This window comes from Ictalurus furcatus, chromosome 16 (genome assembly GCF_023375685.1).
Source record: "Ictalurus furcatus strain D&B chromosome 16, Billie_1.0, whole genome shotgun sequence".
NCBI lineage: Eukaryota > Metazoa > Chordata > Actinopteri > Siluriformes > Ictaluridae > Ictalurus > Ictalurus furcatus.
In genome coordinates, this window is record NC_071270.1 from 21,404,453 (window position 1) to 21,640,051 (window position 235,599).

Genomic DNA, 235,599 nt, shown 5'->3' on the forward strand with positions numbered 1-235,599 from the left:
GCCTTTTACCATGCCAACAAAGCTACTTGAATCTTGAATCTTGAATCAGTGGTGTACAATGGAGGAGTGAAAGTGACATGAGCTATTAAATAAGGCAGAACAGTAAATACAAGTACAACAAAAAGTACATAGTAAATCCGATTAGTAAATATCCAAGCGTCCTCAAGTGGCAGTAATATGAAGTGTTGCAGTGCTAATTGAAGGACTACTGACTGTTAAGTAGTCTGATGGCTTGGACATAAAAAAAACGTCCTTCAGGTTGATTGTCCGTGATTGGATGTGACAGAGGCGTCTGCCAGATGGTGGTGCGGCAAACAAGTAATGAGCAGGGCGATGAGTGCAGACCCTAATTCCTCCATCTGGGGATTAATAAAGTATTATCTTATCTTATCTTAATGATATTGCAGGCCTTCCTCAGACTGTGTGTTTGTTAAATGTCCTGTAAGGCTGGGTGTTTGTCTCCAGTGATGAGCTCTGCTCTTCTCATCACTCTTTGAAGAGCCTTATGGTTGGAAGAACAACAGATGCCGTACAGTGATAAAACCAGTAAGCATACTGCAGTGGAAGTTTGACATGATGTCAGAGGAAATGCCAAATCTCTTAAGCCTCCACAGAAAGTAAAGTTGCCGATGGGCTGCTCTCAGTTTGTGTGTGTGTGTGTGCATATACATGCTGTTATTGTGTGTTTTTAGTCCGCTGTGTTTATCTTTAAGCTACACTGCAAATATCAGCTCTCATTCTTGTACTTTTATGGTTATAAAGTTGAACAGGGATGATCTACATGGCCGTGTTTGAACTGCAGAGTCAGCGCGTCTCAGCTCTGTCTCAACGTGCCTTTTACAGGGTTTTGCTTCTCAATATTCAGAGCTCGGGTATGTTCCTGGGATAGGCCTGGATTGGTCTGGATAAAGTGCTTACTGAAGATGAATGAATTTGAATATTTAATGAGTTTATACTGTCATATCATTCACGCTAGATTTTGTGTTTCAGCCACATAAACGATAAAAGGCAAAACTTGATAGCTTGATAATGATGTTTCTTAAGGGACCCCTTTTCTTTTCTTTTCTTTTCTGTGTGGTATGGGTATGCAGGCTTCAAACAACATGTGAAGACAATTGCCTCAATTGCTTGCACAGTAACTCTGACAAACAAACAAAAAAAAGCAGATTTTCTCAAATTAGGGGTCCCCACAAGGTTAGATGTTCTGGTAGGGAAATTTGACCCCCCACCAAGATATAAAAACATTTCACTTCAGAAGAAGTAACAGCATGCAAACACAAACACACACAGAGAAAGAGAGAGAAAGAGAGAGAGAGAGAAGAAAGAGTTTTCAAATGTGTCACAGCTGTGTTCACAGCTGTACACATGGTAAATGATAAATGTGTTTGCCATTTTAAAGTCAATATTGATGAGTGTGTGTAGTGTTGTGTATGTTGTGTTGTTCATGTTGTGTTGTTTATGTTGTGTTGTATATAGTGTTGTGTATGTAGTGTTGTGTATGTAGTGTTGATGTTTTTGAAGCCACGATTTCAATTTCCACTCAAAACATACCATATGATGGATTGTAAATTGTGTGCATCATTGTGAGAAATGTGTCAGGATACTCGAGAGCATAGGCGCCTTTTCCTGAAATGTCTGTAAACAACTAAAGAGTAATTGATGAATTCCAAGCCTCGGTGTGTGGTTACTGTTGCTATTCAGGGCACGTTGCTGAAAAAACGAATCTGGCTTCAATAAGTTATGTGTTAAGTGGCTAGCACAAGGGGTTTTCAAGTCAAGTCAAGTCAAATCAAGTGGGTTATAACTGTCATTCCAATATTTAGCTTGTATTTAGCTTGGAACAACAAATTCTCCAGGACCATGGTGTAACACATAACAGTACACAAGACTATATAATGTGCAAATACACAACAGTGTGAGACATGTGCAGGACAATAAATACACAGGACAGAACAATAAATACACAGGACAGAAAAATAAATACACAGGACAATAAATACACAGGACAGAACAATAAATACACAGGACAATAAATACACAGGATAATAAATACAAAAAAACGCAGGACAATAGATACACAGGATAATAAATACACAGGACAGAACAATAAATACACAGGACAATAAATACACATGATAATAAATACAAAAAAACGCAGGACAATAAATACACAGGAGAATAAATACACAGGACAGAACAATAAATACACAGGACAATAAATACACAGGATAATAAATACAAAAAAACACAGGACAATAAATACACAGGATAATAAATACAAAAAAACGCAGGACAATAAATACACAGGATAATAAATACACAGGACAGAACAATAAATACACAGGACAATAAATACACAGGATAATAAATACAAAAAAACGCAGGACAATAAATACACAGGATAATAAATACACAGGACAGAAAAATAAATACACAGGACAATAAATACACAGGACAGAACTATAAATACACAGGACAATAAATACACAGGACAGAACAATAAATACACAGGACAATAAATACACAGGATAATAAATACAAAACGCAGGACAATAAATACACAGGACAGAACAATAAATACACAGGACAGAACTATAAATACACAGGACAATAAATACACAGGATAATAAATACACAGGACAGAACTATAAATACACAGGACAATAAATACACAGGATAATAAATACAAAACGCAGGACAATAAATACACAGGATAATAAATACACAGGACAATAAATACACAGGACAGAACAATAAATACACAGGACAATAAATACAAAACGCAGAACAATAAATACACAGGACAATAAATACACAGGGCAGAACAATAAATAAACAGGACAAAAATACACAGGATAATAAATACAAAACGCAGGATAATAAATACACAGGACAATAAATACACAGGACAATAAATACACAGGATAATAAATACAAAACGCAGGACAATAAATACACAGGACAGAACAATAAATACACAGGACAATAAATACAAAACGCAGAACAATAAATACACAGGACAATAAATACAAAACGCAGAACAATAAATAAACAGGACAATAAATACAAAACGCAGAACAATAAATACACAGGACAATAAATACAAAACACAGGACAATAAATATACAGGACAAGAAATACACAGGACAGAACAATAAATACACAGATCAGGACAATATATACAAAAGGACAATAAATACACAGCATATACATTTTCAAATACATTTTGCATTTCAATGTGAAATTAAAAAATGTTGGCCATTTACACATATTTACACATATTGCAGCAATATATTTGATAAACATATTTTGCATATTTGTCCCTTCTGAGATGATGCTCCTGTTTTATACACTTATACACTAACAAGTCTTCTTACAAGACCCATCTGTGTTTTGTAAAATAACTTTTTTCTAAAGTCACATGTTTTGCCAAACACCTCCACATGGATTAATGTGATGATTGCTAGTGTCTAGTCAGTAAACTGGTGAAAGAAATGATTTCAGAGGCTGTAATTATCTACTGCTGTCAACATCATGCACTCTGCATTGCACAAAGATTATGAAAGGAGACGTTTATTGTGTACACTGTATGAGCATGACTGCCAGAGCTATCCGCTACTAGGTGAAAGATTTAGTCTAATATCAATCCAAAACCTGACAGTTTTACCAGTCATCTGCGCAGTTAGACATTGTACTGTAACTGTGACAAATTCTAAAGCAGGAGAAGAAATGTAGCACCACAAAGTGTCAGAGAATGGAAGCTAGCTTGCTCTCTTGGCTTTCAAAAAAAAAAATCTTGGATGGCTGCTCATCATCTGAAATTTAATCCCAGCAAAACCGAGCTGTTCTCTTTTACAACATCAGAAGGATTTGTCTATTTCTATCTACAAAGCCCACTCAGGTGCTCGTTCAGTCCCTCGTCATTTTGAGACTGGACTACTGCATCTCGCTCCTGGCAGGTCTGCCTCAGCGCACAATCCAACCCTTGCAACTGATCCAGAATACTTGTTTTCAACCTCCCCAAGTTTTCCCACACCATCCCATTGCTACACTCCCTCCACTGGTTTCCTAGCTGTCTGATGTCTGAATGGCTCAGTCACTGGCAGTCTTCAAATGTCCACTAAAGGCCTACCTCATCATTGAGTACTTAAATTTGCACTTTATTTAAACAACAACAAAAAAATGCATCTTGTGTTATTCATACTATAATACAGGGTGCCAAAAATGCTCCATAAATAGGGGAAATGAACACCACTTATTGGCAAAATGTCACTTTACATGACATGTCATGTAAATCCTCTACATGATCGCCATCTATTTGTAAACACACATGGAGTCCTCTCTCCCCCTTAGGATGAACTCGAGTTAACACATCTGGTGTTATGCGTGTAATTGCACGTCCATCGCAACCTTGTGAAAGCTTCCAGATCCACCCATGAGCCAGGAGAATGATTTCAATACTCTCTTTTGTAAAAGGCATTCGTAAAGTCTATCTTCAAAAAAAAAAAAAAAAAAAAAAAAAAAAAAATATATATATATATATATATATATATATATATATATATATATATATATATATATATATATATATATATATGTATGTATTTATGTATGTATATATAAAATACAAACTAAGTATGAAAAAATTTGGAAGACGTTTGGTAAAAAGTGTTCATTTCCCATATATGTGGAGACTTTTTGGACACCCTGTACCTCCCCGGCAAAGTTTTATATTTTTATTTTCAGAATGATAGTACTCTTAGTCCTTGACCTAGTGAACCACTATCAGTGCATTAGGACATTTAGGACAGTATCATCAGCACATTTAGCGGAACAGCATTAATTTAATAGACCACATGTAAGATGAGTCGATAATTTCAGTATCTAGCGACATAATTAGCAAATAAATTAAATTTCTTAGCTGTTCAGCAAAAAAAATAAAAAAAAAGAAAGAAAAAAACCTATTGCAGCCTCTACCATCTCCGAAAAGCCAAGATGATATTTATTTCAGCACTTGCTAGAGTGTTGATCGTGGTATGACGTTAGCTTACAATAGCACCCTTGAGTACTCCATTCAAGTTACATGATTAAATTAGCGGTGTATACAATGTTTAACTGCAGTGTTAACCTTTACAGTGAAACCGGCCTTATGTAATACATTGTTAATACGATAATTTCATTTTATAGTGTAATAGTACATAACTACCAAGCTAGCTATTTATCTATTTAAATGACAACCTTTTTTGTGTAATGCAAATCAGCTAGCCATATTTAATACCTTATTTTATGGTGCTGTTAGCTAGCTAGTTATTCATTTTTAGCTAATAAACTTTAATGACAGCTTCTTCTCGTGAAGCTAGCTTAGTCACATTCAAAACATCATCAGTTTTAATGATTCAAATACTATTTACAATGACTGAGACTTGAAATGATTATGATAGCATTGTGAAACAATGTGATCTTTATTTAAGCAGAACAAGTAACCACTTTCATTTTTACCCCAAACCATTTTGGTACCACATCATTTACTGTGAGTAACTAGCCATTTTCTCAGAACTTGCCGAACTGATTACTCAAGCAATATAAAATAGTAAGACAGAAACTCGCTAATACATGCTTAGTAAATGTCTGGTTTAGTTTTAAACATCTGGAAGCTGTTTTTCAGCCTCCAGCTGCAGACTTTCTGCAAATTCTGCCAGCATGTTAGTGTGTTGGGTTTGTGTTTTATCCTGTTTTACCCTTCTCTTTTCATTTATTGTAAATACATGTGGGAGCCTTTGCATGTTCAGGCAAAATGCAATGCGCGTCTTCACATTTACAAGATTTAATCAGATTCCTGGGGGAGGGGTTTCCATTTCATACAAGCACTGCATCTTTCTCCTTGATCCACATTTAATCATTATCTCACTAATCTTCAGTAAGCACTTCTTCTGGTCATGGGTGCAATGAATCTGGAGCCTATTCCAGGAACACTGGGTGTGCGGTATGAATACACCCTGGACACGAGTCTATCTCTGGATACTATACACACATTCTTAGGGGCAGGTTAGCATGACCAATCCAACAGCATTCAGAACGCCACATAGGCAGAAACCTGAGCTCATTATCGAACCCTGGAACCGGGAGCAGTGAGGCACCAATGCTGCCACAGAGTTAATCAAGCTTATAAAATGTACAGAATTTCAGTTTATTCTCATTCACAGTGTATTATCTCATTCAATTTAAGCATACAGGATCTTGATCTTCACATCTTATTGCAAATGAAAAGCTCTATCTCTCCATCCTGTTATCTTTTGAGCTGAGAGCTCTCTAGAGACGGTAAGTTTGCTTGTGCAGCTGATGGAGGGCTTAAATCTGGAACTTAGTTTCTTTTTTGGAAACTACATCTACAGTTGGTACACTTCAATTACTCCTTTCTTTCTATTTTAGCCATGTGACTTTGTTTCTTATTCTTTATTTTTCTTTGTTTTGGTTTCTTTCTTTCTTTCCTTTCTAGCTTTGCGACAACCATTTACCTTTCTTTCTTTATTTCTTTCTGTCTGAGGTGTAGCTACTTGAACATGCTCTACATTCCCTAATACTATTCATTTTCGGTACCACTTATGCTGCACAGGATCGTGGGGAGCCTGGAGCCTATCCCAGGGGACTTGGAGCACAAGGCAGGGGTCACCCTGGATGGGGTGCCAACCAATCACATACACATTCCCAAACCCATTCACACACTCTGGACAATTTAGAGATGCCAATCAGCCTACAACACATGTCTTTGGACTGTGGGAGAAAACCAGAGTACCTGAAGGAAACCCTCATGCCAACTCCACGCACTCAGAGCAAACACTTATGTGATTCTGAGTTTGTCCAAAATTTCTGGAATGCCAACTTTGATATATTGTATATATACGGCTTAGTGGTATATACATGTGAATAAAAAGCTTTATTACCTAAATTAAAAAAGAAGCCATTAATCATACTCAAGCTCAAAAAATCTACAAAGCACTGAGAGAAAAACAACTCTTTTTCAACTAAACCACATAGTGGTGCCTTTTTTACTACATTAGATTATCTGTTGATTTATAGAAGTGAAAGTAAACTAACTTTCCAGATCTCACCAAATTTATAAAGAACAACAGACATTATATGTATAACAAACATTTTGTCCAGCTCTTTGTTCTATTTTATTTCTTCTGCTAGTGTAAATAGCTCATTTTGCTTGTCCTAACAGGAAATTTAGTAACGGACAAACAAAACACTTTCTCTGAACAGATCTACAATCAAAGATCAACATTTTCATCCAAAACTTTTCATTCAAACAGTAAAAAAAGATCTCTCAAGAAATTAAAAATAGGTTCCAGTCTAAAACATTTCATAAAAGCATGAAAAATCATCTCTCTTTCAGTACAAAAAAAGGTCATTCGGGTTTAACATCAGGACTTAAAATAGAAATAAATCATTAACTGCAGTAATACCATGAATAATTCCCCACTGAATATCACCTGTCCTTCTTGACAACAGTGGCTTTTACAAGTGGTTTATAGGTGGCTTATTGCCTATAATCTGGTTTAACCATATCACTCAACCCAAGTACAGAGCCCAAGGTATCTAAACAATTTTTGTTAAAAACTTTTACACACATTCTGTAAAGAGCTTTACCTGTACTTGATGAAAAATCCAAGAAACAAGATTTTGCACAATCCAAAACCCCCCAAAAAACCCCATTAACCTCATCTATTTTGGGAGACAAGAGTTGGACAGGAAAGGATTCATCAGCACTTTTCTCCTTTGAAGCAGTTTTGCACCATCTGTGACTCATGAGTTGTAAGAACAGACTTCCAATTTTCTAAAACTTGTGTGACTAGCTGGGTTGATCTGATTCCCAACTGTACTCCTGTGGACTCTGTAAAGTTTGGCCCTACCAAATTCAGTAGATGATAAAGTTATAGTTTTGGAATTCAAAAGTAGTTTACTGAGTTCAGGAACGTTACTGTTACGGTTAGCAAGGAGGAGATGCAGGATACATGTGCAGTTGAGAGTTTAATTAAGCAAACAGGCAGATAAATCCAAAACGTGAAACAATAGCGTAATCAAAACAGGCGAGTGGTCAGGCTAACAGGATAAGCTAGGCTAAGATAGGAACCAAATAATGAGGAAGATAACCGAATCAAACCCATGAAACAACCACGAGGAACAAACGGCACGGTACTGAATTAACACTTAATACTAAATAGGGGTGGGGTAATCAATGGTGAAACACAAAACAACTGTGATCAATGATAACACGTGGACTACTGATCGGAAGGTCATGAGTTCACCACCAAGCTGCCACGGCTGGGCCCTTGAGCAAGGCCCTTAACCCTTGCTCAGTTCAATTAAAAAAAAATGAGATAAATGTAAGTCGCTCTGGATAAGGGCGTCTGCCAACTGTATGGAATGTATAATGTATAACAGGGAGACATGACCTAAACCATAAGAAATACATGTGTAAAACGTAAACAAAGTCAATGTCACTGAACCCATAAGTTCAGTGACAGTACGCCTCGGGCTGCAGAGCACGCTGCTTGCTCCCACGTTCTGTGTGAGGGGAACTCTCTGACAGTTACAGATACTAGATTAGATTAGATTACTAGATTAGATACAGTTACTAGTTAAATCCAATCGGGCTGCATGTACTAGAAGTTACCTTAATAGCCAGTAGATGGAATCCATAGGCTGTTTTCTCTGTCGGATGAGCAGACTCCACACCTTAAAAAGCTTTCTGTAGAAGACTGGCAACTTGAGAGTGTCAATCTTACAGGGGTCCATTCAAAAAATGACTTATTAAGTCCTTCCGTGCTCTTTAATATACCACATGCAACCGTTCTCATGTTAGAAACAGTAGGTCCATAAAGAGGACTTTGTAAAAACTGAAGATGAAAAGCTGCTGTACTACTTTGCAAAAGAATGAGCGCTTGTCCATCTTCTTCTCTTGCCAAGTACAATATGCACAAGGGCAGTCTTTATTTCTTTTAAGAAACTTGAAGGAGGGTCCAATCATTCCTGTTTGTGCCACAGCACTAAATTATGAACTATTAAAACTCCTCCCCTATATGACAAATTTGGTATCTTCCAATTCCATTTTTCTAAATGGCCCTTCACCTTTTCAAGTCCCCACTAATAATTTTTGATTGCATTGGCCTCATCTCCCAAAAAAACTCCTAAATACTTGAAGCCCCCTCTTCCCCAGAATAGACCGTCTGGAAGTTTTGGTTTCTCACCCAACCAGTTCCCAAACTATAATGCCTCGCTCTTCTTCCAGTTCACTTTGGCCGAGGACAGGGAACTAAAACTTTCTAGTACATTTAATAAGGTATCTACATCACTTCCTTTTTTTAGCATGACTATGACATCATCAGCATATGCTGATACTTGAATGTTGGTTTATACAACTTGGTATGCGTAGACCATGAATTTTTTTCTTATCTGTTGTAACAAAGGTTCTATGGCTAAGGAATACAGCATTCCAGACAATGAACTACCTTGTCATACCCCCCTAAGAACTTTAAAAGAAGAGCACCATTTATCTTTAGTACCCTCTCAACATCATTATAGAGAACCATGACCTTATTAATGAAATATTTGCAAAAACCAATAAACTTTTCATAAATAATGATACTCCACTCGGGCAAATGCTTTCTCTTGATCTATGGAAATCAATCCAAAGTTGCTAAACATTTTGGAGGTATCTATTATGTCCTGGACTAAAGAGATGTTATCAGAAATTGTCCTGTCAAGCACACAATAGGTCTGGACTGGATGAATAATCTGACTCAGCACTTCAGCAGTTTTATTTGCTAAAACGTTAGAGAGTAGCTCATAATTACTGCAAAGAAGTGAGACAGGGTGCCAATTTTTGGTGTCTGTTTTTTTCGGAAGGAGGGTGAGTACAGCACTTACAACAACTTACCGGCAGTAACACCCCAGTTAGGCTTTCATTAAGCACCTAAAGCACATCCTCTCCCACCACTTCCCAAACGGAAATCCGCTGATTCCAGATGCCTTTAAAGGCTCCATACTTTGGATAGCCTTATCAAGTTCTTTCATACTCACAGCACCTTTGAGGCTAACGTTGGCTTCCTCTGTCAGCTGGGGAAGGTTTTCATAAAAAGCATTGTCAATGCTCACTTCTATACAGATTTTTATAAAACCCCACTTCTCTCTTTCTGATACCTGCTGGATCAGACAATAGTACTCCAGTCTCTCAATGTAAATGAACCTATGAATGAACCCCCTGTGCTTTGATTTCCAGTAGATCCAACAATTGATTATTTTTTTTGCAGAAAAGATTTCTAAATATTTTTTCACCTCTAGTTAACTTTTGCAAGTGGGTAATTATTAGATTTTTTCATAGATCGTGTGAACTCTTCAGTGATATTAAAAGTGTATTCTTAACAAAATTGTCTGATCTGTACCTTGCCATAGTCCCACCACTGTTGGACAGTTCTAGAAAAAAGGTCCTTGTAGACTTAAAATCATCCCACAAAAACTTGAAAGAATCCAAAAAAAACTTTATCATTCAACAGTGCAGTATTAAAGTGCTAGTGTGCTAACAGAATTCAGAATAAAAAAGAACATTGCACCGTGCAGTAGTCTGAGAAAGAAACTGGGGTAATGGGACATCTTCTAAAAATATCTAAATAGTGTTTAAAACCATAAACCTATCTAGTCTTGTTGCTGACATGATACTATCACATGTATAAAACCAGCTATAATGTTTTTTACTGTTGTTGAACTGTCTCCAAATAACACTCAACTCATACATATTGATTAATTGTATTGCCAGCCCCCCCCCAGGTTTCATAACGAATGTGAATTATTTAAAGCATTAATGGTCAATATGCGGAGCATGGGCACACCATCTGAGCCAGTGATTGGCCAACCTGCAAAAAAATTATTTTTCTCGTAGATTGCGCTCTTATGTTGTTTTTTTTTCTGGTATGCACATTATATTAGGGAGACTGAACCAGTGTTTTTAACAAGTGTTAAGTTTTTACATAATGGATTTTCGTATATGGCTTGCTGGCTGTGCTGCTGAGAAAATTAAGCAGCACGGTGGTGACACGACCAACTCTGAGCCTGCCCAGGCCGACAGCTGTAGGTGAAGAGCCCAAGCCTATACCCCGAGTAGCAGCGGCATGATGCCAGCGCTGCTCGCACCTGCTTTACCCCAGCCAGTGGTGCCTGCCACCCTTCAGTGAAGAGGAGGTAGACAGGCGCCTGTCAAATCATGTTTGTCTTGAGAAATACCCGACCCGTGATTTTAATGGGAGATAGTGTCTGGCATGAGAACAGAGAGTGGCTTGAATACTCCAGCACAACTTTCTGCTCTGTATGTAGGAAACTTAGCATTGGATCAAATGCAAAATCTGACAGAGTTTTCACTCATAACGACTATTCAAACTGGAAACACGCAAATGACAACACTAAAAGATTTTGGAAGCATGAATCTCGTAAGGAACATATAAAATGTTTTTGTGGAAGACCAACCCCCCCTGAGCAATTAGTAAAGAATACAGAAGGAAGCAGAATGGAATGAGATGCTTCTCAGGAAGTTCAACACAAAATCTAGGAGGCTACAACTCTAGATAAATATTAATGGCTCTATAATATAATAATATTTATGGCCCTGACTGCCATGCCAATTTTATGTGGTTTCATGATCGACCTGATTGCAGTGCCAGTGTTATATGCTGTCTTTGTGCATTATATGTAGAGGGATTAAAATGCCCCCCTAGTTATGTCATCCTGGCGCCAGGCCTGCCTGAATGGGACACACACACACACACACACACACACGCACACACACATACGCACGCATGCACACACGCACGCACGCACACATACATTCACACTTAGGGGTACTTTATCTCAGCCCATCCACCTACTGGCATGTTTTTTGGGAGCTCGGAGGAAACTGGAGAACCTGGAGAAAACCCATCGAGACACAGAGAGAACATTCTGATTGAAAATGGAACCCTAGAGCTGTGAGGTGGCAATGCTGCCTGCTACAACAACAACAACAACAACAACAATAATAATAATAATAACAATAATAATAGAGTACTTTTTCGGAGCTGCCTCTACGCTACTTGATTTAAAAAGCTTGTGGCGCTACCACTATGTTAACTGGAGTTCAAATGGAAGCTCAAATCATCTTTCATCTTCTACAAATGGTCTTTTATAAGTGTACACCAAATTTAATTTAGCTACAGTATAACACACCTAACGGCTTGACTGGCCAATCAGAATCAAGCATTCTACAGCACCAGAGCAATGGTCTCTATTTACAGGGTTGAATTATCCAGGTTATGATCCTCTTATAACCTGTAGATTAGGGACACTGACTCCTACCCATATATACCCTTATTATATTACATTACAGTACATCATTGGTGTATATCACATCAGATATTTCACATTGTATAACTTTTAGATTTACAGAAACAAAATGAAAGCATGAATCTAGTTGCCTCTAATAGTAAACTTTATCATGTATTTGAAAGATTCTGAACGTGTTTTTACTTTATAACGGCTTTCAGTTTTAAAATGTCGCGAACGCTCTATTCACCTCTGGCGGGGAGGGGAGCGGCTTAAACTCTTATACGGATTAAACTCTCTCTCGCGCGCGCGCGCCGCACCACTTAAAACTCGCGCATTTCTTCCTCTGCTGTACTTCTCACTGTTTGAGTGCGTGAGTGATGTCGATGTCGAAGTCGAAGCCGAGGCTCGCGTGTGTCGTGTGCTTGGCGCTCGTGTGCGCGGCGGCGCTCATCAGCGTGTGCGCGCTGCTGCTCGTGCGGATGCACCGGGGCTGCGAGGAGAACGGAAAGTTTTTGCACGCTGCCGTCGCCGCTGACTCTCTCACGTGCTCTGACATCGGCAGGTAACGGAAACGAAAGGCAAATGAAATGTGAGCGCGAGGAACGGAACCCGCAGCGGCGTTCTGTGCCACGCGCTCAGATTCCAGCACATAAATCCTGCGCGTGCATTATCGGATTGAGATATTTTATAGCATAATACTTATTATTATTATTATTATTATTATTATTATTATTATTATTATTATTACTCATTATTGTTTTATTATGCATAGAGATTATATATAGCACTGGTTAATGTGGGGTCCGGGGACCCTCTGTGGTACGTGAAGAATAGCAAGGGTGACCATGTTTTTATATGTTTGTTTGTTTGTTTGTTTGTTTGTTTAATATAGTGCTCTAAAGTACAACAGACTATTACCAATGTTGTTATATTTATTATTGAGGTCTTATCGTTATTAGGCAGTTTGACTGGCCAATTTAATTGTTTCAACCCAAACTTCACAAAGAACTCACAAATTATTAGTAATGCCAACTTGGATTTAATGTGTTCTGTTTGTGGAAATTTCAGGAATAAAAAACTACACATTTATATGATGAGCGTAATATTTGAATAGCCAGATTATGTTCGAAAGTGGGTGCAAAAGGTTTGAGAACCCCTGATTTATAGGTTCTCACAATCTTATAAGGATATCTTCATGTTCTCTGTTTAAAAAAAAAACCAACATTCTCAGTCAAAATGCTCATTTAAAGTAAATGTTTGATCACCTGAACAACAACGTCGAGTTAACTTACAGTGTTCATACATGTCCAGCTGGAGAGAACACAACACAGCAGATGATATTTCAGTACTGGGAATTTTGACGGATTTTAACTCTTACAGTGCTGAAGTAACATTTATAGTGATGTGCTGAATTACAGAGTAAACAGCAATGAACTTGTTTAATAAATACAGGTAGAAATGTTCATAGTTTGAACAGTTTCATCTATTACTTTTGATCATGTCTGAATGTATCTCCCAAAATAGGGATGAACTGAAATAACTTGCTTCTAATTCTGTGTCTTGTGTCATGTCAACATCAACCAGGGCTTATTTAAATGACAAGCTGTCAAAATGATTGTGTTCATTTTGTGCTCATGCTTCTTTATTCAGCACCAGCTAGTGAGAGAACAGCAAAAATCAGGTCTTGTAAATGTATTGTACCAGGGGGCTAGGCAGTGATGAAAAGTCCATGTGAAACCAAAACAAAATTGTCAGCAGATAGGGGTTTTCCAATTCTCTTTATACAATGCTAGAGGAAAAATTCACAGGTAACTGTTCATTCATCTTGAAACATTAATTCATTCATCTTCAGTCACCACTTTATACTAGTGAGGGTGGGGATGAATCCGGAGTCTATCCTGGGAACAATATGGGGACACACCCTGAATGGGACATCAGTTCATCTCAGCTCACCACACATTGGCATCACACCTGGTGGCAGTTTAGCATAGACAATCTTACCACCAGCTGGTTTTTGGGAGGTGCAGCAAACCAAATGGCCCGGAGGAAACCCACACGGACATGGGGAGAGCACGTGAAACTCTACAAAGACAGTAAACCAAACTCTGGATCGAACCGGAGGTGTGAAGTGGCAACATTAACCACTCCACACCCATCTTATAACATTACTTACAAAAAAAAAGTTTGTTACATCAACTGAAGTTCAGTATCAAATGGCAACATAGAAATTCTTTGAGAAATAGAGCTGCCATCTTTATTTACTGTGCAGTTCAGGTTTGTCAGTTCACAATGTGAAATATCATGTAGAAAAAGCCTGTTTTGTACTTTCTTCAGATGAAACCTCCGACTTTCAGCGACCACTGAATGGTCTCATGCGCAATGGGCCCAAAGATATGATACTGGCTGCTTCTTTCATAAGCCCCAACAGTCTCTATAGAGACTGAAGGGGATGCCCAGACTGAACCTCATCTTGCTCAATGTTGATAGGATTGCTCAACGCATGTTGGGGACAGACACACCTTCATTGTATTCGAATCCCATATAACCCCTATAAAAGTCACTCTTGACTGGAGAAGCAACTTTCCCTGAGGTTCAACCTGAGCCCCAAGCTCCTCACATGGGCGAGAACAACATCTTGTTGTTGAATCGCCAACTTCCTGGACTGCGTTAGAATTTTCAAGCCGTTCCGGGTAGTTTAGCACACAGATGCCCTGGAGTCGCAAAGGAGCCATGCACTTTGTCGCAAAAGATCCATGCACTTTGTGATGGTGCAAGGGGATAAAGCTAGACTGAAACAAAGAACCAATATTGATACACGTTGCCTCCAAATGCGAAACTCAGGAACTTCTTGTGACTGGGCAATGGAATACATGTCTTTTTTAGATCTATCGTCACAAACCAATCCTCAAACTGAGTCTGTGAAATGATATGTTTGAGCGCCAACCTCCTGAACCTGTATGTACGAAGAGCATGGTTCAGATGACGTAGATCTAAAATTGTCTGCATACTCCGGCTTTTCTGCAGACCAAGAAATAATGGCTGCAAAATCACAATCCCTCAGAGAAGAGCTACATGTTCTATGGCCCCTTTGTCCAAGAGAGATCTAATACCTGGGCTAACATCAGGCTCTGCCTGGTGCTGACTGCTATGGTGGAATGGGGGGGTCGAGCTATGAACTGGACCCGGTACACCTTTTCTATGGAGGATAGAATCCATAGAGACACATTTGGCAGTAGTTGACAATAACTTTCCACATTCCTGAGGGAAAGCATCAGATTTACTTTGCCCTGTGACAGCTCGCGGAACAGAGAAACTGAAAACATGGGACGACATTGGCTAGGGGAGCCCTACGGTAACACTGGGGGCTAGCTGCCCTAACAACCTCTTATCTCCTGATACCTCCCTCAGCGGCTCCTCAGAACCACTTTTTTTGCCTTTTCAGCATTGATTATCATTTTAAATCAGTCCTACTAGCAGGCTACGACTGTGACCGCCTGCTCCGCCTGGCTTTCTGCCCCTGGCTTTCTTCGTCTTCTGTGACTCCCTCACAGTTCAGCCAGTCTGCCACACTGCCATTGTATGCTGAGACCCACAAGCAAGACCCACTGCCGAATAGGCTTCGCCCACCAATGCCGAAGTGGTCTAACATAGCCTGGATGGCTAAATCGGCTCCCCTGATTTTCCTGCCACCACTGGAGAGAGGTGGGTCGCAAGCACTTCCTCCACCTTCAGCATAGCTTTACTGTTTATTTTTTATAAAACCCTACTTTAATCCCATGTCGCGGAATTATAAACACGGCTTTCCCCAGAAGCGTGACACTTCAAGGTGCTCTTCCGGGAAAAAAGGGGAGTTTTCTGCGGTTTGAGGAAGTGCTCTCCTTCTCCCTAACTTCCCCCTCTGGCCGCTTGTAGTCAGTATGTGTGTGTGTGTGGCAGCATGCTCCACTCCCATAGAGGGATGCACTGGCTCCCCCCTCTGGCTCCTTGGAGTCAGAAAGGGCGGGTTGACGCGAGCTACATATTCCTTTTTTTCTTTTAAACCCAGAAGCTATTTCATCGGATGCAGAGGAAAGACAGAAATAGAGCAGCGCTTGTCTCAGATTCCCCCTCCAGATCCATACCGGACACCCAGGATCTGAGCCGGCTGGTTGCCATGACAGCGGCAGGCCCAGAGTCCTGAGGTTCCGAAAGCCATCTCGCTTCAGCGGAGAAGTGAGAGAGCCACAGCGGAGCCGCACTGTAGCGCTTCACTCTCATACACTTCACACAGAAAGTGTCCCCACCTCCCCTTGTAAGAGAAAGGAGTAACACTTCCTGTCAAAAAGTTTTTAGGTGTGTTCACACAAACAGTCTGACATGTGGTCTTTCGCTGAAGATAATAAGGCTGACAGTGTGGTTCACAGGTGCCGTTATAGTCATGCCACGGGCATAATTTTCACGTCACCTGACCAATCTCTCTCAAGCAGAGACAGTAGAATCATTCCCAGTACTACATACCGGTGAGCACTGAATACACTTCAAGCCCACTTCAAGCACTTTTATTAAATTTACCTGACTGCTTCAGCAGGACAGTTTTACCTGATGTCTTCAGTCGCAGTGACGGCAGTTGTCAGGGGCAGGGAAGAGTGGAATTAAAATAAATGCACCAATTACAACAAAAAATCATGAGTTTAACAAAAAAAGTAGTTTAGAGACTTCTGAAGCAGCACAACAAGTGGGTATCCTGAGGGTATATAATAATATTCATCCTTAAAAGTCGTTATATGCAAACAGCAATGGGGGAGTGTATGGCCCCGAATACACCACTGTGTATGTGTGTGTGTGTGAGAGAGAGAGAGAGAGAGAGAAATTTTAGCAGGCAGCATCCCATACTATAGAAAGCGATAGCGTCGTACTAAGCTTAAAACACTAACATTTACTTAATGTATGAGCAAAAATCATGAGCAAAAATCACGTTGAATTGATCTTACATCATTGAATTATGTATCTTTCATCTCAAAACATAAAATAATTCCACAATTCCCCCCTTTGGATGACCCTAAAGTCATCCATTAAAGTAAGCTTAAACTTTCTATTTGGCAATACTATAACCACTGGCCAGGTGATTATCCATCTACATATCCAATAATAAGGACAGGTCTTACTCTTCTATCCACGTGCCACATAAAGTAGAGTAATAATGTCCCATTAAATGTAGGCATTAGACCTATTAAGAGGAGTCAACATAACTGTAGTTTCTGTTACCTGAGCCTGTTTCAGGCAGGCAGCAATAGCGAATCATGACATAAGAGGATGACAAGAAACACCATGAAGCACAGAATTCCACAGCCATATTGCCACCAGGAACCCAGCCAGGCACCTAACCAATCACTGTTAACTTGTACCGAGTCAAATCTATGGTAGGTACCACCTTGTTGTGCTAGGACATAATAAAACAATCCAATTTTGTTGTTAGCACTTTTCCAAATTGCACAAAATGTCTCTCTTGAGGGTTGAAAATCTAAATCGCAAAGCCAAGAGCAGTCTAGAGCATGGATTATGCTTGCATTTTACTACACATATGCATACACAAGTTCAGGATATAAGCCATTGTATCCTGCAGTATAGCACCATGTGACTCTGTGTCCGCAGCTGACTAAACAAACTAACATTTTGACTCAAACTGCACGTTTATGTATTATTCTAGACAGCTATTGAGTACTAACACAAGCCAGATTTATCTATCATGGTTAGTGTTTGAATTTTAAAACCTCTCTTGTAGCCTTCAGAGCTACCAAAAGATATGTCTTGTGTATCCAATTTCTGGATCGTCTTAAAAACATTTGATTGGAAGGTCATGGTTTTTGATTTGAGTCTGAAAGGAAGAGACAGAGCTTGTCAGAGCGACAGAGAGAGGCAGAAAGGCACATGAAAATGTGAAATATTTTACCGTTTGAGTTGAAAACCAGATAGACAGGGTGTTTTGGTTCTGATACGTGTGATAGATACCCAGATACATAAGCCATTCAGGCTTGAATGTGAACAATGCTGCTTGTGTTGCACTGCTTCTGCATGAGCCCAGAAAGTCATGTACCAAGTATAAACCAGGCCTAGAAAACACACTCAGGTAATCAACAGAGTACATGTTTCAGAAGAAGTTGAGAATACAATCCAAGGGAATACAATTAAAAATGAACAAAAACACAGTGGAATATTATTCAGCTCCACTTTGGGTAGAGAGCAAATGAGCTGCTGGGAAAACAAATTTTAGGTAATTGTGAACTCTGGTGAAAGATGGAGTGTTTGGAGTTTGCAGTGTGACCATTAACCATTATCCTTTGCTTAAAATCACCGTGCAAGCTGGGGTAGACCCAAGTACCCATGCTGAAATTGGTTAATCTGTGGCCTGTGTACAAAGTCCCAAGATACTGTTGGAGCTAAAAAGTAGTAGATGTACAGTGGATTCAGATCAAACATTCAGAGCCCTTTACTTATTGCATACTTTATTGTGTTGTGGATTTGATTTAGTTGATTTGATGATCAATCTACACTTAATCGCCCATAATGATGAAGTGAAAAAAAAAACATTTTTAGCAATCTTTTTTTTAGCAAAAATTAATTAAAAATCAAAAACTGAAATTTCTTATTCATAGAAGTATTCAGACTCTTTGCTGTGGTACTCTAAATTATGGTCAGGTACATCCTGTTTGCTTAAATTATCCTTGAGATGTGTCTAGAACTCAATTGGTGTCCACCTGTTGTAGTTTGATTTGATTGGGCATAGTTTGGAAAGACACACACAGTTTAAACTGAATTGTCAGAACAAAAACCAAGCCATGAAGTCCAAGGAACTGTCTGTGGATCTCCGCGATCAAAATTGTGGCAAGGCATAGATCAGGGCAAATATATGAAACAATTTCTAAGACTTCTGAGTCTTCCCAGGACCACAGTGGCCTCAATAATTTTGAAATGGAAAAAGCTTGGCACAACCTTGAACCGTCCTAAAGTTGGCCATCTGGGCATCATGGGAAGAAGGGCCTTGAGGTAAGAAAGAACCCAACTGTCACTCTAAAAGAGCTCCAAAAGTCGTGTGCAGAGATAAGAATCTGTTGGACTGACAACCATCTCTGCACGCAAAAAGAAAGCTCTATAAAAAGACGCAGCGAAAATGTAACAAAATGATCGACCAGTTCAGGGATTCAAGTGCAGGTGGGTCTCATCTGTAAATACTGTAGCTTTGAGTTCACTAAATTAGCTCGTCAAGTAGGCTATAAACCACCGTTTCACTACTAGCAAACGTTAGCACTATTACTATCGTCACTCAAAACATGCTAAAGGACAGCATTATCTACTGTATAGTTATAATACTATGTAATTTACCTGACAAATATCGAAATTTATTATTTTAATACAGCTAGCAACAAGCAACAACGACAACACTTTTCCAAGCTATGAGTCATAAAAGGTAATATCATGTTCAATATTAGGATTTTTCAAATTAGACATTGTCATGTGCTGGCCCAAATTTTGCCTATTACCTGAAGACACTTAACATAGAAACAGATACTCACATATTCAATTGGAGCAAGAAAAATAAGACACCAGCCGTGAGTGAGAAGAAGCAAGGGTCCAGGTTTATTCGTTCCGTTCCACCACACGAGATCCCCACAGTTTGAGACGTCCCAAAATGCGATCTCAAAAACCAGAGCTGAAGCTCTTCTATTTATACAGTTTTCTTAGGGTCAGGATGACCCAGACATCAATATGTTTAGAGTTAGCTATCCCGGAACACCATTACGTACATCAATTGGGACTGTTGAGCGACCCTTATCACGCAAGTGCAGTTCTGGCTCCAAAATATATTTTGTTTTGTTTCACTCTTTAAAAATAACTTGACCTTGTCTGTGTCGCTTCCTGACTGGATTTTCGTCGAGAACGGACACTTTCAAACACACCATCTCGACATTATGAGTAAATTTTATGTTTGTTCTACATTTCTTTTTTTGTTTATAGTGCTTGCATGTACATTACCCTATAAGAGTTTTTCCTGAAACAGAATATGAAACAGAATATGAAACAGATTAATTTCTGTTTTCTGCATACACACCAGGCCTCTGTGTGTGTGTGTGTGTGTGTGTGTCTCTTAGTTGACCTTCTGCCTGCGTGCAGACGTACTCCACCCACACCCCCAAGACCTGCCGCACTTAATCAAATACATGTATTGTTATCCCCCTGCGCCTTGCTTATCTGTGTGTTGTGTCTTAGGTGAACATCTGTTCATACAGTCCACCAGCCCAGTGAATTCTCAATAAGATTACATATTACTCATACTAGGTCTCCCTCGTGTGTATTTCATGTATATTTTATATACAACATTTCCCCCTCTGAGGCTATAAAGCCTCACAAACTACACGTATATATTGTTTTGAACCCTGATTCCTTTGATTACATGTTGATTAACTGTGTACCCCCTAAATAGTGTTAGTATTAGTGACTAATATGAATATTGGCTCTACACGTCCCTATCTTTCTCAACTGGGCCTATCAGCCCTCAGTTTTGCATTTGTCGGGACTGTGCAGTGTGTTGCTTCTCCCCAAAAACCAAACCTCGCACTCAGGGGTGGGCGAAAAAACCTCTAAGGAGGAAAAATTCCCACCCTGCCAGCACCATGTGCTCAGCAGCACCATTATACTTTTCTCGTGCCTGATTGCGTCACACTTCGTTGCACATCACATGTCATATCACAAACATTTTATAACAACCCAAATTGACAGTCTCTGTTGGCAGTATCTCTCTGTATGCTGGTTGTCTTCGGCCCAGGCACTTTATGTAGTAACATATATTTAGGCAATGTAGAAAATTATGATGTGGTCATATCTTCTGGTTCTAGTAAATACTCTAGCAGCTGCATTCTGGACTAACGGGAGCTTGTTTATGCTCCTACTGGAACATGCAGACAGTAAGGCATTGAATAATCCAACCCAGAGGTGACGAAAGCATGAACTAATATTTCTGCATTGTGTGGTTACATTATGTTTCTTATCTTAGCAACACTTCTGAGATGAAAGAAGGCTATCATAGTAATATTATCTACATGAGCATCAAATGAAAAACTGGAGTCAATAATCACACCAAGGTCTTTTAGTGCTGAACATGACGAAACAGAAAGACCATCCAGAGTTACTATGAGATCAGAAAGCTTACTTCTAGCTACACGTGGTCCTAATACAAGTTCTTCTGTCTTGTCAGAATTAAGTAAAAGGAAGTTAATAAGCATCCAACGTCTAATGTCCTTTACACATTCCTCAACTTTATTAAGCTGATGTCTGTCATCTGGCTTCGCTGAAACATACAACTGTGTATCATTAGCATAACAGTGGAAGCTAATTCCATTTTTACAAGTAATTTGACCCAGAGGTAGCATATATAAAGTAAAAATCAGTGGGCCTAAAACAGAAGCTTGCGGAACACCAAACTTAATCCTCAGTATGCTCAGAGAAGTCTCTGTTTACATCTGATAATGATCAGTCAAATAAGAGCCAGGAGAGGGCCATTCCCTTAATGCCAACAACATTTTCTAGTCTATCAAGGAGAATAGTATGATGAATGGTATCAAAAGCTGCACTAAGGTCAAGCAATACAAGTAATGAGACACAACCCTGATCAGATGCCAGTAGTAGGTCGTTTACCATTTTAACCAGCACTGTCTCTATGCTATAATGAAGCCTAAATCCTACAACCTTTTCTAAGATCTTGGAGACAAAGAGCAGACTTGATATTGGCCTATAGTCAGACAGTTGACAGGGGTCAATGGCCAGTGCTAAGGGAAGAATTAATTATTATAGAAGGGGTTTGATTACTTTGATTGTTTGCATGTTTCTGTGGTGGTTTTATTCCTAGTTAATTTTGCTACAGTTTTAAATAAGAATCTAGGATTATTTTTGTTATCTTCAATTAAGGTGGAGAGATGGACTGATCTAGCAGCACTAAGAGATTTCCTATAGTTCGGGAGGCTCTCCTTCTAAGCTGTTTGAAATGCTACCAATTTCGTTTGACGCCATTTACGTTCTAATATTTGAGTGGTCTGTTTTAAGGTGCTGGTGTGATCATTATACCAGGGTGCTAGCTTTTTCTCTCTAATTACTTTTCTTTTAAGTGGAGCTACCTTATCTAGCGTGTAGCGGAACGTTGACTCTGAGCATTTAGTCAACCTTAGGAGTGGATCCTAACATTACATTCTGATAGACCCCTACTGAATCTAGATTAGATACAACCGCTATTCTCAGTGGGTTAGGGTTAGGGTTAGAGCTTTGTCTAGAGAAACAACCGGGTTTGAGATAAAATCTGCAAATTTACCAAGGAATTCAGAATATGGCCCTGGGGGTCTGTAAATAATTAGCAGAATTGACTCGGTAGACTTATTTTTTCTGGCTACATTTGTTATATTAGTATAAAGAACTTCAAAACAGTTGAATTTCTGATTAGGTTTTTGTGTAACGCTTCGATTGTAATTATAAATAAGTCCGAAACGTCCTCTTCTGCCAGTCAGACGAGGCTGATGTATATAACTGTATCCAGGAGGACTAGCTTCATTTAGTACAATGCACTCATTTGGTTTAATCCATATTTCTGTTAAACACATTATATTAAACTCCTGATCGGTGATGTTTTCATTAACTATAAGTGCTTTAGACATAAGATATAATATTTAACAGTCATTGCTTCAGATCAACGGTGCTGGCTGTACATTCAGTATGATCTAATTTTATGTTAATTAGGTTACTAAAACAAACTTTCTGAAAATTTCGACATTTTTTCATATGATTAAAGTATTGCTACAACTGTGTAATCGGAATCAGCAGTCTAAGGGGAGTTTACCACACCATGTTTTTGAGTTGGGCTGCCATTATATGCAAGTACACAGGAGTTTGACACACATTCATTACAAATCAGTCACTCTCAATACACACAATTACAAGTGCACAATCTCAACAACATCACGAGGTCAGTGAGCAGCTTGAGGGTAACAGCGTAACAATAGAGAACACACCTAGATAGTCAAACATACACACTCAGTGGGAGAGAGCTAGATGTGAAAAGACCAGCTGCTTTAGGTTTTTCTCGAAGGTTGGGAGATTATTAGAGACTAGCTTCGTACCCAAATCACAGTGTTTTTCAATACAAAAAAGCGGCAAAATCATTTCCAACACTAAACAACTGCTAGTCTGGAGCTGAGGGACCTGTTATATTATCGCTGGATTTTAAAGATACCTGACCAGCATTGGATGGGATTTTTTTGTTTTGGAAGTAAAGGAGATATGCCAATGAATCTATGGAAATATACACTTTACTGGCAAGTGCAGTGGACTAATTAAAAGCTACACTGCCTATACTAATGCTAACAAGCCTTCTTCTATGCAGCTACATATTTACAATGAACAAAAAAAACAAAGTGTATTCTAAAAGCTGAAATAAAGCTCATAACATTCCCTGTGGTTGGTTACGATATTTGATATATAATGTTGTGTTAGCTGATGGCGTAATTGTTTGGCTTCTAAAAAGCAGGGCACTAATAAAGTGTTAATCCATGAATAATTCTGCTTAAGAGATTAGACTCACTCAAGCACAACTACAAATAAATAGGGAAGAATCTGTGTTCTTAATGTAAACTGTTCTTGAATGTCCTCCCTTTCCCAAACATAGAGAAGTCTCAATCACCCATGACATGCTTCATGTCTGAAATGGCTTTGGTGTCGAGTTGTTCAGACTTGTGTTCAGACTCTCAGACAGACTTCATGGTTACTAACATTGTATGACTCAGAAAGTTAAGCTGATTACCAGGGCCCATTTATTTCTTTTGTCTGGAAACACCTGGCAAAACTTCAGCCAGTGATGTACATCATTTTGTCTTGTCCTTTACCTTATATAGTTATGTAGGTGCCAATATTGATGACACTTTATTCTACTTGTCCTCCCTGAACACATTCAGCATGTCTGAACAGTGCTGCAGACACAACTCATCCACAGCTGCTTTGCTGAAAAATATGTGTTATTTACTTTGATTACATCATCATGGACAATTTGGTGGTGCCAGGGTTAGAATTTCAGTAATGTCAAGGACAATGCTTTCAGGGCTGTTCCTAACTTTTGCAGGTGTTTTATTAGAGACTTCAGCAGCACCATAACTGCCCTTCTCGAGTCACTTAGAGTGTCACTTACACCAGTCAGCAATAACATTAAAACCACCTGCCTAATATTGTGTAGGTCCCCCTTGTGCTGCCAAAACAGCTCTGACCTGTCGAGGCATGGACTTGCTGTGTTATCTGGCACCAAGACGTTAGCAGCAGATCCTTCAAGTCCTGTAAGTTGCGAGGTGGGGCCTCCATGGACCGGACTAGTTTGTCCCACACATCCCACAGATGCTCGGATCGGATTGAGATCTGGAGAATTTGGAGGCCAAGTCAACACTTTGAATTCTTTGTCATGTTCCTCAAACCATTCCTGACCATTGCAAACCATTGCAATGTGTCAGGGTGCGTTATCCAGCTGAAAGAGGCCAATACTGTTGCCATGAAGGGGTGTACTTGGTCTGCAACAATGTTTATGTAGGTGGTACGTTTCAAAGTAACATCCACATGTATGCCAGGACCCAAGGTTTCCCAGCAGAACATTGCCCAGAGCATCACTCTTCCTCCACTAGTGTACCTCCACACATTGCCCACTTCCCATAATGCATCCTGGTGTCATCTCTTCATCAGGTAAGGTGCACACGCACCTGACTGTCCACATGATGTAAAAGAAAACATGACTCATCAGACCAGACCACTTTCTTCCATTGCTCCAAGGTCCAGTTCTGATGCTCACATGCCCATTGTAGGCACTTTCAGTGGTCAGCATGGACTCTCTGACCGGTCTGTGGCTACGCAGCCCCATATGCAGCAAGCTGCAATGCACTATGTGTTCTGATACCTTTCAGAACATCATAGCAAGCATGAACCTTTTCAGCAATTTGTGCTACTTTAGCTCTTCTGTTGGATTGGACCAGACAGGCTAGCCTTCACTCCCCACGTGCATCAGTGAGCCTTGGGTGCCCATGAGCCTGTTGCTGGTTCACTGGTTGTCCTTCCTTGTACCACTTTTAGTAGGTACTAACTACTGCTCTGCCATTTTGGAGATGCTCTGACCCATTCGTCTAGCCATCACAATTTGGCCCTTCCAATTTTTCCTGCTTCCAACACATCAACTTCAAGAACTGACTGTTCACTTGCTGCCAAATATATTCCACTCCTTGACAGGTGGCATTGTAATGAGATCAATGGTACTCACTTCACTGGTCATTGGTGTTAATGTTATGGCTGATTGGTGTACAATGGCATGACAAAGCTAACAAGGTGATTAGGGCTGTCAAAGCATCCTTCACCACTGCATCGATTCTCAAGTGCCCTAACCCTTCCTTACCCTTTTATTGTTGAACTGGATGTTTCTGAATGGAGGTGTGACTTGGCACAGTCATGTTCTGCTTTCATCATGTTTCTCCTCCTTTGGTTTCTCCATGTATATCATTTGCCTGCCTCTTTTCCCCATCCTTCCCCTGTTGTTTTGCCTTTTATACTCACCCAGTTAGCATTTTGTCTTATAGTATGCATCTCCACTAAGTCCGTCTTAGACAATGTGCCTCAGAAATGCAGTTTTCATAATCCTAAACTAAAGGCTGAGCATCCTTTTTTTTTTTTTTTTTTTTTTTTAGCTTTGTGGCTCCAATACAACAATAAAAAACACTAAAACATGACACCAAACATGTCTTGGTTGATTGACTATGCTGGGGTAAGGGAGACAGTGTGTACATTTCTTTATTTGGGTCAGAAAGTTATACAGTTAGAGGGATGAGAAAGACATGCCCGAAGCTGTTTTGGATTTATTGGGGTTAGTTGCTCATGATCACACACTCGGCTCATGGGAAATCAAAACCCTCGGCCATGCTTTCTCCACAGAGAAGTTAAAACTCCCTGGGTGTCATTCCAGATTAGCAAAGGAACAATAAGCACACTGTACATTACAAAATTCCACTAACAGTGGTCACATGCTTTATCACCTTACATTGGTTTTTAAGTTTCATTTCCTGAATGGGGTGCCAATTGGAAAACATCGTGTTTCCTTTATCTTTGGTCCAAGTTTCTCTTGGGAGCTATTATGACCTTTTATAGTGAACACACACACACACACACTCAGGATGGGAAGCGTATGGAACATCACCCGTCACCTACAGTGTGGACACCCACCAGTATTTAGAAACACCACCTCTGACAGATGTCCCAATATGCAAACAGTTTTTGTAGCCATGTAAGTGTCCATCTATCCTTGTTTGTAGAATTTTCCTTGCAGAATGCTTCTAGTTCTGAAATATTATTATGCGGTCTTTTATGCACAGCATGTTTAAGCTCTACCTACATTTTCTAAATGATATATAAGTCAGGGGACTGGGAAGGCCATTCCACAAGCTTCAGTTCGCATTTCCTGTAGTTCATGGTCTCTTTTCATTTTCAGTTTCTTGACTGAATGTGTCACATTTGTTTCATGAATTGCTGAAATATACCAGAATCCATTCTTCCATCTGTCTGTGAAATGTTTCCTGTGCTACTGGCTGCCATACAACCCCAGACACAATAGATCCACCTTATGTGTATTATTAATGCTGCTCCTTTTTTCTGGCTTATCTACATGTTGTTTTGCACACACTTTCACCTTTGTGATGAGGTCACAGGGAAGGTTTCCATCTGATGACTCTCCTATACAGATCTTGCATCCTATGGCACTTTTCCACTGCATGGTATGGCTTGACTAGACTCTGCTCTGATCGCTTTTTGGGGGCTTTCCACTGTGGATAGTACCTGGTACCTGGTATTTTTTTTAGTACCACCTAGGTTCCAAGTGAGCCAAGCCAATACTAAATATGAGCCACGCATTGAGGGAGTAGGGAATTCTCCTTATTTTCCTTCTATATTTTACCTGGATAAATGTGTCAGTTAATAAAGACTTTGCGTATGGTAATGTTCTGTTAATTGAAAATTATGCATCATTTATCTTATTACAGATAAAATTACAACAAAGGTTTCTGTCTGAGATTTTTACATCTCACTTGTTACCGATTTCCAAACAGGTGTTTATCGAAGTCACTCCTGTCACAGCTGAATCTAACTTAGTCATATCGAGCACTACGTAGGTTCGTAAAATATTTTACATCCTTAATAGGGTACATGTTCAGTGAACAGGAAAGGCATTTGGAATACGGCCTGACCATGTATTCGTACAGGTCTTCGATAATACAACATTATTCCTGCGTGAAAGTGAGTGGAAGATGGCACCTACGTGGAGGTGGCACTAAAGTGCAGTGGTAAAGCAAGCACAGAAAAGTAAAGCGAGCCAAGTTGAGTCGAATCGAACCGTACTGCGCAGTGGAAAAATGGCTTTAGTGTCAGTGTTTTGCCTTTCTGCCCAGCATATGGCCAGTTCTATGTGAGAGTTGAGTTCTATCTTGGTCTTCCAGATCTTACCTTGACTTCCACAGTTCCCCTTAATGGTCATTTCTTAATGATATTTTGGACAGTGGAAAGAGCTTTGACATCATAGCCTTCCTCTGCTTTGTAGGCATCAATGAGGATTCATTTTCAGATCCTCAGTCAGTCATCAGCTGCTGAGAGGAGCCCATGGTTGTTGAGTGTTAGCACAAGGTTTGAAGAGTCAGAGGACTGATTACACTCTGCAATTGATTTTCTTAATGTTTTTAATTCTTTACCTGACTGACAAGTCCTAATGAGTCAATGAATGCTTAACGAGCTAATTAAATGAAATTAAATTAACTGTGCGTTAACATTTGCCAAACTTTTTTAATTGTTTTATTTATTTTATGTTTAGCTGCAGCGATTGCGTTCTTCGCATTGCAAAAATCAATAAAATATGTGATTGGGCCAGGGATGCCCAAATGTTTGTATATAACTGTAAATAGATTTTAAAAAAAAATAATAATAATTTACACTGTTTTTATTGCAGTAGTTTGTTTGTGGTAATAAGAAGTATTTTTATTTTTTGGAGATAGACTGCACTACCAATGAGATAATCATTGTATACATTTGATACTGTAAACAAACAAGCACAAATACTTTTTGTGCTAGTATAATCAAATCTGATTACGTTATCAAAGGAAAATTTAACAGTTTATCTAATCCTACCGGCAAAACTCATGACTCTATATGGTGAATAAGCCACTCACCGCCACGGGATAGTAGGCAGTTAAATGAGAGGACAGTAAAGCTCATTTTAATCTGTTTTAGTTAACCAAAGTGCATATATACGGCAATGTCTTTCCACGACCGCTATGCTAGACATATTTATGGGTTCTTGGCATGGTTTTATGAACACTGGATAACCTCCGGTATGCATATCATCGTCGTGCAGCCAACTTTTTCCTGGAATTTCTCAAGTTCCAACAGGATTGGCACTTGTTCCAAATGATAGGGAACACTTGTGGTAATCTAGTGTCAATAGAACCACATTTATGTACGGCATTTTCTCATGAGGACGAACTGAAATGGTTTTCAGAGGTGACTGATGCATTCACGTCTCTAGGAAGGGTGATTTTGTCAGACCCTCTAGACTCTGTTGAAGTCTCCAGTCTCTGTTTATACAGGGGAGCTAATCGTGTGTTTCGTCCAGGACAGGTGAACAGAATTATAATTCCCTTCGGAAATACTGATCGACAACAGCATTCAAGAGCCTTTGAGACTGACTGAAGTTATCTGTTGTATTTTGTTTTCTCCAGCACACATTTGGTTGCTTTTGGAAAAATCTATCGATTCCTCACTTGCCATAGTATTTCGAAATAAATTGTTTTATTTTCAGTTTTGTAGTTTTTAATACCAGCTGTAGGATGAGTATACTTCATTTAGCGTTAATTGCATTCTTGACCTCATATCTTCCCAATCTTTCACTTCAGGGAATAAATGTGTCTGAACATGGTCGTCATGCTTGTATTTTTCAGTATTTGCTTCTACTTGCTTTTTTTTTTTTTTTTATCCGTCATGGCCAGCATTGGGTATAAATCACTGGACAACAGCCATACAGTATGTACTAAAGAAAACTGATTATGAATGAGTGTATGTGTGAGTGCGTCTGTTTATTACAAACGTCATGTTTCTTCATGCAGAACCTGAAGGCAGGAATATCACACCTATTCAGAAAACATACCTATTAGTCATTTTTTCCATCCTGAATAAAGAAATGTAGAGCATAGTATTAAGTAGATTTTTAAATGGACGTTTAAGCGTATTTTTCGGACTGTACGACTGGGCTTTTGGGCATGTACTACAGAGAGAGAAAAGGAAACAAAATAAGGAGGATGGCTTTATCATGTGGGTTGTGAATGCATGCGTGCATGTGTGTGTGTGTGTGTGTGTGTGTGAATGACTCCTGTGGTATAAAATGTAATAGTACACCTGGAATTGTCTTGCAATGCAGGTGTGTGTGTGTGTGTGTGTAAATGACTCCTGTGGTATAAAATGTAATAGTACACCTGGAATTGTCTTGCAATGCAGGTGTGTGTGCGTGTAAGTGTGTGTGTGTGTGTGTGTGTGTGTGTGTGTGTGTGTGTGTGTGTGCGTGTGTGTGTGATTTTAACCTCTTAATCATTAACCTTTTTTCTATGGATGAAATTCATTCCATATATAGCCTCAGGCTGTGCTCCAATAACACACACATTTGCTTGACCTCCCTTTCAGTGTCCACTGCCATCGTAAAGGCTATTTAGTTCCTGTCTACTATTGCTATCTACACCTTGATTTTGCCAAAACTTTGGCAAACTTGGTCACTGTAATAGATTGCCTAGCTTTAAGTTGACTTTTAGCAAATCCGGCTAGCTACAGGTAGTCAGGTTGATACCTGGTAATGTTAACATTAGGTAGCTCTTGAAGGCTTGCTTAGCTATGTCATCCATAGTCTTTTATGTCAATTGCATTGTTGCGCCAAGGAAGTGAAAAGAAGGGATGAAATTTGACCTAAGCTGCACCCCAGGCCATTCCATTCCTACCCACTATTGCTATCTGTTATCAGAAATTAGGCATAGGGAGAATTCAAATCTAATCACAAGCCAGATTTTATTTCAAGACAGAAGAGAAGCTCACAGGAAACATCTGTGAGATGCAGAGCAGTAGAGTGGAAGAGAGAGTAGTTCCTTTGTGTTTGTAATTGTGATGTTGTTATGTAGAACTAAACAGAGCAAAATCATTTGTTAATCTACATTAACATATATTATTCATTTAAATGATTGGTACATCCTATAGAATATTCATAAAATGATCATTTGTTTATTACACATGATCAAGCGGATGACCAGTGTGATGAAAAGCAAAACCGGGTCAAAGCAGATTAGTTGATATCTTTACTTTAGGCTTATGAGTTTGGGTTTACTAATGAAGGACATTTATTTATGAAGGACTTGAAGGACCATACTTGTCATTCTTCCAACATGACTGTGTAATAACAGAAGATGAGTTCAGATAAGATAGAAGCACACATAAGATAATCAATGCAGAAATAAAGGTTTGTCACAAACTGACCCCAAATACAGATCCATTGCTACCTAGTTAGCTAGTTGATCAGAAGCTAATTATGTAGCCATTCTGATAGATAGCTATCTAAATTGCAAGGCTTTTCACCATCTTATGGGTCATTCCATTCCTACACAGTAATGCTATCTACAGTGAGTTAGCTGAGCAGAAGCTAATTCTATAGCTAACGAGATAGTTGTATTTTTTTTTTTCAGTCCTATGGCCCATTCCACTTTTACACAATAATGCTATCTAGTTAGCTATAAATCCTGTGTAGTAGCTGTTAGAACTTTATTGCCTTCCTAATGAAACAAAAGTTTTCACACCACACAGCCATTGACCGCTATGTTTTTTCCGCATTCACTTCCTTTGTATCCTTTGTTTCTGATGTCCCTGGGGTACATCTCCCTTTTCAACTTGTGTTTCTGAGGCTTGTTTCTGTGTCCTATTTCCCTTGTCAACCGCCCCCCCCTTCCCCCCACACACACATTAGGCCTCTTGTGTTTCCTTGTAAGTCATGTAAATCATCTGAGAAGATGTTTATCCACTCAGCATATGCGATTCTTTATGGTTCTACAAAACAGTCAAGAGTTTGCTTAAAATCAGTGTGTGAATCTTCACTTTAGATGTTTATATGTTATAAGGTGTGAAGATGAGATATTTTAACCGTATGATTGATGGTATATCATATAAACTCAGCAAAAAAAAGAAATGCCCCCTTTTCAGGAGACGGTATTTTAAAGATCATTTTGTAAAATCCAAATAAGCTTTACAGATCTTTACTGGAAAGGGTTTACACTATGTTTTTCATGCTTGTTCAATGAAGCATAAATAATTGTTGCACATGCACCTGTGGTACAGTCCTTAAGACACTAACAGTTTACAGGCGGTAGGCAATTAATGTCACAGTTACAGTAACTTAGGACACTAAAGAGACCTTTCTACTGACTCTGAAAAACACCAGAAGAAAGATGCCTAGGGTTCCTGCTCACCTGCGTGAACATGCCATAGACCTGCTGCAGGGAGGCATGAGGACTGCAGATGCAGCCAGAGAAATAAACTGCAATGTCTGTAATGTAAAACGTCTAAGACAGTGCTACAGGGAGACAGGAAGGACAGCTGATCGTCCTTGCAGTGGAAAATTACATGTAACCGTGTGTCCCCCCAGACGTGATCGAGAACTTGCAGATGCCTTGGTGGAAGAGTGGAGGAACATCTCACAGCAAGAACTGACAAATCTAGTGCAGTCCATGAGGATGAGATGCACTGTAGTAGTTATAGTAGACACACCACATACTGACTGTAACTTTTAATATTGACCCCCCCCTTTGTTCAGGGATTCATTATTCCATTTCTGTTCGTCAAATGTCTGTGAAACTTGTTCAGTTCATGTCTCAGTTGTTGAATCTTTTTATGTTAAAACAAATATTTACACATGTTAAGAAATTTGCTGGAAATAAAAGCAGTTGAATGTGAGAGGACATTTCTTTTTCTTTTTTTTTTGTTGCGTATATGTCATCGTGTTTAGGAATGTGTTTATCCTGACATATATAGATACTGTCAGAGCCCCCTATCTGCATTGAAACATTTTGTAGAAATGTTTTTTTTACTAATGGAGCGGCATGGTGGTGTAGCAGGTAGCATTACTGTCTCTCAGCTCCAGCGTCACTGCTTGGTCTTGAGCTCAGGTTTCTGTCTGTATGGAGTTTCACAATTTCTCCCATTGTCCTTGCTGCTTTCCTCCCATAACCCAAAAATATGCTGGTAGGTTGATTGGCTATGCTAAATTGCCTGTGAATTGAGATTGCGTACAGTGCACTGTCATGGATTGGCGTCCCATCTGTAATGTATTCCTACCTCATTACTAATGAATGATTGTTATGTTCAGAAATTGTTAGTTTCAGCTATATATTGATAAAGTACCATCCACTCTTTAGCTAGAAACTACTATTCAGATTCCCTCCCCTTCTGTTCATCAATGGTATGTTCCAGTTTCACAGAGATCCCACCTTTGCTCCTGTCTAAAACTGTTTTTCCTCTGTCTTGTTTTTCATTCAGAGAGTGACCTTTTGTCTCTTAACTATCAGATGACTGCTGAGACTTGACATATTGTTCTTGTGTTATTAAATGTGTTTCCATTCCCCAAAGTATCGACATGCATGTTCCTCAGTGTTATGTCTGTCTTCTTGTTTTAGCTCGAGTGTGTGAATTTCGTTCCAAACGAGCTACTCTGTCTAAAATATTATGGCTGTTTGTGGTTTGGAGGGGTGGGTTATATTGTCTGAACATGTAGTGCGAGCTCACTATCATTTTGGTATATGGAGAGGATTCTTGGACATCGGGAATAGCTATGAGACTCAAGCAATTCTTTAGAAAAAAGATTAGTGTTGTTTAATGTACCTAAAGAACCACCCGGGAACAGCAATTATTCATAGCCGATTATGTTTGATAAATAAAGTCTAAGAGAATCTTGGTGTCCTGAGTTTGCTGTTTCAGCATGTTAAGCCATGTTAAGCTGTTTTCATATCGGTGGTTTATATGTAGAAAAATGTGTAGCCTATAACGATGGCTTTGAGGCTGTTTCTTTTGGCAGTGTAGCGCGTTTTCCTTGTTAGCTGCTTCAATACATTTAAGGGATACTCAAGTATTTTTCTTAAGCTAATCTCTGTGGGAGATAAGGTGTAATGGGTGAGCAGAAATAGAAACTATCTTTAATATCTACTGATCTACTATCTATTCAAATAGATGTTTACAAGAAGAATGGTCACCTTTTTCATGGTCACAATCTGGAATGTTCTGATCAGTGTTCTGGGTGCTTTCTTAGCAAGTTTTTAACACATTTGAGGGAAATGTTGATATTCCTGACTGTTTGGTCTCATTTTTACTGAAACTGTACCTTTACTTTGTTCATATAAAAGAATCCATGATGATCTGCTAGCTAACTAAACTATTAGCCTCAGCCATTAGCTAGCTTAAGTTTGAGTCCATATTTCCCAGTTGCTTAGCAACATTTTTGCCCAAATTTAACTACTTAAATGGTAGCAGTACTGTGTGTTTCCCATTACGATGCCTAAACCACATTGGAACTGATATAAAATAATATTCTAACTCTGAATATCCTAACCCAATAATTGAAGCTCAACGTTTTATGCCATTAATGTTGCCCTCTTTCAGTATGGGAAGTTGTTACAAGATACTGTGATGAACACATCAGGACTACACTGAATAATTGTTCTAATAAAGTTTGTCATTTTTAAGGGATATTCTGTTAGAAGGCGGCTCGGCAGTAGACGCTGCTATTTCTGCGCTGCTATGTACATCACTAATTAATCCTCAGAGCATGGGAATTGGAGGAGGCTCCATCTTCACCATCATGAACAAAGACGGTATGTTTAATTACTGTTTTCAGCGCACCCGCATTCACTTCACCTACTGGGTTTGTATCCTAATCAGAGCCAAAGGTGTGCGCTTTAAGTCTCATTAAAGATAAATGCCTCATTCTCTCAGCTAACTGCTCAGAGTTGGACAAAGGAACTCAAGCAAGGGAAAGTGGAGGGGAAACATCTAAGTGTCACTCAACCGACATCAGTGTTTCCTGTGTCACTGACCTGGTATAGGAACTATTATTGTCTCTTCATGGCCCAAGTTTTGAAAAGTTGAAAAATGTTAACAGCTGTTATTTTGCAGCTTTGTAAAAATATTTGTCTTGGCCCAAAACCAGCTGAAACCAAATATGACAACTTGAGTGTTACAACATACTGATGATCTAGCATGAACAACATATATACATATATGCAGCGGGGGAAATAAGTATTAGCGCCAACTTTTTTTTCAGTAAATATATTTCCAATGAGGCCATTCACATGAAATTTTCACCAGACATCAGTATTAACTCAAGAAATCTGGAAATGTAAAGAATTCACAACATTAAAGTCCATAAATGAAGTTATGTGTAATAAAGAGGAATAACACAGGAAGTATTGAATACTTAGTGGAGAAGCCATTGTTTGTAATGACAGCTTCAATGTATGACAGCTTCCTGTATGAAGAAATTAATCAGCCGCAGTATTGTTACTATACTTTTACTCACCTCAAAAAAGTTTTTTAACACATCTAGATGTAAATACCAGGAAATGGAAGCTGAGTTTCCGATCTGTTGTCTCATATTCATATTTTGATTTCAAACCCAAGTGTCTTCACTGTATAGCAAAAACAATAGAATCGGCTTTACCATTCCAATACTTTTGGAGGGGAATTAATATGCCAGAGAAGTACTGTAGGGCATTTGAGCATAATAATAATAATGACAATAATAATAATAATAATAATAATAATAATAATGTATTGCTTTTCTAGGTGGTGTGAGCGTGATCAACTCAAGAGAAACGGTCCCTAAAAGCTTCCCACCAAACCTGCTGGACAAATGTCCCACTTCCATAACATTAGGTCAAATCGGTAGGTCAATCTGCATCAGTTTACTAATCTTATCATTTTACTTAGAGGTGTGACAATATACAGGTAATATACACTCACCATCCAACTCAGAGTTGTATTGTTGCCAGTGTGCTGTACCAGTATGATACAGACGGCATGTTATATTAAACTGGCTACAAGATTGTTATGTTGTAAATGAGACAAAGTAGTAGAGTATAACAACTTTATATTTAAAAAAAAAGTTGTCAGATATATTAAACATTGTGAGATCAGCCGTTTTTTAAATCCTCAAACCAGCCCATCTGGTACCCACATCCATGCCACAGTTAACATCACAGAAATCACACTTTTTCTTCATTCTGATGTTGATGTGAACATTACCTGAAGCTCTTGACCTGTATCCACATGATTTGTTTTGCACTGCGCTGCTGTCACCTGATTGGCTGATTAGATACTTGCATGAATGTGCAGTTGTACATGTGTTCCTAATAAAAAGGTTGGTGAGTGGATTAGGCATTTAAAAACATCATTGTTACAGTCTTGCTCTAAAATGTAAATAGATCTCCTGGGCTGATTGACCAGAACACTGATAAAGCCTACACTTGTACTTGTACTTGTATTTTCACACGGATACCAGATACTCATAAGGCATTGTGTTTAATTCAACCCCATACGGCCACTGAAAGCCTAAATCTAAACCAAACACACAAGATCTGATTGTGAAATAACAGATTCCAGGCCAAACCCACAGAACCATACAAGGAACATTTTTTGCTTATTCATTTCGGATACATTTTTATTCTATTCTATTCTAAATGCGTAAATGATTAGCGCGTAATGCAATGCCTGGATTAGATCCTCTCTCACTTCAGCTAATCAGAACACTCTACTGCACCTATATTAATATCTAATGGTGTGTGTGTGTGTGTGTGTGTGTGTGTGTGTGTAGGTGCACAGTGGATTGGTGTTCCAGGTGAGCTGCGTGGTTATCAATATGCTCACTCCAGGTTTGGTAAACTGCCTTGGGCTCGACTGTTCCAGCCCAGCATTAAACTGGCCAGAAAAGGCTTTCCTGTTCCCGAGTACTTAGGCAATCTTCTCAAACACCCAATCATCACTAAACTGGTGCAGAGCACGTCATTGTGGTACTGACACACACACACACACACACACACACACATTCAGATATATTCATAAATACAGACACAATACACACATGTGGTTTCAGGCATCTCATGGATTCAGGCTTTGTTGATCAGATCATAAACATACACACACACACACACACACACACACACACACACACACAGAGCACTCTGTATTGTTTCTAGTTCTTCTCGTTTTTCTCCTCTTTCCTCTAATTCTACTTGTTGCTCCACTTTTCTGCTTGTCTTGGTTCCATCGTTACCCTTATTTCCTTATTTCCGAGTCCACCGAACCACCTACCTTCTTCTACTTCCCTTCTAGTTTTCTGAGTTGCCCTGGTTTCTTGTACCTCTGTGTCTGGTCTGATCTGTTGAACTCTGCATGTCTGCCTGAAGAATGATGGCTTTTGATCATGTTAAATGGAAATTCCTGAATAAAGCAACTTTATTATGAATGACATCCATCCATCTGTCTGACACGTGTTAGAAAACCCGTCAGCCTGGTACTGGACAACACATACATGTAGCTACCTAGCATTTAATCAGACGGCTGATCTGTAGTGAATTGTTGTGTGGTTTTTGTTCGTGTGTTGTTTTTGTAGTCAAGCATTTTGCCGCGAGAATAAAACCATGATCGGTCCAGGCGATACACTACGGTACCCAAAACTTGCTGACACTCTGGAAATGATTGCGGAAAAGGGGCCCGACGCTTTTTATACAGGCAAAATCGCAGAAGACTTAATCCAGGATGTGAAGGCAGAAGGTACTTTAGTGTGTGTGTGGGTGTTTGTGTGAGTGTGTGTGAGAGAGAGAAACTATGAATATGTTAGTGTTTGGTTAACAGATTTAAATGGCTCATTTGACACCAAATAGAATATAAAGAAATAATATGGCAAACATTGAAATAAATTCACTTCATTGTGTGTGTGTGTGTGTTTCAGGTGGATCATTGTCATTAGAGGATCTAAGCTCTTTTAAGGTGAGAATGACTATTGTGTTACTGTATGTATTTTAGTGGACTTGTGTTATATTGTTTGATGTGTGTTTATTATATGTGTTATTGTGTGTGTTCAGGTGAGGTTCGATGAAGCGTTATCGGTTCCGCTGGGCGATTTTACGATGCATTTCCCTCCGCCGCCATTTGGAGGCACTCTACTCAGCTTCATCCTCAATGTCATGCAGGGTTCGTTTAACTAAAATCACCAAAGAAGAGATACAATAAAAATTTAATACAGTATAAGTACCAAAAATGACATAACTCATGTAGGATGTGTGTGTTTGTGTGTTTTGCAGGTTTTGGACTGTCTCCACCATCCGTGAAGGGTGAGGAGAGAAAACTGACACTTCATAGATACATAGAAACACTAAAGTTCGCAAACGGACAGAAGAAGAATATCAGAGACCCGCTGCACAGCCAGTACAGAGTAAGCATATTTGTATTCGATAGTAGATTGAGTGTGAGTGTGTGTGAGTTCTAGGGAAGTACTGACACACATACACCTTGATACATCCACCAACACACCAACTCGTCGATACATCCATGTCCCAGTACACTCCCTGCCACACTAAAATACACTCAACTTGACCTCATTATAAATTCCTGATTCAAATCTTTGCTCATTCCTGTTTGCTTGTCTTTTTGTGTCTAGTTTAATGTGACTTGTGATGCCATTGTCCTCATTTTGGTTGATTATTACTTCCTGTAGAATCTGAACAACATCCAGCTTGCTCAATTTAGGGGTGAAAAAATCATGAATTCATTAGCTACACCACTGGGCAAGTGGAAGCTCCAGTGCTGCCCAGTCCCATGTGATTGGTTATCTAGGCTAAGTGAGGAATATTCAGCTTATCTCTTTTTACCAGAGGCCAAAAAAATGGAATTTCTACCTATGTTTTTTTGCCCGTGTTCAGCATTGAATTTATTTGTGATGTCACACTCCACAGTAGTACTTAATGGCTCATATGAAAGTAGATACTCAGGGCTTTAAGAATTTGCAGTGTTTCACAAGTTGTTGTTTTTTTAATCTAGCCTACTAGGTTTAAATATTATTATTTTATTGTAGCGGTGTTTTGCTATTAAAAAAAGCTTTAGGTTGTCCTGTCTGTTTTGTGTCTGTGGAGAGGTGTGAATTATTTGTCCAGCAGGGGGCTCACACCCCTCCCCTTTCCCATCACCCTGCTCACCAGCAGCTAAACACAGAGTCACAATAGTTCACACTAGGGCTGCAATTAATGATGATTTTCATAGTTGGCTGATTATTTTCTTGATTAATCGGATGGGGGGAAAACTTTCAGGTTAGTAAAAAACTAATGGGTTCCATTTGAGACGATATTACCTTTCTAAAATTCATACACTAGACCAATGGTTCTCAACCTTTTGTGAGCTTTGGACCCCTAGAATATTTCGAACAATCCACAAGGACCCCCTCACTCCACAACAATTATAGGCTATATATTAAACAGTCATTTCTATATATGTTGCTTTATTTTGATAATATTTAACATGAATAATATTAACATTAAAACTGAATCAAAACATTTCAAGATTTTATTTTTTACATTTTATTGTTGGTGTGACATTTAATTCGACTCTCTGAATTATCCTTTGTTTATTTTTTCCATCAATGCAACACTTGAACTTGTCTACCACTCATAGGTTTTTGCGAATTATCATTTCATTTGTAGATAAACTTTAAATAAATCCATCAATGAACGATCGTCAGCTCAGCTAACGTGATATTTGCCAGTAACCAAATTGATTAATTTTAAAACATCTCATTTGAATATGTTTTGATACATTTAACAAAGAAAACATTATATATATATATATATATATATATATATATATATATATATATATATATATATATATATATATATATATATAAAACATTTTTAAAACTAGACCCCCTGCAATTACACCACTGATCACTAGGGGTCCGTGGGGTTTCCCCTCTCTCTCTCTCTCTCTCTCTCTCTCTCTCTCTCTCTCTCTCTCCCCTCGCTCTCCTCGCTCTCTCTCTCTCAACAAACACAACTTGTGTCTTTTACAGAGAGAAACATATGGGTTATGCATGTAACGCTGTTCCCTTTCAAAGGGAACTTCGACGTTTCATTTAGCATAACACTATGGGAACGCCACCCTGTGGTGTTGCAGGCTTTCTGCCCTCCTCCATTCCCCACACCAGAACAAGAGAAAATACACCTGCTGTGTCCAGTAAGGGCTCTCTGAACTTGCGTCCAATGCTCCGGTCAGTGGCGTAAGACGGAGCAGCTGCTGGTCTGCTTTGGCAGCGACAGTAGAGGTGATGCTGTGTCAAAGCAGCGCATCTCTAATTGGATAGTGGAAGCAATCTCTACTGCTTATGAAGCGCGCGGTCTCGCTACGCCTCTGGGCATAAGGGCTCATTATACTAGGGCGTTCGCCTCTGCGAAGGCTTTGTCCAAAGGGATATCCTTACAGGATGGGTGTGCTGCTGCAGGGTGGTCTACGCCACACACATTCTTTCATTATTACAGCCTGGATATTCATTCCACCCCGGGCTCAAGTGTCTTGCAGTGACCCTCGGGCTTGGGTCTTTTTGGACAGGCCGTACCCTTGGTATGACGGAGTGGGTATTCTCGTTCCCATAGTGTTATGCTAAACGCAACGTCAAAGTTCCCTTTGAAAGGGAACGTCTGGGTTACGCATGTAACCCTGTTCCCTGAGAAGGAAATGAGACGTTGTGTAGCTTTGTCATACCAGGGCAGGCCTGTGAACTGCGTCTTCGCTTCAGATAATAGAGGCTGATGGCACAGTTCACAGGTGCCATATTTATATCATGCGGCACGCTTAATTGCCACGTCGCCTGATCATGGCAGGCCACGCTGTTATACTAAAATAATGCACACCTGCTGACCAATCAGATTCGAGAATTTAACTAATGTATGGTGGCCTAGTTAAGTGCATTAATACAGAGTAATGAACACAAGCTAGTCTATGATTTCTGCTCTTCATTTTGCCACGTACTATCAGCCAGATCCTGCCTCGGCTGATGATTGTAGTGTAGCAAGGCTGTGGGATTTGGAACAAGTATTCAATAGAGAGTATCTTTATTTAAGTTGCTTATCTTTGCTATTCTTGACTGCCTGGTTGCTTATCTTTGCTGTTTTTGACTGTCTGATTGCTAATTTAGTCTCTTTATGGCTTCTTGTCTGTTCAGTTTGGGCCTTCATAATTTTCTGCTAGCTCATTTCGGTTGTTCATCACTTACTGTTCGCTCATTTCCTGTTTCAGGCAGACCATCTGATGGATACAGGCTTTGCTGATCACATCAGGTCGATGATCAGCAGCAGTGGTACACACCCAATTTCTTACTACAATGTCACCCCCTCCACCGATCGATTTGGGACAACGCATGTTTCCGTTCTAGCTAGTGATGGCTCAGCAGTTTCTGTCACTAGCACCATCAATCACATGTGAGTACTGCAGTTACACAGTGTGTGTATCAGATGCTAATATTTGGTAGGGTTTATTTAATTATGTGGGTTTTTTTCCCTGTTTGTTCAGTTTTGGATCAGGTATCTATTCTCCTAAAACGGGGATCATACTGAACAACGAGGTGGCGGATTTCTGTGGAAGAGCTGATTCTGTCTCTGCAGGTAAACTGCTTTCTAGACGATAATAACAACAACAACAACAACAACAATAATAATAATGATAATTATTATTATTATTATTATTACTGTTATTATTATTATTATTGTTATTATTATTATTATTATAGTAATAGAATAATGATAAGAATTGTCTCACACACACACATCCCCTAGTTTTGTCCCTGTTAACCCATCATACACCATTGGTCCATTGTTTCCTGTACCATTAACCCTCACACCATCTTTTTATATTTGGTCATCGTTTCTTGGGGATAAAAATAAAGAAATCACAGGGTTTTTTTTTGTATGCTAATTATTATTGTTTTTTGGTTTTTTTTAGCTTTAATTAATCTGTATCTTGATGTCTGTGCAGGTGAACAGCCACCATCCTCCATGTCACCGGTTATTATCCACTCAAAGCACAGAGAGAAAGTTTTAGTTATCGGAGGATCTGGAGGGAGTCAGATTATCACCGGCATTGCCACGGTAAAGCACACACCGCACACATTGAACGCATGCACACGCACACACACGCACACACACGCACACACACAGAGTATTGTGTCTAGTTCTTCTAGTTTTATTCCTCTGTCCTCTAATTCTACTTGTTGCTCCACTTTCCTCCACTTAGTTACCCTTATTATCTAGTCCACCTAACCACCTACCTTCTTCTACTTCTACTCTCTCTCTCTCTCTCTCTCACTCTCTCTCTCTCTCACTCTCTCTCTATTCTAACACTTAAGATACTACCAAGGTAAAAAAAAAAAAAAATCTGGATTTTCCCATCAGCTAGAACTTATTCAGAGAAGTCAAAATCACATTTATATTACAGAGAATGTTCAGGACAGGTTCGGGAAAGAGAATGTGTGTTGCGGAAAGTGCATGTACAATTTCAAAACTGTTTTACACATCCTGTAAAACTGACAACGTTTAATACATGTATAGTTATGTAATTTACACATCATAGTAATTTCATTAATCATTAAAAAGAAGTTCTTATTGTTTTACATGTGTAAAGCTTGTTAACATTTTGGACTCAACATTTCTAAATAAAGAGTATCTTTAATTGAGACTTAGTACATACTGTACTAACTCGTATAACGCTACATCATGAGAGATAATTGATAAATGTTCTAGAATTTTTGTGATTTTTTTTTTTCTTTACACTTATTCTTTGTCAAATGTTTTTGTGTTCTTTGACCTTTTATACAGGCAATAATGAACAAACTGTGGCTTGGGATGAACCTGGAAGATGCCATCAATGACAAAGTGGTTTTTGTCAGCTCAGATAATTCAGTGTTGGTAGAGCGGGGGTTTAATGAGGTAGATATGATTTCAGAAAAAGTTCAAATTCCTACTGTTTCTCTGCACTATTATACATCAGACCATAAAGCCACTACTCTGTTATTCACACCACTGCCTTTTAGAACTTGCACATACAGGATTGTACCTTACATTTGCACATTTTGAAAGTAAATGAATCTGCGCTGATCGTAACCTCTATAACAGATTATCTTGTAATTGACTTAATGTGTAGCTTTGTCTATTCTCATTGGATAGCATTTCAGTAAGGAATATGTTTTATTCTTCTTAAACCACAGCAATTTGCCAAAGATTGAATTTCTTATTAACGGAAGAACAACACATCATAGTTTTTAATCATTTATAGTTCCGTTTAATACTGTGGAACGTCCACTAAAAAAAAAAATTAGTTTCTGTTACCACTTATAACAGCTATAAACAATTATTCACTCACCAGCCTCTCCTTTTTGAAATGAATAAGATTGTTACAAAGCACTGACACAGTGGAGACTCCTTCCATAAACGAGCACCTTAAAATAATCCTGGGATTTGAATTACAGCCAGAAGTACTGTCAGAGTTGGGCTGTTATAGAAAATAGATCAACACCTTCTGACCAATAAGATTCAAGCATTCGTTTAATCATTGCTCGCTAACTTCAGCTAATGTATGCGATGCGATACATACAAACAAAAATGGCTGATTTTTCAAATATGTCCATAATAAGGTACTTATTTATTGAAAAAAAATAAACAAACAAAAAACAGTATGCTGATTCTGCCTTCAGTATGGGGTGGATGCTGCCTAAAAATGCTGCCTACCTAGGGAGCCACCTCCTGAATGGAATGCAGGACAAGTGACAATATTTTTACGTGTCCAAAATATCACATACTGAACATTAGCGACACATGCTTAGTTGTAACTGACAGTTTCCCTACATTCCCATCAATAAGATGGTCTGTTTTCATTTGTTAACATTACTGTTTGGGGTTTTTTTTCTTTTACAGTCGATGAAGAAAGCCATGCAGTCTTTCGGACATGACGTAAAATATAACCAATTTTCCTTCAATGTTGTGAATGGCATAATGAAAGAGCACGGCTGCATCACCGCTGTCTCTGACGGTAGGAAAAAAGGAGAAGCATCAGGCTACTGATCACACTGGAGCAGATTCAACTCACATCTTAACTCACAACTTTTTCATTTGACTGTAGAGAATCTAGATTATACCATGTCCATATTATACTGTGTGTGAGACTGTACATCTCTGCCTATTACTTATTCCTTATACTGAAGATTTTTATGTAATGTAGCACCCTAATACAGGGAACTGAGTTTATATTTTACTGTAAAATAACATGACCACTTTTTACATGAATTTTCTTGTGTAACACACAAGACTCAAAAGAGATTTGGGGATCCATGTACTGGAGGATGATTAGTTGACAATCCAGTACAAAGTCTAGAAATCAAGGTTTTAAGGAGGGCATTTATCAAACACAATGAGTAAATCCTGGAGGCAAGGGTCAGAAGAGGAAATGCAATCACTACTGTTTCAGATCGTACTCAAACTAAAAACTGGCGAGACTTCGCAATGGTTCTTAGTTAGAGTTGGCTTTATATATATATATATATATATATATATATATATATATATATATATATATATATATATATATATATATATATATATACACTGTGTAAACTAAAAGTTCTTGCCACGTAGTTCACCTTTGCTGGGAGGGAGGTATAATGTCCTGTACTGATGTCACACTAATACAGTAGGACAGTAACCCTAAACAAAAATGACATATTTGCGCATAGTATCTCGAATCACTGAGCTGCCAGTTGTTGCCATAGGAACAACTGCCTATTTTATAACACAAAATGATCACCCTAAACTCCCTGTACTGTAGTGGTGTTCTCGTTCAAAATAAAAACCACCATGCCCTCTGAAGGCCCCGCCCCTTCCGATATGAAAGGGCAAGCACAAAATGCAGGAACGTACCTTGGAGTTCCAGAGCTTCCTAAAGAATATTTCTCTTGGCACCAAACTCTGTTAAATTTTATATTGAGTTTTATACTTTAAATATATTCAGGCATCCTGCAGGAATTTTCTGGGATGATCTTTAGGTGTGAGCCCCTAGAACTGTCACTACAATGTCCACTAGCATTTAATGTTGGTTGGCATTTAATGTTTCATCTTAATACATAGTTCATATTAATAGTGCTCTACAGTACATCTGACTGTGAGTTTCCCATTCTTAATACATTACTACCCTAGACATATGTGATCTGAAGCAGAGCTACTTCACAAAAAATGAAGCTAAATCAAGCAGCAGATTCTGTTCTGTTCACCTGAATTAACATACATTATTGATACAGGCCTGGATAGAAATGTATCATAGAGTAACAATTACACTACAAAAAAAAAGCTATGAAAAGCTCAAAACAAAGCATCACACAGAGCAGCAAATAAACCAAACTGAGCCAAATTAGCAGACTGTGCCTCAAGTGAATGGAAATGTGACATCATTTAGACTACTTTTCATGTAGCCTTATACTTATACTTGTATTAATACTATATTGTATTAATATTATGTTTTAATACTGTTTTGTATAATTTTACATAATCGTGATGTTAACTGTATAGTTTTTGTACTGATTTTTAAACTTCATTACTGTATTTTTTTTTTTTTTAATATACATATCAGGGTTTCTTTTGGAATCTAGCAGGACATATAGCCAAATGACAAATGTTCATTTTTGCATAAGCCAAAATGTTAGCTTTAATTTTGTTTGTTTATAGTAGCCATGCAGTTATTGTTGTTTGCTGTCCCATGGAGTACATCAGTGTTAACTTAGACTTAAAATAGCACTGACAACCCCACAGGACCATTAAAGGAAAGAAAAAAAAAGAAAAAAAGAAAGAAAGAAAGAAAAAAAGATATATTATATTGCACCAGTAATGGGCACGATATTTTTTTTAATGTGACTTTTTATTAGTCTTGGCTATATCTGCTATCATTCAAGTGGTATAAATGTGTGTGTTTTGTGGAACACTGTATGGAACAATCTACAAACATACGTGTGTGTTTTTACATGTGTAATATAATGACTCCTTTTTGAAACCAAGGTGTTTGGTGCATCACACTATCTGCTTGTGCATACTTATACCAGGCCTATATTAAACTCAAAGATATGATGAAAACTGAAAAAGAAAGTTAAGGTTTTAATTTTAACTTAATTTGTTAAGTCACATACAAAGACATTACTAGGATGTCTGGTTTTAAAAAAAGTCTGAAATGCATGAAACTCCGTCAGGTCACTCCTTCAGCATGAAACTCCTTCAGGTCATGTGACAGTCTGATCAATTTAATATCACTAATGCTATAAAATCTAAACAGATGTTAGGACATTTCATGGATAAATAGGGAAAAAAAATAAAGCTTGTCAGTATCCTGCAGCGTATCCTCCCTTTCGAGGGTCGGATTCAGCGTATAGACGGTTTTCCTCTCGCAGGATCGCCTGAACCACAGCACCTGTTGTTGTCAACATCTCAGTCAGGTGATTTTTCTTAATAAGTCCATCAATTACAGCCTGCACAGGGAGACAGAATTATCCAGACTGCATATAATATTTACATATAGTATACAAGAAAGGAGTTAGTTTATCAACACAATATAATGACCCGGTGACCACATACTTTTAGTCATACAGTGTTGCACTCATTTAATCACATTAGGATCTGACAGTGAGCAGTTATAGAAATTACTCTGTGGCAATAATAGAAATTACTCTACCCAGTGTCTTTTTTTTTCAAATGTTCATTCCCACAATGTAAATTTACAGACAAAGAAAATACAGTTCTGCATAAGTGCTAGTAATTAATGGCTGTTTACACTCACCACGTCAAAGTCTGACTCAAACAAAGTGAAGTTTGGACTGAGCTGATGATGAACTCTGGGATCAGAAATGGCTTTCTTCAGATCGTAGTTGAAGAATAGTGAATTTAAAATGACCTAAAACACAATTCTGTTACTTCACCACAAATCAATATCAATGAACTGCGTAATTAATTGATTAATTAATACATTTCTTTTCTGCAGCGTCTTTCATCCCTCACTCCTTACTTTCTTTCTTTCTTTATTTCTTTCTTTCCTTAAAAACTTTAAAACAACTTACCTCAGAAACTGATGTTGTGATTTTTGTCCCTCCTGAGCCACCAACCACCAGTTTAACTTTATTATTTTTGTCAAACAGGATAGCAGGACACATAGACGACATGGGACGCTTTTCTAGAAATAGAAATTCATGTGCAACATCACAGAAAGTAAATTGTAATAGTTCTTTTTTTTTTTTGCTCCAGTTAGGTACACCGAAGTACTATGTACACTGCACATGTAACACATCGAAAGTAAGATATCATCAAATGTAAATCGTACAAGGTTGCCCATTGCTCCGAAAATCTTAAGAAGAAAGTTTACTAACGTGGTAGGATGAAGTTATTAGGTGAAGGTGGAACACCGAATCCATTAATTATCAGAGGAGAACTGAAATCATCCATCTCATTATTCAACAACACGCCTGTAGATGAGGACATGACCTTGGAGCCAAAACTATGGCAACAAAAAAAAAGACATCATTATTACAAACACATGTTTTTTAGATACACTTTTTTTTTCGAACATAAGAATAAGAACACAAATGTTCTATCTTGAAAGATAGTCCATCTAGCTAGATTGATTGAGAGATAGATTTCTGACCACTTACTAATGATTAATGGTGCTGGTGGCAGCGACTGCACTTCCGTCTGCGTCCACTACAGAAATATGAGATGTTCCATGATTTTCCGGAAGAAAATATTCGGGTTCGTAATAACTCTCGTTATGTGTCGTGTTATCTGTGATTTTCTGCCGGATTGAATCTGCAAAGCTTTTAGATGTGATGTTGTGGATAAACTGGGGAAGAAATGACATAAAGCAATATATTAAACATATGAATATAACATTACATTTAACAGTATAGGTTCAGGAAAATCTGAGGCAGCTACACAGAACTCTTTCTATATACTTTTACTCTTGGTGCCACCTTCTGTTCATTATTTAGCAGTTTCCAGGGTGTCTCTAGTTCTTAAGCAATAAAACTGTAACAATTATTGACTGTAAGAGAATTATATTCTCTTTATTGTAGTTAGACACACAAGGCATTTTCTGGTGTTGCTGTAGCTCTAAGACTAACTTACATCAGTGATGTTAAGAAATTTGGGGTCTCCCAGAACACTGCGTTTAGCATATGCAAATTTGAAAGCCTCCACTATACGATGATATGTGAGAATTTTCTTCTGAGTGCTGGAAACGCTGTCTGCTGTGAAGTTATAACCTGCAGAGGGGAAGAGATTGTGATAAACACAACCAAACACTGATCTAGAGGTGTGTATCGGGACTGGGATCCTGTTGAACCCAACTAAAAAGTATTTTCATGCAGATGCACATGGTCATACGTGTATGTGTACATTTTCAGGCTTGTCCCTTGTGCACAGAGATTTCTCCAGATTCTCGGAATCATTTGATGATATTATATACTGTAGATGATGAGATATTCATAGTAGTCGCCATTTTACATTGAGGAACATTATTCTGGAATTGTTCCACAAATTGTAGACGCAGTTTTTCGCAGATTGGTGAACCTCTGTCCATCGTTACTTCTGAGAGACTCTGCCTCTCTAAGATGCTCTTTTTATCCCCGATCTGTTCCCAATTAACCTCCAGCTGTTTCTTTTCAGTAACACTTACGTTTCCATCCTTTTGTTGCCCCGTCCCAACTTTTTTGAGATGTGTTGCGGGCATCAAACTCAAAATGACCTTATTTTTTTTTCTTACAACGGTACATTTGATACGTTTTCTATGTTCTATTGTGAATAACATATGGGTTTATGAGATTTGCAAATCCTTGCATCCTGCTTTTATTTACATTTATTTACATTTTACACAGCGTCCCAACTTTTTTGGAATTGGGGTTGTAATACATCCGTGTATTTGACAGTCAGTAGAGCCTATGCGTTCAATTCATTTGTGTTTGTTTTCATTATGAGTAAAAGTTAACATGTTTACGTTTAAATCAAGTGGTTGCTTTTGCCAGAGAGATGTGTTCTCACCGTTCAGTATGTTGAGGATGAGGGAGAGAATGGGGCCACTGGATGGAGCGTTTGGCACAAACATTGTAAATTCACCTATTGATACTTTCAAAGGATTTTCATCCAACAGTGCAGTGTAATTCATTAAATCTTCCAAAGTTATAATGCCATCTAAAACACACACACACACACACATCAGACAAAATTGTTCTCTATTTATACATTTCAAAAAGCACATGGGTGACAAATTAAAGGAAAAATCAGTGGCTTCCTGTGACAGATTTTTACAGAAAGAAACTCGCCTGCATTCCTAATGTCTCTGATGAGATTTTCTGCGATCGTTCCATGGTAAAAAGCATCTGCCCCTTTCTCTGCAATCTGCTGATACGTATCCGCCAGCTTCAGGAAGGTGATTGTGTCATTTTCCTTTAAGATACCTCCATTTTTGTTACAGAACACGGAACTGAAACACAAAGCCCAGAACTGTAACGCAGAGCACAGAATAGTAATACTAAACACAGAACCGAGACACAAGATCAGAAAATAAAACAAATAGACAGAACTGAGCCCCAAGACAAAGAACTGAACACAGCACTGAAACAAGAAATGTAGAACTGAAGCAAAAGAATGAAATTGAAACTCGAAACACAAATGAAAACATGGAACTGTTACAGAAAACACACTAATGACAAACAAAAAACTAAACTGAAACCAAAACAGTTCTATGGCTGCATTCAACTTGATTTTATTTTCAACCTCAAGCTAGAAAGTGGGGGGGGGGGGGGGGCTGTAGGGGGGGAGGGGCTGGGGTTATGGACGCCTCCATATTCGTCTTTGTTAACAACAAGCTAGCAAGCTAACTGTCATGAGTGATATATATTTTCCTCCTCAAAAAAGTGAACAGTATAGTCAAAGAAATAGATTTAACAAGCAAATATGTCTGTATGTTGATTGATCTAAAGCAAATATTTCCTACAGTGGTGCTTGAAAATTTGTTTATCCTTTTTGATATTTTCTATATTCCTGCATAAATATGACCTAAAACAACATCAGATTTTCACACAAGTCCTAAAACTAGACAAAGAGAATCCAATTAAACAAATGAGACAAAAATATTATACTTGGTCATTTATTTATTGAGGAAGATGATCCAATATTACATACCTGTGAGTGGTAAAAGTATGTGAACCTCTAGGATTAGCAGTTAATTTGAAGGTGAAATTAGAATCAGGTGTTTTCAATCAATAGGATGACAGTGAGGTGTGAATGAGCGCCGTGTTTTATTTAAAGAACAAGTATCTATCAAAGTCTGATTTTCAAAGCACATGTTTGTGGAAGTGGATCATGGCATGAACATTTGAAGATTTCTGAAGACCTCAGAAAAAGAGGTGTTGATGCTCATCAGGCTGGAAAAGGTTACAATATCATCTCTAAAGAGTTTGGACTCCACCAATCCACAGACAGATTGTGTACAAATGGAGGATATTCACGACCATTGTTACCCTCCTGAGGAGTGGAGACCAACAAAGATCACTCCAAGAACAAGACGTGTATTAGTCCATGCGGTCACAGATTAACCCAGGGTAGCTACTAAGCAACCAAAGGCCTCTCTCATATTGACTAATGTTAATGTTCATGAGTCCACCATCAAGAAAACACTGACAGCAATGGTGTGGATGCAAGTAGAAAGTCACTGCTCTCCAAAAAATCACATTGCTGCTCATCTGCAGTTTGCTAAAGATCATGTAGCCAGAATTCTACTGGAAAAATGTTTTGGGGACAGGTGAGACCAAAATAGAACTTTTTGCTTTAAATCAGAAGTGTTAATTTTGGAGAAAGGAAAATACTGCATTCCAGCATAAGGATCTTATTTCATCTGTGAAACATGGTGGTGGTAATATCATGCCTTGGGCCTGTTTTGCTGCATCTGGGCCAGGACAACTTTCCATCATTGATGGATCAATGAATTCTGAATTATACCAGCGAATTTTAAAGTAAAATGTCACAAGGTGCACTATTACAATATGTTATGAACATGCGTGATGACTTTGATATGATGTGTCCTCTAGTTCTAAAAGAAACCGCAGTGACACTTGTGTAGATAGTTCTACAACTAAGTGGAGGACCACTGGACCACCTTGGTTACTTAGGTTGAGGATAATGACTGGGGTGATCAAGACATAGTGAGGTTATTTTTGGGCTACCCACATGGGGTAATGGTCAAGGAAATGTAAGGTCGTTGCCAAAGAAACAATCTCACAGAAATTTCTAGTAGTACTGAAGGATACCGCCCTGGTGGTTCTGCACAGAACCATGGATACATACTGTATGCAACCTTACAAACTGAAGTACAAATCACAGAACTGAAAGACAAAACACAGAACTGAGACACAAACCACAGAACTGAGACACGAAACTCGGAACTGAGACACAAACCACGCAACTGAGACACAAACCATGGAACTGAGACACAAACCACAAAACTGAGACACAAACCACACAACTGAGACACAAAACACGGAACTGAGACACAAAACACTGAACTGAGACACGAACCACGGAACTGAGACACGAACCACGGAACTGAGACACAAACCACGGAACTGAGACACAAAACACTGAACTGAGACACTAAACACAGAACTGAGACACGAACCACGGAACTGAGACACGAACCACGGAACTGAGACACAAACCACGGAACTGAGACACGAAGCACGGAACTGAGACACGAAACACAGAACTGAGACACGTATGTAAACTGACAGACAGAGCACGGAATTTATTTTCAAGCATGAAACAGAGAACTAATGCACAGAAGACATGAAGCTAAAACAAAAATCTAAATTGATCTATCTGGTGAACATCAGTAGATATTCACCATAAAGCTTCGTCCGTGAGGATAGCATTTTTGCTACTGTAAATGGCTCCAGCGAGAGCTTTACCAACAGGAAATCCGTTCTTTGCGAGTTCGATGCTTGGCGTGAACAGTTCTTTCCAGGCCAGCTTGCCATGACGCTGATGAGCCAGCTCATATCCTCGAATTTCTCCAGGAACAGCGATGGAAAGGCCGCCTGAAAACAAAGCAACTTTAACAGAAACCTTTCAAAATATTCACGTTAAGAATCTTTTTACATCTATTATTATTATTATTATTATTATTATTATCCCCATAGTACACAATTCCAACCCCCCCTTCTATTAAACTTGTGACACGGCCTGTCTGTGGTTTGGATCGCCTCCCTGATCCTGAAGACTGGATCCTGGACCGTGTAACTAGTTTATGAGTACCTTTCCGAGAAAGATCAGTGCTGTTCCCGAACATGTCCCGAGAGGCGTTAAAGGGTGCTCTTTCACGCGAGTTAATTGTTTCCACTTGTCCTATTAAAAAGAAAAATCAGAAAGTCTTTGTTAAAAAGTTCAATATAATAAAGGATGATATATGTGTGGTATATGTTTGGAAATCTGGGAAAACTCATCAAATGTTGCTGTGGCTGATGTCTGGAAAATTGAAAAACGATGAAAAACCCAGTTTCTGCCAAAATTGACTGTCTCTGCCATGCAATAACATACTTTATTTATACTTTAAGTAAACGTACATGTATGTTACATGGAAGTGTTTTTATGTAGGTTATTCTCTACACTTTACCTCTGGCTGTCTGCATGAAGAGTTCATGTGGTGTAAGAAGCCAGTTTAACAAACTCAGCAGTACATGCAATCATTAGACTTAAAACTGTGCTAGCTAATGGTGAGTTCCTTGTGATCTGAGAATTGTTGGATAGTTACGTGTCATAGTGTAATAGATATTTAAGTCTAATCAATTTGTGATCTGATGCTGATTATCTGCCTTTTCTTATGTTCACATCTCTTCTGCTCGTCATTCGTTCTCAGGCTCTTAATCCATGTCGTTTATTCACTCTCCAGCACATTCAAATGTGATTCTTACATAGATAAGTCTAGCACATATCCATATTCACATACGTAGCAAAAGCCGTAGAGGTGTTTCGATATTACGGCTGCCCTTACTGTGTTATGCATTTTGTAGATTTGTATTTGCAGTTCAATTCCAACTTTCTAACTATCTGACAGACATGTTATCGCTCACTCTAGGGATGGTTTAGTGTGAGTGTGTTCTGTAAGAGCATGGTTCAGAGGAGAGGGGGATTGTTTATTCCGTGTGTGTGTGTGTGTGTGTGTGTGTGTGTGTGTGTGTACTTGTGTGAGCATTGTAGATGGTGAGGAACAGGCCTCCTCCGATCCCCATACTGTGAGCATTCATCAAACCTACACACAACAGAGCAGCGATTGCTGCATCTACAGCAGAACCACCCTTTAAGAGAATGTCTCTGAAACACAGAAACACACGCACACACGCACACACACACACACACACACACACACACACACTGCTGTTTGCTTCACTGCTCATTTCATCTAATACACACCATATAGGCGCTTAGTAGTGGTTAGCATGTTTGCCTCACACTTCCAGGGTTGAGGGTTTGAGTCCTGCTGTAGCCCTGTGTGTGCAGAGTTTGCATGTTCTCCCTAAGACATGTATTGTAGGCTGATTGGCATCTCCAAAAGTGTCCGTAATGTGTGAATGTGTGCGTGATTGTGCCCCGCGATGGATTGGCACCCTGTCCAGTGTGTCCCCTGCCTTGTGCCCCATGCCCCCTGGGATAGGCTCCAGGTTCCCCGTGACCCAGTGAGGATAAGCGGTACAGAAAATGGATGGATGGACACACCACATTGTTACATGTTGTATGCTCAGTTACTGATCGTAGCTCAGCTATTAATATTAATAAGCAGATATTATTGAGGAAATAGAAATTGACTTTTTTTCCCACTGGAGTTGGTCAGCATTGAAGAAGTACTGACAACACTCAAGACACTGTCAGAAAAGCATGTGATGATGGAAGTAAGTACAATATCAGGGTCATTGTATTGTCCAGTAGTTTTGACCACAGGATATTTCTGGATGTGATAAAAGTCGAGGAACACTGCTTTGTTTGATACACTCATACCAGCATCACATACACTACAGTGTCTCCGCTGTGCTGAGAATGATCAACAACACGAATAATATCTGGTTCTAAAGTTGCCCCTTTCTACTGATGGATGGAGTAGAAGCAGATTGTTAAACACTGATCGGCTACAGTCAGAAATGACATACCTACAGTATAGTGGTCTATAGCAACGTTCCCCAACCACCGAGTCACGACCCGCAAGAATGAAAAACTCTCTAGGCTATATGCGATGCCACTGTATTATTTATTGTGTGTTTCCCCTTTAAGAGCCACTATCCAAATTTACATAGGCGCTATTTCAAAAAGGTTAGAGACCCCTGGTCGATGGGGTATGTCTACCTGATAAACTCGCAAAAAACTTGAACATGCATTGTGTGAGTATCAGTTGGACAATCTGCTTCCTACTACACATTCCTCCACTTTCACAGTCTTGTGACATAATGGACGAGAAAGTATCGCAGACAGTAACTTCACAGGACTTGTTATTATATAATGTGCATGTGTTTAGCTCTCACCTGCCAACTTCAGAGCACGGCCCGGCGTCTGCTGCTACAGCGGCATGTGCGTACGATTTCTCAGTGACGACAGATGAAACTTTACCCTTATATCCAAAAAACACACCTAAAAACGTCCCGACTGCAGCAATTAGCAGCACCGCCAAACCCACCACCACCGACTTCCGCACCATCCTGATGCGAAACACCACAAGATCAATGTCCTGGTAGTTTGAAAAGTCTGTTTATATCTTGTTCTTGTTGTTTTTTTATTATTACACAAATCACCTTCACAGACTCCTACCACTGACTTAAAATTTGTTAAAAGAACATTTCTTACCTTGAACTGAGCGTGCCAGTGTCTCTTAGCGTACTGACTCTTACTAGCACTGTAGCAATAACCCCACTTGTGAAATTAAACTTTAACTTGAGACTAGAGAGTGAATAACTGGTTTATGTTGCTTTTTATTACAGCTACAGGTTGCTGCAACACCCAGGTGAGGAAATACATATGGCTAAGGTGTTTGACCTTTGAACCCTTACACCTTTCACACATCACAAAGCTAAACTGGATTAAATGTTTAATCAGTTCGAGCCGCATTTTCTGCAGCCACGGCGAAAGATTAAGTGTGCTGCACTGACTGTTAGAAATATTGAGTGAAGTATAACTAATACAACCAAAATTGCCTATGATTCAGTCTCTATAAGGAGATGTGTGAATAAAATACATCATTCACAATCGATGTGAATTTAAACAATGATATTTATACTATGTTTTATAATTGCATTTACTGCTTGCTTCTTTTGCCTATAATAGGTTTATACACAGTATTAGTATTTTTTTTTTTTTAAATGAACACCCAAAATCTATTATCATTGTTTCATTTCTCTACTTTCTTAATTGGTCTAATACATATTTCTAGCTCTAGAGCTTGCGCACTGTCTCTCACTAAAGTCAGTGCTGCTCTCTTTCAAAGGGAACTCAACGTTGCAGGAGTTTAACACTGTGGGAATGCCTCGATGCGTGACTGGTATCTGAAGTCTGTGTATTGTGTATTTATTGTACTGTGTATTTATTGACTTGCTGTGCTGAGGTGATGTAGCATTTCACGCATCACGTGACCATAAAACGGCGCCTGTAAACCAGCTTCTTTGTCTTCAGCGAAGCCTCATGTTTGTTGAGAGTGGAAGCTAGCAAGCGCCTCCTCCACCTTCGGCATAGCAAAAGAACCGTACTGTTTATTCCCAGTATGGCCCCTAATTTTGTGGCCTGGCGAAGTTCTTCCACCGCCTCGGGCCATTTCCCTCTCCACTACCTGTGATTCAACCTCTTAGGCATAGGGGATAGACCCGCTGCTACATAGGCTTTGCCAATAATGGCAAGCCAATAAATTGGCATGATACTGGTCACGTGCAGAGGTGTTCCCACAGCGTTAAGCTCATATAACATCTTGTTCCCTTCTCAGGGAAGAGGGTTACCAGACGTTTTGTTCTGGGTTTTAGTTTTTTGTTTTGGGCTTTTTGGCAAGCATGTTTTCTGTGTTTCTTTAATGTTCTTTTAGGAAACATGACACAGCAGGAAAATCTGCAATTAATCATTATTGGTTATAGGCTCAAAATCTTGCTCCAAAAGCTCTCAGATTTTGTTACATTCCAGATCTGTGAAGAGCTGATGATATTTCCGATGCCTACACAGGCTTTCCTGTTACACGTAGTGAGCACTGTAACTCCTTCAGTAGCCAAGTTTCCATCCACTTTTTGTGCTTTTCTGTTATCGACAAAGTGAAAGTGCGTAAAAAAAGATTGCGATATTTGCTGTCTCCATCTAATTGGCCTTTTACTGATAAAATGCTATGCGGGATGACGTCATCCTTTAAAAAAACTAATCGTCGCATAAGTTTTGGTGTATCGCAAAAGAAATCTGCGCTTGAGCCGTTTCCATACGTAATGTTGTGTATATCGCAAATTGTGTACCTTTTGCGTCCTGCATGTCCTCCAATCTTTGTAAAATGGAGAAAGTACTGAGATAATTAAATGAAATTGAACCGCTTACTTTCATTTTAATTTCACAAATGATTGCAGTCGTTCAAAATATCGGAAAACAACGTAAAAGAAAGGTGAGGGGGTGAATACTTATTGGTTAAGCAAGCACGTCTGGGACATATCAGTAATGCTGATATGCTTCATGCTGCAACATGGGAAAAAAATAATCACTAGATGGTGAGAACTTTCTGGAGGCAATGTATACAATTAGATCTGTGCAGCAGGCATTTTTCTTCAGTATTTCTTCAGTAGTGACCTGTTCCTGAGTCAAACACCGCATTCTGAATCACTAGTTTTTCTCTCAATTTATGCAAGCTCATACAACGTTTTGTTCCCTTCTCAGGGAACAGCGTTACCGGACGTTTCGGTTCTGAGTTTTATGGCAAGCATGTTCTCTTTGTTTCTTTTAATATTCTTTTAGGTTAAAAAAGTTTATAGGCAACTCTGAAGTCTTAGCCAATCCGAACAAGTAAGGAATGATACAACAAACCAAAAAGAGTGCAGGAGAGGAGGCTGTGAAGAAACATGTCGCAGCAGGAGAATCTGTCATTAATCATTAATGGTCATAGGCTCAAAATCTTGTTCCAAAAGCGCTCCGATTTTGTCACATGCCTTCTAGCAAACTCCAGGTGTGCCTCTATGCTAGACTTTCTCAGAAGTGGTTTCCTTCTGGTCGCTCTCCCATGGAGGCCAGATCTGTGAAGAGCTGATGATATTGCGGATGACTGCACAGGTTTTCCTGTTTCAGGTAATGAGCACTATAACTCCTTGTCGTAGCTGGCTTCTTGGACACTTCTCTGACAATTGCCCTTCTTGCCCATACGATCAATTTGGATGGACGTCCTGATCTTGGTAGTGTCTGGGCTGTGCCGTGTTTTGCTATAATGGATTTCACAATCTTTTTATAACCTTCTCCAGCTTTTTTTCTTCCTAACAACTACCACAAAGTTTCACAAGCAGGTCCTCATGACAGCAGGACTGATGTGATCTGCTGTTTTAGCTGTGAGGCCGCCACAGTCAGGGATATTTTTATCCTGTAACCATAGAATTGGACAAGGTGGATTTGAAATCAGCACAGGTGTACTTTGTTTAACATATTTCATGTGTGTGCTCATGAAAATTAAATAGCCCTAATTTAAATGAAGGGGGGGGGTGAATACTTATCGGTTAGGCAGGTCATATTTAAGTAATTAATTAAGTAATAACTTTAAAAGGAGCAGAAAAAAATATATCATATTTTAATATAGTATACTTCCACATACCAAAGTGTCCTTGGGCAAGACACTGAACCCCAAGTTGCTCCCGATGGCAAGCTAGCGCCTTGCATGGCAGCTCTGCTACCATTGGTGTGTGAGTGTGTGTGTGTGTGTATGAGAATGAATAACAGCGTAAAGCGCTTTGTAGAATCGCTAAGGTTAAAAAGTGCGATATGAGTGCAGATCATTTACCATTTACTTCTCAACAGATTTGCACAAAAAAGTCAAATCAGAGTTTGAATTTGTGCATCTTCTGAATGACATAAATAATAATAAGTCTAAATATTATAAAAGAAGTGTACTGGTGTGTGTAAAAGTCATGGGATGTATAAAGAGGAGATGTGAAAGATACAAGTAGTACCATATTTCCCAGACTATAACTCATGTGTGGGAAAGAAGAGACATGATTGGCCGGATATATATATATATATATATATATATATATATATATATATATATATATATATATATATATATATATATATATATAATGATAACTATAAAATGCTAAATGAAAAGTAAATGAAAATACATTGTGCATGTTTAATATCAAAACATTACATAACTCATAATCAACTCTTATATTATCAGGTCTACGGCCGGGTGATGATATTTAAAAGTATAACTGCAATAAAGATAATTATTATAACCCTTTATGATCAGGATTATGGTCAGCTGTATTACCCTACAATAGCAGTGTCATCTAAAACATGCTATTGCTCATTATATTAATACTTTTTTATTAGAATTCATTAATTCATTGAGAATTTATAAAGGTGACCTATGTATGTGTTCATATGAATCCAAACCCTTTAGGAGTGTAATATACTGTATACTTTACATGTAGACAAATTTACACAAACTGCAAATAGTCGTGATTTTGTCCATATGTAACTTTGAAGAATAAGTATGTTTAGTTTTCTGAGTGATCTGATGATCACACTGTGAGAAACAGCGATCTAGGTCTTAACACTGCTCACGTGCACCGTATGGTGGTCAATAGAAAAGAAGCACAGTGAGAAATGTGTGTAAGTGTATGTGTGATTAAGTGTATGCAAATGATTCATTCTGAATGCTTCCATTCTCATGTTTTTTTCATATTTTCCCATAAATTTGCTTGCACAACTCTGAGTTGTAACCTTTAGGAGGGGATTTCCCAAAAAACCCTTACTTTTGGGAATTGAGAAATCATTACAGTATATCCAGTTTCTCAGTTATTTGGGGATTGCTCCAGGTTAATGCACTGTGCCTTTTATAGTTTTCAGATTCTTGGACAGTTTATCTCTCTTGGGCTTCCTGTTTACTTCACCTCCACTTTAATGTTATATTAGCTCTAGCATTTGATGATGTTTTTTTTCCTTTAATGGTAAATGGTCTGCACTTATAAAGCGCTTTTTTCCAAAGCACTTTACACTGTGTCTCATTCACCAATTCACACACACACACACACACACACACCAATGGTAGCAGAGCTGCCATGCAAGGTGCTAGCTTGCCATCAGGATCAACTTGGGGTTCAGTGTCTTGCCCAAGGACACTTCAGCATGTGGAGTCATGTGGGCCGGGAATCGAACCGCAAACCCTACGATTAGTGGACAACCCGCTCTACCACCTGAGCTACATCCGCCCCTTTAATACATTCGTTTACATATTATCAATAATGCTGTTATTGTTGCTGTTGTTTAGATTGTTGAGTTAAAGAAAGGTGAGGGAATGACTATTTTTAGCTGTCATAATATGAGTGATAACAGGAGCTCATTTCTTTCACACATGGTCCAGAAAATAAATTGTAACTATAAACGGACTAAAAAAAGTCATTTTTTGATAAATAAAAAAATTGATAGCCTTAAAAATTCATGTTACAGCATTGTCCCCTACTTGAGCAAACGTGTTTGACGTGTAACTACAAAAGCACATCTACAGTAGCACCACTGAACAGTAAGGGCATACACAGTCTGACCAGAATCCCAAAGCAAGTACTTCAGCTCTGTTCTAAAAGCTTCAGAAGCCTGATTAAAGAGGCACAAAAAACATGTCTTGTGCTTGAAGGGAAACAACAGACTAAAGAATGCAGCTCACGCAACTATACCCTGATTCTTACAGGATAAATGAATAAGAAGAAATAAGAAAGACAGACCTCATGTTGAAAAATGTTTATTAATCCTTTGAAATCACTGCAGTTCCAACCATTTTTCCATTTTAGTGATAAAACTTTCCTTTAAGTCTCTCGACGAGAGCCAGTAGGTACATAAATAAATGGATAAAATAAGCACTGGGGCAAAAGAGGCTTTACATTTACCCTAAATGTTATTGATTAACCAAGACATGTCTGATGACTGAAATGAGCTTTTTTTTAGGTTTGCACTGGAGCTACAAGGCTAATACAGCTAACAAGCAAGGAAAGCTTATAGCATCCAGTTTAGCAGCATGTCATCTGCATGAATAAATCATCATGTGACACTGTCTGGCTCAAAAAGACATAACTGTCCAACAGCACAAGGAATTCATTAATTCATCAAGTGTGATTTTAATACACAAAGTATATGATCAAAACACCATATATTAGCATCTGTCTGCTACCTGAGTCTGATACTGGTGTTGAATAATACTAAACTATGTGCTGACGAAGAACTATCTACTATCTCTATCTATAGATAACATTGGGTCACACAGTGTCAGAAAGTCTGTTTGAGACACTGAACAATATAACACAGCAGTTTGACGACACAAGTGTGTAATGGTTCCAGTATGCAGTTTGGAGACCATAAGCTTTCTTTCTTCACTTGTTAGCTTGTTACATGTCCTGATGATTGAGGTACTTCATGTTTAGCCAAACCTTTTGTGACACATTCTAATTTAGTGAGATCAAGATGCTTGTTGATACCTTTACACACACACAAAAAAAAGTCTTCTTTTACACATTCTTCTTGGCAAATAAAACATTCTGATTCAGATTTGAGTCACTTGGTAATGTCTGAAGGAACATTTCCACTGAGAAAACAGATCCCAGGAACACTACCACGAGTCACTTACTGGTGTGAAGTGTGTCATGGAATTTGGTGCTGGTGTACTGGATGTGAAATCCTTTTTTACTGATTGTATCATCTGTGTGGAATTTGATGACAATGGCATCCCCGGCTGAGTAAGTTTCATCTGGAGGCTGCAGTAACAAAAATATATATATACACATATTATATATATATATATATAATTTCTTCAACAGGAAGCCATCACTCTTCATTGATATGCCTGAAACAGTTAGATTTTGTTTTGAGGGGGTGGGAGTATGGAGTTAGTACTTTTTAGAGGGGTTTGGGCGAGTTTTAAATGGGGTTTTAGGGGACCTTTAAGAAATATGTCATATTAATTTTGAGATTTATACAACAAACACTGAGAGATTATGATGAAATAAGAGTAAGGGGTTGGATGAGGGCTCAGAGATTTAAGGGAACGTTTTTTGCAGGATTTTAAAGGGGGGCTGGAGGTTTTATGAGGATTCAAGTGGGTGTTGTTGGTAAAATGGATGTTTTTAGTGGGATCTTTCGGAGATTGGGAGATTGAGATCTTTACAGAAGTTGAAGTTTATAAATAATTAGGGATATTAGGGAGATGGAGGTTTTTAATGGGGAATTTATTGGGAGATTTAAGTTTTTTGGAAGGACATTTGGGTGACTTTTGTGAAATCGATTGTTGAGAGAGGTTTATGGGGAGACTAATATTTTGAAGGGTATTTTGGACATGATAGAGTTTTTTTTTTTTTTTTTTTAATAGAGATGAATGTTTTTTTGAGGGATATTTGGGGAATTGTAGGAAGATGGAGATTAATAAAATCCTTACCCCGGATCCACAGTATCGCCCAAGGCGTGGTGCTTTAGTGTCAGTTCCATCAAATATCTCCATGTAATCGTACTTGCACTCTGCCTCATCCTCCAAATCGAAGATGTTAAAGATGAGCTTAACTCCGAATCCTTTCTCAGCTGCTATCACCCACTCACACTCCTCAGCTGTGCTGTAGTTATTATCACCAAACTGAGCATGAGAGTACAGATCTCCAGGCTCCGCCTCAGCTTTCAGAACGCCACCACATTCTGCAGGACAGAAAAGAAGAAAAAAGGACAGATTTCTACAAAATATTGCAAGATATTGTTTCCTATCAAATCTTTTCGGTTTAGAAAGGCAACGGACATGAGGTAAAGTTATTAATTTTATTATTACTACTAAGTTATTATCTTAGCCTTAGCAAAGCAATAAAATATTTGCTTTCCTAGCAGTGGCTATAGCCTTTCTTCTGCATTACCCAATGGCATTAGCAGTGGAGACTGCAGGCACAGAAATGTACCTGCCTCAAGGAACTGTATCTACCCCATACAGTTATAGGTTATAGTCTAACTAATTTACTGTTTAACCTTGCAAATCTTGTTCAACAGATAACTTGCTGTTAGCTACCTGTTGTAAAAGATGCCTCAAAGCCTCGTTTCTGCACCGAATTATCAGAGAAAAATTGTAGAAACATCTTGTTGGTGCTGGAAATAACAGGTGGTGGTTTTTTGCTTCCACAAAAACGTCCCAAACTGGGCGATGCATCGTTGGGGCCATTATAAACATCCAGATGATCATAGGAACATTCAAGATGGCTCTCCATGTCGATCTCATTAAAGGCCTAAATGAAGGAAAGTGATTGATATATATATATATATATATATATAGGGAAATGGTGCTGGGATGCTAGACTGTATTTTCAATACCTGTTTAATGTTTTATTATGATTTACTAACTACATCATCACAATACTTCCTGTTTACCTGTAGAAAAGAATGAGACACCCCATATTCAAAAATCACATGACAGAAGAGACTAAGTTTATTTTGTTCATTCTGTGGCAGAAGCCGGTTGAAGATGATGAAGGTGTATGTAAAGGCCAGGGAGTGTCAATACGCTCAGTTAAGAAAAACATCACTAGTAGATAAATGAACAGGAAACGTGGACGTACCAGTTTGATTCGGTGGCCTGGTGTAGTGGTTAGGGCCCAAGTGCACACCTTCTTATTGGGATATTTATCTGGCCAGTTGGGGCTCATAATGGATACAGGCATGCTGGTGATCACATGGTCACAACCAGCTGAACGTACCAACACAACAACAACAAAACAAAAACAATCTTTCAGCAAAACTGTCCATCTGAATGAAGGTTTAAATGGTGGATGTCGGTCCCCCAGTTTATATAATAAACAAAACCAAGAATTCTCCAACTTGTAAAACTGTCATGCCGTTATGCAATATTATTATGCTCAATATTCCAGTGTGTTTTTTTGGATTAAACTTTTACGTCTATATATATCTATGCATTTTTCATCATTTTTTAATGCTGCAATGCTGCAGTTATAGCCTTCAGAACAATGCAAAGCGAACAGTCGATGAGATCTGTAGACTGTACACTCACTTTTAAACAGTGAACGTGCTCCAAGTTACTAATGAAACTGAATTCAATCACTTCAGTAACTGCTGAAGAAATTTGCGGGAATACAAAAGCACCATATTACTCTTGATAAACTAATCAAGAGCATTGTGTTCTTGTACTTTCCGATTCTTATAATGTGGTATTATTCATTTTCCCCTATACTGGACTCTCTGTGTGACGTCTGACACACGAGTATGATTAATGCATTCTTGACTACACTCCGCAGTCAGACCTTTTGTTACACAGAGCTATTGCCATAATTAGTGTGGTCACGGTTTACTGCTAATAGCATCGGTTTCATGACATTAATTCTCATAGTGATTGTCAGAAAGTGTTCCACTTAGAGGGATGCGTGATAAAGGCATAGCACAAAAGGGACAAAAAAATAATCTTGCGCATGTAACCATCAAGGGGATTGAGGATGACGTAGATACGTTCTTGTGCATGTCTGCGTGCATGCTGAGACGTTCAAACAAACTCGTTTAGTGGTATATATGAAAATTGCAATAAAAAAAGCTGTCATACAGCCGTCTTTCTCTGGAACCTTTCGACGAGTCACCACTGGTCCAGTCTCACCTTTAGTGACTGCTAGGCTGTGTTCAGAGATACCCATTTCAGTTTGGCCTCCTGCAGAGGCTTGTAAGAAAGGAACTCCAGTATATGGCAGCATATACTGTCTATATATATATATATATATATATATATATATATATATATATATATATATATATACATATATATATATATATATATATATATATATATATATATATATATATATATATATATATTAACATGGAGGTGTCCATGGTTTTTTTTGTTTTTTACTTTGTAGTGCAAATGCAGGGAGGTCAAAAATGATGTAATTTCAAGTTTCAAGAGATTTGTCTCCATCTATTGCTGATGAAGTGTCTCACCACTGGAAAGGATACGTCCTATTTTGTGCTCGACAAAATGAGCAATCAATCTTCCCTAGGTTTCTCCGATATACAGCTGTCTGCGTCCTTGCATGAGTTGTTTACGCTCTCTTGTGAGAGAGATGCAATCAATGAGGAAATCCAGAGAAGACCCTCTTCCATTGGATTTATTTTCATTGTGTTAGTTCAACCCTTCTTCAGTGGGAGGCATCAGACATACAGTTCAGCAACTGTAGCAGTTTAATCAGAAACTCATCAGAAAGGAAACTTCTTTCATTTAAAGGAAAACTGTTTGCACAGTACTTAAGCATGCTGGACTACATGGTATTGTATGAACTTGTTGGCTGCTTTAAAGGCTGGGTTGTACTGGAAGAAGAAATGCACACTCTAGTGTGTAAGGGCAATGTGTGTGTGAGATCGTACCTTCCTTGCAGTCATGCATATTGGTGTGTAAGATGAATCCACTGTGGCACTGACAGCTGTAACTCCCAAATGTGTTCACACACTCGTGCTGGCACCCACCATTCGCCCTGGAGCACTCATCCACATCTAGAGGGGAATAAACACATTGTTTTGTTTACTAGTATATTACATTTTATGTTCTTATATTATTTACATTTATTCATTTAGCAGACTTACAAATGATGAAATACAAGCAAAGCAATATATCAAGCAGAGATCAATACAAGTAGTGCTACTATACAAGATCTTTAATTAAGTTCTAGAGAAGCAAAATAGGCAGAGTAGAGGTGTAAGCACCAGAGTAATTTATCCATCCTTCAGGGTCATGGGGAAACCTGGAGCCTATCCCAGGGAGCATCGGGCACAAGGCAGGGTACACGCTGGACAGGGTGCAAATCCATCGCAGGGCACACTCACATACACACTCACACACCCATTCATACACTACGGACACACCAATCAGTCTACCATGCATGTCTTTGGACTGGGGGAGGAATCCAGAGTACCCGGAGGAAACCCAAGCAGCACAGGGAGAACATGCAAACTCCACACACATAGAGCCACAGTGGGAATCGAACCCCCGACCCTGGAGGTGTGAGGTGAACATGCTAACCACTAAGCCACCGTGCACCCACGAGTAATTTATTTATTTAGGTTAGGGGTTAGTTAAGTGCTCACAGAAGAGGTGGGCCTTTAGTTGTGTTTTGAAGATAGTGACAGATTCTGCGGTCCGGATTGAGGTTGGAAGCTCATTCCACCACTGAGGGACAGTTAGTTTGAAGGTTCTGGAAAGGGACCTTGAGCCACGCTGAGTAGACACTACTAAGCTTTCTTTCCTCTTTGTTGTCTATTTGTATATCTGTCTAGCTATCCATTCATCCATGCATCTATATGTCTGTCTGTCAATAGATCTTCCAGAGAATTGTCCCCAGACAGCTAGCTAGCTCACCAGAGAAGAAAGTCGCTGTGAAACCCCTACGGGACACGGTGCTGTCGGATTTAAACTCCACATGCAGGATGTTGGAGTCAGAGGTGATCGGCTCTGGAGTTGCAGCTCCGCAGAATCTCCCGTGGAGTCTGGAGTCACTGCGAACCTCCACATAATCATATTTACACACCTAAAAAAATCATCCAGAGGAAGAGCAATGAAAGCCAGCTGACACATTTTACTGCAATGTTTTCTCACATCATTCATAATTCACATAATCCGATAATAAAATAATGAAAAATAAAGACGAAAAAAAACCCACACACACACACACACAGGCATATAGATAAATTCATACATAATATATTACATTAATAATCATTAATATTATCACAGCAATTTTAATGCAGTGTTAAATGTTGCATGTGTGAACGCAGCACGTATTAATGCTTGATAAAGTTAAAATTGGTAAAGCTTTATAAACACACACACACACACACACACACACACACACACACAAACACACACTGACGTCGTTGCCCTCTGTGTCGAAGCTGTGGAACAGCAGTGTGATGGTGTAGTGTTCAGGAGCAATGAGCTGCCACACACAGTGTTTATTATGCGGGTATTCATGAGGCCAGCCGGGACTGAACACAGAGCCATTTAACGCAGTGAGGAAACCTCCACATGTAGCTGCTACACACACACACACACACACAGTGAAAGAAAAATCATCAACATACAGTACAACAACATATTTTTCTTTAACCAGACTCTGTACTAAATATACCTCTTATACCTCTTAAATATACAGTACAGCAGTAGGGACGATAACATATTATTCACTTGCACTGAAATTAACACCACAACAATTAACTTATCAGTAAAACATTGCATTTCTGGTGGCTCCAAGCACAATAAGTGTGAGGACACAATGAATTGTGTGTCTTTGATGAATTTTGTGTGTGTGTGTGTTTTGTTTTGAATTAATATGCCCTCACCCTCACAGCTGCGTCGGTCCGTGGCGAGTTCGTATCCGGGGTGACAAGCACACCGATAACTACCCAGCGTATTAATACACCTCTGAATACACTGACCTTTATCAGGTCTGGAACATTCATCCACCTCTACAGAGAAAATGTCAACATACATGATTAAAAACAATGTTTAATTATCCTCACAAAGTCTGCATTTGCATGAATAGCTCGAATCATTTTTCATAACAGTTGACCTTAACCCAGTTCTGGTTTAATCATTTAAATTGCTTATGATGAACTTTATTTATAATCGTGTAACTTTTCGTGTATGCCACCTTTCCCTTCCAATAAAGTATCATTGCTTTGTTCTTAACTTATTGTCACACATATATTTACATGACGTGTCTTTTTCAGTGTGCCTGTAACAATTGTTCGATGGTAAATTCGTAGTGCAACTGTACATTTTGATAAAGATTCGACTTCAAGGTAATTTGACATTCTTGATGTCCCCTATTGTTGCTTGTGCAATGATAAGCAATTTAGCAAAATACAATTTCTTTCACAAATGGGAACAATTTGGTGGATATTGAGCAAAAGGTGTAGAACAATTGCAGAAATTGTGTTTACAAAAAAAATTCTCTTACGCATGTTCATGAACATTTTGTGAATATAGCCTAGACAGGATAGCCATGAGTATTTCATAAAGTCTTTAGTTATGGAAGTGTACAGCTGGAGAAATTCCTGGACTGAAATTAAAGGCTTTATTAATTACTTTCAAAGCCCTGGCAGTTTTTTATGAGCATCTGGAAGCAGACACATTTTTGTACTGCACACCAGGCTTTTAAAAGGTAGCAGGTCATTTAATGCCATGATCTCCACTGTAAATGCACTTCTAGTGCTTCTTTCATATGTCAGTTGAAAGCTTTCTTCTTCACACATGCTAGACTTTTCTTTGTATTTCTTGTGGGGGTTTTTTTTTTCTTCCTGCATTTTCTTTTTTTGTTACTTTGTGTTGCATACATTATATAGCCAAAAGCCACAAAGTTGCAAGCACACACTTGTATAGAATGTCTTTGTACACTGCAGCACTAAGATTTCCTTTCACTGGAACTAAGGGGCTCATACCTGTTCCAGTATGACAATGCCCCTGTGCACAACGCGAGCTCCATGAAGAAATGGCTGGCTCGACTTCACTAATGCACTTGTGGCTGATGGGTAATTCCCCACAGACACATTTCCAAATCTAGTGAAAAGCCTTCCCAGAAGACTTGAGATTGAGGACTACATCTTCTTCAAAAAGCATATACAGTTGGGGAAATAAATATTTAACACATCAACATTTTTTTCAGTAAATATATTTCCAATGAGGCTATTCACATGAAATTTTCACCAGACATCAGTATTAACTCAAGAAATCCACACATATAAAGAATTCACAACATTAAAGTCCATAAATGAAGTTATGTGTAATACTTATTTCCCTCACTGTATGAGTATGATGGTCAGATGTCCATCCGATGTCCAAACTTTTGGCCATATACACCTTATACACTTCTATACAATTATACACATTGGGTGTAAGTAAGGTACTAGATAAACTGACTCAACAAACAAACAAACAAACAAAGATATAAATAAGCAGTGTCTGGATAGAAAGAAGTCTACCAAGAGTCAGGAGATTTTAACAATTCATAGAAGGTAGGATGAAGAATAATAATAAAAACAGTAGAAACCCTGAACTTTGGGCATTTAATAGAACCATTTTGAACTCAAATGTACCTTTAAAGAAGTTTGCAGCAAATCCACCTCTATTAACAGAACCATCTGAGACAAACTTCATCCAGAGTTGGTTGGAGCTGCTTTTGATGTCTTGGGGATTTTGGCTGCCACAGAATCGTCCAAGGAGCGGGTCACTCTCCGAGCTACCATCACGCACCTCCACATAATCGTACGCACACCTGTTATGTCTCTCCAACTGAGCAACAGAAATAAAATGACCATTTTTGGAGCGACACAAACTGGAGCACACTAGCATTTATCAAAAATATAAAATGTAACAAAAGTGTCTGAGGTTCTGTTAGTGTGCAGTCAGACTTTCACACATGACTGTACAATTTTTCTCTCAGTCAAAGAGGGACAATAGGAAAGAAATGTGGTTTTTATTTGGACTGCTGTTTCTATCTTACATCACCATGTATGGCGTCAAATGTTAGATAACTCAGAACAGTCACAGTGTGTAAAGCAGCAGTTCTTTACAGAGTTATAAATATTGTATAGGCACCTTTCTCACCTCAAATGCCTGGAAGCAAAGTGCCACGTGAAACCCTTCAGTCACTGTCACCTTCCACACACACACTTTACTGGGCTGATAGTCGTCAGGGTAGTTAGGTGACTGAATCTGTCCACTGTCAGTTTCCATTTCCCCACCACACATTGCTGCAAATAATAATAATAATAATAATAATAATAATAATAATAATAAGTAAATGAAATGTACTCATTGTTCCCTGTACAAATCTGTACAAACCAGAGAACAAGGGATAATTGTGTAGAATTGAAGGCTATGAGAGACACTGAATGAAAGAGAAACAGGTGAGTCTAATCAGAAGGCTGGTGAACGTCAACGATTTTAACTGTTGGAAATCAGAGACATGGGCATGATAGTGAGCAAAGGATTGTGGGAACAGGATTTCCAAGAGTGTGGAACTCAAGGGACTATGGAAGGCCTAGGGTAAAGCTGTCAGTGTGATGAAGCTAGCAACCATGAAGAATTGATCCCCAGCTCTGAGAGTGTTTGTGTGGTCAATCACAGTCAACCACAATAAGGGACCATGGGCATTTTGTGATAAGTAAGGGATGAAGCTTTCTTGAAACCTGCAACTGTGGACTACTTGGATAATGATAATGAGTGTTTATTTATCACATATACATATGCACAGTGAAATTCTTTTCTTTGCATACCCCAGCATGTCAGGAAGTTGGGGTCAGAGCACAGGGTCAGCCATGATACAGCTCCCCTGGAGCAGAGAGCGTTAAGGGCCTTGCTCAAGGGCCCAACAGTGGCAGTTTGGCATTGCTGGGGCTTGAACCCCCAACCTTCCGATCAGTAACCCAGAGCCTTAACCGCCAAGTCATCATGGCTTTCCACCACCATGGCTTCATATAACTTTGTTCCAGAGCTTTCTTTATGTATTCCTCTATTGTCTTCTGGTTCACAGGAGACCGGGGATAAGATCTAAAGCCAGTCATAGGGGTGATGTGGAGGAATTTAAAAGTCTGTCTGCTAATTAAATACCTCTAATAGATCCTGATACTGGGCTGCAATATCTACCTGGGACTGACAAGTGGTGAATTCTACAGAAGAAGGAACTGTGGCTTCTAGGGGAGACCTAGGATAATCACATAGTGTGTCTGCTTACACTGGCAATATAAAATTCATACTTTGGAAACCTGAAAGCTAGTGATGGGTATCCAGGATAATGCCAGGATAAGGTGGATATCAGGGTTGTTGTGCCAAAATGTTCCACAGCACTGGTTAAATATTGGGTAGATATTTCAAGAATGTAGCCATCCAACAAAGCCATAATAATGTCTTTAATTCTTCAGTTTTAGAGGTGGCACAGTAAATTTATGTGCTGGGAAAGAAAGTTATTTTGCTTCAAAATGGCAACTACGACAAAGCTGTTTGAGGCAAGTGTGTGATGCTTCAGAAATGCATTTAGCTAAACTTACTTTTTAGCTACATCAACCTCGTGGCTCCAGGAATCAAACTTCAAATGTACCTTCATACATGGCCGAGAATCCTTTTCCGACCCAGTTACTGCTGCTGTGAAACTCAATCCACAAACGACTGTTGGTGGAAACGAGAGACTCTGGGACCTGATCCCCACAAAAACGGCCTGAATCCAAAAACACAGATATAAGCATTTTACAGTCCAAACCTGGAATTATTTCAAAAACTAACATCCCGACTGACTCAATATCTCTGTGAGTATCCCTACTGGCTCAATATCTAATGTGCATCTCAGAAATGTCCAGAATTAGCCAGCTGCATAAGCAGTTTAGCTAATGTTAATGCACTAGCTGTTCATCTGATACTAATTTGCTAGCTAAGTATGCAAGTAATGTAAAATCAGCCTGACTTTTTTTATTGTGAAATTATACACAATAGTTTCATGCTATGCAGTATGTTGAGCTGAAGGAGTGAAAACAAATGCTAGTGTGACATGATCAAGTTTGATAATAGATAATCACATTTAACTTAAACTATGCCCTTGATGGCTCAGTGCCTCGTCAAATTCTGTACATGTATGTTAGGGGTGTACATGTATGCTACCCAATTTGTCCCAGTTTTAAGTAATGTATGTTTGATCAATACGGATCAGCTGCAAACATTACAGTAAGGTGAAATACCTATTAAAGGAGATTTCCTCCAGTATCCATCTCGCACCTCAACATAATCATACCAGCAAAGATTACTTTGGTAGAGCTCCATGGAGGTGAAGTTAAGGATGATCTAATACAGACAGCAAGACAATGAGGACAGAAAAAAAGAGAGATCGATTTAGGGATTAGAGAAGGGCAGAAAGTGTCAGCCTTTTATTGAGCAGTTCTGTTGAAATCAACAACTTCCACTTACTGAAACTGTAAAAATTGCACCAGCACACAGTTTTCACAATACGAGACCATAGGTTAGAATTCACCCACATAGAGAACACGTGTTATTTCACAGTCTCTTATAGTATTGGGCTAAAAATGTATTGAGATCATCTATTACAGCCTGTCATGACTGACTGAATGTTGGTCTCTATATAATGGCAAAGACAGCCCTGAGGGACACCTTGAATAAATCTGATTTTAAGCTGCCTTTTAAAATGATTACTTGCTGAAATGTAAGAGATGAGCTCAATAAAAGCTTGGTCCAATTCTATAAGAGACTAACAAGTGTTCTCCATGTCAGGTTATACAACCCAAATTGTGAAAAAGTTGGGACAGTATGGAAAATGCTAATAAAAACAAAGAGGAGTGATTTGTAAATGTACTTTGACTTAACAAAAACTAATAAAGACAATGTATTTGTTGTTTTTACCTAATCAACTGTATAGTTTTTTGAAGATAAACGTTTATTTTGAAATTGATGCATGCAGCACGTTCCAAAAAAGTTGGGACAGGGGCAATTTAGGACTAATAGCGAAGTTGAAATAAGAAGGTGATGTGAAACAGGTGAGGCAATCGTCTAATCATAGTCTATAATGAGCCTCCAAAAATCGCCTAGTCCTTCAAGAGCAAGGATGGGTCGAAAATCTGTAGGATTTTGGGCATTTCACCTTCTACAGTGCACGATATAATTAAAAGATTCAAGGAATCCAGTCAAATCTCGGTGCGTAAAGGGCAAGGCCAAAAACCACTTCTGAATGCTCTCCGATCCCTCAGATGTCAATGTCTTAAAAACAGTAATGAGTCTGTAATGGATATCCGGACAAGGGGAATACTTTGGTAAACCTTTGTCATTCAACCCCAGTCATCGCTGCATCCACAGATGCAAGTTAAGGCTTTAATGTGCACAGCAGAAGCCGCACATCAACACTGTCCAGAAGCGCCGCCGACTTCTCTGGAAATAAATTTAATTCACAAAGTAAAACATCAAATAACGTCTTAATAATGTGTTTTCAATATAGTATAGAGTGAATAGAATTTTCAAATGACTCTTTTTGGGTTTTGGGGTTGTTTTTTTTTTGCATTTTCCATACTGTCCCAACTTTTTCGGAATTGGGGTTGTATGATAATGATTGTGTACCAATAGACCTTACTACATTCTGCTTATGTCATTAATCAGCATTATCCAGACTTGTGCATGTTTATTAAAAAGAAAAAAAAATTCAAAGTGAGCTTGTGCTGATTTGAGCTGATTTGTTTACATGATTGCATGATTTGTTTACTTTACGCATTTCGCCACTGTCTTATTTGTAACATGTACCATTATCTTCTTTTTAGTGGCTTTTTGGACAAGTATCATATCGGCAGTGACATGCTGAGATTTTACTACAAATTATTACAACAATCTTTGTTATTGACTTCATTGGTCGCAATGTTACTCACCCACTGGAAAACATGTTACATTATGTATCCTAAGACCCAAAAATGATTGTATAATGTTTGATTTTACGATGAGTAACAGCAAAATCAGGCTGAAAATTGTACAGTATAAACCTGGATTAACATGAGGATTTGTGTTGTTAATTATAATGGAATGTTGCACCTGACACTTGTGTCTGTGTGGTTTACCTTTTCTCCAGGTGTAACAGAGATGCTCCATACACAATGTGTGTAAGCGGCATAGCCATTAGGGAATCCAGGAGAAGAGAAATTTCCAGAGCTATCCTGCAGACTCTCGCCACACTCTGCTCACAAAACATAATGTCATATGTCACAGGAAATGAAGTCCATCACTTTTCATCCGTACCCAGGGCATAGACTTTTAAGGTGTTATATAGCTGAGGGGAAAAAATATTGAAAAAAAATAGGAGATGAGTAATTCAAGTTGCTCAGGTAAAATTTTCATATAGTGTCCCAGATAATATGTTCAAACTCTCATGAAAGTCACCTAATGGTTTTACAACCAACCAAACTGACTGGAAGTGGTGCAGGTCTCTCCAAGAGTTTGCCAAGACATCAACAGTGATTATTATCTGGTGACAGCGACCATCATAGGAAACTCCTTGACTGCTAAGCTGAAATGCCCCAACACCAACAAAGAGATTACTTTGGAACTGAGATATCATTTCAGTGTCCTGGCTGACACAGCTGATGAGAACCCAGACATCATGACCAAATGGGACTCCATCAAGAACATCTATGATGAAATGACCATTAAAGATTTAAACTACCGAAAGAACAAGAAAAAGGAGTTTTTAATACCTACCACTAAAAGGCAAGACGATGAGCAATCAGACCAAGGCTCTGGGATTAGGTCCAAAAAGTCTATAAAAAAGAGTGCCAGAACTGACAGAAGATCTTTTGTAGAGGAGTCAGACAGAAAACCAAAATATGCCACTGCAAGAGGTGAAATGAGTGTTGTGTACAAGTAACTCTGTGGCAGGAACACCAGTCCCTCTGCCCACTGTCAAAGGTAAGAACAGCAAAACCTTCACAACAGAATACAAGCAGGTAGAAATATGGGTACAGCATTTTTGTGAAGTTCTCAATCATCTTGCTAACCCTCCATCATTATATTGACAATATGTTGACACTGATATTACTCCCCCAACTGAAGTAGAAGTCAGGTATGTTGTTGAAGCCATGAAGAGTGCGAAGGCTGTTGGCTTTGATTCCATTTACGCCAAGCTGTTGAAAGCTGACCTTACAACTTCAACAAAGGTGTCCACAGAACTGTTCAGGTCCATGTAGGAAAAGGTACAATTCCACAAGACTGGGTAAAAGAACTGACTGTCAAACTCCCATAGAAAGGCAACCTCCAGAATTGTGAAATCTGGTGAGGCATTACATTGCTTTCTACACCATCAAAGGTCTTCTGCAGAGTCCTTATTGGCCCAGTGGACACCAAATGCAGCCACTGACACCAAGCTGATGCAAGAGCAAACAGAATTCAGCAAAAGAAGAGGATATAGGTATAGATGAGATTTTTTCCCCTGAGAAACATCATTTAGCAGTGTCTGGAATGGAGTACCCCACTTTACATAAATTTCATCGACATCCAGAAGGCTTTTGATAGCCTACATCGTGACACCCTATGGAAGAATTTGAAATCATATGGAGTTCCAAAGTTGCTCACACTGACTGGGATGTTGTACCAGCTATTTCAATGCAATGTCATCATTGAAACCTCGCAAAATGGTTCCCGGGGGAGTCAGGTGTGCAACAGGGGTGTATTAGTTCTCCCATCTTCTTCTTGGTTATTATCAACTGGATCATGTGAAAGACTACATCAGATAAACCTAGAAATATGAAGTGAACTAACTTTTCCCAGTTAGAAGATCTAGACTTTGTTAACTCTCCTGCTGTTCTCTCCTCAAATAATGACCACCTACAGGAAAAACACACAGTGTGTATCAATTCCACACCAGAAGCACCGATCACAGTTAATGGTGACCCCCTCTATTATTTGAGTTCACCTATCCACGCCATCCACAATGGATGCCTCAGGAACATCTGCTACATCTTCTGACCAGAAAAGATCTCGAACAAGGAGCTCTATAAAAAGACCAACCGTCACAGTGTGGTGTTAGATATCAAATATAGATGCTTCCATTGGCTTGGGGACATACTCAGAAAGGGCCGAGACTGTATCCAAAAAGTAGCCCACGGATGGACAGTGAAGTTAAAACAGATGGGTCTTACCTAGAGTGTGGAACAACATTAAGATTAAGTACGTAAATATGAATGTATAGTCATAGATCATAAAACTTTATTAAGGATAAAGGTGTAGACAGCTATCACAAGATATATGGATCGTTCACAATCCAGATTAGAAGGCTTGCACAAATGTATGTTGAATTGGTTGAACTGCTGCAAAGACAAGGAACAAAAATATCCAACGGCTACCATTAGTAAGTTGTCAGTTAAGTAAGTTCTACTTACTTAATAGGTAAGTTGTCACAGAAACAGCATATGCAGGGTTTGCACGCAACTCTTACAATTCTTTATCATTTTGATTTCGATATGAAACACAACCCCAGTTCCAAAAAAGTTGGGACGCTGTGTAACATGTAAATAAATGTTGCCCTGTCCCAACTTTTTTGAGACATGTTGCGGCCATCAAATTCAAAATTACCTTGTTTTTTCCCTCAGTTTAAACATTTGATATGTTTTCTATGTTCTTTGTGAATAACATATGGGCTTATGAGATTTGCAAATCATTGCGTTCTGTTTTTATTTACATTTTATTTACATTTTACACAGCTTCCCAACTTTTTTGGAATTGGGGTTGACATTAAATAATTGTTTAGCCCAGGGTCCATGTCTATGGCTCTCCCAAGTGAGAATTGGTGGGTGAAATTGTCTACTGTGATGTTCATCTACCCATAAACCGTAAACAAAGGGTGATAAACGCTGCTGTTTATTTGCTCTTTTTGATAGCGCTAACAGAATGTTGAGACGTTCCCTTAAATATGATATTATTGTTGTTCCTGCAGCTCTCAGCCAATCAGAACAGAGTTGGAACTAATCAGAACTGGGACCATTTGTTCCCTGTAGAATAACAACGCGCTTACTAGGACACTTGTAGAGCTTCCGTGCTTGAGTGATGTCCCCTTTGCTCAGTCTCATCCTCTGACCAATAGGGGGTCTGATTCCATTCACATCATACCGAGGCAGAATCGTATCAAGGAGGGTGCTTCTGTAATACATGTGTAGGGTTGATTTAAAAATATATATATATTTTCAACAGATCATTTTGACTGTACAATGGTATATGGGAAATATTATCTATATCTATCTAATAACTATCATTTATGTAACATAATTTCTTGACTGGAGCAGGACACATGGTGACTCTGATTTGTAGAAGTTTCCTAGTTCTCTTTTAGGCTTTTATTTTATATATTACATACATTTAATTATATTACATATATTCCGTAATACATTATATACAGCTCTTTTAAAATAATTTATTTACATTTGTTTATTACTTTACCCTGTTTCTCTCTCTCTCACTCTCTGTCTTTCACAGTGTCTCTCCACCTCCCTTTCTCTCCCTGCCTCATCTTTTCCTTCCATCCCTCTCTTTCTCTCTTTGGAGGTGATGGAGATGTTGTGATTGCTGTTTGTGGCTCGATTCTGCAGAGTTCTGTGTTCATTAATATAGAAATATATATTTATATAACTATGAATAACCCCCGAGGAGATGCTGCTGGATGTTGTTTTCATTTATTTAGGTCGGCTCTCGGTATGAAACAGCTTTGTACCTCTATAATCCATTTACGCCTCCATGTGCTCACCCGGGGCACTAATAACTACAGCGCGCTTAATCTGTTTGGCTGAATAGATTTGTGTCTGAATATTACATTATAATGAATTTATTATTATTAATCCGAATGAATTCGCAGAGGGTCTATGTAGTATTAATGTCTCCAAAGAGTCAGCTGTTTTGGGGAACATTGAGAGCCAGCTTATATTCATATATACATGTAATACTCTTCTAGTTTTCACTTTTGACAAAAAAAATTAATGTAGGCACTGCTGTTACTCTTGCAGTGTAACTTAATCAAAAAATATTTTTCTCAGCACCTGGAGCTGTTCTTTAGAATAAATAATTATTTGTGTGTTTGGCTCTTAACTATGTGTATGAGGCAGCAGGATTTCATGAATCAACTTCAAGCATAGTTAGGCAAAGAAAAACAATCACTGGTCAAATTATCCCAAATTTTGTCTGGTTAAAAAAAAAAAAAAAGGTGAGCTAGGACAAATAATCAGACTCACTGAAAAGAAACCAAATTCACATCACTATTGTATAAATATGTGTAACGACCTGATCTTATAGCCTAACTCACAGGGATTTTAAATTTTTTTTTTTCTCCTTTACTTTTAATTAAAGAATCATTAGAGGAATGTTTGGATTAGGGTAATAGTTTCCATCTGTTACACTGTTTATTTATTTATTTATTTATTACATTTATGTGTTGTGTCTATCACAAGCCTGGCTGTGAATGAGCTCTCTCTCTCTCTCTCTCTCTCTCTCTCTCTCTCTCTCTCTCTCTCTTTCTGTGCGTTTTATCATGATGCATAAATAAAGAAAAGAATACATTTAGCGGACTGCTATAAGGTTATCTCACCTGGAGAACGTGTTTGTGGAGTAGTGCATGATGCTGTCAAAATCGTACATCTCTCCTAATGAGTTCACCTCATCCGGCTCCATCTTTAGGAAATTATACTCCTGGCCTACACACATTACCGAGTGAAAGCCAACACAGCTGATGTGTATCTATTCAATTCAGTTCAATTTCATTTAGATGCAATTCAGTTTCATATTTGTCTAGACATTTTCTCAGAAATACTTAACAGAAATACAGATGTAGCTTTATATTTAGATCCAAATGAGAAAGCCAGAGGTGACAGTGGCAAGGAAAACTCTCTGACATGACCTAAGATGAGGAAGAAACCTTGAGAGGAACTACACTCAAATGGGAACCCATCCTCTTCTGAGTAGCACTGGATAGCGTGACTATAGATTACTATAGAAGTTTGTTCAGTATGAGTATCTTTCGTCTTTATGATTACAACAACAGTTCTTAGATTCAAACATCTCATTGTATAAAGGTACCTTATTTATACTTAATATACCGTATCTTATTTTATCTCATCTTGTCATATCTTATGAAATCTATAGTATCCATGCTACAGTACAGCTGTGTCACAGACAGAGTGTTACCTGGCTGTATGTTCTCTTTAATAATGCTGACATGTGTGTCTCGGTCGGGTCGTGTGTGTTCGTGCCAGAAGCCAATCACATGACCCAGCTCGTGAACCACAATGCCAAATTTATCGCAGTTCTTGCCAATGGAGATAGCCTGGGGTCCATCACCCCTCCGACCCACATAAGAACAACATCTAAAAACAAACAAGCAAGCAAAAACTTTGCCTCTGAAATACACATAGTGCGTCTGCAGTCCTGAAATAAAATCTGGGGTGTGGTTCAGAAGGTAGCAAGAGGACAGCTGGGTTCTAAGGGTAGTTAAAAGGAGCATTACACATACTATTCAATGGAGACCATTCAATTATTATATTCGCCACATAAAAATATGATAATATGGTCAAGAATGGAAAAAACAAACCTTAATATCTGTTCTTACCCACATGGCCGGTATGTGAAGATGATGTAGCTCTCCTCAGCCATTCTTTCTACAAAGGTTACACAGACATGTCTCTCCCAGTGCCTCATGGCCTGTTTAAAGATGGCTCTCTGACTGCCTGAGAAGAGGAATTTCAAACCAAAACTGTTTCAATCCAAGATATTTCATTTGCATCAATGTAGCATATTTATTTCATCATCACCTTTTATCTCATCAGCCTCAGATGCTTTGTTTATAAGACCATCTGATATCTTTTGTACACTTTTCTGGCCACAAGCTTCAGGAGCTTGGAGATTGCAATCAGATCGGAATCTACACACTCTGCACATGGAAATGGTACGTCTGAACACTCTTTAAAACGACTTTTAAACATTGTGGCATAATAAGCTTTATGGATGATCACTGCAATGAAAAATGTAAACAAAAAAACAAAAAGTCATTAAAGGGTTTTTGTCGTGAGTAAACCAGATGATCTGATGTGTTTGCTGCAGGAAAAAGATGTCCATCTGCTTGTCTTAGGTGAAAGTCATAGTTATAGACCATAGAAGGCAGTAGGCAGACCATATTTACCTCCATAGCAAAGCTAGTTTTGGCTTGCAAGCGTATCTTGGGAGAGTAACTGACGTTAGCTTGTCCTTGTATTGTCTAATGTATCATTAGCTAGGGTACCTTACATGTTCTGGGCCTGAAAATAAGCCTTTGATAAACCGTTATTTATGATTGTTGCTAAGTTACATTCTAACATACTTACACAGTTTAATATGTGCAGGTGATGCTACTTTTGGTAGATTTGACAGCCAATATATAAGAAATTTTTTCTCTGGCCATGGTATAATCGAAATCTAAAATGACATTAAAATCAAATGCAAAAGCTGGCATCCGATGCTGCAGAATTACTACTAGCTCAAGATATCGTAATTATTGCAAACAGACAGATGGCACAGTTCATAAATCATATCCAGATGTTTTTTCAGTTTGTAGTGGATGTGTGATCAGTGTTTATCCTGTTAATGCATCCAGATGGTCATTACAGATGGCTGTTTGAGCACTCAGGCTCTGTCCTTGTTTTTTAGGAAACTGTCATTTAGTTTATATATTGTCGGGCATGTGTGGGTGTAGATGGCGCGAATGTGTACATTAACTTTGATATTGCACATGCAGGCCAGCTAAAAGGACGAAGATGGCAAGCCATTTGAAACCGCTCCAATAGGAAGTACTACCAAATGTGGTCGAGCGTCTATTGTGGCTTTAGAAATTGCATTCAAATGTTCATTATTTAAAATATATTTAGCTTGATATTATGTTACTAAAATTGACATTTTTAACTCATTGCATAGTTCACTAAACCATTTGAGTCCAAGTGGAAAGTATTACATATAGGAACACCCCTTTTCCCCTTGCATATTAAATAAGTAAATTAAGGCTCCTGAGTGGGACAATAGAAAAGTGTTTGCCTTATCGTTGTTAGATCATGACGATAAAAATCCTGACAGCATTCCAGTTCATCCCAAAGGTGTTCAATGGGGTGGAGGTCAGGGCTCTGTGCAGGCCACTTAAGTTCTTCCACCTTAACCAACTTTGATAAACCATGTCTTCATGGAGCTCACTTTGTGCACAGGGGCATTGTCATGCTAGGATATGTTTGGACCTCTTGGTTCCAGTGAAGGGAAATTGTAATGCTACAGCATACAAACACATTGTATACAATTTTGTGCTTCAGACTTTGTTTGGGGAACAGTTTGGGGAAGAACTACATAGAGGTGTGATGGTCAGATATACGTATTTGTTTGGCCATACAGTGTAGTTATAATTTTTTTTAAAAATGGGAGAAAATTGTGTAAAGATTAAAAATGTAAAAAATTATCTTATCTAAAACTTTTAGGAAACATGAGTGTTCATAAGCATATTTTACAAGGCTAAAATGGAAAATTTCCATGTGGGCTTTTTGAAATTTTCTTCTGATAATAGTCTGATACATATGATATGCAAATAGTGCACTATGGCTACAATGAGAAGCCATCTGTGATTAACAACACTACTTTCTATTTACATGCACTACATGGGATGTTAAGGCAGTGCACTAATAGAAAGCCATTTATGCCTACTGGTGTCAATTCCTTGGCTAAAAACTTAATTCAATCTTAAGGATCATTTCCAACCATCTAAATTCAAGTGGATTAGTAAACAGATCAACATCACTGTAGAGTACAGACTGCACACTGAGATACAGCCAGTGACTGATTTGCATCACTCTTATTGGGGGCAGTGGTGGCTTGGCGGTTAAGACTCTGGGTTACTGATAGGAAGGTCAGGGGTTCAAGCCCCAGCACTGCCAGGCTCTGGGTTACTGATGATTGGAAGGTCGTGGGTTCAAGCACTGCCAAGCACTCCCAAGCTGCCACTCCCAAGAGCCCTTGAGCAAGACCCTTAACCCTCTCTGCTGCAGGAGCGCTGTATCATCTCTGACCCCAGCAGAAAAGAATTTCACTGTGTAATGTATATCTGATCAGATACAGATATAGAGTCAAGATCCTCTTTTCTCATGTGAGCTCCATTATCTCATAAACATATCAACGTCATGGTGACATCACTGCTGTAATGGAGCAACGTGAAATCGTGCTCTTAGGTGTGTGTCATTACGAGGAGGTCTCACCGCTGAAATTGGCGCTGATGATGTAAGGAATGACTCCATCAGGCCAAATTCTCTCAGTCTTCGCAGTCGCAGCTCTCTTCCTACGAGAAATGCTCAGTCGACTCCTATTGGATGCGGCATCCGTTTCTCCATTTCTGTTGGCTGATAGAATGGAAAGAAAAGGAAGGAAGAACACACTGCACTGTTTTTGGACAATGAGAGCATAAATGCTGGTTAGTCAATCACAACATACTGTAGTCTACACACACACACACACACACACACCTGTGACAGTGTTATTAGACTGTGAGGTGGTGTGTTGAAGGTCCTTCCCGGTCCGTTCTCGTCTGAAGAAGCGCAAGTCATCCTTGTCCAGAGCGATGTCTCCTACAAATGCCACTGAAACACAACCACAGCACCAGCTAATGTTAGAAACAAGCTAACACTATCACCAAGCACTATCTTCTCACTTAAAAATCCATTCATTTTGCTTGTAAGTGGATTTTTTAAATAACTGATAGCATTTCAAATACTTAAAGGACAATATTGTGGTCTTTTCAGTCAGATTCATAGTGTTTGGTCGTGACGAAGTGATCCGTGTGAAGCTAATGCCTTTTGACATTAACTGTAGCTTCCATATTGTAAAGTAATTATAAATATAGACTTCTGAGTTTGGTCATTTGCTTTTATTAGCTAAGCTACCTAATAATAATAGTGCAGTGGATAGCAAACTTTTTTTTTGAATGTCAAAACAAAACCAAGAATCAATCTAGTTCAAAAGACAGGAAGCAAACGTTGTTTCTTTTATCCTGGCGTTTGCTGACCAGAATACATTTAGTGTGCATAACAGCCCTCACCTCTGCCCCCTTTTATTTCTCTCTGACGCGGTCTCTTTGTAGTCCTCTGTTTTTCTTTCAGCCTCTATCTGAATCTGTGTTTCTGTCTCTTTTCCTCCATCTCAATCTGCAGCTCTGTTTCTTTTCATCTTTATATCTATCTCTTTCTGTCTCTCGTTACCTCGGTCTCTCTCACTTTAGATTAGCCCACACTTAATAATAACGTGCTTGATAATAATAGTGTTATCAGTGGGACCATACCGAGGTCCGGTTGTTTCTGACAGCTTTACATGAGTTATTAAGCAGTATAAAACAAATCCATAAAAATCAGTTTATAAAATGGGCTTATAAATAAATCTATAAACCAATTTGTTCATTAATCAGAATCAATATACTGTATATAGCAGTATAAAGCCGTTTATACAGATGTTCGGTATAATTCAGATGTTCCTATATTCCTGAGTTTAATTAAAGCACTGAAATTTGAAATTTGAAACCCTGCTGCTAAGGGATTTAGAAAACCCAGCACATGTTCTACTCTAACTGTGAGAGTAAAACAGGAGGGCTGCACACTTTCAAATCTCTAGATGTTTTAAGAGATTACATTTTTTCCCCCAGCTATATTCAAATCCTTCAGCTCCGAGGCAATGAAACATGTTCTGTATGTTTAAACACTGGTGAAGTAAGTGAATCAGCTGGGAAACAACACAAACACAAACACAAACATGCCCATGAGGAATGAAATGTATAACTGAATAACTACGGCACTGTTGCATTTAGCGGTTTAAAATGTCCTATATGAACTATACCAACACAGCTACTTAAATCATGGGTACGTTTTTCAGCATGACCTGCTGACAAATCCTGCTTGGTCTGACTGGATACCAGCTGCCAAAACACAGCCCGAACTGGTCAAACTGGTAGACCGTCTACGTCAATTCATCTCAATTTAATTCAGCTTTATTTGTATAGCGCTTTTTACAATGGACATTGTCTCAAAGCAGCTTTACAGAAACATATAAACACGGGATATAGATTTTAAATGTGTGAATTTATCCGTATTGAGTAAGCCGGTGGTGACGGTGGCGAGGAAAAACTCCCTAAGATGTTAAGAGGAAGAAACCTTGAGAGGAACCAGACTCAGAAGGGAACCCGTCCTCATCTTGGTAACAACTGGTAAGTTATTTTCCAGCTTCCTTATTACTCAGTCAATAATGTTTGAGATTTCCTAACTGCTGTACTGTTGTTTTATTTTCTGAAACATTCTACTACACGCAGGAATGTAGATACAGAGTCTTCATAAATTACACAATGTGGATAAATGTATGTTCTCAGGGGGAAAAAAAGACATTTATCCACATTATGTTATTAATGAATAACATAATATCTACATAACACGATAACATAATATCGACACTCCTTATCTACATTCCTGTACTGTACAGGTTTTATTGCTGCTTCTAGTAAGGAAGTTGCAAACCAAGTTTTGTTGTACTTGTGCAATGACAATAAATTAGAAACGATCATTCAGAAACTGTTTTCTTTCAACCAGGCAACAATGGTCAGTGTTTTGGCAGCAAGACTGAGATGAATCTTTCAGCACCATGAGAGGTTTGTTTTTTTTCTTGTACAAGAGCTACAATCGGCTGTACATTTGGGAAACAAAAAGACTTGCTAATAGTTTCGTTACGTTTTCTACCATAAGAACTTCTCTTTTAGAGTTGGCGCAGCACTTCAGCATGAATGGATATAACAATAAAGACATACAGGATATTGGTAACATTGCTAGGTGTTGCTATGGAAACAGTGACTACGTTTACATGGACAGCAATAATCTAATTATTGACCTTCTTCCGAATAAGACAATATTGTGATTAAGGTGTGTACATGTCCGTAACTCACGTCCATACTGCGACTAAAACAGGAATACGCCACACGTCTTAATTCGATTTGTGTTTACTTTGAGTATGACTTTATTCGGATTAAGGTCATCAATAATCACTGTTTACATGCTAGTTTCTTAATCAGATTATTGTTTAATCGGGTTAATATTGGATTATTGTTGTCCATGTAAACGTACTGAATGAAGCGATGTGTTCGCCTTGAAGATTTCATATGAACAGCTCACTCTGTTGGTATTCACCATTTCGAAAGTTGAGGGTTGAAGGCTGTGGTGCAACGTTGATGTTGTTCAAAATGTCATTATCTTTCTAGCCCAAGGCCAAATATATCCGATATTATATCATGCAATCTGAAAACATAGCTTGTTAGTAATAATGGACACTGAACGTGCCGTGTGTCTAAACACCGTACACACTCCCTGAAGATGAACTTTAATGGGCATGATTATGTCCCTTATCTGTGCTGAACAGAAGATTTTTTCAGACATTTTGATACGTGGTCAAAATGGAGTGTAAAATTGGCAACAGTTCTCTGTTCAGGCATCAGTTCAGTAATCACACAGTGTACTCAAAATCATATTTACATGCAGATGCAGACAGATACGTGTGTGTTTTTCCTGTAAATGGAGGTTTGTGATTGCTCAGTGGATTAGCATGGCTTAACGCAGCATGTTAAATTCCATGCTTAATTTATTAGATGTGTGAATAAAGGCCTAGGCAGAGTGTGTGTGTGTGTGTGTGTGTGTGTGTGTGTGTGTACTGTATGTGTGTGTGTGGTATTCACAATCAAAACCGAGTTGTTTAGTGTCTAAGCTGCGTTTGAGTTTTTGAAATCATAAGATAATATAAGGCTAATAATAAAAAGGGATTTCAAAAGTGGAAGAATTATGTATAATTATGGATATGGAGAAGTTTTCTATTCATGTTTAATATGTAATATTTATTTATTATCTTTTCCAGCACAGGGACGTCTTCAGGACTGAGCTTTGTGACTGAAAATTACTTTGTGTATTGTTGAGGCTATAATTTAGCAATTAAAGGCAAAGTGACACTGGACATGCGACCAAACTGTAAGAAATATCAACATTTCTCTAAGATTATATTCTCTTTCGAGCCTGAGGCACAAGTGGGCAAGCAATCATGCGATCTGGAGAAAATGACTTGTCACTAATAACAAGTGCTGAGCACACTGTGTGTATAAACAGTCACTCTATACACTCCATGAAGATGAGCTTTGAAGGACATGAGCTTCAAAGCTCTTCAAAGCTTGATGAATTGTAGCCTTCATTTGTACTGAAATAAAACACAGGATCATTTATTTGATTCAGAGCTACAGACAAACTGAAGCTTCTATGTTTTACTGCACCTACACATGGCTAATTTCAGCCAGATTACTAGTCAGCCTGAATGACATTAACATTAACATTGCTTCTCCAGGAGTATCTACAGTACAGGAGGGTCGGTCAACAAAATATTATGTATAAATGATGCATAATGCTATATATTTACAACGTGAAAACTGACACGTACACAGTCAGGTCCATAAATACTGTAAGTCTATGACAGTATACAAGAGTTGAACTGTATAGAAATTACTGCACTTCTAATTTGGGACCTAATGTAATTGGACAAACTAACATAATCATGTTTAATCATGTTTAATGTTTGGTTGCAAATCCAGTTTAGTTAAGAGCTCTTTCAAGAATTCATGAAAGCTTTTCCTTGCTTGGTAAAAAAGCTTGATAAAAAGTTTCTCTGCGCTTTCATCCTCTCAATATTCTTTTTGCTCATGATTTGTTTCATATTGTCTCATGATATTAATCTCCTTAATTACTGCAACAGTCGCTTGATATACAAGGCACATGCGTTGGCTGTGGCTCTCGATGAAAACAGTATTCTTGTTTTCAGCTCTTTTGGGCAGTGGTGGCTCAGTAGTTAAAGGGTTACTGATCAGAAGGTCAGACGTTCAAGCCCCAGCACTGCCAAGCTACCACTGTTGGGCCCTGGGGCAAGGCCCTTAACCCTGAGTTGAATAAATGAGATAAATATAAGTCGCTCTTGATAAGGGCGTCTGCCAAATGCTGTAAATGTAATGTAAATGTTTTGCAATCTCCTCGTCTCACTGTTAACTTTTTTGTCTGTGGTCAGGACTAAATATCATTCAGTAAATTCATTTGCAGATGTAGTCAGAGAAGAAAAAGCTCCTAGAATTTAGCTAACTGTGTTAATATAGTCTGCTGCCACCATCAGGTAAAAGGAAATATTGCAGCGTGTTGGCTGGCGAGTCACCTGTCAAATATTCTAAAAAAAAAAAAAGCCACAGGCCAATTAACATCTGTTGGTGGGCCACATTTGGACTTGGACTTTATTTGTTAATAAATCTGCGCTGTGTGCTGTGCAACTGGCCGTATCTCACCACTCTGGCATGGATTATATGGATTATATTCTGTGGAGAAATATAATCAAGTTTGCATTTGGCAGATTAAATTTAAATTAAGTTCTCCTATTATAGGGACGTCCTCTTACAGAGAAGTCTGCCTTTCATCCTTACTTCTTCCTCCTCTTCCCCTCAATTATTCTGTCTTTCTTCTCTCTCTCTCTCTCTCTCTCTCTCTCTCTCTCTCTCTCTCTCATTGTTCCTTTCAGAGTAAAACCAGCACAAGAATCTCAGGAGTCAAGTGTTCATTAGTCAGTCCCTTCTGTTAAGAATGTTTACAAAGGCAACATCAAGTGTTGATTTTTTCCCCCCAAAACACTTCAGTTTGGAATAAAGATGTATTTATTTTTTTTAAATGATTTTATAACTGGATACGTTTTAGGATTTTCTTCTGCCAACAAATCTGAACCAATGGCCATGAATAAACAAAAATATTAACGGTTGTTACTGTTTCTAAAGATAACAAGTTGGGAGACAAAAACAGGCTATTATATATGAAGCTCAATCTAAACCTTGGAATGGAGTGTTTGTTCATCCATTGTGGCATCTGCTTAATTAATGTAATGGGAAAAAAAAAGTTGTTGTTGTTGTTGTTTTTGTTGTTGTTTTATTTCAGCCACCTAATTATTCGCATCTAAGCCCTACACCGAAAAGGATTTCAGAATAATATAAATGAGTAGCATTTGCATAAGAAACACTTCATCAGTGAAGTAGAAACACCATTTGAAGCATATGCATATAAATATGAAAATGTATGATTTATTTACCTGCCTTGCATGGATCCCTGTAGTTGACTGCATCAGTTTCTGGATGATATTTAACTTCCAAATCTAAGCCAATGGCCAGCAATAAACAAGAATGCAGGAGCAAAAATGTCCACTGGGACTTCATGATGAGTTTTGACCGCATGTGCAAAGCAATAGATTAGAACACAGGCTTAGCTCTCTTCTGGGTCTTTATTCTGGACCAGTGAGTCGCTAAAACACACCCGGGCAGCGAGCCATAGTCAGAGATTGCAGGCTTTCCAGTCTCATACACACACACACACACACACACACACACACACACACACACACACACACACACACACACACACACACACACACACACACACACACACACACACACACAGCGCCTCACTTCATTACCCAACAAACATGCATACCACTCATGACACATCAGTTGACTGGTTAGTTCCCACAAAACAGCATGGCTTATCCACCTCCTGAATATAAATTTAACCCATGTGATCAACCATTTTACGCTTTCCTTAACCACTGGTCATATTTATTACCTTTATTCATGGGAAATGTTTGACATCATTAGTGTCATATGTTCTGAAATAAAAAAATCTTTTGTATTTTAATAAATAAGGCAAGACATTCCAGGTGGAAAAGACAACTTTGGTCACGCCAATCATTTTTTCAGACTTTGGGATAAACCGTATCTATAAAAATGTCTGCTCTTAATCTGTAACAAGATATTTCAAACCTCAGCAATAATATGTCTATTTCACTATTTTTATACACTCATAACCACCACAGAATCATCAACCAAAAATCATGTTATGTGTTATTATGAGATACAGTCATGAGGAAAAAAGAAGCACACTCTCCTTCAACTTGATGTTTTTATTCATCAGGGTCTAAATAACAATTGTAAACAAATAACCTCAGGTGACCAAAAAAAAAAACCCATCATTAATGTGCCATTCCTTTGGACAGTAGCACCTCATTCACACCGACATGTATGGTGGACACTCCACAGAAAATCATTTCAGTGTATGTAATTTAAAAAAAAACAAACAAAAAAACTGTTTATAGCTGCTATAACGTAAGCGATAATAGGGACTTCCACAACATTAAAACTATAAGCAAATAAAATGTACAATGTGACATTCTGTGATTAATTGTCTTATTATTTATTTGCACATTCTCTGGTATAAGAGAAATAAATAAGGAATAAATAAAAAAAACTTCCAATTCCACTTCACATCACACCACATCATACCAAGGAACGGTTTCATTTCTTACTTAAACATTATTATTGCACAATGGCCATTACATAAGAAAAACAAAAATTCAATGAACCGCCCCACAAAAGACCTGAAACTGCGGCTGCTCTCCAATCCTAATGGGCCTTTAAATCACGCTTTAGTAAAAGTATGTGCATTCCGAGGATAAATCAGTTAATTCTGTAAATAAAACCATGTCTAGGTGTCTAAACATCAATGTCTCAGCCTAGTCCAATTAGATCTACCTACTTAAATGTATTTAAAATGAGACATTTTCTTGTTTAACCAAAAAAAAAAAAGCTAAAATATATGGAGTTTAAAAACCTTTGATTCAAAGTACAGGTAATATACAGTCAACAAATCCAAATACAGTATAAAACACATTTGATACAACACAGCGGTTACAGTTAATATATACATATAAATATTATAAACATGCTGCATATTGTGTAATAAATAGAAATATAAATTCATACACGCCAATGGTACAGGAGGTAATGGAATACATTCTACATTCGAAATACTCAGTGGTGTTTAATAGACACATAGTGAGAGAGAGAGAGAGAGAGAGAGAGAGAGAGAGATGTACAGCTAGCTAAATAGATAGATAGAAAGCTGACTAAATAGATAGCACATAGATAGATAGATAAATAGATAGATAGATAGACAGACAGATAGATACATAGATTGAAAGGCAGTGATCTAGCCATCTTCTTCCATTGCGCCATGATCCAGTTCTGATGCTCACGTGCCCATTGTAGGAGATTTCGGTGGTGGACAGGGGTCAGCATGGGCACTCTGACCGGTCTGCAGCTACACAGCCCTATACACAGCAAGATGTGATGCACTGTGTGTTCTGACACCTTTCTATCACAGCCAGAATGAACTTTTTTCAGCAGTTTGTGCTACAGAAGCTCTTCTGTGATATCGGACCAGACGGGCTAGCCTTCACTTCCCATACGCATCAGTGAGCCTCGAGCACCCATGACCCTGTCGCTGATTCACAGGTTGTCCTTCCTTGGACCACTTTTGGTAGGTACTAACCACTGCAAAGCGCAAACACCCCACAAGACCTGCTGTTTTGGAAATGCTCTGACCCAGTTGTCTAGCCATCACAATTTGTGCCTAATACATCCCACCCCTTAACAGGTGCCACTATAACAAGATAATCAATGTTATTCACTTCACATGTCAGTGGTTTTAATGTTATAGCTGATCAGTGTATGATGTTATAATGTTATAATTAATTTTTTTTTTAATATAAGTATTTAAATTCTCCTGTTTACACTCATGACATGCATCCATTTACAAAAGTGTCAACACCTGCCACCCTCTGCTCGTCACTGAGAGCTGTGTCAATGATATATTAATTAGTGTGGTTATAGGTGGGCCATTCTTATGGAAACAAGATAAAAATGTGTCTTAGTAAACAATAGACTGCCATAACAAAGCTTCAGTGATGGAATAATAAAAAGTAGACGCATCGTCAATCATCCACTCAGCTACCTACCTCGCTCAGTCTCACTAGCAAGCTACCTAGCTAACATTAGCAAGCAACTTAACCTGTTTGGGTTTTTTTACTTAAAATTTTATCTGCTTCCTGTTGAGCACTAGTCAACCCTCAACCTACCAAATAAACGTGTCAGAAAGACTTGTTTGTGTAATGTTTATCTGCTGCCACATGGTAAACAGAAATTTGCTATTTGGCAAAATGGATATGTAATATTACAAAAGCTTGATCTGATATTATTTGCTGTTTTAAAAAAAAATTAAACTGCATTAGATTGCAGTACCTTCTGCAGTTGGTGCTTGTCAAGTTGTACTCCTGGTTTCTATGCTAATGTCAGCTTGATCCCTCATCTAACACCACCTTGGCCATCTTGGAATGGTCCTTTAAGTGGCCAAGTGGATTCAACCAAAAGGAGCTCTTCACTCATCTTTTCTTCACTCCACCCAGGCATTGTTTACATGCTTGACCCCAGGCAGCTTCTTTACATCTTCAAGTAAGACAACGGGAACTGGATTTAGTTGTGCTATTGGCGCACATCTCACTTCATTCTGTCCTCCAGATGGCCCTCCAGCGTTGTTCGAGACTTTATTCGCAAATCTTCTGCGATGAAAGACAAGCGGCGGCGAATCATACCGTCGACAGGAGACGGCAGCCTGAAAACCTCGCTGGAAATTCTCGTTGAAGAATCCATAGATGATTGGGTTGATGGCACTGTTGAAGAACGCCAGCCAGTGTGCAACAGGAAACAAGTAGCTGCTCAGAAAGTCGATCTGCTGGACATCCAGCTCCTGATAGTCCGTCAACAGCATGAGCGTCCACAGCGGGAGCCATAACACCATGAACAACACGGCCACCGTGATCAACATCTTTATCACTTTTAGACGCCTGCTGCTCTGCCGCAGTTTTCCTGACAGCTTACAGGCAATGCAGCCGTACATGATGCTGATTAGCACCAGGGGGAGGACGTACACATGGACAAAGATGGTGGTGGTATAGATGCGTCTCATGCCAGAGCGAGGCCAGTCCTCATAGCACACGAACAGTGGATAACTCTTGTTTTCATGCACCATGTACATGTCATCCGGCTGGATGACGGTCAGCGTTGCGGATGAAGGGAAAATAATGGCGAACGCCAGAAGCCAGATAAAGAAGATGGCGAAGACAGCAGTGACCCGCCTCAAGCGGTGGCGAAATGGATAAACAATGCCTGTATATCTGCACAAAGAGAGGAATATGGCCTCGAATTAGAAAGGCCTTATTTATTACACCAATCAAATTTAACAACACTACAAGGTTTTTAATATGCCAAGTGCATGCTATACAATTTTAGCCTTTATTTTTCCTGCCTCACACATGCATTCTTTGTGAAAATTTGTGCTTAATCTGGCTTTCATTCAGGTTGCTATCATGCTTAATGATGTACATTTGCAAAAAAAAAATAGCATACAAGTGTTCACAATACAGATTTCGCTTCATATAAGAAGTATATATGCACAGATAATAACATCGTTATACACTCACTGGCTACTGACCAGGAATCTAAGGCTACAGTGGGCACAGGCTCACCAAAACTGGACAGTCAATATTGGAAAAACGTTGCCTTGTCCAGTTTCAGTGAGTCTGTGCCCACTGTAGTCTCAGATCCTTGTTCTTGGCTGACAAGACTGAAACCCGATTTAGTCTTCTGCTGTTGTAGCTCATCCTCCTCAAGGTCTGACATGTTGTACATTCTAATATGCTTTTCTGCTCACCACTATTGTAAAGAGTGGATATTTGACATTAGAGATCGACCGATTATCGGTTTTCCCGATATTTTTCCCGATATTTAAGCATTTTTCTATAATCGGTTATCGGTTTTCCGATATTTAAAAAAATGCCGCCATCTTGGCGTTTTGAGAATTGCATGCAGGAGCACTATTGCAGCACTAAATCTGAGGAAAGACGAGTCGACAACGGTGTGCACAGGTAAAGTATACTTGCTTTGCTTTAGTTAATAAACTTTATTTAAAATAGCCATTAATGTATACATTAGATTTGTTACATAAATACTTGGTATGTAGTTTAAGCAGCTTGGTGCTAAGAAATAGAGACAAATTCGCTGAGTCACGTCATCTGTTTACCTCATCGAAGCTTTTATTAAAATAAGGACACATTAGTAACAGTGCTCTTTATTTTTTGCACTCTTTCAGACCCTTCTATTGGTGTAGAAATAAGAGCGTTGCTTTGTTTTGTATGCAAGGAGGACGTGAATTTGACAAAATTGTTACAAATGAAACGGTTTGTTCAATTCAGTCGTGTTGTCATCGCTGTGTCAAAAACAGAAGTAAAACAATAAATAAATATGTTCTGCATATCGCTTATCGGGCTAATAAACGGTATCGGTATCGGTTATAAAAAAATCAATATCGGTCGGTCTCTATTTGACAAACCTGTCTGGCACAAGTTCTTATAATTATTAGCCTGTTTGATTGGTCAGTAGAATTGAATTTGTTTAATTCAATCCACAGATCAAAAACAAGATAATGTATTATATTATATGATATAAATAATATCAACTATTATCATACACATGAGGGGCAGTGGTGGCTTGGTGGTTAAGGCTCTGGGGTAGTGATCAGAAGGTCAAGGGTTCAAGCCCCAGCAGTGCAAACTGACACTGTTGGGCCCTTGCGCAAGGCCCTTAACCCTCTCTGCTCCAGGGGTGCTGTATCATGGCTGACCCTGCACTCTGACCCTGACGTGCTGGGTTATGCAAAGAAAAGAATTTCACTGTGCTGTAATGTATATGTGACTAATAAAGACTCATTATCATTATTTAAATATTTGAATTGGATTACGTTTGCAAATGAAATCTACACTGAGGGGGTTTATAAAAATGTACTTTACAGCTAAAGGGCTGCAAAACATTGAGTGCCCCCGGTGTATGGGAGACCGTCAAAGCCCACATGGTGTTGGTAGCCTGCACAGGAGTGTATGCTGAAAAATGGCATAGCCTTTGCCACACAGACTGAATGTTAAACACAATGATCTGAATTCCATAGATAATTATCACAATTATGAACTCAAAAGCATGATGTGTAAATGATCAATTTCACTTTGACTCTATATGATTATATAAGCTAATGTTTAAGTGAAATTTGTTAACACAGTGCAAAAAAGTCACATTTCTCCATTAATGAGCTCAAAACAGATTTCAACCACGTCCAATATACTAATTATTCCTATTACAGCCCTACGTAGTTCCTGCTTCACTTTCCTCAAATGTGCTGTGTTATAAAAGCAGCACCGGTTGAAGTTCTACCGTATCTTATTTGGATGTTTTTAATGCTTATTAAGTGTCAGAGCTTGTAAGGTCTGAAACTGAGAGTCTCTACCTGTCCACTGCAATAGCGACGAGTGTGAAGACGGACGCAGAGACAGACGTTCCCTGGATGAGATTACTGAGAGTGCAGGTCGTCTGACTAAACGGCCAACCTACACACACACACACATATAAACAAATACATACCATTTAACATCACACTGACCAGGCCCGAGGTATTAGTAAGAGCAAGAGATGATTGTGACAGTCACACCAACACTTGGATATTGTAACCTCTTGGAATGACAGGAATTCACTTATCTCTGTAGGAAAGCTACTAATAATGACAACAGGTGAAGTCAATCCTGTGAAAGAAGTGGAGGTGAAAGAAATGATTAATGTATGCTAATTTTGAACCCTCTAAAGATTCCCCAGCAGAGCAGTGATCCAAAGAAATGCACACAGAAATGGTTCAATGACCACAAAATCATGATTCTGACATGGCCACACCAGTCTCCTGACCTAAACCCCACTGAAAACTTGTGCAGAACCAGAGACAGACAGACAGACAGACAGACCAACATCCTGGTGATCACCTGAGATAAGGTTGTCGATCAGCGTGATTGGCACACAGACCACGCCCACCAACAGGTCGCTGATGGCGAGGTTGAGGATGAAGAGGTTGGTGACGGAGCGCATGTTCCTGTTGGTCAGGACCACCACACACACCAGCGTGTTGCCCCCAACACACACCACACACACGAGTGTGTACAATAGCACGTAGCTGAGTGCCATTCTGGCTGAGTGCATGTAGTACGGCAACAGCGTCACATTGGAGTCAAACACCACCATCCTGGTCTCATCAGAGCTGTTCATCACTGATGAAAGAGACAGACACAATGTGACTCGGTTACTTACAGAGGAAATGAATGAATGCATGGATAATGGAATTCTGACAAATGTAATAGTAAGATAAATAAAACACAAAGCCCACTATATTCATATATAAATAAACGTACATCCAGAGGTGAAATTTTTCTGAATGATCTACTGATTTGTTTCGTGATATAAAGAATCATCCGTCCAACCATTTTCTGTACCACTTATCCAAACCGGAGTCTATCCCAGGGGACTTAGGGCACAAGGCAAGGGACACCCTGCTCGGAGTGCCAACCCATTACAGTGCACAATCGCAAACACATTCACACACTACGGGCAATTTAGACATGCCAATCAGCCTACAGTGCATGTCTTTGGACAAACTGAGAGAAGGCTACACGTTCTGTTCCTTTATTGTCTTTTCCATAAGAACGTGCATGTGGTGTTAGTAAAGGAAAAAGTACCGTTGGTACCTCTATTTATGAGCGTGTCTTAGAAAAATGATTTCTAATTCGGTTCTACTTGTAAAGTCACTGAAACACTTCAAGGAAACTTTAAGTGCTCGCACAGAGAGTCAAACGGTTTTCTAGATTTAACCTTTTTTAAAGAGTATTTATAACCTTTTAAAGGTTCTATATAAAGCCTTATATTAGAGGGTTTTCCCTTTCAGAAAAGGTTCCAGGAGTAGAACTTGTTTAGAAAGGTAACCACTGGTAACAAAGAATAAAGGTATCAAAGAAACACTGAGGAAATAAATTCTAAGCAGGTAGAAATTAACTAACTAACTAACCAACTAACTAACTAAATAACTAACTATGTAGGTATGTAAGTAAGTAGTAAGGAGAGAAGGGTGTGTGTATATGTTCATATAAATATAAGCATATTTATATGTACATTTTATTATTATTATTATTATTACTACTACTACTACTACTACTACTATTACTACTACTATTATTATTAATAATTCATCACTACTACTACTACTTCTACTATTATAATTATTATTATTACTGCTACTTCTACTATTATTTATTATTATGATCACTACTACTATTACTATTATGATTATTATTATTACTACTACTACTACTACTACTATTAATTATTATTATGATCACTACTGCTGTTACTATTATGATTATTATTATTATTATTATTATTATTATTACTACTACTACTACTACTACTACTATTATTAATATTATTATTATTACTACTACTACTACTACTACTATTAATTATTATTATGATCACTACTACTATTACTATTATGATTATTATTATTATTATTACTACTACTACTATTACTATTATGATTATTATTATTATTACCACTACTACTACTACTACTATTATTATTATTATTATTATTATTATTATTATTATTATTATTACTACTACTACTACTATTATAATTTTTTTTCATGATTATTATTATTGCGCTACACACACACACACACACACACGCACGCACGCACGCACGCACACAACACGAATATACCCTACACCTGTCACACATCATCACAGGTAAATATCTCATCTCACCGTGCCTCATGCTTAACCTGTGCTTGAGAGTCCTGAGATTCGTGAGCCCCGGGAAAACCGTGACGTAACGTGTTCCCCAAGTGGCGTGCGGTACAAACCGGTAAAAGTCTTCAGCAACAGCTCAGTGTTAAAGTCGCTCTACTGGACCGGAGCAGTGGTTTATCTGTTCGAGCTAACCACGCCCCCTCATAACACGTCAGAGTGACAACATTCCTTTCAAATACCACGCCTTTTTTTTTGTATGGGATCTACAGAGGTGACGACAGCTCAGGTCATGCTAGGCTCTGATTGGTCAGAATGTTCTGATTAATTTTCTATAACAGCAGCTCTGACAGTAATTCCAGCTACAAGGCAAATCACAGGTTTTTAATATTAATGCACTCATTCTAATAAGTTACTGTTTCTATAGTAACAACGTATACAGTAGGGCTGACACTCCACATAATCTAAGGCTAATAAACCGGTTAAAATCGTGTTGTTCCTTTACAAATACAAAGAAAAAGGTATGATCACTGATATGAAGTTTTCTGTAAGACGTTTTAACATTTGAACATTTATGGAAAGAGTCTCCAGTGTTCTCCAGTACAGAGGACTTTGTGCTTACTGGTTTCTCTGTAAACTGCAAGAGAGAGGAAAAAGGGAGACTGTTAAGAGAAAGACTGTCTATAGATGCTATAACATAAGTGATGAGTAACTGACTTGTTTTGTGGACGTTCCATGACTTTAAATGTCTTTCAGTAATCATTTAAAATCGGAATCAGGACATCCTGTTACAGGAAAATAATCAGCTTTCAACCATACTTGATTATTTATCTATAATAGCTTGCCCCCAAGTCTTTCATTCATTTTATTCTTTACATAAGACGTGGCCGAGGGGCACGGTTGCTTCGCACCTCGGGTTTGGGGGTTCGATTCCCACCTCTACCATGTGTGGGCGGAGTCTGCGTATGCTCCCTGTGCTTTGGGGGTCTCCTCTGGGTACTCCGGTTTCCTCCCCACGTCCAAAGACATGTGCTCTAGGCTGATTAGCATTTCCAAATTATCCACTGTGCGTAAATGTGTGTGCGATTGTGCCCTGCAATGGGTTGGCACCAGAAAATGGATGGATGGATGGATGGATGAATAAGACGTGGCCATAAATTAATATGTTGCGGTCACATGTTTTTAAAGATCTGTGTCATGGTCACAATACACAGTACTTGGCAACTAGGCCTATTGTATGTGACAAAATTAATTGAATCGGATCATTGTGTCCACAGGAATTTAAGCTTGGAGATGATTGATAATTGGTAATATTACACTTGACTTAAATCTTAGAATGAGGTATAAACGCATACTAGAGTCACTGGCATTACAACATTGATACACCATTAACCCACGTCACCTAAAGTAAATTCTTGAAGCAAATAGACTTTTGCCAAATAATGAACTGGAAGTGCTGTATTAAGTATGATGTTCCGATAGCATATTACGCTGTTGGCTCAAGTTACACAATTTATTCACAATTATTTGGTGGGTACGCCTTAATAAACAACCCCATGTCACATTAGTGGAAAATATTTGCATAATGCGAGGGAAATTCAGTCACGTTTTTATTTCATTTAGTGTGATTTATAACCTGTAGTTCATCAACCCGACCACTAGATGTCACTAACGCACTTCATTCCACAGTACTGGACTACTGGACAATCCACATACAGTATACACATACAGTTTCTGGAGTATTTGATTGTTCGTTATATAATTGTGCTTTCTGTTGGTTTAAATGATCTTTAGAAATAAACTTTCCGTAAAGTGCAAAACATGTCTGAGATGTGAAGGTGATTGTGTAAAATGTAAATGAAAACAGAATGCATTGATTTGCAGGTCTCATAAACCCACGTTATTCACAAAACATATCAAATGTTTAAACCAAATTTTAAAAATTATAATTTAAAAAAGAAAGCCATTTTAAATTTGATGGCCGCAGCACTTCTCAAAAAAGTTGGGACGGGGCAACAAAAGGCTGGAAAAGTAAGTGTTGCTGAAAAGAAACAGCTGGAGGTTAATTGGGAACAGATCAGGGATAAAAAGAGTATCTTAGAGAGGCAGAGTCCTTCAGAAGTACAGATGGGCAGAGGTTCACCAATCTGTGAAAAACTGCATCTACAATTTGTGGAAGAATTTCAGACTAATGTTCCTCAATGTAAAATTATGAAAACTATGAACACAAAACATTTCAGTAATGTGTTTATTATTTGAATGATTGTATCGACTAACTTGAGAATTCCTGATATACAGCGTATCAATGTGGATTCAAACTTGCTCAGCTGCTAGAACATTTAGGCCATATGCTTTAACAAGTTGTCGATTTGGTTGTCAAACACAGTCAAATAAATGAGACATTGCTTTGTCTAAAACACATTAAAAAAATAAAAAATAAAAAAGGTCCTGAAAAGGCCACGTACTCCATAATTATGATTTTCTTCTTCATGCAGAAAAAGCAACACACACAAAACACACAGAGCCTCAGTGTTACACTGTTAAACGCGGTTTTATTTTTCCAATCTGTCTTTTAACACTTTTTTTTTTTTTTTAAAAAAACAAACCATAGCCGACTTCCCCTTGGTGGAAATCATCATCACTATCTCTGCATTAATCTGCTAGTTAGTTAGGAAGCTGATAAAGGGAACCAGACTGAAAAATCTGCCTCGTGTTACACAGTACACTTGTGGGACACTTCATGAGGGGAAGCTGACGAGGCGGGTAAAACATTATAACACAGGGCAGGTCATGAGCACCTTAAATTTCCTGGAGACAGTAATATTACATTAAAAAAAAAAAAACTGTGCCAAAGTAAAGCCATGGAGTTCTAAACTACACCAAATGAGAAGGCATGAAGTGTTAAAAAGGTCCGACTCAAAATGGCAGGTGATGTTAAAAAAAAATAAACCTCATCAATTAAACATAACAGTAAAAAAAAAAAAATAGATCTGACCACCTGACTCTGACTTTTCCATGATGTTAGTTTAAATGTCCAGAGACTTCAATTTCTACATAGTTTGGCAGTTTCTTGCCTTTCAATGTAAAGTGGGCGGAGCTAACATTGGATAAACCTTATATACACATTCCACCTCACCATACACATCTGCGATCTCTCGTGACACCTGCACACATTCATCAGAACTAGACATAGTACAGGTTAGAATATTAGGCCACGCCCACCACTCATTTTGGATCATACAAATGTCTTGCACCACATTCTCTGGGATTTATTATTATTATTTTGATCATTGTAGAGTTAGAAGCCATGATAACACGCAAACGTGTGCTGCTGCTACGCTTTGGAAATGAGGTTCTGCATTTTCATTGAACAAAACTTAAGCTAAAAGACAAACAAAAACAAAAAAAAAATATCTCAAAAAGTAAGGCTGTGTTTCAGTCCTGTTTCTCACAAGCCCTCATTTAATCCCCTTGGCTATCTTAAATGGCGTTACTTTATCGCACAGGGAGCAGGGTGCTCATGAATAACAGAATTGTACGCATTTCTCCAGTAAAAGTAGCATATTAAATCTCTCTTAAAGCCCCAATGAGGAATCAAAGACTGCTAATACCCACATTACAGGGTTTCAACATCATCTCTAGCTAGTTCTCAGTTTCAAATAAACACAGTAAAAACAGAAAGGCGTGATCACTCTCTATAAACCTGTTTTTTTCTGCTCGGTTTTATTCTAACTGTGGGTTTAACACTAATAAAATATATCCAGCAGGAGAGCAGGAGCCAGATAACACCCAGAGACGTGGCTTAATTTGTTTCTTAACATATATATATTTACCATATAGTGCAGGGTTAGGTACCATATAGTGCTATAATTGAGTCCTTTGGGGGGTTTTTTGGGTTGTTTCTTGTGTGTTATAAAAAAAATTTTTAAAAAATATAAATAAATAATAATAATAAAAAAGCAAACTGTCAACAAATTACATTCCCTGGATAGTGCACTATTACCCATAATGCCTTACACAGTGTCCTATATAGTAAAATGGTGAACTATAGAGTGAGTGAGGGAGCAATTTCAGACACACAGCACAGAACTGGTAAAACTACACATCTGCAAATATTTTTCAGGAGGTTTAATGGTGAAAGATGAGATGTGTTAACAAACTGAAGGCAGATGTGGAGGTTATATCCAATGTGGGCTTGCTGATACTAGAAATAGTACATGTTTACATCAATGTAGAATTAGGTTCTTAAAATGAATCTGTGCTGAGGGAATGGAATTGATTATTTTTATCATTTATAAACTTTTTTAGAATTTATTTTACAGCTAAAAGGGTCCCTGACTGCGAAATGGCTGAGAAGTCCGGCTCTAACCCGTTATTAAAAAGGTCTTAGATTATACAGGCTCATATCTAAAACGAATCAATCGAAAGCAACTCGTAGCCAGTTATCTAGCAAACGTTGTTACATCTCGATCCAAGCTTTCTGGACAGTCTCTCGGTTTAATAGGTTGGACTACAGTATGTGGTTTTTGATTTCAAAATATAAAAACGCTTCTACACCTACAAAACTAAAATTATGATGGAAAAAAACCCCAGAAGTTATTAAGTACTTCTACAGATGCTATTGTTTTTGTTCATTTATTTTTACAATTTACATTTTTCCATACCGTCAGTATTTTAACAAATGCAATGGGGGGTTGGGTTGGTGTTACCCACACACTTACAATTCACCCAAACACCAGAAGAAGAAAGAAAATGCTACATATTTTTCTTGCAAGACTCCTGATTAGGGCTTTAAATTGTCTAAAAAAAAACTTTTACAGACATATTAATGTATATAATCCAGTTAAAATACAAACACTGTCTGATCTTTACATAGTGAAAAAAGGCAGCTGCTTAAATTCTGTTTCCAAAAATATATCCTTTACGATCGCACTATTTTATGCAAACACACAAGCGGGTCTGAAAATTCGAGTGCACTACTGAGAGCTGGTTTATTTCATCCTACAATGCCGAGGACTCGACACAGCTTGAGTAAACTTGACATTCCGTCCACGGAGGAAACGAAACGCGACCTGCTTACACTCGGACATGAATGATATAAAAATAAAATAAAAATAAACAGCATGCCAGATTCTCAGCTGTATAAATACGGTACAGCTGCGCGTCCAAAGGAGGAGCATGTCTTCATAATACTATCATTATTATTAATAATGTGCCGGTAATATTTTACAGTTTATTTACAAATGTACACAATAAGAACGGAAATTATTCTTTAGCTGTACATTATCTTAAGCACCGCTCTCTGACTCTCACCTCAGCTCATGTTCTAGTTTTCCATTTTATGTGAACAGGAAAATAAATTTTAAAATAATAGGCCACGGTGCACAGGAGGAGGGCACAGGCGCTTCGGAGTCCATCGCTGAGATCCTGGAGTGTGTGTGTGTGTGTGTGTGTGTGAGAGAGAGAGAGAAAGCACGCGACAGCAAGTGAGTGCGTGCCCTCATGGCAGATGAGGAAGACCCCAATGAGAATTTTCCAGGAGAAGCCTTTCAAAGTCCATTGGCACTCATCTTGGATTTCTGCGCCATTTCCGCGCCTTTAGCCTGACAGGAAGAAACAAACGTGTGGATGAGCGACAAAGCAGATGTATCCCATTAACTATTCCCTACCCAATTTAAATAGGTCTAAACTCTGTGTGTGTGTGTGTGTGTGTAAGTAAAATTTGTGGGCATTAGTGATAAGGCATAGATTCGAAAGGCTACTGGTCACTGCTAAAGATGTGACCGAGATGCTGTATGAACATTTCCTGTTGCGTTTGTGCATTGGTAACGATAAATATCACTTCGACTCCATTTCCATCCTCCTCTGGTAGAATTAACAGCTTTGTACAGATCACAGAAAGTGGATCGTGACGATTTCGTGAGCCTTAAAGCAGTAAACGACCTCAAAACTGATTAAGTCTGTGGAGTGGTACGGGAAATCCCGACGCATGGGGGTGAATTATATAACTCGGTTACTCTTTAACCAGTAAGGAGCACTCCTAAACACACGTATACACACTTACATGGATTAACTGAGCCTCTGGTGATGGCATGTCCAAATCACGTTGTTTCTCCGCCAATTCCTCCGCCTGAAACAGAGTTAATAAGGTGTTAGGTTACTAACGTAATGACCGCAAAATGCACACACTTAAAATGATTACACATTCAATTCTTTTATTCTAGACTATACTGATCATACCGGTGAGATTAAGAGATCCTTATAGCTCTTTTATGTAGGGTCAGGACAGCTAGGGTAGGGGGTGGGAATTAATAAATAAATAAATAAATAAATAAATAAATAAAAAGAGACACTGGTCTCACTAACCTTCCTGTCCTTGATGACGGGGGCGGAGTCGATCAGCATTTCCACAGAAGAGGAAAGGGACTTTGCTGTAGCTTCACTCTCAACAGGAGATTTCTATCACACACACATTACATAACATTCATCTGAACTCGAAGACATCTTATCAGTCGTGTGTGTGTGTGTGTGTATCCACATGTAGCCAAACAAACATACGAATTTCCCAGTACAACAAAGCTGTTTGCGTCCCAAAGGTTAGAGCGAGGCTAAAATCTGAAATCCTTCACTATATAGTGCACTAGATATGGTATGACATAACTAGTGCCAACTTTCTGTATCAGAAAAAGGGTCCGATATTATTTGGCTGACATTAGAATTTCTGACCAAGTTTCTGTTACGGTAGAGCCACGTTTAATTGCAGGAAGTAATTGTAAGCACGTGCGTGCGTGTGTGTGTGTGTGTAAAGCAATCAAAGGAGTGTTGTTTTTAAGTAGAGTAAACCAGTAAATCTGCTTGTGAATGAGAGTGTGTGTATTAAATTTAAGCACATTATGACTGAATAACCTCGGTCATGTGAGATTATACTCTCTAAATCAGTTCAATGTTATTCATATAGCACTTTTAACAACATATTGCCACAGAGAAGCTTTATCGAAATGCAGATGCAGATTTATGCAGCGTTCTTACTTCGGAACCGTGAACTCTGTGTATTCGAGCATCAAAGTATTTTTATTAAATAAATAAAAAAGGAGGTGAATAAATAAATCATGGATCCCTCCCTGGCCATCTTTTGTTAGAAACAAGCTAGCCCGTGATGAGTGATGTATATTTACCTCCTTAAAAAAAAAAGCAGACTGTATAGTTTAACAAGTGAATATATCTATAAGTTGATTTATCTAAAGCAAATACTTTTTACACACAGTATAACTCATTTAAAGGTTAGTTCAAAAGTTAGTCTTCGTTTATTTCCGATGCTGTGAGCGCCCGTGTCAACGTGACTTAGTTTGCTAAACTCATTTTATTTCATGTGCCGGAGTTGAGGAGTCTGTCCTGAGTTCCTGAAGGTGCGTTCACACATACAGTGATTTTAAATCGTTGCAAGTCATCAGTCTCTATACTATGAAGACGCCTGTAAGCGTTCCTACTCCTGGTTGCCATGGTAACTTTTATTGGTGGGTGGCGCAGTCATTGCTCCTCATGAGCAATGGTCTCCAGTTCAGTAATATTCTTTGGTTTGTGTGCTGCAACCGCCTTCTTCACATCCCACCAGAGATTTGGGGTCTATGGGGTTCAAGTCAGGTGACTGATGGCCCTGTAGAATCTTCCAGGAGGACTTCTTCAACCAAGCCTTGGTGGAATTTGAGGTATGCTTGGGATCACTGTCCTGCTGGAAGATCCAATGACGCCCCAGCTTCAGCTTCCTCACAGACTGCATGACGTTTTTCTCCTAGGATTTCCTGATACTTCAATGAATCCATCTTGCCTTCCACACACTGCAGGTTTCCAGTGCCAGAGGATGCAAAGCAGCCCCAGAGCATCACCGAGCCACCACCATGCTTGACTGTGGACAGAGAGTTCTTTCTTCATTCTTCTTTCTCCAGACATACCGCTGATCCATCGTGCTGAAAAGATCCAGTTTTGTTTCATCGCTCCACAGAATGGAATCCCAAAACTTCTGTGGTTTTATTTATATGACTTTGAGCGACTTTTCTTGTGCTTTTGGGTCAGTGGTGGTGTACGTCTTGGAGATCTGGCATGGAAACCTTCTGCGTTTAGTACGTGCCTTACTGTGCTCACTGAAACCTCAGTGTCTGTTGCCACCAAGTCTCGCTGGAGGTCTTTTGCAATCACTCGAGGGTTTTTCACAAGCTGCCTTCTCAGAAATCTGCTTGCAGCCGTTGATAGCTTCCTTTTTCTGCCCCGTCCAGGTATTTCATACATTTTTTTTTGCCCCTAGCCAGTTCAGGTATTTCACATGTTCCAGCTCAAGCACACCTGGTGCAACTAATGAAGCCCTTGATTAATTGCATCAGGTGTGCTTGAGACAACACCTGGTTTGTATATTTGTGATGCTGTGAGGGATTCTATTCAGGGGGTTGAATAATATTGAAACTGGAGAAATCCTTATAAGTTGCATTTTCAGTTGAATTCAGTTCAGCTGAATGGCTGTAAAGTTTGACAATAAACCTGATTTGCAATGGGGTTTGAATAATTTTGGTTGCAACTGAAGATATTCATTGACTGCCATGTTATAAATACTTATCCTGCCATATTTTTCAAGGAAATCAGATAAACTGTTATCTACTACACCTTCCGTCAGAGATTAGAACTGAACCTCGGATACCTTTACACTCTCCAGTCACTTTATTTACTTTCTCTCTTATGGTATGTGTGGCAAGTTTTCATTTTCTCTTTTTTGTCCTAACTGATCATTCCTCCTGCATCTTTACTGGTCTCATGCTACACAAAATCAGTTCTATGTATGTAAACAATCACCATCAAAAGATCTTTTGCATGCTTTTTCAACACTACGTACCTCCAGTTTGGGCACGGGAGGAATAACGGGAGGTTTAGGTTTGAGGTCCGTCAGGTACATGGCTCTGGAAAGTAGCAGCAAAGATGGAGGAACATTTTCCTTCAAGTGCAGATCCAGCCACTGCAACACAAATACAGCATGGCATTAAAGGGTATCCCCATCACACATATCCTCATCAGGCATCAACATTTCAGAATTTTAAATACTCAATATGGTGCAGATCCATTCACATCCTGTTTTCTCAAAAAACACATCGTGTACTAAAGATTTGTTCACATTGCATTCATTAACGAAGCATATACGACCCACTGCCTGTCCATCCCTTTACAGAGGTGCTCTACTTGATGTTGTACCTGTTGGATTTGCTGTCGTAGCTGATCTGTGGTGAGACCGAGAGATCTCATCCCCCGACTCCTACACGCAGCCTGAAGCTCCGCTACGGTCATTGCCGAGACGCCTTCCTTAGAGATCATCTACACATAGACAGACATTTTATCAACTATATTTCAGGTCAGGAGCTACAGGCACACAAGCAGCAGCTACTCGTTACCTCGTCGTCAGTTTTGATGGTGCGCAGCTGCATCATGAGCTGAAAGCGCAGCAGGTTGTTGGTGCCGATGGGCTGCAGCTCCAGCAGTTTACATAGAGCCACCAGCTGGGGGCGCTCCAAGTGCTCCAGTGTCAGCTCGTCCTCGAAAAGCTTGGAGAATTTCACGATGTCTTTCGTGCTGGGCTGCTCGCCAGTGTGTCTCACCTGGACAGGACAACCAGTGACACAGTGAGACAGGGTTTCCTTATGCACAGCCATAAATCACGTCTGGGCATTATATTAAACGTGTGCCTTATTTGCGCTTTCTGCCAGCTCTGACTTGACTGCGTGTGAGGTCACATTATAACATTTGCCACCAAATACAGTTGTGGATATTACAGACTTCTTGAAACTGAAATATCTTACTCTGTGGCACGCATCACCATTACAATTAGAGGTGGCCCTATAGTAGATTTTACAGATACCGATAACCAAGTCGGGCGGTACCTGTATATAAAAGATGTACATCCAAACGGAACCAAGAAGTAACACTCCAAATAACAAATATAGACTTCCAAAACGAATCAAAAACACTTCAAATAACATTAGTCAGCGGTAGTTTATATTTCGCCTCTAGAGGCTGCTCTCGTATTCTATAATGACAGCGGACCCTTCTCAGCCGCTCCCGCAACTGACGCAACCGGGAAAAACCATCGGTGTGGGTTTTTGCCAATAAACCAGTCAGTTCCAGCAATCGATTATCAGTGCCGAGTAATCTGCAAATTCGATCGGTCGACACGTGAGGTTCTAGCATATTGAAATCTGGTTACTCCAAAAGCAAAAAGGGGGATCGATTTCCATCCGACTGTGCTGCAGGAGCATTTTGGACATTTTGACAGCTGGTATCTGATTACAAACTGAACTGAGTAGGCTTTACTCCATTTCACCACAGCACATAGCTCTCCAAGAACTCGATCGAAGCCGGACACATTCGCTGTGTGAGGAGCCTCAACTTAGCTAACGTGGCCTTAGACAAACACCACCTTGTTTATTAAACTTATCTTTGCAGGACGTCTAGGAAAGATTCAGAAGCAAATAAAAATATTTCGACATTGTTAGGATATCGTACTGTACCGGTCATATTTATGGTTTCTATACGTTATTGGCAAACGATTTTGGCAAGACCTGATTTGAGTCTGATCCAAGTTCAATCGTAGTGATATGTCAAGGTTTTTCCTAAAACGCCTCACGTATATAAATCAAACATTCCCTACTAATGGTCAGAAATAACCTCAAAAGATATAGTGCCAATACTTTTTTATACATGAGGGAAAGGGCTCAAATATGCAATGCCACAGAGATGACTAATGCCAGAGTCCAGAGATGCAAACTCATCAGGGGTGAAAAATGTGACGAAGATGTGAACCTCCCGGGGGTGGGGGGAGGGGGTTCGGAGGCATTTGTGGTATCATCCCATTACTACTAAAAGTATAAAAATGTAATATGACAGGAGATGTTAAGAAAGCAGGATCGTCCCGTTTTAATTGATGACGTTCTCGTACCTGCTGTACATAAGTGGAGAACATCTGCGTCTCGTCTCCTCCCACAGCCGCTTTGTTTCTGCGGGCCATCTCAGCGATCGTCTCCTGCAGAAACTTGGCCAGCTCCAGTTTAGCTGCGAGTCCCTTCTTCTGCTTCTCCTCCTGCAGCGGCAATTAAAGATATAAATGACGGAAACTCATACTTCTTTTATCGAAACGCTCCATCTTGAAGCTTAAAACAAGCACTGACCAAGACAGTGCGATATATCACACACACAACGTTTTGTTGTTTTATTAGTGCAAAACACAATAATGCGTCATTCGTTAGGAGGCTCCCTGAGCTCGCATCATTTTAGGCACCGTAATACAGTCATGTGGAAAAAAAAATAAGTACACCCCATGGAAACGGCTGGCTTTTTTTCGCGGACGTCAGAGTCTGGTGGACAATTATGCAAAAATGCCTACAAGAAGTTACTTCTGCTAAAGGGGGCAATACTAGCTTCTGAGGCCAAGGGTGTATGTACTTTTTCCACAGAACATCACATCTATTGATATTTCTCTTGAATAAATGATTGAAAAAGCTCATTTTCCTTGTGGATTTGTTCAAGCATATCAACGTCATTAATGGGCATTGTTTCAAAGACGATCAAATGTTTACTTGTCCAAATATTCCAAAATAAATAAATAAAATAAATAAAATTCCCATTGGGTGTACTTCCTTTTTCACACGACTATATATTCTAATACTTAGTTCAGACCGACAGCTCAAATCTGATGATTTCTCAGTACTTGCCTTCTTGGACTCCGTCTCAAAAGTAGAGGGAAGCATTTCAGGGAAGAGTTTGAGGAAGACAGGAAGCAGGAACTCCATGAAGGGGACGATGATGAACACCATGAAAGGGACGAGACGGAACAAGTCAGCACATGTCCTCATCAGCTGCAAAGGGAAGGGGAGGAAGAAAAGAAAAAAAAATAGCTTAGCATTAGCTGTTAACTTAAACAAAGCATGATGGGGGTAAATCAGAAGCCAACTCCCCAGGGGTTCACCTCATTTCCTAGCCTTTGTTTTCTTTTGTAGTAGAGCTTCACGTTACCATTTTTCAGCGCCATGGACCGGTGATTAGATTAATTCACTAATCAGACTAGAGAGAGTAAATAAAATCATCCATAAAGTGTGTGTGAAAACTTTCAGAATGTTTCTAGCCTTGTAGCTTCGCTACAGTACAGTCTGGTTCCACCGATAGCTGACGACTCCTGGTCTAACCTGAAGCCTTACTGTTTAAAAGCTTTAGGAAAATGCCGCCGAGAACTACGGGGAATTCGGGGTTAGTTCAATAGACGAGACGACAAATAGTCATCGCAGAACCGTATTTTCCCCAAAAAATTCATTCTTCCAAAACCCGAGAGCTAAACTAAGAACTGCCAGGAAGCCAATCTGTACCATCAGAGAATTTTACCCCCAAATTGTTATTTTGTCGTCTTCTGGGAAACAGATGGATCTCAACATCTTATAGTCTGTGACTACATTTACATGGACAGCAGTAATCTAATTATTGACCTTACTCTGAGTAAAACAATATTGTGATTAAGGTGTTTACATGAGTCTCTTTTAGAATACTCCTTTCATGTTCCCGTTTTAAATGTTATAGAACATAGTTCAATTAACAGCACACGTCATTACGTCACCGCGCTACGCCGTCCGATGGCCCTCCAGAATTTCACCCATCAACACACAGTTCGTCTTCGTTATGGTACCAGGGTGTTTCTATTTTATGAACGCTTTAAGTGCAGTTAATTATTTGTCATGCTGTACGTGCAAACAGACGACCGCTTGAAGCCGTGGGCTGCGTCCCAAACTGTGTACTTACCGTCTATATAGTAGCCGAGATACATGTATTTCACCTACTACAGGCCTATAGTAGGCAAGTACGCGGTTTGGGACGCAGCCGTGCTCTCTGGTTTGCCATAAAACGGTTGAGCACTGCCGTGTGTGATCGTATCCTGTCGCAAAAATGCGGTGAAAACTCTCACAAGGTTAATAGTGTGATTAAGCTGTTTACATGTCTGTAATACACGTCGATAATGCGATTAAAACAGGAATACTCCACACGTCTTAATTCGATTTGTGTTTACTTTGAGTATGACCTTAATCGGATTAAGGTAATTAAAAATTGCTGTTTACATGGTAGTTTTTTAATCACAGTATCTTCTTAATAGTGGATTATTGTTGTCCATGTAAACAAACTGACTGTTGGAAATTAATCAAATATGCAGAAGATGCTGGAATAGCAAATGTGCAGGACCTGGAGGATTTTTCTGAAGAACAGTGGGCAGTTTAACTGCTCAGGACAAACAAGGGACTCATGAAGAACTCTCACAAAACATAAAAACAGTCCTTGATCATCCAAGTAACGGCACATATTATTAAGAACCAAGCGAACTGGTTTATTTGTGTAAATTCAGTTATTATCTTGTCTTGTGGACTATATGTAAACATCTGATATGTGAACTCGCTTATTCAGGGCAGGATTAAATAAACAACTAAACGCAATTTTTAAGATCCATCAGCTACTCGTGGATTTTTCCACCTGCCAATTTCCATTTCCACCCATCTGTATAAACTGTGTATTTCCATTTCCACACAACAAAGTGAAACCCACCGTTTGAGAACCTAAATCTGCGAAATGACACCAACATTTCACTAAACGAGTCATTCCTAATTTTAGCCATCAAGCACCGAAGTGACCAAGCTTGTGCATAAATAACTAGCTCCCTCCCTGCTGAATCTGTCCCATTCTCCCCTGATGAGCTAAAAGAGTCTCCACCCTCCCCAGGGCTACTTTGTGTCTTTGCATGTGTAAAATCCCCTGAACGTACCCGCCTCCTCTCCCTGCGGGTGAGCTGTTGTCCGTGCAGCAGCCTCCACACCATGCGTCCGGCGATCTTCGTGTCGATTCCCAGCAGCCGGAAGCCGTGGTAGTAATGTTTCAGCTCGTCCAGCACTCTCTGCCCCAGAGATTTACGAGCCACGGCTTTGACGGGCTCGGGAACGACGTCCCCCTTCGCCTGTTCGCCTTCAGCTGGGGTGTTCTTCACTTCCTGGAGCCAGGTGCAGGAGGAGTGAAGGGTCCGAGCGGGGACGGAGAAGGTCTGTGGCTTGGCGGTGCGGGAGATGTGAAGGTAGAGAGGTCTGGGTGTGCTGTGGGACGAGAGCTCCAACGTGGCGATGTGATACCGGATACAGGAAGAGGAGAGAGGGGGACAACTATGTCGTTTGGAGAGCAAGTACGATCCCCTGAGGAAGACAAGACGAAAAAAACAACCAAAAAAAAAAAAAAATTCAATTTTAGCCTCTCTCAAGTTCAATTTAATACATTTTACAACGTTTAACATTACTACAAATCTTATTTGACACCAAACTTGCAGTGACGAGCTACCAAACACAAAAAAAAAAAGGTCATAATTCAAGATATTTATGGAGAAAAAAAAAAAAACTTGTTCATGAGGTGGAAAAAAGAAGGGATCAGTATGACCTTTTCCTGTTAAAATGAAAAACCTCACCATGTGGATATCTGGTATAAGATAACATTAGAAATTCTAGAGGATTCCCACAGGAAATGTTAAACACAACACGAAACTGAAAGCAAGTCCAAAACTAAAAGCAAATAGCAAATGATAACACTGTTAAATAATAATAATAATAATAATAATAATAATAATAATAATAATACCCAGCATGTTTCACAACAGTTACATGTTCGTGTATTAAACGTCTACATGTTTGATTATATTTTTCTATTCATTTTTACCTCACTGACACATTTTGCCTAGAACGTACAATAAACCAAATCAATTTCAGAGGTTTTCTGGCACAGTAAAAAAAGAAAGAAAACAATAATGGTCTTGATCCACTGTGTAACATACAGCTAACATTAGAAATTGTCGTCATCCGGTATGTTTCAGACCTCTAATTTTGAGATTTTGGACAAAACGCTCAGGAATCTCCAGCTTTTACCCTAACAGTTATGGTGCTGGTGTTTTTCCAAATGAAACATGTAGAATTCATACCAATAACCCTTTCATACCAAACGCTAGGAATGTTTTCAGGCCACGTTCAAGTTGTGTTTCAAATTAAAGTTCAGGTTATTGACAATGTTATCAAGTATGACAGGGATTCTACGGAAGCCCTAAGAGGCTGTTCATGTCTTTCTCTCTCTCGTGATATCCACGTAACAAAAGCAGTTTTCTCACAACTTAATGTTTCTGTGTACTCGACTTAACATGGTTGATTGTTCTGGAAGCAGCAAAAGCTTAGCGCAATCCTGCAGGATGAAAAATTTATTTCTCACTTTGATCAGGGACTCACTCAAGCTGAAACAGCTCGACAGTGGCAGCTTGGCAGTGCTGGGGCTTGAACTCCAGACCTTCTGATCAGTAACCCCAGAGCCTTAACCGTTCAGCCACCACTGCCCTATAAGCCGCTAGTAAGACTTATAATATTTACATTTACACCATTTAGCAGATGTCCTTAATCCAGAGTGACTTACAGAAGCGCTTTCTATTTACAGATATACTTAATTTTTGTAAATAAATAAATAAATAAACCCTCACACAAAAAACAAATCTTCATTCTAGTTCAGTAGGTCAGGGACTTTAAACGGTTAATAAGTTCATCATTCAGGTAAATCAGAAATCATGTGCAGCTTTTCAGCACCTGTGAGGTCATCAAACCTCACAGTTTATAATTCATCAATCGTTCTGGACAAGCACACTGCAATTAGCCTAACTAATACAGCCTGAACACACACACACCTCTTGGCATTTCTGAAACTGAAAACAGTGAACTCGGCGGCAAAAATCGTAACACGGTCTTCAAATAAACAGCATCCTTCGTTAACAGTTTTCTAAGATTGTTAAGCCCCGCCCACACGAGAGGTCGTAGGTGTCAGAACGGCGACCATAATATTGCGAAACGTTTCAAAGCATAAACGAAAACTTTGGCGGCGCGTCCATAAACCACGATTCATGAAAAGGAAGCTTAGAAGACTGTTAACAGAGAGTGTTGTTTATTTGAAGACCGCGTTCGGGTTTTGCCACCGAGTTCAGTTTCAGACTGGTTTCCCTGCTCTTGTTGCATATTGTTGTTCATTTCTTGAAAAGTTGAGTACGACACTTTTGGCACAAATTTCATTCCATTTGGCACCCGCTCAAACGAAGCGAAGAAATAAACACAAACACAACAAAACAAAAAAGTCCCTTTAAAAAGCACACATTTATAAAATTTGAGCTCAGTGGAGCTACGAGTTAATAAAATAAATATGACCTCAAGATAAGGGATTAAAACACTGGCTCTTAATCCCATGCCAAGCACACCTAATAGATATTAATAGATAACTTTGGATTACAATGCAACCAGAAATTTAAGAAAACCTAATAACTACACGCAAATGATCTCATTTACATTTACGGCATCTGGCAGACACCCTTATCCAGAGCCACTTACATTTATACGACTGAGCAGTTGAGGGTTAAGGGTCTTGCACCTCTCCTAATGATATTTTACTAATTAACAAAATAGCACGAGCACGATTATCAGCACACATCTTGGTTACATGTACAAAGCAGTGATCAAAAAGCTCAATTAAATCACATCCCTGAAAATCTAAACATCGCCTCACCTTGATCTCGTGACTGCAAGCAGCACCTGGGAGCTGAACACGGCCATGATGAGTTCTCACCACACACCGTCCTGCCAAATAAAAAATAAAAAGACAAGCCTGTTAAGTCGAGAAAAACATTAGTGGTGGGAAAAAGTAAAAGAACAACACACCGCTGTGGTGGTGTGTCACAACGCCATACGACACCAGAAAGCTTCATGGGCAGGTGCATGTGTCAGATTGCTGCTTGCCAAGTTTGTAACGCGCTAACATAGTTTGAGGCCAGACATACCTATTTATTACATTTAATAAATATTACAAGTAAAAAAAAAGTGAGTCTATGAAGTAAACAAATAAAAATGGTTCATTTGCATAGAAAACAGCCTTTAGTATCACACATACACACACACACTATACATATACACATTGTTGTGATATGTAAGTAATATCAGTGCATTACTCTATACAGGAGTTCTATGGGGGGGCTGCACAAAGTTTTAGCAGTACTGTTATGATGACGTAGAACCGCGAACGATGTTATTACGTCATAACACACTTTTTCTGAAATTATTACGGCATTGGTCCTTTTAAAGCATCTGAATCCTTTTTTACTCACAACAAGAAGCAGCTGATTGGACATTAACGACATAAGCGGCTGGACATTAACGACTTCTTTTCTTTAGATTTATTCATTTCCGGCTCTTTCCTGTGTTAAATCTGTTTTTTTCCCCCAGACATTACGTAAAATTAACACTGAATAATTTCGACACATGAAGAGCACTCGGATAAAAGAGTCGGTTCCCTGTTCCCTATTCCCAACGTACAATGCACTAAATAAATCGCTCCCACGCCCACAATAGAGCACTTTGTATGTCCAATATTTATTAACTACGACACCGCAGAGTCAAAACAATTTAAAGTGAAAACTATTCGTCCACATTTTCTACAGTGGCTGTAAATAACACTCAAAAGCAATACTGACGCGTATAATGGGACGAATCTCAATTGGATACATAGCACACTAAATAGGATAGAAGAAAGCCTTTATTGTCCCCTTACAAGTAGGCCACCTTTATAGGGAGTAGACACCGATTATGGATTCGGCCTAATGTCTAAACATGCGGCAATGTTACTTCATAAAGCGATTTTCCTCAGCGAAAACTGAAAAAAAAGTGTACTTTCTACCGAAAATGTGAAGCAAATAAATACCTGTTTGAATCTTTTAGTGTCCTAAAAAGTCTACGTTGTTAGACGGAAATCATTTGACGCGGCTGAGAGGAAAATGGAGTTTGGCTATAAGCGATAACGCTATGGGGGTCAAATTTCTTCTTCGGTGTACACGATGCTGTAGGAGAAACTATTCTTCTAAAAACGATATGAGCCATTCACGATAAGCAGTTACTCCTCCGGTCGTCTATGTTGTTAAATAGAGTGGGGATGTTAATAAATCAGATGTCAAATTAACCGACTGTAGCTACCAAGCTAGGCCGACGTCTCTCCTCAGCCTCCCTACTGAAGCGATGGCAGCAGCTGGGACGCCCGGATGAAGGAGGAGCCTGATTTGATTGACAGGAAACGCCACCAACCGGCATGAGACTCGGAAAGGAGGTGAATGTCGATTGACAAATGTGATGTCAGGTGGGGGTTTTTTACGTCAGGATAAGGGATGTAGTGTGATTGACACATTAAACAACCAATAGAAATTAGTTTCGCTGAACATGCGATACCCGGAATGCTGTAGGAAGCGTTGCCTGATCTCAGATCAGCATCGGCGCCATATTTGAGAAGAAAATGGCAGAGAAACCGTTCAGGGATCTGATGTTACTTGCTAAAGCGTCATAGTTTAAAATGGATGTTATGCAGACAGCGGTGTTGTTTTGTTGCCATGAGCAGCCACATACACACAAACATGCTCGTTGACTCATATTTTCAGTATTGTTAAACCTACAAGGGGGATTTTCAAATAAAACTTGTAATCATTCCCAGTTGTGCAAAATCTTAAACATTTTTACATCTATGAAATGCAAATTTCCTTATTTTAAGCCATATTATCAGTGACTACGTTTACATGGACAGCAGTAATATAATTATTTACCTTACACTGAGTAAGGCAATATTGTGATTAAGGTGTTTACATGACTCGCTTTTAGAATACTCCTTTCATGTACCCGTTTTACGTGTAATAGAACATAGTTTGCCGTGGGCTGCATCCCAAATCGCGTACTATATAGTAGCCGAGATACATGTATTTCTCCTACTACAGGCCTATAGTAGGCAAGTACGCGGTTTGGGACGTAACTGCGCTCTCTTGTTTGCCATAAAATGTTGAGCACTGCCGTGTGTGTACGTGTCCTGTCACAAAATGCGGTGAAAACTCTCACACGACATTAATAATGTGATTAAAGTGTGTACATGTCTGTAATACACATCGATAATGCGACTAAAACAGGAGTACTCCACATGTCTTAATTCGATTTGTGTTTACTCCGAGTATGACCTTAATCGGATTAAGGTAATTGAAAATTGCTGTTTACATGGTAGTTTCTTAATCAGAGTATCGTCTTAATCGGATTAATAGTGGATTATTGTTGTCCATGTAAACGCATTAAGTGACAGCATAGATAGGAAAACATTGGTAGGAATACAGTAAAGGTCATGTTAGCTGCTGATGTTAGCTAGCGCGGTACATCAATGTGTCCGCCATATTGGAGAGGGCCAGATTCAGCACAGGTCTGTGGAGAAAAAGGATTATGTGGAACATCATAATAAGGATGATGCGGAGCAACTATTACTGACACCCACTTAACTCTTTAAGTGGGTGTCTGTAATAGTTGACACCCAATTAAAGAGAGACAGGCGGCTGCATTTGTTATTTAAAAATGTTTGTGTTTGTACTGGGTTTATGCGGTGTTTCCTCTGATTACCAATCATGGTAAAAAGTTGTGACCCTTACGTAAAAAAAAAAAAAAAAAAAACATTAAACTTAAAGTTCTGTCGTATGTCCTTCTGTGTAATTTGTACTTTGATTAGACAATGTGTGCTTGGACTATTTACTTTTAGTTTGTTCTTCAAAGGTATTTTGAGGAAAAAGCTCAATGGAGTTCAAATCTAGGTGGCGTGACTCTCGGTGTAATTACCTGACACGACTGTCACTCATAAGCCCTATACAGACCACATTAAATACAGATGGGGTCCTGGGGTAATTTCCTACTTCTACCTTGACTTTATTTCCATCAGGTTCAGCCATGTCAATGTTTTTCTCAGGCCTCCACTGAGAACTTTACAGGTTGAATTATTACCTACCCTTTTTCTCCAAACTCAGCAGTCGTTTTATCATTTCAGTCCAGTCTGGATGCACATGTCTGTGATTTCTGATGTAGATGTAGCCTTGTGCTGGAAAAAAAAAAGATATTAAACACTTCGCGAGTCACAAAACGAACAATGAACGTTTATTGTTCTGCTCTCAGTGTCTCTTCTCTTTGACGCCATCATCATCATTATCATCAGCATACATCATACAGCATCACACAAACATCTAGGTTCACAACATGCTAGAAACTCACTCCTCCTGTGGTCATTTTATTGCTGTTCAGATCCAAGATTTTTACCACTGAAGAGACATGTAAAAAATGCTTATATCGATCACAACCTAATAAATTAATCCAATTCGAATAGGGCTATCGTCTGCATGAATCTACAGTCTGGGCAAGAAAGAAATCAGCCCCAGCCACTGTTTTTCAGACATTCTGTCTGTTGTTCTTTTCACCACTGCTAGTGCTGTTGCACTCAATTCCACAAAAGTCCAAATATGTTTATACCGGCTGCCCCTGATTGTGTGCAGTGTTCGTTTTATCCAACCATTTCTGCTTGTTTTCTTAAGGTGCCAGTAATTCTTGCGTTGACTGCTTAGCTATGAGACAACATGGGCTCTGTTTCAATCAATATGCAACCACAACAGATAATCCACGGTCACCTGACAGGTCAGAGCACAGAAACACAGATATGTAAAATACCCAGGTTGAGCTAATAGTTATGAATCACATTGGTCTAAAGTTAGTGTCTCACACACACACACACACACACAGCTCACACCTGTGAAGCACGTGCTGAGTTTGATATTTTAAGCTGTGGGCTAAAAGGAGTCAGGCACTTGACTGTATGCATTATTTCCACTGGCTGTATGACCTGACGTCTGATGTACACTGCACGTGTTAACACAAATCATTTAACACTGGTTGTCTTCAAACAAAGCCTGAAGCCCTACCTCTACACCAAGTGCTTAAATGAGCACTAATTAAACTCCTCTCTTAGATCCTGACCTATTTGTACTAACATCCGGATATGGTGTTGTTGTTGTTGTTGTTTTTATTGTTGTTTCTCCATTTTTCTCTCCAATTCGTTCACCTGCCAGTTCCCACTCATCTATCACGGCTTCCTCTGACACACGTGATACCACATCTTTTCGAACTGCTGCTCATACGGCATAACACACTCAAAGAAAACTGCTATCTTCCCTCTTCCGCATATATGAGCTCACAGATACCTAGGATTGTCTAGTGATTGACAGTGATGAGAGAGTGTGCCATCCCTCAACACATGGTTAGCACGTTCGCCTCACACCTCCAGGATTGGGGGTTCGATTCCCACCGTGGCCCTGTGTGTGCGGAGTTTGCATGTTCTCCCCGTGCTGCGGGGGTTTCCTCCGGGTACTCTGGTTTCCTCCCCCAGTCCAAAGACATGCATGGTAGGCTGATTGGCGTGTCTAAAGTGTCCATAGTGTATGAATGGTTGTGTGAATGTATATGTGATTGTGCCCTGCAATGGATTAGCACCCTGTCCAGGGTGTACCCCGCCTTGTGCCCGATGCTCCCTGGGATAGGCTCCAGGTTCCCCGTGACCCTGAAAAGGAGTAAGCGGTAGAAGATGGATGGATGGATGGATAGATGGATGTCGGTAAAGAAAGCAGTATATTAAGTGATGAGACACTTTTCAGATAAAAAAACATAATGAATGCTGCTGGGTTTCGCTGCAAAAAAAATGAAGCAAGTGCGACAGTCAAAGTCTCCAGAAGAGCTGTTGCTGGTTCTGTAAGATGCTCAATAAAACTTACAGCTCATTTCCTTATAAAACTGCACTAATTCTACCTGAGACTACTTTTTTTTGGTTCTCAAACCAAATATCGTCTATGTTTCATTTACTACAGTTTACTGCTCTTTATAGTATTTTTTTTTAAAAATGGAGAAACATTTAATTTCATAGTTTTTGAAGGTATCTTTGCTCTACAGCATTTCTACAGCATGTGCCTAAGACTTTTGCACAGTACTTTTGGTTCAGTAAATTATGTCTGGTACTGTTTGAATTAAATGAGCTATCGAAAAGAAAACAACTGAACTTATTTAATTACGGAGAAATGCACAGTGTGTTGTTTGTATTAGATAGAAAACCTTGTATGGGATTACACCAGATGTTGATATTTTTTGAGATATGACCTTTGATGACCCCATGAACCAAACCATGCCTTGTCTTTATCAAGGCAACATAGGAATGAAGGAGAAAAATCAGTACTTATGAATTCATGCACTATGTTTCAGTGATGTTAAAAGTGTAATCCTTGAAAAAATTTATTCGATTAATTTTTTTTATTAGTAAGTGTACAATATTACAGAAGTAAATAATTAGGCCTAATATAATTAAACAGTTGTACCGTTATGTTATTAATTTATATATAGTAGAATGTTTCTCATGGAATGAGTCAACCTGAGCTGCGTGTAGTCTAGAAAAACTACACATCCCATCATGCATTTCATTCCACGTTGCACAGCCAATCAGGAGGATTTCCTTTTCGCGCTGAGCAGTGTTGCCAGATAACGCACGATTATTTTTTTAAGAACTGCTAATCATATGATGTATTTAATTTTAGTGATATTTAAGAGTCCTGATCTATAGAATGCATATTATTTGTTTGTATTTTGTTTACTTGGTTATGTTTTGCAATTCTACCCGAGGTACATGTTAAATTAGTACTAGGATGACCAGGTTGTATTTGGTCATCCATTCATTTAATTCATTGTCAATGATTCATTTAATTAGGCAACCCTGACTGATTCATTCACCTTAACTATCTGATCAAACCAAACTGGCAACCATGCATGATCAACTATAATCAATGCAGTCATGAAGGTGGGTTGATTAATTCCTGGATGATCGAGAACATCCAGCAACCCTGGCAAATCCTGTATCTGATCAGTCTAAATAATGATAACATTTGCCAGCTGTATCCTGAGTGATCCAGGGTGATAAAATTGTGGATTTTGTCAATTACCTTAATCCGGAAAATTTTACACTGCTAACCCAGTCTGATCAATCCAATCTGACAGCCATGATCAGATCAATTAAACTGCTTGATTGATCAACTGGATTAAAAATGGATTGGATTGATCAAGTTGCCAGATTGAACATCTTGTTTTGAACAGGATCAATAGTTCAATCGGTTCAATCAAAGTTTCCAGATTAGATCTGGAACAATCAGGTTTTTAGACAATATTATGATAATGATGATGATGATGATGATGACGATGATTGTAATAATAAAACAACAACAACAACAACAACAACAACAATAATAATAATAATAATAATAATAATAATAATAATAATAATAATAATAATATGGCAACCCTGACCAGTATGATCAACGCAATATGACAATTCTAATCATTGCAATGTTGGAGCTGAATATTAGAAAAAAAAATCTAATCCGACACCCTAACAATTTGAAAAGTGTATTAGATTAGATGTATTAGATACGGTTTTTTTTCTCTTTAATCTGGAAACCTTGATTCATCAGATTTGGAAATCATGCTGAGACCCTGAAACCATGATCTTTTGATCAAACAAATCTGGAAAAAAAACATTTGGTCATGATATTTTTGTCATTATCTTTGATATGACAGTTGATCCGGTCCGATCTTGACAGCTACGATCAGGTAAATTAAACCGATTGATCAGGTTGCCAGATTTGGCTGATCGACTTGAATTGAGCAACATTGTTGGATTGGATTGGATCAATCAGAATGCAAGATTAGACCTTTTCTCTATCTTCCACCCAGGATAATCATATTTATTTGTTCAAAACTCGGTTCAGTAACCTGTCTGATCATCCTCGCCACTCTGCCTGGTTATTTTGTCATTTGATTTGATATGACAATCCGGTTTTAGTCCAATCTGGCAACCGGGCCGCTTCGAGCAGAAGGGCTTTTGTTGCATCCAGAGGGAGAGAGCGAGCGAGCGAGCAAAGGCTTGAATTAAATCTATGGGAGTCCAATCTGCTCTGATCTGCACTAAACCATCGGGCCTCTCCCGAATTAAGCCTCGTCTGAGCGGAGCTCCGTGTCTCTGCAGCTGCTCTGCTCTCAGCCTTTGTGTAGATCGCTTTAGATTTCTGATCTCTGCTCCCGGAATCAGATTATTTGCTGTATTTGTTTAGAATGGGAAACGCTGAAGGTACCGACATTTTTTTTTTATTCTGCTGTTGTTTTTTGCCTCGTTGTTTGCTCTCATGGCGTCAAAATCAACCCCAGCCCTGCATGCTTTTTCCTCCTCTTTAGTTTTTCTTTTTCCTTTTGGCGAATAATAATAATAATAATAAAAACGCACACTGTCGGTTTCCCCTCCTGATTTTCCGTGTAAAATAACGGCCACTTGTCGGAAAGGTTACAAACGTAAACGGGCCAGTTTGATTTAAAGGGCAGCCATGTTGGCTCTTCGGTTTCGCATACATGTTATCGTATGCGCTTTTAGAGGAAAACGAAGCGCTTGAACCAGTTCACACGTCCCTTTTTCATTACTGACTCGACTTCAGACTGAAAATACCAAACCGACTACATTTAGACATGTTTAGACTCTTTGCTAAACCGTTTCATATCACAGCGAGGTGCATTTTTTTTTTCATAGCACTTGGCATAGCTAAAGCCAACATGCTAGCATCATATCCCCTTAAATGTCGAGATAAAATGCAGCTAACTAAACATTTTTGATGTACTATCGCTTTGTATGTCCAACAATGCAGCGGTGGGAAATGTAGGGTTGGAAAATGTTTGTTGTATTATCTTTTATATATTTTTTGTAATACGGTAAATATTCAGCAGGATAACGTTAGCATTGACAGCAAACAATGTTCCAATTAAGTTAGCAGTGCTATTTCAGGTGTTACAAGAGCTGGAGACATGGTTTAAGAGCATACAAGTTTAGCAACACTGCTTTAGTAGTTATATAAAAAAAAAAAAAGAAAAAGAAAAAAAAAAGAGTAAAGTGTACCAGAAATAAAGTTTCAGGGAATTAGCTACAGTTTAGTAAGAACTCTGAGGTGAAGATGTGCATCTGTCTTGGCTAATTTGCTACAGTGTTTACCTCAGTGTGTTTTAACCTTCAATATTTCACTCTTTTTGTTTAATTTCAGTCACTACTGCAGCACCAGACAACGAAATGAAGCCACAACGTCATATTTTAAGCTCTTAGAACTGCTTTGTGAAGATTTGACGACACTTTCTTCGTCAGTAAAAGTATCACTCAGACAGTTTAGGAAGTTTTGGAACACTCTTGGTACCACATGAAGCTCTGTAGTCTGTTACACTCATTAACTGCTCATATAATCCACACGTTTACACACGCCTCTCGTCACGTCTCGGGGAATATTTCCAGACGATATTTAACTGTAAGTGATTGTCATATTGAAACCTGAAGCAGTGTGGTGCGTAATAATAATAAAAAAGAGCCGGATGATGGGATGGAGTACAGTTAGTAAACAGGAAAGTGTTGATGTGATGAGTTAACCAGGACTGTACGGTGTGGACTGTGGATGTGCAGGACCGCAGATGGTGAAATCTACACCATCACAAAAGCGGTTTGAACCCAAACGCTGCTTTTGTTTGAATACTAGAATATTTTTGATTTAAAGACGTGGGTCAGGAACAAAATGTCCCCCTTACCCCAAATTTACGGAAAGTTCGTAGCTTACGGTTAAGAGTTGTGTAAACTGCATGCATAAATCATCACGCATTTCTATTAAACACCTTCGTAAAAATAAGGATATCATCCCGGATGATGTGCTAGAACCACACTTTATTTTTTATTTTCTTTTTTTCGGGCACTTGATCGCAACCTTCTCTGGAAGGTTAGGAGCCACCAGCAGTGTTCTCTGTGGTTCACGGTTTCCCAAAGGCCCATCATGCTGAGTGATAATACCACTGTACTATCGTTGCATATTGATGATGAAATTGTGGCTCAAATGTTAGGGTACTGGGTGGTTGGTGGTTCAAGTCCGATCACCACCAAGCTGCCACTGTTGGGTCCTTGTGCAAGGCCTTTAACAGGCCCTATCTGCTCCAGGGGTGCTGTATCATGGCTGACCCTGGAGTCTGGGATATGCCAAAAAAATAAAAAATTCACTGTGTAATGTCAATACGTGACAAAATAAAGGCTTCTTTGAAATGTTTGCGGAGCCCAAGTTGGGTTGGGGGGAAAAAAAAAGGGTGGTTGTTCTTGTGAAGTTCTGGTTGTTCAGTAAGATGTATAGCGTGGTGATCCTGGCGCAGTGGTTAAGACGTTGAATTTCTGATCTTCTGTTCAAATGGTAGCGCTGCCACTGCTGGGCCTTTTAAGCAAGGCTGTTGAAATCCGTCATTTCCTTCTAGTACAAAGTTTGAATTGAAATATCTCCTCTACAACCTTTTAGGCACTAGACAGTCACGTGCATTTGGGATTCTGTAATAACCTAAAGACCTTTCCGCTGTTTATCAATGAGTAACTCCAGTTTGCTTGTACAGCTGCGCAACAAACACCAGCTTCTCTATCTCAGTCTGTTACGCTTTGTGATTGCAAGTGGGGAGTATCTCTCCATATTCATCTTTGTTTGGAACGCAATACCGTGAGACAAATGTTCAAGTGGGAAATTCATCCAGCAGGTATCCTCCGTTTTCAGGTCATGTGGGCAGTGATCTAAACACAGCCGTTTCTGTGTCCTGTACAATATGTGGTCTGGTATTTGTCATTACGGTGTTTCAGTTCGTTGTCATGAGTTGGACCTGCTCTGTTGAGGTGAAATCTGTATGATAACACTGTATTTATTTAAGTTTCCATGAAAAGGAACGTCTCATTTGCAAACCGTGCACAGACGCATGCGATTGTTCCGTTTCACAAAAGACGTGAAACCCACAAGGGAACTCTTTGAAGAGAGGACGCTCACAGTGGCTTTATATGTAATCCTTATAGAATGCATTATTGAAGAGACGGACTGATGGGCTTTTGTGCATCTTTAAGCTTTTTGTTATAAACTGAAAAATAGTTGAGTTTAACTGTGAATGGACCTCAGGTTCTTGTGCAAATGCTCCCAGGACAAAATGGTTCCAGTACAGTGTCAAACGGGTGCTTACCTGAACGAATGTAATGTTAAGCGGATCGTCCGTTGTTGGCCAGACTTTGAGGTTACTTTTTTTGTCCTTCATGTCCAAGCAGAACACAACACTGACTCTCATACATTCTAGGATGATGACCAAATCTGTGTTTGAATGGGCGTAAACACTGATGGGACACTTTGCTTGTCCTGCACAATCACCCAACTTCAATCCTGTAGAAAACTTGTGGGATTATTTGGATTAGCAATGAAATAGGACCCAAACACGAGCTGAAATACAGCCAGATAGTTGACCTGGGCTAAAACTGACACGACACAGGATTGGTGAGAGATATATATATATATATATATATATATATATATATCTATCTATATCGGTTTATGTGGAGCACAAGTTGTTACTATAGAAACAATAAGGTTTCACAACGAGCAGATTAATGTAAAACCTGCAGCTGGTCTCTTGTCAGAAATAATAAATTTAAGACAGTTAATCTACACCTTCTGACCCAATCAGAATTAAGAATTCAACAGCGCTACGATATTAAGCCCGTTTGAATCATCATCTCTCACTTTAACGTTAATGTTGTTAATGTTTTATATTTTTGGTGTTTTTCTACACCCTCCCCCCCCCAGACCCTGTACGAAAAAGGGAAACCTAAGGATGCTGGAGCAGAACAATGGATTTCTCCTTCTCTTTCATGCAAGGGATCATGGGAAACACAATCCAGCAACCGCCTCAGCTCATTGACTCAGCTAACATCAGACAGGAGGACGTGTACGATGCCATCAGCGACCCCGGGGACGAGGGAGGCCCCTCCGCCTACGATTCGCCCCTCGATCCGGGGTTCTCCTACCCTCCGGACGACCTAGGGGTCGTCGCCAACGGTTACCAGGCGGGAATCGGCGCCTATGAGCAGCAGGCCAAGTTTGCGCTGTACTCGCAGTTCCCTAATGGCTCGGCCAACGGCTACGGCGCCATCCGCAACTATCACGCCGATCACGGGCTGATCTTAGGGGAGGGAACGGTGCTAAGGTCTCCCGTCGTTCAGGAAAAACCATCATCTCATATCTCTTCCCCTCCTCTTCCTCCATCTCATTCTCATCTTCATCATCATCATCATCATCCTCATCATCCTCATTCTCACCCTCAACATCAATCGCAGCATCATCAACCTAATCCTCAACTTTTACCTCATCACCCTCCTCCACCTCCTCCACCACCACCTCCACTTCCTCCTCCATCTTCGTCCTCTTCACATCATCTGCAGTCGGTTTACCCCCCTCCTCCCCTCATCCTACCTTCCTCTCCACCTCCCCTTCCTGCCTCCATTCAGGACGCAGCTTCTGAGCCCGTCGGCCAGAAGAAGACAAACTCCCCGGAAATCAAGATCAAGATCATAAAGACGTATCAGAATGGACGCGAGCTGTTCGAGTCGTCGCTGTGCGGAGACCTGCTGCACGAGTTCCAGGAGTCAACCAGGAGAAACGAGCACAAGAAGGAGAAGAGAAAAAAGAAAAATAGCCGGCACGGGGCCTTCCCTGAACAGGAAGTGAAGCTCGGTGATGGCCAGGCTGTGATACAAGAGCAGCAACCTACCCTGAGTCTCAAAAGCCCCAAAACTGAACCCAAGGAGGTCCAGGTGAGTGATATGTAAAGGATCCAGTCTAGGGAAAAACTTCTGTCTGTTTTAGGAAGTTATATTTGTTTATGGAAATTACAGAGAAATCGTGCAGTAATGGAGTTTTTTTAAGAAGCAGGAAACTCCTTCTTGGGTACTATTCCAGAGTCTCACTGAAATGTGTGAAGTAGAATTCAGGAAGTATCAGTGGTGTATTTCAGTAATAAATATAGAAGTGGAAAAATTCTAACATAGTGCACAAAGATTTCAAGAGAAACTGGGTGTATCAGAGGAAAGTCCTGAATCAGGTGTGCGTTTCTTTGTTTGCATCCAAAGGTCACTTCATACAGGGATTTGTTGTAGCCGAAAACGCTTAATTTCGCTGCGGCTTTTTGCAAAAAGTTTTTTGAGGGCTTTTCCTGCAGGAAAACTACTTGAATTGGCGAAATTGCAAGTGCGTGAAATTGTTTTGCCCGGTCTTTCTCAGTGGTGTTTGTTGTAATTGACACCTTTTAGTTGTACTCGTGTTCGACACACGCTGATCGAAGAGGGCTTTGGCTGAAGCCGCGTTGTGATGACGTCGCACGACTCGTCTTGGCCCAAGTCTGCGGCGAGCTCCTCCAGAATATTAGAGTTTGCTTGATTTCGTGTTCATTTCTGCGATCGCGAAATCCTGGAGGGATTGAACTGAAATGTTTATTCATTCAACAAATTTAATCTCCATTCAAGTGCAAATTGACAATCATATTAGAGACATGCTCCTTATTTTCATGCATCCTGTTTTCTAACGAACTAAATGGGGCTTTTATTTCCCAAAATGTAAACAATTATTCATTTAAAGCAGATACTGAGAAGAGCACCAACGTGCTCCCAGGTTAAAAAACGTGAGCTGTATTTCCTACTGCTTACACTCCCACAGTTTTTCTGCACTCCTAATACACACCTCAGACTTGTCTCAGTGTCATGAACGTCCATGTCAGTGCTTTGCTGGAAAAAAAAATTGTCCACAACCCAAATGTTTTGTTTGGTAGTCAAGTGGTTGTTTGTATGACGACCGTGCTGTATAACAGTACTGATGATGGTTGGTGTGTGCAGGTGGACAAGGCCATGCCCTCGGTGTGCGTGGAGTACGACATCGGGGATCTGGTGTGGGCTAAAGTCGGGACGTACCCATGGTGGCCCTGCATGGTCTCCTCCGACCCCCAGCTACAGGTTCACACGCGCATTAACACCAGAGGTAACGCTAACTCATCGACACCACATCACACTGCGAGCGCAAAGCTCTTGTACTGAATGTACACCTTCTTCAACTTTATACTAAGTCGTACCATTGCTGTCACATTGTATTCATAATCTTGCATACATTTGATATGCCTGTTATATTTATTCATATTATTTTAATCATGCCTTTACGTGCTATTAGCATGTATGCTTGTGTGTTCCACAGACTGCTTTCATTTTTACACATCTTTTATACACTTTTTTTTTTTTACCACGTTCTATATACTGTTAATATTTAATATAATATGCCCGTGCTGTTTTCCATGCTCTTTACATTTAACAAATGCTTTCTGTGTATTAGGTCATGTTTTTAATATGCAAAAACACACATCGAGGACCTGGTCTGTAATTCACTCACTCACCATTAGAGGGCGCTTTTAACCCCACAGGCTAATATTATGTAATAGTGATGCAAAACGCTCTCATCAGTGACGTGGTCTATCCTTAATTCCTTTATACCCTTGCATTAATGTCCTTTAAATTGTTGTGCAGATGCTGTGGTATGTATTTATGTGTGTGTGTGTGTGTGTGTGTAGGTCACAGGGAGTACCATGTGCAGTTTTTCGGAAGTGTGGCCGAGCGGGCGTGGATTCACGAGAAGAGGATCGTGGTGTATAAAGGAGAGAGTCAGTTTGAGGAACTGCAGGCGGAAACCTTACGCAAAACCACCAATCCAACTGAGAGACAGAAGGTCCGTGCTGTTTTTATTTTTGTGCAGAATTCAGATTTTACCGCTTTTATTTATTTATTTTTTAAAAAGAAAGTTTTGTGCATACTTAAAGACTTTATAACTACTTTATTCGTTTAAGCGTATACTTTTATTATGGAGAGATATGGTATTTTTATTTGGATGCAGATGATTAATGACAAAAATTATACAGTGGTGCTTGAAAGTTTGTGAAGAAATTTCTATATAATTGCATAAACATGACCGAAAATGTCATCAGACTTTCACACAAGTCCGGAAAGTAGACAAAGAGAACCCAGTTAAAGAAATTAGACAAAAATATTATACTTGGTCATTTATTTATTGAGGAAAATGATCCAATATTATCTCTGTGAGTGGGAAAAGTATTTGAACCTCTAGGATTAGCCGTTAATTTGAAGGTGAAATTAGAGCTAGGTGTTTTCAATCAATGGGATGACAATCAGGTGTGAGTGGTGTGATGGTTTGGGCCTGGTTTGCTGCATCTGGGCTAGGACAGCTTGTCATAGTTGATGGAACAATGAATTCTGTGTTATACCAGAAAATTCTAAAGGAAAATGTCAGGTCATTGGTCCATGAACTGAATCTCAAGAGAAAGTTGGTCATGCAGTGAGAGATTTAAAATGGCCAAGTCAAAGTCCTGACCTTAATCCAAAATCGAAAGGTCAAAGTCCTGACCTTAATCCAATAGAAATGTTGAGAAGGACCTGAAGCAAGCAGTTCATGTGAGGAAACCCACCAACATCCCAGAGTTGAAGCTGTTCTGTACTGAGGAACGGGCTAAAATTCCTCCAAGCCGATGTGCAGGACTGATCAACACTTACTAGAGACGTTTAGTTGCAGTTATTTCTGCACAAGGGGATCACACCAGATACTGAAAGCAAAGATTCACATACTTTTGCCACTCACAGATATGTAATACTGTATAATTTTCCTCAATCTCCTTTTAGGACTTGTGTGAAAATCTAACGTTTTAGGTCATATTTGTGCAGAAATATATAGAAAATTCTAAAGAGTTCACAAACTTTCAAGCACCACGGTATGCTGTAGACAGATTTTTAAATGAGACAATCATTTTTAATATGGAGATCATAATATAGAATGTGCTTAGAATAAGGAATCTGTGTATGTGTTTTTATTCGATCTGTGAACAATTAAGTAATTGTTACTAAGTGATATGCGGCTTTATTTATTGTTTTCATGCAGGTATTTAAAATTATATATATATATAATTTGTGCCATAGATATTCTTGGACACGAATCCTTTTAAAATAGCTATACATATTTCTATTAAGCATATTTTCATTTGTAAACAATTTTTTATAATACACACTTGACATGCATACATTTATTTATTTTTTACTATTATATATAATTAAAACGTATGTAAAAAAAAAAAAATATATATATATATATATATATATATATATATATATATATATATATATATATATATATATATATATATATATATATATATATGCAGACTGTCCTCTAAATCCAGCATCATAGGGTTTATGTATGTATAAATTATATTTTTAGAGACAGTGATGTATCTGAGCTGTTAAGAACCAATCCATATGATTGTATTAATATGAATTTGTGTTTTAGAGAAAAATGGTGGATTTATTCAGCAAGTTTTATTTAAAAAAAAATTTTCTCCTATGATGCTGGACTTTTGGGACACCATGTATATTATGCACATCTGCGTTTACGTACACGTTTATTTTATACAGAGAGATTTAGAAAGTGAGAGTCCGGTCTCAGTTACTGTATTTTGGCTGTATTTATGTAGTTTATCTGCCTAATTGCATGATATCTGTTGGTTTTATGGTATGTAACATAGCGTGTTTTGTGCCCATGTAGCTGCTGAAGCCTCAGTCTCAGAGGGAGCGTGCCCAGTGGGAGGTGGGCGTCGGCCATGCCGAGGCAGCCCTGCTCATGACCCGTGAGGAGCGTAACGAGAACTACACCTTCATTTACATTGACAAACTGCCTGCCGACGAAACCAGCGACGAGCATGCGACCCCAACAAGGATTAAAAAACGCAGGACAAGACGCTCCAAGAGCATAAAGAAAGACGATCCGGCGACACTCCCACGCCGTCAGCAGCCTCGTCGTCAGTGCAGCGTTTCAGACGCTCAGGAGGAAGAGGCGGAGCCCGAGGACATGACAGAAACGCAACCCTCGCCGCCTCCGGTTCGGACTCCGTGGAGAACGGCGGCTGCCCGGAAGCTGCTGCCGCTCTCGGTCACAATGAAGAAGCTCAATGTGGAGATTGTGAAATGCGATTGGCAGCTGCCCAAAGAGAAAGTGGAGATAAAAAAGGAGTCGGAGAGAGACGATGAGCGAGTTCAGTCTCCAGAGGTGAGGTTCGCTTCTGCTTTTCCGTGCTGCGTACTTAAAGCAGGGGTGTAAATCATACGGCTGATGGGCCCGATAAAGCTCCTAATCCGACCCTCCAGGTGAAGTTAGAATCTGTGTTCTATAGTAAATTCGTCTCCCATGCGCTGCAACGTAAAACCAGGAGATCACGTGTCTGAGTCCTGACACAGTCACGAGTTTGAAATTCATCTGTGGTTGGGAGCCAAGAGAGAAAAATGGCCGTTGTCTCTGGGTGGCACTGACCGCATACTCTCTCTCCCCTGTCAATCACAGGCACGCTAGCCAATGAGCAGGTGTCTGAGCTCATGTATGTGGAAGAGCGTAAATAGCAGTAGCCTGATGCGGTTAGCATTACATGTCTCGGAGGAAGAACTTCACTCTCTGTTGTATGATAGGGCTGACCGGTGGGAATTGGCAGCTGACCAAACTAGGGAGAAAATGGGGAAAAAATCCAGCCAAGTAAATATTTAAAAATTGTCTTGTGGACCATAATTTATAATAACTATGTACTAATGTAATGTAATAATAACTATGTACAGTCGTGTGTGTGTGTGTATACAGAGGTGTGTCTCAAAAAATTAGAATATCTTGTAAAGGTTCATTTTTTTTCCCTATAATTTCATTAAAAAAGTGGAACTTTCATATATTCTAGATTCATTACACATAAAGTGAAATATTTCAAGCCTTTTTTTGGATGATTACGACTTACAGCTCGTGGAAATCAAAAATCCAGTATCTCAAAATATTAGAATAAAGAATTTATAATACAGAAAAGTCGACCTGAGATGAGCTCTAATCAGCTAATTAACTCCAAACACCTGGAAAGGTTTCCTGAGCCTCTAATCTCTCAGTCTGGTTCAGTACACACAACCACAATCATGGGGAAGGTGAAAGTAAATGTTGCATTTCATTTGGAAATCAAGGTCCCAGAGTCTAGAGGAAGAGTGGAGAGGAACAGAATCCAAGTTGCTTGAAGTGCAGTGTGAAGTTTCCAGTCAGTGATGATTTGGGGTGCCAGGTCATCTGCTGGTGTTGGTCCACTGTGTTTTCTCAAGTCGAGATTCAATGCAGCGTCTACCAGGAGATTTTAGAGCACTTCCTGCTTCTGTCTGCTGACGAGCTTTATGGAGATGCTGATTTCCTTTTCCTTTATAATTGTTTCTTATTGTATCCTTACTATGGAAGGGTTCGAGTGATAAAGCGGAGGGTGAGACGTTCTCCAGTGAGGAGGAGAGAACAGCATGGAGTGAACCAGAGAGTGCAGAACACGCACACACTCCTGTTACCGAACCCAGCTCAGGTACACACGCATGCAGGATAAGTCTCAGCTGTACACATTGCCTGTGTGGGTTTACCTGCACGAGTTGAGGATAGTCACTGTGTCTAAGCATATTTGCTACTCACACTAACGGAGGAATGCATGTGTACAGAGTCGATGGAAAGAAAGCTGCAGCGGCGGTGTGTAAGGAGTCGCTCCGAGTCGGAAAAGAGCGTCGATCCAGTTCCAAAGAAAAAGGTCAAGAAAGAGCAGGTAGAGTCACGCACCTTTTTGCAGATGTTTATAACCAGCTGTAACGACCGAAAAACTATAACGCTCGTCCGTGTTGTATTTCAGGTGGAGGCGATGCCTCAGATGGACTTTAAAACAGGATCACAAAAAGGTGAGTCTCTTGTTACAACTTGAATTTATAGGGTTTTTATTTTAATCGACAACCAATGAATTTACATATATAACCGCTTTAGTATTTTACATCAAATTCCCTGTTTCTTAACCTGTAAGAAACATCATTCTTATTAAGTGTGTTTTCATGTTTTTTCCCCCCCTTGCTTGCAAACACAGGCTCATATTTTAAGGGGTCATGACATGAGAAATCATATGCTCCTCGAGCTTTTGACATATAAGAGGTCATTGTACCATTAAAACGTCCTGCAAGTTTCATAGCTTAATATCAAAACGAGTATTTATTTAACCAAGCTCCAAAACCGGCTCTGCTGCATGTGGCGGGATTTGCGATGTCACGCGGGCAAATACATTTGCATACGACTGCCCCTACAGCAAGACTTCGACTCCGACTTTTACATCAGCGCACCGTCGGGCCCCGCCCACCGGCGCTCAGGCGATGAAAAGAGTTCCGATAACACGTCGATAATTAATTCATAGGCAAAGATGTTAACCAGTCATGGATGGGTGGTTACATTTAAGTCTTTAAGGTAAAGGACACACACACAAAAAAAAAAACGATAATTTCAGTCTGGAGGTCAGAGACAGGGTGGAAAAAGGTCATAAATTACTTTACTAAAAAAACTAAACTTTACTAATATTATAATTACACCCCAGGGAAGATAATAAAATAACATGTCATGGCCCCTTTAAATCACATAAATCAGTATTTGTTTACAAACTGAATTAATTGATAACACCCATTTATCTACTTACCTTAAGAGGGAGGGGTAAATGTTACTCTGTAGTGAAAATGGAATCGTTGGGACCCCTGGGATGGTAAACAGAGAACAAATAAATAAATAAATAAATAAAAGGTGATGCACACAATTCCATTACAGAATCTCGACTATCACAATTCTAACACTGAGAAACTCCCTACCCCACTTTCACCTCCATCGACCGACCCATCACTGATGCGCAGTATACTCCTGCCCAAAGTCACACACACGTAGAGACAGTGTGTTTTCTTATAGACATACAGACAGGCATTATGTTTACACGGTGTGGAACTCTGGATTTCGCTCTTGCAGGAGCCAGTGAGATCTCTGATTCTTGTAAGCCACTGAAGAAACGCAGTCGAGCCTCGACGGACGTCGAAGTGACAAGCTCTATTTACAGAGACACGTCCGACTCTGATTCCAGAGGCCTCAACGACATGCAGGTGAGACACACACAAACCTGGCACGCACTTCATCAAAAGTGAGTTAACTTCTCTTAGAGATATTTGGGGCAAATTTGTTAGTGTGTGTGTTTTTTTTTTTTTTTTTTTCTTTTTCTTACCCCCCCCTTTCTCTCTCCTCGTTTGGCTGCATCTCATTTTGTGTGTGCAGTGTGTATTTGAGAAACGCTCTGACAGTCCTGGTACGGTGGACGCTGACTGCTCAGATGCCCAGTCAGACGATTCAAACATCTCTCGGCAGGGCAGCAACAACTCCAAAAAGGACATGGTGTGTCAGGTGAGTGAGATCAGATAAGAGTAACGCATACATCAAATACTCTTGACCGGGATGTGTGTTGTGTAGAAGTTGTAAATCAATCGATATATTGTCCAAAGTTGGAACCAGTTAATAACGTTAGTAAAAGGTAGTGTTGTTAACTAAATGCACGACTTGAGAACATAACGAGCCATACTGCCATTTTAAAAAAAATAAATAAATAAAATTTTTAAATCCCTGAGCATGAATTTCATTCACTTCTGCTGTGATTGCAGAGGGAGCAGGTTTGAGATGAAGGGGGTGTGTGTGGGTGTGTGTGTGTGTGTGTGTGTGTGTGTGTGTCACCCTTCAGGTTTGCGAGACATTTGGAGATTCTCTGCTGTGCTGTGAGGGCGAGTGTAACAGGTTTTTTCACCTGGAGTGTTTGGCCTCTGCTGGGGGAACAGAGGGAGAAACCATTTGCACTGAGTGCAAAACAGGTCAGAACCATTAAATGTTATCTTGTTAGTTTCCTCTGTATGTGTGTACTTTATTACATTTGTGGTGGCATACAGAGTGATTATTATGATGTTGCCTAACTTCTTTTTAATCTATTCCAAGAGAACAGTGCTTCTTGTTTCTGATTTAGCTGTGATGTGCACAAAATGTAGTTCGAGAGAGGAACAGGCAAGAACAGAGTGAGGAAATTGGCAGACTTGGTTAAGTCTCTCCTTTCCTGGTAATTGATTCGAAATGTTTCTCCTCCCAGGCTCACACCCATGTTTCTCCTGCAAACGCACTGATGAAGATGTGAAGCCGTGTTCGGTGAGTGGGTGTGGCCGTTTCTATCACGAGTCCTGTGCTTGGAAATACGCGGGCACTGCTGCGGAGCCCCAAGGCCTGAGGTGCCCACAGCACTGCTGCGCTACCTGCTGGTTGGAAAAGGACTCGCAAAAGGCCCACAAAGGTGTGATTAGTGCACACACACCTTCCCACAATCACAGATTGAGACACGCTCAGAGTCTCAGAGGGTTTAAGAGCAGAGGTGTGTAGAGTGCCAGTTAATTAGCTTGGTGTTTAACAAGCTTAATTACATTCACACACACACACACACATATATATATATATATATATATATATACACACACATAATTTTGAGTGATGTTGTTTATATGTTGTATAGGGAGGGTTAAACGTGTAAATGTGTGTGTCCACAGGCCGGATGATGCGCTGTATCCGCTGTCCCGTAGCCTATCATGTAGGCGATCTGTGTATAGCAGCCGGGAGCGTAGCGATCACGCCTCACGTCATCGTGTGCAGCAGTCACTCGGGCACACGGAAGAACGGCCATCTTGGCTCCTCCGTAAACGTAGGCTGGTGTTTCGTTTGCTCGCGAGGTGAGACTCGTTCCCCACTCAGCACAGAGCCAAAGAGCCGGAGAAGCCGGCTAGACCTAAAGCTTACACACTCACATGGCTGGTTCTTTTACTGAAAGTGTGTTTACTGCATGTTGATGAAAAGTTTCAGTCCTGCAGGCCATCGTGCAGCGTGTAGCAGTAGTGAGTCAGAGCAGCTGGAGTTGTGTCTCTGCACTCGGCTGAGGAGCTTTACTGTGTACTAGAGAGTCTAAGGACTGGGGGGTGTTTGGGGGGGGTGTGTTAACCAAGGCTAACTGTTGATTGCATACAAACTAACGTAGCTGACAAAAAGGATGCCTCAGAGTTTAGATGCCCCACTTGTTTAAAAAAAATAAATGAAAAAGTATATGCACTGTAGTAGACCCTCAGATTTTCGGCTTAGAAAAGTAAAGGCCCTATTCAGAAAGGTACAAGCCCTGCTCTGGTAATTACAGGGAAGGGTAGCAGCCCTTCTCAGAAATGTACAGGCTCCTCTCATAAGGGTAGAGAAGCGCCACTGGAAAGGCTGAGGATTCGATTGAAGATCGGCTGGATAGAGGCCCTGCAGACGCGCATATCTGTACAGAGGAGTAGAGGCCCAGCTCAGAAAGGTACAGTAGATGCCCCACTTGGAAGAGCAGAGTCTCTACTCAGAAGGGGAAAGGATATCACGATGATAAACTAACACCATCCAAATAGGTCTTTAGATAGTGTTTGTGTGTGTGTTGGCCGATCACTAACCTGCGTACACCTGCTAAAGCACAGGGAGGTCTCTCAGTTGAGTGGAGAAGCATCCTCAACATCATCACTCCACTCTGACTCGCTACTGCTGCACGTGTTTAATGCCTGCGTTTCCTTTGATAATAACATTAACACCGTGATTGGAAATGTATTTATGTCACAGCAACAGTTCGGTCGGGGGAAGAAAAAAAAGAAACGTCTTCCTTACCCCAGCTGTAGTCGATCAGCTTAGCGTGTGACCTTTTGATTCTTTCATTTTGCACTGGAGCCGTCATGGATGTTTATCGTCTCCAGTTTTTGCATGGTGCTAACTCCATGTCTAAACCATTACACATTACACAACCGCGTACGGCGATACCACTTTGAGAAAGCCCAACCTCAAACAGCACTTGGACTCCAAGATGGCCGCCACAACTGTATTTTTTTTATTTTATTTTATTTTATTTATTTATTTATTTTTTAACCTTGGTGACGTCTTTTTGTCCGTTTTTCTAGTCCTCAATTTAGGCATGCCATTTTCACGACGCCAGACTTTTCCTTACTCGTTAGATGACTTTGCTGATTGACTACAGTTGGAGTAACATGGTCATTGTATACATTTAAGTTTTGGCCTAACTGTTCCTCATCCAGTGTGAATATGTTAATTAATGGCCTTTTGCTTCGGTGTTGTCTTTGTCGATGTAAATGTGCCTTTTCTAACCATAGCCCACTTTTTAAAATGCAGTTTTCTAACCTCTTTTTTTAAAATCTTGTCTAATTTTTAAATTTTTTTTCCCCCTTCCTTTTAGATGTGCTATGTGTTTATAAGCCGTCGGACCGTGTGTGTCTTGTTAATCTGTAAACGCTGATTCAGTGTGAATGAGGTCGAAGCGTGACTGGCACAGATGCGCATCATTTTCTCGTGTGTGTGTGCGCGCGTGTGTGTGTGTGCGTTTGTGTTTGGTGGCTGTAAAGGTGCAATCATTGATGAATTTATGAAATTGGTGTGCAGTGTTTTTTAAGGTTGAGCTTTAAACAGCACCAAAACTAGCATTTATTCAATCTGTCTTCTGCAAGCACAGCATACTATTCACATAGGCCAATGTATTGGTCAAATATATATATTTTAAAGGGTTAGAATCGATATAGTTATCAAAACACTGGTAAACGAGCTCAAAATGATCAAAACTTGAAACAATTCCAGACTTTATCCAGAATTTTCCAGATTGCTAGTTCTCATGATGAGAAGGATGTATAAACACTAAAATCCACCTGGTTGAAAAGTACTGGCCATCACGTCCTGTTTATTATTCCACAAAAGGTGGTGCCACTAGCGTGAACGCCTTGTCGTTTCCGTAGTAACTCTCTTTACGGCGGGCACTCGACGGTATCTAAACCTCATAATAAAGAATTGGAAATGTACTGCTTTCTTTTAGCAGAGAAGCTCTGATGGTTGGTGATGTCGTTTTGGTGAAGTTTTCAGTTAAGGAGACGTTTATGGAACGAGTTTGTAGAAGCGCAGTGTCGGCGCTTTGCACCAGTAAGTTCTTCCGACACGGGAAAGTCTTCGGCACACTGGTTTCTTAGCAACATGGCAAGCTGTATAAATGGATTAAAAAGTCATTCAGTAATAGTCGGTGAATTGCTGTGGTGTACGATGAATTAAAAACTACAGGAAGTGCTGTGATGGGAACCTAATCCGCTTTGGATTGGTCACCGTGGTAACAGCATTACAACTCTCTGGCACTGATTATTTTCCCGTAACAGTACATCCCGAAGTGTTTTACTCGCCATGTTACTAACTATGTGTCGAAGGTGATTTTGTTGGCAGAACAGATTCGTTTCTCGGGGATGTTGGATTTGTAGTTGCTCTGCATTTCCTAATATTTAAGGGATTTAAGTAAACATTAGTTAGACGTTCATGTGGAAGTTCAGGGTTTATTTTAAGGGTGGTACTGTAGTTGCAACCATGTGGCCACGGCACTGGTTATTAAATGACCAAAGATGGCCGCCGCTTTCCAACCATGAGACGTGTCAAATATTAAAGTTGTATGTAAACATTGCTCTCAAAGCTATACATCTATAGAGACGATTTTATTTTTTTATAGCTAGCCATGCATTCAGTTATAAATACACGCAGGTATATATGGAGTTGCAGGTGCTAACTTGTATCTGCAAGACAAATCCTTTTCTATTATTGAGCACATTTTTTTAAACAATAGTGTATGTACAGTCGAGGGGATAAGTTTACGCACGCCTTGCAGAAGCTGCAAAATGCTAGTGATTAAAAATAATAATAAGGGGGATCATTTTAGTTTTTTTTTCTTTAGTTCTGCTCTGAATACGCTATTTCACATAACAGATGTTTACATACAGTCCACAAGACACAATAATAACTGAATTTGGATGCACCTACTTGTTCTTCAGAAAAACCCTCCAGGTCCTGCGCATTCTTTCCATCAGCGGCTCTGTGATGTTGAGAGCCATCTTCTCACACCGAGGACAATTTAGGGACTCGTATACAACTATTACAGAAGGTGCAAACATTCACTGATTCTCAAGAAAGCAACACGATACGTTAAGAGGCGAGGAGGAGGGGGTGGGGTGTTATCATACCAGTGTTTTATCACATCATTTTGCTCCCACACTGACATGCTATCAACGTGTATCACTGATTGCACCTTCAGCCTTTTGATTCATAGAATAGAAATTTCTTCTCTCTCTCTCTCCCTCTTTTTTTTTTTTTTCTTTTCTTTTCCAAGTCGTACTGTAACTCCTTATGAATAGCAGATGAGTAATGATCATTCTTTATTGTAGTGCCTGTAGAAATCCTGATGAGGAGGGTGTTGGCTTGGGAGAAGATTGTGTGTGTGTGGGGGGCTGGGGTTCTTTATCGTGCTGCTGATTGGCTCACATTTGGCCTATATTTTCAGTTTTAATAATATTACCTCACACGAAACAAAAACAAAGAAAATACTGAGATCTTGATGCTGGTGGGATTTATGGAACATGGCAAAAAAAAAAACAGTAGATTTACAACAGCAGCAGTTTACATTTTAACCAGTGATTCCCAAGCCAACACTGAAATCTCCAAAATGTGTGTTTTCTTCTTTCAGGACTCCCTACATCCTGTTCAGGAGTCTGTGTGCGTGTGTGCGTGTGTGTGTGTGTGTGTGTGTGTGTGTGTGTGTGGTGTTTAGCTTGGTGTGTGTGTTCTCTGCAATCATGGGGAGTGTGATTGACTGCTCACGGGTTTTCCTGTTTGTCTCGTGTAGGACGCTTAGTGCACGACCTCACTGACACCGTATTAAGTTCTTATACGTTTAAGTCTCACTACCTTCTGACTGAGTCAAATCGTGCTGAGTTGATGAAATTACCTCTGATTCCTTCTCCTTCGTCAGCTACCCAAAAGAATCCGGCCAAAGGTAACTTCACGTTCGCTCCCGTCCCTTTTTTTTTTTTTTTTTTTTTTTTTTTTTTTTTTTTTTTTTTAAATAACCTTGTCGCTTTTCACGCCTTTTTGCTTTTTCTTTTTTTCTTTCTTTTTTTTGGGGGGGGGCGGGGTTTGTTTTTAATTTCAGCTCTTCTAATTTACAGCTACTAATGCAAACGCTGGACTTAAAATAACGTACGGCTCGCATTATAACAGCTTAGTGATGTTTAGCAATAAGCAGACTCGAGCGTGCGCTATATTAGGCATGTGCTGATGATTGGTGATCTTGTGCTAGATAAAAATCACTAGCGGTTTAAAATAGTCCATCTAGGAGGAGGAGGTAGGCAGCTGTTTATTTATTTATTTATTATTTTTTTGGAAACGGTGAATCCTGTTCATAAGGCAGCATAAGGACAGCTGTCCTCTAGGATTCCTTTTAAACTCGAAGGAGCAATGTTTTTCCTGGGTCATTAAAACAATATATAATATTATGATAATTTTGCAAACTGTGGTAAAAGTTTAGGCAATTATCATAATACGAGAATGTAATATCAGCACATGCTTGGTATACACACTTACAAATTGCTAGATGCTTCTGCAGATTAGTGCTAAGGCCGTGTGTATGTGTGTGTGTGTGTGTGTGCGTGCGTGCGTGCGTGTGCGCGCGAGTCTAACATTCAGCAGCCAGTAGCACCAATTGAAATCGAGTTGGATGTTGAGGGTGATGTGTTAAACTATACAAGTTGAGTGTTCAGTGTTAAATGAGTGCTGTCATCTTCATCATCATCCTGCAGATTCAAGGCGCGTCAAGACCGCATAACGCGATGCATGAAGATATTGTGTAAAAATCTCTATAAAACAGCTGGTCAGTAACGCCAGCGGACAATAAACAGGAAATGAACACCGCATCTCTGATCTCAGCTTGGACTCTGTGATCGCCTGCATTTCTTTTAAACCAAAAGGAGTCGTGTAAATATATATTTACGTTTACAGCATTTAGCAGATGCTCTTCTCTGGGGAAACATTTTAAAGCCTGGAAAAGATATCCTAACTGATAATACGTACAGTGGATATAAAAAGTTTGTTTAAATGGCACGTTTTTGTAATGTAAAAGGAAAGCAAGATAAATCATCAGAACCTTTTATACCTTTTATTGTTAAATTTTGACCTATTAAAGTGAAAAATCATGATAGTAGTTGGGGGGGGTGATGGATAAAGAATGTACAATAATGTGGCTGCGTAAGTGTGCACACCCCATAGACGTAGTTGAAGCACTTTTTAGATTTTAGTTTGGAGCATCTTGACTGACTTAGCAATATTTTGCCATTCGTCCATGCAAACGCATTCTAACTCTGTCAAATTGGCTGGGCATCTCCTGTGCACTGCCCCCTTCAGGTCACCCCGCAGATCTGTGATTGGATTTAGGTCTGGACTCTGGCTGGGCCTTTCCAAAACCTTGAACTTGTTTTGGTGAAGCCGTTCCTTTGTTGATCTGGAGGTTTGCTTCGGGTTGCTGTCATGCTGAAAGATGCAATTCCTCTTCATCTTAAGCGTTTCAGCAGAAGACTTCGAGTCATATCGTGATTTATTTATTTATTTATTTATGTTTTCCTTCTGTTTGGGTGTATATTATTATCTATTGTTGTCACATGTATGGAGCAACCAGCGCTTTGCCAGAAATTGCTGCAGTTCTTTTAATGTTGCTGTAGACCTCTTGGCTGTCGTGCCGTGTTTTCTCCACTTGTCAATTTATTGTCTTTACAGTGTTCCATGGTATATCCAATGCCTTGGAAAAATTGTGTTGATTGATATTTTTCAACAAAGAGATCCTGTACCTGCTTTGTAGGCTGTTTGCGGCTTTTCCAGTTGGATGTTACCAAGGTGATGTCAGGAAGATCCTGTAGGAACAGCTGTACTTTATTTGGGGTTAATCAGTCACTTTAATTGTTGGGAGGTGTATACTAATTTAGTATTTAACATGAGGTCGAATGTGATTGGTTGTTTCTGAACACTGACGCATTCCCAATTATTCAAGGGTGCACAAACTTGTGCAAGCTGGGTATTGTACTTTTTTTTTTGTTTTGTTTTTCCCTAAAAGTTTTTTTTTTTTTTTTCCCCCCCAGTTTAATTTATAGATTAAAGTTTCACAATAAAGGTAGAAAAGGTTCTGACGTGATTTATCTTGGTTTCATATATTTACATTAAAAAAAAAAAATCCTGCCATTTCAACAAGGGTGTGTAGACTTTTTATATCCACTGTATAGGCTATAGTCTAGAAGAATAGCGTAAAACGAAAACCCTGTTACTTGACGATGCTGTTATACTACCGTAGAATAGTTTATGAAGTTAAAGCTGCTTTACATTTGCATTAGGGTGTAATATCTTATGTTCAACTGGTGCAACTGACTAACTTGCAGCTGGCTGCCAATTTGGTTTCCGAAATTACCCGACATAAGAAACGGTAATAAATGTATTCTGTTTGTAGAATCCAACTCTGTGCTTAACACAGAATTGGGGGGGGTTGGGGGTTGGGGGAAAGACCGAATCCATTCACAAAAACGCCTAAATGGAGATAAAGTAATAACGTAACTCTACATGTAGCCAGCATATTTGGTGTGTGAATTTGCTTTAGTTTTGCACTGGAGCTACAGTATGTTAAGAATGCTTAGTCTCCATTTTAGTGTTGTGCAAACTGCCTAATAACTGTCTAATGACGCTTTCACACATGCAGTGTTTAGTCGGTTTGACTGGAACCCTGGTGATTTCCCCTCAGCACGGTTCTTTAGGCAGGTGAGAACACTGCACTTACACTCGAACAAAATAACCAGTCCACGATCATTTGTGCAGCGTGGTCGCTGCTCACGTCCGAATCAACTCTAGCACTGTCGAACTGCAACGAGAAAGCGATTCAACTCCCATCCATGGAGGCCCCACCTCGCAACTTACAGGACTTGCTTACAGGATCTGCTTTTAACGTCTTATCTAGCATGTTAGATACCCACAGCACACCTTCAGAGGTCTTGTAGAGTCCATGACTCGATGGGTCAGAGCCGTTTTTCTGGCACTCGGGGGACCTACGCAATATTAGGAAGGTGGTTTTAATGTTATGGCTGATGGGTGTATTATGATCTACATGTATTTAGCTCCAGCTCTGTGCATGAGTAATTTTATTTGTTTGTTTATTTCATTTTTTTATGTAAAAAAAAAACCAAAACAAACATTTCTACACATGCTTGGCAAAGGTTTGCCTATGTCAATGGGGAGGAAGAACGTGATTCTGCTTCAAGGTGTTAGAACCATCGTTCTGTCTACGTTTTAAGGTGTCAGAAACTACAATCTGAGTGTTTAAAAATAAATAAATAAAGTGTTTAAGTTGAGTGCATGATGACCTAATTATGCAGTTGAACAATGCTAAACTGGTGCCTGCATTAGCCTCGTAGCTCTAGTACACAACTTCAGACACCAAAGACTTCCTGGCTGATTGACTACATTTGGGGTAAGGGAACTCAGTCGCCTGTAGTTATTTTGAGTCCTCGAGCTGCACTTTCATGACACATACCACAAAACCTTCTTTAAATCACTTTGGGTTTTGTTTTATTAACATTCGCTTTAAGCTTATCCTTTTTTTAAAAAATTATTATTTTTATTATTATTTTTTTTAAAATCCAAACCTATTTTGGATGGCAGCGTGTAAATCCTTTGCATTTTACTTTTCATTCCTTTATTTATTTATTTATTTTTGGCCTCGTCATTTGCTGGACAGATTTTTGCCATTCAAAATAGTTTGGGTTGCGATTGTTTTGCCTCTTCTGTTAAGTGCAGACGTGTTAAGTGCAGCTGGGGTGTGTGTGTGTGTGTGTGTGTGCGCGCATGCCGCTTATTATTCTGCTTCTAATCCATTTGCTCTGGCTGTGTCTCAAATCAAATGACTGTAAAAATGCTCTCAATTTCTCAAATCTCACCCTTGAGAGTGGGCCCCTGAAATATCCAGATAGTCTTGCCGTCTCAGTCTGTCTTTACGTACCCTCGTTCGCTTCCATCAAGACACTCCAATTGTGCGAGTCGTCTTGTTTAATTACACGAGTCTGCGTTTGCAGCATGATGTAGGGAGCGTGTTTCGGGGATCGTTCAGATTTCGCGAACATGGCCACGAGCGAGTATGATCGTGGCGTGCGAAAACAAAAAAAAATTTGGTTTTAAATTTAGTCACTTTAATCGTGACATCTTGATTAGTCTACGCTGATGCCTCATCTATCACGTGAGGGTGCGGTTAAAAACAACCGTGCAGTGCCGCGCTGGTCCTCAGCACGTTTAGCGTTTGAGACACACTTGCTTTTGGGTGAGGTTTGGTGACTAGCGACCGCCGGCGAGTAGGAGCTGACTGGCCCACAGTAATGCACCTATGTGTTTAATGTACGTGTGCGTGTGTGTGTAGGAGGAAGACTCCTGTGCTGCGAGGCATGCCCCGCCTCCTTCCACCCATCCTGTTTAAATATGGAGATGCCCGAGGGAGCTTGGCTTTGTAGTGAATGCAGAGCGGGAAAGAAACCCCGCTACAAACAGATCGTCTGGGTCAAGCTGGGCAACTACAGGTAAAATAAATAAATTAAATAAATAAATGCAGAACGCACATGAACATGAACCACAAAGAGTGATGCAAGGTGGTACAGTGTAAGATGAGTGCAAAACAATGCTGCGTTGTACAGTATTTGTAGTGTCGGTGTGGGAAATATTAGAACTCGCCCGACCTTTTACCTCAGGTTGCCTTGACTGAAAATTGTGTATTTGTATGCCTATTTGTTTATTTATTTATTTATTTATTTTTATTCAACTGTAACAAAAAGCAAACGTTATTTCTCCCGTTGTGATTTCTCTGTAGATGGTGGCCCGCTGAGATCTGTAACCCTCGGTTGGTTCCATCCAACATCCAGAATCTGAAACACGACATCGGGGATTTTCCAGTCTTTTTCTTCGGGTCGCACGATTACTACTGGATCCACCAGGGCCGAGTTTTCCCGTACTTGGAGAACGACAAGAACTTCGCCGAGGGACAAATCGGAATAAACAAGACTTTTAAAAAAGGTATGAATAAACGGTGATGAGTTCATGGTGTGAGAATCGTCTACTTGCCACTTCACATGAATTTGATTTATATATTTATTTGTTTTTATTTATTTTTACCAAAAAGAGGCCAAAACAAATGGAATTTCCGTCTGTTTTGGGGCTTCCCGTGTTCAGCGTTTGAATTTATTTGTGGTGTCACACTCCACAGTAGTGGTTAATGGCTCATATGAAAGTAGACACTCGGGGCTTTAAGAATTTGTAGCTTTTCCACAAGTATTTCTTTTTCTTTTTTCTTTTACCCAATCTACTAGGTTTAAATGTTCTAATTCGGTTGTTATACACGGTGGTTTACTATCAAAAAAGCTTTTGTAGTCGTGGTCCGTTTTATCTCGGAACCTATGTTACCGAGGAGACGAATTATATGAATTGTTTGGCCAGCAATGGACTCGCACCCCTCCCCTTTCCTTTCACCCTGCTCACCAGCAGCTAAACATAGTCACAATACTCTACACACAGAAACCCAACAGTGTCCTGAATAATCTTATAACAGACTTGTGGCGATAAAATGATTCATTTGTGTATAGATTGAAAAATGTCCAATAAGTCAGTATCCAATGTACTAGGTGCAGTGTACACTTAGACTTATTTATTTTTTCTCTCCTTTTTTTTTTCCCTCTTTCACATTTGCAACGTTATTCCATCACATACTGCAAAAATATATAATATTTTAGCAAGTACTCATATATTTGATCTGGGCAAATTGAACTAAATTTTCTCTTTATTGGATTGCTTTTAAGCGTATTAGATTATAAAGACTATTTCTAGACATTTTTACTCATTTCAAGCTAGAAATCTTTCTTATTCGATTGGCAGAAACTTTTGCTCACTTCATACATGTTTATTTCTGGAAAAGTGCAGAAGTATCGATCAATAAAATGACAGTTTAAAGCTTGAACTTAGTAAATGTGTCTGTAAATAGGCTTTATTGTGTATATGTATATTAGATTATGATGTATATTAGATTTATTTATTTATTTATTTATTTTGCAATGCAACAATGTAGTACACAGTTTTCATTGCACTTGGAAAGAGTGCTTATAATATCTATATGGTGTGTGTAGCACTGGAGGAGGCAGCGAAGAGGTTTCAGGAGCTGAAATCTCAGCGAGAGACCAAAGAAGCTCTGGAACAGGAACGCAACTCACGACGGCCTCCGCCATACAAACTCATCAAGGTACAGCACAAAATCTCACTCTGCGACACACATTTGTTTTTCTGTCGCTCTAAACATTTAAACATGTATTTTAACATGTATCCGTTTTCTCCCATGCTCAGTGTAACAAGCCCGTAGGGAAGGTGCAGGTGTGCGTGGCCGACCTGTCGGAGATCCCGCGCTGCAACTGCAAGCCGAACGACGAGCACCCGTGCGCGCCGGAATCGGAGTGCGTGAACCGGGCGCTGCAGTACGAGTGTCACCCGCAGGTGTGTGCCGCTGCCGAGCGCTGCCTCAACCAGAGCTTCAGCAAACGCCAATATCCGAAAATGGAAGTGATCAAGACGGAGATGCGCGGCTGGGGCCTCAAAACCAAACAGGACCTCAAAAAGGTCAGTGAGAAATACGGATTTCTTTCCGCAGGTCATAACACCAGGTGATGGGCATCCTCGGGTGGACACGAGCAGGGAAAGTTCAGTTTGATCAGCCAAAATACAAACTTGATGACGTGACACGGCCAGAATAGTTTACGCTAAACATCTTCTACTTACATACTTAGCATCAGACTACTGCTAGCGTGCTAATCTGTCGAGAGTGGGGATAGTTTGTGACTGGTTTAAGCTCTGCTCATGTCCACCCAGGGAAATCGGTACATCTTATGCCCCCTACCGTTTCATTTAGCAGACACTCGTCCTGTCATGGCTCATCAACAACTGTTAACATGTTCCTTTTTGTTTCCAAGTTGTCTTGGAAACAGGACGTCATGTTTCAGAAGTGTAATTTTCGAGTTAAAATTGATGTGTGCGCGTGTGTTTGTTTGTGTTTGAACTGAAGGGAGATTTTGTGATGGAGTACGTAGGAGAATTGATCGATCTGGAGGAATGTCGACAGCGAATCAGCCATGCCAACAAGAACCATGTGACCAACTTCTACATGCTCACTCTCACCAAGGTAATATTTTTTATTTGAACCACTTTGGCCATGTCCTCAATCTGTCCCAGTGTGAGTGAGGACTTGCCCATCTTTTAGTCAAAGTGTGTGTGTGTGTGTATGTGTATGTGTGTGTGTGTGTGTGTATATATATATATATATATATATGTGTGTGTGTGTGTGTGAGATATATAGTATATACACACACACATACAGTATCTCACAAAAGTGAGTACACCCCTCACATTTTTGTAAATATTTGATTATATCTTTTCATGTGACAACACTGAAGAAATGACACTTTGCTACAATGTAAAGTAGTTAGTGTACAGCTTGTGTAACAGTGTAAATTTGCTGTCCCCTCAAAATAACTCAACACACAGCCATTAATGTCTAAACCGCTTGCAACAAAAGTGAGTACACCCCTAAGTGAAAATGTCCATATTGGGCCCAATTTGCCATTTTCCCTCCCCGGTGTCATGTGACTTGTTAGTGTTACAAGGTCTCAGGTGTGAATGGGGAGCAGGTGTGTTAAATTTGGTGTCATCGCTCTCACACTCCTTCATACTGGTCACTGGAAGTTCAACATGGCACCTCATGGCAAAGAACTCCCTGAGGATCTGAAAAAAAGAATTGTTGCTCTACATAAAGATGGCCTAGGCTATAAGAAGATTGCCAAGACCCTGAGACTGAGCTGCAGCACGGTGGCCAAGACCATACAGCAGTTTAACAGGACAGGTTCCACTCAGAACAGGCCTCGCCATGGTCGACCGAAGAAGTTGAGTGCACGTGCTCAGCGTCATATCCAGAGGTTGTGTTTGGGAAATAGACGTATGAGTGCTGCCAGCATTGCTGCAGAGGTTGAAGGGGTGGGGGGTCAGCCTGTCAGTGCTCAGACCATACGCCGCACACTACATCAAATTGGTCTGCATGGCTGTCGTCCCAGAAGGAAGCCTCTTCTATAGATGATGCACAAGAAAGCCCACAAACAGTTTGCTGAAGACAAGCAGACTAAGGACATGGATTACCGGAACCATGTCCTGTGGTTTGATGAGACCAAGATAAACTTATTTGGTTCAGATGGTGGCAAGCGTGTGGCGGCAACCAGGTGAGGAATACAAAGACAAGTGTGTCTTGCCTACAGTCAAGCAGGGTGGTGGGAGTGTCATGGTCTGGGGCTGCATGAGTGCTGCCGGCACTGGGGAGCTACAGTTCATTGATGGAACCGTGAATGCCAACATGTACTGTGACATACTGAAGCAGAGCATGATCCCCTCCCTTTGGAGACTGGGCCGCAAGGCAGTATTCCAGCATGATGATAACCCCAAACACACCTCCAAGACGACCACTGCCTTGCTAAAGAAGCTGAGGGTGAAGGTGATGGACTGGCCAAGCATGTCTCCAGACCTAAACCCTATTGAGCAACTGTGGGGCATCCTCAAACGGAAGGTGGAGGAGCACAAGGTCTCTAACATCCACCAGCTCCGTGATGTCGTCATGGAGGAGTGGAAGAGGACTCCAGTGGCAACCTGTGAAGCTCTGGTGAACTCCATGCCCAAGAGGGTTAAGGCAGTGCTGGAAAATAATGGTGGCCACACAAAATATTGACACTTTGGCCCCAATTTGGACATTTCCACTTAGGGGTGTATTCACATTTGTTGCCAGTGGTTTAGACATTACTGGCTGTGTGTTGAGTTATTTTGAGGGGACAGCAAATTTACACTGTTACACCAGCTGTACACTCACTACTTTACATTGCAGCAAAGTGTCATTTCTTCAGTGTTGTCACATGAAAAGATATAATCAAATATTTACAAAAATGTGAGGGGTGTACTCACTTGTGTGTGTGTGTGTGTGTGTGTATATATATGTATATGTGTATATATATATATATATATATATATATATATATATATATATATATATATATATATATATATATATATATATATATATAAATATGGGTTTCCATGAATTGGAAACTTAAAATGGTTATAATAATGATAGTATTATAGTATAGTAATATTATTATATTATAATATTAATAATAATTGCACTGTAATACTAATATTACCACAACGTTAAAGTAATTTGGAGAAAACTGTAAGCACTGCGTCCTGTTGGTATGCTGGATCGGTTTGGAAGATGTTTATTTGTGTTTCGTGTGTGTGTGTGTGTCTCAGGATCGCGTGATTGATGCTGGGCCCAAAGGGAACTTGTCTCGCTTCATGAATCACAGCTGCAGCCCAAACTGCGAGACACAGAAATGGACAGTGAACGGAGACGTCCGCATCGGCCTCTTCACTCTGTGTGACATCGCCGCAGGTGAGAGAGCAAGCACTAATCCAACGTTCTCTTAAGCTTGTCTCTGCTGCACAGTGCATTCAAATATTTGTAAAAAAAAATTTTATAAAATTTATTTTTAAAAAAGCCTGTATTTAAGAAGTTCAACTCTGTTACTTTAATGTAATTTTATCAAAACAATTCAAAGTGTTGGCCCTAAAAGCGACGTTACAACTGTGTTCTGTGGCTACGTCTCAAATGGAGTTTATAGGGTGTATAGTGCACAAAATAAATTTCAGTTAGCTCAATTTGGGCTCAGGTGGTAGAGCGGGTTGTCCACTAATCGTAGGGTTGGCGGTTCGATTTCCGGCCCACATGACTCCACATGCCGAAGTGTCTTTGGGCAAGACTCTGAACCCCAAGTTGCTCCCGATGGCAAGTTAGCGCTTTGCATAGCAGCTCTGCTACCATTCGTGTGTGAATGGGTGAATGAGAAAGCGCTATATAAGTGCAGACCATTTACCATTTTACTAAATAGGGTGCAATGGCACTATATAGTATATAACGGGCAGGCACCGTTTGCAGGTTGGTCTAACTGGGCTGGAATATCAAATCAAGCTAAATGTTAGCAAGAAGAAAATATGACTCTGGGTAAATACGATTCTCTTGCTTAAGAAAACTGCACAGGTTTCAGCATCTAGGGGTGCATGTGATACTGAAATGTAGTGTAGTGGTACTGATGTTTGTCTGTAGCATTATATCGTTGTAGGCTCATTAATATTTAAATGTAATTGAATCCTGAAAAATGAAATGCAAGTTTAAATTGAGGAAGTTAACTGCTGATGGGCTGAGTGGAGTGAACTGAAATGAAGTGAATCATTTATAAACTGTGAGTCGTGTGTGTGTGTGTGTGTGTGTGTGGACAGACACTGAACTAACATTTAATTATAACCTGGACTGTTTGGGGAACGGGAGAACGACGTGTCACTGTGGAGCTGAGAACTGCAGCGGCTATTTGGGAGTCCGACCAAAGGTACCGACACATACACACACAGACACAGGGGGGTTAGTGTAGTGTGTGTATCAACAGTTTGTGTGTGTGTAGAGAGAATACTAATAGCTAAAGCTACCTTTTAAATTTCTCCTCCCCTTTTTTGCTTTCTTGTTTTTTCTTTCTTCTTTTCTTTTTACGTTCTGTCTGCTCTGTTCAAACTTGTGTGTGTGTGTGTGTGTGTGTGTGTGTGTGTGTGTGTGTGTGTGTGTTTTCTCCTGTCCCTCAGAGTGCGGTGGTGTTGGAAAAGGAGGAGAAAGTGAGGAATTCGAAGCTTAAGGTGAGGAAGAGGAAGCTAAAGGCAGAAAGCCGCAGTCATGATTATTACTGCTACTGCTGTGGCGAAGGCGGAGAACTGGTCATGTGTGACAGGAAGGATTGTCCCAGAGCCTATCACCTGCTCTGCCTCAACCTGACTACGCCCCCTTATGGTATGCTAAGCCACAACAATTCACACAAGTGATTGATCCAAGTAGACTCAGTTAGCCTTTTGTTTCCACTCATACATGTTTGTGTGTGTGTGTGTGTGTGTTCAGGTCGCTGGGAATGCCCTTGGCACCAATGCAGTGTGTGTCAGCGCCCGGCCTCTGCGTTCTGCCACTTTTGCCCCGCCTCTTTCTGCCAGGATCATGAGGCGGGGCAGCTGGTGCTTTCCGCCCAGGATAACCGGCCCTGTTGTCCCAATCACGACCCGGAACGAGCACCCAGCCTCCCTACTGCTCTGAGGGTGAAGGAGGAAGAGGAAGCAGAAAGGGAAGAGGAGGACGATGGGGATGCAGAGAGAGAGGCAGAAGAGGATGAGGAAGGAGAAATGGCTGAGTGACTGAGCCAAAGCTCTTGTACTGAAACACTTCAACACGGTGACTGGAATTCCGAGGCCCTCCGTGCAGCTAGTGGGCGGTGTGCAGTTCAAAATCATCATACATTCAAGTTGGTTGTTGTCCATTCCAGATCTACAGCAGAGGGCGATCATTTATTGAGCCGGGGGGGGAAAAAAAAGTCACAATTTACAACTTCACTCTTTCAGATCCAGAAATGTGGAATCACACAGCACCCACTAATCGTCACTTTACCGATTTTCTTTTCTTTTTCAAGCCGGGTTCTAATTCATCCTCGGAGCGGAGCCGTGATCTTTTACACACTCTCCGGTACCTACAACACCTTGAGAACTTCAGTCGATGTACCTCAGTGTAAATAGAAAGGATTCATACGAGACACATAGATTCTCTACACTAGAATTTTCAGTACACGTCTGAATATCAGCTAGTTGTGAAAAAAAAGAAAAAAAAGGACCGTGACTCCGGTTTTGGTTACGTGCTGCCTCTTCATACCCGTGCGTTTGTGATTTGTAAGATATATATATCACGAATATATTTATGACTACGTTTACATCCACTCACGGTGTACAGTATTGTTCATTGGTATTATTAGTGAGTTTGATATCACTATTCTTAATGTCATTGTATACGTGCCCATTTTTTCTTTGTCCCCCCCCATCACTCGCTCATTTCTTGTCGTGACTGGTTAATTTCATAGTCAAGCACTTAAATTTCAATTTGAACACTGCCGTTGTTGTGCCGATAGGAATGTCAGTCCATAAGGAATTTTTAATTTTTTTATTTTTTTTTAAAATATAATAATTTTCAGTGATGTCGCCAATGTACATTCTTTTATTTTTATTTTTTTTAAAGCCTCATTTGTACACAATAGTGACCACTTTTAAGGTATCGTAATTACAGTGTACCTTAATAACCCAGTCGAATTAACAACCCAAGATTCTGACGCATGTAACAATGTCTGGAGTTGTTCATTTGAACGAACTGATAATGGCACCAATGGCAACGCATCATCATTATGCTTATTGAACTCCAAACGTTCTGTTTTTGTGACCATTGCACAACCAGTTGGAAATAGTCTGCAGTGGAGCATCCATATTGAAATGAATTTCTAGCACGTGATGAAGGCAAAAACCAGCAACGCCTTTCTGTGGGTTGTATGATGGTTACCGAAATGTATTTTAACATTTAATTACTATTCAATATGCTACTTTATTAACTCCGTAGCGTTGATCGTGGCAGACGTTCAGTGCATCCTGGCTCAGTGTTCAGCGGGGCTGCACAATACAAAGATATTAGACCTTGTTAAAGATGGACCAGAACCAAGAAGATGGATCTACTGGGTCATTTGAATGCTGCTGTGATCCATCTAAACACTTAGTCATGTTCATCTGGAGTGTCTGAGATCAGGATAATCCCAACACACAGTAAAATATTCAGCACCCTTGTATAAATCATTATTGCTAATATATCAACTATTAACCCCCGCTGAGCTGCTTACCTAGCCAGACGTGTGGGTTCATTTTCCCTCCCACTTCGCCACTACTCGTTATTAAATCTAATCCCTTAATATTCCAAACGTTCTTCGAGTCTGCAGAACCATGGAAGTCTGTCACTGCCAAAACAACGCTTTTGAAAACGTGTTGCATCCAGCAGTGGCCCTGTCCTGTACACTTGAAATCTGGAGCGCTGTTCACGTCTCATGCACTTTTTGGTTTTGTTCGTGGTGTTGGAGTTAAAATGGCGAGTTTGTTTACACTCAGAGGGTTTAAAAAAAAAAATCCAGCACGTCGCTGTTCGTGTCATTTGTCACCGTTTTGAGTTATGGGAAAATATCTCTGAATTATTATTATTATTATTATTATTATTGCATAAGAGTTTCTGTTTCTCCAACAATTTAATTTCAGTGATTTTTATATATATATATATATATATATATATATATATATATATATATATATATATATATATATATATATATATATATATATAAATATAAATATAAAAAAAATTTTTAGTGGGGGGAGGGGGGGTTATAAATCCTATACTGTACTAAAATATTTAGGTTTGAGTGTTGAACATTTCCATGGAAATAACCAGAGTGAATATTGGAATAATTAGATTTTGCAGCTAATGATTGTGTGATTTATGTTACTGCATCTGACCAAGCAGCAGTTTTGCTTATACTTACACTCTGAGGAACTGCACAGTAATTACTATCCTATAACACTCATTATATGTACACTTTGTTTCTTTCTTTCTATTTTCTCCATTTTTCCTCTATTTGTTCCATGTATTTCTATTCCCCATGTTCTTTCTCCCTATTTTTAATACACACTGCAATTACTTTCTTTCCTCCCTTTCTTTCTTTTTCAGTTTTCCCTATTTTTTTCCTTCTTTGTTTTTTTAAAATATATATTTTCAATTTCTTTTTCTCTTAATTCTTTTTTTTTTATCTTTTCTTTTCCCCTATGTATTCTTTCTTTCTCCCTATTTTTCCTTACTTTCATTTACCGATTTTTTTTTTTTTTTTTTTACTTTTTCCAATTTTTCTTTTTTTGCTTTTCCTTTTTTTTTTTTTTTTTTTTTTTTTAAATGTCTTTTGTTCATGTTTTCCTTTTGTCTGTGATCTTTTTCCTGTTGTTTCCTCCATGACGTTCAGGTCAGTGCACGTTATGACAAGTCTACTATCTCATAATAATGACACCTATGTGACATGCTGGATTTTTATTTTAATTTTTTTATAGTGTTTTTTTTTTTTTTTTTTTTTTTTTTTTTTTTTTTGCGTAGCGGTTTCGATGATGAGGTACGACTTTTTTTTTTTTTTCTCGTTTGTTTATCATTAGCACTTTTCTCCATGAGTGAGCAATGCAGTTTGCGCAGAGCGCACTCGATCTCCAGTCTCCGAGAAACAATAACACAGTAGAAGTGTTTGGTATCCTGACATGAAATATTTGACTTTTGTATGCCCTTATTGTATTTCGACTTTCACTAATTCAATACAAATGAATTGTTTCAGTTTCCTTCTGATCGAATGCCTTTCAGTAGTCCTAGAATTTGTATGAGTATAAATTGAGCTAAACGATTTAAAAGGCATAGTGTTACTGATTGGACGTTTAATATGAGCCTTTGTTGCCATATCAGCCATTTTGTATTTACCTCCTTAAAGAGTGTTTGTGCACCGTACTTCACTGATTTCATTTTTTTTTATACGTGATCTAAAGTGTCACGAATCATCTTGTGCATGTTTGTGCCTGTTCTTTATGTTGTTCAAGTTTATATTTTTTAAAATGATGCCATCTCACCAGCTCCAAGGGAAATCATTTGTGTTGACGTATTAAGGATGTGTCACATTCCTTTCATAGACTGTTTAAGGAATCTTGCTACTGGACTTATTTCTGTTGTGTGTAAATCTTAAGTGTTAATGTAAAACTCACCACGTGCGTTGAGTCACAGTATACACTCCAACTGAATAAAAGTATCGTAAATGATATTATCTGGGTAGAACGAGCTTCTCTGAGTTTCATAGAGGGCTGTGCTCCTGAGCTGGAGTGTGGCCACAGTGTTATTATGTTCTGGGAGGTTACAGCGTCAAGCTCGTCCAACTGTACATAGTAGAAAGTAAAGAACTCCACTATCATTATATCGTAGTGTCTAAAGAATGCCTGTAAAATTACTTCTGAATGTTTGTGAACGTATAGGCACATTCTTTTTGTAACTTTCTTTTACTGTATTTTTTTATTTGACCAACTTTTGAGATGGGTTTTTTTTTTGTTCTTCAGAATTGCTAATTTATTCAGAGAAACAACATTCCACAGATTTACTCGCTCTCAGACTTGCCTGGTTCGACTTCAATAAAAACTCTACTGAATGTTCAACTCTTTTTGTTCAATGTTCAACTGCCTTTATTTCAGAAAAGATGTGCAAAAACACTGAGACTACACTGCCTTTTTGGGGGTTTCTTTTTTCTTCTTCGTTTCTCTTTTCTCTATTCATCTACATGCATTTTGTTGCCTCTAGGTCGGACTATGCCTTGCTGTCTGGATGTTCCAACCTGTGCATGAACAAGCTCCAGTTAGTCCAGATTGTAACAGCCAGAATCCTCAAATTGGACCACATCACCCCTATCCTATCCACACTGCATTGGTTCCTAGTAAAATACTGCATTGATTATCGGTAATTAGTAGTATTTTATAAAGTACTGAAGGGTCTCGCACCTCAGTACCTAAGCTTTTGGGTCTTTTATTATTCGCCATGCCTGCAGTACAGTGCAGGCTCTTTGGTGGTACCTAGAATAATGAAGATTACAGCAGGGGCCAGAACTTTTTCTTACAAAGCTCCACAGCCTTCCCATTAATCTTCAGGACTCTGACACAGTCTCAGTGTTTAAGTCGTAGCCACATTAAGTGGCTGCTTAATGTCCTAGCGTGGTGCCCTCATGTGTTACCTTCTGGCTCTCCCTTTTAGGTATACCGTCATAGCTAGTCTTCCCAGAGGACATGAGCATACCTAGGCTATCGGGCATAGCCGAGTTGATGGTTTATAAGCACCTCACTTGACTTTCGGCTGTGAATCAGAGATTATAACTCCCTTTCTGTTTCAAGGTGTGTGTGTATCGTCTAGCCTTCAGCTGGTGAGCTGTTTTACAACACCGTAGTGACAATGAGGAGTTAAAGGGTCATGAAACTTCCCGCTTTCAGCTTAAGTCTACCCCTCAATGTTTTTGAAAACTGCAGTTTAAATGGGTGTGGATGGCTGTGTGAAGAATGGAGGGGGAGTGGGTGTGGCAGGGGAGGAAAAGGGGGTAGGCTTTCAGAACACACAGTAAAGATGGATATTGACAAAGTTTGCAGTGGCAGCAGTATGCAGGGCTCTGTTGAGGCAGAGGCCTTCTCTCCTCCTGAATCCCCAGGGTTAATGGAGACACAATGGATAGCAGTACAGGTCCTTTGCCCTGTCTATTTGAACCATTAGCCCGTGGTGTGACTATGGAGGAAAACAAAACAAAAGCGAATGGGAGAAGTGTCGGAATGGTAGTTAGCTAATAGGCTCGAGTGTTTCACGAATAAAAGTGGGAAGGCTGTTCCCTTCAACGAGGACTCTTGTTGCATAGTTTTGCATGCGATGGCCCATGGACCTTTAAGTGGTTTAATTAGCTCAAAAGGCAAGTAAAACTGTTATGGTTAAAAATTAGACACATGCCTCATTTGATTGCTTATCGCATCAAATTGTGTAGACGCAAACTGCTTTCATGAGCAAGTCCACCTTTCTCCAGTTCTCATAGCTCTCCCGAGACAACACACTCGAACTCACACCACTGAAACAAACACTTGCGATGCATTTGAACGCCTTTCTCATCTACTACATCTGTAGGAAAGCACCACGTGCCGTCATGAATAAGTAACCGACAGTGTCTTCTCATAGGATAAGAACATGCAGGCTCATGAATAATTATGAGACAACGACATGTCATCAAAGTACTATAGTACATTGCCAAGTCGCTAACTGTGACATGTGACACGACGAGATTTTAAACTTACGGACCCGAACACTTCCGTTAAAATCTCAGAAAATGTAGTTTAGTGTTTCATGACGCTTTAATGAACCAGCAGTGGTGCTGTGCCTGATACACTCAGAACCCCCCACACACACAATACCGTGTCAGTGTTGCTTCAGAACTGTCCTCTGTTCAGTGCTGCTGTCTTTGTGTGGATGGACAGTGAAGAGAACAGCTGGACTATAGGCAGTATTAGTACATCTATACATCTGTAAAGTCACCTGTACGGCAACTAGACCGTAAACTACTAAAAACTACCGTAAAAACTGCTCACTCTTCTTAACATTCTCTTTCTTTCCATCTCATTTTTTTACTCCGTCTATTTTTTTTGCTTCTCCATCTTTCAAAGTACTTTATTGGCATGATTGTTTACATACAATATTACCAAAGCATCAAGACAGAAAATAAAGGCGATTTTATTTAAAAAAAAAAAAAAAAAGATAGTCTCTCCTTTCTTTCCTTCCCTTTGTTTTGTCCTTTCTTTTCTTTTCCTTTTCCCTTTCTTTTCCTTTCCCTTTATCTTTTCTTTTCCTTTCCTTTTCAGTCCCATCCCCTTTATTGGTATTGCTTTCCTTTTTGTCCTTTCCTTTTCTTTTCATCCTTCCATCTATCCGTTTTCCATATCGCTTCTCCTACACAGGGTTGTGGGGGAACCTAGAGCATATATCCCAGGGAACCTTCTCCTTTCCTTTATCTTTTCTTTTCCTTACCATTTCATTCCTTTCACCTTTTCTTGTCTTTCATTTCATGTCTTTTTTTTTCTTTTTCTTCTTCCCCTTTCTTTTCATTCCTTTCCCTTTTCCTGCCTTTCATCGGTCATTTCCTTCCTTTTCTTTCCCCAAATTTTCCCTTCCTTTTCCTTTATCTTTTCATTTCTTTCCCTCTTCCTGCCTTTCCTTTCATTTGTCACCCCCCCCCTTTTCCCTTCCGTCTCCTTGCTATTTTCTTTCTCTCTTACTTTCTTTTCCTTTTTTGTCTTTTCCTTCTCTTTCCTTTCATTTTCCCATTCTCCTTTTCTTTCCCTTGCGCTTGTAAATGTACAGGATTTTTGTTTTCATTTTAATTCCATTAAAAGCTGTCCGAGTTTAATTCCTCATCGCGACCTTTATTTCCGGTGTGCGGGCGCTGACCCAAAACCCTGCCCACATCTTCCCGACTATCTCTAACTACCTCCAGGTGGCGCGAGACCGTTGTGACGTGTATACGTGTCTCCTCTGTCTGTCTCTCTGTCTCTCTGTCTGTCTCTCTCTGCCAGGCTGGAGACTCCTCACCGGGAGAGGGAGAGGATCCGCACCTTCACGCATCCGCCACTATGGACGTGTAGAATAGATTTACTCGTACATGACGGTCCTCACCAAAACCCGTCTCGCGCGGCTGCTTCCGGTTTAAGACAGGCTGGAAAAAAGGAGCGAATCATAAAGGTCCGTATCAAACAATAGACGGAGATGAGATGCTAATGCTAATGCTGCTAAAAGACCCGGGTGTGAAATACTGGTTTACGCTCATCATGTTGCTCATATCGGCTACATGTAACGCTGACGTGTCCTCGTGACGCGCCATCACACTTCTGTGACTTCTAACGTTATGGGCGCGTGCAGTGTAAGTTCTGAAGATCAGAGCCGCTGAATACTGAATAATGATGTCCTGCGTGACATGGAACGCTTAAGTGGGTTATGACATTTGGATTGCATGACATGGAACGCTTAAATGGGTTCTGATGCGCTGATTCTGTGGCATTGAACGCTTAAGTGGGTTCTGATGCTCGGATTCTGTGGCATTGAACGCTTAAGTGGGTTCTGATGCTCTGATTCTGTGACATTGAACGCTTAAACGGGTTCTGATGCTCGGATTCTGTGGCATCGAACGCTTAAGTGGGTTCTGATGCTCTGATTCTGTGACATTGAATGCTGAAGTGGGTTCTGATGCTCGGATTCTGTGACATGGAACGCTTAAGTGGGTTCTGATGCTCGGATTCTGTGACGTGGAACGCTTAAGTGGGTTCTGATGCTCGGATTCTGTGACATGGAACGCTTAAGTGGGTTCTGATGCTCGGATTCTGTGACATGGAACGCTTAAGTGGGTTCTGATGCTCGGATTCTGTGACGTGGAACGCTTAAGTGGGTTCTGATGCTCGGATTCTGTGACGTGGAACGCTTAAGTGGGTTCTGATGCTCCGATTCTGTGACGTGGAACACTGAAGTGGGTTCAGACGCTCCGATTCTGTGACATTGAACGCTTAAACGGGTTCTGATGCTCGGATTCTGTGGCATCGAACGCTTAAGTGGGTTCTGATGCTCTGATTCTGTGACATTGAATGCTGAAGTGGGTTCTGATGCTCGGATTCTGTGACATGGAACGCTTAAGTGGGTTCTGATGCTCGGATTCTGTGACGTGGAACGCTTAAGTGGGTTCAGATGCTCCGATTCTGTGACATGGAACGCTTAAGTGGGTTCTGATGCTCCGATTCTGTGACATGGAACACTGCTGTGAGTTCTGGTGCTTGGATTTTGTAACATAGAACACGTGTTCTAGTCCTAAGTGTCTGAAATAGAATGCTTGCGTGGGTTCTGATGTTTGGGTTGCGTGACCTGGAACTCAGGTGCGAGTTCTGATGCTCGGATTTTGCAACATAGAACACGTATGCAACTTCTAAGTGTATGGAATAGAACGCTTGCGTGGGTTCTGATGTTTGGATTGCGTGACACGGAACTCTGGTGTGAGTTCTGAGTGTCTGAAACAGAATGCTTGTGCGAGTTGGGACTTTCGGATTGCGTGACAGGGTTCTGATGTTCTGAGCGAATGAAATACTTGTCCTGACACGATTTCATGAGATTTCTTTATTATTATGTAAGTTCTCAGCTTTAAATTGTATACTGTAATAATAATAATAATAATAATAATAATAATAATAATAATAATAGTTAATGGTTATCATGAGGTGTAAAGAATGAGTGTAAGTGCTGACTTATAACATTCAGAGTATCACAAAAAGCTAAATCGCACCCATGTGACCAATCCTGTTTAAATCTGAAAGGATTGCATGACGAGGAACACTTTTCAGAGTTCTGACTTGCAGAATGTGTGACATGGAGAGCTCGGGCGAGTTCTGACGTTCTGGGTGAATGAAGTACTTGTGTGAGTCCTGACACGATTTCTGTATTATATTTTGGGGTTCCTATGAAAGTTCTCAGCTTTAAATTGTATATAATAATAATAATGAATGGTTATCACGGTGTAAAGAGACAGAGGTGTCAACATTCTACGTGTCAAAACACAAAATGCAAAAACACACCCATGTGGCCAATCCTGTTTAAATGTGAGAGACTTGAAACAGTGTTACTGTTGGCTGGTGTCGAGTTTGTGCTAAAGTTATCTGGCTAACTGCTCTAGATTACTGAGGTTCAGTCAAAAACAAACAAACAAAAAAAAAACCTCATGGCAGTCAGTTTTAACACCTCCAGGTTGGAACAGTATAAATTCATCTATGTAAGATGTGTACATATAACTAAACCATCTAACGTAACACTTCTCAGGTGAAGCAGGTGACTGGGACACGGATCCAAAGATGAGGAAGCATTTAGACCAGGAGTTCATCGCTGAAGTGGTCGTCCGCCTGCTTCTGCTGACAGTGTTTTTGTAAGTGTTTACTACATCGTCGTCGTCGTCGTCATCATCATCATCTCATACGGTGACTTATCAAGTGTCCAGGACTACAGTGTGAGCCGGAATAGTGCAAACAGGCAAAAGAGAAGCTGTCCCAGGCCTGGGCTGGGCAGAATAGACTTCACACCAACTTCACACACCAAACACATCTTGTCTGATCGACTACATTTGGGATAAGAGGAATTTAAAAAAAAACGGACGTCGCGTTCGTCACAGAAGCGTTTCGCTACGTGATAACGTTTGTGTCTTATTTCAGAGTGACTGAGAAACTGGCTCCATTTACCCGACAGATCCAGCCTGAGGAAATCTGGCTTTACAGGTTTCACCATGTGAAGAACGACCACATTCCTACCTCACTCATGTTCGTAAGTGTGTATTGTGTTACTGCAAGAAATGATCACTGAGAGCGGGAGTGTGTTTTTATGTTTAGAATCTCCGCGTACGAAAGCTTACTCGCTGTATGAGGAGCTTTTATTTTGCCCAGTTCTCTCTAGGATAATGCCGATTTCTGCTAGGGTATGGAATTAGCAGTGTTATTGTGATGGCTGAGCAAACTACCGTAACTGATCGAGTAGCACTCCTACCGTAAATACTGTACTCTAACAGAAAAGGTCAGAGTGAAGTGTTTCCTGAAGTCTTAAGCGTGGAGCTGTGGGGATAAAATGAAGACGTGATCGATGTACACGTCCGTCCAGTGTTTTTATACAGCATCAGGAAATTTGCTTACAATTTGCCTGATCATTTAAATGAACAGAGCCCTACAGAGTGTGTGTGAAGCTACATGTCCACATGCTAATCATGTCGCTTCACACTCTCACTGCTTCACCACGTCTTTCTTCTCAGGAGTAGTGTGCGTGTCTGAGATAAGGGCGTGGCTCTGGCGTGTTGATCAGTAGTAGAAAAGTAAACAACTGAGATGCAGTTTCGCTTTTATATTTTATTTACTCCTCCATCAAAGCTTAAGAAGCTTCACATTATGCTAAGAAGTGAATTAAGAATCTTTCCGCTTGGATGAAATGCCGACGAACACCGGTCTGCCTTGACACGTTGTGGTGAACTCGGGCATTTTCCTACATTTGAGCTGAACCGCTGCACCTTTTCTTCCTGTCGTCTGCAGAGCATCGCGCTTTTTACACCGCTGGTCACCATTCTGCTTTTTGCATTACTGAAAAGAACTGAAAAAGGGGAGATTAAGGAGGCTTCGTTAGGTGAGTCCAACATTCATACAGACGTTAATGTCTTAATATAATGTAAATAGTTTAACCATGTACTGCATATTAAAAAATAAAATGCAAACATTTTTTTGGGGTGGGGGGGTTGGGGGGGGTGGCTAGTTGGGAAATTGTTGCCGTATGGCAACAACGTGCAATGGTGGAAAGTATCATATAGTCAACAATAACACAAAATGTATGAGATTACAATTCCAATTACTGTATTTTCCAGACTATAAGTTGCAGTTTGCCCTCTAGTTATAGTTTTTAGAAAGGAATTACTTTTGTAAAAAGTATGTGGATGGATTTACTCACTCAAAATACACACGAAAATGAGATCCAAGCATGTTTTGGGTGAAGTATGGTTTTCAACTCTTGCTCTTGAAATATTAAAATGTAGAAAATAAGGTGCAATTGCAAAATGTCTTAAATTACAACAGTTTTTCTTCATTTGAATGTGGGGGGAAAAAAAATATTAGAGAAGCCTAGTGTCTTTTTTTTGTTGCTGTTGTAGTTGCTATGTAGGCCTGTTTCAATTCACGGATACACATAATACAGTTCCATTATCGCATGCTGTTGCCATGTGGAAACAATAACTTTTTATCGTTTAACACAATGCTTAAAATATATATAATCTGGTTTAAATGACAAAAAATAAAAATAAAAAAGTTAACTCAGATAGTGTGTTTTGATTTTTTTCCTTTAAGTAGTTTTGCCTAAATATTGATCAAGTTTGAGATTTTGAAATCCCTCAGTGATGACCTTTACCATGCCATGTGATTGCAGAAAAGGAAGTGCCAACAACACTTCCTGGTCATGTGACATGGCATTTCCTTGTTATGTCAGAGTTAAAGCCGACTTTTTCCAGTTACCTTGGGAAGTAGTAGTTTTGTATTTATTGCCTAACAAAAAATTGGAGGTAAATGAATCGTTTCCGTATTCAACACCATGCAGTAAAGGGTTAAAACTGATGCACTGACTAATGCAAACTGATTTCTGTGGAGTCCAAATATGTTAATTGTGTTTGCATTGTCCTAAGCATTTGCTCCAGAAAGCCTGACACAGTGCATTTGTGTGTGTGTGTGTGTGTGTGTGTGTGTGTGTTTATGCACACAATAACTGATCTATACAGTGCCTTTTCAAACATATCTATAGGACACACAAAATTGTACAGTTCTTTAAAAAATATATACTGTATTTAAGTTAAGATTTTATGATAACATTATTGATCACACAGTATATTACATCATAAATACATGCATGATTTATAATTTTTTTTGTGGGTGTGTGTCCTCAGCTATGACGTTGACTCTGCTCCTGAACGGAGTTTTCACCAATGCTGTAAAGCTGACTGTGGGAAGGTTAGTGATGAGCTGATGATAATGTCCAATGTCACAGCGATCTTTAAAACACTGGCCGAAAATATACCTTCTTGGAAGATTTAACACGTGCCGCCCTTAGGAGGCGCTCTTCACCGTTTAGTCCTCAATGTGTCATTTAGGTCTTTGTGAGAATGGCTTTTATGGAGTTTTGTAGGCTTCACTACATGTAAATAAACTGTGCTGTTCATGCTTGGGTCATTTTTACCTAAGTAACATTCACTGAGGCGCTTTAATCATACATTTCGCTACCCCCAAGCTGTTGAGTAAAAAGAGGCTCCTTGAATGTAACCGAGTTTGAAGACTCATCATTTAAATTAGGGACGTAGAGACATGTCCAGAGTGGATAGAAAGTGGATCTTCAGACTTCGCCTCTCTTTAGAATCAATTTTGTTCTTTCTTTCGTCCTCTCTCTTTCTGTAGGCCGCGTCCCGATTTCTTCTACCGTTGCTTTCCAGATGGTCAGATGAACCCGGAGTTTAAGTGCAGCGGCGACCCTGAAATGGTCACAGAGGGGAGGAAGAGTTTCCCCAGTGGCCACTCATCATGTAAACATGTCTTCATTGCTGTTTATAGTTATTTTTTGTGTTTACACAAAAACATTCCTCTTAATGGGTGTACATGAGTTCTTAGGAAAATGTATCTCAGTCAAACTCTCACTCTTTTTCTTATTGGTGTGTGATGAACTCACCACAGTTATGATGAAAGTATAAAGTGTACAGTGGTGCTGGAAAGTTTGTGAACCCTTTTGGAATTGTGTATATATCTGCCTGAATATGACCTAAAACGTTGTTAGATTTTCACACACGTCCTAAAAGTTGATACAGAGAACCCAGTTAAACAAATGAGACAAGAATATTATACTTGGTCATTTATTTATTGAAGAAAATGATCCAATATTACATATCTGTGAGTGGCAAAAGTATGTCAACCTCTAGGATTAGCAGTTAATTTGAAGGTGAAATTATAGTCTGGCGTTTTCAATCAATGGGATGACAATCAGGTGTGAGTGAGAAGCCATGTTTTATTTAAAGAACTATTAAAGTCTGATCTTCACAACACATGTTTGTGGAAGTGTATCATGGCATGATTTCTGAGGACCTCAGAAAAAGAGTTGTTGTTGCTCATCAGGCTGGAAAAGGTTACAAAACCATCTCTAAAGAGTTTGGACTCCACCAATCCTCAAACAGATTGTGTACAAATGGAGGAAATTCAAGACCATTGTTACCCTCCCCAGGAGTGGAGACCAACAAAGATCACTCCAAGAGCAAGACGTGTAATAGTCCACAAGGTCACAAAGGAATCCAGGGTAACTTCTAAGCAACTAAAGGCCTCTCTCATGTTGGCTAATGTTGATGTTCGTGAGCCCACCATCAGGAGAACACTGAACAACAATGGTGTGTATGGCAGGGTTGCAAGGAGAAAGTCACTGATCTCCAAAAAAATAAATAAATAAAATTGCTGCAGTTCGCTAAAGATCGCATGGACAATCCAGAAGGCTATTGGGAAAATGTTTTGTGAATGGATGAGACCAAAATACAACCTTTTGGTTTAAATGAGAAGGAGGAAAGGGAAACACTGCATTCCAGCATAAGAACCTTATCCCAAATGTGAAACATGGTGGTAGTATCATGGTTTGAACCTGTTTTTCTGCGTCTGGGCCAGGAAGGCTTGCCATCATTGATGAAACAATGAATTCTGAATTATACCAGCGAATTATAAAGGAAACTGTCAAAAAGCACAAGTCATTCTACTAAAGCACTGGTTTTCAAAGCCAGGGGGTGCCCAGGGGGCCTCAGCAATTTGGTGTGAAAAATAAATTCTCACTCTCAGACAACCACACACACACAATCAATTCCTAATGTAATGTTAAGATGTAATTATTAATGATAAAAAAAAAAAGGGGGATATATTCAGAAGTCTGTATTTTTAATGTGTTTTAAAGACATCTTGCAAAAGGGGGGCCTCGGTCAAATGTTAATGCCATTTGGTGGGCCTTGCCCCGGAAAAGTTTGGGAACCCCTGTACTGAAGAATGGTTAAAGAAGAATAAAGTTAATGTTTTGGAATGGCCAAGTAAAAGTCCTGACCTTAATCCAATAGAAATGTTGGGGAAGGACTTGAAGCAAGCAGTTCATGTGAGGAAACCCACCAACATCCCAGAGTTGAAGCTGTTCTGTACTGAGGAACGGGCTAAAATTCCTCCAAGCCGATGTGCAGGACTGATCAACAGTTACCGGAAACGTTTAGTTGCAGTTATTGCTGCACAAGGGGATCACACCAGATACTGAAAGCAAAGATTCACATACTTTTGCCACTAACAGATATGTAATATTCTAACATTTTCCTCAATATGTAAATGACCAAGTATAATATTTTTCTCTCATTTGTTTAACTGGCTTCTTTCTGATGATGTTTTAAGTCATATTTATGCAGAAACATAGAAAATTCACAAACTTTCAAGCATCACTGTATAAGGAAAATGAAGGTCAACAATCACAGCTATTCATATCCTTGAAGCAGACACATGACTTTACTGGAAGTGGCTTTGGGTTAGGCATGTGACCCTCTTCATGTCTATAAAAAACCACAACATAGAACCCCTTTCATGAGTATGGGCATCACCCAAAGATTTTGTATTGGTGTCTGACTGAAACATAGGAATGAATATGGGTGCAGAGTCACGTTGGTAGACTTCATATTGAAAGACGTTTGCAGAGCAGAGACTCCTGAGCGCCGCACAAGAAGAGTTCACCAGGACATTGTGAGTTTGAATCCCAGCAATGCCACACCCATCCTTAGCCAGGAGTCCAAGAGAGCAGAATAGGATTCTGGATATGGTTAGCACCCCAAAGTCCATAATTTTCCTAGAACTATATCATTAATATATAATATAAGCCTTTATTTGGCTTGCAGCCCGCGCTACAAATTAATCAACACCTTCGGACCAACCATAATCAAAAATTCTGTATTTGTTTTCCCTAAACATTAGTTGCATTTGCCGGACTGGGCTTTACGGCACTTTTCGTGGCTGGGAAGCTTCGCTGTTTCAATCCGGCAGGTCGGGGAAAAGCGTGGCGTCTGTGTGCGTTCCTCACACCTCTACTCTGTGCCGTCTTGATCGCTGTCTCCAGAACATGTGACTACAAACATCACTGGCAAGGTGAATGAGAATCCGCACAATCAAAAATCTTGCTGACTCAAATAATGAACTAGATTATGCATACAGTAACACATAATATTGAAATATTTTATTTACAAAATATGATCTTTTAACATTTATCTCACTATTAAAAATAATTGTTAGCTTCCTGCAGTAACACTGTGGCCTGCTGGAACATTTCAGCATGTAGAGAGGAATACAGGACTGAGTTTCCTGGATAAAACATTAGTCGCTTCTGTCATTTCTACCCTGGTACTTAGTTACACCTCAGCTTGCCTTAATCACAGTGCCAGTTCTAGTGTCTTAAGAGTCTTCCTGTCAATTTTAGCCCACTGCTAACCCTATTAACAAGCTGAAGCAATTCAGCTTCAGTACTTCAGTACTCAGCTCATTTCCATCACTTATAGATCTGTTTAACTGTCTGTTGTGACACATGCAACATCCTTTGATGGGTGTCCTTTCGCCAAATGCAGTAAAACCCTTTTGCCTTTCTTTAACATCCTGCTTCTGATTTGTTTTCAACACCACCATCCCTGTTGATGTTGATGCGTCACATGTTCACCTCAGAGTCTCTAAACATTTTAGAAGTTACATTTGTCTAGGTGCCAACCCTATTGATCTTGTACAATGAGACCCTGTTATTGGTGTTTGACAATTTTCATGTCTGGGAAGCTTTTATACAGAAATGAAAGATAAATAAAAGAATAAATGAACAGAAATTGACAAAAACATGAACAAAGAAATCAGTATTTCAAAGGAAGTTATATAAAAGTAAATGAATACAAAGACAATAGACATTTGTGGTAGAGTGTCAGAGCAGTTAGGGGAAAAAAATTAAGTGAACTGTGTGTAAACAAAAATGTGTGTGTGTATATGTATGTATGTATATGTATATATATATATATATATATATATATATATATATATATATATATATATATATATATATATATATATAAAATATTCTTGAATAATATGTGTAAGATTAACTTAATTTATGACAATGTCCTTGTCTCCTGTCTCTCTGTTGCTTGTTCCTCCAGATGTGTTAGTGGGATCACTGCTGGGTTTGACGTTCTCGTACCTGTGTTACCGACAGCATTATCCATCACTCACCGAGTCAGATTCCCATAAACCCCTGCGGTTCAGAGACACAGTACCCTCAGCACAGGAACGCAAACAAGCCACTGCAGGATTCCTCTTGCCTCTGTAGGGATGCCAGTAGCACTTAAACTAATGCAGAACTGTGTGATGGACATGTCCTCATTCAGAGCCCTTACGCTAATGCTGCCAATATGTATATATGTGAGTGTGAGTGCAAGACCTAGGAGTCTCTGTTTCCATTGGGCCTTCGTAAGAACATATTTAAGTAAAAAAAAAAAAAATGAAAGAAATACTTTGTTTTTTGTAGATATTTGGATTTGTATTGGATCATGAACAGCCTGGGGTTTCTGCATCAGGTTTCGAATACCTGTTTGAATATCATGTTTGTCCCTAACTCACTGCCTTTATAATGGGGTCTATCAATAAATGTTTGGAAAGTTTGGACTGTGGCCTCCTGGTTAGATTTGACACTTCTGACTGATTTATTTCTAGGAAAATAAAAGGGTTTGGATATAATATCTTTCATACTTCTGCCAAGTCACTGATCATTGTTAAGCTCTACGGATAAGAATCTGATAAAGTAATATTCAATTAAGTTACAAGACAAAATAGGAAGCACTCAAGTGAACATACTTTACTAAATTATTAAACTACCATAGCAGTCAGTGTTGCAAAAATGTGTTATACATGTTTAAGTTTATTTAGAAATAATAAAGGCCACCAACAAGTCACACAGTTAAAAAAAAAAATTGTAAAATAAAATAATATTGATGATGATGATGATGATGATTATAATGATAATAATACAGAATGTGCAAACAATAATTCCTGACAATTTCTTCATATAATAATTATCCATTAACACTTTAGGGGGAAAAATGTTTTCCACTGTTGGTTACTGTTAAGTATTGCAAAAGATATATAGGTAGCCATACTAGTCAGCTCGTTATTTGATTACAAGGTTTATAACTGCTGAGAAAGGTGTGTTAGTGAGGATATATGATAGGCCAGAATTAAATGTTTCCTTTTGGACAAAATGCTGCACACAAATAACAGGTACTGTAAAACATGCATTATTATTTCATACAATAACATTATATTCTTGTGAACCATAATATGTCATGGAAGTGATTGTGAGATGAAAAGTTTTATATCTGGGAATTTATGATGAGCCCAGAGGTCTCCAAGTCTGACACTCTTAACACACAGTAGGGTAATATTCTGTGCTGTCACTGCAGCAAGAGGGTACTGCTGAGGGCCATGATGGTAGTCATGAGCAGTACAAGGAGTCCAGAATATCCATTTGGGTCATTGAAGCTGCTGGGAAGCTGTTGTGTCTGCTTCTGGAGGAAGCTCTCGGAGTACACCAGGAACAGCTCTAAACATTTTCGATCCTTTACTTGCTGGATGAGTGCAGGGTAACCAATCTCTGTGATGCCCACTGTATCATCATTGCTTTCTTGGGACTCAACAGGCACTGGAACCTCAGCAGTGCCAACTCTCTCAGAAGTACCATTGGAAACTGCAAGTGATCCAGTCATGGGGTCATCCTCCTGGATGCTACTAATCTTTGCATCACGATTTTGCAAGAGGTCAGTTCTTTTCATGCACTTGTCCATGTAGTTTTTGTAAGTCTGGGCCTGAGGTGGTGGCTGGAATGTGTAGTCACGTCCATAGTCATTTGTATCAGTAGAATTCATGCCATAGCGGCGGTGCATGTAATGGTTGTAGTTTTGCTCCTCTTGGGGGCTGCTGAAGGGAAAGTGTGGCCGTGGAAACCGACCCAGACCATACCCTACAGCCATCCCTGCCATAGCTCCAACTCCGGCTGCCAGCATTGCCTTTTTGGCAAAGCCTTTGGACTTTACGGATGGTCCATAGCCCATATTATTAACCGATTTTGAGAAAGGTGAGCCACCAGTTCCATACCCTGGACCCCCAAATCCACCTCCATAGCGAGGACTAAGAATTTTGTTGTTAGGATTCCAGTTAGGATATGATCCTCCACCGAATGGATAGCCTCCTGGGTATCCTCCTGCCTGTCCTGTTCTCACTGGGTAACCACCACCCGCTGGATATCCTGCAGGGTTGATTTGTCCAGGATACTGGTTTGGGTAGCCACCAGCTGCAGGGTATCCTCTCCCTGCAGGATACTGGTTAGGACTTACACCCCCTCCTCCAGGGTACTGTCCTCTACCTGGGTTACTACCACCTGCAGGGTAACTACCACCTGCAGGGTAACTTCCACCTGCAGGATAACTACCACCAGCAGGGTAACTTCCACCTGCAGGATAACTACCACCTGCAGGGTAACTTCCACCTGCAGGATAACTTCCCCCTTGTCCTGGATTTTGTCCTCTAGCTGGGTTACTACCACCAGCAGGGTAACTTCCACCTGCAGGATAACTACCACCAGCAGGGTAACTTCCACCTGCAGGATAACTACCACCTGCAGGGTAACTTCCTCCTGCAGGATAATTGCCCCCTTGTCCTGGATTTTGTCCTCTAGCTGGGTTACTACCACCAGCAGGGTAACTTCCACCTGCAGGATAACTACCACCAGCAGGGTAACTTCCACCTGCAGGATAACTACCACCTGCAGGGTAACTTCCACCTGCAGGATAACTGCCACCTGCAGGGTTCTGATGAGGATTTCCTCCTGGACTTACACCTCCTCTACCAGGGTATTGTTGGTTAGGATATCCTGCTCCAGGGTTACTGCCTGCAGGGGGGTATGGGTTGGGCTGCCTGGGATAGTTGGGCTTGGGCTTACTCCCCTGTTGAGGCTTGTTTGTAGATGCAGTTGTAGTTTTAGTCTTGGTAGGTTTCTTGATGCTTGTTCCTTTCTTGTCTGCTGATGTATCATGCAGCAATAGCATTAAAGCCAAACAGAGAATTGTGAAGATGCACAGCCGCCCCATCCTGTAATCAGTTGGAGGACACTGCATTAGGATATTTAGTTGTGTTTAAAAGACTTTCTATTGTTCTTTATTGGTTAACCCTTCCAAGAAAAGTATGTTCAATAGAAAGAAGAGACTAATATTTTCATTCTAGGACAAGTAGAAGAAATTATATAACAGTAAGGCTAACATTTATAATCTCACCTACTTTACACTTGGTTTCTAAAGTAAAATGTTATTTGTAAAAAATAGCAATGCTACTACAGAAGTGAACACAATTATATTCTTAATTACCAAAACCCACCACCATATGTGTGGTGTCTCTCCATGCCCATGACCTGCATGATGATGCACCCGCAATCCTCTCCCCCAGGTTAGGTGTTTTTCCCCTCACAACTATTTAGAACTTTACATTACACAAGGAAATCCAGTAACAAAACCAGAAGCCGAATAAAATGTTGACAACCCATTCATCTCATTGTGAATTTATTAACATTAAAAATAAAAAAAAAATCATGTTTCATTTAATTATTTACAGACTAATAATTTGGGAATTGCACACTGAAGAACTTTGGGAATGCAGGATTGTAGTAATGCAATTTTTTTTGCTGAGCATCCTGGAGAATCTTCCACAGTTCTTCTGGAGACCTTAATTGTCATACTTTTTTTCATACAAAACCCAGCAGCCTTCATTGTGTTTTTTTTTTTTTTTTTTTGTCTGAAAAGTGATCTATTACATAATATGTTACTTTCTTTAATGACATACAAACATTTTTCTGTAACATTGAACTTTTTGTTCAAATGTTTTTGTACTGACTCAATAATGCAGGTCATGAATAAACATGTACAACAAAATTTGTACTAAACAATAGGGTGCCTAAGACTTTTGTACTTGGTAAATATGAGCAAAGAAGGCTGTGAAAGAATGTTAAACCTTTTGATCTTTAAAAAAAAAAGATTCACAAAAATACTCTGCTCTCATGGATATCAAACAATTGCAAACAAAACACAGGTTTTTTTTTAAAAAAAAGATCTTTGTTAAATATATGTGTGGCAGAATTATTGGCACCCTTTTAGTCAATACTTCCCTTTGCCAAGATAACTGCTCTGAGTCTTCTCCTATAATGCCTGATGAGGTTGGAGAATACATGGCAAGGGATCTGAGACCGTTCCTCCATACAGAATCTCTCCAGATCCTTAAAATTTCGAGGTCCATGCTGGTGGACTCTCCTCTTCAGTTCACCCCACAGGTTTTCTATGGGGTTCAGGTCAGGGGACTGGGATGGCCATGGCAGGACCTTGATTTTATGGTCAGTAAACCATTTTTGTGTTGATTTTGATGTATGTTTTGGATCATTGTCCTGCTGGAAGATCCAACCACGGCCCATTTGAAGCTTTCTGGCAGAGGCAGTCAGTTTTTCATTTAATATCTGTTGATATTTGATAGAGTCCATGATGCCATGTATCCTAACAAAAAATGTCCAGGTCCTCTGGCAGAAAAACAGCCTCAAAACATTAAAGAGCCACCACCATATTTAACCGTGGGCATGAGGTACTTTTCCATATAGCTACCTCTCTGTGTGCACCAAAACCACCTCTGGTGTTTATTACCAAAAAGCTCTATTTTGGTTTCATCTGACCGTAGAACCCAATCCCATTTGAAGATCCAGTCGTGTCTGGCAAACTGAAGACGCTCGAGTTTGTTTTTAGATGAGAGTAGAGGCTTTTTACTTGAAACCCTTCCAAACAACTTGTGGTGATGTAGGTGACTTCAGACTGTAGTTTTGGAGACTTTCTGACCCCAAGACGCAACTAACTTCTGCAATTCTTCAGCTGTGAGAATTTTTGGCCACTCAAACCATCCTCTTCACAGAGCGTTGAGACGATATAGACACACGTCCAATTCCATGTTGATTCATAACATTTCCAGTTGACTGGAACTTCTTAATTATTGCCCTGATGGTGGAAATGGGCATTTTCAATGCTTCTGCTATTTTCTTATAGCCACTTCACATTTTATGAAGCTCAAAAACCTTTTGCCGCACATCACAGCTATATTCCTTGCTCTTACCCATTGTTATGAATGACTACGGGGATTTGACAGAATAGATTCCCAGCTCTCAAGCTATTTCATAAGTACTTTAAAATGTGAGCATCAGTGAGGCTTTTAGTGCGTAATAAGATCAAATGTGCATCACTTCTGTTTGGCACTATCACAAATCCATTTAGGTTAGTTTCTCTTAAGTGCTGAAAACTAGGTAGGGCTTATTGTAATGACTCATCCATTTTTATTGATCACCTATATACAGTGTCCTCCACTAATATTGGCACCCTTGGTAAATATGAGCAAAGAAGGCTGTGAAAATTTGTCTTTATTGTTTACACTTTTGATCTTTTGTTAAAAAAATTCACAAAAATACTCTGCTGTCATGGATCTCAAGCAACTGCAAACAACACAAGTTTATCAAAAAAAAGCCTTTGTTAAATATAAGTGTACAACAATTATTGGCATCCCTATGAATTCCTATGGGGAAAAATATATTTGAAGTATATTCCCATTGATATTCTACATTTTTCTTAGTATACCTGGGTGAGTAGGAACAGGAAATTGTTCAACCATGACTTCCTGTTTCACAGGCGTATAAATATGAGGTAACACATAGGCCAAATTCCATTAGTCATTCATCACAATGGGTAAGACCAAGGAATATAGCTGTGATGTAGTTGTTGAGCTTCACAAAATGGGAAATGGCTATAAGAATATAGCAAAAGCATTGAAAATGTCCATTTCCACCATCAGGGTAATAATTAAGAAGTTCCAGTTAACGCAGTGTGAAGAGGATGGTTCGAGTGGCCAAAAAATCTCAAGCGTCTTCAGTTTGCCAGACACTACTGGAACTTCAAATGGGATCGCCTTCTATGGTCAGATGAAACCAAAATAGAGCTTTTTGGGCTATAAACACCAGAGGTGGTTTTGGCGCACACAGACAGGTAGCCATATGGAAAAGTACCTCATGCCCACGGTTAAATATAGTGGTGGCTCTTTAATGTTTTGGGGCTGTTTTTCTGCCAGAGGACCTGGACATTTTGTTAGGGATACATGGCATCATGGACTCTATCAAATATCAGAAGATATTAAATGAAAACCTGACTGTCTCTGCCAGAAAGCTTCAAATAGACCCTGGTTGAATCTTCCAGCAGGACGATGATCCAAAACCAATATATATATATATATATATATATATATATATATATATATATATAAACATGTGTTTTGTTTGCAATTGTTTGATATCCATGAGAGCAGAGTATGTTTGTGATTTTTTTTTTAAAGAAAGGTTAAACAATAAAGATCATTTTTCCCTTGACCTTTGTAATATCACAGTCTAAAACTGGATTTAAAGAGAAGCAAATCAGTAAATGAATCACATGAAAATGAATCACATGTAAATGAATCACATGAATATGAATCACACGAATACGAATCACATGAAAATGAATCACATGTAAATGAATCACATGAAACTGATTCGCATGTAAATGTATCAGATGTAAATGAATCACATGAATATGAATCGCATGTAAATGTATCATATGAAAATGAATAATTAAATTAAAAGAATAAAGATCATTTTTCCCAGCCTTCTTTGCTCAGGTTTACCAAGGGTGCCAATATTAGTGGAGCGCACTATAATATTACGCAGTTGGCTTTAATATTATGGCTGATCGGTGTATATCTCCATATACTGGCAGTTCACTGAGTCTATAATATCTGGTCTGGAGTGATAACTTCTTTCCCCATTCACACTGCGTCATGTGAATGCTTCCCTATATACTCTCCAGTATCGGCATCAGTGCGCGCACACGCCTTGCTAAAAATCGACAAAAATCGACAAGGCAGTGTAGCAAAAACAAACAAAACAAACAAACAAACAAAAACAAAATGTTTATTCCTCCATTTTCTCCAAGCCCTGCTCATTTACGGATATCTTATATAATGGAGGGACACAGAGTGTTCACATGGACTCGACATGGCTATTAGTACTCTATAAAATAATAATAATAATAATAATAATAATAATAGTATATACCTGCTTTCTTACCTTAAACAGGCTCGTTTTCGCTCTGTCTTCCTCCAGTTTCTGAAAAAGACCGTTTCGTTCCTCTGATCTCTGGCTGAATTTCATTCTGCTCTGTATTCCCTATCTAGGTGCACTTCCTAGGGTATGAGCTATTGGATCAGATACAGTGTCCCTGAGGAAGGTATTTGGGATTCAGCCTTTATTTAGGGCGGGATATGTTTTATTGGTATAATTGATAAAGTATGGAGCTGAAGTTATGTAATGTGCCCGATGCTTCCTGGGATAGGCTCCAGGTTCCCCCGCGACCCTGAAAAGGAGTAAGCGGTTGAAGATGGATGGATGGATGGATGGATGTTAGGGCTATGTGTTTATCCCTTTACAATATTCTCCAGGGGAAGCCACACTTCTGTTCTAAATCATGATGGAACTATTTTGGTCAATTTATGTGTGTGTGTGTGCGTGTGTTTTAATCAATCATTCAGTCAATCAATCAATCAACCAATCAATCAATCAATCAATCAATCAACCTATTACCTTTTATTTCTTTATTTTTAATCTGATTTACTCTGTAATCTTTGGTGTGTTTTTTTTTTTGTCTTAGCCTATTCAATGGCACAGTCCATATCACTATGGGCAGTGGTGGTTTAGCAGTTAAGGCTCTGGGTTACCGATCAGAAGGTTTAGGATTCAAGCCCCAGCCCAAGCCCCCACTGCCATGCTCTGGATTACTGATGGGAAGGTCGGGGGTTCAAGCCCCAGCACTGCCAAAGCTTCTCCTGTTGGGCCCTTGAGCAAGGCCCTTAACCCTCTCTGCTCCAGAGGCACTGTATCATGGCTGCACTCTGACCCCAAGTTCCTGGCGTGGATTATCATTATGCAATATAATTTTTAATAATTAAAGTTTATGGAATTAAGAGAACATTCCGTGAATCTGTATCCATACCGCTTATCCTATCTTCAGGGTAACCTGGAGCCTATCCCAGGGCTACAAACATATGGGGCACAAGGCGGGGTACACCCTGGACAGGGTGCCAATCCATCGCAGGGCATACACTCACATAAACACTCACACACATTCATACACTACGAACACTTTGGACATGCCAATCAGCCTACCATGCATGTCTTTGGAGTACCCGGAGGAAACCCCCGCAGCACAGGGAGAACATGCACACACAGGGCCACGGTGGGAATCGAACCCCCAACCCTGGAGGTGTGAGGCGAACGGGCGAACGTGCACTAAGATGCTTATTAGATGCTTCTAGAGATGCTATATAGTGATGACGGGGTGGCACGTGCTACTATGTGTCTGACACATTTATTACCAAGATCACTGACTGTAACTTCAGAATTGATGCTGAAACAGAAAGACATACTATATGATCATTAGATCCTTATCTTTTCAACTTGATTAGGAGGACACTGTCCTGGGAAGATGCTGTTTTCAAACATTTTCTTTGCATAATAAATAAAAAGAAATAGTTGATTTATTTATCGAAGTGTTTAAAATAGTTTTTCAGACTTAAAATTCTTTAAAATGCATATCTCCACTCCTGAAACATGTGGTTAAGACAAAAAATATCCATTTTATTAGGTCTTAAATGCTTTCATGATACATCAGATACAGCATATACATCAGATCACATCAGGATTAGACCGATATCAGTACACAGGTACGACTAAAAGTCTTAGTATACCACCAAGAACTGCTTTTATTTAATCAGTTATTAAACATAATACAAATTTCTCCAGTGAGATTCTTCACTAATCCCCAGCGCAGTATGGTGTGATCTGATTAGAGCAGTAAAGAAGATAACGCATAACACCCAGAGAATGTACTAATAGACTGTCTGATGTTGCTGAGTAATTCGACATCCCTGGGTCAACAAGGGCGGATTTTAAATGTCATTTTATCAGCCGATCACAAACCGGATCACATCACATCATCAGTAATCATGATTTTGAGGAGCTGACTACCTTGGTTAAGGTTAATAAACTATAAAAACAAAAAACAAAAAAACAATAGAAACCCTCATGGTTTTAATGGTTATAATGGGAATTGTATTGGTTTTAATGGAAACTGTAATAGTCCCTGTGGGTCTCTACTGGTAATTTGTTGCCTTTTAATGGTGGAATGTTATGTCTAGTGGATTCCATTAAAGACCAATGGTTTTAATGGTCAAGTGATGGTTTCTAAGGGTATTTGTAGTGGAAAACTTTAGAATTTCTGCAATGGTTTCTATTGTTTGTTGTTGTTTTTTTTTTTTAGCAGGGCAGTATTTTATGCTTAGAACTATCTGACAAAATGAAAAGGAAGTGGCTACATGGCGTCACAAGGTGGCAACTGCTCTCCACAAAATAACCCTTGCTACCCCAATCTTTACCTCAAATCACCTGAGGGGTCCTGCCCTTGCCAGCCGTGCTGCCACCCCTCATCTAGCTTTGTCTTAAAGCTTCAAATTTAATGTAAGCTCTGCCCTTGTTGACTCAAGGATGCCTGTCGCTTGGCAAAATCAGGACGTACTAATATTAAATTCCTAATAGTGCATTCGTGAGCAAAACTGTATTGGAACAAAGTTTCAGCGCGTAATATTGCATTACTTGGAGGGATATTAAAAAATGAAAACCCTGAGACAGAGAGACAGATAGAGAGAGATAGAAAAGAGAGAGAGAGAGAGAGAGAGAGAGAGAGAGAGAGAAGTACCTATATGAAATGAAACATCTACTAACAAAAAGCTTAATCAGACAGACGCTGCATGTGCTTCTGAATCATATGGCGCAAATCACAGTACCTGCAACAACAAAAACATTGATCAACAACCAAATGAATAACACAAATAGAACACAATATCTGCTTACAACTTTTCCACAAGTTTTCAAACAGGACAACAGGATGCCATTTAGTACAAGTATGACGATTCATCCCATCCCAATGTGTGTTTATGTGTGAATACTAACTGCAGGGGTAAACTCCACGTACCTCTGCTTGAGCTTCTCCATCTCTCTGTTCTCTTCCTCCTTCAGTTTTTCAATGAAGCTCTGTAGCACAGGCATCTCTAGCTTTATATACTGCGCTACCTGAATACACAACAGACCAACACCTGAATGATTGTCTATTACTGACATGTTCTGTCTGCATGCAAATAATTCATCTCCCAGACTGTTGTATACTGTATGGACAAATAAATTAGACATCCGACATCCTTTGACCGCTGTTGTGGTTTAAATCTCGCGGACCAGCACTTCTAGCATCATATGTGCAGCTGAATGTTGGAATTTCCAAAACTCCCATTTCCCACTTCTTCAATTCCAGAATTCCTAGTTCTTACCAGAATGGTAAACAATGCAAAATTACTATCAAGCCACTGACAAATCCAGTGGACGAAAGCAGCATTATTATCACAAAGGACTGTATGCCTTTTTCCTCTAATTTAGCAATTAGCATCACATGACTGCTATCAGATCAGAGAAAGTAACGTATAACGTACTTCTTGTAAAATACATGAAGCCACTGCATTTTTTTTTACAACTGCTGCTGCTCAGACATCCATACCATACAACATTGAAAGTATTGTTTTGTTGCTCTGTGGTTGATAATGATGACAAGCAATAGTGTATTACATAAGGTAGATCTTAGTGCGTTTTAACCCTAGCCTTATGCAACAATCTTTTGAAATAGCGCAAACGGACATGTCGTGACATGTGCATCCATGTGCCCTTCTCATCACTGCTTGTACTAGCTGATATCAAGATCTTACATGATGGGTGACCTCCTCCACCTGGTCAGGCTCCATGAGGAAGATTTTGCTGATCTGTTCGCACGGTCCATGTAGGATACGGATGGCCAGTGGGTGATCATCCCTTTTCAGCTGCAGGCGCTCTGAGACAAAACACAGAACCAATTAGAGCCAATAAGATACCATTACATTCTATTTGACAGTTTGTTCAGCAATCAAGTGAGCTTGCTAAACCGAGATCAACATCTGGAGACAAACTTGTCGGAAATGACTTAATGGATTTTTGTTTTGGGTGCAGTATTGGCTCACCTCCACTGGTGTGTAAGAGGAAGAGGGTGAACTCATCAGGGCTGTTCTCAATCTTAAACTTGTTGAGCAGCACACGGAGAACCTGCGACGTCGTCATGGAGCTGTTGATGCGGACGTTCGTGACCGAACCAAACGCTGGCGTGAAAACCGCAGTCTGATAAAGCAAGAGGACGAGGAGAAAAAGAGAAGGAACATTAGGGACATCAGGAATGTAGACATTTGGGACAGTAATTTGGACAGTGATACTAGAAATTGGTGCTGTGATGTTTGGAGTGAAAGTCTAAAAACTGTCAAACTTTAGAATAAAAATTGGGTGATGATAATTAAAAACATCAGCAAAAAAAAAAAAAAAAACAGTGGTAACTTTAAGAAAAGTAGGGATTTAGAACAGAAATTTCGACTTTAACTTTCAACATGTAAAAATTTTGAAATTTGTATCTTTTGAAATTTTTTTTTTTTTTAGATGTAGAAATGTTGATATATAGCAATAAATGTGAAACTTGGCAATGTTTTTACACGTTACAAATGTATAATAGAATTTTGGACAGTGTTATGTTTAAAAATTCTGAATATACATTTGTATTATGGCCTCCTTAGACATGTCCAAATTTAGAATAGATATTTGGACGATGATAACTTGATAAATGGAGAAACGAATGAAAGAAATTTTTTAACCAGGTTATCTTCAAGGAAAATTTGGACGATATAGAAATATATCTTTTGAAATGTAGATATGTGGAAATAAATATGTGATTTTTTTTTTAAAGTATAAATTTAGAATAGAAATTTGGGCAGTGGTGTATTTATAAAAGTGAAAAAAAATAAACTTTAAAAAAAATGTAATAATTAAAACATAAAATAAAATTAAATGAAATTAAAAAGGAATTTTCTAAAAAATAAATTCTATCGTGGTAACCTTAGAAATAGAAAAAAAATTGATTATAATCTAGCACTTTGGTCATTTTAAATAATTTTTCATTTCAAATAAAAAATTTAGACTGGGTTAACTCGTACTGTAAGATTATAGAAATGGCCGTTAAAGGAACATCGATGTCTTTTGAGTCGCCGTTGGTTACAAGGCTGTGGTCGTCCACCAAGACTCCGCCCAGTCACACAACTCCTGGTCCTCTGCAGAGTTGACTCCTCCTCTTCACCTGCCCATGCCATACATAACACCACTACAGCTAGTTAAATCTATCCTTCCACACATACAGCACTATAAGTATAACTTTATGCATAACTACAAGTGCGCACTAGCACACTAGCACACTACAATTCTTACAAACGTTCAGTATACTAGCCCACTATTTGTGCTTATTAGCACTCTAAGCTAGCGCCGTGCACATTAGCACTCTACGTGCTCTAGGTTCCAGTTTCAGTTAATCGTGTAGCTGTACTCACCGTCCTGACCTGCTGCTTCGCTACAACTCTCGTTTGATTCGTCCTCAGGCCCTGTGACCTGAATTGTGGGGGAAGCCTGTGTGGTGTGCTGTTTTCTAAAAGAAAAAAGAAAGATGATTTATGTTGTAATATGACTTGGCATAATGTGATCATTATATTCTTTCACATTGTTGTATATTATTATTTGAATGTTATTCTAAGCATTATTATTATTATTATTATTATGTAAAAGCATGAAGTAAATAGTAAATGAGCTGTTTGATGAAGTAAATAACTGCTGCATACTTCGACTCTGCTATGTTCGCACCGGTTCTTGAACGTCTCAAGGACGCAAGAAAACGAGGAGAGTCGATTGGCTCTTTGCCATCTTGCATCTGCAATCTGATTGGTCGCCGCAGGCCCCAAAAGATGTTAAGCAAACCCTCAATGATCAGCTCTCCTTCCTCCTGTTTTAGTCACAAAATATCCCAAAATTTGAGGAAATGATATGCAAAATAGTGTTATCAGTGTGTGAGTGTGTGTGTGTGGGGGGGGGGGGGAGGGTCGACTCACCTCTCTGTGCCGCAAGTGGAGCGATTTTTCCTCATAATAAAGGTTGTAGGTTTTGAGATGTGACAGTAAGTCAGTCCTGAAAATAAAATCACAACTCATGGTACAGAGGCAGCTCACTGTCTGAGTGCACTAACTGGAATTGTGGGTTTTTCTTGGTAGTTATTAAAAACTAATACAGTTTGTATTCATTATTTAAGGACTAACACATGAGCATGATGGAAAATGTATACAATTATCGTGTCAATATTGAATCTTACTTGCTGATGAATTTGTTTTCTCCGATCTGCACTGAATTCACCACAGCCATCAAAACAAAATAGATGGGCCTGAGACATAGGAGAGGAGAGGAGAGATAAGGAAAGGAGAGAAAATGAGAGAAAAGGATAGAAGAGGAGACAAAAGGACAGGAGTAGAGGAGAGAGGAGACGAAAGAAGAGGAGTAGGGGAGAGAGGAGACAAGAAGAGAGGAGAGGAGACGAGAGGAAAGGAATGGAAAGGACATAAAGGGTGAGGAGTAGAGAGGTGAGGGGAGAAGAGGTAAGGAGAGGAGTAGAGAGGAGTAGATAGGTGAGGAGAGGTGAGGTGAGGAGAGGACAGGTGAGGTGAGGTGACGTGAGGTGACGTGAGGTGAGGTGAGGAGAGGAGAGGAGAGGAGAGGAGAGGAGAGGAGAGGAGAGGTGAGGTGAGGTGAGGTGAGGAGAGGTGAGGAGAGGTGAGGTGAGGAGAGGTGAGGAGAGGAGAGGAGAGGAGAGGTGAGGTGAGGTGAGGAGAGGTGAGGATAGGAGAGGAGAGGAGAGGTGAGGCGAGGAGAGGAGAGGAGAGGTGAGGAGAGGAGAGGAGAGGTGAGGTGAGGTGAGGAGAGGTGAGGAGAGGAGAGGAGAGGAGAGGAGAGGAGAGGTGAGGTGAGGTGAGGTGAGGTGAGGAGAGGTGAGGTGAGGAGAGGTGAGGAGAGGAGAGGTGAGGAGAGGAGAGGTGAGGTGAGGAGAGGTGAGGTGAGGTGAGGAGAGGTGAGGTGAGGTGAGGTGAGGAGAGGTGAGGAGAGGAGAGGAGAGGAGAGGTGAGGAGAGGAGAGGAGAGGTGAGGTGAGGAGAGGTGAGGAGAGGAGAGGTGAGGTGAGGTGAGGAGAGGTGAGGAGAGGAGAGGAGAGGAGAGGTGAGGAGAGGAGAGGAGAGGAGAGGTGAGGAGAGGAGAGGTGAGGTGAGGAGAGGAGAGGAGAGGTGAGGTGAGGAGAGGTGAGGTGAGGTGAGGAGAGGTGAGGAGAGGAGAGGTGAGGAGAGGAGAGGTGAGGTGAGGTGAGGAGAGGTGAGGAGAGGAGAGGAGAGGTGAGGTGAGGTGAGGAGAGGTGAGGAGAGGAGAGGTGAGGAGAGGAGAGGTGAGGTGAGGTGAGGAGAGGTGAGGAGAGGAGAGGAGAGGAGAGGTGAGGAGAGGAGAGGAGAGGAGAGGAGAGGTGAGGAGAGGAGAGGAGAGGTGAGGTGAGGAGAGGTGAGGAGAGGAGAGGTGAGGAGAGGAGAGGTGAGGTGAGGTGAGGAGAGGTGAGGAGAGGAGAGGAGAGGAGAGGAGAGGTGAGGTGAGGAGAGGAGAGGTGAGGAGAGGAGAGGAGAGGAGAGGTGAGGAGAGGAGAGGAGAGGTGAGGTGAGGTGAGGAGAGGTGAGGTGAGGTGAGGTGAGGAGAGGTGAGGTGAGGAGAGGTGAGGAGAGGAGAGGAGAGGAGAGGTGAGGTGAGGAGAGGTGAGGAGAGGAGAGGTGAGGTGACGTGAGGTGAGGTGAGGAGAGGAGAGGAGTAGAAAGGAAAGAAAAGGAAAGGAGTGGAGAGGAGTCAGAAGAAGAGATAAGGAGGGTAGTGAAAATAGGAAAAGAGAAAAGAAAACGAGAGGTGAGAGGGGAGTAAGAAGACAGGATAATATAAAAGAGATAAAGATGAAGAGTTAAGTGAGGAGAAATGAAAAAAAATAGAGGAGATTTTTTTAAAAAAGGGAGAGAATAAACATCAGATGTGAGAGCAATATAAATCCTGCAATGAACAAAATCAGGAAAAGAAAAGTGAAGCAAAACGTGATCACACGGCTCTTTTTGTCTGTGGCTCTCTCTACAGTTCTCGTGTGTGTGATTTAAACAAAACGTTCTATGGAATAATTTACTTATTACTTATTACTTATTCCCTCTCGTACTCATCAGTCAGTGTTGAACATCAGCTGCTGTATTTTGCACAGTGATGTGTGTTTGGATTTCCTGGTTGTAAATGGTGCAGAAAACCAACGTGACAACAAAAAAAAAAGGACACGAGCGCTCTTTTTGGGTCGATCTGTTTTCCACGTTTACTAAAAGAATAACATGAATAAAATGGGTTTTCCAACATGACCCACAGAGTCGCTTAAAGTTCAGGTCATTTCGAGCTGAGAGGCAGAAGGAGGAATGGAGAAAAAAAAAAAGTGTTGGTTCAAAAATATCCTTTCTGTAAACGTGAAGCCGAAAGGTGATGCTAGAGCTGTTACGCTCCTCCATATCTTATAATCGAGAGGAACCCTGAACATAAGAAGTATTTTAAACCGACATTTCTATCCAATCTAAAAACGATGGAGAGCGCTGAGTAATGCTGTACAATCCAGGTTGTGCTTTGAAGAATATTTCGACATTTCTACATACACATTCGATTTAAAATATCTTCTTTCTTTATTTTTTTAAACAGTGAGTGATGGACCATTGAGAGGAAAGATGGAAAGCAGAAGATGAAGAAACTGAACAAGGAGGTGACTTACTGTGTAGGAAGACCAGCACATCAAGGAAGAGGAGAAAGGTGTGTGTGTGTGTGTGTGTGTGTGTGTGTGTGTGTGTGAGGTACAACACAGACCTTTTGAAGACTGAAATACCCAGGAAGGCAAAGTGTGAGTGTGTTGAAAGACTAAAGGAACCCGTGCCCCTCCCTAAAAGCAGCTCACACAGGAAGCTGAGTGCATTTGAACGTTTGTTTGGACTTCCTGTTCGCACCACACACGCACTGGTGTGTATCTGCACATCCGAAACACGCACCAGATACACATTTGAAGCAGTGAAACGCTCGTCCAAGCATAAAAATGCAAATGATCAGAAGTGTTAAAGAAGTATATTTGCTGCTCCGTATTGCACTTGATGACCTTTTGACCTTTGGGCTACTTTTGTCATGGGTTTACATGGAAATATAACAGGACTGCTGAGTATTTTTGACCCTGGTTGGTTGGTGGTTGAGACAGGAGGGGACATGCGTGTGACGCCACCTTGTGGTAATAGAAATTTGTGCACATTTATCACAAAAAAGACAGCCTGATAACAATATTAGATATGTTGTGTATTGTGATATAAAGTTGTAGCTGTAACTGCAGTGTGCAGTGATCCATCACATACTGTACATGGGTGTGATGTATGTGTATTGTGTTCGGTGTCACAAGCCCAAAGTCATTAGAATCAATCATGCAAATGCTCCTTTATTGATCCAGTGTCATACAATAAGATCAACTCGGTGATAATGATATATACAAACATCTAACAAATTGTCGTCTCTGTGAATTCAAACCATTTTCTTTATCAGGTAAATATGAACATCAGGTCTGGAAAAGTCTGATAAATTCACAGTATGAGAATCATATGACACGTTATTCCAGTTTTCAGTGCATCATGCCGTGTACTCACCGCTCCCCATTCTCAAAAAGGACAACTTTAAATAAAGTCACAAATGGCTCTCCAGTTCTGCTCTTGTGGGCGTGGCCTGTGCAAAAACGCATGCAGCTAAATTGCATCCACTCTACTGTTTCATTTATACTCATTCGGATTATACTAGAGTTATGCCTTGAACCTTTTTTATTACCCTGAATGCTCTTGAAGGAATTCTGATCAATCCCACCCAATCTCAAAAGGAATTCTGACCAATCCGGCCTGCACCTAAAAAAAAATTCGGATCAATCCTGAATGCTCCTGAAGGAATTCCGATCAATCCCAACCAATCTCGAAAGGAATTCTGACCAATCCCTCCAGCTCTTGAAGGAATTCTGATCGATCCCACACAATCTCGAACGGAATTCTGCCCAATCCCACCCACTCCTAAAGAAATTCTCCTCAGTCCTGACTGCTCTTGAAGGAATTCTGATCTACCCCACCCAATCTCAAAAGGAATTTTGCCCAATCCCAGGATCTGACTAATCCAATTCTGACTAATCCCACCCACTCCTAAAGAAATTCTCTTCAGTCCTGACTGCTCTTGAAGGAATTCTGCTCAATCCTACCTGCTCCTAGAGTTATTATTTTTTTTGTTTGGACCTGCTAGCAATATTTTCTAATAAGCTTAGCCGGTTCTGTTTCTGTGACGCTGACCAGGACAAAGCAGTTACTAAGGATGAATGAATGAAAACATTCTTGTTGCCGTAGCTGTTTTTCATTCAGGGAACTTCTCCAGCCAGAGAAACTAGAATACTGTTTAAAGGTGTCTTCAGTGGAATCACTCAGGATTCTTCTGGAGTTTACCAGAACATTCTGGAAATATCACGTTCTGTCATTTACACCAATTAGGAATCTTAGAGCAGATGAATTTTCGACACTGGTATGGAATAATTGTTAGACTGATATATATCGTCAGACTCCTCATTGACATCTGGTTTCTCCTGCTGTGCTCGTCACTGGTTTAGATAACGTTCTCAAACAGCTGCATGGAAGCCATAATGTTCTCATCCTGAAAAAAAAACAAGGACAGAAAAATGGAAAAACGAGACAGAAACGAATATATCGCTGAAATTCTAAAGCAAATATAATACACTATTATATAATTAGCAAATTAAGCAGACTGATGCATTACGTTCTGACACGTCTCGATGAACTCGTCGATGGTGACGACTCCGTCTCTGTTCCTGTCCATTTTCTGCAAAACATATGTTTAAGGGTCATGAGGGTTTATTCATCTTTTACTCATCTGATACAAAACCTAACGGGACGTTGCTAACTGAAATCCACACAAACACACATACTTTATAAAGTATACAAGTTTACTCGCTGTTACAAGTCAGCGGCAAGTATTAAAACATTTACGTATGAAACGATGCTTATTCAAGAAAGAGCCAAGTAGAACCTTAAAAATCCTGATCAAGCAATCTCTCCAGAGATTTACTGATTCGTCTTAAATCCATGTGGCTTATCAGACTCCAATTCAGATACAAGGCATATGAACTAACCAGGTGTAAACAGTGTCAAGGATTGCATGAAAATAATATTTGAAAACATCTGACACTTCAGCCCATGAGAAACTTTTTTTCATCAGGTCTCATTTGCAAAAGGAAGATCAAGGTAAAATGAATAAATTAAGGTAGGCCAGATATAGTTTGAGTAGCAACAGGCCACTGTATAGTATATAACATCAGTGTTGCAGCATGTAACGCTCAACATGGCGGCCGTATTACATAAACCCTGTCCCTCAGTAAAACGAACCAATCAACTTCTCGGTGAAGCTATTCGCAACAGAAAACATCCTGGTCCTTCAGATTCCCAGGCAGATATAGGCCACTTTGCTCCATTTGCTCTCCTACATTCAAGTAGATAGGAGTCTTGTCTTATAACTGCACAGGAGCATTGCCAAGATGGCCGCTGAGTGTACAGACTTTTCTAGAAGGACTTAATCACCTAACTTCTCTAGGACCTCACTAATATTTCCAGAATATTTTATTAATCTATTATGTTTTCATTTTTTCCATGACTGGAAAAGTTGAATGAATGAATGAATGAATGGGTAACACTTTACAGTAACACTACATGAATAATCCTGCACTAATACCTGAATTAATACTCACTTAAATATGAACTAATGATGAGTTAAGGCATGTACTAATCACGAACTAATGAAGAGCTAACCATAACTACATCATACATAATTCATAGTACATGTTATAACATGTTTGTTAGTTAATGTATTAATTCAGTGGTTTTCAGAGTGGGGGCTGCAGCCCCCTTGGGGGCCGCCAGGGGGCGCCCGGGGGAGGGGGGGGCTCAACAATTTGGTGTGAAAAATAAATAAATACATGATTTTCTCTTTCTCACTCTCAGACAACCACACACACACACACACACACACACACACACACACACACACTATCAATTCCTAATGTAATGTAATGTAAAGATTTAAGATATAATTATTAATAAAAAAAAGGGGGGATATATTCAGAAGTCTGTATTTTTAATGTGTTTTAAAGACTTGCAAAAGGGGGGCCTCGGTCAAATGTTAATGCCATTTGGGGGGCCTTGCCCTGGAAAAGTTTGGGAACCCCTGTATTAATTAACACGTAGGGGGAAACTATATCAATCATGCTCTATAAAAGAATATGAATGAAATGTTTCAATTTGTTTATATAATTTGCCATATGCAGCTGCGTACGCTAACATCATTGGACGGTGCTGGATTATTTTCATAATTAACATTGATCCTCCTCATCGAACGCAGAAAGACACACTACGTGTTAATTAAAACGTAAACTAACAAACATGTACTAACATGTACTTAAGGTGGTCGTTATTCCCGCATTAGAGGTTAGCTCTAAGGTTAGTTCGTGATTAGTACATTCCTAAACTCATCATTAGTTCACATTTAAGTAAGTATTAATTCAGGTATTAGTGCAGGATTATTCATGTCCTGTTATTGTAAAGTGTCACCAATGTATGAATGTATGAAGGCAGTTACCTGGAAAAATTTCTCCACATGTTCAAATGGTGCATCTGCCTTCACACTGGGATATGTGTATCGGCCCATCATGTCGTAGATGGATTTTATGATGGCCAACATTTCCTGAGGGTCAAAAAATAAGGCTAATGTGTAAATGTAATTCTGCTGTTCATTCAGCTGTTATTGTAGGAAGCTCTGATGGTCCTGCACCTGTTTGGTGACGTATCCATCTTTATTAATGTCGTACAAGTTAAACGCCCAGTGAAGCTTCTCTGTTACTGAACCTCGCAGCAATACGGACAGTCCAATCACAAAGTCCTGCCAACACACGCGTGCATACACACACACACACACACACACACACACACACAGAATTCTATAAGACATGCATTCACCATCTAAAAAAATGCATACAAACTAAACACGGAGATATAGAGAGAATGAGCGGATGTGAGAAAGAGAGAGAATAGATGTATACAGAAAATGAAAACAAAAGTAAGAGACCAACACATAGGGAGACAGACTGAATGTGTTTCCTACCTCAAACTGTATAGAACCATTTCGGTCCATATCAAAGGCGTTGAAGAGAAAATGTGCATATGTGGTCGCATCTAAAAAAAATAAAAATAATAATCATTCAATTTAAAAAAAAAAAGAAAAAAAAGTAGTTTGATAAAAGCATTCCGTTTCAATCTTTAGGCATTTATTATCATTTATATTATACTTTTGCTTGCACAATGTGTAAGTAACACCACTACAGCATCATATTTTCATAATGACAACATTTAGCATAATTCGAACTATTATATCCTGGTTATTAACAACTATATGCAGCCAATTTATGAACATCCCATCCATCCATCCATCTTCTATACCGCTTTATCATTTTCAGGGTCATGGGGAACCTGGAGTCTATCCCAGGGAGCATCGGGCACAAGGCGGGGTACACCCTGGACAGGGTGCCAATCCATCGCAGGGCACACTCACATACACATTCACACAACCATTCATACACTACGAACACTTTGGACATGCCAATCAGCCTACCATGCATGTCTTTGGACTGGGGGAGGAAACTGGAGTACCCGGAGGAAACCCCCGCAGCATGGGGAGAACATGCAAACATGCAAGCCACCGCCAATTTATGAACAAATTAGATTTATTGCACTATTTGCTTAAAGATTTCACATTTGTATTCCTTCACATGGATAATTATGAATAAAACACTCCCTAGTCACAATAATCTTTTACATGCTAAATATAAAGAGTCAGATGTACAGTACTGTGCAAAAGTCTTAGGCACACACGCGAAGAAATGCTGTAGAGCAAAGATGCCTTCAAAAATGATGAAATTAAATCTTTCGACATTTAAAAAACACTATAAAGAGCAATAAACAGTAATAAATGAAACAAAGTCGATATTTGGTGTGACAACCCTTTGCTTTAAAAAAAAAACTAAAGTAGTCTCAGGTAGAATTAGTGCAGTTTTAAATGAGCTGTAAGTTTTATTGAGCATCTACAGAACCAGCAACAGTTCTTCTGGAGACTTTGACTGTCGCACTTGCTTCTTATTTTTGCAGCGAAACCCAGCAGCCTTCATTGTGTTTTTGCCTGAAAAGTGTCTATGCTGCTTTCTTTACTGACATGCAAACATTTTTCGGTAATATTTTAATTTTGTGCTGGAAAACTAATGTTTGGAAATCTAGCATGTTTTTGTACTGACTCGATAATGTAGAAGTCGTGAAATAAAAAATCTATAACAACGTTTGCGATTAAAAAAATAAACAAAAGTAACTGAATTAAAGTAATTGCCTTTACAAATGGTACGGCTTATATCCTTTAAACCGTGTACTGTCCCATATGCTAGCTTACTAGCATACTACCTAGGTGTTTTAACAATGAATAAAATGCAATAAAAATAATTCTATTGCACTAAAAGCAGTTAGGTTTCCCCCCTTTTCTTAACTCAGTCACTCTGAACAGTAATTTTGGCTTGTTAACTTGTTACATAACAAACTAGCTAGCTAATCTGCTAGCTAGTTAGTGCTAGCATGCTAATTACCTAGCTTGTTCACGAGCCTTCGGTGTAATGTTACATCAGATGTCATCTGTAGATAGGTCCTTAAAACCCAAAGAGTTTTGATAGTAAAAATTCTTCGATGTTGATATATGAAGTGTTTTATTGGCCCTGTTTGTCGTTACAAACAGCTTCATCTGCAAACGTGAATGCGTTTGAAAAGTTGTGCTTTTTACAATCAGTCGATCTAACACCGATCTAGCACTCATCTACGCACATTAAAAGCAAGATTTATAGCGGATCACAGCCTAGAACAGCCTAGAAATACAAAAGTGGCTTACAATTCTAAGCTAACAATTTTAACTTCTTTTCTTTTTTACTAAATTTTTTAAAATATCTGCCAAGGAATCTGATGATCTTGAAAATCTTGATGTAACTTTTATGAAGGTTCCTACAGCATACAAATGTTTCTGCCGCAACACTTCAGTTGAGGGGATATTAATAGTCAGTTCCATTATAGTGTGAGCAATGTTAAAGCCTAACCTTTTTAACCAGTCAGATACATTATTGAATGTTCGGATAACATTTTTTTTAGCTGGGATGCTAGGCTAACACCAAACAGAACCCTTAAATACTCTATGTATACACAAACATACATGAGAAAAGAGAGTGTGGGATGCCATTAGTGTACAACCTATTACTAAGTAGGTTATAATTAATTCCCAGCATACCTCCTTGAGGGAAGAACTGGGAATAAATAACCTTAAAGGTTTCCTCATCAACTAATCCACTGGGGCACTCCTAATCAGAGAGAGAGAGAGAGAGAGAGAGAGAGAGAGAGAGAGAGAGAGAGAGAGCAACATTAACAACCATTTTAAAATGAATTATATTAGACAATGTTTAGATTATTTTGAACCTAAAATAAAACGAACTGGTGCTAAATTCTGGTTTTAATTCACAATTCAATAATTAATTCATGATTTCCATGGGAATTGTTTCAATTCATTGTCTATGAATCCACTCTCACGTTTTTGAAGCCTCTGTAGAGCGACTGAAGCTCCTTCCTGGTGAATTTAGTTTGAGCTTGAAGTTTCTCCAGACCTTCAGGTTGGTGTCTGACCATAGAAAGCTCCAACTCAGCATCTGCACTCTCTAAAAGACAGAGGGACAAAGGAGAGAAGCTGAATGAAAGGGTGATGAGGAATAGCATAACAGAATAAACAGACATAGAATTGCCTTATATACCAAAAACTCTAAAGAGGGAATTTTTGATAAGACGCAGGTATGCACTCACCATCTTTTGAAGAGAAAAAAAAAACCCCAGAGTGGATGAAGAGAAGACAAAAAGGAAGAAAAAGAAGAAAAGAAACATGTTAATAAGATAATGCCGAATTATGCAAATACGAATGATATTGTAATATCTAGAGGTCGACCGATTGTGGATTTTACAGTTACCGATAACTAAGTAGGGGGGTATCTGCCGATACCCGATTAATCAACCGTTAGTTTTTAAAACTGATACTGAATGAAAACATAACACTCAAAGTAAATTACTGCAAAAAATAAACAGTACTGACTGTACTCTTTAAAATGAAATAAATTATATAAATATTAATATATATATTAACTATTAATAAACATTAAAGTAAATAAAAGATATACATCCAAACTGAACCAGAAAATAACACTCCAAATAACAAATAAAAACACAGACATCCAAAATGAATTTAAAAAAACACTTATAACAATAACACACATCAGTGAAGATTTTTGCCGATAACCGTTATGGGATATTGGTGCAGATTAATCGGCAAAATCCATCAATTGGTCGACCTCAAGTAATATCCTGTATATTCTCCTTCTCTTTAAATTGCATTTAAAGATTTCAAAAATCCGATTGTGGGGCAGAAGCGTCATGGATATTTTGACATCTGGTGTCTGATTACAAACAGGTAGCTTTCCAACAACTTAATCAAAGCTTGCCATTCACTGTGTGAGGAAATCCCACTTAGATATCTTTAGGTACACTGTGTGTTTTTTCCACTATGTTTGCTAAAATGGCCCCTGATTCAATGTGATCTTTGCAGAAAGCCTAGGCAAGATTAAATATTTCATTAAAACATTTCCACAAAATTTAGTTGAAATATATTTATGATTTCATAAAGTTAAGGTGTCAAAGTATGTATCCGCAGCAAAACTCAATTTCGCCAAAACTGTTTTTATGTATTATAGTGGGTTTATAGTAAAAGAGAAGCCAGTAGAGAGCTTACCCTCCATAGAGAGCGGGTCCCAAAAACTAAACTGCTTTAAAACCATGAAAAAGAGAAGCACCACCACGGCTACGGCAAAAAGTTCCATACCCATTGTGATATCTCGAGTATTTATGCTGCTACTAATGATGAATTATCAGCTCCCAAAAGACCAAACAGAAGGAAACCCAAACTGGATTTCAGAACAGTGTCTTTCATAATACGCTAAGTCTTATTGTCATCTGGAATTTCATTGGTCCTTAGACATTTCGAAGTGAAGATTATGCAAGAAGATGTAGAAGAAATCAGCAATTCTCAAAAGTCAAAAAAATGTATACAATCAAATGGTGTTCCAGCATCAGCTCATCACATCTCGTATTATTTTCAGAGTTTCTTAATAAGAAGTTTTCGAGTAATGATAAGCTACAGTGGACAAATAGACGGTTCTTCCAAATCCCCAAATGGTGACTAACAGCAAAAAATAAAGAGTTAACCTGCATCAAGCACATGTAGATGCACAGTGTTACAATTTTCTGTTTGCTATCAGATTAAAAAGACTGTCAGAATAAAGTCAGAATAAACAGTTGAGGCTGAGCACCAGCTTCGCTTTTCTGTTTTCCATTTTTCCAAAAATGTCTCTATCACATCTTCTATTTCAATCAAAGTAAACAGTTTCCAAATGGTGAATAATTCAACAAGTAAGACTTGTGCTTCAAGTCCTTACATGATGAAAGCCATGATTGTAAATAAAAACATAAAATAGAAAAAAAGTCTCAAACTCAAGTGCGCTTCAGGTGTTATTTTGTATTTAAAGGATCCAATCAGTAATATAAAACCAAAGCCAAAAACCATCTGCCTCAGTATGCAAATGGTGATGAATTCAAATAGGTGGTAAAATCCTGAGCCATAAATGAGTCGGGTTTCTGATATAAACTGACGCACTCTCAATGCAATCCTTAAAAAAAGGTATCTCCAATTCCCCAGTGGTGATGGAATAGTGGAATAGACTGAGGCTCGGGTCTAAAATTGCCCCACAAATAAAAAAATCAATCGAGAAAATCCCGTCAGGTTCGTGCAGACAGACTGTGTCACAATGTCCTGAAGATTAAAATCCAGAGCAAAATCTCTTCAACTCTCAAATCCATATGCCTAAAGATGTCGTTGAAAAACCTTCAAAACTTGCATGAGAGCATCAGTGTCCATCACTGCCCTTGCAAATAACTTGTTTACTTGTAAGAGGTTTTGTCCTATGATCCAGCTTCCTCTATGCTGACACTCCCTGACCCGCAATTATGTAAAGCAATAGTAAAAGCTCTCTCTTTCTCTCTCTCTCTCCTGCTCTATCACTCTCCATCTGTAGTTCCACACCCTCTTCTATGTTGTCTTTACGTTCCTCTTTAAAGCTTCGAGGGTATATTCTGGGGGAAACTGACATGAATATGTGAGTCCTCTGGTAAATATTACTGTTGTTATTATGTGATATTTAAAACTGCTCTTGTTGAACTGTGGTTATCAAATGGTTCTTGGTCAAGCTTGTGGGTTTTGAGATGGGTCGATTTACATGTGAAAAATCTCCTCTGTGATGATCATATTTTTATTACACTGAAGAACCACAAAGATATAGGTTCCTATGTTCAGGGTGTCCCCTGTCCAGGGTGTCCCCCGTCCAGTGCCCCGAGTTCCCTGGGATAGGGCCCTGTGTAGGATAAAGTGGTATGGATGGATGGTAATCAGCTTTCAGATAAAAGTACTCACCGGTGAATGACACAGCACTAATCCTTAGCAACACTTTGCCAAAATAGATCAACAACACTTTGCCAATGTTCTTAAGTTCAAGGAATGGCCAAAAATAATATATCTACAATCTCCCACTAACTCAGACTGATCAGCCAGGTTTTGCACTGCTACAGGGTTTAGATTATCATCAAGTAATTAAAGCTTATAGCCTCTAGTTTAACACTACAATTGTTTTAAAATAATTTGTTCACTGAACATTTGGTTGGGTTCCAGTGCTATATTAACAAGCACTTGTGTAATTAAATGACTCCTTGAGAGCCAAAAGAATCAATTGGACATCAATACAGACTTCAGGAGCACAACTTACTCAGAAAACATTATGATTTCACACTGTTTCCATTTGAGAACAGCAAAAATAGCAAATTTACATTTATATTTACATTTATGGCATTTGGCAGACGCCCTTATCCAGAGCGACTTACAGAAGTGCTTTCAAGTCTCTATCAATAAATACATCCCGATCCTGGTTCACTAGGTCACGGACTAAGAATAGCATCAGTCTTGAAACTCTGTTGGGAGACAATATAGTAAGAACAGCACATAGACAACGCAAATGTTTTTTTTAATGAAAAGTGATCATTTAAGTACTTTAGGAAGAGGTAGGTCTTTAGACGTTGTTTGAAGACCGCCAGTGACTCAGCTGTTCAGACATCCAGGGTAAGATTATTCCACCACCTAGGTGCCAGAACAGAGAAGAGTCTTGATGCATGCCTTCCTTGTACCCTGAGAGATGGTGGCACTAGTCTAGCGGTGCTAGAGGATCGGAGGGAGCGTAGTGCAGTGCGGGGTGTGATAAGTGATTTGAGGTAAGTGGGTGCTGGTCTGTTTTTGGCTTTGTAGGCAAGCATCAGTGTTTTATATCTGATGTGGGCAGTTACAGGAAGCCAGTGGAGGGGGCGTAGCAGTGGGGTGGTGTGGGAGAATTTAGGAACGTTGAAAACAAGTCGAGCAGTTGCATTCTGGATCAGTTTCAGAGGTCGAATGGCGCTCAGAGGCAGACCTACCAGGAATGAGTTGCAGTAGTCCAGTCTCGAAATGACAAGAGACTGAACCAGCACCTGAGTGGCCTGTGTGGATAGAAATGGACGAATCCTTCTGAAGTTTTAAAGGAGAAATAGACATGAGCGTGTCAGATTAGCAATGTGAGTGGAAAAGGACAGCTGATTGTCCATGGTTTCCCCAAAGTTGCCTGCAGTAACCGAAGGTGGGATCAGAAAATTGTCCAGGGAGATCACAAGATCCTGACATGGTGATGAATCGCCTGGGATAAAAAGCAGTTCAGTTTTGCTGGGATTAAATTTCAACTGGATGATCTGCCATCCATGAGGAGATGTCTGCCAGACATGCTGAGATCTGAGGGAGGGAAGGAGAGGATGAGTTGAGTGTCATCTGCATAGCACTGGTATGAGAACCCATGTGAGGATATGACCTCACCAAGAGATCGAGTACTGAGGGAGAAAAAAGGGACCAAGTACTGAGCCTTGTGGGACACCAGTGGAAAGTCTGCAGGGAGCAGATGTGGATCCCCTGCATGTCACCTGGTATGAGCGACCTTCCATGTAGGAAGCACCATGAATTCCAGAGTCTTGTGGTTGACTGTGTCAAACACTGCTGAAAGGTCGAGAAAGATGAGGACTGAAGGCAGTTTGGCTGTCTAGAAGCATGTAGCTTCTCAGTGACAGTCTCTGTGGAATGTGCCACTTTGAAGCCAGACTGGTTAGGATCTTGGAGGTTGTTCTGCGAGAGGTAGAGAGACAGTTGATTGTAGAAACTGCGTTCAAGGATTTTAGAAAGAAAAGAGAGAAGTGATACCCATCAGTAGTTGCCGATGTCAGAGGGATCCAGAGTGGGTTTCTTCAGGATGGGAATAACCCTTCCTCTCTTGAATGCAGTTGGTACATGACCAGATGATATGGAGCCATTGATGATAGTCATGATGAAGGGAAGGAAGTCTTGTGAGATGGTCTGGATCATTGTGGAAGGGATTGGATCCAATAGATTGCAGGACATGATGACCTGAAGGATCTCTTGTGTTGCTAGATTAGAAAAAAGTGCCAGTGAAGGAAAAGGGGAATCCTCAGTGGGTAGTGTAGGAGTTGGGGTAGAAGTGAAGGTCATTCAGATTTTGGCAAATAAAACTAGAAACAATAATTGGCTAGCTAATTTGTATGCTTGCTTTTTCATTTCAAAACATAACCCTTGATTGTGAGGGTTCCAGCGAGGTTTTATTACTTTTATTAACCCTTATGCGTCCTTATGGACATTTTTGTCTTTTTCATTTAAAAAAAAAATCATTTTGTCTGTGTTAATGCAAACAGCATAAGTTTTGCAAAAGGTGTGTATTTTTATTGGAATTTTAATATTTCACCCTCATTTGCTTTCATAAATCTATTTGAAACTAGGTACACAAAATAGTTACACTGAAACCCATTCAAATGGCAATATTTAATCCCTGTGACGTTTAAGTATAAAATCATGCATTCTGTGTTAATAGGCTTTTATTTTGTTGACAAGGTTTCAAAACATTGAATTTTTTTAAAGAATTTCTGAAATGTGTCGTATTTTCTCAGGTTTAGCCTCTGGGGAAAATACATGCTTTTCCTTTTTTTCTGATTCTGCTGTATTATAGAGCACTGCAGACCAACTGAATAAATGATGCAGTTATAATTGTGTGGGTGTGTTTGTATGGATATCAGAGTTGTGGTTTGTATGGGTGTGAACAGTCTGAAAGAAAGAAACTATAATCCCTCCCCATGTATGAGTTAAAGAAGGTTACTGAGCTTTGAAGATTTTTGCATTATGTAAAGAAACCAGTGTTTAAAGGGATATAATTCTGAAAATTAATGAATGTTTGGTAATTATGATCAGAACTCATGCTGGTAAAAAAAAAAATCGAAGACAATGAAAGTGGAAAAAAAATATTAATATATAATATTTCTATGACAGCTTTTGACATTTTTGTCCTTTATGGACCTATGTGTGACTTTTTCTGTCAGAGCTACAGTACATTCTGAAACTACATAGCATATATATAAGGAAGCATTCTACAAGTTTTACTGCCTCCAAAGCTCAGAATTCACTGGCACTGTTTGAGTTTTTAATACACTTAAGGAGCTCTTTTATAAACCTAATCGGCACTTATTGAAGTCCCTATCTCCATCTGTGCTGTTCTTATCCTGGGTATTAAGGCAGCTAATGGAGGGAGGATCTCCCTTTAATTTCAGGAGTGTACATTAGGGTGCTTTAAAGCCCTGTAACATCCTGACTCAGATATCAGTCACAAGCTTTCACCTTTTACTGTAATTTAGCGTCTGAATCCTTCACATCAACATACTAATAAAGTCCCTTTCCTAGAAGGCTGAGCTTTCTGTTGAATAATAAATAAAATTAAATGCACATATGTGGTGTTTCAAAGTATTCCTCATATAAATGTGTTATTTAGAAACACAGCGTTCAGTAATTAGAGTCCAAATACAAAATTTGACATTTTCAGGGATGGTCCTGGCATAAGAGGTGGATGGGAATGAGGAACATGTCATGTGGTCCTGAGGTGTGGCCCATTGCTGCTGTGATGAGAATGCATGAATTAAATAGACTGTAATTGATACCTTGTATGAACAGGCTGTTTTTTCAGCAAATACACACTGGGGTTCATTTGGAAGTGATGAAGCCTATGTGGTATCCTTTGAAGGGAGAAATGCTCACAGCAGACATTGGTTCCAAGCTGAAGTTATGAAAAACATTAAAGGGCATTATACAATATAAGCAGTATACTCATTCATCATTCACAAATTTATATATATAAAATTGTGAATGATGAATGAGTACACTGGTTATATATATATATATATATATATATATATATATATATATATATATATATATATATATATATATATATATATATATATATATATATATAAATTGTGACTAAATTGAATGTTACAGCAGAGCTCTTTGATGTAGGCTCATGTTTTTATCTCTTTTATCTCTACCTCAGGTAACCTCGGGTGTATTTGTTAGCGTCTGAAAAAAATATATTTTTAAAAAAAAACACACACACACAGGCTTTGGCTTTGAAAAGTGATATTTTCTTGCATTTCAAATGGCTGATCATTTTGAGCCCTATAAAAGGAGCTGGTCTGAATTCTCGGTGTGAAGGGTGGAAGCTTTGGAGACAGTAGGGCATACTCATGATTACTTCAGAATGAAATGCAAACATAGTTCATCGTTCATCTATTTTTCCTGGAGTGCACAACATACTAGACAGCTATGGTTTTAGAAACAGCTTGTGTTTCCACTTTAACTAAAATGAAAACGCAGTCAACTTGATTTCGCAGAAGGAGAGATGAACTGTTTTAACTAGCAGTGCTGGAGGACTGACAGGAAGTGGCCTGCGATGAGTTTTGATAACTTTATAATATGGCTTTGACATAAAAGATCACTTCAGTCAGGAAGCATTAAATGTTAAAAGCAGTTAATAATTTAGTTTTCATTTATGCATCATGAGTATATTGTCCAGCGCAGCACAATGAAGTAAGGCTCTTAAGGAGATGGAGCCAGGCGGCTTTTATGCTGTCTAAAAATTTTTTTCAAGCTGACAAATAACGTCATTTCCAGTAAAGGAACATAGTGAGCATTAATGCTCTGTGGTTTTTGTGGTGCATTGTGGAAATTTTTTTAGGGAGAATTTTTTTGCACGGGAAGGATTTTGTGATTGAGACAGCCCTTAAAATGGCCGACTCCCTGATCAGTGAACTGACTACTGAACTAGGGACCTGTTTGAGACGCAACCTTGATATCCAAAGTATACTCCGTCACATGAATGCTGGTTTATCATTTGACAGACAAGTAGACACACCTCCTTGTTCTGACTGGTCGCATGTTGGTGGTTCACATCGTCTGTGTTTTCTCCTGTTTACAGAGCAAATAACTTCCCCACGATTGAACACTTGTTTCTCTGAGCCGAAGGAGCCGTGCATAGCAATCCTCCTCACCTATTATGTCAGTATGTTTGACTCGTGCCCAGAAGATATGGATTGCACCTAGAGGACCAACACCCAAGGCAATGGACTGCTTAAGCTCTAGCAAACCCTCCATTCCATCCAGAGAAACAACTCAACCACTAAACCAAGTTTCTGTCACACAGCTGATAGATCCTATGTCCAAAGACTACCTGATGCTTAATAATAATAAAAATCTAGAGGTAACACTAAAACAAGAACAAGCTACATGTAACGATGTAAATGTGCTAAAATCATCCTCCATGCTCAAGGCTCACTGATCTCATTTCGCATGTTTCCAGGTCAAACGTATGCAATTCATTGAACACTGTCATCATCAGAGGCTGTAATATTGCTTGACTGATTTGCAACATTTGACATGTTTCAGTGCTTGAGTGCTGAGACACATCATCTACAAGTGATTTATTCTTATACAGTAATTCACTTAAGCTTCTAACTAAAGTAATTACCTCCAGCTAGTGATGGAATAAATGTTATTGCAGTCGGAGTCCATTACCACAAATTGATTATAGTCCATTCTGTGTGTGTGTGTGTGTGTACCTATGATCTGTCCTGCTGTGCTGTTAATAATCCACTTTACCAGGCAGCACTTCATAAAGGAATGGCATGAGGGGCGGAGTTTGGTGAGCTTGTCTCCACCTCCTACCTGCTGCTCATCAGCATCAGAGAGCAAAACTCCACCCACATGCTTCTGACCATCAGTCTGGAGAGAAGGAGAGAGACAGAGAGAGATGTAGGAGGAAAGAGAGGGAGACAGTTGGGGAGAGACAGACAGGTAAAATTGAGAAAGAGAGAGAGAGAAAAAAAGAAAGACAGCAAATGAGCGAAGAGAGTGAGTGAGTGAGTGAGTGAGTGAGGTGAAAGGTGAGAGACAAAGAGTGAGACTAATGAACACAAAGAGAATAAGAGAAAACAAGTAAAAGACAAAACTGATGGGTCTACAAAAAGACAGTGTTACTGTGTGTGTGTGTGTGTGTGTGTGTGTACTTCTGAATTTTCAGGAGAGCTGTTCATGTTTATCGGTGACTATATAACTACATGAAAAGATATGGAAAAAAGAAAGAAAGAAAGAAAATGAAAATCAAAAAGCAAATGTTACAGAAAAACTGAAAAAGAAAATAAAAACAGAAAAAGAAAGAAAGGAATGAAAAGCAAAAAAAGCTAAGAAAAAGAAAAGAAAGAAAGCTTTTAACAATTTTATAGGTATAGCTTATTTAAAATGCTGTACACACACACACACACACACACACACACACACACACACACACACACACACACACACACACACACACACACAACTTTGGTTCTCATTTTCAGCACAATTTGAGATTGGGCTCAGAGGACAGAGGAAGTGTGCGCTGTGTGCCCTTGACTCTCTGCTCTCTTTATATCACTATCTATCTCGCTATCTTCGTCTCCATCTTAGCGTCTGTCTCTCTGGCGCTTTTCCCAGAGCAGAATCTGTATAAAAAGAATGACAGAGAGGTCACACTAATTGGCAGTTTAATCAGGTCCACATACTATAGCTCACTTTGTACCCCATCTGTTGCTATGCACGGTGTCAGTCTTCTCTCTATTAGTATCATTGTTGTTGTTGTTGTTGTTGTTTTTATGTTTGTAGTTTGGACTGTCTGTATGTCTGTGCCCTCTATGTTTTTTTTTATGTTGCTATTAATATTATTATTGACATAAATAAATACTACATATGAGATACAATACACCAAATAATACTAATAATACTATACGTCACTGATCGATAATAACGCACATCAAACAATCACAAACAACTTTATACATTTCATCATCACTGGTGTAGAACATTTTGTATATTTGCTTAAAGTCCTGACTATGAACAAACAACACCCAGAAAAAACAGGCCCATGCACCCCATGCACTATTAAACTCAACGCACTGATAGTTTATCAATGCATCAGATGCAACGATTATATATTGATCTACATTTATAAATAAAGTTCACGCAATCATTTCATGTCATGGCAGGTACATGCATGTTTTATTAATGGCAAAGTTAATGAATGTTGTAGTGTATATGAAAAAAAAAAGGATTTATATAGCTCACCTGCATGTTGTGCAGCTGTCTGTTCTCTTTTCTTCCTTTTTCCATTTCCTCCATTTCAGTCCTTCACCAGCTGTCGCATTATCTTCCTGTAGCTCTATGCTTTTGGGGAGTGACAAAGCTGAGAGAGAAAAGGAAGGGGACAGAGTGTGTGTGTGTGTGTGTGTGTGTGTGTGAGAGAGAGAGAGAGAGAGAGAGAGAGAGAGATAGATATTCTCTAATGAGTGTGACAGAAAGAGAAAGAGTAAAGGGGGCTGAAATGAATACTTTTTACAATACAATGGTAAAGAATGTACAATTTTGTCAAATAACATCATTTTTTTCACAGACTCCTTCATTTGACATTTTTTAAACGATTCAAGCAACTTCCACGCAAACATATAACTAATATGACACTGATAAGAGTTTACGTATGACAGTCCCTCCGGGATTTCGCGATTTTACGATCACAGAAATTAACGCAAAATCAAGCAAACTCAGCAACATTCGGAGGAGCTCGCGATTTTTCAAAATTACTGCAGATTTTCGCCAAGACACGTCATGTGATCGCAACATGCATTCCGTGAAAGCCTTCTTTCGTGCAAAACAATTTTGTGCAATTGCGATTTCGCTGGACCAAGTAGTTTTTCAAAAAAAAAAAAAAAAAGCACAAAAAACAAAAAAGCCGCAGCGACATCAAGAATTTTTGGCCGCAACGATGATAAAAAAAAAAAACTCCACTAAATCCTATATGGACTTAAATGAAAACACCTTTCTTCCTTAAAACTCCAAGGGCCTGCATCTAATCTGACGGTTACAAGGTGCTGACACTGGAGACTCCTTCCATAAATTAAAAACGAATCATTCTCCTCACAGAAAACATTCCCATATCATTGATTATAAAGGTTTTTACTCTGTCTGCCATACAGGTCCCTGTGAATTACGTTATTATTATAGAAACAATAACGTAATAAAACCAGCTCATTAATATAAACCTGTGATTTGAACTACTGCCAGAGCTGCTGTTAAAGAAAATGAATCGACACCTTCTGACCAATTAGATTCAATCACTCAAAAGATTTGAGTTATGAGCATTTGTTTTTTTTGTTGTTTTTTTTTACAACTACAGCAGGAAAAAAACACACAGTACAAAAAATGAGTTCTATTACAATAAAAAAAGTCATTAAATGTAAAAGTTGTTTTACATTTATACACACTGGACAAATAAGTGGTATGATACAATGTGATAACAAACACAATATCAACACTATGTTCCATTTAGGAGTATGCAATCCTAGGTAGTTAGCATCTTGGAGTGGAGTTTGTGCTCCTGAGATAAAATCTGTACCAGTTAGAGTGCAGAATAAGTTGTTTTCAATGGGTACTTTGAAGGTAGCATTGTGTCTGTCCTTCTTGGAACAGGTAATCCCATAATTCTGCACTAAACATTACAAAAACAGCATTTCACATTTTGCTACAGAAGCAAAAATGTGCAAAACTATTATTCTGTGTCTCCTGACAGAAAGCGTTCATTGTCTTCTCTCCATCCATAACCATTGTCAGCCATTGGCTGTCAGGAGCATTCCTCTGCAACACTTTCTCAATCAATCGGTTTTAAATGACAGACAGATCGATAGCCTCCTCAGCGAGACCATGCTGTCCCATGTCTAGTGTTTCCAAGCCACAGAAACAGAAAGAGGAGACACGTGGAACATCTGAGCTGCCCTAAATTTAGGCCTGAAATGCAGCAGGAGACAACTACAGTAAGAGGAAAGCAACGAGGGTTGTGGCCATCGTTCCGGGTCACCTTAGATAATAAATGTATAAAAAAGTAAGATTAGCTAATAATACTTGCATTTCCATTTTCAGCTGCGATGGCCGAGTGGTTAAGGCGTTGGACTTGAAATCCAATGGGGTTTCCCTGCGCAGGTTCAAATCCTGCTCGCAGCGAGAGGAGCAGTTTTAACACTCTACAGACAAGAACCCTTGAGAAAGGGCTTGGCACAAAGTCGTCCAGTATTAACTCCTGAACTACTCTACATTTTCAAGTGTACCAGTAGACAATGTAAGAAAAAAGACTGAACGGTACTGAGAAAATACTGCAGTAGAAATCCAATCTGCCTTAGATGTACATGATAAGAAGTCTATGAAACTTAATTTTAAAGATTAGTTGATGCATATGGCTTTATGAACTACACTTACTAGGATTGAAATTCCACCAGTGTAGCAATAACTCCTGAACTATTCTACATTTAGGACCAAAATTCTTCCATTGTAGCAGCAGACATTGTAAGAAAAGTGACTGAGTAGCACTGAGAAAATACTGCAGAACATTTCCAAATAAATTATGCAGGTTTGAACCCTAGAAAAGGTTTCGGCACTGATTTTCCACCAGTAAAACTGGCTGACGTCCAGCACTAACTACTGAAATATGGAGCAGAAGGAAACTGGCTGTAGACATCCAATCCACTTTATGGAAAATATGTAGATGATTTACATGATTGTATGAGACCTGATTTACAGATTAGCTGATGCAGTAGCTTTATAGTGCAGCCATTAAAGAAGCTGTGATGGCCGAGTGGTTAAGGTGTTGGACTTGAAATCCAATGGGGTCTCCCCGCGCAGGTTCGAACCCTGCTCACAGCGAAGGTTTTAAAACTCTGGATGTAAGAACCTACACCCTTAACCAAAAAAGTTTCAGTTACCTGAGCATCACAGACCAACACTTGTACTCCATTTCCAGCACAGAGGAGTCAGCTCTGGAACTTTCAGCACATGTCCATTTAAGTAAAATTGGTTGCAGTCCAACCCAAATACATGAACTACTTTGGATTTGAACTCCAATGGGGATTGGCACTAGGGATAAGCGATATGGACTTAAAACTATATTGCGATATATTCTGGCATTTATTGCGATAACGATATCCGTGACAACATATAGCACCGTGCACCACTGCATTTGGCTACAAGTGACTGCTTTGATCTTGAGAGCCTCAAAAACACAAACACTGATCTAAAATTAAAATTGATAATCTGTAACCAAACCACTTCCAGAATGTAGAGTTAGCTTCACGTTTAGCGATAAACTCCTCCTCAGCTTCATGTCCGCCTTCCACCATACTTGTTTTCGCTCTACACGTGAGCTGTGAATGGGTTGCAGACTGTCACACACAGAAATAAGGCATTAACTAGGCTTTATCGTTATCACGGGGAAGACTAATTCTTATAGTGGGGAGAATTGCTACCTGTATATCGCAGACAATAAGATATCTCACATCCCTAATTGGCACCCAATTTCCACCACTGAAACTGGTTGCGGTCCAGCACTAGCTCCTGAACTACCTTACATTTCCAGATATACAATGCAAATATGGAGAAGGAAACTGCTGTAAACATCTAATCTGCTTTATGGAAAAGACTTTGATTATTTACATGATTTAGATGTAACTCCTGCACAACCCTACATCCAGTATAGCAGCATACAATGTAAGAAAAGAGACTGAACAGTACTGAGAAAATACTGCAGTAGAAGTTCAATCTGCCTTAGATTTACACAAGCGTATGAAACCTAATTTTAAAGATTAGTTGATGCATTGGATTTATACTGTATTTGGATCACACATTTGAAACTCCTGAAATAAAGAGAGTGGTATAGAGAAAATACAACAGCCCCCCCCCCCAAAAATAAATGCAGATATAGAAACAGGCTGTAGAAATTCAGTCTGCTTTATATTTATATGATTAAAAGTACAATATTAGGTAATGTATTAGATGTTATTGTAGCACTGCCAAGCTGCCACTGTTGGCCCCTTGAGCAAGGCCCTTAACCCTCTGCTCCAGGGGCACTGTATCATGGCTGACCCCAGCTTCCTAACATGCTGGGATATGTGAAAAAAATTAATTTCACTGTGCTGTTATGCATGTGAGACTAATAAAGACTAATTATCATTATTACTGAATATGGAACAAACACTTCAAATGGAAACAGCGTGAAAGCTGATGGCCGAGCGGTTAAGGTGTTGGACTAAAAATCCAATGGGGATGCCGTGTGTATGTTTGAACCCTGCTTAATTTGCTTTATCAAGATTAACTCAAATTTTTATTTTGTTGACAAGCTACTGTAATTTTAATCAATAAAAGTACCGTGATAGAGGGCTGACAAAAAACAAACAAAGTCACACATTACAAAATGTTTATTAGTGGGTAACATAAGGAAGACCAAATTGGAATATTTACAGATATTTTTTTTTATCTACAAAGTATTGGAATGAAGATGGCCAAACTCCTAGTGCTTAAAGAGGCAGACCGGAGTAGGAATCAAAAAGAAAAATGGGGGCAAAAACAATAAAAAAAAATAAACCACGACTGAAAATTCACACTTGGATGTGACCTTCAGTGTTGACAGTCTGTTGTGTCTGTCCCCTGATCTGTGAACCAAGGAACTGCCAATATGTACCAGTTATACAGGTATAGTTGGGGCTGAAGTGGATGATGTGAGAATTCAGGATGACTCCTCATCGATTTTAGGAGCCAGGTAGTACTTGATGTGACCCATATCTGCAATCTTGTACTCCACCACTGGAAGAGAGCGAGAGAGAGAAAGCCAACAGTGAAATGAGAAAAGTAAAAACTATCAGGAATAATAAAGTATACATTATGTGTACTATAAAGTGGATATAAGTGCTATTCATAGTTGTGATTATGGATAGAGATTTAGCACGGCGATTCACCTGATCAAGTCAGGGTTTAAACATGCGGATATGTAAACCATTCACAAGTGAACGCATCATATCTTACCAAGTGGAATATCTGCAGACATGCTGAGAGTGACCGTCTTGGATAGAGGAGTGGCCTTGGTGAAGAAGTTCAAGTAGTTCAGAGCAAAAATGAGCTGGACAGGTTCATTCATCTCGATCGTCACCTAATCAGACAAGGGGATAAATGTGTCACAAGTGTACTAGAGATATATAGGCATTGTAGAAAACCTCTCTTGGACACACACATGCATATATACATATACAAAGAGACTCTTACAGCCTCGTCCTCTTTGTCCACATTGCTGGTTTGGGACAGTTTGATGTTTCCGGTTCCCAGTTCACCGCTGGCAGAGAACTTCACGCCGTCTTTAGCGCAGGAGATCATCACAGCGTCTCCGATCTGGGACAGATCCCGGCAAATCCGGGCAAATTCACCAGAGGGCATCTTCACTACACAGCTGTACTCCTGCTCCTACAAACACAAAAACATGAACATTCTCTTACTGAACATGAGGCACAGAAGAAACAGCTCGATTGTCTCCAACGAACATCTTCAGCAGCACTGATTATTCAAACAAGACACCATGAGGAGCTCGGTGGATTACAATGTTAGACTCTTTCCCAAGCACCCCAATAGTGTCGTTAACATCATTTCAACTGCGAGTAATCCCTGCCAAACGAGAGCATGCTCCCAATTAACTTCAGTTTCACTCTTGTTTAAGTTTAAACCGGGGAAACTTTCAGTGTCCGATATATTAACACTTACTGGAATTCCAAGCTGCTCCACGTCCAAGTCCATCAACTTCATCTCATAATCGGAGACTTTCTCCTGATCTGAAAGTATTCCCAAGAGAATTTTGCTTAAATAATTGCCATTCACAAGCACAAAACAGAATATACAGTAATTTGAGAACATTTTACAGCTTACACAAGACACAAAAGTGAACATAATTTATACCTACGAATATATTCCAAAATCTATATGTTTAAGAATACATATCTGCATGAGCAGGTCGAACCTGTACTGGTAAATTAAACAAACATGAACTCACTGAGAGTCTCGAAAACCAGAGCCAGAGAGTCTGCATTGTCCTCCGCTCTCAGTGTAATGATGTCCTCATTCCCAGCACACTTGAGGATCTTGGACATACTGGTAAAGGAAAATGAACATATAAAAATACATCATTAACATCAAAACAACACAATATAAAAAATAATTTCCACTGAGCAACACCATGTACAATGTTCGAGTCGAATAGAGTCAACTCGACTAGTGCCGTTCTTCCATTTTTTATGGTAATTGTTTGAGGCTTCCTGATATTTTGAAATAATTTCAAGTTGCTATTTAGGTTAGCCACCTAGCTAGAACATTCTGCAGCGCGCGAATTAACTTTCCCGCCAACAGTGGGTCTGCGCGCGAAAATGACGTCACACGCAGCGCGCGTACACACACAAAAGAACAAGAGCGGCAAGTTTCACTAGACAAAATGTAAGAACATGTCCGCCATGTTTACAAAATGCTGTATAACTTCGATCTAGTATATTAATGTGATATAGTTTAGACAAGGAGCGTCACTATACACGCGTGTGCTTTCATACTGCTTCTCAGTGTGAAGTCTGACCTGCTGAGGTTGACTCCCATGGCGAGGTTCCTGTCGCAGCGGTACGAGTCGAAGCCGTCGCTGCGCAGCGTGAGCTGCACCAGGGACACATGAGACGAGTCCATGCTCTGCAGAGAGATTCCCGACGAGCTCACATCCCAGCACGCCTCGGTGATCAGATCCTTCAGAGCTTCCAGCACCTTCTTCAGGATGGAGCCTTGAACCAGCCGGGCCTCAAACATCTTCGTGGTTGTTTGTTTAAAGAAAAAAGGTTACACAACGCAAACTAATACTTAAATACACAACTAACTAAGTTAGCGCGCCTCTGTGATGCTCTTGATATCTAAAATCAGATCAGGAACCGCACCTTTTCTCGGATTAAACTTTGTTTCAAAATGAACGGCAAAAAACGCGCACGACGGCTCATAAACTGCTACGAAGTGTCTCTACGCGCGCGTTTCTTCTGCTTTTGATAGAAATGCCGGACGCTGTCACGACGTCATTTCCGCTTCGCCTGGCCTCCGCCTCTTCTCTTTCATGTCGCACAACAGGACCGTGCATTTTCCCCGCTGTCTTAAATAATTTAGAAACAACTATATATATAAAGTTTATTTATTTTACAAAAAAGAAATTAAAGTTTGATAATGTTTCACAAATCTGAAAATAAATAAATAATTTTCAACTGCTCTCCTTCCGGAGGTAAATAGAAACCGGATATTCCTGGACATTATTACACAAACGTTTTAAAGTTTTGAACACGACAAATGTGGACATTTTCGCAGTACCTGAGACAACTGACTATGAACTTTGTTCAGTCAGTTGAGCCTACAGAGGCTACAAAGTTGGTCTCTGGCTAGGCTTAACGGCACGTGAGGGAAGTAACTACACGTCCCATAAAGCATTGCATATGACGTCACCGACTCGTTTCCCCTCCGAATTTCATGCAGAGTTTGTGGTGGTGTATTTTATCTTTAGCAATATATTGCTCGCAAATGATTTATAATAATTGTATACATTTGATATACGGTTTGGTGGCTTTGTATGAATAGCTTTGTTTTTAAACAGTTTACAAATCAGAGACCGCTGTTTCATCCGGGTATTCACGCTACGCAATACCACTTACCGGCCACTCGTTGTCGCTGTTTCCCCAATAATGAACCGCATGCTTGCGTTATTTAAGACAGTACTTCTCAAAAATCTTTTTTTTATTGTGCTGCAGCAGTATGGGTTGGGGAAATCACAACCAATAAATTTATTATATTTGTTAATGAATTCCACTTATATTTATTAGTGGGGTTGCACGGTGGCTTTGTGGTTAGCACGTTTGTCTCGCACCTCCAGGGTTGGGGTTCGAATCCTCCCTCTGCCCTGTATACATGTAGCATGCATGTTCTCCCCGTGTTTTGGGGGGTTTCTTCCGGATACTCAGGTTTTCTCATCCAGTCCAAAGACATGTATATATGCATGGATATTTATTAGTTAATTCCTGTTTGACTGATTTAATCCAAATCTCAATAACTCACAAACAAGCTGTCCTATAAATAACGTCTACTTGGATTTAATGCATTCTTTTGATGAATCTCTTTGACTTAAAAAAAAAAATAGGCAAAATATTCTTGTACACATTTAAATAATTTTCATGAAATAAATATGTGCTGAGGGGGTCAGTGGAATTTTTATTGTACAGTTAAAAATGGGTCCCTTGCTACAAAATTTGAAAGATGATGATTCTTCCTACTGTGGCGTTTAGGTGTGTACTTCAAAGCCAAAGTTTTCCCCAATGCTGAAGTTACAGAAAAAAACTATCTTGGTTGTGTACAGTTCACAAAAAAAAGTTTGCGTGGCTGTGGTTTGTTTAAAGCTGAAAATGAAAGTAGTCCAAAACCCATGAAATAACATGCAGATACTCCTCATGGGGATGTGAGCGAATCACCCCCCCCAAGTCATCATAGCGGTCGTTTTGTTGTTTCATCCAACTGTGATGTACGAGGCTGTAACCTGATCCATGCTGAGAGTTTAATGATGACCTCAGCGGGATTTCTCTGCTCTGTTCCATAACTCTCTCCAGCTGTGGGAAAGTCCACTTTTCTAATGTGTGGATTAGCTGAAACATAGTCATGTATCTCATGAGGTTCAAGAAATTCCTGTGTCCGGTGTTTTGGTGTATCTTACTATCTTACTGCACTTTCATTAGAAATGAAACGTTATTCAATAGTTTGTTCAGGCAGAGTCATTTCTAATCAAGTAAGTAAGTATGGTCCATATATCCACTGCATTTAGGAAGACATTACAATGTCAGCTGTCACACCCCAACAAAAAGACAACACAACTTGCAAGTACAGGTTGGAGTAGAGAGAGATGTATGCGCAATGGAATATAAAACAGGACCAGAGTTCAATGTCGTTTCACCCAAAATCACAGCATCAAATTATATACCGCCTACAGACCAAACCATTACTAATATAATACGAACACAACAACAAAACAAGTGCAAAAAACCCATATGGTTACTGCTCTTATTTTCAGTCATACTTGGTTTCATCATGACCATACGTATGCACATGGTTACTAATTTGTTCCATTTTTCTCCAAAGGAAACTGCAATCAACGTCACTGATGACCATAATGACCATAGATGTCAAACAATATTTAGATGAATGGATCCATGAACTGAAAAAGCATTTACATAAGCACATAGTTAAGGCTTTAACTCATATGAAGAACTAGTGGAGCATTTTGATCATAATCATTTCTACTCCATGCTGGATGTGTTGCAGTCTAAACGTACTCTCTTACACACTTAAGCATATCTCAAGGATAAGCCTGCTGTTTCAGTGGTGATAATCTATGACAATAAAAGTGAAATAAACAGTAAAGAAAAAAGCAAAACAACAGCTATAAAATCAAGCATAGCTCTAATTTTAATCATGCCCAAGTTTTAGGTATTTAAGTTCCTATAAAGTTCCTATAAGTTCCATGTGGAAATCTGCGAGCCATTTATTATCATTTCATGGAAGCTGGAGAGAAAGGCAGGAAATTGCAACTACAGTGAGACAAAGCTTAATGGAAGCTGAGCTCATGGCTTCCTTAAGCAAGCATATGTTGATAATCAGTTATATAATAATATCTCAATATTCAACACGCAATAGTGTCGTTAAAATACTGTCACTAGTTTTGTGTTACATACAGAAAGAGGATGAATTAATGTTTTCATAAGTTATTTTCATTTACTCAATTCATTCTTAGGACTATTATATATGTTTGTCTTTAAGGCATGCTGCTTCTCAGTTCTCAGTAATTTTCATCCATAAAACTAGAGATATCATGCCACTCCAAATCTAGTTCTTTTTTTGTGTCTTTAGTTTGCGTATTTAGTTTTGCAGTACAGCTATTATGCAAATGTTGCTAACAAGTAAAAGCAGGCAGCTTAGCACTTTTGTCATGTGACAAATGACACTATTCGAATCAGTAATTCCCTTTGTACATAAAGAGGTTCTTAAACTAGCTGAATGAATTGTATTAAAGAAGTTATATAATATATATATATATATATATATATATATATATATATATATATATATATATATATATATATATATAAAGAACTAAGTATTATCATCCTAAAGACCTCTAACAGAAAATTTCATCTCCAAACTTTACACCACACCTCCTACTTAAGTCTGAGGAGTGATACCATTTATTTTATACCACAACACGTTTAAATTCTCGATTCTGATTTTTCAGAAGGTGTTGATTAAGAAGGTGTTGATTCTTCTATAACACCAAATCTGACAATACTTCAGTGTGCAAGGCAAATCAAAGGTTTCTATTAATGCACTTGTTCTAATACAGAACAAGAGGGGAACCTGATGTAGTCTTATGTTGTTGTAGCCCAACCCCTTCAAGTTTCAATGTATTCTGAGATGCTTTTCTGCTCACCATGCTTGTAAAAAGTGGTTATTTGAGTTACTGTAGACTTCCTGTTAGCTGGAACCAGTCTGGCCATTCTCACTGACAACCTGCAGAACTGCTGCTCACTGGATGTTTTTTTTGTTTTTCGCACCATTCTGCAACAAACTCTTGAGACTGTTGTGCTTGAGAATCCCAGGAGTTCAGCCGTTTCTGAAATACTCAAAGCAGCCCATCTGGTACCAACAATCATGCCACGGGTAAAAACACTATCACGTTTCCCCCATCCTTATGATTGATGTGAACATGAACTGAATCTCTTGACCTTTATCTGCATGATTTAATGCATTGTGCTGCTACCACATGATTGGCTGATTGGATAATTGCATGAAGGTGCAGGTGTACAGGTGGTCCTATTACAGAAGAAGGCATTTATTTAACATTTATTAAGAAGTCTAGTGCTTTGTAAGCATTAAACCTTGTCATTTTTGCACTACAGGAAAGTATGGACCCTGTGCTGTACAGTTAACATAAGCTGTGATTTTTTGCAGATGCTGGTGTTTTCCTACATTCAGTAAAATATCTGCAAATTACAAAGCTCCGAGTGCCACGCTTTAGTTAGTAAAACCTTTATGTGCGGTCCAGAAGAGGAATAATAGCTCTGTGACTGGGTTTGACCACAACATGATTCGTAAACATCTCCTTGCTTGTGAAAGTTTTGTTGTGGTTTCAGATGATTCCTCACCAAGCAGTCATTATAGAGTTAGTCACAAGAGTGTCCAAAATGGTTAGTGTCTGCAAAAAAAAAAGAGTTTTAACTACATAATCATTCCGTTGCTATTTCTCCAGCATATGTGAGCATTGCATTATGGGTAACACACACCAAAACTACACTGTAAAAACTCTCAAAAGCATGCTATAAGAAATATGGTACATATGTGTTTCAGATATAGTCATCCATCCATCCATCTATTTTCTGTACCGCATATCCTAAACAGGGTCATGGGGGAGCCTAGAGCCTATTCTGGGGGACTCGGGGCACAAGGTGGGGGACACACTGGACAGGGTGCCAATCCATCACAGGGCACAATTGCACACTATGGACAATTTTAGAGCTGCCAATCAGCCTACAACTCATGTCTTTGGACTGTGGGAGGAAACCAGAGTACCTTGAGGAAACCCCCGAGGCACAGGAAGAACATGCAAGCTCCACACACACAGGACGGAGGTGGGAATCGAACCCGTGACCCTGGAGGTGCATGGCAAACATGCTAACCACTAAAGTCTCTCAAATCCTTATGCGTGCCCATTTTTCATGCTTCCAACACATCAACTTTGAGAACGTTTTGCGACTGTTCACTTACTATAACCCTTGACAGGTGCCATTGTAACGATATAATCAACAATATTCACGGTTAACCTGTCGATGCTTTTAATATTATGGCTGATCGGTGTATATACATATATCTTAAATGTGTATTCCTACACCAGCTAACATCAGCGTCTTTCCCAAATCTAGAAACTGATATTTAGGCTACAGTTAGCCAACAATAATAGCCATCTAATAATATTTTCTCAGATTCACATGTTAGTTTTTGGGTTTGTTATATTCCAGAATGATCAGAAATGTTCTCTGGACACGCTGTCAGAATTCACGATGAAGACTGGACGCAGTGCGCTGCGCTGCGAGTTAAAATGGGCTCCTTTAAGCAGCAATTCATTACAACGCCTGTACGATTTTCAGAGAACATTTTCTTTCAATGACAAACTTTTAAGAACAATGAAAAACACGTGCAATGAACTTACAAGTTTTACAATCATTTTTAATTGAAGTAAATGATTATTTTGTTGAACTCAGCAGAGATGTGTTGCCATGGGCACAGCGTGCAGCCTTAATGAGTTATACTGTATGGAGCACTGGCCCCACAAAAAAAAGCATATTTCTTTTGTCTGTACAGAAATATGATAGAAATATGATTTTATTTTGAAGCTCAGTAAGGCATTGTTTAGCCTCCTATTAGTATCATGGTAACAAACTTGCTCTTTTTAAAGTTTTAACTTAAAAAATGCACACCACTGTTATTATTTTTCCTGAAAAGACTGAGAAAAAGAAATAAAATGCGTCTTCGTTTTCCTGAACATTTTGGGCTAGATTCAAGTCTTTTTGTGTGAGTTTTGAGCTGTAGTTACGTTACATTTATGGCATTTGGTGGACACCCTTATCTAGAGTGACTTACATTTATTTTTTTAATAAAGCTGAGCAGTTGTAGGGCCTTGCTCAAGGGCCCACTCCTCCTATTCTCCTTGAAGGTGCTGGGATTTGAACTTACAGCCTTCCAATCAGAAGCCAAAGTCCTAATCAATGAGCTACCTGAAAGTAGCTGTAGTTCAACTGTAGTTGAGGCTGAAACCCGGCAACCAAACTTGGCAACCAAACATGCGTATGAAAATACACATGACCCTTTTGTTTGTCCTGCAGGATCCCAGTCCCTGAAGCTGGCAAGCTTTCTAAAGAAATCCACCAAATACTCCTCCTACTGTTCGTATCTGTATTTGTTTAGGATGCATCTGTTCAATCTGAATAACGTGTTCGTATTACGACTTGTAACTACTCAAAGCAGTAATGCACATGTATTTTACTGCAGATTATACTGAAGCAAAGGACCTTACTGTAGAGTTACATCAACACTGCTGTGAAACTGTAAGAAATAAAACGCCTCTGGGTCTGCCATTATCAGAAAACAATCGATGATGGGGTGATGTAAAGCTTTATGTGTTTCCAACTAACTTGTTTTTTATTTTCCTACAACACCACATCCTGTAGTGTTTGAATTTCTCTTATATCAACACACTTTTCCAGCAGTTTTTTTTAATGTTTTATATTCATAAATGAATGACACGTCATACTTTTATCCATTTATATTACATTTAATGTTGCTGAACATCAAGTTAGTTCACATTATCGGTTACGTTTTAACAGGCATTCTTTCACCAGTCTGTCTTTTTCTCTCCCTTGATGTTAATAACACAAAAAAGTACAAATACTACCAAGAACCTGGAGGTCCTGTGTCCGGAAGACTTAGGCTACTAACCGGTACTTTCATAAATATTCAATAAACATCTCCTTATAGAACGCTTCACCATATTATACACATATGATTAACAATGCTACATTTTATTTATTAAATAACAGCATGTGTTAATCTGTTAATTATGGAATAAGGGCTTTGGCTTCACTTCATTTATTCACATTAAATCTAAATCACTCTTACTTACTCTTATTTACTACAAATCGTGACTTCAGCATACGGCAGACGGAACTACAGGAGTGAGCTGTACTTTTTGATTGGGCTCTTGTGTGTGTTATTTAAGAAAGGTTTAACATATTAAATGTACTGAGTATCTGATGAGGAAGAAAGCAATATGGCTTGAGGGTGGCTGTTTTATAGACACCAGTGTTCCATGGTTTAGGTGTTGTCACATTATTAATGTAATGAATGTTAGGATGGATGCAAGTGCAGATAAGAGCTTGTAATATAGAGAGGCAGGCAGACAAAACCAAATCATGAGACAATAAACAGGCAATGGGTCAGGTGATCAGCAAACAGGCATAAACGAGGCAAAGGCAAGAATTGGGAATGAGAAAACAGAAACAAATTCAAAGAACATGAATCAAAACGAGGAACAGGGTACAAACGCTTGGTATGGTGATAACACTCAATACTTCACAGTTTAAAAGGACTTTCCAGGCTTTCACTCTTTGCGGTGTGATCGTGTGTGAGATCGGATGCAGGTGTGCCTGATTAGAATGAATGAGTGTTCTGGGAATTGCAGTCCATGGTGGCCATGTTTGTAGGCCGCAGTGCAGGATGGGAAATGTAGTCATTGGTTTGCTGTGACCTGACAGGTGTGAGGTTTAATATAATGCTACACTGGAGGCTGAAGTAAATATTAATTACAGTAACAACGCTGATGGTGATTTACTGTAAATTCACAATGTGATGTGTATGATGCTGTGTGTGGTTGCTCAATAGGCCACTGATTAGGCATTATTTAAACTTTTACAAATGGGAAAATGTTAGGAATCAAAATAAGAAATATAACAATAAGAAACAAAATAAGCAAAATAACTAGAACCGACGTTAGCAATACACTCAAAGTCACGACTTTGCAATGATGATCCAATGAGCGTATGAAGGCAGCATAGGAGACAGAACTAATCTGTGTCTATCCCACTTATTACAGAGCATAATTGGAAATGTGTTTTGAATTAAGCCAAGTACTAATCACTTTCTCCACTGTAGTGTTGTAGAGGGTTAGAAAGATGGAGTGGGTGAAAGTAGGACACATGTGGCTTGACTTACTGGCCTGCCGTGCTGACACATGCAGAGTCACTCCAGATGGTTTTAAAATATTTTATGTAGAATAACAGCAGGAGCAAAAGCACTGCACTTTGGACGCCTGTATCCATCAATCTGACTCAATTACAGTAAATGGTCTGCACTTATATAGTGCTTTTATCCAAAGCGCTTTACACTGTGTCACATTCACCCATTCACACACACACACACACCAATGGTAGCAGAGCTGCCATGCAAGGCACTAACTTGCCATCGGGAGCAACTTGGGGTTCAGTGTCTTGCCCAAGGACACTTCAGCATGTGGAGTCATGTGGACCGGGAATCGAACCGCCAACCCTATGATTAGCGCACAACCCGCACTACCACCTGATCCACAGCCGCCCACCCAATTATAAACCTGTGTATACTCCCAAGGTCTTTAATACGTATCATGCACTCTTAGATTCACTCTTATCAAGCACTATTTATGGTTCACGGGTTCCCTTACCCCTGTGTCCTGTGTTGGACCAGGGATGAGGTTCTGTGCTCTGGGAGAACCCTTAAAAGTTCTCACAACAATGGTTTAAAAAGCAAAGAACCATTAACTCTCCAAAACACTCCATATTTCTAACACTGTGTAAACTTTTCAGAAGTTTGAATCATTTTCAGTGTATTTCTTTGCTTTTTTGTCCTTTTTTCTTCTTCTTCCTACTTACATGTTACTTGCTGTAGTATATTGTAATTTTGATACATGTATTTTATTTTGATGTTCATTTCATTGATTTTTTTTTTTTTTTAGAAAGGTTTTATTTATTTATTTATTTATTTTTTTTTTAAAGCTTTAATTAGTTTGGTTAACATGTGCTGTATTTAAACGTGCCTTATAATTAAACCTTGGCTTGTAAGGATGACGTCAAGTCATCCTTGAGAAAGCAAAGTCCGAAACAGTAAAACACACACACACACACACACGCACACTCCTGAGACGCGAAACGCCCACCAGCCCACTCTTTTACAGTCTCCCCCTTTTCCTTTCTGACAGTCAACAGGAAGACTGTGCCGAGCCTGCCAAAAAGACGCGAGGGAGAGTAAGAGAGTGAGAGAGAGAGAGAAATCCAAACTCCAGGCTGCTTCTCCCAGCTAGACCAAAAAGACAATAGGAGACCAGAGACCTGCTGCGTATTAGAGAGAGACGAATAACATCTCCAGGAATTTGCACGCGAGAATAAGAAACCCCCACAAAACCGATCCGATGTCTAACAAGCGTCCCAAAGCAGAAAAAACAGAAAAGGCAAAAATGGCGCAGAGACTAAGCCGCGATCTGACTTGCTCAATCTGCCTGGATTTATTCAAGCAGCCCGTGTCTCTCCCATGCGATCACACGTTCTGCCACTCCTGCATTACTAACTACTGGAGCGGCGGAGGCGGTGGCGCAGGCACGCGCGCACCCGGACAACCTGGCACCGGTTCATCCGGCTCGTGCCCTCAGTGCCGCAAAGTTTTCCCCGGTCATAGTTACCGGCCCAACCGCATCGTGGCCAACATCGTGGAGAGTTACAGCCGGGAGATCGTGGAGGAGAGCGCGAGCGCCGCGGGCAGCACAGCGAGCTTCGCACCGCGTTGCGCGCGACACCGCGAGGAGCTCAAGCTGTACTGCGAAGAGGAGCACGAGCTCGTGTGTCTCGTCTGCGCCGTATCTCAAGAGCATCGGTCTCACGCGCTGGTCTGTGTCGACGAGGCGGAGCAGAAATACAGGGTAAGTAGAAGCACCAAGAAGTGTCCGTATTGTGACGTCATATGTTTCCTCTAAACTGTAACACGTGCACTGTCAGTTGTTTTAAAAACTAAAACTTAATAGGCATCTGTTCAACTCCTGTGAGCACTACAGGTCCTGGTCAGGGCCGTGATGGATCCGGGAACACTGTGCGCACGGACGATAGCTCAGTTAGGATGGGACGCCAGTCCATCTCAAGGCACAGTGCACATACACGTTCACACCTAGGGGGAATGTAGCGTAGCCGATCTGCCTACCTGCATGTTTGTTTGTTTTTTGTCAGTTAGAGGAAACCGGAGAACCCAGAGGAAACCCACATGGACACAGGGATAATGTGTGGAACTCAGACTGGGGACTCTGGAGCTGTGAGGCACTTGTAAGAAGTGTATTAATTAATTAACTGATACTGATTCAGTTAGTACACATCTCTGTGTACTCATTCTCTTCACAAGGACTTTTTTTATTAAACGGATTTGGCGAACAGGGAGCTGAAATAGGGGATTGCTCTGTCTGCACAACACATCGTCCTGGTATTGCATCACCGTCAGCAACCACCACTTCAGGGTTCTCGGTTCGATCCTGAGCTCGGATTATAGTCCTTCCATGTCCTCCCTGTGTCCACATTGTTTTCTTTAAGGTTTTCCGGTTTCCTCCTTCTTCCTTGGATTGACAACACTAAATTGCCGCTAGGTGTGGTGAATGAGTGTGTGTGTGTGTGTGTGTGATCATTGTGCCCTGTGATAGACTGGCGTCCCATTCAGGGTGTATTCCTGGCGTGCACACAGTGTTCCTGGGATAGGCTCAGAATTCAGCGGGATCCTGACCAGGATACTGAAGATGAATGAATGATAACTGGTGGCTGTTGATTTAAACACCTGACTGTACTGAAACAAAGCTAGACGGCAGGCCAAACAAGGAAATTCTTGATTTCCTTACAGAACAACCTGCATGTTATTAATTATGTCCTTCACAGCTAAAATCGGCCTGAAATTCTAGTATTTAGTCTGATCCACTGATGTATTTTTAGCCATGAATACATTACGTTGACTGATTATGTTGATTTGATGCTGATCTTGCATGATAACACAAGATGAGACTTCTCTTCAAGAATGCTGAAAGCATGCTTCATGACTCATGGTTTGCATAATCTGGCAAGCTTGCAGAGAGGATGTTACTACTGTATTAGTGTAGCGTATACTGGCTGATACCCAGCAGTATAAAACACACATAAGTCAGTTAATGTGAGAACAAGATACTCTACCACAAGTCAAGTAGCAGTGCAAAGCACGAGAAATTACAAAACAGTGAGTAAAACTCACTGATGCTAGTTTGCTAAAACTAGCATCACCAGCGATCAGGGCCTTTTCTGATTTTCACCGATGTCGTAACTCCTCCAGCCCAAGATCCCCGTCAAAACAAACGTGTACCTACAGCTCCATATGTTCAGAATGCGAAAGTGAAAGACCTGCCTGAGCAAGTCCTAGCCGATGCAAGTGAGATTAGTGAGGTTCTACCTACAAAATAAATACAGTTAGGTGATAATAACTGTGTACAAACTCAGATACTATCGAGTGGTTCATAGCAGCATGTTTTGTAAGGAATGATTCAGACTGAAATTAGGTCAGAGTATTGCATCACGCAATAGTGGATTGTTTTTGGGGTGTGGTTGGTAAATAGAGAATATTTGGTTAAGGGGCCCAAAGAGGGATTGTGCTTGAACTCCTTAAAAAAGTTCAGAAACACCACTGACTGTACTTAGATACTTGTGGACAGAACACATTCAGGACTCTCAAGGACGTCTACATCTGAGTTTGCATCTGAATGTTTATAGAGTTTACAGAGCGTGTGGGTGGCTATTGTAATCCTCCCTAGGGAAGCTAAATTTCCCTATTTTTTTTTTTTTCAATCTTTCAGCTGCTCTACAGCATGATGATCTGTTCTTAAGGTCGTCTGTTCACTATTACATTCTGTCCCATTAACCCAGGCTATGTTTTCAAATTTTATAGTGACGTTTATGGTAAAAAATATTGCTTATTATCTGACCAATAATAACATGAATGATGGAAACAGAGCTGCGAAAGCTCTTCCCATGCCTGGGATATCAGGATTATTGGGAAACAAGGCAGATGCCACAGGATTACCGACAGGTGGAAATGGGTTTACTGAGTGACTAGGGAGCAAGGTTGGGATTATCTGGCTACTAATAGTGAAGACCGGGACCACCAGAACACTTTGAGGTGAGGCTGGCACTGCACAATTACTACGTGGGTACAAGAATGGGACTGCAGGACCAGAGGGATATAATTCTGACGGTCCCTTATTTTTCTGCGAGGAACTCTTTTATTTTCTCCAATCCACCAAACAAGTGCTGCCATCTTGACAATTTTAAACCTCCTCAATAGCAAGTTTAAATTTAATCCCTATCTGAAATTGAAACCTGAGTTTAAAGTGATGGAGCAACAAGATTATAATTAATCCAGGTTTATTGTGAAATTAAATCCAGGATTAAAGTGATGGTTTAAATGTAAGCCTGCTTATCTTTAAACAAGGTTTACAGTTTTGTGCAACAGAATTATTAGATAAACCTTGATTTAATCTAGATTTAAGCTTAATCCTTATTGGTGCAACCCACCCTCTGAGACTTGTAGATGAAATCGGGTCCAGGGGATTTCTGGGAAGCATTGACTGTAGGACCACGTGTGTGCATGGCTGAGATCACGTGACCACTACAAGGCAAGGATGGGACTACACAACCACTGTTAAGTAAATCTACAGTAGAAGGAACATTTAACCTGAAACCCTTGATAAGTCATGTGTTCCAGGAACATAAAATTTAAATACAATACTTTTTTTTTTCTGTTAACATGGGACTCAAGTTACACACTGATTTCCTTGGCAGCACAAGTTCAGTTCTCTGAGTCGGATCATTGGGCATCACATGTAGTGTTTGTAGGTATACACAAGACTCCCATAAGCGGTGAAGTCTTCTCGATCTTACACAGCTGAAGATGAATGAATAGATCACGCCCTGTCATGGGTTTTAGTGCCTGTAGCACTGGTACTGGAAGAGCAGATAGTGCCAGAGGTGGTAAGAAGTATTCTTTTTTTGTTTCTGCTATTTTAATCATCACTGCTAGAATCCATTGCTGGTGTCAGGACATATGCTTACAAGTTGTGACAGACGAATGCGTACTCTTATCCAAAACAGTCAGGCTAGATTGAGAATAAAAGACAACTGAAACCAGACCTGGGCAACCAGAACACAGAACTAAGGACAAGGTCAAATTGGTTATCCCTCTAGGGGAATCCACCGTAGAAGGTTCTTTGTAGAAGCCTACAACAGAGTACTTCCCTGTTAGAAAGGGTTCCAAACTATAACCGTTTTAGGAAGCTAAGAACACTTAACTAGAACCTAATAAAGAACACTTTACTAAGAGTGTAGAAATCTCTGAGGTATAACTAGCAAAGAACAAAAAAAACAACAACAAAGAGACTAGAAACTCAGAGAAAAAAAACATCTCTCGCATCAGATGTTGTTACATATACCCATTACCCATTGCATTGTGGTTCCCATGGCAACAAGTGCCAGGTGTTGTTTTGGTTTCTGTTCTAGTCCTGTCCCCGTACTGTTTTGCCATTGGTTCGTTATCTGATTGTGTCCACCTGTTTTGAGTTAGTTCTTGATTACTTTTCCTATTTATATCATGTTATGTCTGAGTATCTTTGCAAAGACTTATCAATCTTTATGTCTGTAAATTCAAGCCTAAGCTTCCTTCGTTTCTAGGCCGTGTTTCTCATGTTGGTAACACATGAAAGTTTTGGAAGCTTGCTAGAAAAACAGAAGGGTATAGGGGCTATGTTTAGACTAACTAGGCTGACAAGCATCAGATTTTACCATGAACTTGGAAATACTAGAATATAAACAGTAAGTGAAATTTCCGGCCGTATGGAGATTTTGTTTTATCGTTCTTTTTGTGTTTCATCAGAAGTCACTGAGCAGCTCAGTCACGGCACTTCAGGCGGAGCTGAACACGGCACTGGAGTGTGAGAGAGAGACTGAGGATGAGGTGAGGAAACTGAAGGTAAGGGGAAAAAGGATTCAGGAATGAAAGAATTTCTCAAAACTCTCACCACTGACCAAATGAATCTGAAAAATATGCCACGAGTTGAATTTGTACCTTTTTTTTCTTATTTTCGGTGTTAGAATTCTATTGTTAATCATTATTTTAAATGAAAACTTTGAGCGTTATCGTGTTGCAGGAACACACTGCAGACCTCAAGCAGCGTATCGAGGCTCAGTTTAGTGACCTCCACCAGTTCTTGTATCAGGAGGAGAAAATGCTGCAGGTCAAGCTGAAGACAGAGGAGCGTCGGGAGCTGATCCGGCTGGACGAGCACAAAGCACTGCTGTGTGTGGAGATATCACGATTGCGGCGTGCTCTCTCAGAGATTGAGGAAAAACTAAGAGAGCATGATCCATACACACTGCTGCGGGTCAGTCTGCATGACAAACAATCGTTATGTGATGTTAGTCACTGTGATGAATAATGACAACCACGATTCTTTTTCAGTGCTTGAAGTAAACATGAAACCTAGCGTTCCTAACAAACAGAGTTAATTATTACTGTCACTTAATGATACTAACTGGTTTAGATTTATAGATAGGTGACAGATTAAAGGAAAAACTAACATAAAGTGTGTTAGTAAGGTGTTGGACCACCACAAGGAACCAGAACTGCTTTGTCATAGAATCTACAAGTCTTTGGGGATGTACTGGAGAAAAGGACACCATTCTTCCAAAAGATATTTCCAACGTTGATGTTTTAATGGTGGTGATGGAGAGTGCTGTCTAACACGTCGCTCCAGAATCTGCAAAAGTGTTCAGTTGGGTTGAGATCTTGGTGAGTGTGAAGGCCATATCATATGATTTACATCATTTTCATACTCATCAAACCATTCAGTAAGGCCTAATTGCCTTGTGGATGGGGGCGGGGGCATCCTAGAAGAGACCACGCCCATGAGAATAGAACGGCTTCATCATAGGATAAAGGTGATCAAGGTGATCAGTCCTTCAAAGCGATAGGTATCATCCCAAATCATGGCAGCTACCAGTTTTGTTTCCTTTAATTTGTCACACATTTGTATATTGGTTAAGAGGGTTAAATATAATTTCACAAAAAAATTTCAATGAAAAAATAGTCTTATCCAGCTCTGAATCTGACCTGTATGGCTTCCCATACTCTGTATAGTGTTCTGACCCTTTTTGATTGACCAACTTTCCTTATTTGTTCATTGTTTCCTGTTCATATTAACCTCTCATGCTTGTAACTACATCCCTATTAGTCATTGTAGTTAATGAATAATATGCTGTGAGTTAAATAACTGAATAATAAAGTAGGATTTTAATGGGCATTAATGCTTCAAGATGAATAACTGAATAATAAGTATGGACTTTAGACTGTTAACTCATGCACCCATGATTCCACCTGTTTCTCATTACCCACAAACCTTCCTTTTTCTTGTATAGTTCTTGCCAAGCCCTGTGTATTTATGCAGTAATTTAAAAACGTTGGTTTTCCTGAGGCTAGGTCATTGGTTTTTCCCTAGTTTTCTTTAATTCCTGGTTTGTTAGTATAGACCGCTCTTTGCTTGTGTTCACGTCTCCCCCTGAGCCCAGCCTCAGACTGTGAACTTGGTAAACGCCCAAGTAGAGCTCCTGCATCTGGGCCACATTGCTGTCATGAGTCATCCATGTTAAAAAAAAAAAAATTACTTCTTTGTAGTTAGTGCACTCAGACATTTGGAACTGAATGCATGCTTTAGAGACCCGAGGGACAGAAGGGGAAGAGACGCTTTGTAAAGAAAAAGCAGGAGTTAATTAAGTGATGTCATTGTCTGTCCTGATGGAAGAGATAAAACTATGTAGCTGAGTGCAGCACGACACGGGGATTTCCAGAGAGGGACAAAGTGTAGGGGTGGAGAGTGGGAGTGGGCTGATCTCATGTGGAAAGACTTTAACCTGTGCCAAACTAATCAGTGCTTTATTTCCTTTTTCCTTACAGAACATAAAGACTCTCCTTCAAAGGTGAGATGAAAGTCCAGGGACAGATTTAATATTTGTATTGTTTCATTTGTTGTGGATTTTCCCAAATCCCATTCCTATATTAATTAAATTACATTTTAAATGATATTCCAAGTAGACTCTTGGGAAAAGGGTTAACCCTTAAGAGTTCTTCAGGAATTGGACTGCCAGATTCAAGGTTCTGTGTAGAACTCTGTGTTTACCTCCCAGAAAGCGTTCCAGGTACAACCTCTTTAGGAAGCTAAAGACCCTTTCACACAGAGCACGGCGCGATAAAGTGAAGCGGATCGCAGATGAACCGTGCTTTCACACCGAACACGAAACGATTGACCGCCTTCAGCTAATTCACGCGGCACGATAGGTGATGCTGACCGAGAATGCATTTTACGCCTGCACACTAGGTGGCGCAACCCACTATTCAGCTGATCTGCTTATCACCTTTGACCAGTGAGGAGAAGACTCACTGAAATGTTGGCGCGTAGCACCACAACACAAACTGTTAAGAAGTACAGGAACTAACGATTCTTATTTTATGTGAATTCTACCCAGAAAGGGAGGCAGAAAGGTTTTTTTTGTGTTTTTTGAACTACACCATCACCTGTTTTAGTATGAATGAAATAATGTGAAATATAATGTAATAACACAGTAGTGGGATGAAACCCATTTTATTTGTGCAAGATAAATTAACAAATAATAAATGCATAAAAGTTTTTAAAATCTAGAAGTATAAAATATAAGATATATATATCAAACATATATATATATATATTCATATATATATATATGAAAGAACAATAAGATTAAAGGGGAATACAATTCTACACTATTTAAAAAAAAAAAAACTTTTTTCTTTTGACGATCAAAAAGTTCTCTGTTCTCAGACACTAACAATAACGAGAATTAAACATCCATTCCCTTCTCTCTTAGGGAATACTTTTCTTCTGTGTTTACGCTGGTTTTCAAAACAACTTTCTGTACTACAGCGCCACCAATCTTGCCCTTTTGTGCAACAGAAGCGGCTTCAGCCATGTGATCTAATGCTGAAATCTAATTGGACGGCCTGTTTCACAGAGGGGCAATGGGGGAAAAAATCTACACACTGGTCGATAAAAAATCTCGCTTTGTCGCGCCACGATTGTTCGCATCCGGTGTGAATAGCTCCATATAGATCTATTGTTTCGGTTCAAGAGCGTCATCGCGTTGTACGTTCATGTCGCTTAATCGGGCTCAGTGTGAAAAGTCCTTAAGAACCCTTAACTGACCAACCCTTTTTTTTCTAAGAGTGTACTTAACGTGCTACTTTAATTATGTTACACTTACATTGAGTCTGCACTATTTCATTTTAATTCCTCTTCGTGTTGTATGTTTGTTTTTTTTTTTTACAACAAATCTTTACCTAATTGCTATGGTGCACCATAAAATATGGATAGAATATGGCATAGCCGCAACTCTGCCCAGAGGAGGCCTTCCAAAAAAAGTCAGTGACATGGTAAGGAGGGCATTAGTTAGAGAAGCAACCAATAGGCTAAGGATAGATTTCAAGGTGCTGGAGAGATCCACAACTCAGATGGGGTAAGATGTTCACGGGGCAGCCATAGCAAGGACACTCCACAAAGCCGTGCTTTACGGAAGCCATATGAATTACCATTTGGAGTTGGTCAAATGGTAGGTTGGAGATTCGGCAAACAAAATGTTCTGTGGTCTGATGGAAACCAAACTGAGCTTTTTGGCCTTGGCTCAAAGTGCTGTAAGTGGGGGAAACCCATCCCCAAAGTAAAGCATGGTGGTGGTAGCATCATGTTACCCTTGGCTTCTTGGTTGTGTCTCTGACTAAAACTCTCTTTACCCACTACAAACCACTGTATCCATGTGTCCATCTGTTTGGTTTTCTACCTGTCCATCTTGGTATCTTGTCTGTATTTTCTGTTCTTCTATCTATACCTATCTGCTTCACTATATCTGTCCTTTACATGATTTTACTATCTACTCTGTCTCAGGCAGCCACTGAAGTTTGAGAAACCGTCTCTGACACCGCCACAGCTGTGTGAAGGTCGATTTGCTGGGCCGCTTCAGTACCGAGTCTGGAAATCTCTCATAGGCAGCCTCTATCCAGGTTTTCCTCTAGTGTCCTCATAACATTGTTCTGTCCGGTTGTATCAGCCTGCCGAGTTAGCTAGCAAGATGTTAGCTAATGTGTGCTTAACTATTTTGGCTATGGGATAAGATTAATGATTTCGATTGGCTGATCAAATTTTATGTTAGACATTAATATCTAGCGCTTAGCGTATGTGTAAATGTCCATTTGTCCTCAAAAGCAGTTCCACTTGGAATATTTTCTCAATGGGAAGGTTTTTAGTAGGGTTCTAAATGGAACATTTTAGGGACAAACAAAAACTTTTTAAAATATATATATATATATATTGTTTTTTTTAAAAATTATTTTTATTTTGTGCAGTACCTTCAGCCATCACCTTCAACTCAAGCACAGCGAACCCATGGCTGAGCGTGACCCCATCACTCACCTGTGTGCGCTACCAGACCTTCAACAGCTCTGCACGGGACAACCCACAGCGCTTCGACGCCGCTCTGTCCCTGCTCGGCAGTCAAGGATTCACCCATGGATGCCACTACTGGGAAATTGAGGTGTCCAGCAGCGCTGTGTGGACAGTGGGCGTGGCACGAGAATCTGTCGCCAGGAAAGGTGTGATCAAAGCTCTGCCAGCCAACGGCTTCTGGACCGTCTCGCTCTCCTATGGTGTGCAGTACATGGCGGGGACGTGGCCTCCCACTGTCCTGTCCTTGGATGAGCAGTTGGAGCGCATCGGTGTGTACCTGGACTATAAGAGAGGCCTTGTGTCGTTCTACAACGCCGAGAGCATGACGCACCTCTACACGTTCCGCGACACCTTTAACGAGACGCTCTATCCTTACTTCAACCTCGGCTTTCTGGATAAAGTGCACGAGAATGAGCCGCTTAAAGTGTTCATGCCCAAAATATGAGCCTGAATTTGGGTGCTAATACTAAAATGAGTGCAGTGTAGGGACTACACAAAACCTTGATTGCACAACCAAGGGATGGTTTATTGAATCAGTTATCAAATTATGCATTCTTCTTAATTATATTATTGATATATTATATGATATTATTCAGGAATCTGGACTGGATGGAAACTAAATGTAAGGGAGAAACCTTTGTTGTGAGAGTAGAGAATAGAGGATTGATCCAAGAATTTTACTAGTGACAGTAATTTGGGTTTGTTGCTTTACTGTGTCATAACTAATTTCCGTATTATTTAGAAAGTTCAACTCAAAGTCAAAGGAAATGACGTCGTCTCTAAAATGGTGGTGCTCTTAGACTTTTAGACCTCGTAGTAGACCAGGCTGGACCTGGTGTAGATATGAATCTTCAGTAAGACTGCTGATTCTTGGTTAGTTTCTGTGTTTTTTTTTTACACTCAATATCTATGGAGCAGGAATCTGAATTATACACTATGTGCCCAAAAGTTTGTGGACACCTGACCACCAGACCCATATCTGCTGCTATGACAGTCTTCGCTCTTCTGTGAAGGCTTTCCACTAGATTTTGGAGTGTGTGGCTGTGGGGATTTTTGATCATTCAGCCACAAGAGCATTAATGAGGTCAGGCAGTGATGTTGGGTGAGGAGACCTGGCGTGCAGTCAGCGTTCCAGTTCATCCCAAAGGACTTCAGTGGGGTTGAGGTCACGGCTCAGTGCAGGACACTCGAGTTATTCCATTCCAACCTTGGCAAACCATGTCTTCATGGAGCTCGCTTTGTTCACTGGGGCATTGTCATGCTGGAACAGGTTCGAGTCTCTTAGTTCCAGTGAAGGGAAACGAATGCTACAGCACACAAATACATTGTATACAGTTGTGTGGTTCCAACTTTGTGGCAACAGTTTGGGGAAGAACAACATACAGAAGTGATAGGTGTCCACATACATTTGGCCACATAGTGTACGTACTAGAGTGTGTGTGAATTCAGTTGCGGTGCCTTAAATAATTTATCAGAACAATATTGGAACCTCTTTTTCTGATTGACTCTTTAAAAAGGGCTTTAAATGTTGTGTATTCATGATATCATCTAGACCTCTATAGCATATCATGTTATAAATGTAATATACATATACACATTATAATATCAGGGTATACTGGTATGCTAATCAATCTAATGGAAATGCAGCGCAGTATTATTGTATTTTGTGTTGTAAATATCTGATTTTTTAAAATGATAAACCAGTGGATCTGTTCAACAGCGGTTTTGGAGTCTGGAGAGTTTTTATATGTTAAAAAAAAAACCCTGAAAGGTTATATATGAGGAGAAATACACTAAAGTGCTGAGATCTCTTGTAATAATCTTACATCACCATCAAGTGCTATGAAAGCATCACAGTGTTCAATGATATCATTTAAACAGATTAATAAAAAAATAAAATGTACCAGCAAATCTTAACAAGCATCATTGTGTCATTTCTAATGTTTGTGCAACACATATGGAGTGGAAGTATATGATAAATAGGTTAATCTAAGAGGGAGAGAAGATTTAATTGTTTGCTTACACCAAGAGTATTTAATGAGAAGAGCATATGTGCAGTACCACCACTAGGGGGCGGAAACAGTCCGATTTTAATAGACTTTCCTTATAATAGGTATGGTTTCTAGTCTTGCAGGATGCAGACAGATGTTGGACCACCATGAGTTGCCAGAACAGCTTCAGTGCTCCTTATCATAGATTTTACAAATCACTGAACCTATATTAAAGTCATGAAAATCAATCTTCCAAAAGATATTCCCTCAGTTGTTGTTTTGATGATGGCGGTGGAGAGCTCTGACTAACACGTTGCCCTAAAATCTCCCATAAGTGTTCAACTGAGTTAGGATTTGGTGAGTAAGTTCATAATGTATGATTTATATGATTTTCATCCTCATCAAACCAATCAGTGAACCCTTGTGTCCTGTAAATGGGGAACAAGACGCTTTATGTGACATCGTCACTACGCGCATTCAGTCAAAGCCCTCTTCAAGTCATATATAACTAAACTATATAAAATATAAATAGCCTACTCATGTACAAATGGTGTAGTTGAGGCATTCCTTTGGAAACCATATAAGTATCCTTTAGCCTCTTAGCTTGGTTTGGAAATAAGAGACTAGAGACGGATACAAATTTTTATTTGAGATTAAAGCACCAGTCTGTTTATTTGGCATTACACAAAGTGAAATGTTGGACATTGTTTTGTTATATGGTTGGACCAAAAAACACACGTTAATGAATAGGAATTAGTCAACTAAGCAAACATATCACACACTCCTAATAAATGTGGTCATATTATAGTAAATGGAGTGGACTCGTAGCTTAGATTTCTGCTCCACAAAGCTCCAGAAGGATCTTTCGGTAATCCCCTGATGTGTCCCCCTAAAGAAAACAAAATAAAACACACACACACACACACACACAAAGAAATAAAGTATGTTTAACAGCAGGAACGGTTTTCACATAAGGCAGGTTAAGGATTTTCTGTACACCACAAGGCCTAGTGGTCTGAGTGTTATTTCATTTCATCAGTTATCCTGAGCAGAAATGTCACAGGGGAAATCCTGAGAAGATCCGAAGTGTGTCTGAATCTTCTGTTCGGTTCATCCCCCCCCCATGATGTGCATTTAATTCACTCGGCAACACACGATGATTTTGATCTTTTATTTTGCTTGACAAGACAACGCACGATGGACGACTTGGGGTACTTTCCCAAAGAAACCACAAACACTTCTGGCTTTCAGACGTTTTCAGAAGCATCTACTCTGAACGTAAATGCTCTATAAGGGGGGGGGGAAAGCAGCGTGCTATTTACCCAGTGTTCAGCCATTTTGGATCAGTCTTTCCGAACGATGTGTATTCGGAAACATTTGGGATTCTTTATTGTGACCACCAGGTATCGATTAAGTACACTCTATAATGTGTATCATCATTGTCCATAAAACTGTCTGCCAATCAGAGCACACTATACTGCTCTCAGCCAATCAGAACATGTTGTAGGAACACACCTTACTGCACACTTCTCAACCAAATAGGCAAACTGGATATAGGAGTGAAGGAAAACATACCATGCATCCTAAATTGGCATACTTATACTACGTACTAAAAGTATGTACTCTTTTTGTGTGTATTAAGAGTATGCGAATATTCGGACGTGCAAACATATCATGTAACTCCTCGTTGCATTTCAGCCTTTCTTCTTCCATCATTCCTTATGTCATTTCTACAATATAATTTCTACTATGTCATTACCTTGATTTATTCGTCAACACTTCATTTGAACCTCTCTAAAATGCAGCCTTGAATTCGGCGAAGCGAACCATCACAAAACTCCTCCTGAAAAGCTGTACACGGATTCACACTGCGAACATTTACTGGAAACAGTAGACCATACCAGTAACTTTGGGATACTCATTTCTTAGAAATGATTTCTACATACTACGATTTGGGACACACTAATTCTCATCTCATACTGTTTAGTACGGATAGTATGCCAATTGGGACGCAGGGATTGTGTGTGTGTGTGTGTGTGTGTGCGTGCGCTAGTTACTGACCTTGATGAAGGAGTTCAGAGTTTTTCCGTACTGCTTCAGGAACTCGGCTTTGATGTCAATCATGTCAATCTCAGCCCGAGAAACCATCACTCTGATCAGGATGCTGTCAGTGGTTCCTAAACCCTACACACACACACACACACACACACACACACACACACACATTTCAATACGTTCCCTTTTTAAAACATAATTTCTTATATGGACTGTGTGGTGTGATCCTCTGATTATTTTACCTTCATGGATTTGTAAAGTCTCTCAGCGAAGAACGCCGGCTTGCTCCTGAGGCACTTCACTGCAGAACAAAGACACACAACACACACTCACTACCCTGTCTGAATGAAACTGAGATTTCTCACACAGCTACATTACGGATGTAGTGTTGAAGGGACACTCCAGCCAGAATCAGTCGGAATACCAGGAAATCTTCTCATTACATATCTTGGTGGTGTGACTAAATTTTGCTTCTCATTACATATCTTGGTGGTGTGACTAAACCCCTGATCTGCAACGGGTTGAATTATTATTATTATTATTATTATTATTATATTTAAATAAATACATCATAACGATGCAAAATTTGCCCAAAACACTGAGGCTGACAAATGCATACTCAATAACAGTTTTATGCCCCTTGAAATAACAGATTATTGAGTAATAATGATGTGTTCAGGAGAAAGAATCTGGACCTATGGCGAGAAAGATATCCTCCAGGCATCCGGACATCTCCCTCTTAATGCTGTCCTCAATGTCCCGGCCAGAAATCTTCTGGTACTCCTGAAACACTGCAACAGGAAAGGGAGATCAAATACAAATACAATTCCAGTAAGCTGCATGAACTAGCAGAAAAGAAATCAAAGGCTTATAGGTAAGTTTTGCTACTAAATTATACAAATAATCTCAAAATGATTCCTTATTAAAAAAAAAAATAAAATATAATAAAATTTTAAAAACACTTGCAACTTTCTACCACAAGGAGTCAGTGTTGAGTCTATGATTTTCAATACTGTCCTTTAAATCCCTCTGGTCCCTCTGGGTTTCGTCACTGTACTCCCTGTATTAGTGCACTACATAGAATGTGAGAGTACTGCACTATGGCAGAGGTTCTCAAACCTTTTGGAGCCAGGGGCCTCTTCCAGTGTAAATCCAAAAATAAACAGCTATTCGAATATGACGCTAATCCAGATCATCATATTTATCTACTGGAGCCATTACAGTGTTTAATTCTTTGAATAAAACTGTACTTAGGTTCAAACAAACTACTATTATTTATATAGCTGATAAGAGAAGTGAATGAGGAAGCGCGTTGTTAGATAACGCTAATAAACCTAGGAGTGTTGAACGCACCTCTAAGCAAGTGGTTCCTGTTCCTCACGCACAAGATGGTGAGAAACTTGACCTCGTCTGTTCCCCAGCGCGCCTCACCCGCGTCAAAGATCTCCTACAGAAAAACACACATCAACAGTGTGTTACATACACGCAGAATATTACTGTGTTTAATAATGCACAATTTTAGTGGCGTTGATGCTCCATGCTCACCTTGGCATCCTGTTTAGCGAGTGCCTCATCCACAGTGGTGCTCTCATCTCTCCCGGCCTGTAAAAGAAAGAAAAAGTTGTTGGTGATTAAGAGACAACGACAGTTAACGTTGTCATTGATTTAGAACCGAGTTTGAGTTATTTTTACTTGGGTTTAAATCTCCTAAACATCATCAGCAGCTTCGTTTATGTGGTTTCGTTTTTTTCTTCTTCGCATTTGTAACTCATTTGTAATTTTACAGGTAATATTTTAATAGTAGTGGTAGTATTAGGAACAGAAATAGAAGCAGTAATAGAGGGTGTCTGAAAAGTCAGGAACCAATGAGAATATATTGAGGAAAATCTGCAAAAACATGATACAGTGGTGTGTAAGGGTGAATTTATGTACAGGGTGTCCCAATTTTTTTTTTTTTTTAGCAAAATGTCTTCCAAAATGTTTCATACCAAGTTTTATTTTTGTCAGATTGCCTTCACAAAAGAAGAACGTATTGAAATCGTTCTCGTGGCTGAATCGGGAAGCTGTCATAAGATTGTGATCATTTTAACAGGAAATAAGCACATCACACACGATACTGTTGCCAAACTTATTAAGAAATTCATAAAGACTGGACTTCTTGTGGACCAACTGACAAGTGGACGTCCACTGACGTGGTGCTGGCAAACACAGTCCCCTAGGCATGGAGACTTTTGGGACACCCTGGAGTTTTACTCTCATTGGTTCCTGACTTTTCGAACACCCTGTTTGACAAGTATTAGTAGTAGTAGGAGGAGGAGGAGGAGGAAGAGTAGTAATTAAAGCAAGAATAGAACTAGTAATAGTAGTAGTAGGAAGAAGAGCAGGAAAAGGAAGAGGAGGAAGAGGAGCAGGAGGAGGATTAAGAGGAGCAGGAGTAGGAGGAGGAGGAGGAGCAGGAGTAGGAGGAGGAGGAAGAGGAGCAGGAGTAGGAAGAGGAGCAGGATGAGGAGCAGGAGTAATAGGAGGAGGAGCAGGAGTAGTAGTAGGATGAGGAGGAGGGGGAAGAGAAGCAGGAGCATTACTAGTAGTAGTAAGAGGAGTAGTAGCAGTAGTGTAGTAGTAGCAGTAATGTAGTAGTAGTAGAAGCAGTAATGTAGTAGTAGTAGTGGTGGTAGTAGTAGTAGTAGTGGTGGTAGTAGTAGTAGTAGTAGTAGTAGTAGTGTAGTAGTAGTAGTAGTAGCAGTAATGTAGTAGTAGTAGTAGTGTAGTAGTAGCAGTAGTGTAGTAGTAGTAGTAGTAGCAGTAATGTAGTAGTAGTAGTAGTAGTAGCAGTAGTAGTAGCAGTAATGTAGCAGTAGTGTAGTAGTAGTAGCAGTAATGTAGTAGTAGTGTAGTAGTAGTAGTAGTAGTGTAGTAGTAGTAGCAGTAATGTAGTAGTAGTAGCAGTAATGTAGTAGTAGTAGTAGTAGTAGTAGTAGCAGTAATGTAGTAGTAGTAGTAGTAGTAGTAGTAGTAGTAGTAGTAGTAGCAGTAATGTAGTAGTGTAGTAGTAGTGTAGTAGTAGTAGCAGTAGTGTAGTAGTAGTAGCAGTAATGTAGCAGTAGTGTAGTAGTAGTAGTAGTAGCAGTAATGTAGTAGTAGTAGTAGTAGGAGGAGGAGGAGGAGGTGCAGGAGCAGTAGTGTAGTAGTAGTAGCAGTAATGTAGTAGTAGCAGTAGTGTAGTAGTAGTGTAGTAGTAGTAGTAGTAGTAGTAGTAGCAGTAATGTAGTAGTAGTAGTAGTAGTAGTAGTAGTAGTGTAGTAGTAGTAGTAGTAGTAGCAGTAATGTAGTAGTAGTAGTAGTAGTAGGAGGAGGAGGAGGAGGTGCAGGAGCAGTAGTGTAGTAGTAGTAGCAGCAGTAATGTAGTAGTAGTAGTAGTAGGAGGAGGAGGAGGAGGTGCAGGAGCAGTAGTGTAGTAGTAGTAGCAGCAGTAATGTAGTAGTAGTAGTAGTAGTAGGAGGAGGAGGAGGTGCAGGAGCAGTAGTGTAGTAGTAGTAGCAGTAATGTAGTAGTAGTAGTAGGAGGAGGAGGAGGAGGTGCAGGAGCAGTAGTGTAGTAGTAGTAGCAGTAATGTAGTAGTAGTAGGAGGAGGAGGAGGAGGTGCAGGAGCAGTAGTGTAGTAGTAGTAGCAGTAATGTAGTAGTAGTAGTAGGAGGAGGAGGAGGAGGAGGTGCAGGAGCAGTAGTGTAGTAGTAGTAGCAGTAATGTAGTAGTAGTAGGAGGAGGAGGAGGAGGTGCAGGAGCAGTAGTGTAGTAGTAGTAGCAGTAATGTAGTAGTAGTAGGAGGAGGAGGAGGAGGTGCAGGAGCAGTAGTGTAGTAGTAGTAGTAGGAGGAGGAGGAGGAGGTGCAGGAGCAGTAGTGTAGTAGTAGCAGTAATGTAGTAGTAGTAGTAGTAGTAGGAGGTGCAGGAGCAGTAGTGTAGTAGTAGCAGTAGTGTAGTAGTAGCAGTAGCAGTAATGTAGTAGTAGCAACAGCAATATAAGCATTGCTCCTTTAAGAGCTCTAAAGCTTAAAGATGTGTTTTGCACAAAGCTGCAGTTTCATGTAAATATATGCACATGTGCACTCATTCGTTCAGGAGGACTGAACACACCTGTACAGGTGCACTGTGACCTCAACATTGCATCTGCAAGGCAAAATACACCGGCAGGATGTGTGTGTGTGTGTGTGTGTGTGTGTGTGCGCTGCATGATGCATATTACCGTGGCCAGGGACACCAGGACCCTCTTAAACATGCCAGATGTGTCTCCGCAGATATCATCCTCCAGATCACGATCGTTCTCTGCCATCGTTATAAATTGAACAGACAAGAACACAAAGCCATGCTTCATTTCCATATCAAAATGCATATCTGCATCTCTTTATGCAAAACATATCAAACGGACACAGGCCCAAGGATCAGTGTTAACACACCATGTCACCTGATGTCAGGTACATCGGGTGTGTGCCTTTCAGTCTTAGTAAAGGAGGCATGGCCTCATATCAAGAGGCTCATGGACACCTCGACTAGACTATTAGACTAGCTCTAAAATCCCTAAACATGATTTGAGCTTGTTGGAAATGTATATGAAGGATGTGTACCTTTCTTGTAGGTGGCAGCAAGAGCTTTAATCTCAGTGTTGGTTCTTGAAGCCAAAATCTCAATCAGACATGCTTCATCAGTTCCAGCACCCTGAAATGAACACACAGTCAGACACGGGCAGAGAATTTAAACGAGACCAAAATCTTAGCTGTGTTCCTTTCTGGAGAACACATCTGCCTTAGCTGCATCCTTCGTTGTAATCAAACAGGAGACCGTTGCTTTTGGGATTTCCTTCAATGTCGGTCCATGCTACTTGTTTATTATTTATGCTAGTTATTCCCAACTAGCTCCCCAGCTTCTTTTTCAGCTATTGAACACAGCTACTGCTCATTAAAGACCTTTTGTTAACTAATTAAGGCTAATTAGGATACGTGATTTTATCCATGACGTCTTGCAGACTACAAATGAGAAATCCCAAGTACGACTATAATCTCCAGCACGGGCTTTATCGGTAATAATGACTCTACACGGCGCGATGGTTTGGGCCACCATGTTTGACGATGTGAAAAGAATGAACGAAAAACACGCAGCGCTTCCTTCGTATGAAGCTAAAATGGGTTCGGATAGCAGCTGCCTTCGTAACATAAAGTGTTTGCGTTAATAAACGTAACTGATGATGTGAAAAGGGTTTACTCACCTTGATGGCGTTTCTCAGCTCGTAGGCGTCGTAAACAGGTGCAGGCATCAGCAGCCCACACACGACCTTCTCGAAATTACCGGTCAGCTCCGACTTTATATCGTCTTCCAAATTCTAGGACGCATCAGAGCAGATCGGAAATGTTAACACTGTATGTGTAGGAATGAGTGTGTCTGCAGATGTGTGCGTGTGTGTGTACAAGTGTACATTCATATCTATATTAGGGATGTAACTGAATACTAACGTGTTTACATGAATACAAATACACATAGGCACTATCTGGGTTTCGTTTCACTTTGAGCAAAAGAGGTGTGCATCTGGATTGCATCAGTCACGCAGATGGAAATAACAAAGGAAGTTACTCTCATGCACAGCTGGAAGGGTGTGAAGCTCATGCGCACATTTGCCAGGTCTCAGCGATTATTTCCACTCAGTGTTTACATAGGAAACAAGCAGCGCTCGTTAATTGTCTCGTTATTAATGTTTCTGTAAGTGCTAAGACATCCAGGATCTGATTACAAACTGAATGAAATAAAAACATCTGGTGCAATACATGTATGTTTCCTTCAAGTATAGAGTTCAAACTATATTACTGGCCGGAAAAACTCCGATTTTAATTGTAGCCCGAACCAGATATATCATTTTTTTCCTTTTCTTTTGACGTTGCTTACTCGGTCACATTCGACAGAAGACAAAAAAAGCTTGCCGGAAAGTTCCACAAGAACATCTGGCTCAGGAGAATAAATTTAATGTTCTGCAAATTGCTATCGTGCTATTGTATATGTTCCGGTCTAGACCACACCCACTTCCGGTTTAAAATCCCAGTTCGAATACAGATATGAATATTTGGAGCATTAAAAAGCTATAGATACAGATACACACACACACACACATTGCGTTACAGCCCTAAACCGTATGCATACATTTGGATATGTGTGGTTGAATTTATATCCATAGACAAGAAAGATGCAAATATATTCAATATACACACACACACACACACAGACACACGCAGTGATACCCTGCTATACGATACAGACAGATTTAAATGTTTTAGCAACACTGTAACTCAATACAGCCATCATAATACAGCCACTGTGTATCGAAATGTCAGAGAGCAAGTGAACTACGACGGCCTGAAAGAGAGAGTGATATATAAGAGAGAGAGCGAGAGCTGTTTCCGTTTTCCTGTACGTGTACATTCAGATGTGTGCGTGCGTGTGTGTGTGTGTGGTGAAATGGCATCACAAATGATCATGTGCAATTAGAAGGCAGACAGTACATATGCACACTAATGAGAGAGACTCCATTTGTCACACGAAGACATAAATCGGCTTTTAGGATCCGAGTCGTGATTTGTGTCGTGGAATCCTCGTTTATATTTTTTAACAGCAGGCAAACCTGATGAATATCCTGTAGCGATGAAAAGCACTGATCGTCACTAAAGTTCACTCGGTGGCTAGCTAGCCTGACACACGTTCTGCAGCTAAACGCTTCTGGTTTCTACATTATACTGAGCAAGTATCTGATTTAAAACGGAAAACAACGTGACTTTCGCGCTGTGCTCACAATCATGACCCAAATACCAAACTATATAATCAGAAACAGACATCCAAGAGGAGTTAATCATTAAAAAAAAATGTTCAATGTTTGCAATACTGTAACGTTTGTGTCTAGTGAGAGACACCAAGACAAACAAGGAGAGCGAGAGAGAGAGCGAGAGAGAGAGAGAGAGAGCGAGAGAGAGAATGCAAAAAAATTATATTCACAAGGAAAAAAAATGTAAATATAGCTAAAGAGAGAGTGAAGCAGGAGAAAAGAACGAGTGTGTGTGTGTGTTTGTGTTTCTATGAGACGGGTCGTAGGACGTTTCCACCCAAGTGACTCACACTTTCTGTCCACACACACACACACCATCAGGGAAATCTACTTTTTCCAGATGCTTCTACAAACAGCATGGCCTTCCTGACTCCTCATCACGTTACTTTGCTGTTTAAACGGTTTGACTGTGTGAGATCACGGACACGTCGCCTGAGAGATCGATAACGCTCGACACTGTATTTGCTGTTCCCGACGAGCTAATGATCAACATCCGCTACTTCTCTTTTAACACACTCACACACAGAACCATAAATGAACCGTCAGCAGCGCGTTGGTTATCTCGTTTCCTTATGAACGGAGCATAAATGCAAACGCTGGAGTAAAACCGCCATGTTCTGGATCATAAACCTGACAAAGTGTGTTTGATTTCAGACCGAGATGTTTAGTCACTGTTAATGAATGATTTTTGAATGATGTTAATGAATGATTGATCCCCCTCAGGGATCAATAAGGTACATTCATCCATCCACCTGCCCCTAGTGTGTAGATTTTACAGCAATACAGCTGTACTGATTTATCTTTAATATCCTCCAGTCTTCTAACATCTCCTCATTTCAGTGCTGATCAGAAACAGAAACCCAAAAGCCCCCCAAATCTAAAAAAAAACATTCTTTTAATTAAAGGGGGAAAAAAAATCTCACCTTTCCTACAGACACTTTATAGGCCTCCTTAATCTTCTGCCTCTGCGCAATCGTACGATGAGCCAGAACGGAGATGATCGCTGCCTCATCGGTGCCTAAAAAAACCCCCACACAAAACATTAACCAAAAACAACAACAACGTCATTTCTTTTTTTTTTCCCTTTTTTTTTTACAGCTCAACGTAAAGATATGGGAACAAGTCCATGAGCTAATTAAGCTCGTTATTTACTATTTATTCATAAACCATCATTCAAAGTTCATAATATAACACAGCGAAACTAATATGAAAGTTCTGACAGTCAGAAAAGGAAGTTTCATTCAAGGTTAAATAAACAGTGAATAAATCTGATCATCACATCTCAGGAAACGGCAAACCAAAAAAAAAAAAAAAAAAAAGGTTTCTGCTATTACAGGAAATGCGATTCAATAATCAAACGAAAAGCAGTATCGCATTCCTTAAAGCGCTTTACGTTTAAAAGTTCATATTGTGTTTCAGATAAATGAAGAGAATACAATCGAAAATATTTCAATTACTTCTGCAGTGACAAACCTGATTGAGATTCTGTATTAAACATCCAGCAAAGGCTTCATGGGGGAAAAAAAAAAAGAAGAAGAAGAAGGAAATAAAACCAAAACAAGGTTGTGTTCCAAACTGTGGTGGAGGAAGTGCTGAAAAGTGATACTTTCATGTAATTATTGCTATCGTGTTAAACTCTTACTGAATCAAACCTGGACAAGGCAACGCAAAATTAGAGCTGAGCGAAAGGTTCAAACGATTCACACTTAAACGCACGTGTTTAAAGTATTTCGAAGGGAATTATCCAAACAGAACTTGGAAGTTCAGGACTTTTTTTTTTTTTTCTTTCAATGTGGTCTCACACTAAATTTGTAACAATTTGCATTCAATTTGGATGAAATGTGATAAAGGTCATTGTTTGGGTTGGGGTGGGGTTAGTGCTCATACCCCTTGTTACGAGTTCATAATAATAAAATCATATCCGAAGGCATCGTGCTCCCTTGTTTGAATTTGTGCAAATGTTATTACATCATTTATGAAGAGCTGAGACTAAGAGCCAGGCTTTATACAGATACTGTTTGAATGGTTGGGGTATCTATAAAATAAATACATACATACATACATACATACATTTTTAATTCTCAACTTGTGATTGGTCAGAAGGTGTTGATTAATTCTCTATAGCAGTAGCTCTGACAATGCTACAGGCTGTGATTCAAATTCAAATGTAATAAGTCGTGTGTGTGTGTGTGTGTGTGTGTAGCGTTTTTGTTAACACACCTCACGATGGATTCAGCTGATGCCAGTTACACAAGACTAACTTCATCTGTGTGTCAACAACATGTCCCAAAACACAGAAACGTCCTTCTGCTCCGAGCTCTAACACGATTAAATGCTACAACATTTCACATTGTGTTGTTCGGTCATGCTTCAAAAATTATCCAACAAGCGTCTTAACATTCCAGGAAAAAAAAACGACAACAATGAGGTTGCGCCTGCCGCAACGCACTCTGTCTGACTGTTTTTTTTTCCTCCCTGGAGAAATAAGGAAAGAAAAATAACTTGCAATGTTAATTACAGGAGGAATGAAACACGACACTGCATGGTGATATAGGAAAATAATCAATCAATGACGCAGGGGTGTGATGGAGTTTTTAAATTAAGGAAAGCACATCTGTCTGTCAGCAGACAAATCCAGCAGTACATGTGCTTGGTTCCAACACTACCTCTCCAGTAATTCACCTTTATTGTACCAAGAGAGCTGAAAGGAAGTGGTTTTACTCCCTGACTTATCGAT

At 39.6% G+C, this 235,599-nt stretch overlaps 13 protein-coding genes, 1 long non-coding RNA gene and 2 other non-coding genes across 23 annotated transcripts in view; 6 read left to right on the forward strand and 10 right to left on the reverse strand.

Moving 5' to 3' along the window:
• The first annotated feature begins 12,644 nt into the window (after positions 1 to 12,644).
• Positions 12,645 to 43,632, forward strand: ggt5b (gamma-glutamyltransferase 5b). Its single transcript, XM_053645341.1, has 13 exons — positions 12,645 to 12,916; positions 34,192 to 34,319; positions 35,290 to 35,388; positions 36,317 to 36,512; positions 37,115 to 37,275; positions 37,454 to 37,491; positions 37,587 to 37,695; positions 37,806 to 37,936; positions 40,789 to 40,970; positions 41,062 to 41,153; positions 41,524 to 41,636; positions 42,363 to 42,473; positions 43,458 to 43,632. Exons 1-13 carry the CDS (start codon positions 12,732 to 12,734, stop codon positions 43,602 to 43,604), a joined length of 1,692 nt encoding a protein of 563 aa, XP_053501316.1. The 5' UTR covers positions 12,645 to 12,731; the 3' UTR covers positions 43,605 to 43,632.
• A 2,028-nt stretch (positions 43,633 to 45,660) lies between these two features.
• Positions 45,661 to 54,478, reverse strand: ggt1b (gamma-glutamyltransferase 1b). Its single transcript, XM_053645340.1, has 13 exons — positions 54,450 to 54,478; positions 54,131 to 54,304; positions 52,801 to 52,931; positions 51,876 to 51,965; positions 51,466 to 51,658; positions 48,887 to 49,047; positions 48,606 to 48,755; positions 47,694 to 47,830; positions 47,222 to 47,409; positions 46,940 to 47,067; positions 46,634 to 46,746; positions 46,357 to 46,470; positions 45,661 to 46,048 (listed from the first exon to the last, which is right to left on the reverse strand). Exons 2-13 carry the CDS (start codon positions 54,301 to 54,303, stop codon positions 45,902 to 45,904), a joined length of 1,725 nt encoding a protein of 574 aa, XP_053501315.1. The 5' UTR covers position 54,304; positions 54,450 to 54,478; the 3' UTR covers positions 45,661 to 45,901.
• Positions 54,479 to 60,380: 5,902 nt separating this feature from the next.
• Positions 60,381 to 86,671, reverse strand: bmp1b (bone morphogenetic protein 1b). 2 transcript variants are annotated; one of them, XM_053645735.1, is made up of 20 exons: positions 86,530 to 86,671; positions 80,874 to 80,987; positions 80,610 to 80,735; positions 77,957 to 78,074; positions 77,536 to 77,714; positions 76,940 to 77,045; positions 75,380 to 75,504; positions 72,435 to 72,550; positions 70,563 to 70,665; positions 69,932 to 70,048; positions 68,440 to 68,585; positions 67,929 to 68,124; positions 66,174 to 66,299; positions 65,705 to 65,865; positions 65,194 to 65,362; positions 64,206 to 64,331; positions 62,399 to 62,526; positions 61,855 to 62,068; positions 61,246 to 61,496; positions 60,381 to 60,568 (listed from the first exon to the last, which is right to left on the reverse strand). In XM_053645735.1, the coding sequence occupies exons 1-20, from the start codon at positions 86,669 to 86,671 to the stop codon at positions 60,434 to 60,436; spliced, it is 2,898 nt and encodes a 965-aa protein (XP_053501710.1). In that variant the 3' UTR covers positions 60,381 to 60,433. The 2 variants fall into 2 exon arrangements, with proteins under 2 accessions (XP_053501710.1, XP_053501708.1); XM_053645733.1 differs by having other exon boundaries at positions 80,610 to 80,750; positions 80,868 to 80,987.
• A 3,024-nt stretch (positions 86,672 to 89,695) lies between these two features.
• On the reverse strand, positions 89,696 to 95,024 carry npffr1l1 (neuropeptide FF receptor 1 like 1). The gene is made up of 4 exons (XM_053645959.1): positions 95,015 to 95,024; positions 93,184 to 93,465; positions 92,661 to 92,760; positions 89,696 to 90,501 (listed from the first exon to the last, which is right to left on the reverse strand). Exons 1-4 carry the CDS (start codon positions 95,022 to 95,024, stop codon positions 89,721 to 89,723), a joined length of 1,173 nt encoding a protein of 390 aa, XP_053501934.1. The 3' UTR covers positions 89,696 to 89,720.
• A 3,019-nt stretch (positions 95,025 to 98,043) lies between these two features.
• letm2 (leucine zipper-EF-hand containing transmembrane protein 2) lies at positions 98,044 to 113,157 on the reverse strand. 2 transcript variants are annotated; one of them, XM_053645582.1, is made up of 11 exons: positions 113,080 to 113,157; positions 111,623 to 111,693; positions 108,822 to 109,239; positions 106,738 to 106,881; positions 105,966 to 106,106; positions 104,425 to 104,628; positions 104,228 to 104,347; positions 103,875 to 103,994; positions 101,363 to 101,455; positions 101,061 to 101,126; positions 98,044 to 100,599 (listed from the first exon to the last, which is right to left on the reverse strand). In XM_053645582.1, the coding sequence occupies exons 2-11, from the start codon at positions 111,667 to 111,669 to the stop codon at positions 100,546 to 100,548; spliced, it is 1,407 nt and encodes a 468-aa protein (XP_053501557.1). In that variant the 5' UTR covers positions 111,670 to 111,693; positions 113,080 to 113,157; the 3' UTR covers positions 98,044 to 100,545. The 2 variants fall into 2 exon arrangements, with proteins under 2 accessions (XP_053501557.1, XP_053501556.1); XM_053645581.1 differs by having other exon boundaries at positions 112,811 to 113,153.
• Positions 113,158 to 118,883: 5,726 nt separating this feature from the next.
• Positions 118,884 to 149,935, forward strand: nsd3 (nuclear receptor binding SET domain protein 3). Of its 3 annotated transcripts, none has more exons than XM_053645367.1 (23): positions 118,884 to 119,104; positions 122,646 to 123,652; positions 124,727 to 124,868; positions 125,449 to 125,603; positions 127,485 to 127,985; positions 129,189 to 129,303; positions 129,434 to 129,534; positions 129,619 to 129,664; positions 130,758 to 130,888; positions 131,058 to 131,183; positions 131,515 to 131,641; positions 131,911 to 132,108; positions 132,359 to 132,538; positions 136,534 to 136,683; positions 141,127 to 141,283; positions 141,571 to 141,773; positions 142,877 to 142,989; positions 143,091 to 143,360; positions 143,803 to 143,919; positions 146,082 to 146,223; positions 147,108 to 147,214; positions 147,462 to 147,663; positions 147,769 to 149,935. In XM_053645367.1, the coding sequence occupies exons 2-23, from the start codon at positions 122,690 to 122,692 to the stop codon at positions 148,053 to 148,055; spliced, it is 4,533 nt and encodes a 1,510-aa protein (XP_053501342.1). In that variant the 5' UTR covers positions 118,884 to 119,104; positions 122,646 to 122,689; the 3' UTR covers positions 148,056 to 149,935. The 3 variants fall into 3 exon arrangements, with proteins under 3 accessions (XP_053501342.1, XP_053501343.1, XP_053501344.1); XM_053645368.1 differs by having other exon boundaries at positions 136,660 to 136,683; XM_053645369.1 differs by lacking the exon at positions 136,534 to 136,683.
• Positions 149,936 to 154,108: 4,173 nt separating this feature from the next.
• Positions 154,109 to 164,586, forward strand: plpp5 (phospholipid phosphatase 5). 3 transcript variants are annotated; one of them, XM_053645156.1, is made up of 8 exons: positions 154,109 to 155,046; positions 157,159 to 157,261; positions 157,545 to 157,653; positions 158,406 to 158,496; positions 159,797 to 159,860; positions 160,302 to 160,426; positions 162,870 to 163,040; positions 164,084 to 164,586. In XM_053645156.1, exons 2-8 carry the CDS (start codon positions 157,191 to 157,193, stop codon positions 164,251 to 164,253), a joined length of 801 nt encoding a protein of 266 aa, XP_053501131.1. In that variant the 5' UTR covers positions 154,109 to 155,046; positions 157,159 to 157,190; the 3' UTR covers positions 164,254 to 164,586. The 3 variants fall into 3 exon arrangements, with proteins under 3 accessions (XP_053501131.1, XP_053501129.1, XP_053501130.1); XM_053645154.1 differs by lacking the exon at positions 154,109 to 155,046 and adding an exon at positions 155,074 to 156,111; XM_053645155.1 differs by lacking the exon at positions 154,109 to 155,046 and adding an exon at positions 156,582 to 156,760.
• A 235-nt stretch (positions 164,587 to 164,821) lies between these two features.
• prnpb (prion protein b) lies at positions 164,822 to 171,393 on the reverse strand. Its single transcript, XM_053645152.1, has 2 exons — positions 171,148 to 171,393; positions 164,822 to 167,066 (listed from the first exon to the last, which is right to left on the reverse strand). Exon 2 carries the CDS (start codon positions 167,063 to 167,065, stop codon positions 165,374 to 165,376), a length of 1,692 nt encoding a protein of 563 aa, XP_053501127.1. The 5' UTR covers position 167,066; positions 171,148 to 171,393; the 3' UTR covers positions 164,822 to 165,373.
• A 1,294-nt stretch (positions 171,394 to 172,687) lies between these two features.
• On the reverse strand, positions 172,688 to 179,955 carry rassf2b (Ras association domain family member 2b). The gene is made up of 10 exons (XM_053645153.1): positions 179,881 to 179,955; positions 177,383 to 177,451; positions 177,126 to 177,201; positions 176,859 to 177,019; positions 176,574 to 176,668; positions 176,187 to 176,326; positions 175,173 to 175,326; positions 174,885 to 175,006; positions 174,107 to 174,204; positions 172,688 to 173,918 (listed from the first exon to the last, which is right to left on the reverse strand). Exons 2-10 carry the CDS (start codon positions 177,430 to 177,432, stop codon positions 173,864 to 173,866), a joined length of 951 nt encoding a protein of 316 aa, XP_053501128.1. The 5' UTR covers positions 177,433 to 177,451; positions 179,881 to 179,955; the 3' UTR covers positions 172,688 to 173,863.
• Positions 179,956 to 183,661: 3,706 nt separating this feature from the next.
• kcnip3b (Kv channel interacting protein 3b, calsenilin) lies at positions 183,662 to 196,139 on the reverse strand. The gene is made up of 7 exons (XM_053646103.1): positions 195,425 to 196,139; positions 195,271 to 195,275; positions 186,842 to 186,964; positions 186,546 to 186,615; positions 184,338 to 184,408; positions 184,008 to 184,115; positions 183,662 to 183,920 (listed from the first exon to the last, which is right to left on the reverse strand). Exons 1-7 carry the CDS (start codon positions 195,477 to 195,479, stop codon positions 183,771 to 183,773), a joined length of 582 nt encoding a protein of 193 aa, XP_053502078.1. The 5' UTR covers positions 195,480 to 196,139; the 3' UTR covers positions 183,662 to 183,770.
• Positions 196,140 to 196,147: 8 nt separating this feature from the next.
• On the reverse strand, positions 196,148 to 197,078 carry LOC128620797 (uncharacterized). Its single transcript, XR_008388181.1, has 2 exons — positions 196,965 to 197,078; positions 196,148 to 196,345 (listed from the first exon to the last, which is right to left on the reverse strand). It is a non-coding gene; the product is annotated as an uncharacterized LOC128620797 (long non-coding RNA).
• A 1,730-nt stretch (positions 197,079 to 198,808) lies between these two features.
• On the forward strand, positions 198,809 to 198,890 carry trnas-uga (transfer RNA serine (anticodon UGA)). The gene has a single exon. It is a non-coding gene; the product is annotated as a tRNA-Ser (tRNA).
• Positions 198,891 to 199,504: 614 nt separating this feature from the next.
• Positions 199,505 to 199,586, forward strand: trnas-uga (transfer RNA serine (anticodon UGA)). The gene has a single exon. It is a non-coding gene; the product is annotated as a tRNA-Ser (tRNA).
• Positions 199,587 to 201,118: 1,532 nt separating this feature from the next.
• On the reverse strand, positions 201,119 to 203,764 carry pcna (proliferating cell nuclear antigen). Its single transcript, XM_053645281.1, has 6 exons — positions 203,320 to 203,764; positions 202,750 to 202,847; positions 202,464 to 202,531; positions 201,975 to 202,169; positions 201,738 to 201,861; positions 201,119 to 201,518 (listed from the first exon to the last, which is right to left on the reverse strand). The coding sequence occupies exons 1-6, from the start codon at positions 203,538 to 203,540 to the stop codon at positions 201,442 to 201,444; spliced, it is 783 nt and encodes a 260-aa protein (XP_053501256.1). The 5' UTR covers positions 203,541 to 203,764; the 3' UTR covers positions 201,119 to 201,441.
• Positions 203,765 to 211,384: 7,620 nt separating this feature from the next.
• trim69 (tripartite motif containing 69) lies at positions 211,385 to 223,878 on the forward strand. Its single transcript, XM_053645144.1, has 6 exons — positions 211,385 to 213,303; positions 217,308 to 217,403; positions 217,582 to 217,815; positions 219,384 to 219,406; positions 221,401 to 221,516; positions 221,859 to 223,878. Exons 1-6 carry the CDS (start codon positions 212,800 to 212,802, stop codon positions 222,401 to 222,403), a joined length of 1,518 nt encoding a protein of 505 aa, XP_053501119.1. The 5' UTR covers positions 211,385 to 212,799; the 3' UTR covers positions 222,404 to 223,878.
• A 700-nt stretch (positions 223,879 to 224,578) lies between these two features.
• The window catches only part of anxa4 (annexin A4), a 14,949-nt gene continuing 3,928 nt past the window's right edge, over positions 224,579 to 235,599 (reverse strand). For both annotated transcript variants that reach the window (XM_053645145.1, XM_053645146.1), the window contains 10 exons: positions 233,786 to 233,880; positions 231,264 to 231,377; positions 230,626 to 230,716; positions 230,247 to 230,326; positions 227,550 to 227,606; positions 227,358 to 227,451; positions 226,700 to 226,795; positions 226,247 to 226,305; positions 226,011 to 226,133; positions 224,579 to 224,838 (listed from right to left, as the gene is read on the reverse strand). In XM_053645145.1, coding sequence (XP_053501120.1) covers positions 224,779 to 224,838; positions 226,011 to 226,133; positions 226,247 to 226,305; positions 226,700 to 226,795; positions 227,358 to 227,451; positions 227,550 to 227,606; positions 230,247 to 230,326; positions 230,626 to 230,716; positions 231,264 to 231,377; positions 233,786 to 233,880 — 869 coding nt within the window. In that variant the 3' untranslated portion in view covers positions 224,579 to 224,778. The remainder of the gene's footprint in view (positions 224,839 to 226,010; positions 226,134 to 226,246; positions 226,306 to 226,699; positions 226,796 to 227,357; positions 227,452 to 227,549; positions 227,607 to 230,246; positions 230,327 to 230,625; positions 230,717 to 231,263; positions 231,378 to 233,785; positions 233,881 to 235,599) is intronic.

Coding starts and splice junctions, on each gene's coding strand:
- kcnip3b (XM_053646103.1), bottom strand. CDS start 195,479: ATGAAGTGCTGCCTGGTAAAGTGGATTATTAACAGCACAGCAGGACAG. Junction 186,616..186,841: donor TCTACAGAGGCTTCAAAAAC/GTGAGAGTGGAT, acceptor CTCTCTGATTAG/GAGTGCCCCAGTGGATTAGT. Junction 184,116..184,337: donor ATGGTTCTATACAGTTTGAG/GTAGGAAACACA, acceptor GTGTGTTGGCAG/GACTTTGTGATTGGACTGTC.
- npffr1l1 (XM_053645959.1), bottom strand. Junction 92,761..93,183: donor GATCGACAACCTTATCTCAG/GTGATCACCAGG, acceptor GTGTGTGTGTAG/GTTGGCCGTTTAGTCAGACG. Junction 90,502..92,660: donor GTCGCTATTGCAGTGGACAG/GTAGAGACTCTC, acceptor CTCTTTGTGCAG/ATATACAGGCATTGTTTATC.
- ggt1b (XM_053645340.1), bottom strand. CDS start 54,303: ATGGTGCGGAAGTCGGTGGTGGTGGGTTTGGCGGTGCTGCTAATTGCT. Junction 48,756..48,886: donor CAGAGACATTAGGAATGCAG/GCGAGTTTCTTT, acceptor TGTGTGTTTTAG/ATGGCATTATAACTTTGGAA. Junction 46,471..46,633: donor TCACAACATCAGTTTCTGAG/GTAAGTTGTTTT, acceptor ATTGTGTTTTAG/GTCATTTTAAATTCACTATT.
- pcna (XM_053645281.1), bottom strand. CDS start 203,540: ATGTTTGAGGCCCGGCTGGTTCAAGGCTCCATCCTGAAGAAGGTGCTG. Junction 202,532..202,749: donor TCTGGTTTTCGAGACTCTCA/GTGAGTTCATGT, acceptor GAATACTTTCAG/ATCAGGAGAAAGTCTCCGAT. Junction 201,862..201,974: donor TGGACAAAGAGGACGAGGCT/GTAAGAGTCTCT, acceptor TTGTCTGATTAG/GTGACGATCGAGATGAATGA.
- trim69 (XM_053645144.1), top strand. CDS start 212,800: ATGTCTAACAAGCGTCCCAAAGCAGAAAAAACAGAAAAGGCAAAAATG. Junction 217,404..217,581: donor ATGAGGTGAGGAAACTGAAG/GTAAGGGGAAAA, acceptor ATCGTGTTGCAG/GAACACACTGCAGACCTCAA. Junction 221,517..221,858: donor CATAGGCAGCCTCTATCCAG/GTTTTCCTCTAG, acceptor TATTTTGTGCAG/TACCTTCAGCCATCACCTTC.
- plpp5 (XM_053645154.1), top strand. CDS start 156,081: ATGCTCCGATTCTGTGACATGGAACACTGCT. Junction 158,497..159,796: donor GATTAAGGAGGCTTCGTTAG/GTGAGTCCAACA, acceptor GTGTGTCCTCAG/CTATGACGTTGACTCTGCTC. Junction 163,041..164,083: donor CTACAAACATCACTGGCAAG/GTGAATGAGAAT, acceptor TTGTTCCTCCAG/ATGTGTTAGTGGGATCACTG.
- rassf2b (XM_053645153.1), bottom strand. CDS start 177,432: ATGGCTGTGGTGAATTCAGTGCAGATCGGAGAAAACAAATTCATCAGC. Junction 177,020..177,125: donor TCCACTTGCGGCACAGAGAG/GTGAGTCGACCC, acceptor TGACTAAAACAG/GAGGAAGGAGAGCTGATCAT. Junction 174,205..174,884: donor TGGAGGAGGTCACCCATCAT/GTAAGATCTTGA, acceptor TTGTGTATTCAG/GTAGCGCAGTATATAAAGCT.
- ggt5b (XM_053645341.1), top strand. CDS start 12,732: ATGTCGATGTCGAAGTCGAAGCCGAGGCTCGCGTGTGTCGTGTGCTTG. Junction 36,513..37,114: donor GTGCAGAGCACGTCATTGTG/GTACTGACACAC, acceptor TTGTTTTTGTAG/TCAAGCATTTTGCCGCGAGA. Junction 37,937..40,788: donor CGCTGCACAGCCAGTACAGA/GTAAGCATATTT, acceptor TTCCTGTTTCAG/GCAGACCATCTGATGGATAC.
- letm2 (XM_053645582.1), bottom strand. CDS start 111,669: ATGGCCGTGTTCAGCTCCCAGGTGCTGCTTGCAGTCACGAGATCAAG. Junction 109,240..111,622: donor CTTGCAGTCACGAGATCAAG/GTGAGGCGATGT, acceptor TGTCTTCCTCAG/GGGATCGTACTTGCTCTCCA. Junction 106,107..106,737: donor TTGAGACGGAGTCCAAGAAG/GCAAGTACTGAG, acceptor TTGCCGCTGCAG/GAGGAGAAGCAGAAGAAGGG.
- bmp1b (XM_053645733.1), bottom strand. CDS start 86,671: ATGCGGTCAAAACTCATCATGAAGTCCCAGTGGACATTTTTGCTCCTG. Junction 68,125..68,439: donor TTTGCTTCCAGGCATTTGAG/GTGAGAAAGGTG, acceptor TCTGTTGCTCAG/TTGGAGAGACATAACAGGTG. Junction 65,363..65,704: donor TCGACACAGAGGGCAACGAC/GTCAGTGTGTGT, acceptor TGATTTTTTTAG/GTGTGTAAATATGATTATGT.
- nsd3 (XM_053645367.1), top strand. CDS start 122,690: ATGGATTTCTCCTTCTCTTTCATGCAAGGGATCATGGGAAACACAATC. Junction 124,869..125,448: donor CACGCGCATTAACACCAGAG/GTAACGCTAACT, acceptor GTGTGTGTGTAG/GTCACAGGGAGTACCATGTG. Junction 131,184..131,514: donor AAAAGGACATGGTGTGTCAG/GTGAGTGAGATC, acceptor GTCACCCTTCAG/GTTTGCGAGACATTTGGAGA.
- prnpb (XM_053645152.1), bottom strand. CDS start 167,065: ATGGGGCGGCTGTGCATCTTCACAATTCTCTGTTTGGCTTTAATGCTA.